This window comes from Lagenorhynchus albirostris, chromosome 4 (genome assembly GCF_949774975.1).
Source record: "Lagenorhynchus albirostris chromosome 4, mLagAlb1.1, whole genome shotgun sequence".
NCBI classification, from domain to species: Eukaryota; Metazoa; Chordata; class Mammalia; order Artiodactyla; family Delphinidae; genus Lagenorhynchus; species Lagenorhynchus albirostris.
In genome coordinates this window covers 99295750-99584107 of record NC_083098.1, presented here as the reverse complement: position 1 = coordinate 99584107, position 288358 = coordinate 99295750, and the positions used below count along the sequence as shown (strand labels likewise).

Here is a 288358-nt window from a genome sequence, read left to right as displayed (position 1 = left end):
TTTGGGTGCATAAATAGTTACAATTGTCATATTTTCTTCTTGGATTGATCCCTTGATCATTATGTAGTGTCCTTCTTTGTCTCTTGTAATAGTCTTTGTTTTAAAGTCTATTTTGTCTGATATGAGGATTGCTATTCCAGCTTTCTTTTGATTTCCATTTGCATGGAATATCTTTTTCCATCCCCTCACTTTCAGTCTGTACGTGTCTCTAGGTCTGAAGTGGGTCTCTTGTAGACAGCATGTATATGGGTCTTGTTTTTGTATCCATTCAGCCAGTCTATGTCTTTTGGTGGGAGCATTTAATCCATTTACACTTGAGGTAATTATCAATATGTATTCTCCTGTTACCATTTTCTTAATTGTTTTGGGTTTGTTATTGTAGGTCTTTTCCTTGTCTTGTGTTTCCTGAATAGAGAAGTTCCTTTAGCACTTGTTGTAAAGCTGGTTTGGTGGTGCTGAGTTCTCTTAGCTTTTGCTTGTCTATAAAGGTTTTAATTTCTCCGTGGAATCTGAATGAGATCCCTGCTGGGTAATATTGGCTGTAGGTTTTTCCCCTTCGTCACTTAAAATATGTTTTGCCACTCCCTTCTGGCTTGCAGAGTTTCTGCTGAAAGATCAACTGTTAACCTTATGGGAAATCTCTTGTGTGTTGTCATTTTTCCCTTGCCGCTTTTAATATTTTTTCTTTGTATTTAATTTTTGATAGTTTGATTCATATGTGTCTTGGCATGTTTCTCCTTGCATTTATCCTGTATGGAACTCTCTGCACTTCCTGGACTTGATTAACTATTTCCTTTCCCATATTAGGGAAGTTTTCAACTATAATCTCTTCAAACATTTTCTCAGTCCCTTTCTTTTACTCTTCTCCTTCTGGGACTCCTATAATTTGAATGTTGGTGCGTTTAATGTTGTCCCAGAGGTCTCTGAGACTGTCCTCAGTTCTTTTCATTCTTTTTTCTTTATTCTGCTCTGCAGTAGTTATTTCCACTATTTTATCTTCCAGGTCACTTATCCGTTCTTCTGCCTCAGTTATTCTGCTATTGATCCCTTCTGGAGAATTTTTAATTTCATTTATTGTGTTGTTCATCACTGTTTGTTTGCTCTTTAGTTCTTCTAGGTCCTTGTTAAACGTTTCTTGTATTTTCTCCATTCCATTTCCAAGATTTTGGATCATATTTACTATCATTAGCCTGAATTCTTTTTCAGGAAGACTGCCTATTTCCTCTTCATTTGTTTGGTCTGGTGGGTTTTTACCTTGCTCCTTCATCTGCTGTGTGTTTCTCTGTCTTCTCATTTTGCTTAACTTTCTTTGTTTGGGGTCTCCTTTTCACAGGCTGCATGTTCGTATTTCCCATTATTTTTGGTGTTTGTCCCCAGTGGCTAAGGTTGGTTCAGTGGGTTGTGTAGGTTTCCTGGTGGAGGGGACTAGTACCTGTGTTCTGGTGGATGAGGCTGGATCTTGTCTTTCTGGTGGGCTGGTCCACATTTGGTGGTGTGTTTTTGGGTGTCTGTGGCCTTATTATGATTTTAGGCAGCCTCTCTACTAATGGGTAGGGTTGTGTTCCTGTCTTGCTAGTTGTTTGGCATAGGGTGTCCAGCATTGTAGCTTGCTGGTCATTGAGTGAAGCTGCGTCTCGGCGTTGAGATGGAGATGTCTGAGAGATTTTCACAGTTTGATATTATGTGGAGCTGGGAGGTCTCTTGTGGACCAATGTCCTGAACGTGGCTCTCCCACCTCTGAGGCACATCCCTGACACCTGGCTGGAGTACCAAGAGCCTGTCATACATACAGCTCAGAATAAAAGGGAGAGAGAGAAAGAAAGAAAAGAAAGAAGGAAAAGATAGAAAAGAAAGAAAGGAAGGAAGGAAGGAAGAAAGAAAGATAAAATAAAGTAAAATCAAAAAGCTATTAAAATAAAAACTATTAAAAAAATTTAAGAAAAAAAATCGGACAGACAGAACCCTAGGACATATGGTAAAAGCAAAGCTACACAGACAAAATCACACACAGAATACACACACACATACACACTAACAAAAAGAAATAAGGGAAATATATATATATCGTTGTTCCCAAAGTCCACCTCCTCAATATGGGATGATTCCTTGTCTATTCAGGAATTCCACAGATGCAGGGTACATCAAGTTGATTGCGGAGATTTAATATGCTGCTTCTGAGGCTGCTGGGAGGGATTTCCCTTTCTCTTCTTTGTTCGCACTGCTCCTGGGGTTCAGTTTGGGATTTAGCCCCACCTCTGCGTCTAGGTCATCTGAGGGCATCTGTTCTTCGCTCAGACAGGAGGCGGTTAATGGAGGAGCTGATTCAGGGGCTGTGGCTTACTCAGGCCGGGGGTAGGGAGCGGCACGGAGTGCGGGGTGAGCCTGCGGCGGCAGAGGCCGGCGTGACGTTGCACCAGCCTGAGGTGCGCCGTGCGTTCTCCTGGGGAAGTTGTCCTCGGATCCCGGGACCCTTGCAGCGGCAGGCTGCACAGGCTCCCGGGAGGGGAGGTGTGGAGAGTGACCTGTGCTCGCACACAGGCTTCTTGGTGGCGGCAGCAGCAGCCTTAGCGTCTCATGCCTGTGTCTGGGGTCCGCGCTTTTAGCCGCAGCTCGCGCCCGTCTCTGGAGCTCCTTTAAGCAGCGCTCTGAATCCCCTCTCTTCGCGCACCAGGAAACAAAGAGGTAAGAAAAAGTCTCTTGCCTCCTCGGCAGCTCCAGACTTTTCCCCGGACTCCCTCCCGGCCAGCCGTGGTGCACTAGCCCCTTCAGGCTGTGTTCACGCTGCCAACTGCGCTCCAACCGAAGCCCGAGCCTCAGGTCCCAGCCCCGCCCGGCCCGGCGGGTGAGCAGACAAGCCTCTCGGGCTGGTGAGTGCCGGTCGGCACCGATCCTCTGTCCGGGAATCTCTCCGCTTTGCCCTCCGCACCCCTGTTGCTGTGCTCTCCTCCGTGGCTCCGAAGCTTCCCCCCTCTGCCACCGGCAGTCTCCGCCCGTGAAGGGGCTTCTAGTGTGTGGAAGGAAACCTTTCCTCCTTCACCGCTCCCTCCCACTGGTGCAGGTCCCGTCCCTATTCTTTTGTCTTTCTTTTTTCTTTTGCCCTACCCAGGTACGTGGGGAGTTTCTTGCCTTTTGGGAGGTCTGAGGTCTTCTGCCAGCGTTCAGTAGGTGTTCTGTAGGAGTTGTTCCACGTGTAGATGTATTTCTGATGTATTTGTGGGGAGGAAGGTGATCTCTGTGTCTTACTCTTCTGCCATCTTGAAGCTCCTCCCCAATGCCAGACAATTTAACCAGGCAATTAAAACCTGCATTGGCCATTTATTAGCCGTGTGAACTGGTCAGTTTTCTTAACTTCTCTGTGCTAGTTTCCCTATCTACACAATGGAAACAGTAATAGTAGTATCTACCCTTCCAGTTGTTGTGAGGATAAATGAGAGGTGGAAATCAGGGGACCACTGCTGGAACTTTTTGTTCTAGCAACACACCGAGGCTAAAATCCAGAGATAGCTGCCAGCACCCCAACACTAAGATCTTGTCACGCCCCACACCCTGCTTCTTCTCATTACCCCTCCGAACCTAGTGGCTCTGTATCAGAACACGGCTGTGGGAAGACCAGTACCGTGGCCATGCTTGATGACAGAAAGTAGTAGGCATAGAAAGATGGCCTCTGCCTCACTCTACCTTCCAAATCTCAGGTGAGTGTGTGATATTAGTGGAAATGAACTATATTCAGAACCACAGCTGCAAGGGAGCCTAGGAAATGCAGGGTTCTTCTTTTACCTTTCCAACCTCTGCAGCAGACCAAGGCACACCACTCCCCACAGGCACCATGCTCATTATATCAGGTAATGTCAAGAGAACTGGAAGGAGATGGAGCCTTATATGGTATCCCTTGGGGCAGAGATGGTGAAAGCCATGAAGGCAAGGGGAGGGTGAAATGTCCTAGAGGAGAGGATGGCTTTCTGTAGATCCCACAGAGCAATAATGACACCACCACCTTGGAAAAAAGAGTCAGATCACATTCTTTTAGGTCCCACTTCATCTCTGAGAGACATTAAGCATATTTAACCTCATTAAAATACTAATACTATCCTCAAAGACGCTGGTGAAAAATTCATGAGATGGCGGATATGAAAGCAATTAGTGCAATAATGGCAGAGTTACTGAATTCCATTGAGGAATCATCTGAATTTCCAAGGTTAGGGAATATGTCCTGTTCTTTGATATTCCCAAGCATAGTGCCTGACCCCAAATTAGATGTCAATACATATTTACAGACTGTACCAACCAGAAAGTACAATTCTGCTGTGAATGACAGTGTTAGATGGAGGGGATTGAGGAAGGGGAGGAAAGTAAAGGGAAAGAAATTCTTTTACAAAAATCATAACAAGAGAGGATATCTATTGTCTCTGTGGAGGACTAGACTTCACCTTAACTAGAGGAAGACTTCTAAGTATTCACTAGTCCTTCTAATGAAGCGCTAGTTCTAAGGAAACAGGACATTATTGGCTTTTCAGATTAAATCACTATTCAAAGCACATAGGCGTCTTATACTTTACTTATGCATTCCCTTATTTCATAAGTTTCTGAACCTCAGCTTCATAAATGACACCCTTCAGGATTAACAGGACGGGCATAATGTCAAGGGGTTCATTTGCAGCTTTGAAAGCTATTATATTATCTATACCTAAAAGATAGCAAAGAATCCTATGAGAGGCAAGGCAATTTCCCTATTTTTTTTTTTTTCTAGAATCAGACAATGTGCCAAGTACAGGGCAGTAAATGGAGTAAAGCACACATTTCCTGTACCTCTGCACACCACTCAGTCTGCTGGGCACTAGACCTAAGAATCACTAAAGAGAGCCTCCACGTCAGCTGACCTGTGATAGGTCCACACTATCACAGTGACAGCTGTCACACATCCCGCTCCGAACCACAATGTTCTCACCTCCAAAAGAGGAAAGTTCCCGAACCATTCCATAGGGCTATTGAGATAACAGTACGAAAGTAAAATGTGAAAAGTGTAAATCACTTACTACATTGGGAGATTATTAATAGTTAGTAACTGGCAGAATTTTAACTTTTGAAATAGGCAGTTGGTATCAGAAGACATAAATATGTTTCAAATACAAATTTCAATATACGAAAATGACTTTCAGCTTGATAAATCTTCAAAAATTTAACATGGTAAATATCAATCACATGTCAGAGGATACAAAAGAAAAGCAAATTAGTACAATAAACAGTAAAATCCAGAATTAGAAACATTACTAGAATTTATATTTGAAGTCCAGCAGTCATCCTACTGGACTTCAAGTGTAAATTCTAGAAATGTCTTTTAAAATTAGCAGTAGGTTCTAAGAGTCTCTTTAAAAGTAAAGGGAATCTTTACAGTAACTTTTATGGAAATTTTTACTTTGCTTAAGCCGATAAAGACTGCTATCAGATAGATGAAATATCTCTAGAGAAAGAAAATCAAATTACATGCATTATAAACTTCAGACCTAGAGACGGCAAAATCAAATCTGGCTTGTCTACGAAAATTACAAATCATGGAGCTGAATTTTGAATTACCAAAGTTTGGACTTTACTGTCTCCTTAGAGTCCTGCTCTAAAAAAAGGATTTTGCAAAATATAACTTTTCATTCTCTGAATGCCAGACTCCATATTGACTGTATCCCACAAATCTTCCTAGATTATGATGCTTGCAGAGGAAATAATATTACATCACCGAGGGTAGGTGTCATGTTAGATGCAAAAGCAATGACTTTAACGTGGAAGAAAAATAAAGAAGTTTGCTTATCACAACTCTAATAAAAAAATGGTGATGGAAAAAAAGTAGTTATTTTAGTGAGAACTTCCAACCATGGTCTAGGATATCAGAAAGGAAAGCTGAACTTGAGAATGAGTGCTATTAAAGGGTTACTGCTTCACCTCTCTTTTGTTTTTATTTTGTCTTAATAATTCCACATGATTGCCTATTCTCTGTCCTCTTAAAATCTTCCCTTGCCCATTGCATCATATGGGGTTTGCTTCCCTCAAGAGTGTCTGCAAAACAGAAAGTAGTCTTCATGGGTCTCCCTTCCTTGCTGTCTCTTTGTTTAAAGAATCTATCACTACAAGGAAAATAAAAATCAACATGGGGATATTACAAAGCTTCAAAATCTAACAAAGTTCTAAGAGCAACCTCTATTCCCTAAGACCCGACTCTGCAATGATTGTACCTGAAACCCCACATAATCCCTTTGTTTCCTTTGATTCCTGAGACAGGAAGTCACCAACTTGATTCCTCTTTCACTTTTTATGAGGGTCACCGATCACATTTGCTTGTCTGCCTTCAGATCTATGCCCCACCTTCTGCCTACTCTACTCTGAATTGCATGCGTGGCAAACCCCCTGCCAACCATGTTTCTGGGTCCCCTTGCCACCCGCCTTCAGGTGGGAAGCAAAGAAGGAGACTGAAGGGCAGGAGGAAGAGAAAGAGAAAGCCAGTGACTTTCCCCCCATCTCTGCTTCAGGCAGCGTCTCCTGAGAGGATGCATCTCTCTCTGGTACAACCTCTGTGGCCCCAGATCCCACTGAGCAGACCAGTGTGGTCCCTGGGTCCACGGGTGGCCTAGCTCCTCTCTCCATCCCTCCAACCCTCGGGCTGGTAGCAGCTTCCCACAGTGGCAATTTCTGAGGTTCCCTTGCCTCCTGGTTGCACTTCCTGATATTTTCATAAATGCATGTCATAGATTCCTTTTATTAAATTACCTAGCACAGCTTCTGCTGGCAGGCAGAATCCTCTCTTTGATAAAGGAAGATACGCTGGTGATTCTTTCTTCAAGAAAGGTCTCAAAAAGGGTCACTGAACTCCATGATAGTAGCATTTTTCATACCTCTGCTTCTGGTGCAAGAGCCATTGCAATCACTGGAAAAACTCTCAGAAAGTCAGTGAAGGTGTTACTTCCAAGCAGATCAGAGGACCCACACGGGAGCTTCAAAATTCCCTCTGGGCAGTGCTGATATCAAAGGGCTGGTACTGGTTAGGCAACCTCTCCAATAGCATCTTATTCTACAATAGGTACACTTTAATTCTCTTAATTTCACACAAAATGATATGCAAAAGTAGTTCCAAGCTTCACCCCATCCCTAGAATGGGGGAGCACTGCCTCTCAATTCTTCCTATGTAGCAATTCTGGAGAAGCCACCACATTTGGATGATGAGCCACGGATCCACATCACTGCTTAGGCAGCTTTAGATTCATCTTTTCCCCAAAATGTTTGTTCTAGAGCTTCCCTACTGAAGTCAACAGCAATCTTATTCTATGTGTTCCTCAGTTCCAAATCCCCAGTGTCATCCATAACACTCTTTTTCTGTCATACGCAAGATCTAACCCATCAGCAAGCCCAATTGATAAGACTTCTCACCACCTCTTCTATCCCAGTATAGTCCAAGCCAGCATCATCTCCTGCCTGGACAACCGCAGTAACTCCAAAGTGATCTTTTTTATTTCTACACTCCTGTAATCTCTTCTCAACACAGCAGCTAAAGAGACCCTTTGAAAATACCAACTGCATTGTATTATTTCCTCTACTTAAAACCCTCAGAGAGCACCCCAGCATACTCAGAGCAAACTCAAAGTCTTTATCAGAAGAACCAACATATCCTACCTAATGTGGCCTCCCTTCTCCTCTCTATTCTTATCCCCTACCACTCTCTCTCTTTCTACTTCCATTACAGCAGCACGGGCATCTTCACCGATCCTCAAATACTCAAGGAAGCTCCTCTCTCTTGTAATCATCACGAGAACACTTCCTAAATCAATAGAAGAACGGAGATATAAAAGAATATGATTATTCATTAGAACACAGAAGTTAGACAAGGAGAAAATTTCCAAATGTCCTTGAGAGCTCTCTCTCCCCAGCCTTGGAAAAGCTCAAACACCTATAGAAAATGGTCACCATTGGGTCACTGTGTTTCAAGGCTTCTGTCCAAGCTTTGTCTCCTGCTCTCTGGTCAGAATCCTAGTGTTCCATCTAGATCTCTCTAAGTTTTACCTTTTACTCAGTTTTTACCACTCACCCCAGTGACTTGAGTATGACTTTCTGTCTGTCTGTCTCATTCCTGACTTGGCCCCTAGATGAGGTCTTTCATACCTTCCCCCTTTGGCTCCACAATTTGTGTCCTAAGAGCAGATCACACTCCCACCTCTATGCCCAATTCCAGCCCTGCAAATAACAGATTTTAAATAACCTAGGCCCCCACTTTCTGAATAGAGATAAAGAATGAGGATCATGCCATGAACAGCCAAAATAAAAATAAGAAAGAAAAATATCGGTACAGACCTATATTGGGAGTCATTGTAGGATGGTAGTTTTAGAATATCTAACGACCTAGCTTGAGTTAAACCCCACAGAAACACAGAATTATATGCCCCTAACCCATGTTTTATGAGCCTTAAAAATCATTCCCGGGAATTCCCTGGCAGTCCAGTGGTTAGGACTCCAAGCTTCCACTGCAAGGGGCACGGGTTCGATCCATGGTTGGGGAACTAAGATCCCACAAGGCGTGGCCAAACACAAAAAAAATCATTCCCTGAAGTCACTGGGGTGGGGTAACATTTGAAGCCTCTAGGTCAAAAGAAAAGAGAAACCTGGAAAACAATAACGACACAGAAGTATCATTACCTGTAAGACACAGGAACTTAACAGAAATGTAGACAACATGAAGGAAAATGAAAAATATGTATCTTTGTGAAATCTGGATTCATAGGAAAGAGGCACGCAAAAGACTAGAAGAAGTTCTTTTCACATCCTCCTGCCTTAGACTATTAGAAAGGAGGCCAAAACATGAATGACCAGGATTCTCACTCTCGCTCTTTCTCGAACAGAAGCTGCAGTAGTCTTTGTTGAATTGGGGAAACAGTATAAAGTATGGGCACTGCCCGCCCCCCCCCTCAGCTTATTTGAGGAGGAAATATTCCTGAACAAATAAGGCATAAATGATGTGGGACATGTAACCAAATCTCAGAAGAGAAAGCTGAACTGGGTTCAGTCACAAAGATGGCACACAGATCCAACTGCATTCCCCACTCCCTCCAAACGCTTCAGATTCAGGTAAGTAAAGTACAGTGCATTGTATCTCAGAGGAGGGGACTGACAGCGTCAGATAAGGAAAACTGGAGTCAAGGAGATCTCACTCCACTATTTATCAGAACAAACAGAAGCCTGGATAGACCCTCCATGTTTACCATCACTAGGTATAGGAAGAAGGAAAGGAAAGAAGAAAGGAAGGAAAATGGAGAGAAAAGAAAAGAAGAAATGAAAGGGAGGGAAAAGAAATGATGGAGGGAGAGACTGAGGATGCAAAGATTTAGGAGACCTTTTTATGCTATGGACCCTGTGGAAGACTACAGACCCATTCTTAGAATATTTCTCAATGCATAAAATGGCATACATAAGATTGTAAAAGAACCTAATTATATTGTAAATACAGTTACTCAATATTAAAGCAACAAATTTGTGATACAAAACATATATGCCTCTGTTATTCCATTAAATAACAATATACAGTGGTAGGTATGATAGTTTCAAAGTAGTGAGGACATTTCAAGACATCAGCAATGACTCTAATGTAATATGAAAGTATCTGTGCTTTCTATTGATGACAAGGGCACAGTACTGCTAATATTACTGAAGGATGTTGCCTAAATTCATAATGAGACCTGTTAAATTGTAGTTAGAGATTAATGACATTTAAGATGCAATTTTTTCCTTTCCAAGTCCAACCTCAGCATTCTATTTAAGAATCCTTTGGGAGTCCGTGGACCCCCATGGAAAGTGTGTATAAACCAAGGAACAAAAGAAAATTTTCTAAGAATACCTCACACTGAAGCTGACTGGATAGGATGCCTGTGGAAACTTTTGATCAAAGAGTTTCCTTTATACTACTCCCCCCCATAAAACAGCGCATCTTCAAAAACTCCCCTCTTCATATAAAGAAGAGAAAAATGGCTTTGCTCCTTGAAGAACTCAGCTCAGTTACTTTGAGGATTGCTACTCCAAGGCTAAGTCATGGACGCCACTACACAACATGTTTCATTGTTGTTTTGAGTGGTCTGGGGTTTGGTCTGGATTTCCTTTGTTTGCTATGATCTATAGAAATGGGAACAGCATAACTACCCCCACAAGGGAGGCTGTTGCCCCTGATACATCTTAAATGAATTCTCAACAAAGGCCAGTTTCCTTCCCTTTGCCTTCCTTGAACACCAGTGTGGTCTTTGGACCAGCCAAGTTTCTAACAAAATATATGCCCCTAGTCACAGGGGATGAAAATTTGAGAACTGACTGAAGCAGATCCATCTCTCTGACTTAAAAAAAAAAAGTAAGGCACAAGGTTTTGGAAATCTCAGATAGCATTCCTACATGCTGACATTTTATCTTTTTGGAGAAGGAAATTTTTACAGGGTTCATCTTTTCCTGAATAGAAAAATTATGTTTGGATTTTTAATATGAGTTACTTACATCCAAAGAGATCTTTAAAAATGCTGACCAGAGATTGTAGGAACACAAATTCTAAGGTTGAACTTGTTCCAGCATTCATTAAAGTAATGGTGAAAGAAGATGGGCTGAAAGGACTACTTTCTTCTATCTGGAATTGTGTACAAACCTTTTAAAGTCAGGAAACGTGGGGGCAGAAAGCTTGGGGGCTTAAGATAATTCTCAATTTGGCAAGAAAATTTCCTTCAGACAGAAGACAGTACCCCAGAATGTATTAATGAATTTATAAAAGTAGTTACATCATTGTGGTTTGGGGAATGATTTTAAAGCTTAGCAAAATGTACAATTAATTTTTGATTTTTTTTGTTTCAGGCTCCTCTTCAAATTCCTACTCTGCTACTTTTTAAAAAAATCTGTATTTCCTCTAGTTGGAAGCTTATTGTTCCTCTTTCCAAATATTTGTTCTATGTTTGTTCAAATTGAAATGAATTCTTCTGAATATTTATCAAGCCCCTATTATGTGTCAGTAACTGCTAGGAACTTGGAATACAAGGTAGAATGGTCTTTCCCACTAATGGATTTAATAAGGCAGATGACCCACATCAAAATGAACTGCAATAGATCCATGGATGTATGGAAGAGTTACCCACCCTCTCATGTTCATGTCTCCATTATGTGTAATAACCAAGATATAGAAACAACCTAAGTGTGTCAACAGATAAATGGATAAAGAAGATGTTAGACAATATATACATACATACATATAATATATATTTTATTTATATATATATTATATACATACATTATATATATAAATATATATATTAAAAATATGTATGTATATATATATTAAAAAAATTCAGCCATGAGAAAGAAGGAAATCTTGCCATTTAGGACATGGATGGACCTTGAGGGTATTCTGATAAATGAGATAAACAGAGAAAGACAAGCACTGTATGGTATCACTTAAATGGGGCATCGAGAAAAGCCAAACCCATACAACTAGCGAGTAGAATCATAGAGTCATGCTTACCAGGGGCTGGAAGGAGGGGAAATGGGGAGAGGTTGTTTAAAGGCACAAACTTGCAACCACTAAATAAATAAGTCCTGGAGAGCTCACACACGGCATAGTGATTATAGTCAACAATACCGTGTTATAAACGTCAAAGCTGCTAAGAAACTAGATCTTAATAGTTCTCACCACTAAAAAGAGATGATAATTAAGCAAGGCGACAGAGGTATTAGCTAATGCTACAGTGAGAATCATACTGCAATATAAAAATGTATCAAATCAACATGGTGTGCACCTTCAACTTACACAATGTAATCTGTCAATTATATCACAATAATTAAAAGTTACTTACATATTAACAAAAATGTTTAGCTAAAATAAAGATAGATCCATGGCTTGATGACTGGAGAAAGTATGGTATACACACGTACAACGGAATATCATTCAGCCTCAGAATGAAGAGGACCCTGTCACTTGTCACAACATGGATGAATCTTGAGGATATTACGCTAAGTGAAATAAGGCAGTCACAAAGTGACAAACACTCAAACACTGCAGGATTCCACTTATATACGTATCCAAAGTAGTTAAACTCATAGAAACAGAAAATTAAATGGAGGTTGCCAGGGGCAGGGGGAAGGGAAAAGTGGGGAGTAGTTATTTGATGGGTGTGGCGTTGCAATCACGCAGGATGAGGCGGGTCTGTGGCATGACGATGTGCCTGTGGTTGACAATATTGTACTGTACACTTGGAAACAGTTGGGAGGGCGATTTTACGTGATGTGGGGACTTTGCTACAATAAAAGATACGAAGTAATTACAACAGAACAGGGTAGTGCTGTTAGAGAATACTGAACGTAAAGGCTGGAGCATCAGGCCAATGAAAGGAGCACGAGGCTCTACCTGGGAGGTCAGGGAGGGCTTCCTAGAGGAGGTGATACCTGGGATGAAACGTGAGTGATTGGTAGAAGGTTACCAGGCATGAAGATGGGAGGGGAAAGGGCCCAGGCACAGGCAAAGTCAAAGAGGCATGATGCAGTGAGGGCCTTGGAGACCTAATAAGGAGTTCCAGAGGGCTGGCACAGAGCTGGTGTCAGGTGCTGCTGAAGAGGGGTCTGCTGAGTTGGAGAGGAAGCAGATGTGGGATCAGGTGCACCAAGCTGAGACATTCTCATTGTAAACGTCACGCATGAGATAGCTCAAACCTTGCGATCTTAGCTTGAGCTGTCAAAACCAAATACACAGACTGGGTGGCCTAAACAACAGACATTTATTTCTTATAGTTTTGGAGACCGGGAAGTCTAAGATCAAGGTGTCAGCAGATTCGGCTCTTGGTGGGGGCCCTCCTCCTGGCTTGCAGTTGGCCAGCTTCTCACTGTGTCACCACATGGCAAAGAGAGACAGAGCTTTACCAGCACTTGCTCTTCTTATAAAGACACTAGTTCCATCACAGGGGCCCCAACATCACAACCTCATCTAAACCAAACTACCTACCAAAGACCCCACCTCCAAATACATCACCTTGAGGGTTAAGGCTTCAACGTATAAGATGGGGCGTGGAGGGGACACAAACATTCAGTCTGTAATACTTGGCTTCATGGACAGCAGGCAGCTGATGCAATAAGTCTATATGAAAGACCGTTAGCCACAAATTTCAGAATAGAATCAGAGCATTATTCCCAGATCAGTGCAGCAAAGAATGCAGTACTGAAAGGATGCCCTGAGATGCTAGTGTTCCCTGATGGTTAAGAGCTTGTGCTCTAGGTTCTGACTGAGGTGGAGTCAAACCCAGGCTCTCCTGGCTCTCAGCAGCTGTGTGACCTTAATGCTTCTGACACTCAAGTTCCTCATCTGTGAGACGAGGATGATAATAATACCTACCTACCTACCTCATAAGTAATCTCGGAAGACCTAAATAAGCAACGCTCAGCACAGTGCCTAGCAGAAAATAAACACTCAGTAAACATTATTGTGGTTGTTTTTATTATTATCTGTCCCAGAAATGACAAGTCACTCAAGGAAAAGCAGAATTAAAGATTATGTCACAAGCTGACATTGCAAGTATGATACCTGGTATCAATCATGTTTTGGAAGCTATCAATAAAGTAAACCTAGACATGGAATTTGGACACACACACACACCCCCCAAAACAAACTTCTGAGTAGCAAAATGAAGTAAATCCACCCCAGCGCGAACTGCCTTAATAAAGTACTTATTTGCACAAATGTTCACACATTTATGTTAACATTTTATTGGATATCTTCTTTGGTATTTCTGTTAAGACAAAACAAAAAAAATAAGTGCTATCATTGTTTATATCTTTTGAATATTTAATAGCTTCAGTTCATCCAGTTCACTTTTGAGTTTTAATTGGAACAAGTTTATTTTCCCCTCCTTACATAAAACATGTCCAAGAAATGCATTATCCAAAGTAATTTCATTACTGGAAGAATCTTCATAAAAATGTTTCTGAAGTCCCGTGGTTTTATAGAATCTGCACTTTGTTCAACAGTTTTCAGGACTAAAGCATCTCCAATTTCAGCATCGGAAACACTTTAAAACCCTTTCCCCACCTGTGCTTCTTCTTACAGATGAGTTATGCTTCTCCGTGGGTGAGAGGTCTGTTGAAACTCCCAACCCAATTTTAGATCCAGACAAGTTGGACCCACTGAATGTAAATACACGGAGAAGCTGCTCTCAACAGGGTTTCTTGAGGAAAGCTGCATCTCTCCCCCACTCCCTACTGTCCACTTTATTCTAGGCTATGAGACACCAGAGGTGAAAGAAGCTTTATCCACCCCTTGATCAAAGAGTGGAAAAATTAGGGTGCAGCCAGAGGAACTGACTGCCAACGGTATGCAGCCTCTGGAATGGCCAGGACAAGCCCCAGAGCCCTGCTCCCTCTACTTATAACCCTGTATCCCCAACACCTTTTCCCCATCAGTAAAGCAAAAACATCTATTTATATGTCCCTTCACATTGCTACCTTATAGACAAACACTAAAAGGTGGGGATGTTCCTTCCAAGATCAAAAGGACAGCCTCGCCCTGAGTTGAGAATAAACTTGGGTGGTAGATGGGGTACCTCCGACCTGCCATGGGTGGCTAGCACTAGGGAAGAGGACTCAGGGGTGGTTGACAGCCCAGGCTCCACAACATGTTACCCAACTTCAAGTTCTTAACTTCTGACCTAGTCGTTTCATTCTTAAAAAGAAGAGAGTGATCCCAGTTTTGTGATGGAAATGATGTAGCATTTTAATACAAGGTTGTCTGTAAAAAACTTTTCACACAGGCTGACATGAGTGTTATCAACCATACCCAATGAATGGCTCCTGGTAGCAAGAGTTCTCGTAATAGTTGTTGTAATGGTGGTAGTGGTTATAGCAGTTGTAACAGTAGTAGTAATAGTCATGGTAGTGGAGACAGCAGCAGTAGTTTTAGTGGCAGCAGAATATTAATAGCAGTAATAGTAGCAGAAGCAGTGGCAACAATCATAGCTGGTGTAACAGTATCGTTACTATCGGTGGTGATGGCATTATTAACATAATGATTAAGAACAATGGCTTTGGTACCAGAGTCCCTGGATTTGATACCTACTTCTGGCACTTACTGACGATGACATTTTTGGCAAATTATTTCATTTCCCTAGAGTTTAGTGTCTTCATCTGTAAAATAGTAATAAAAGTGTAGCATTTTTTAAGTGGCAACAAATTATTTGACACTCCGCTTATTGACAGGTGGAGTCTATGTTTCCTCCCTGCAAGTCTGGGTGGGCTGATGACTGCTTATACCAATAGAGTTTGGTGGAAGTGACACCATGTATCTTCCCAGACTAGGTCATAAAAGGCTATGCAGTTTCCACCTTCTTCCCTGGATCACTGACTTGCCATGTAAGAAATTCAACCTCCCCTGGACCTCGATGATGGAGAGGCTCTGTACAAACACCCTGAATGACAGTGCTAGCTATGCCAAGCCTTCAAGCCAACCATCTACCCCTGCCAAGAACCCAAATGTGTTGGTCACCTAGTCTATGACAAAGGAGGCAAGAATATATTGTACAATGGAGAAAAGACAGTCTCTTCCGTAAGTGGTGCTGGGGAAACTGGACAGCTACATGTAAACGAAAGAAATTAGAACACTCCCTAACACCATACGCAAAAATAAACTCAAAATGGATTCAAAACCTAAATGTAAGGCCAGATACTATAAAACTCTTAGAGGAAAACATAGGCAGAACACTCTAGGACATAAATCACAGCAAGATCTTTTTTGACCCACTTCCTAGAGTAATGAAAGTAAAAACAAATGGGATCTAATGAAACTTAAAACTTTTGCACAGCAAAGGAAACCATAAAAAAAACAAAAAGACAACCCTCAGAATGGGGGGAAATATTTGCAAATGAAGCAACCGATAAGGAATTAATCTCCAAAATATACAAACAGCTCATGCAGCTCAATATCAAAAAAAACAAATCACCCAATCACATTTCTCCAAAGAAGACATACAGATGGCCAACAAACATGAAAAGATGCTCAACATCACTAATTATTAGAGAAACACAAATCAAAACTACAATGAGGTTATCACCTCACACCAGTCAGAATGGCCATCATCAAAAAATCTACAAACAATAAATGCTGGAGAGGGTGTAGAGAAAAGGGAACCCTCCTACACCGTTGGTGGGAATATAAATTGGTACAGCCACTATGGAGAACAGTATGGAGGTTCCTTAAAAAATTAAAAATAGAGCTACCATACGATCCAGCAATCCCTCTCCTGGGCATGTATCTGGAGGAAATCATAATTCGAAAAGATACATGCATGCACTCCAATGTTCACTGCAGCACTATTTACAATAGCCAGAACATGGAAGCAACCTAAATGTCCATCAACAGAGGAATGGATAAAGAAGATGTGGTACATATATACAATGGAATATTACTCAGCCATTAAAAAGAATGAAATAGTGCCATCTGCAGCAATATGGATGGACCTAGAGATTGTCATACTGAAGTCAGACAGAGAAAGAAAAATATCATATGATATTGCTTATATGTGGGATCTAAAAAAAAATGATACAAATGAACTTATTTATAAAACAGAAATCAAGTCACAGATGCAGAAAACAAACTTATGATTACCAGGGGGCAAGGGCGGGGGTATAAATTGGGAGATTGGGATTGACATATACACACTACTATATATAAAATAGATAACTAATAAGGACATACTGGCTAGCACAGGAAACTCTACAAAGTACTCTGTAATGACCTAGATGGGAAAAGAATCTAAAAAAGAGTGGGTATATGTATATCTGATTCACTTTGCTATACAGAAGAAACTACACAACACTGTAAATCAACTATACTCCAATAATTTTTTTAAGTCATATGCAAATAGAGTAAAGAAAAAAAAAGCCAAATGTGTGAGTGAAGGAACCATCTTGGAAATGGATGATCCCCTAGCCTCAGCTCTTTCAGCCCCGATTTGAGTCTTCTTAGCTGATGTTCCAGACACTACACATAGGGAAACGTCATGCTCGCTATGCCCTGTTTGAATTCCTGACCCCCAGAATCTGTGAACATAAGAAAACGGTTATTATTTTACACTACCAAGTTTTGGGAAGGTTTGTTAGGTAGCAATAAAGTGAGGGACAAAAAGCACACACTATTATTAGGTGGATTGAATTTGTTAAAATTGGTAAAACACTTAGAATATTGCCTGGAACACTGCAATCATTCAATAATATTAAAATTATAGTGATACTTATTTTTGCCTTGCCTCTCCTTTTTTGCCTTTCTGCCTTGCCCTAGGCCTCATGATTCCTTCCCTCCGACTTAAAACTGCTGCTATCAGGCACTATTTATAATAGCCAAGACATAGAAGCGACCTAAATATCCATCAACAGATGAATGGGTAAAGAAGATGTGGTATATACATATAATGGAATATTACTCAGCCATAAAAAAGAATGAAATAATGCCATTTGTAGCAACATGAATGGACCTAGAGCTCTATTATCATACTAAGTGAAATCAGGCAGAAAGACAAATATTATATGATATCATTTATATGTGAAATCTAAAAAAATGATACAAATGAACTTATTCGCAAAACAGAAATAGGCTGGCAGACACAGAAAACAAACTTATGCTTACCAAAGGGAAAAGAGGGGCAGGATAAATTGGGAATTGGGGATTAACAGATATACACTATATATAAAATAGATAAACAACAAGGACCTACTGTATAGCACAGGGAACTATATTCAATATCTTCTAATAACCTATAATGGAAAAGAATCTGAAAAAGAATATATATATATATATATATATATAAAAAACTGAATCAATTTTCTGTATTCTTGAAACACTGTAAATCTACTATACTTCAATAAAAAAATTAAAAAATAAATAAAGTAAAATTGCTGCTATCAGCAACTGTTGGGTTTCTTTTCCCCCAAAATTGGCTGCAGAGTTGGATATAGTACCTATTTTCTTTGCTGTCACCACAATTTCTTTCTCAAAGCAAGGACATGAGTCTTTTTTTTCCTAAGATTTACTTATTTTGGGCTGCACTGGGTCTTCTTTGCTGGGCGTGGGCTTCCTCTAGTTGTGGCGAGCGGGGGCTACTCTTTTGTTACTGTGCGCGGGCTTCTCATTGTGGTGGCTTCTCTTGTTGCAGAGCACGGGCTCTAGGCTTGTGGGCTTCATTAGCTGTGGCATGCAGGCTGACTAGTTGTGGCTCACAGGCTCTAGAGCGCAGGCTCAGTAGTTGTGGTGCACGGGGCTTAGCTGCTCTGCGGCATGTGGGATCTTCCCGAACCAGGGATTGAACCCGTGTCCCCTGCGTTGTCAGGTGGATTCTTAACCACTGTGCCACCAGGGGAGCCCCAGGACATGAGTTTTTTTGATTGAAAGTTTCTACTGCTAATCACTAGGAGGAATATACAAAGGAAAACCAAAATAACAGATGTGGGAAAGGTACAATGTTTTCTAAAGTTCACAAATATTTGGAAGCTACTGTCTCATCTAGAGACTTGGCTCCTTTCTGAGATAATCGTTAGGAGTCTGGTCCACTTTGTGCCATCTTTATTCCTAAAGTAAATTCAGCATGCCCCTCACCCCGAGCTCCTGCTCTCAGGAGAAGGACATGACGGTGACCCATTCCTCCTCGAAGGTCTTCTCGCCTGCACTATACCCAAAGGATACTTGGTAGAATTGGAAGAAAAGTAAATAATGAACTCAGCCTCTCTGAGAATTTTTAGAGAAGTGTAATAGTGACTTTAAAGGGCTTCTAAGATTGGAATGGTCACCTTCCAGCACTTCCTCAAACATTGACTCTTTACTCAGCTTAATTTTACTCACTGTTTCTTTTTTAAACAGTGTCATCCCTCCTGAGACTTCCGTCTTCTCCCTTCTTTATTTCATTAACACGGGTTCAGCCCAGTCTATCCTCTCTAGGGCTGAGTCATTCCATCTCATTTCCTCCATCAAAATCGAGCTCAAGGGTTTCCCTGGTGGCACAGTGGTTGAGAGTCCGCCTGCCGATGCAGGGGACGCGGGTTCGTGCCCTAGTCTGGGAGGATTCCACATGCCACGGAGCGGCTGGGCCCGTGAGCCATGGCCGCTGAGCCTGCGCGTCCGGAGCCTGTGCTCCGCAGCAGGAGAGGCCGCAATAGTGAGAGGCCCGCGTACCGCCAAAAAAAAAAAAAAAAAAAAAAATCGAGCTCAAAACAGAAGCACAGTCAAAGGCCCAGGTGTCCCTTTTTCAGCCAGGGGGGCTTATCCAGACAGGATGGAGCAGGTGGAAGCTGCTGAAGGCCAGATGGCCTCCAGTCACATGAAAGCATTTCTGAGAAACAGAAGAGCCCAACCCAGTCAAGGAAAAGAAAACACCAACCCCTGGACGGGGAGAGCGTGAGTCACCTCCGGCCAGTTGCCGGGAGGCATTGTGGCTCAGCTTTGTCAAGTGCTATCGATACATGAAGCTAAGGAAATGAAGTGCATTACGGCTGCATTTGACAACACGGGCGATTCCATCCTCGAAACTCCATTTCTTGGCCTTCCCTGCCTTCTCTCCCTGTACTCCCCCTGCCTCACACCCTTTCTTCTCTTCCTTACAGGCGGTCCTTCTTCTGCCCACCCTCCAAAGGTTGAGGCTTCAGAGTTTTCTTCTCTTCCCGCTCTTCTTAACACACACCTCTTCTAGTTGACACTGTTTATTTCATTGTTTTAAATTCCTATTAGAGAAGACACCCCGATCTCAATCTTTAGCTGAAAACGTCATTATAACTTCAGACCAGCAGATGCAGCTGTACCAGGTCCACATCTGGGGTAGATGGTCTATTGTCAAGTAATATACCAAGCTACCTCTATCCCTGTAGTTACCCAATGGCATGAAAACCCACAGAAAATGATCTTTACATAATCAATTGCATATTAAATAAACTGTATAAGACATATTTGTCTCTATAGATAATAGACAGTGCATACTTATAAAACATACTGTTAAGAACACAAGCTCTAGAACCAGACTCCTGGTCTCTGCCCAGCTCTCTGACTAACCTGGAGATTGCAAGCAAATCTATGAAACCCACATCTCAGTTTTCTCATAAAATGGGGTTGGTAATCGTAGTTTTCTCATAGAATTTTTGTGACTACTGAATGAGTGAACATATACAAAGTTCTTAGAAAAGTCTCCAGCATCTAGTAAGCATTTACTGCACTGTTACTATTATAGTTACTTATTATTTTTAAATAAGTAAATTATTCCCATTAATATTTTACAATAATAATTGTTACTTTTTTTTTTCTCTCTTTCTCTCCTTCCCCAACTCCTATAAATATCTTTTGGAAGAAGACCGTCTTTGATCCATCTTTTCATTCTTCACTGTAAATATTCAGTAATATTTGATGAACACATGAGTGGATGAATGTGTAAAGAACAAACTAAAAATTGGGAGGTTGACGTGGATAACCGTGAAGAAGGAGAAGAGACGACAAAATTTGGATTAAGAAAAATGAGTTTTATAGGCCAAGAAATTCTGACAGGGAGATGATATAGATGAAAAATTACTAGAAGGGAATCATGCTTCAGAATTACTGTGGCCTGTGTGTCTGACCAGAAATTTCCTTTTGCATTTTCACCTCTAAAGAAAGTTCATCCCACCCTGAAGAACCTGTTTCAAACTCAGGCTGAACTTTGAGTCTGGGCTGTTGTTGAAGAGCTGAGGCCTGTCTCTTCCCACCAAGTGGAGAGAGCATGGCCTTTTTCCCCCAGCTGTCCTCTTGGCCTCATAAGAACGCCTAGCATCCTACTTGTCAGAGAAACCCTCGGGGACCCTTGCCTGAGGCTAGAATGAGCAACTCAAGAGATGAAACTTCTGATACATACTCCCCTTCACCCCCTAAAGTGGACAGCAAGGAGTGATCCTGAGGGTGCACGAGATAATGCCTGTGAACACAGTCTGGGAGTTTTGCGAAGAAGCGCTCTCTTTCTGTGAAACCGTGGTTTGGTTTCTTGTTCAATATGTTTCTCTTCCAAATTCTTTTCTGCCGGTTTAGGATTAAAATTAGTACGGACTAATGACAAAGAACATATAACAACCCTTCCACAGGGGAATACACAAGCAGCTAAAAAATAATGAAATTCAAAAGCTAACGCCTAAAAATGACTTACTTATAATGTCTCTTCAAGTACAAAGAAAGCCTCCATTTTATCTTCTGTACCTTAGAGCCACAGCATTCTGTTTCTTCCTAAATTTGAAACCTGAGCCTGTCACTGTCCTGTTTAAAACACCTCACTGGCTGTCTTCTGGACTTTATCCTGGATAAAGGATGCAATCTGGTGCCACCTACTTCCCTGTCAGTACTCCTGCCTTCAACTCTGGACTCCATGCTTATCCAACTGCTTGTAATGCCCCCAAAGGACATCCTCCAGGTTTGCTAGATATAAGAAATAAAAAATACAGGATGCCCAGTTAAACCTGAATTTCAGATAAACACGCTAAGCCTGCTCCACGTAATATTTAAGACACACTTATACTTTAAAAATATCCACTGTTTACACAGAGTTCAAATTTAACTGGTCATCCTCTATTTTATCTGGCAGCCTTATCCCCCTTCTACCCCACCAGCCCATCCTTCAGGACACAGCTGAAGTGAACACATCTTCCTTCCTCTCCAGTCCACCCAATTTTAGGTGTGGCTTCTCCAATGGGCTTAGATGTCCCTCATTTTTATAGAGCTTACTATAGTAGTTACAATTATCTGTTTATTTGTAAAGCTCAACTACTAGATCCCACAAGGTCAGGGCTTATGTCTCATTCATTACTGTATCCCCAAAGCTTAAAAATGTGCCCACAGTATAACAGTTGTTAAATATTACTTATTAAATAAATGAATAGAAAGTCACTGTTTACAAAGCACTTTCACAATTCAGCAAATTATCTATTTCTATACTATGCAAATGGAAATTTCCTTTCCGTCCCAGAGTACTCCAAGAGGATCTTTTTAAGTATCAGTCAGAGCACTTTATGCTCCTGATCAACATGTTCCAATGGCAGGCCACCACAGTTAGAACAAACACCCAAGTCCTCTCCATGGCTTACAAGTCCTTGTGGGATCTAACACCCGGCTATAACCTCAGTCTCATTTTAGAGCGTTCTCCTCGCTCATTGTTAACTGAGCACTGGCATCCTTGCTGCTCATGACAGCTCCAATCAAAGCTCTGCCTCAGGGCCTTATCACTTACCCTTCTCTCTGCCTGGAATCCTTTTCTCAGCTATATGCAAGGTTTTCTGCATCACTTCCTTCAGGCTGGAAGAGTCTCCTCCTGAGAAAAGCCTTTCCTGGTCACTTGTCACTCTCTAGGCCTTTGCTTACATTCCTTCAAAGTACTCATCACTATTTGACATTTTATTGTATATTTATGGTTCATTTACCCTCTGTTTTTCCCCATGTGATTGATGTAAGTTTTTTGAGGGCGGGGACTTTGCCTTCCCTTTTGTATTTTAAGCATCTAGAACAAAGCCTGGAATGTGTAGATGCTTTATAATAAGTACCCGGGAAAACAAGGAAGTAAAGAAGGGAGGAGGAAGCCTACTCTGGAGCCTGAAATTCTTCTTCACTGAGCAGTTTTCTTCCCCTGTAAGATGAGGGCTTAAAAGGATATATTGCTTTAAATTTACTCTAAGGTGCACATGTGTGAAATTAGAACCTTTCGAGAAAGTAAGATATTTCAGAGATGGTGGAGGAGTTGCTTGTTACCTAAGGATTGGATTAAGGGATGATACCCAAGGAACAAAGGCCACAAATGGAAGAGACTGTTGAAGGAGTAGGTGACTGAATAGTAAATAAACCATTGTTCCTATAAAGGTTAGCTCAACCTTGTTTTTCACCCCCAACCAACACCAAAGTCATTGTGACAGACACTTTTAATTGCCCACCCAACATCCATTCCCATTTTCTCCCTTGCTAATAAAACCCATTTTTATTTAGAACAACGTTTCCAGCCTTAGTCTATGAATCATTACTTGATCTAGCCTCAAAATTGGTAAACTTTTCCATCAAGGACCAGGTGATAAATATAATCAGGATATGTGAGACATATGGTTGCCATCACAACGACTCAATTCTGTTGCTGTAGTGTGAATGCAGCCATAGAAAACAGGTAAATGCATGGGTGTGGCTGTGTTCCAATAAAACTTTATTTACAAAAATAGGCAGTGGGCAGATTTGGCTCATGAAGCATAGCTGGCCAATCCCTGATCTAAGCAATCCTGTTCCCCACATTCCCAGCGCCCCATACAACTAGAAACAGTCATGTGACTCTACCAACAATGAGCTGAGCAGATCCAATGGCTGGAGGTGGGAGAGAGGCATGGGATGGTTTCAGGAAAAGCTTTTGCTTTGCTAACAAAAGGGGACGGATGACAGCTTTCTTCTTTTTCTTCTTTCCTGGATTACCAGTAATACGGCTACACCTGTGGCAGCCCTTGTGCGACCATAATGGAAAGGAATAAGAGAATATCTTATAAATATGTAAGAGGATCGCTGATTCTTAGCCCTGACACCACTGAATCCTTAATCCAACATCAGAAACTACCTACCTCCAGGGTTCTTAAAATATGAGACAAGTAAACTCTTAGTTATTAAACCACCCTCGTTTGGTTTTCTATTACTTTCAGACAGATGCATTCCTAATCGATACAAAATACACATGCACGCACACACACAATCACACACAGACACACACTGGCACACAAGACAGGTACTGAGGCATATTTACCAAAGTGTAAACAGTAATCATCTCTTTCTCAAGTGTGTGGTGGTCTCTTCTTTATACTTTGCACGTTTCTGTTCTGCCTTACTATTATTATAACCAAAAATAACTATAATTCTTTTTTCGCTTTAGGAAGAGAGAGAGCAAGTTTTAATTGTTTGGGCTCTGTCTGCCGATATGTTCACAAGAGCAACTGACTTATTCCCTAAAAATCTCATGCCTGTGTAGGAAGAAAGAAACCCAGGCATCTGGCTCTGAAGGAAGATGAGGAAACTGGCAAATGGCCAGTCATTTGGACACTGAATTGACACAGTGATAACAGTTCTGTTAGGAAGCTCCTCACTCAGACCTCTTATGAGGAAGAGTCAGAACGCCCTCCTACTTTGTTCATCTCTATCCCTATTACTTTGCCAGAAGACATTTGGAGCTTGTTTTGAGTGCTGAGTTTTGCATATTAACATCTGTTACGGGTTGAATTGTGCATTCCCCCCCAAAAAAATATATGTTAAACTACAAATCACCAGTACCTTCCTACGTGATCTTATTTGGAAATACACTGCGATTATTTAAGATGAGGTCATACTGGAGTTGGATGGCCCCCAAGCCATCAATACGATAAATCATGTCAGTACAAGAAAATATGTGGGGCTTCCCTGGTGGTGCAGAATCCACCTGCCAATGCAGGAGACACGGGTTCGAGCCCTGGTCCGGGAAGATCCCACATGCCGTGGAGCAACTGAGCCCACGTGCCACAACTACTGAGCCTGCGCTCTAGAGCCCGTGCTCCACAACAAGAGAAGCCCCTGCTCTCTGCAACTAGAGAAAGCCCGCTCGCAACAACAAAGACCCAGCGCAGCCAAAAATAAATAAAGTTTTTTTTAAAAAAAGAGAAAAGAATCAAAATAAAATTAAATTAAAAATTTAATTAAAAAAAGAAAACATGAAGATACAAAGACACCCAGGGAGAACGCCATTAACAATGAAGGCAGAGATTGGAGGGATGCAGCTGCAAGCCAGGGAATGCCAAAGGCTGCCCACAAACCACCAGAAGCTGGGAAGAGGCAAGGAAGAAGTTCCCTATAGGTTTCAGAGGGAGCATGAACCTGCTGCCACCTTGATTTGAGAGTGCTAGTCTCCAGAACCGTGAGACAATACATTTCTGTTGTTCAAAGCCACCCAGTTTGTGGAGCTTGGCTATGACAGCCCTAGGAAACTAAGGGAGCATCTTTCTTTTTGTTCTTTTCCTCAAGGATAAAAAACAAGAGTTAAGCAACTTTTCAAAACACTTAAATAACCAGAAATTATTTCATTTTCCAAGCAACCTTGTGAAATAGATTAAACAGTATGTATTTTCTTAAAAATGAAAAGACTGAGGTACACAATCACCCCTGACACCCTCAGCTCTCTCTCTCATTACCTTCTTTGTGTTTCTACATCGAAGCACTGCTGGAATGCATCTTTTTTTATCTCTTTACCAAATTCTGTATCATGTAGTTTCTATGAGGAAGAGCTTATGCGTCTGTTTATTGCTGATCTTTAGTTCCCTACAGAAGGGTCTAGCACATGGCTCTCAACACACATTTATTAAATGAACGACTGGAATGATTTGTTGAACAAAGAAGGGAGGAAAGTAAGCTTGTATCTATTAAACACTTGCTCTGTATCAAGCACTTTCTTTTTGTACTTCTTAGATTTTATCCTCCTACTCTTCAAGAAAGGAATTGTTACCCATAATTTACACATGACGAATCAGCACTCAAGAGCATGGGTTGGCAATAATTAACAAGTCAATCCCTATGGAGAGATGGTGAACTCTCAAAAACTGCTCATGCATGCAAAATGCATAACTTCCATGAAGGGGACTTCGGGAAAATCTACCAAAATTATACTTTTCTGTTCTGCCTTATGATTGTTATAATAAAAAATAACTATGAATTTTTTTCATTAAAAAAGGGTGTATTTACCCTTTGGCCCAGCAACCCCATTTCTATAAATATATCCTAAGTGTACACAGCAAACAAGCAAAAAAGAAGGCACAGGACTCATCACAGCATTATTTATAATAACAAAAGATTGGAAACAAATCAAGCATCCAACAAAAGGGGACAGGCTGAATAAATCTATTATGAATAAGTTATGAAATATCACATAGCTATAAAAAGGAATGAGAAAGACCTCTATATACTGCTGTGAAGTGATCTCCAGGATAGGTTAAGTTAAAAAAGCAAGGTAAACGGTGTTCTAAAGAAGACATTTTTATTTAGGTTAGGAAAACTATGATTATATGTGCATATACACATATATATATTTAATTGTATTTTTCTGAATTAAAAGTTGATGGACCTAAAACTAAGAACTAATAAGAAGTCTCCCTACAGAGAAAAGACAATGAAGTCAGGGAAGGAAGGAGACAAGAAGCTAGAACTCCCAAATGCCCCTGGTTTTATTTTATTTTTCACTTTAAAATTACACAAATATTTACATATTTAAAAACATTTTTAAAAAGACCAAAAAACCCCATAACCCCCCAAAAATTATTAAAAAAAAGAATAGGAAATTGGTGGCATAACCACTTAGTGAAGACCACTTCAATCCTTTAAATACAGTTATCTTCACTGTACTTCCCTAAAGGGATAAACTAACAACCATCACCACCACCAAAACAAACTGCAGAGAAATCTTAAACCAGATTCAGCAATCTTGTTAGCAGTAATAATATTTGCGTTGTTAGATAACAGAACAAAAAATAAATTATATTAATGTTGTCAGAAACCAAAATTTTTAACAAAGGGATTAAAGTATAAAAATCAAAGCATAAACCATGTATTGTAACCTTTGATTTGGAAACTTATTATTTTCTTTCTAAAAAACAACTTGTCCTATCTCTGTCTTCCCAGATGGCTTGAAGCAAGGACAAAAGTACCCCTAAGCGCCCAGACTGTAGCCTCTAAACGCCCAAAAAGAAACAAAGGATTCTTGGGGAAACGGACAAAGCAATGTCTGGGGCATAAAATGTATAAGATAAACAAGATAAAGGAGAATTCGTAGTGCCAGAAAGAATGCTATCATAAATGATGAGGCCTTGACAAAAAGACACAGGACCCAACTTGAAGGGATTTCCATTGGCCAAAAATGGGACCATTGAAGCACCAAAAGGAAATTAATGACAGCAATGTGGCTGAAACACACAAATATATAATACTCCAGAAATTCATAATAATACAGAAAACAAAACAACGTATTGTTTGCCTGAAATCATAGCAAAACCACCATCAGTATTCCGAAAACGAATAAAGAGAAAATGTAAGGCATTTATCTGCTTTTCATATGCAAAACTTTTTTCAGGGAAACTGAATTATTTACAAACAAAAGTTCTTCTTTAGAGAATTCCAGCTAATAAATGCAGAAGGTATGACAGAATTAGAGGAAAATTCACCATTTGGTAACCATTAATGACAAGAGCCCTAAACAACACTCGTCAACAGCGGCCGAAAACGAGGAGGCGAAAGATTCACCGAAAACTTGAGCGCGACCCGGCTCACAACACCTGCATCCACTTGTATAATTATCTACGCTGTTGTACCAAATACCACACATTTAGCAGCTTAAAACAACACAAACGTATTATTATCTCACCGTTCTGTCGCTGAAGAATGCGGGTCATCTCGGCTGGTCTCTGCTGCAAGTTGTAGGCCAGAACCAGGGTGTCATCCGTCCTGGGTAGTAGTTGGGAGGCTCTGGAAAGAATCCGCTTGCAAGTTCACTCACGTTGTTGGCGGAATAAAGCTCCTTGGAGTGGAAGGGCTGAGGTCGGGTTTCCTGGCTGGCTGTCAGCTGGATACCACCCTTAGCTCCTAGAGGCCCCACTCAGGGCCCCCAGTCTCACAGCCGCCAACAGCTCATCCCACTTTTGTCAGACTCGCACCTCTCTGACTCCTCTCCCACCGCACTCTCTTCCGCGTCTTCTGATTTCAGCTGGGAAAGGTTCTCGGCCTTAAAGGGGTCACGTGACTCGATTGACTACACCTGGGCAACCCTGGCTCCTCTCCTCTGCCTGAAGGTCTGCAGCCTTAATTACATGTACAAAGTCCCTTTTGCCCCATAGGTAACAAATTTCCAGGTTCCAGGATTAGGGTTTGGATATCTTTGGAGAGACGGGGCACTATTTGGGCTACCACACAGCTGATCAGTTTTAACCTCACTAACGTGGCCTGAGGGTTGAACTTCACTAAAGTAGCCATCGTTTATCCCAGGACGCTGTGAAAAGATTTCAATCTAAAATGGAAGCGGCGCAGAAGAAATGGAGAATCTCACGCGTGCGTACTCAGGAAAACGAAAGAAGGGCTGAGAGACTGATTTCCCGTAAATGCCTGATTTACAGAAAACCTAAACTTAGGCCTTAGTCAATGAACGTGTGCCAAGAATCTCTCCCCATCCTCACGCCAGTGAACTTGCTGCTTGGACTCTGGCTGGACTTTACCATTTTTGCACTCCTTGCCCATAAAAACAGCCCGCCCCAAATCCTAGATGGACTCACCTGTATTGTGACACAGTTCACGTGTCCTGAATTGCAATCCCTCTCTTATTCCTGAATAAACTCAATTTCTGGTAATTTAAACTTGCCTCAGTTCACCTCTTTATTTAAATTGATGATGCAGTGATACAGGGAGTACATGGTGCCACCCATGAATTATTCTGGCCCTCTCCCTGCCAAAAATATATATAATCAAGCCTCTAGATCTAGCTAATAGTTTTGTAGTAAATTAGGAGGATAAAGAAATATTTTTCAAATGCCACACGGTGCAATCACCAAATCTAGTATACGATGAAATTCTAAGAGGGCAAATAACTCAGGATTATCAAGCTAAAATGGCAGAGAAAAATAAAAGGATGGCCCCAATCTGGAACACTGACTACGCCAAATACCAGTGAGGATGTAGAGCAACAGGAATTCTCATTTATTGCTAGTGGGTAACCAAAGTGGTACGGCCACTTTGGAAGACAGTTTGGTGGTTTCTTACAAAACTAGACACATTCTTATATGGTCAACAATCACACTCCTTAGTATTTACCCAAAGGAGCTGAAAATATATACCCACACAAAAAGCCACACATGGATATTTCCAGCAGTTTTATTCATAACTGCCAAAACTTGGAAGCAGCCAAGATATCCTTCAGTCGTTGAATGGATAAATAAGCTGTGGTACATCCAGACAATGAAATATTAGTCAGCACTGAGAAGGTAGAAGCTATCAAGGCATGAAAAGATATGGAAGAACATGAAATGCATATCACTAAGTGATAGGAGCCAATCTGAAAAGGCTGCATACTGTAGATTCCAACTATATGACATTCTGGAAAAAGCAAGCTATGGAGATAGTAAAATCTCCACAACAGTAAAACCACAATCAGTGGTTGTGAAAGGTTGGGGAAGGGTGGGAGGGGTGATGAACAGGAAAAGCACAGAGGATGTTTAGGGCAGTGAAAATATTCTGTGGGATACCATAATAATAAATGCATGTTATTATACATTTGTCCAAACCCATAGAATGGGTACAACACCAAGAGTGAACCCTAAGGTAAACTATGGACTTTGGGTGATTATGATGTGTCAGTGTAGGTTCATTGGTTGTAACAAATGTCCCACTCTGGTGAGGATTGTTGATAATAGAGAAGGCTATGCATGTGAAGGCGCAGGGGGTCTACAAGAAATCTCTTTATCTTCCTCTCCGTTTCACTGTAAACCTAAAACTGCTTTTTAAAAAATATAGTCTTATAATAAAAAGATAAAATAAAACCAAAAAAATATAAATAAATAAATTTGTGGGAGGGTATAGGTGATTATAGATTAAAGAGATTTACAAGACAAATTGCAATGGGGTGGACCTTCTCTGGATCTTAATTTGATCAAACCGACTGTAAAAGTAATTTTTTTTTAAAGTTTGGGAAAAACTTGAACACATATTGATTTTAGATGGTAATAAATAATTATTAATTTTGTTAGGCTAATATTGTGAGGGTTTTATGTATGATATTGTGGAGGTTTTTTTAAGTTCTTGTTTGTTGGAGATGTATACTAAACTACTGAGGGGTAAAATGATGTGATGTCTAGGGTTTGTTTTAATAGTCCAGAAAGAGAAAAAAAGAGAGGTGGGATGACATAGGCAAAACAAGATTGGTAAAATCTTAATAATTGTTAAATCTGAGTGGCAGATCGACAGTTCATTGTACTATTCACTTTACCATGTGCATGTTTGAAAACTTTTAATATAATGTCCACTATATTTGATCACCTCCCAAAGTCACACATATGACTAGAGTTCCACAACACACACAAAAATAAACCCACATCAAATCCTTTGGCCCTACCCACATAAAATATCTCAAATAAAACCGTTTCTCACCACAACTGTGCACATCCTAAATTACTGTAGCAGTCATCTGCCAATCTCCCTGTTTCTACCTTTACTCTTCGCTGTCTGTGGTCCATATAACAGCTGGAGTGATCTTTCTAAAACATAAATCACATCATGTCATTCCTCTGTTCAAGCCCCCCCAATAGCTTTCCATTACACAGCAATAAAAGAGAAAATTTTACCAAGGACTGTAAGATCCCAGTTTGCTCTCCAATTTATTTCTTATCTATCATTCCTGCTTTCCTAGCTTAATCCTCTCTAAGCACTCTGACTTCTTTGTTGGTTCTTCAAGTAGGTCAAGTATACTCCTGCCTCAGGGCCTTTGCACATACTGGTCTTGCTTCTGAAAACATCCTTCTCCCAAAATCTCAAGTCTTGTTCTCTCACTTTCTTCAAGATTTATTTCAATTACTAACCCCTCAGAGACTCTTCATTGATCACCCTCTAAAAGAGTGCTCAACACCCCTCTTAATCCCCTTACCCTACTTGCTTTTTCATCATATGATCACCATTTATGTGATATTATCTTTATTATGTGTCTCCCTCACATGATAGGTATGAGCTTCTTGAAGGCAAGAACAATATTTGATTTAAAACTATCCCTGGCACTCATGATGGAGCCTGATACTCAAATATTTATTCTTTGAATGAATATTGACTGAATGAGGGTTAGAATGTAGGTCTCCTTAATCCCAGTACTTGGTCATTTTTTTTCTTCAATTGCTCACTCTTTCCATTAACTAACATTAAAAGAACCTAGAAAATTCTAGGTGTTTAAAAAACAATGGCTACAGTGTAAAGATACATACAATGTCTTAAGCGAACTTAATATATTTTCAGAAGTATAGAAACAGGGAAAATAATTCATCACCTTGGGAAATTCTCTGAAGATGACTTTCTCATAGATGGGTTTTAGAATTCTTAGAACAGGGAGCTACAGAAATTCAAGATTTCCTTCTTGATTGTGAGGCCAAGTAATCCAAGTTTCACTTAGATTAGCTGGAGTATTATAGTAGATGCAACGTTAAGTTTTAATCATGTGAGGAAGGAAGCACTGCTTTCTCCCCTTGGTTTACGAACTTAGGCAAAATCCCAACTTACCTTCAAGTGCACGAGGCACCCATAGCTCAATTTTCACCCACGTGTCCCTGAGCTTTGTATTCTTACTTTGTATTTTCCTTTTGTATAAACCCTCTGTTTATTTTTATCCACAGGCTTGCTCTCCTACTTTTACCTTTTAGCAGAGACATTTTAAGGTAAAGCTGAGATTAAGCTGTATGCTGGCGGCAAATCTGGCAGACATGAGTTATAAATAAGTGTATGCCAGGTTTTTTAGTTGCTCCCATTTTTACGTCTCTTCAGGCTAAAAAATGTGAGCATGTGTATTGCAATGGTGATACATATACTTTCATTAATTTAGTGTGCTTCATGACATGCTGTCACTGAATGGCAAGGAAGCACCTAAAACTAAGTCATCTGTCAAAGCAAAGGTTGCGAGAGAAACAGCAGGTTTTCAGAGGTTCTAGTTTGCAGTCATGTTTCCGCAGGCCTGTGAAGTTTACAAAGGACTTTCCTTCCAATCTATTATTTCATTTGTCCCTCACAACAACCTTACAAGGAAAATTACTGCTCTCCTGTTACAGATGAAGAGACTGGAATTTAGAGAGAAATGATTTATTTAAAGTTGGAGGAGATCTTTGAGAGGACATGACCACCAGTTGACCTATGAGCACGACATGGGCAATTGGAGGCTCTCACCCCTGCCCCACCCTTGGTGATTACATTCTGCCCACCCTTCCCACGGCGGGAGCTGCTTTCAAGCACGCAGCGTTGAGAGAGTATGTGTTGTTGAGACCATCTGGATGCTATATGTGACTGGACCAAGTTCAGGCCTCTATATAAACTTTAAGATTCTGGCAGGTAGGTACGGAGACGTACACATCTTGGGGCCGCCCAAGACAAACCTTGTACGTAAGTCCCCCTGCTTATTAAAACTGTCACCTGCCAATTTAGAGTGGCTGTCTCTTTCTTTGGTCTCTCCTTGCCTACCATGCATGGGGCCCAATTTCAAATTTTACCTGGGGAACTTCTGAGGTAGCAAACCAGCACTTAAGCTTAGACAGGTTTTAAGTGACTCAATATTAAGGAAAAAGGTCTTCTGCTCAGCATGTCTCCTTTCATGTCTCATTCCAGGTAGTTTCAATGGGATTTAACCTACCCTCCATTCTACCCAATCCCAAGGGTTATAGGAACATGACCTTGTCCAGGCTAATGAGAGGCCTCCATTCTCCTGTCCAGAGTGATTAGTCTGGGGACTCAAACTTGGTAGATCTTATGGAAATAGGTCCTCTTTCTCTGTGATCACAAGCTTTAGGGAAAATTAAGCCACCAAAGCTATTTCTGGCAAATTTCCTGGGTCAATTTTGGACAATATCTTCAATATGAGAAAAAGGATGACCAACAGAAGCAGAGTTAGAGAGAGAGAGAGAGAGATTGAAGTCAATAAATTTCACTTATTTGCTAAAGCTACCTTAAGCTGGATCTCTGGCCAAGGGGTCTGGCCAGAGTGTACTTAGACGAGACTGAAATCCAGTCGCTCCAAGAGCCAATTCTCTCTTTTCACTGCACCCAAGTGAGCCTAGGTCATTAGGATCATGAGTCCAAGTCAGCTTTTGTCACTCAAAGGTTTTACCTCTCATCCCTTGATATCACAAACAACTGTTTTGAAGGCCTGTTCCTTTACTTACCAGCTCTACAATCTGGGGCAAATTACTCAACCCAAGACTCAAAAGTATCGTCACTATAATGGGAATAACAACAGGATCTATGTCCAAAAGTTGCTATTGCCTATCAAACACTTAACTGGCATATAGTAAACACCCAGGAAATTGTAGCTTCTGTTATTATTATTCACTACTGAATAAGAGAACTTAATGAGATAAGGCAGAAAAACGTGAACCTTTCAGAGACTCATCTACCAATATACAGAATAGGTCAGTAGGCACAGCACTGACCTTTAGCAGCGTATGTTGCATGGATTCCCAAGAAATGGGATGGGAGAGGGGGAGAAGGACAGAAATTCTGGGTTTTATTGGAAAGACCATTCATTCATGCTTCTGATACTAAAATCATTTATTCTGCTGAAGAGAAATGATTTAATAAGGAATAAAGGAAAGAAAATTAATATTTACTGAGTGCCAGGTGTCAAGCTCATCCTAGGCACTAATAAACAACACGTCATTTAATTCCCACAAACACCCGCTAAGGATATAGGCATTGTAACACCCATTTGATGGATCAGAAAACTAGAGTTCTGAATATAATGCACAAAAACACAGTACTAGTAAGTAGAGCTAAATTTAAAAGTAGTCATGTCAGTCTTCAGGTCCATGGTCTCCCCCACACTGCGCCATCTCTCACAATGGACCAGTATAGGAACCCCCATGTGTTTGGAAAACACCTCAGTTCCCCCATAAATGTAGAGAGATAAGCATTCCTCCCATGTCATAAATTACTACAGGTAAGCCTAGTGTCTCACCTCCAAGAGAAGGGGACACAACACCTTAAATCACTAAACCAAGAGAAACTTTATGCCAATTGCGTCTGTCATTCCAGACACCCCATCACTCCCCTACAACTCTTTCCTGATTCTGAACCCTCATTGAACTGCACCATTGTCTGCTAGAGCCAGAATAGTTACCATCAAAATGCATGAAATGTGTTTTCGTTAATTAGCTGTGTAATTAAGAATTTTCTCCACCTCTTCATCTATAAAATAGCAATAATACTTGCAAACACACATTAATTGAGGTAATGTTTGTAAAAAAGTCATACAATAAAACAACCATACAACAAAATGAAAAATAGTTGCATATGTGTTTACCTGGTTTGCTCCATTGTGTTAACCACATCTTTCCCTTCATCATTCTAGTATAAATTCCTAGGGAGCAAACTGTATATCTCCTTTATCAATTCCAATGCCTGGACCCATGCTGTAAGCACAATTGAGATCTATTGATTTATGAATCTTTCACTAAACCCTAGAACACTTCTTTCTGGTTCCTTGGTCTCCAACACCAGCCTCTTAAGATTGGGGTAGCATTTATAAGTGAGGCTTCGTAACAACCTAAAAATAACTTCACAGCATCCACACAGAGAGACTCCTTAGCAATTACCACATGTTCTGCCACCCTTCCGCTGTGCAGAAATGACCATATCAAAAAGCTGTTAGTGAAAGGCTGTAGATGTGATAAAATGCATAGTATTTTTAGCACACATCCTGTGCTAACTGCAAAGTATATTTGGATGCTCGTGTAATCTGTGGCTGTCTTAGTAGGGACTGTAGCATCCAGTAGCCTTTACTCCTATTATTCTTACTGTGGTTCCACTCCAAACAGTCAGCTTCTTTCCCATGCAAGATGGTCTTGGCTTTAGCTTTTCTGCAACATTGTAAATAGAAACTGCTACTTTCTGGGAATTCCCTGAGGGTCCAGTGGTTAGGACTCCAAGCTTCCACTGCAGGGGGCCAGGGTTTGATCCCTGGTGGGAGCTAATATCCCACAAGCTGTGTGTGCAGCCAAAAAAAACCCTAATACTTTCCTTGTTTATTAAATTTTCCAGGGCATTGTTTTCTGAGACAGGTTCCAAAAACTAAAAATCAAAGCAAAACCAAAACCCTGTTAGGTGATTAAAGAAATTTTGGAAATGTTGCTCATTTAAGAACCCTCTTAGGGAGTCATGATGTTCATTTGCATATTTAAAATTCATAATAGACCTGCTCTAAAGGAATCTTTTAATTTAACATATAACTCTTCCCTTTGTGGACCTTGCTTAGATAATATTAGATAACAGTAAAGAGTTACTGTTCAACTTGTTAGGCATAACAATGTCTTGGTGGGTCCTGGGATGGGCCACCCTAACCCCACTTCAGAAATTAAAGATTATTCCCTGTGCTGCTGGGAGTTCGGCCAGCTAACAGCACCTGCTATTTGCCCTTTCCAGAAATTGCCTACAAATTGCCCTCAGCTGAAGGGAGACACTTACTCCAAGGTTATACCTACTTCCAGGGAACATCCCGGTCAACATGGGAGTATTATGGGAGTATAGAGGCCCAGTCTTCCCCCCAGACTCTGGCCAACTAAGAAGTGCTCAGCGTTGTAGCATTGCATGGGGGTCCAGCTGAGTCCTTCATAGAACCTGCCTAATCCTGCATCCTTTCCTTCCCTCCTACAAATGCTACTCCTGCAACCTCCCAACAAACTTTCTCTTGGCTTCTCATCTCAGAGTTTGCTTTCTAGAGAACCCAACCTCCATCAATTCATGGGGTAAATTTTCTATCTATTGCAGATATGCCCTGAAGATTTAAGGATGAGAGGGCACAATGTCTCAAAATTGCAAAGAAAAAAGGGGGGGAGGGGAAATAGATGAAAAAGGTTGGCAAAATGTTAATAATTATTGAGACTAAGCAATGAGCACATGGGGGTTCATTGGAACTTCACTCTTTTATGTGTATTTGAAATTCTCCAATATAAAGTGTTTTGAAAATATTATTTCCCAAGCTTACAGAGACTCCTCTTTTCAAGTAATACTATTATCATCTTGGGACAAAGTTGATGCTCCTTTTTTCTTAACTAGGGCCTCAATAAACCAGGAAAGTTTCCCCAATCGTTTCCTGTGGTGCAGAATAATTTCCGTCACTCCAGGCCTGAGTTTTTCAGATGAGCCTCATTGATGCTCATGAAAGTGTCACAGATGCTAATGAAGGGCTAGTCCTCTTTCACTCCACAGACAACCAGCTGAGGTAGCTGCAGAGGCTTGGGAATCAATGGCTGCCTGACGGTAAACCCACCCTTCAAGGTAACCTAAATGTGCAGAGCTTGCTGGACTGTGACAATTCCCCATGATGGATGCGGGGGAGTAGAAGGCTGTAGAAAGCCTTGGGCGAAGAGGCCAAGACAGCAGAGCCAATTAACCATCTGAGCTGCCACTCGGACAGTTGGAAACCAAGAGCTGTAAATACTTCTCATTTGGAACATTAGCCTTCCTTGAAATCCTGGGAGATGACCAAGGGGCAGCTCTGGGGGGCTTTGTAAATAAGGAGCGGTAAGGTTCTCTTCCTCTCAGACCTGAAAGGCCCAGGATGGATCTGTGAGCAACTCACGAACAAAAGAATAATACTATCAATAATGGAAGGCAAACAACTCTGCTAGTTGGGGCTTTTTCCCCTTAATTAAGACTCCCTTTCTTAGAGTAGCCTGAAGTATTCAGCTTATGTTCATCAAGCCATCTGCTCTACCTTGGGTGCCCCCCCGCCCTCCCCTGCCCCCCACCCCCACAGTGTCCTCCTGGAGGCATCTTTGAAGCTTCAAGACTTGGGGATACCTGCTCTGAACTGAATTTGCATCTCTAACTGAATCTATTTTAAGGTTTCTTTTGTGAACCTAATGGCTCTCCGTAGGCACTTCCCCACTGTCAGGGACTGACTGGTCTCCTCTGAGGACTGGGGAGGGCCCATCTCTCCCCCAGGGCTTCTGTTTGACATAGGCAGACAGTCTCTACGAAGGAAACCATCCGCCACAGCAGCATTTGATAACTTTCCCCTTCATCTTTCAGGGTTAGGAGGAAACAGGTGTCTCCAGGACATTCTTTTCTCCTCATTTTCAGACAGGTCTCTCACTCAAGTATACCTCTCGTCCAAGAGCTGTGTAGGCTCTACCTCGTCCAATTTGCTTTCGTGGTTTATCAGTCCCTCTGTGATCTGGCCTCTTCCTACTTCTCAAACCTTCACTCTCCTCCCGTTTCATACTCCGGCCATACTGGTTTTCTTTCGGGTCCTAAACATGCCAGGCCCACTGCCTTCCTTCCGTGCACCAGGCACTGTTCCGTTCTCCCACAATGCTCTTCTCCCGGCCACAGTGATGTGGCTGGCTCTCTCTTGTCATCCACCTCTCAGCCTGAATGTCACCTCCTCAGAGAATCCTCCCCTGACTACTCAGACTGAAGTGGTCACCTCATCACTTTCTGTCACATCACCCCATTTTACTTCTCTGCACAGCACTGGTATTTTTAGCTGTTTATTTCCTGTCTCCCTCAGCCCCAAACAGGAGCGTAGCTCCCCGGGATGAGGGACTTTATCCTGCTTGTTCACTGCTCGCACACAGTGCCTGGAACTGTGCCCAGCGGATGGTGGGTGCTTAATAAATATTTATTGGATTAATTATTAAGTAATCCTTTTTTTTATTGAATCCTCTGGATAACCGTAAAGTTACATATATTATTATTTCCCTTTCTCAAAGAAGTAAATTAGAAATTAAATAACATGTCCAAGATCACTTGAATCTAGTAAGTAACAGGCTCAGGACCCCAATCGATGGCAAACTCTACCCCCTCCAGCAGTGAGGTCTGTGAGACCTCAGGTGAGATGTGAGAATGGGTCCATGTGTGTCTGTACCAGCCGTGAATGAGATTTTGCTCTGTACCTGGAATGTGTAACCTAGGTCTTAGAGATCATTTCATTTTGTGCCATCATTGTACCGGAGAACAAGCCAATCCACAGAGACAGGGACCGGCCAAAGGCAAACCCACAGTGGCCAAAAGTGAACCTCAAACTGTGTTTTCTGGACTCCCCATTCCATGTCACCAACCAGAGTAGATGACCACACAGGTCGTGCCCTACCCAGAGGTGCTAAAAGGACAGTTGGCCGAAGGCTGGACTCTAGCCATACTCAGCTCTCCACACTGTGCACCCAGCTGCACCTGCCCGCGTCTGCCCAGAGGGGGCGCTGTTTCCCATTCCCCACCTTATTAAACTGCACGCCAGCTGTAAATTGACTTGCTTCCTTGGAGAACTCTGATGTAGAAATGAACTGTCCCCAGGCTCTTGGACACCAGAAGTATTCAGAAGAGTATCTGAAGGTTCTGAAAAGCTATTCATCTCAGAGGGACAAGTTGTGAGCCCTCAAGGGGTTGATGAGTACTACCATATGACCCAGCAATCCCACTACTGGGCATACACCCTGAGAAAACCATAATTCAAAAAGATTAATGTACCACAATGTTCATTGCAGCTCTATTTACAATAGCCAGGACATGGAAGCAACCTATGTGTCCATCAACAGATGAATGGATAAAGAAGATGTGGCACATATATACAATGGAGTATTACTCAGCCATAAAAAGAAACGAAATTGAGTTATTTGTAGTGAGGTGGATGGACCTAGAGTCTGTCATAGAGGGAAGTAAGTCAGAAAGAGAAAAACAAATACCGTATGCTAACACATATATATGGTATCTAAAAAAAAAAAAAAAAAGGTCATGAAGAACCTAGGGGAAAGATGGAAATAAAGACGCAGACCTACTAGAGAATGGACTTGAGGACACGGGGAGGGGGGAGGGTAAGCTGGGACAAAGTGAGAGAGTGGCATGGACTTAAATACACTATCAAATGTCAAATAGCTAGCTAGTGGGAAGCAGCTGCATGGCACAGAGAGATCAGCTCGGTGCTTTGTGACCACCTAGAGGGGTGGGATACGGAGAGTGGGAGGGAGGGAGACACAAGAGGGAAGAGATATGGGGATATTTGTATATGTATAGCTGATGCACTTTGTTATAAAGCAGAAACTAAAACACCATTGTAAAGCAATTATACTCCAATAAAGATGTTAAAAATAATAAATAAATAAATAAACCATAAAAATAAAAAAGAAAGAAAATAATGGGCATAGGCCAGGAATATTCCTAAGGATGGTAAAAACAAGTCTAGAGGGAAATGTACCAACATGCTTACAATGTTTGTCTTTGGAGGGCGGTGCCAGGAGTGATTGTTTTTCTCTTGGTATATTTCTATAGTGACTTCTTATAGGAAGCATGTATTACTTTAATTATGGGCTGTATCTGAAAAGAAAGTAAAACAGGAAGGAAAGCTGTAGGTAACAGCTCTGGGCCAGGCTTTGGAACCACATGCAGAGTTGGCTTCTGCAAGCTGAGCAGGAAGAGGTATTACCATTTAAAGCTTTTGCCATTCAAAGCAGGAATGAGACCGTGGGTCCTTCCCTTGTGACAGCAGGAAGACAGCAGGACCTGGAGCTAGGAGGAAAAAGAAACCTAGCCCCAAAAGCGGGAATTCTTTTTATAAGCACCTTTGACTTGGATTGCGGGCACATTGCTCTGTTTCAAAGGAAGTGTCGCTGGGCTCAGCCTCAATGCCTCCGGCAGGTGGCTAGAACCAGCAGGCCTCTCACAGGCCACTGGGTTCTATTTGTTTCCTCTGTGCTGACTTTGCCTGTCTCCTATAAAATAGTTAGCAGGGGGAGGAGCCCCAGCGATAAACCCGAAGAAAATAGCGTGTCAAAATGAAATAAGAAAACCTAGAAAAACCCAGGCAAGAGAGGAGAGAAAATATTCTCTTGTACTTAGAGAAGTGGAAAAGGCAATCGTTGAAAGAAAGGCAAAGCAACACTTTTGCTTTCCTATTTGTACTGTCAACAAAAATAATCAATAAGCAATCTATAATAAGAACAGAAAAGAGTTTTATTGAGCCCGGCTGAGGACTATAGCCCAGAAGCCAGCTTCCTAGATTACTCTGAGAAATTGCTCCAGAGAAGCATGGTTTTCAGCACAGTTTTATATCTTGTCAGAACAAAGACTATTAAACAAGGCAGGGATACATTTCTTCAAGGTTTCAGAAACAAAACCAGACCAGCACAGACACAGCGAGTCAGCATGGCCTTGGCACCTGGGAAAGGAGTCTATCATCAAAGGAGTACCAGCATGGGTGTCCCAGGAAGGGAAGCATTTAATCTTTATTTTCAACATGGACATTCTTTACTTCTGGTCAATGTGCCCGTTTCTTTAATGATTAGAGCAGATGTACAATGTATGCTTGATAGGCCACAAATAGGCTGTTTTAGTTAACATAAAATTCAAGTTAACTCATGTATAAGCCAGAAGGACTTCCCCAGACCTCAATAATATGTGAAAATGTCTTTTATCAGTAGACATTCTCTTCCCCTACCCCCTACTCCCACCACCCTCCAAGACAATCTACAAACAAAGCTGCTTTCACTGAGCTATGTCAGAGACCAGCTCCAACTTCCACTGAGCCCCCAGAGCAATCTCCCCAAAGAAGATAAGGTCTGACAGTATGTGGTGAGAAAGCCCTAAACCAAGAAAGGCAAGAAACCGAGGACCAAAGCACCCAAGATTCAGCGTTAGGTTACTACACATGTTCTGCAACAATGTTGGTATATTGCTCTGAAGAAACAGCGTACCAAGAAAAATAAGGAAGAGGGATGGGGGAAAGAGAATGTCAGCCCATGCCCCCTGCAATCCACTCTCAGGCCTCAGGACTTTCCTGGGCCCTCTAGCAACAGCGAGAGCATGTAGCTTCCTCCACTGTTGGTAGGAATGTAAGATGGTGCAGCCACTATGGAGAACAGTATGGAGGTTCCTTATAAAACTAAAAATAGAGTTACCATATGATCCTTCAATCCCTCTCTTGGGCATATATCCAGAGAAAAACATAATTCGGAAAGATACGTGCACCCCCAATGTTCATTGAAGCACTATTTACAATAGCCAAGACATGGAAGCAACCTAAATGTCCATCAACAGATGAATGGATAAAGAAGATGTGGTACATGTATGCAATGGAATACTACTCAGCCATAAAAATGAATGAAATAATACCATTTGCAGCAACATGGATGGACATAGAGATTATCGTACTAAGTGAAATAAGTCAGACTGAGAAAGACAAATATCATATGATATCACTTAAATGTGGAATCTAAAAAAATGATACAAATGAACTTATTTACAAAACAGAAACAGACTCACAGACATAGAAAACAACCTTATGGTTACCAAAGGGGAAAAGTTGTGGGGGGGAGGGATAAATTAGGAGTGTGGGATTAACATACACACACTACTATATATAAAATAGATAATCAAAAAGGACCTACTGTATAGCACAGGGAACTCTACTCAATATTCTGTAATAACCTACAGGGGAAAAAAATGTGAAAAATGTATATGTAAATTATATCTGAAAAAGGATATATGTAAATTATAACAATCACTTTGCTGTATACTTGAAACTAACACAACATTGTAAATCAACTATACTCCAATTTAAAAATGTTTTTAAAAAAGAAAACTTATACATTTGTTTATGAAGGCATGCTAAGGGTATTCAGGAGAAGCAAGTCCACAGCCAGATTTTGCAATAAAGACACAGCCCCAAAGCAGGGAATGAGAAGTCAAGGGGAAAAATAAAAATGGGAAAATTCAGTACTTTTCCTTGGAACGGGATGCAGTTATACAGGGCTACCTCTACTCAGGTGGGGAAGCTGTGATGTGTGGTTGGGTTTACTGGGGTTAAGAATCCCACCCAAATTCTCGTCTGCTCTGTGCGTCTCTTTTACAAGCTCATCTGGAGGGATTTGGACGATATGCTATATTATTTATGCAGTCATATTTGTTAAGTTGTCACGTTTGCAAGGGGATTGACAAGAATGGTAGACATATGTTAGTGCCCTGAATGGAACATCAAGGTTTCAGGTTAGAAAGAAGTTAGTCAGCACTGTAAAGCAACTTGACTCCAATAAAAATTAAAAAAAAAAAATCTTGGTCCAAGGACTGATTCAGAATTGGTTACTGTGGTGGGGTGGTCAAGGAAGCTTTACAGACCTCAGCAAGAGGATGCTGCAAGAGGGGAGGACAGCCGGGTCCAAAGAGAAGGTAAGGGGTTCCAAGACTTTCCGACTCATTTCCTTTGACAAATTGTACGTGCACCCTTGGGACATTGGGCCAGGCACTGGGAATGCAACGGGGATCAAAATACATGTGTGCTCACCACCTTGCTCCCCATGGAACTTACTTACTAATCAGGAAGACAAACATTAATTTACATAAATCATATATAGGTCAAAATTAAAACTACAGTAAGTGATATGAAACACTGGGGATTTAGAAGGCTAATACATTAGAGCCATGTCCTCACTATCTGAATCTGAATTGTTGAAAGATACAGAGGGTTCAGGCAGATGGAGACTGATAAAAAGCTGGCCTGGAGTGTGGGGTTAGGTGTGTAACAACAATGGGCTGTCTTGCTACAGCTGCCCTGAGGTTTGAGATGCAGAAAACACACCCTTACCCAGCATCACTTCACTGAACAGAGGTGGGAAGGAAACAGGGCCCCGGAAGACCTGCACCAGCGATGATCAGACACCGAGCAGACAAGTCACCCCACTCCCTGAGGCCAGGCTCGCTTCTGGGAAATTCCTCCTCTTGGATCACAGGGAGGGGAATAGTATTCCTCTCCCACATTCCCTGGGCTTTTGTTTTCTTTTTTTTAATAAATTTATTATTATTTTTTTGGCTGTGTTGGGTGTTCGTTTCTGTGCGAGGGCTTTCTCTAGTTGTGGCAAGCGGGGGCCACTCTTCATCGTGGTGCGCGGGCCTCTCACTAACGCGGCCTCTCTTGTTGCGGAGCACAGGCTCCAGACGTGCAGGCTCAGTAGTTGTGGCTCACGGGCCTAGTTGCTCCGCGGCATGTGGGATCTTCCCAGACCAGGGCTCGAACTCGAACCCGTGTCCCCTGCATTGGCAGGCAGATTCCTAACCACTGCGCCACCAGGGAAGCCCCGGGTTTTTGTTTTCTTAACCTATTGGGCCTAGCCATTAAGTCAATGGTCAGCCAGGGTCATGGGGCTCAGAAGGACTGAGAGCTCTGAGCCGTCCAGCTCTGACCTTCGTTAGCCCAGAATTCAGCACCAACCTCTGCTTCTCTGGGTATCTTCCTGGGCGTCTCTAGGGCACCTCAGACTCTGCCCCAGAAGGACCTGCAGTGGATCTTAAGAACGTACTAACAAAACTAACTCATAGACCATTCTGTACCCCTTTTGTGTTCTATTTTCCATCTGAAATTGTACCAGCAATAACCAGACATATCAGCCCTTGTGGGTGAAGCCGTGGTTAGGGTGTTAGAAGCGCAAAGCCCCAGCCACAGCTTATGCAGTCAGCGCAGATAGAGCCAAATCCAGACCTTGTGTTGTGGACGGACCCCTAAGAGCTTGTGAATAAGCCTGGGCTGACCACAAGTCCAAGAATAACGGTTCGCTCCCTCGTCCCTCAATGAGCTTCTACATAACGGCCTCTCCTAGGCCACATTCGGACGATTTAACCTGGAAGCCTTCACCCTGGACCTCCCTACAGCATACCTGGTGCTTGGTTGTATTTTGAACTTCTGACTTACAGACTTGGCAGAAAAACCATGTAAATGCTAAAAATAATTGTTCTGTCCATAAGACTCTTCAAAGTATAAACTGGAAAGGCTCTCTTTTTCTTATAATCGATGTTTTTAAGAGCTCCGTCTGCTCTTGAGGCTGCAACATATAATAGTGCTAAACCCAGCACCCCTCAACTGTGTACTGTGTGAATCAGCACACAGTGTAGTTGTGTGAACTGCACTTAGTGTAGTGGTGTGAACTGCACATAATGTGAACTATACACAGTATAGTAGTATAAATTCTAAGACAGTATGCACTAATACACAGAGTAGTAGCGTGCATGGTAAGCCATGTGCACAGCAGTGACATCACATGAGCTACACACACACCATGTAGTAGAAGGAACTGTCACACATGTAGGAATATGAAATACCACACACAGTGTAGCAGGGTAAACTATGACACAAGGTCTTACTGTGCAGGTCATATGATCTTTGAAACTTTGATAAATCTAAAATTATTCCAAAACAAAAGCTTATGCTCAGGAAAGCTTTCAAGAAGTTCCACTGTCTTCAAACCTCCTCCTATTCCGGCAGCCTGTTACAAGAACACTTATAACCTAATATTGCAAGATAATGATTGTAATTTAACTTGAAATTTGATTCTGAGCTTCCTTATTGAAAAATATGAGACAAGCAATTACAGAATTCTTGGAATTAGAAAGAAGGAAACTTACTAGTTCCTTAGCACAAGAAAAATTTTTCCCAGAAAAATTGTCTCAAGTAAGACTCTGTAAACTGTAAATGGGACACCAAGTGCTATGGAGGGAAATGTCCTCAGAAACAAGAGCAATAACTTTCAAAAGGTTCTTGAAGGGATCTTTCATAGAACCTGGAGGTAAAGCTGCACAGTGATTCAGCGAAAGCAATTCCCAAAGGCTAAACAAGCTAATGTTAGGTGTGTAGGGTCCTGGAGGTCCAGCCAGATACAATGACAGAAGCTAGAGTGCCTGGGAGGGTAGATGGAATGCATGCTCTATATACCCATCCCCCAGATAGGTCTTCCTTCAGGTGGACTTCTGTTTGGAGCTGGGAAGCAGAGAGCTCAAAGTAGACTCTGATGTGGCCTGGAATACAAACGTTCTGAGCAGCTGGTTGGAGACATCTCACTTGAGATAATATATAGTTATCCAATGAAGAGACAGGGTTACAAGATTGTGTACAAGAAGGAGAAACCTTTTGAGTAAGCCAGTTCTGGAAGAGAATGGTTTCACACTAACTAACTGATAAGACAGTGGGCAAGTTACTTAGCCCCTTTCTACGGGCATGGTAATAACTAACTTGCTGAGTTATAGTGAGCACCTAGAAATTTACCTGATCAATAATGATAACTGATGATAATAGTAATACTAATAATAAAAGTAATAATAACAATAATAATGAATAGAGTTCTTATGTGATGCTCACATGCACATACTAAGCCCTTTAGAGAGATCACTGCCTAAAATCATTTTTACAACAACCCAATATTGTCAATATTATCTCATTTCTTCAGATGAAGAAACAGAGACCCAGAAAATTAAAACCACTTACCCAAGGACACAAAAGTTAATACTTGTCAGAGTCAAGTCTGAATTTAAATCCTAGCTTCAACACCTTCTAGCTACATGACCTTGGGTAAGTTACTTAAATTATGAGTGTCTCAGTTTTTCTATCTGTGAAATGGGATAATAACAATACCTCCTTCATAGGGCTGTTGTGGAATTATACCAAATAATAGATGGAACATGTTTAGCACAGTACTTAGCATACTGTAAGTCCTCAGTGAATGGCAGGCTTTTTACTATGTAAAAGTCAGATGACAAGGAGTGAAGGCTGACACTTTGTGAAAACAGAGGCAAGCACCTAAGCAGAACTTTCACTTGGATCCAAAGCTACCTGGATTTTGACTTGGAGGCAAATTGAAGTAAAACTAGACTTTTCCTTAGGAAGCAGCAATATATCTGATGTAGCACCTGAACAGCATATAATGTAGTCTCCAAAGTTTTATGACTCATAACCACCATCACCAATGAACATGTTTTAGCCCTAAATGAATGTACAGCATCAATCAAAGAACTTTAGGCACTAGAAAAGTGTACAATAATACCCTTTAGGCTCTAGAAAGCATCCCTCATTTGCAAGGTTAGTATAACCCTTGAAGGTTCCATTTCTCTTTAAATATTACAGGAATGCTCATGACCCTTTTCATTATTTCTGCCATATAGCCTGTAACATGTTTTAATATTCTAAACTTTCTCTAAGTTGAATCACTCTTTTACTAATTCAGGCTCTATTAAGCCACTAAAAATGAATGCTAGCTATAATGAATATCTGCTTATGTGACCATGACCTTAAGAAAATCAAGACAACACTAAAATATATTACGATTTTTAAGAAAACTGTAGTAGCAGGTTTACATTTTTAAGAGACTGTTAAAGTAGGCATTGAAATGGATTTGAAATACAAATACCATTGGACTCTCTTCTATACGTCCCTTCAAGTGATTAGCTTCGACCTATAGTGGCACAGAGAAAACATGACCTCCCAGAGCAAATCACTTCATCTTTGTACCTCAGATTCACCCATGAGACTGAAATTGCACCATCTCAACGTAATAACATTTGTGCTTCATACATTAACACAATGAAATTCTTTTGCCTCGCACTTAAAGGCAAATATTTTGCATCATACTTGTTATTGTACACACGTTTTAAAAATGGGACTGTTTTATTAGTTTTCAGGAAAATGTAAATCAAAACCACAATGCAAAATTACTATGCACCCAGCAGAGTGGCTAAATTTTTGAAAAGCAGACAATATTAAGTGTTAGTAAAATATGGGGAAAAATGAATTGTCACAACGGCCACAGTAAAGTAAGTTTGCACAAATACCCTGGATAAAATGTTTGGCAGTATCCACCAAGCTGAAGTTTATAGTATGACCCAGAAATTCCATTCCTAGTTAAAAACCCAACAAAATTTGCTGTATATGTTTACAAAAATGAAAACAACCTAAGTATCCATCAATGGAAGAGAACATAATTAACCTGAGGTGTAGTCATACCAAGTAGCACAGCAGTGAGAGTAAAAGAATTACATACGGTAGTGTTGATGCATCTCACAGACATAATAATGAGGGAAAGTGACCAAACACAGATGGGTTCCTACTCTTTGACTCCACTTATCTAAATTTCACACTTTCCATATGTATGTTATAATTCAATTACACCTTCTAAGATTACAAAGAATATTCCTGCCTCTGATTCTGAGACTGCAGTCTATTACAGAGAGTTCTGACCCTAATAATTTTATATAAAGATATTATTTCATTTGCTTCTATATGATACAAATTGAATCACAAATTAAGTGAATTTAAGGCAAGGGGTACTGGATGAAATCTGTAAATAAAACAATTAAAGCCTTTCTCTAAATTTTATATATATATATATATATATATATATATATATATATATATATATATACTTTTTTGGTATTGGTATCTCCAGTCTTTCTTTGGACAGAATTCCACTCTTCTCGAATTTAAAGTATGTTCAATTATAAAAGAAATATTTATCTAAAATATTTAAGTCTCTATTACTAAAAAATAGTAAGTTAGTGCAGAGATGGCAAATACCCCCTCGCAGACCACCACCCTCCCTGGAATGCTCTTGGCAGAGAGAATGAATCAGCCACATACGCTACTCCATTCTACTGAGCTTGACAGCTCAGCCTTCTACTCAAACAGCACTTAGGGAAGACACAGGGATAGAGCAAGGCTGACAGGTAATGTGGAGATTTTCCCTTTCTCATCACCTACTTTCACCTGCTGTTTGTTTGACCCACCCTGTCTTTATGCTCCATAGTGGCCTCCTGTTCTGCTGCCTCCTCTGGACAAGTCCTATTCATTAGGGCAGTGAAAAGATTCAGAGTGCCGTCCAAGTCTCATCGCCAGAGTGGACCACGCAATAGAACACGGACGTGCTACGACGTTGCTTATTCCCTCCACCGGCTCCACTCAAGGTCAACAGGAGAAGTGAAATGTCAGCTATACAAAGGGGCTCTCTCCAGAACTCAGCACCCGAAGTCCTTTACATCAACTCGAATTCTTCCCCTTTCCCTGGTTGTGAGAAGGTCCTTTCAAACTCTCCCTCGGGGGAAATCTAACAAGAACACCTGGTCCTACTTCTAATTACTCTTTACTTCACTGACAGACATTTTTTCTCCTTATAGTGCAATTATAATCAGCTGATATCTCTTAAAACCAAGGCAATCAAGGGGGGCTTTGGCTAAGCCCTTCCACTCACTTTGGTCATTCTTTCTGTGCTCTCAGCTCCTCTCGCCTGTATGATTAATAAAAGTATGCAAACTATTCTATTGTCAGCTTGTTTTACTCTTCTCCCTCCATGAGGTCTAACCTGAACATTTTCTACAAAAAATTCCCAAATGTATATCCTTGATGCTTTCCCCCTTCCTATTTATTACCATGCCTCTGCACAAGACATCCCACCCACCACAAACAGCTGGTACTACTAAGAGGCTGCTGTCACCTGACACTGCTCACTGCCCACATCCAAAAACCTTTGGCCCTCGGATGCTTCAGTTCCTGCTTCCTTTCCGTGATTCACCTCTTCACTGCTGCCAGCTTGTCTGGCTACAAACTCACCCATCAGATCATCAAATCGGATTTTGCTCCTGTAGTGCCAGCCATGCTGCTCTTCTGAAACAATGTGCATTTGCCCAAAGGATTATGCAGAGGGCCGGTTTGTAGGGACAATATTATAGTTAAATAACATACAGAAAAAGAAATGCTGCAAGAGTGAGCAAAGATACCTAGTTTTTAAGCAAGAGATCACTTGGGAAATATTTGTTAAATAAGAACAGGAGAAATTGTCTGTAACGTAACTGCTGAGCTAAAAGATAATGGACACCATCTCGTCAAAGAAGTGGCATTAATATATACGATCGGATTTTTACTCTCCAAACAGTATAGGATAGTTTATCATGATTATTAGTTAGGACGTTCATTTTTGCGCTGGTAACAGAGACCCAAGTAAACTGCAGTTTAAGCTAGAGGACCAAACATCATAAACTAGATAGATGTTTATTTCTCTCTCACATAATCCCACCTGGTGTCACAGTTCAATTCTGCCAGGTCTTCAGAGGCCTGGACACTTTCTATTTTGCTGCCAAATATTTCTCACACCATCATTAAGGTGTGAGCTTTGTCTCTGGTCCAAGACAGCTTCCTTTCCTTGTCTACAAAACAGACAAGTATAAGGGGAAAAGGGAAGGAGGTGCCAAGTTCCTTCCATTCAAGGGCACACCTGGAAATGACACCCATCACCCTTGCTCACATCCCACTGGCTAGAAAGGAATCACATGGTCACACCTAGCTACAAGTTAGAATTGAAAACGCAGTCTGTATTTTGGACTATAAATCTGGGCATCTATTGTTACAGAAGAGGTGAACGGATTTGGGGAAGAACTAGCAGTCTATGCCATAGCATTTAGTTTAAAATGATCATTTAGCACTAAGACAGACTTTGTGTAAATAATTATTGAAGCTGGATCGCATACCCAGAGATTCATTATACTACTTTATTTATGTTTGAAAATTTCATAGTTAAGAGTCCTAAAAAATTAATTGCATCAGCATATATGATGGGATTTTGTTGGTATTTAAGAAATAGGATTTGGCAAGTTTCAATAAGCAAACGGTAAGCAAACAGAGGCTTAAAAGCACTTGCTCATAGTTTCCCCTCTCTTGCTGCACTTGGAGACTAGGGAATGAAGCTGAGCTAGGCTGCTGGAGGGTGAGAGTCCACACAGAGGAGAACGGGGGTGCCTCAGCTGATAGCTTGCCACCTACCAGACGTGTGAGTGAAGCTGTCCTAGCTGGCCCAGCTGCGATCCACAATGCTAGCCAGCCACAGCCCTGTGAGAGACAGCAGACAAAGCTGAGCTGCCCTAGATTCCATCACTGGGCAGAAAGGGATGTGGGCTTTACTGGGCTTTGCAGGGCTCCAGAGGAGCTAGACTACCTGTGTGGTACTGTCTCGCCTTCATCTGAGTCAACCGTTAACACAAAAGCAGAAACAAACAAACAAAACACTGATCTGATAATCTTTGAAATTTCTCAATGAAATTTCTCAATCTCTGTATCATGCTGGTGGCTCCAGGGTGGACACAAATACCCAGAGTGAGGATTCTGTTTCTAAGAGACAATTTTTTTTTTTTCTGGTGAAAAGGGTTTATTCAAGAAGAGGTTACATGAAGAAGGCCAAACAGGACAATGGAACAAGCAAAGTTTCAGAGAGGACATTACTGGCTCAATCCCACTGGGAAAGTCCGGAGACAGTGTAAGTAACCCTTAGATTTGTCCTGATCAGGACACAGGAGCTGGAGCATTTCTCCCCTGTCATTGTTAAAGACTATCCCCAGGGCGTGTACATTCCCAGGCATCTCCTGACTCCTTATTCACAGACTGAGGGTAGTCCACTTGCCCGTGAAGATTTAAATATGATTGTCTCAAAACTACCATAATCTTATAGTGGGAAATAAAGTACCCTTCAACTGTAAGAGACAATTTTTGATTCAGGCTATTCCAAGCACTGCCCATCTCATCCCACTTGTGCTATAGGGGCTGCCAGGGGCCAGCACACACACCCACTGTTCCCACCAGTTCTTCTTCCAAACTCCAGAGAAGAAAGGTAGGTGCTCTCTGATTATTTCTTTTAAAGAACATCGTGCACAACTTAATAAATCTAGAATTTGATTTTGTCATTATTCCTTTCTTCTTGAAAATTTTGAACTAATCCCTAACCTGACGCCCCTGGCTAACGAATGGCACCTGCCCTCTAGCAAATGAGACAGTATTGAGGACTCTAAAGGGTTTACCAGAACAGCGCTTCTCAGAGAAGACTCATTAGCCCTGAGGGCTGATGAAAACTCTCCCACTCATATGCTCTGGAGCCTTAGAAACTTGAGGCAACTGAGGTTCATCTCCTTTATTTACGCAGTGAAGATAATAAGTCCTCTAAAACCAGCCTTAGTGAAGTAGGCATCAAAACATAAGTGAAAGTGATCGCTATTCATAAGTAAAGGGTTTTTTTCCAGTTCTTTCTCCTCCTTAAGCTTAATGTTTGTAAGGATTTAGGGACAGTTTGTTTTCTTAAGTTCTATAAGTTTCCCCTGACCTCATGATGCTGGCGATAAGAGGAGGGCTGCCTTCAGAGCTTCATACTGCGTCTTCTGACCCTGCATCCACCCACAGTTATAAGACCTCCATGTCCCCTTATTGGATACGGTATCCTTATAAACTCCTGGAAGTTCTCAGAGGTGTTTCCTGAACAATCATCATTTTACTCCTTGCAGACACTAGGTGGCTTTTACCATGGTTATTCTTGCTGCTCCCCTCTCTGGTAATCTCCCAGGTCTCCGAGGCTCACAAAGCCGTCACCACGATTAAGGTCACCTCTCTAGGAGAACTGCAATGGCCCAAGACATATATGGAAGATGCTGCTAATTTACAAGTTCTTCTCTTGCCTTTGGTTCCTGCTGCCACCTTCTTATAATCAGCTCAGCTATTTTTCTGTTTGGAAATTCGTCCCCATTATTTTCTTTTAACCTAGTACATGTTATTATCACAACACATCAGTCTTAGCTGAGAGTGCTGTCAGCTGTCACCTCCATTATGAAGGGGAGACGGGCTCTCACCACCTTCGTGTTACATTCGGCTCTGTGGGTGTTGGCGCTGGGCTTCTAGTGTCCCCACTTAGTGAGGCTTTGATGAGCTTGCTCTTCTGACTCTTATTTGTAGCCCTTTATTCAGAACACTCAGACGTGAGACCATGACGCTGGGCTGGGAGAGAACTTGAGAAAAGGATATTACACCCCAAATCTCCTTCCTCTCTGATTCTAATGCATGATTCTTGAATCAAGCTACTGCTTCTCATGTCTTCCTTCCTTCATCATAACTCTACATAGGAGGTGCTTCTGCCCTTCATGCAAATAGTCTCACCCTGTCACTCCTCTGTGCCCAGGCACTTAGGAATTCAAGGAATGACACAGCTCTGGCCAAATCTGAAATAGCCATGACACTTCTTTTTGAGCTCCTGTCCCTATAAGTGACAATCTCGTCTCACAACCTTATATGAAAAATGAAATACCATGGATTAATGAGCTGGTTCAACTATTCAGTTTACTTTAGTTTGCCATTTGCCAATATTTGTGGATTGCTACTATATACAGAGAGAACATCATTGGGATTTGGTACAGGTACAATGTGAACTCTGAACTGGTGAAATGTCACCATATACTCATCTTTCATGGAAGAGAAAACAAGACCATTATAATTGTCTGTATGTCCTCCTTTCTCATTGAACTTCTTGTTCCTTTTCTTCTTGGTTCTCTGTCTTATTTCTGGATCTTAATAAATTCAAAAGAGATTGTTTACTGCTTAACATTTCTTTGTTTTATACCTTGAGCTAAATACCAAGGAAAAAAACATTTCCAGTCAATCAAACATACCAAGTCTTTGCTATAAAAAGAGAGAAGAATATTCAGAACGTTCCAGACATAAAACTATTCCAATTTTTAATCCTGTTTTACAGAAATTAGAGACTTGGCTCTAAATTAAGCTGCCTATGACCTGCTTCACCTAACTCACTTACCATTAACAATGGGAAAGAGTTTTAAAACTCCCCAATACCTGTCAGCTCCTGTTATTAATAAGAAAAGCATTTCCGTAATCCTTCACCCCAAGGGCAGTTTCATTATAGTTTCAAAGTTAGTATAGAGAATTCTGCTTGAGATGTAATAACTTTTTAAGAAAATTTGATTTTAAAAGAAATGGAAACTAAGTATATCATTATGTTTGTGAACTATTCATTTTTTAAAGGAAAATTCAAAGGGATGGAAGTATGCTCATCTCATGAATTTGTACTAAAAATTGTAACTGCTTCGTTAAAGAGAGATGGAATATCAGGTGGCCAGGAAGTAGTCTTTATTAAATGGAAAATCTCTTGACCCTGAGTCACCAGCTTTTCAGTTTTCCTCTAGAGAAGGAAAGGGTTAATCCATATTCTTTCATTTTTCCATGAAAGAGAGGCTCTAGGTTCTGAATTGCTGAGCTCAGTGCCAGGGTTGCACAAAATAAAGACGGATCATATTACAAATCCTTTCATCAGCATCTCAAAGGGCTTTATACCCATTCAAATACCACTGTACCCTTCCTGAGTAAATAAGTATGCAGTATGGTGTGAGAATAAGAAATTAAGTCTCCCTGCAAGTGCCTTTTCCCATTTGTTTCACTTTGTCTTAATTTCTTTGCAATCCATTCAGTACCACAAATTTAAGATAAAGGAGGCTGGACATTCGGGTATATAGCAGCTTTGGACATGTCACTCCAAGTAGAGAAGGCTTCCTGATACCTCAGCCAAAGGAAAGCATGGCAGAGCCTCTGGGAGCAGCTTAGAGGACTGTCCCCCCTGAGACTCTCTGACCACAGATTTGGTCCTCAGATGACATGTATTTCTGTCCCAGCACTTTGACCTAAATAAATCTTCATCCTTTGAAGGGAGGGACAGAGCACAGGAAATGGGGCAAAATCAATCTGAACCAAAGCTGATGATGCAGGGGATTTTCGGTAATGAGATTATATTGGCAAGAGCTAGTTCCCAGGGAGAGATCTGAGTTAGGGAAATATTCCTGAAAATAAGTCCAACTCCTTAAGTGACCATGAAAAAGGATAACAGATATTTGGAGATACAAGTTACAATATTTTTTTAATATTTGTGTTTTATACTCATAACCCTGTATTCAAAACCAGAAAGAATCGCAAGGCCAACTCTTATTCTAAATCTAATAGCTGTATGCAGCCATATGCACTGTGAATCTTAGCCCTATATTTATTTCCCTATCTTTAAGTCCCCTCAGACATTTATATTAACCTTCACTATTATGTTCTTATTGGCCTTGAATGATTATAGAATGAGGGAAGATGGCATAAACCTAAAGAGAGAACACAAACGAAAAAATAAGTTAAAGGAGTCGGAGCCATGAAGAGTAATAAGACACTGTCCCTGTTCTTAAAGAATTTACAGACTAATGAGAGAAAACCAGAAACAGAGAAACATATCATTGCACCATAATATGGCAAGTGCTATGCAAAGATATACCCTGGATGTAATGTGGGTTCAGAATTGGGGTATCAGTAATAACAGTGAGATTTGCTGTGCTTACCTATTCCCATCTGCTTCTCCTTAACTTTGCAGCAGCCTTAAAAAATAGCAGTCTCACTACCAAGATAGCTGTGAAACACAGCAGCCTAGTGGACACTGGAGGGGGCAGAATGTGTTTGAAACACTGCAAAAGGCCCATCCCCAGAGAATTGTCACTATTGGTCCTCTCTGGCAGCTCTCTATAAAAGTCCCATTCACAGGATTTATCTTCAGGTGACATCATTCAGAGTGAAAATTCCTAATCCCAGGGCATTTGTCAAAAGCAGCAATTGTTTAACATCACAGATGCCTGAGCTAGGGATATAGTTTAGGAAATAAGAGGCTTCCCAAAAAACTTAAGAGGAAATTCTAGGGAATGAAATGTCTATAGAAGGTTTTGAAAAGTTCTAACATATTCCTGGGGATCTAGAAGGCCATGTACACACCAATAAAGAACCGAGAAGACCATAAGCTCTCACTCATGGCTAACCTTAAGGCTCTTTGCAAGTAGTAAGTGAAAAATAAGGTGGAGCTGTAAATTGCCAAAGTGGTCAAGGCATGCCACAACAACCTAACGTGTGGGAGATGGACTGCTCAAGGCATTTAAGGAAATCTCTGTCCAATCATGATTTGCCCCCTAGGCTGAGTGAAGACTTTAGTGACCATATACAACAAAGGATACAGACATTACACAACTACTTCAGAAAACTCATTAAACAAACAACAAGTAACAAAAACAACAAACTCTAGGTAGGGGGAATACCTGATTTCCAAAAGTGCCACTAAGAAGAGAACTCAACAAAATATACAGAAAAACCACAATTAAAGTGAAGTACTAGAAAATATCTATTTGACAGAATAGAAGATAATGGAGCTAAAATGCAAATATACTGTAAAACACTGAAAAGTACTGCCATAACTTGAACAACTGAATTTTCTCTAATTGTGCAATTATCTAAGAATTTATAGTTTTAAAGGAAATTTTACACCTTATAATGCTTTAATAAAGTTCCACCTTGCAGCAATGGAGTTTTCAAAAAAAAAGAAGATAATAGAAAAATAAAACACAAATGATATAGAAAAGAAATAACAAAATGGCAGATGTAAACACTACCTTATCAGTAACTACATTAAATTGAAATAGAATAAGTAATCAAAAGGCAGGGTGTGGCAGAATGAATGCAAAACATGATCCAACTATTGACTTTCTGTAAGGGATACACTTGAGATTAAAAGACACAAATAGGTTGAAAGTGCAAGAATAGCATGTAAACAGTAGTCAAAAGAGAGTCAAATGACTATGTTAATATCAGACAAAACAGACTTTAAGATAAAAATTATTTCTAGAGACAAAGAAGGACAGTTCGTAATGATAAAATTATCAGTCCAGCAGGAAGCTATAATCATTATAAACATCATATTTTTGTTCCTTCTTCAAAATCATGTACGAAGTAAAAGATGTACACATAAACCTCAAGTGTATACTAAGAGTGGAATAATATAAAAATATTCACATAGAGAAAAATATGATTTAATATGTGCTATTGGTGGAGGGTAGGAAGATTGGGTTACTGTATGAGCTTGAATCCAAGTATTCAGGGATTCTAAGAGCATAGTCATGGCTTTAGCTAGAGATTTGGTGTATTTACCCTTGAAAAGACGAAGAAACACACAAACACACAAACATGCACACACAGACATGACTAGCTCAGAGTCCACATTCTTCCTTTATGCCTATCAAGAGTCTATAGAACTATAAAACTTTCCAACCTTCAGGCAAGCTCAGGCCCTTGTTCCCTGCAGATGTTGTTCAGCTGTGCTGTGCTGACCTTCAGAAGAAAAGTCTAGAAGGAGGTCAACGGAAAGCAACATCAGGAAACCATGTCATATCGTCTTTTTTTTTTTAATCCCAATATCACTTAATCTATTTTTCCCTGCTACTTCTTGGTTTTTCTTTCAAATCTTCACTGGACTATTATTGCTTTAAAATGGTGTGTTAATTTCTGCTTTATAACAAAGTGAATCAGCTATACATATACATATATCCTCATATCTCCTCCCTCTTGCGTCTCCCTCCCACCCTCCCTATCCCACCCCTCTAGGTGGTCACAGAGCACGGAGCTGATCTCCCTGTGCTATGTGGCTACTTCCCACTAGCTATCTATTTTACATTTGGTAGTGTATATATGTCCATGCCACTCTCTCACTTTGTCCCAGCTTACCCTTCCCCCTCCCCGTGTCCTCAAGTCCATTCTCTACATCTGCGTCTTTATTCCTGTCCTGCCCCTAAGTTCTTCAGAACCATTTTGTTTTTTTTTTTAGATTCCATATACATGTGTTAGCATACGGTATTTGTTTTTCCCTTTCTGACGTACTTCTCTCTGTATGACAGACTGTAGGTCCATCCAACTCACTACAAACAACTCAATTTCATTTCTTTTTATGGCTGAGTAATATTTCATTCTATATATGTGCCACATCTTCTTTATCCATTCATCTGTGCATAGACATTTAGGTTGCTTCCATGTCCTGGCTATTGTAAATAGAGCTGCAATGAACATTGTGGTATATTAATCTTTTTGAATTATGGTTTTCTCAGGGTGTATGTCCAGTAGGGGGATTGCTGGGTCGTATGGTGGTTGTATTTTTAGTTTTTTTTTGTTTTTGTTTTTTGGCGGTACGCTGGCCTCTCACTGCTGTGGCCTCTCCTGTTGCGGAGCACAGGCTCCAGACGCGCAGGCTCAGCGGCCATGGCTCACGGGCCCAGCCGCTCCGCAGCATGTGGGATCCCCCCGGACCGGGGCACAAACCCGTGTCCCCTGCATCGGCAGGCGGACTCTCAACCACTGCGCCACCAGGGAAGCCCTATTTTTAGTTTTTTAAGGAACATCCACACTGTTCTCCATAGTGGCTGTATCAATTTACATTCCCACCAACAGTGCAAGAGTGTTCTCTTTTCTCCACACCCTCTCCAGCATTTATTGTTTCTAGATATTTTGATGATGGCCATTCTGACTGGTGTGAGGTGATAACTCATTGTAGTTTTCATTTGCATTTCTGTAATGATTAATGATGTTGAGCATCCTTTCATGTGTTTGTTGGCAATCTGTATATCTTTGGAGAAATGTCTATTTAGGTCTTCTGCCCATTTTTGGATTGGGTTGTTTGTTTGTTTTTTTGCTATTGAGCTGCATGAGCTGCTTATACATTTTGGAGATTAATCCTTTGTCAGTTGCTTCATTTGCAAATATTTTCTCCCATTTTGAGGCTTGTCTTTTGGTCTTGTTTATGGTTTCCTTTGCTGTGCAAAAGCTTTGAAGTTTCATTAGGTCCCATTTGTTTATTTTTGTTTTTATTTCCATTTTTCTAGGAGGTGGGTCAAAAAGGATCTTGCTGTGATTTATGTCATAGAGTGTTCTGCCTATGATTTCATCTAAGAGTTTTATAGTGTCTGGCCTTACATTTAGGTCTTTAATCCATTTTGAGCTTATTTTTGTGTATGGTATTAGGGAGTGTTCTAATTTCATTCTTTCACATGTAGCTGTCCAGTTTTCCCAGCACCACTTATTGAAGAGGCTGTCTTTCCTCCATTGTATATTCTTGCCTCCTTTATCAAAGATAAGGTGAACATATGTACGTGGGTTTACCTCTGGGCTTTCTATCCTGTTCCATTGATCTATATTTCTGTTTTTGTGCCAGTACCATACTGTCTTGATTCCTGTAGCTTTGTAGTGTAGTCTGAAGTCAGAGAGCCTGATTCCCCCAGCTCCATTTTTCTTTCTCAAGATTGCTTTGGCTATTTGAGGTCTTTTGTGTTTCCATACAAGTTGTGAAATTTTTTGCTCTAGTTCTGTGAAAAATGCCAGTGGTAGTTTCATAGGGATTACACTGAACCTGTACATTGCTATGGGTAGTATAGTCATTTTCACAATGTTGATTCTTCCAATCCAAGAACATAGTATATCTCTCCATCTGTTTGTACCATCTTTAATTTCTTTCATCAGTGCCTTGTAGTTTTCTGCATACAGGTCTTTTGTCTCCTTAGGTAGGTTTATTCCTAGGTATTTTATTCTTTTTGTTGCAATGGTAAATGGGAGTGTTTCCTTAATTTCTCTTTCAGATTTTTCATCATTAGTGTATAGGAGTGCAAGAGATTTCTGTGCATTAATTTTGTATCCTGATACTTTACCAAATTCATTGATTAGCTCTAGTAGTTTTCTGGTGTCATCTTTAGGATTCTCTATATATAGTATCATGTAATCTGCAAGCAGTGACAGCTTTACTTCTTCTTTTACAATTTTGCTTCCTTTTATTTCTTGTTCTTCTCTGATTGCTGTGACTAAAACTTCCAAAATGATGTTGAATAATAGTGGTGATAGTGGACAACCTTGTGTTTTTCCTGAGCTTAGTGGAAATGGTTTCAGTTTTCCACCATGAGAATGAAGTTGGCTGTGGGTTTGTCATATGTGGCCTTTATTATGTTGAGGTACGTTCCCTCTATGCCTACTTTCTTGAGGGTTTTTATCATAAATGAGTGTTGGATTTCGTCAAAAACTTTTTCTGCATCTATTGGGATGATCATACGGTTTTTCTCCTTCAATTTGTTAATATGGTTTATCACATTGACTGATTTGCATATATTGAAGAATCCTTGCATTCCTGGGATAAACCCCTCTTCATCATACTAAAAAGAACAAAAAACAACAACAAAAGGAAAGACAGAACCCTAGGAGAAATGCTAAAAGCAAAGCTATACAGACAAAATCACACAAAGAAGCCTACACATACACACTCACAAAAAGAGAAAAAGGAACAAAAAAAATCTATATATAAAGAAAAGAGGAAAAGAGCAACCAAATCAATAAACAAATCTACCAATGATAATAAACTCTAAATACTAAACTAAGATAAACATAAAACCAGAAACAAATTAGATGCAAAAAGCAAACCCCAAGTCTACAGTTGCTCCCAAAGTCCACCGCCTCAATTTTGGGATGATTCATTGTCTATTCAGGTATTCCAGAGATGCAGGGTACATTAAGTTGACTGTGGAGATTTAATCCACTGTTCCTGAGACTGCATGGAGAGATTTCCCTTTCTCTTCTTTGTTGGCACAGCTCCTGGGGCTCAGCTTTGGATTTGGCCCTGCCTCTGCGTGTAGGTCACCTGAGGGCGTCTGTTCTTCACTCATACAGGACGGAGTTAAAGGAGCAGCTGATTTGGGGGTCTGTCTCACTCAGGCTGGGGGAAGGGAGGGGTTCGGATGCGAGGCGAGCCTGTGGCGGCAGAGGCCAGCGTGATGTTGCACTCCCGGGAGGGGAGATGTGGAGAGTGATCTGTGCTTGCACACAGGCTTCTTGGTGGCTGCAGTAGCAGCCTTAGAGTTTCATGCCTGTCTCTGATGTTGGCGCTGATAGCTGAGGCTTGCGCCCATCTCTGTAGCTCATTTAGGCGGTGCTCTGAATCCCCTCTACTCGCGTGCCCCGAAACAATGGTCTCTTGCCTCCTCGGCAGGTCCAGACTTTCTCCCAGACTTCCTCCCGGCTAGCTGTGGTGCACTAGCCCCTTTCAGGCTGTGTTCATGCAGCCAACCCCAGTCCTCTCCCTGTGATCCGACCTCCGAAGCCCGAGCCTCAGCTCCCAGCCCCCGCCCGCCCCAGCAGGTGAGCAGACAAGTCTCTCTGGCCAGTGAGTGCTGGTCGGCACCAATCCTCTGTGCGGAAATGTCTCCGTTTTGCCCTCTGCACCCCTGTTGCTGTGCTCTCTTCCGTGGCTCTGAAGCTTCCCCCCTCCACCACCCGCAGTCTCCACCAGTGAAGGGGCTTCCTAGTGTGTGGAAACCTTTCCTCCTTCACAGCTCCCTCCCAGAGGTACAGGTCCCGTCCCTATTCTTTTGTCTCTGTTTTCTCTTTTTTCTTTTGCCCTGCCCAGGTATGTGGGGAGTTTCTTGCCTTTTGGGAAGTCTGAGGTCTTCTGCCAGCGTTCAGTAGGTGTTCTGTAGCAGCTGTTCCACATGTAAATGTATTTCTGATGTATTTATGGGGAGGAAGGTGATCTCCACGTCTTTCTCCTCTGCCATCTTGAAGGTCCCCCCACCCCATGTCATTTCAATAACGCTTTTGTGTATGTCTCAAGAAATCCTTACTCATTCAGAAATTCTAGTTAATTCAATGCATTCATACAATTACACATGATTCTACAATGGACACTGTGATGATCTCATTTGTAAGTTTGTTTTTCAATAAAATTTGTGTGAGAAAAGAAAACTGATGGAATGAAGTATCAGGAAAATTATTGATAGGTCTTATTTTTTCTGTTTATTTTAATTATCCTAATTAATCTGAGCTCTCCTAGACCTCTCTTCCGGTTCTGCCATTAATCAGTGATTTGACCTTATGTGAGTCACTCTTTATCTTAACCTGTCTAATGATGGAGTTGAACTAGAAACCATCTAAGTTTCCTTTCAGCTCCAATAATATTTGTGTTTCTGAAGTAGGGATTAAAGTTTAGTCATAATCTAATTACATGTTGAATTTCCCTTACCCCACCATACTAACTATATTAACTAAATTGCTAATAAACTCTAAGCAGCAGAGAAAATGTTTCAGTTTTGTTCAGGGAATGAGTTAAATGAAGAATTGCTAACTTATTTGATTAAATGTTAATTTCACAATTGCCTTTTTATCTATTATTGTCAAAAAGTCCAAGATATAGTTCCCAGCTACAGCCAAATTGCATTAAAAACGTTTTTTGGGATTTTGGAAGGTTGAAAAATAATAGCTAACTATTTCATTTTTAAACTGCTTGCTTCAGAAGTTTTTATAGAATCACTAATAGAAATGTGTTTTCAAAGAAAAGTAGGTTGTTTGTTCCTATAGATCTAAAACTGCTTGGCATATATTTCTGAGCCCTGTATAGCCCATGGAGTTGTATGAAATGCTGTGATACACTCTCCTAGATTATGTAAACCTGTTCCCAGACTTACACCTATCACACAATAAATACTATGCAATAGATGTATGATAAACGTTATTATCTCCATTAAGTTTTTCAGTTGGCGGTTATACTTTCATTACTATCTGAGTACTTTTAAACATGACCCATTTAATGTATGTCCATAATTACAAGAGTAGATAATACCAATATTACGTTTCCTCTGATTCAGCCAAGCATAAATGTGACAAATAGGTTTATTGCTTTACTGTGTTCAGCTCAAATCAGAGATTTAAATTTGAATACTCCTAAATAGCTCTCAACACCCAGGTAGCACTCCCTTCACCATCTGCCAATGTACACGTTTCCTAATATAGAACGCTGCTCCCTCTGGCAAATTCATTTTCTCAATTTTCTAGAAGCTACAAAAAAGCAGAGGCACAGGCTAAAGCCTTCCCTTAGAAATAGTAAACACCTCAAACAATGGAAGTCATCCATTTCCTTGAAAAGATTAAAATACAATTTGGCGAACATAGTTTCTCTGGGCAGAGCCTTCCATCAGTAACATGCTCTGTGGTTGACTAGTCATTTATATGAATCATTTAGGAGCTATTTGAAGACAGATGAGTTTAAATCACAGCCTTAAGCAAAGCAAAATAGATTTAGACTTCCCCAAACATCTGTTCGTTTTCCACACGCTGACTCCATTAAGATAATTCACCTTCTGGAGTAACTCACAACAAGTAGCTCCCTCCACAACACGGAAGAAGGAAAATTCAGTTATGCAAATGATTTCCATTTAAACTCTGCCCAGCGAGCAACAGAGAGTAGGTGATGCAAATTGCATGTTAATCACCTTCACATTTACAGAGCTCCAGGAAAGCCAAGGCTGATACGGTCAGATTTTCTGCAGGATTCTAAAATGACAGTATCCTGAGGATGGGAGCCCTGTTAGATCACCCACATGATGGAGAACCAATGGGCTGCTAGGGGTTCCTCTACTGGAATCTACTTCATGGGTGACTTTTTCCTCTGCTGGGATATTAGGAATGATAACATAATACCTGATGATCTTTCTCAAATTATTCAACTTGGCCCAAATTAAAAAGTGGCTGTGATTACCTTGCAACTGTGGCTAAAACCACCATTGATCCTTATTAATTGAGGCAGAGATACTGGCTTTTGCTACTTGGAAGCAGCCCCAAGAATCTCTGAGTTAGAAAAATAATCACTCCCGACTTCTTGTGAGATTTGAGATTCCACTGATCATGACCAAGAAGATAATTCTACAGCTGAAAACTTTGATCAGGTGATACCAGTATTTGGGACTTCTTCAAGGATCTCATGTGCTTAGAGTAGCAAATTCTGGCACAGAAATGTCTTTTGCATATCTCTGGTTTTAACACATTTATATATATATATATATATATATATATATATATATAAATATATATATATGCCATCCTTTACTTTCCCAAGGGCTTTCTATTCAGAGTATTTTTAAAGTATTGAGGACCTACTTCTGGGCCAGAAACTGTACTAAACAGTGTATAGTTCCATTTAATCTTCAGAACAATATTATGAAATAGGAAACATTATATTCATTCTACAGTTAAGGTTTGGCTTAGGGAGTTTAAGTTATTTACACTAAAAGCAAGGACAAAGCTAGGATTTGAACCCTGGTCTGAATGACTTTCAAAGTCCATGCTGGTACTGATATGCTACTCTAGGTTCTGTGTAGCAAGAAAGAGTTAGGATCACCTTGGTCTCCAAGGCCATAAGGTTTGTTCTTCTACCTCTAGGTTTAGTTTGAAGTGTCTGTCCAGAGTTCAAAACTCACATGACTGGACCTTTCTTCAAAGGATTCTAAACAATGGGCCTGGGTGCCAGGCAGATCTAGTTTTCAAAAGTTCTTCAGTTGATTCCAATGCACACTTTCCACCAAGAACTACTGATATCACTTATATGTGGAACCTTAAAAAAAGATACAAATGAAGTTATTTACAAAACAGAAATAGACTCACAGACATAGAAAACAAATTTATGGTTACCAAAGGGAATAGTGGGAGTGGATAAATTAGGAGTTTGAGATTAACAGATACACACCACTATATATAAAACAGATAGGACCTACTGTGTAGCACAGGGAATCATATTCAATATCTGGTAATAACCTATAATGGAAAAGAATATATATATATATACACACATATACATATATATAACTGAATCACTTTGCTGTACACCTGAAACTAACATAGCATTGTAAATCAACTATACTTCAATTAAAAAGAAAAAAGAACAACTGATCACATAATGTAGTAATCCTGTCACATGGGAGTCCATGTACACATTCTCAGACATCCTTGGAGACACACAGGAAACTCTAAGGTTGTATTCTCATTTCAATAGCAATTTTTTAAAACTACTCTTTAAGTTAATTCTTGATCTGGATAACCAAGCCCTGCCAGCTGACTTACTCCTTTCTATTGGTTTCAGCTTTCTATTTGTAATCATTAATTTATTCACTCAACGGATATATGTGAGAGTTCAACAAAGATGGCGGAGTAGGAGGACGTGCTCTCACCCCCTCTTGCGAGAACACCAGAATCACAACTGACTGCTGAACAATCCTTGACAGGAAGACACTGGAACTCACCCAAAAAGATATCCTACATCCAAAGACAAAGGAGAAGCTACAATGAGATGGCAGGAGGGGTGCAATCACAATAAAATCAAATCCCGTAACTGCCGGGTGGGTGACTCACAAACTGGAGAACACTTATACTACAGAAGTCCACCCACTGGAGTGAAGGTTCTGAGCCCCACATCAGGCTTCCCAACATGGGGGTCAGGCAATGGGAGGAGGAATTCCCAGAGAATCAGAATTTGAAGGCTAGCGGGATTTGATTGCAGGACTCTGACGAGACTGGAGGAAACAGAGACTCCACCCTTGGAGGGCATACACAAAGTAGTGTGCACATCGGGACCCAGGGGAAGGAGCAGTGACCGCATAGGAGACTGAACCAGACCTACCTGCTACTGTTGGAAGGTCTCCTGCAAAGTTGGGGGGTGGCTGTGGCTCACTATGAAGACAAGGACACTGGCAGTAGAAGTTTTGGGAAGTACTCCTTGGCGTGAGCCCTCCCAGAGTGCACCATTAGCCCCACCAAAGAGCCCAGGTAGGCTCCAGTGTTGGGTCGCCTCAGGCCAAACAATCAACATGGGGGAGCCCAACCCCACCCATCAGCAGTCAAGCAGATTAAAGTTTTACTGAGCTCTGCCCACCAGAGCAACACCCAGCTCTACCCACCACCAGTCCCTCCCACCAGGAAACTTGCACAACCCTCTTAGATAGCCTCATCCACCAGAGAGCAGACAGCAGAAGCAAGAACAACAATCCTGCAGCCTGTGGAAGGAAAACCACATTCACAGAAAGATAGACAAAATGAAAAGGCAGAGGACTTTGTACCAGATGAAGGAACAAGATAAAACCCCAGAAAAACAACTAAATGAAGTGCAGATAGGCAACCTTCCAGAAAAAGAAGTCAGAATAATCATAGTAAAGATGATCCAGGACCTCGAAAAAAGAATGGAGGCAAAGCTAGAGAAGATGCAAGAAATGTTGAACAAAGACATTAGAAGACTTAAAGAACAAACACCTAGAAGACTTCAAGAACAAACAAATAGAGATGAACAATACAATAACTGAAATGAAAAATATACTAGAAGGAATCAGTAGCAGAATAACTGAGGCAGAAGAACGGATAAGTGACCTGGAAGACAGAATGGTGGAATTCATTGCCATGGAACAGAATGAAGAAAAAGAATGAAAAGAAATGAAGACAGCCTAAGAGACCTCTGGGACAACATTAAATGCAACAACATTCGCATTATAGAGGTCCCAGAAGGAGAAGAGAGAGAAAAACGACCCGAGAAAATATTTGAAGAGATTATAGTCGAAAACTTCCCTAACATGGGAAAGGAAATAGCCACCCAAGTCCAGGAAGCTCAGAGAGTCCCATACAGGATAAACGCAAGGAGAAGCACACCGAGACACATAGTAATCAAATTGGCAAAAGTTAAAGACAAAGAAAAATTATTGAAAGCAGCAAGGGAAAAATGACAAATAACACACAGGGGAACTGCCATAAGGTAAACAGCTGATTTCTCATCAGAAACTCTACAAGCCAGAAGGGAGTGGCATGATATACTTAAAGTAATGAAAGGGAAGAACCTACAACCAAGATTACTCTACTTGGCAAGGATCTCATTCAGATTCGATGGAGAAATCAAAAGCTTTATAGACAAGCAAAAATTAAGGGAATTCAGCACCACCAAACCAGCTCTACAACAAATGCTAAAGGAACTTCTTTAAGTGGGAAACAGAAGAGAAGAAAAAGACCTACAAAGCCACTTCAGACCTAGGGACACATACAGACTGAAAGTGAGGGGATGGAAAAAGATATTCCATGCAAATGTAAATCAAAAGAGAACTGGAGTAGCAATACTCATAACAGATAAAATAGACTTTAAAATAAAGAATGTTACAAGAGGAGGAAGGACACTACATAATGATCAAGGGATCAATCCAAGAAGAATATATAACAATTATAAATATATATGCACCCAAAATAGGAGCATCTCAATACATAAGGCAACTGCTAACAGCTGTAAAAGAGGAAATGGACAGTAACACAATAATAGTGGGGGACTTAAACACCTCACTTACACCAATGGACAGATCATCCAGACAGAAAATTAATAAGGAAACAAAGCTTTAAATGACACAATAGACCAGATAGTTTTAATTGATATTTATAAGACATTCCATCCAAAAACAGCAGATCACACTTTCTTCTCAAGTGCACACAGATCGTTCTCCAGGATAGATCACATCTTGCATCACAAATGAAGCCTTGGTAAATTTAAGAAAATTGAAATCATATCAAGCATCTTTTCTGACCATAACACTATGAGATTAGAAATGAATTACAGGGATAAAAACGTAAAAAACACAAACACATGGAGGCTAAACAATACGTTACTAAATAACCAAGAGATCACTGAAGAAATCAAAGAGGAAATCAAAAAGTACCTAGAGACAAATGACAATGAAAACACGATGATACACAACCTATGGGATGTAGCAAAAGCAGTTCGGAGAGGGACGTTTATAGCTATACAAGCCTACCTCAAGAAACAAGCAAAATCTGAAATAAACAATCTAACCTTACACCTAAAGGAACTAGAGAAAGAAGAACAAACAAAACCCAAAGTTAGCAGGAGGAAAGAAATCATAAAGATCAGAGCAGAAATAAATGAAATAGAAGCAAAGAAAACAATAGCAAAGATCAATGAGACTAAAAGCTGGCTCTTTGAGAAGATAAACAAAATTGATAAACCATTAGCTAGACTCATCAAGAAAAAGAGGGAGAGGACTCAAATCAGTAAAATTAGAAATGAAAAAGGAGAAGTTACAACAGACACCAGAGAAATACAAAGCATCAGAAGAGACTACTAAAAGCAACACTATGCCAATAAAATGGACAAGCTGGAAGAAATGGACAAACTCCTGGAAAGGTATAACCTTCCAAGGCTGAACCAGGAAGAAATCAGGAGATATGAACAGACCAATCACAAGTAATGAAACTGAAACTGAAACTGATTAAAAAATCTTCCAACAACAAAAGTCCAGGACCATATGGCTTCAGAGATGAATTCTATCAAACATTTAGAGAAGAGCTAACGCCCATCCTTCTCAAACTCTTCCAAAAAATTGCAGAGGAAGGAACTCTCCCAAACTCATTCTATGAGGCCACAATCACCCTGATACTAAAACCAGACAAAGATACCCCAAAAAAGTAACTTACAGACCAATATCACTGATGAATATAGATGCAAAAATCCTCAACAAAATACTAGCAAAAAGAATCCAACAACACATTAAAAGGATCATACACCATGATAAAGTGGGATTTATCCCAGGGATGCAAGAGTTCTTCAATATACGCAAATCAATCAATGTGATACACCATATTAACAAATTGAAGAAGAAAAACCATATGATCATCTCAATAGATGCAGAAAGAGCTTTTGACAAAATTCAACACCCATTTATGATAAAACTCTCCAGAAAGTGGGCATAGAGGGAACCTACCTCAACATAATAAAGGCCATATACAACAAACCCACAGCAAACATCATTCTCAATGTTGAAAAACTGAAAGCATTTCGTCTAAGATCAGGAACAAGACAAGGATGTCCACTCTCACCACTATTATTCAACATAATTTTGGAAGTCCTAGCCACAGCAATCAGAGGAGAAAAAGAAATAAAAGGAATAAAAATTGGAAAAGAAGAATTAAAAGTGTCACTGTTTGCAGATGCCATGATACTATACATAGAGAATCCTAAAGAGGCCACCAAAAAACTACTAGAGCTAATCAATGAACTTGGTAAAGTTGCAGGACACAAAATTAATGCACAGAAATCTCTTGCATTCCTATACACTAATGATGAAAAATCTGAAAGAGAAATTAAGGAAACACTCCCATTTACCACTGCAACAAAAAGAATAATATACCTAGGAATAAACCTACCTAGGGAGACAAAAGACCTGTATGCAAAACACTATAAGACACTGATGAAAGAAATTAAAGATGATACCAACAGATGGAGAGATACACCATGTTCTTGGATTAGAAGAATCAACATTGTGAAAATGACTATACTACCCAAAGCAATCTAAAGATTCAATGCAATCCCTCTCAAATTACCAATGGCATTTTTTACAGAACTAGGACAAAAAATCTTAAAATATGTACGGAGACACAAAAGACCCCCAATAGCCAAAGCAGTCTTGAGGGAAAAAAACAGAGCTGGAGGAATCAGACTCCCTGACTGCAGACTATACTACAAAGTTACAGTAATCAAGACAATATGGTAGTGGCACAAAAACTGAAACACACATCAGTGGAACAAGATAGAAAGCCCAGAGATAAACCCACACACCTATGGTCAACTAATCTATGACAAAGGAGGCAAGGATATACAGTGGAGAAAAGACAGTCTCTTCAATAAGTGCTGCTGGGAAAACTGGACAGTTACATGTAAAAGAATGAAATTAGAACACTCCCTAACACCATACACAAAAATAAACTCAAAATGGATTAGATACCTACATGTAAGACCGGGCTCTATAAAACTCTTAGAGGAAAACATAGGAAGAACACTCTTTGACATAAATCACAGCAAGATCTTTTTTGATCCACCTCCTAGAGTAATGGAAATAAAAACAAAAATAAACAAATGGGACCTAATGAAACTTCAAAGTTTTGCACAGCAAAGGAAACCATAAACAAGACGAAAAGACAACCCTCAGAATGGGAGAAAATATTTGCAAACGAATCAATGGACAAAGGATTAATCTCTAAAATTTATAAACAGCTCATGCAGCTCAATAGCAAAAAACCAAACAACCCAATCCAAAAATAGGCAGAAGACCTAAATAGACATTTCTCCAAGGAAGACATACAGATGGCCAGGAAGCACATGAAAAGCTGCTCAACATCACTAATTATTAGAGAAATGCAAATCAAAAGTACAATGAGGTATCACCTCACACCAGTTAGAAGAGGCATCATCAAAAACTCTACAAACAATAAATGCTGGAGAGGGTGTGGAGCAAAGGGAACCCTCTTGCACTGTTGGTGGGAATGTAACTTGATACAGCCACTATGGAGAACAGTATGGAGACTCCTTAGAAAACTAAAAATTGAATTACCACATGACCCAGCAATCCCACTACTGGGCATATACCCTGAGAAAACCACAATTCAAAAAGACACATGCACCCCAATGTTCATTGCAGCACTATTTACAATAGCCAGGTCATGGAAGTAACCTAAATGCCCATCAACAGACGAATGGATAAAGAAGATGTGGTACATATATAGAATGGAATATTACTCAGCCATAAAAAGGAATGAAATTGGTCATTTGTTGAGACGTGGATGGACCTAGAGACTGTCATACAGAGTGAAGGAAGTCAGAAAGAGAAAAACAAATATCATATATTAACGCATATATGTGGAACCTAGAAAAAAGGTACAGATGAACTGGTTTGCAGGGCAGAAATTGAGACACAGATGTAGAGAACAAACATATGGACACCAAGGGGGGAAAGCGGTGGGGTGGTGAGGTTGGTGGTGGGCGATTGGGATTGACATATATACACTGATTTGCATAAAATGGATGATTAATAAGAACCTTAGTATAAAAAAATAAAATTCAAAAATTCTAAAAAAACCCCAGATATATGTAATTCCTAATATGTGTCATGCAATGCACACTGGTAGTCACGACAATAAACACATTTTTTCATTTGCAAAACAGAGTTAAAATAGTGACAACCTGACAGGTTTGCTGAGAAATTTAATGAAAAGTGCTTAAAGACGGGTTTAACATAAAAACTCAATGAACGTTAGATATATTTGTTGTTTTTTATTCTTTCATGTAAACAAAAGTTCTAAACTTCATGTAGTACTAAGTGCTATGAACAAAATAAAACAGGGTAAAGTAATAGACACTGGCAGATGATGGGGGTAAGATAAAAGCACTACTTGGTGAGCTGGGAGGTCCTCTCTATTTAAGTGATCTTTAATCAAAGGCCTAAATAAAGTGATGGAGCAAGCCACATAGCTGTGTAGAGAAGAACATTCTAGGTGAAGGAAAAAGCCATTGCAAACATTGTTGGGCAGGAATAAACTAAGGGGTTCATATTCCTTTACTCATTTAGTTACAGGTGATCATGGGACAGAGTGTAACTTTTGATGCAGTGTTTCTCAAAGGGCTAAAAATCTTATTATGGATGGATTCTGCATCCCCACCCCCAGTTTATATGATGAAGCCCTGACCCCCAATACTTCAGAATGTACTTATATTTGGAGATAGGGTCTTTACAGAGGTAATTAAGTTAAAATGAGGGCATTAGGGTCGGTCCTAATCCAATATGAATGAAAATTTGGACTCAGACATGTACAGACGCAAGACAATATAAAGACACAGGAAGGAGATAACCAGCTATAAGCCAAAGAGAGAGGCCTGGAACAGATCCTTCCTTCATGGCCCTCAGAAGAAAACAACCCAGGCAACACTTTGATCTTGAACTTCTAGCCTACAGAACAGTGAGAAAATATATTTCTATTGTTTAAGCTGGTCTATGGTATTTTGTTATGGCAGCCCAAGCAAACTAAATACAGGCCTGATTCTCAAGAATAAAGAGAATTTTTTCCCTTCTCTTTATTATTCAAATTTAAAAGTTTATACTTAAAAGATTTTGATCTACAAAAGGATAGTAAATGCTAATTCAGATTAGATTTCCCAGGACTTTTGTCAAGTGGGTTGGTGAAATGGGAAGAAGTCTAGAAGCAAACTAGTTTTCTAGGAGTTGGGGCTCCATTGACATCTTTGAAAGCTTCCTGAACAGCACAGGATTAAGGTTTCTCATGAATGGATTTAACTCTGTGGAAAGAGTACAGAATAGTCCTCTGGTAAGCCACCAAAGACTTTCATTCCTCTTATCATCACAAGGTCCCCAGCTTTTTGGATGGAGGACAAGTTACTGAAAGTCATACCATTTCTGAGCCTAACCCCCCAGGCTGTGTACTCAGTAGGAACAGGCCAAGATTGGCATCTAAGAATTAGAAGGGCCAGGGTTGTAATAAAGAGGAGCATGGTGAGTAGTCTGGTGTTATACCCTTGGAAGTGCCTGGCCAGCAAGAGAGAGCTGTGGGGCTTCCCTGGTGGCGCAGTGGTTGAGAGTCTGCCTGCTGATGTAGGGGGCACGGGTTCGTGCCCCGGTCCAGGAAGATCCCACATGCTGCCGAGCGGCGGGGCCTGCGAGCCATGGCCTCTGAGCCTGCGCGTCCGGAGCCTGTGCTCCGCAACGGGAGAGGCCACAGCAGTGAGAGGCCCGCGTACTGCAAAAAAAAAGAGAGAGCTGCGGCTGAGAAAACTGGACCACGTGTTCATCAGGACTGGAGGGACAAAAGCAGGAACAGGAACAGGAGGAAGAGCTGCCAACGGAGAGGCCTGTAGACGGGAGTGGACACTGAAGCCAGACCTAACGGCTCCATCACAGACGGGTTGCGTGGGTCTCTTTAAAGGATGAGAAAGTGCACTCTATCAAAGGGAGGGTGGGTGCTTAAGGGGTGGGACTGTAGACACACTGTAGGGCAAAGACTTGATTGCAATTTAATGGAAGTCGTGCTCAAGCAACCAGAAAGAAAAAAACATTTTCACCAAGAATAAGATGCTCCAGCAGGCAATGCTACAGTGGCATCTCAGAGTGCTGGTTGCACCAGAATCTTGGTGGTAGATTAAAATGGAGCCATAATCATTTGGCATTCTAACTCTGGCATGCTATAATTAAGTAATGATCTGAACCAATGGTTTTATTAAGTCTCTCTGCACAAAAGCCGGCACCTGTCTTCAATTCCTGCTACATTCATTATATTTAGCTCCTGCTTGATATTTCCTAGTAGAAAGGCTAAATGTCCACAGTTTCCTTTACTTGTCTATAAATATTAATATAATGGTTTAAACTAAAATATTGGAAGTGTATCATTTATTAAAATATAGTCAAACCTCCTTAGAGTGAATCAGTCACACATAAAGAAAAAAATAACTTCATATATAGATTCATGTTATGAAGAAAATGGAACTGGTTAAAAAGACAGAAAACGACTAAGGGATTGTCTATTTGCTTCTCTAGAACAAGGACATTTGAGCAGAGATAAGAATAATGAGAAGGATGCACCCATAATAAGGTTCAAAAGAAAATCATTCCAACCAGAAGAAATAGGAAGTGCGAAGGCCCTGAGGTAGGAATGAACTTGACATGATTGGGTGACAATAAGAACAGTCTAAACATTAGTGTGTGAGGGGCAAGAGGGGAAGATGAGATTGGAAAGTCAGGCAAGGGATGGATTATGCAAGACTCTGTGGAGTGAAGTAAAGAATCTGGATTTTATTCTAGTTGCAATCAGAGACTCCTAAAGACCTTTAGCAGGAAGGTGATATTATTTGATTTATTTTTCCAAAAGACCCCACTGGCTTCTCTGAGGAAACTGCAAAGGAAGCAACAAGACCAGCTATGAGGCATTATCAAGCCAAATGATGAGGTTGGCTTGAATTACAGTTTGGTTAGTGATGATGGTGAGGATAAATTACTAATTGACCAAGGGATGTAAGGAAAAGAAGAATTATAGGAAAGTCAAAGAGGAATCCTAGGCTGGGGGCTGAGGATAGCAATACAATTTATAGAGATGGAAAATCTAAGGAAAGAACAGATACGATGGGAGGGGCTATTAATAGTTCTGTTTTGATCATGTTAACTTTGAGATGTCACTTAGGCCTCCACATAGAGATATTGAATAGACAGTTGAATATATGAATCTTGTGCTCAGGTTAGAGTTTTGGACTAAATCTATAGGTCTGGGTTCCACTAGCACAAATATGGTATCCTTTAGAGACACAGACATGAATGAGATCACCTAGGGTGTGAATTAAATAGCCAAGAGAAGAAGCTCTGGGTCACATCTACATTTTGATATCTGGTGAAGGGATGAAGCCAGCAAGGGAGATGGAGAGGAAATGGACAATATAGTAGGAAGAAAACCAAAGAAAAGAGCATGGTCAACCATTACAAATGCTTCTAGGAATTCAAATTAAATAAGGACAGGGAAATGACCATTAGGTCTGGGATTAAATGGGAGAAGAAGGAAATAGAGACTCTGAGTGAAAAAGAAGACTCACAAAGTTGTTCTTTGAACAGAAAACAGACAAATGGGCTGGAGGATGTTCTGAGGCCAAGAGAAAGGATATTTTCTAGTAGATCAGTATTAATGAACATATGGTTAATCCAATAAGAATAATCCAGTGGAGAGATGTTGATTGATTGCATTAATGAGGCTAGGCTAAATTATTCTGTAGTAAGAAATAAAAAACAAAATCTCATTGGACACAATAAAATTTTACTGCTTACTCTCAACTGTAGTCACTGGAGGAAGGGGTCTGGGAGTGGGAGTGCATTTCTCTGTTCTGGGTTTTGCCGTCATTCAAAGAAGCCCCTTCCACCTCAACACAAAGTGTCTAAATTCCTTTAAGGGAAAGAGAGAACATAGAGGTCATGCAGAGGGTTTGACTGTCACGTCTAGGAGTGGTGCCCATCACTTCTACCCACGTCCCATTGGCTAGAACTCATTCATTTGGTTCCACTAATACAATAAGAAAATGAGCAAATGGTCCTCCAATGTATTCAGGGGAAATGAATTGGTTTTGATAAATACCTATCACTGTCACTGTAAATGTCCCTGCTTCTGGTTTCCAAATATGCATTTCATTCTTTCTCCCACACATAGAACATGCTCACACCCTCCCCGAGGAGGCAACCTGGAGATCCTGTCTGCATTGAAACTAGCTCAAAGTCTAGGATTTCTGAGTGAGCTTTCCATTTACATCTGCATGTGGCTCTTTATTGTACAACAAGCTATGAACTAAAAAGACAAGATACCCTCTTCCACTCCCACATACAGTGTGCAGTTGTGGGAAAGGGAAAAAATAACCATGTAGACACTTCCAGTCAGAAATGGAAAAAGTGGAGATGCTTGGCAGGCACTGGTCTCTAGCAATTCTGAAATACAACTGGGCTAGCTTTGTGAAGGTCTTCAACCATGGAAGGCATGAAAGCTTCTTGAATTGAAGCCAATTCTGCTCTCTTGAAGGAGGAAATCGCCTGCCCTTTGTTCTTCATGATTCTAGACTTCAGAGACATTCTTTCTTGTTTACTTATCCACGTTGGCCACATCTAATGTGGGTGTTGAAGAGGTGCTCTTTTGAGAGCTACACAGCTCACACAGCCCACTTCCTGCAAGAAGGATGTTTTAAGACTCAGTTTAGCTTTTTTTAAGCAAGGCTCAAGAATTCTTTGGCCGCAAACTCTCTCAGATAATTAGTATGCTTCTGATTTATTTGCTTCTAGTTAGATCCATGTGCTATTGACTATATTCAAAGTTCTTTTGTAGATTGGGATCACAGATTTTGTATTTTTTCACTTCCTCACCCCCATGCCTGCCCCTCTCAACCTAATGGCAACGACCTTGAGGCTACAAGGCTTGAGTGGACAGGCCGTTTCCCTGACTCAAAGCTGGTCTCTGACTCAAAGCTGAGTCACTCCATACAACTAAGAAGTCTCACTGGGTCTTGGTCTCTCAAGGTCTTTTCAAACCACATCTCTTCCTTGGAGTCTAGAAGCAGTTGACTTTTCCAACTCTGCAGGATCCTGACTTTCTAGAACTTATTCCCTTTCTTTTTTGCATATAAACTGTCCAATTATTACTCTTGTTTATACCATATTTCATTGATTATAAGATGCATATTCATTTTTCATTTTAACATCTTTGTGATTGGGTTGCATTTCATAATTGATGTCCTAAAAAGACATTGTATCAAAGCTTCATTGATGTGTTTCATCCTTTCTGAGTGGTACACAAAATAAAGGCATGTCTTGCAATCTGTGACACGTCATAGTCTGTGAACTTTAGAAATAATTTGCAAAATGAAGTTAATAACCATCAATTTAAACCTGCTAACATCATGGTTCAGTCCCTTCCTCTAGAACTGTAGGCTCAGCACAAAGTCCTCTAAGTGATCACAGGTGTCAGTTTTGCCAAAGTTTTGCCACCTCACACATGGATCTTAAACCATCTAGATTTCTATTTTTGTTTGCTCACCACTTGCCACCCAATTGCTAAGCAAATATCATGGTACCACTAGTCAGGCACAGTGATTTTCTCTGTCACACCTGAGAAGCTATACACATGCTTGCATGATTTGGTTTGGCCTTTTGCCCCTGTCCTTCCGTAACCAGAGCATGCCTCAAGTAAAATCTGATCCTTCGGTCTAAGTCCCAAGATAAGACACATGGAGCCATGCTGAGCACATGAGACAAATCATAAAATCCAAAAGATACTCAGCCTAGACGGTTTTAGATGATTTCCATCACCCATTCAAGGATCAAAAATTCTTTTTTATGCAAATTGCTTCACAGAATACAAATAAATAAAGGAAAACTACAAACTCAGTCTATGAGGCTAATGTGACATTTATACCAAAACTAGATAAGGATAGCACAAGAAAAAATATTTAAGTCAATCTTACTTAAAAATATAGAGGCAAAAATTTTAACACATTCAAGTAAAATAAATTTAGCAGTCTGTTAACAAAGAATTCACCACCATTAAAATGCGTAATCCCAGGAAAGCAAAGATAATTCTACATTAAAAACAAATCTATTACTACAATCACCAGAAAAACATATTACAGGTGGAAAAAACGTAATTCTCTCAACAAATGAAAAAATCATGTCACAAAAATAATTTCATGATGAAAACCTCTAAGCAAACTAAAAAAGAAGGAAAAATATTTTTCTTAATGAAAGTTATATATCAAAGAAAACCACACTAAATTTATTTCTTAATGACCAAACCTTAGAGGAATTCCTTAAAACAAAAGTATAAGAATGCAAATAAGATAGTTTACATTCAGCAATATACAAGGCCCTAGACAAGATAAAGAAATAAGGTGAAAGAATTTAAAAGTAATAAAAAAAATGTGTCCTGATTTGCAAACAGTATAACTGTAGGAATTCGTAGATAATCCGCCAAAAAACTAGTAGAACAACTAAAATAATTCAACAAGGTTTCTAGATGCAACATCAGAAAGTGAGCAGCCTTCCTTACACCATTAATAGTTCAGTTAGAATATAGAAAACATTTAATTTATAATATCAACAAATAATTTTTAAGTTGTGTAGAAATAAATTTAACAAAAGATTTTTGAGACCTTGATGAAGAAAGTTATAAACCATTATTAAAAGGGGAAAAATTCAAAGAAGCTGCCCTAGATAAATGAAGAAATAAACCATGTTGATGAATAGGAAGAATCAATACCTTAAATTGTCAATTTACCCCCAAATTATTTATTGAATGCAATAAAGTTTCAATGACAGGGTTTTTTGGTTGCTTTGTATCATATTGTTTTTGTGGAATATGGCAAGCCAAGTGCAAACTACACATGGAATATAAGAGATTTTGAAGAAAGTAGGAAAATTGTTCTACCTGATTGCAAGAACCATAACTAAGTTACAATAATTGAGACAGTCTGATACCAGCACAGGAATAGATGGCTTACTATATACACACTACTGTATATAAAACAGATAACCAAGGACCTACTGTATAGCACAGGGAACTATACTCAGTATTTTATAGTAACCTATAAGGGAAAAGAATCTGATAATTATCTAAATCACTGGGCTGTACACCTAAAATGAACACAATATAGTACATCAACTATATTTCAATAAATAAATAAATGCCTACATCACCTCTACCAAAAACCCCCAAAATTCCAGTAGATTAAAAATATAGAATTGTTGGAGGGGAAGATGGCGGAAGAGTAAGACGCGGATATCACCTTCCTCCGCAGACACACCAGAAATACATCTACACGTGGATCAACTCCTACAGAACACCTACTGAACGCTGGCAGAAGACCTCAGACCTCCCAAAAGGCAAGAAACTCCCCACGTACCTGGGTAGGGTAAAAGAAAAAAAAACAGAGACAAAAGGATAGGGATGGGACCTGCACCAGTGGGAGGGAGCTGTGAAGGAGGAAAGGTTTCCATACACTAGGAAGCCCCTTCACGGGCAGAGACTGCGGGTGACGGAGGGGGAAAGCTTCGGGGCCGCAGAGGCGAGGGCAGCAACAGGGGTGCAGAGGGCAAAGCAGAGAGATTCCCGCACAGAGGATCGGTGCCGACCGGCACTCACCAGCCCGAGAGGCTTTTCTGCTCACCCACCGGCGCAGAAGCAGCTGGGAGCTAAGGCTCGGGCTTTGGGCGGATCCGAGGGAGAGGACTGGGGTTGGCGGCATGAACACAGCCTGCACGTGGTTAGTGCGCCACGGCTAGCCGGGAGGGAGTCCGGGGCAAAGTCTGGAGCTGCCGAAGAGGCAAGAGACTTTTTCTTACCTCTTTGTTTTCTGGTGCGTGAGGAGAGGGGATTAAGAGCGCTGCTTAAAGGAGCTCCAGAGACGGGCGCGAGCCGCGGCTAAAACCGCAGATCCTAGAGACGGGCATGAGATGCTAAGGCTGCTGCTGCCGCCATCAAGAAGCCTGTGTGCGAGCACAGGTCACTCTCCACACCCCCCTTCCGCAGAGCCTGTGCAGCCCGCCACTGCCAGAGTCCCAGGATCCAGGGACAACTTCCCCGGGAGAACGCACGGCGCGCCTCAGGCTGGTGCAACGTCACGCTGGCCTCTGCCGCCGCAGGCTCGCCCCTCACTCCATACCCCTCCCTCCACCCCTGGCCTGAGTGAGCCAGAGCCCCCGAATCAGTGGCTCCTTTAACCCCGTCCTGTATGAGTGAAGAACAGACGCCGTCTGGCGACCTACACGCAGAGGCAGGGCCAAATCCAAAGCTGAGCCCCAGAGCTGTGCGAACAAAGAAGAGAAAGGGAAAGCTCTCCCAGCAGCCTCAGAAGCACTGCATTAAATTTCCACAATCAACTTGATGTACCCTGCATCTGTGGAATACATGAATAGACAACAAATTATCCCAAACTGAGGAGGTGGACTTTGAGAGCAAGATTTATTATTTTTTCCCCTTTTCCTCTTTTTGTGAGTGTGTATGTGTATGCTTCTGTGTGAGATTTTGTCTGTATAGTTTGCTTTCACCATTTGTCCTAGGGTTCTATCCGACCATTTTTTTTTTCTTTTTCTTTTTCAAAAATTTTTTTTCCTAATATTTATTTTAATAAATTTATCTTATTTTATCTTATTTGATTTTATCTCCTTTCTTTCTTTCTTTCCCTTCCTTCCTTCCTTCCTTCCTTTCTTTCTTTTTTCTTTCTACTTCTTCTCCCTTTTATTCTGAGCCATGTGGATGAAAGGCTCTTGGTGCTGCAGCCAGGAGTCAGTGCTGTGCCTCTGAGGTGGGAGAACCAACTTCAGGACACTGGTCCACAAGAGACCTCCCAGCTCCACATAATATCAAATGGTGAAAATCTCCCAGAGATCTCCATCTCAACACCAGCACTCAGCTTCACTCAACGACCAACAAGCTACAGTTCTGGACACCCTATGCCAAACAACTAGCAAGACAGGAACACAACCCCACCCATTAGCAGAGAGGCTGCCTAAAATCATAATAAGTCCACAGATAGCCCAAAACACACCACCAAACGTGGACCTGCCCACCAGAAAGACAAGATCCAGCCTCATCCACCAGAACACAGGCACTAGTCCCCTCCACCAGGAAGCCTACACAACCCACTGAACCAACTTTAGCCCCTGGGGACAGACACCAAAAACAACGGGAACTATGAACCTGCAGCCTGCAAAAAGGAGACCCCAAACACAGTAAGATAAGCAAAATGAGAAGACAAAAAAACACACAGCAGATGAAGGAGCAAGTTAAAAACCCATCAGACCTAACAAATGAAGAGGAAATAGGCAGTCTCCCTGAAAAAGAATTCAGAATAATGATAGTAAAGATGATCCAAAATCTTGGAAATAGAATAGACAAAATGCAAGAAACATTTAACAAGGACCTAGAAGAACTAAAGATGAAACAAGCAACAATGAACAACACAATAAATGAAATTAAAAATACTCTAGATGGGATCAACAGCAGAATAACTGAGGCAGAAGAACGGATAAGTTACCTGGAAGATAAAAGAGTGGAAATAACTACTGCAGAGCAGAATAAAGAAAAAAGAATGAAAAGAATTGAGGACACTCTCAGAGATTTCTGGGACATTAAACACACCAACATTTGAACTATAGGGGTTCCAGAAGAAGAAGAGAAAAAGAAAGGGACTGAGAAAATATTTGAAGAGATTATAGTTGAAAACTTCCCTAATATGGGAAAGGAAATAGTTACTCAAGTCCAGGAAGCACAGAGAGTCCCATACAGGATAAATCCAAGGAGAAATACACCAAGACACATATTAAACAAACTGTCAAAAATTAAATACAAAGAAAACATATTAAAAGCAGCAAGGGAAAACAACAAATAACACACGAGGGAATCCCCATAAGGTTAGCAGCTGATCCTTCAGCAGAAACTCTGCAAGCCAGAAGGGACAGGCAGGTCATATTTAAAGTGATGAAGGAGAAAAACCTGCAACCAAGATTACTCTACCCAGCAAGGATCTCATTCAGATTTGATAGAGAAATTAAAACCTTTACAGACAAGCAAAAGCTGAGAGAGTTCAGCACCGCCAAACCAGCTTTACAACAAATGCTAAAGGAACTTCTCTAGGCAAGAAACACAAGAGAAGGAAAAGACCTACAATAACGAACCCAAAACAATTAAGAAAATGGGAATAGGAACATACATATCAATAATTACCTTAAATGTAAATGGACTAAATGCTCCCACCAAAAGACACAGATTGGCTGAATGGATACAAAAACAAGACCCATATATATGCTGTCTACAAGAGACCCACTTCAGACCTAGGGACACATACAGACTGAAAGTGAGGAGATGGAAAAAGATATTCCATGCAAATGGAAACCAAAAGAAAGCTGGTGTAGCAATTCTCATATCAGACAAAATAGACTTAAATACTATTAGAAGAGACAAAGAAGGACACTACATAATGATCAAGGGATCGATCCAAGAAGAAGATATAACAATTGTAAATATTTATGAACCCAACATAGGAGCACCTTAATACATAAGGCAAATACTAAGAGCCATAAAAGGGGAAATCAACAGTAACACATTCATAGTAGGGGACTTTAACACCCCACTTTCACCAATGGACAGATCATCCAAAATGAAAATAAATAAGGAAACACAAGCTTTAAATGATACATTAAAGAAGATGGACTTAATTGATATTTATACAACATTCCATTCTAAAACAACAGAATACACATTTTCTCAAGTGCTCATGGAACATATTCCAGGATAGAACATATCTTGGGTCACAAATCAAGCCTTGGTAAACTTAAGAAAATTGAAATTTTATCAAGTATCTTTTCCAAACACGCTATGAGACTAGATATCAATTACAGGAAAAGATCTGTAAAAAATACATACACATGGAGGCTAAACATTATACTACTTAATAACGAAGTAATCACTGAAGAAATCAAAGAGGAAATTAAAAAATACCTAGAAAAAAAATGACAATGGAGACACGAGGACCCAAAACCTATGGGATGCAGCAAAAGCAGTTCTAAGAGGGTAGTTTATAGCAATACAATCTTACCTTAAGAAATAGGAAACACCTCGAATAAACAACCTAACCTTGCACCTAAAGCAATTAGAGAAAGAAGAACAAAAAATACCCCTAAGTTAGCAGGAGGAAAGAAATCATAAAAATCAGATCAGAAATAAACGAAAAATGAAGGAAACAATAGCAAAGATCAATAAAACTAAAAGCTGGTTCTTTGAGAAGATAAACAAAATTGATAAACCATTAGCCAGACTCATCAAGAAAAAAGGGAAGAAGACTCAAATCAATAGATTTAGAAATTAAAAAGGGGAAGTAACAACTGACACCGCAGAAATACAAAGCATCCTAAGAGACTACTACAAGCAACTCTATGCCAATAAAATGGACAACCTGGAAGAAATGGACAAATTCTTAGAAAAGCACAACCTTCCAAGACTGAACCAGGAAGAAATAGAAAGTATTAACAGACCAATCACAAGCACTGAAATTGAGACTGTGATTAAAAATATTCCAACAAACAAAAGCCCAGGACCAGATGGCTTCACAGGTGAATTCTATCAAACATTTAGAGAAGAGCTAACATCAATCCTTCTCAAACTCTTCCAAAATATAGCAAAGGGAGGAACACTCCCAAACTCATTCTACGAGGCCACCATCACCTTGATACCAAAACCAGACAAGGATGTCACAAAGAAAGAAAACTACAGGCCAATATCACTGATGAACATAGATGCAAAAATTCTCAACAAAATACTAGCAAACAGAATCCAACAGAACATTGAAAGGATCATACACCATGATCAAGTGGGGTTTATTCCAGGAATGTAAGGATTCTTCAATATACGCAAATCAATCAAGGTGATACACCATATTAACAAATTGAAGGAGAAAAACCATATGATCATCTCAATAGATGCAGAGAAAGCTTTCGACAAAATTCAACACCCATTTATGATAAAGACCCTCCAGAAAGTAGGCATAGAGGGAACTTTCCTCAACATAGTAAAGGCCATATATGACAAACCCACAGCCAACATCGTCCTCAATGGTAAAAAACTGAAAGCATTTCCACTAAGATCAGGAAGAAGACAAGGTTGCCCACTCTCACCACTATTATTCAACGTAGTTTTGGAAGTTTTAGCCACAGCAATCAGAGAAGAAAAGGAAATAAAAGGAATCCAAATCGGAAAAGAAGAAGTAAAGCTTTCACTGTTTGCAGATGACATGATACTATACATAGAGAATCCTAAAGATGTCACCAGAAAACTACTAGAGCTAATCAATGAATTTGGTAAAGTAGCAGGATACAAAATTAATGCACAGATATCTCTGGCATTCCTATACACTAATAATGAAAAATCTGAAAGTGAAATCAAGAAAACACTCCCATTTACCATTGCAACAAAAAGAATAAAATATCTAGAAATAAACCTACCTAAGGAGACAAAAGACCTATATGCAGAAAATTATAAGACAATGATGAAAGAAATTAAAGATGATACAAATAGAAGGAGAGATATACCATGTTCTTGGATTGGAAGAATCAACATTGTGAAAATGACTCTACTACCCAAAGCAATCTACAGATTCAGTGCAATCCCTATCAAACTACCACTGGCATTTTTCACAGAACTAGAACAAAAAATTTCACAATTTGCATGGAAACACAAAAGACCCCGAATAGCCAAAGCAATCTTGAGAATGAAAAACGGAGCTGGAGGAATCAGGCTCCCTGACTTCAGACTATACTACAAAGCTACAGTAATCAAGACAGTATGGTACTGGCACAGAAACAGAAAGATAGATCAATGGAACAGGATAGAAAGCCCAGAGATAAACCCACGTACGTATGGTCACCTTATCTTTGATAAAGGAGGCAGGAATGTACAGTGGAGAAAGTACAGCCTCTTCAATAAGTGGTGCTGGGAAAACTGCACAGGTACGTGTAAAAGTATGAGATTAGATCACTCCCTAACACTATACACAAAAGTAAGCTCAAAATAGATTAAAGACCTAAATGTAAGGTCAGAAAATATCAAACTCTTAGAGGAAAACATAGGCAGAACACTGTATGACATAAATCACAGCAAGTTCCTTTTTGATCCACCTCCTAGAGAACTGGAAATAAAAACAAAAATAAACAAATGGGACCTAATGAAACTGCAAAGCTTTTGCACAGCAAAGGAAACCATAAACAAGACCAAAAGGCAACCCTCAGAATGGGAGAAAATATTTGCCAATGAAGCAACTGACAAAGGATTAATCTCCAAAATGTATAAGCAGCTCATGCAGCTCTATAACATAAAACAAACAACCCAATCCAAAAATAGACAGAAGACCTAAATAGACATTTGTCCAAAGAAGATATACAGACTGCCAACAAACACAAGAAATAATGCTCAAAATCATTAGAGAAATGCAAATCAAAACTACAATGAGATATCATCTCACACCAGTCAGAATGGCCATGATCTAAAAATCTCGAAACAATAAATGCTGGAGAGGGTGTGGAGAAAAGGGAACACTCTTGCACTGCTCGTGGGAATGTGAATTGGTACAACCACTATGGAGAACAGTATGGAGGTTCCTTAAAAAACTAAAAATAGAACTACCATACGATCCAGCAATCCCACTACTGGGCATATACCCTGAGGAAACCATAATTCAAAGAGAGTCATGTACCAAAATGTTCATTGCAGCTCTATTTACAATAGCCCGGAAATGGAAAGAACCTAAGTGTCCATCATCGGATGAATGGATAAAGATGTGGCACATGTATACAATGGAATATTACTCAGCCATAAAAAGAAACGAAATTGAGCTATTTGTAATGAGGTGGATGGACCTAGAGTCTGTCATACAGAGTGAAGTAAGTCAGAAAGAGAAAGACAAATACCGTATGCTAACATATATATATGGAATTTAAGGGAAAAAAAGTCATGAAGAACCTAGGGGTAAGACAGGAATAAAGACACAGACCTACTAGAGAATGGACTTGAGGATATTGGGAGGGGGGAGTGTAAGCTGTGACAAAGCGAGAGAGTCCCATGGACATATATACACTACCAAACGTAAATTAGAGAGCCTGTGGGAAGCAGCCGCATAGCACAGGGAGATCAGCTAGGTGCTTGTGACCACCTAGAGGGGTGCGATATGGAGGGTGGGAGGGAGATGCAAGAGGGAGGAGCTATGGGGACATATGTATATGTATAGCTGATTCACTTTGTTATAAAGCAGAAACTAACACACCATTGTAAAGCAATTATACTCCAATAAAGATGTAATATATATAGATATAGATAGATAGATAGATAAAAAAACAAAACTTCAAAACGTTTAGATTGAAATACAGGAAAATATTTTCATAACCTTGGGATGAGAAGGGATTGTTTTAAGTACATATCCTGAAGAAGATTTTGAAATGTTAACTACATTAAAATTTTAATCTTTTATTGAAACTTCAAACTCTGGTTTTGCCCTTTGACTTGTATTCAGATGTGTCTGCTTCCAGGCCACGCCCCCCTAGTCCACTGACCTCTCTGTCAATGCCACGGGAGAAAGGAGACTGTCAAATGCTGTCCTCCCAGAAGTAGTAACTTCAGGATTGGCTATATTGTAAAGAGAGACGGTCCACTGCATAGGAAGTGGACAGCATGCACTTCCCACGCAACACTGTTCAACATACTCCCTGACAGAAGGCACTCAAAGTCACACTGTATAATCATTTCATTCTCAAGACTGCTAGACAGTGCCTGCTCCATGTAGCATATTGTCCAGGAAAGAACTGCTTTGGCTTGACTCATAATAATTTTCCTATGATATTTTTCCTTCAGGAAGAAAATAAGTATTAGGAAGCAGGTGTATTTGGAATCAAAGGGAAAACCAGTGTGGGAGAAAAGATGCGCATTGTCATCTATCTTTTCCATCAGGCTGCTCTGACACTAAATTAGGAGTTTTCAACGACCTTTTTATATTCTACATTTACGCTCCTGTTCATAAACAGCAATGAATTTAAAATATAAAAGATAATACCCAAAGATTCCTACATTTAAAATCCTGCAAGAATTCCTGGTTCCAGATTTCAATATAGTCTACGCCTGTGGAGACTCCTGGGTGCTTATGTGTAACCAAATCGTATTTTATCTTTGGATTCTCTTCTGCTACAGGTAGAAGAGCTTAACTAAGGCAGTTGCAGCCACCTTTTTATCCAAGTGCGTGCTATTCTAAATTCTAAGATTATGTACAGACAAAGCAATGAGGATTGGTCCTCAATGTTCCCTTGACTGTTATTCCTTCCAAGTGCCAAAGGGAGCCGGGGAGCTAAAAGGCTGTCAGGGACACTCTCTTTAAAACCAGTAACATATCAAGTGCCTCAAATATCTCCTGCATTCAGCCAATTCCTTTGGCAGACAGCGCAAGTGCTACTGTCACTTGAATTTCTCTGACGGAAGCAAGGAAAGGGCCAGCTAGGTTTTCTTGCATCCGTGACCACGTGGAAACATTGTCATTACCTGTGCTTCCTCCACTGGATTTGACAGCTGTTCAAGCTACAACAGCCAGACCTAATTTTTGCTCAGTTCAAGTTAGGTTGTTTTTGTCATTCTTTTTATTATCACAACATGGGGAGCAAGTGGGATTTAAGAAGAAAAGGACATGCATCTTTATATTCAGCTACTTTCTCTTTTCTCTGAGAGGTTCTCTGTTCTCTTTCTCAGAGTTCTGAGAATCTTTCTGTTCTGGTTCAGGAAACCAGAGCTAAAACCAGTAGGAAATATGTTTCAATCTCTGCAACAGCACTTCCTGCCATTCTTTTTCCACACTAATCACTGTGCACTGAGAATGACAATATCAACACTCCCCATTATCCCTTCCATATAGTGTATAAATCCCAAATCACCACTTCATTCTTGCAATAATATCCTTTAAGCCCTGTCAGGATTAGCACTGTCTTCTAGGGATATAAAGGTAGATGGAATATGGTTCCCCGCCCAGTAGGAGCCCCAGATTCATGAAGAGGACCGTGGAGAACCAATAAAAGGTGCAATGCTAGGAAGGCTGTGTATGGGAGCACAGAAGGGTAGCACCTGGCCCAGCGTGGAGAAATGAGAAAGGTCTTCCTAGAGGAAGTGACACACCAGCTGGGTCATAAATGAGTAGGAGACATCCAGCTAAGAGGAGAAGGGAATATAAACCAGACAGAGGGAATGAGAAGCACTAATGCAGGATTTCTCAATCTCAGCATCACTAACATTTTGGGACAGATAATTCTTTTCTGGTTGGGGGGAGGGCTTGTCCTGTCCAGTTCAAGATGTTTAGCAGCAGCATCCCTGGATTCTATTCATTAGATGACAGTAGCATCCCCTTCCTCAACTGTGACATTCATTAATGTCTCCAGATAATGTCAGATTTTACCCCTGGAGGACAAAATTGCCCCCAGTTGAGAGTCATCGCACTAAGCATGGAAGGAAGAACTAGAAGCAGCTTGGTATAGCTGGAGCGTAAATCTTTAGACAGAGAGTGACTGGCGTTGGAGATAAGCAAAAGTCAGATCTTCAAAGGTCTTTATGCCTTTCAGCTCCAGGAAAGTTACTTAACCAAATAAGAGTGTTTCCTCTTTTGACAAATGGGAATGGCAATACTTTTCCCTGAGGAATGTGGCGAGGGCTAAATCAGATCACATATGTAAAGAACTTAGTACAGTGCTTGTCATACATAAAAAGATTTGTTCCCTCTCTCCTGCTTGGCTCCGCTGTCCGGACTGGGAGTTAGGGTGATGAATTGAAGGGCAGTCAGAGACCGGAGGGAGCGGTGGGCAGGGCCTCGGAGTCAGGAAGAATTAAGCCACAGGCAGAGCTGATGTGCTGGACGTGCTCCCACCTGGCCAGTGGAAGCGTGAAGTCCTCCATCCCCACACATTGCCCTTACCCAGGGTTTATCTTTCCAGAACACCTGGCTCACGTGTGTTAGTCAGACACAATTCCTTGTCTAATATTTATCTTAACCCAGCAAACAGCTGCAGTGTTCCCTACATAGACACGCCAGGTCATGGAAAAGAGGGGAGCAGACATGATAATAGACAGAAATTTTAGCCTCCAGGACTTTCATCTCAGGGCTGGGGAAAATAGCATCCCTGCTCCTTTTGTCAGCAAAAGCTCCCTGTCTCTTAGCCAACAAGGTGAGGTCCAGCTCAGGCAACCATTCCTCTCAGAAGCCTGTCCTGGTGGCTACCCTGCCCCCGTCAGAGCTGGCGCTTCCTTTCTCTAAGCGAATCACAGCACTCGCAAAACCCCTCTGTTGGAGCCCTCGGCACCTTGCCCTACAACTGAACTGTTGGTTGGTTTGTTCACTAGTCAATGACTTAAGTCACTTGAAGGTAGATTCTGTATTTCTCAAATGAGGACTGAATTCATGCACCAAGACACAGAGCTCTGATAAAGCATCTTTCAAGACCCTGTGAATGCAAGCAAGGAGACATTTTAAAAATAGGGCATATTTGCCCTCTCCACAGGCCAATGCTTGCATGTGAATTACATCCTAGCTAGCACACAACTTGTTTTCATTTCTCTGTCTCAGAGTTTTAACCGCCCGTATTAGTTATCTAGGGTTGCTGTTAACATATTGCAAAATTAAAACAATCTTGGTGACTTAAATTAACAGAAATTTACTCTCTCACAGTTCTGGAGGCCAGAAGTCTGAAATCAGTAAAACAGGGCTGAAATCAAGATGTTGGCAGTGTCGTGATGCCCCAGAGGCTCTAGGAACCTTCCGGTCCTTTTGCCTCTTCTAGCTTCTGGTGGTGGCCGTGGGCATTTCTGGGCTTGAGGACTGCATGACTCCAATCTCTGTCTCCGTGGTCACACTGCCTCCTTCTTTTCTTTGTGTGTAACTCCTCTGTCTCTTATAAGGACCCTTGTCATTAGATTTAGGGCTTGGATAATCTAGGATGATCTTTTCATCTCAAGATCCTTATCTTAATGACATCGGCTAAGACCCTTTTCCAAATAAGGGTGCACTCACGTGTTCTGGGGATTAGTCATGGACATACCTTTTTGGAGGCTGCAACTCAAGTCACTATCCCATCCTGCACCCATGATGCAGCATTTAGAAACCCAACTGGCTGTGGCCACATCCTGCATCCGTTTAGCCTGTTGGGATCCAGATTCATATAGTTAGAATTAAACAGATAATGTGGGTTCTTTTGAGCATACTTATATATAGTTACATTATATAACATGTGCTTTTTATAGGTATTTCTCTTTGCTTGAGCCCATTGAAAGATTACTGTGCTCTGAGTTAAGCACATGAGAATGGAGTCCTGAGTTTGTACATTATAAACAAGTCAGCTGCATTTTCTCAGTTGTAAACTGAGGGACTTGGATGAGTTCATGTTTTTGTTTTTCTTTTTTTCACCTTGTTATCCGTATCTTCTTTCATTTATTCTTCCTAAGAAGCCTACAGGGTGGGAAGTATTGCAATACTGTTTCTTAGAAATCAGGAAACTGCAGTTTAATATATTTAAGCAATTTGCCCATGATCACAAAGCATGTCAGTCTAAAGCGTGGTCTATCCTTTGAACTCAGTTTTTGCTCAACTCCAAAATCTCTCCTTTCCATTAACCATGATATCCATTTTGTCAAGCATATCTGGGACAGGAAGTTCTCTATTTTATCCTGAGTTGCTCTAATATAGGATTTCATCAGAGATCCAAACCCAAAGTATTTACTACACACACACACTCTATCTGTAAGAGTCTATGAATAATTAAAAATGAGCTTTGACAATCAGTAAAGTTGCTGCCAAACTGCACACATTAAAAAAAAATCAGTTTTCATCCACTCGATACAAAGTGTTGATGGCCCTGAACAGGGCCTGTGTCAGCATTCTACAGAGGCTTTGCCGGTACTTGACAACTGCTTGCAGCTAAACTAATCCCTGTCAAGAAGGCTAGGTTTGGCATAAAAGTTTCTGCAAAGGAAAAATCTCTTCTCCTGGATTGTCAACCCAGCCTCAACAAAGAAGTGATCCTGTGATGACTGTCTTCTCGTCAGTGCCGGCTTTTATTCTGATCCCGTGGTATGGCAGACAAAGAGCCAACACCCTTCGAGGGCGAAAGCTGCAGGGAGCAAAGAAAGAGCACAGTCATAAGAGTTGTAAACTGAAAAGGAAGCTGCCTTCATCGGATAGATAGGTATTCCCTCCAAAGAACATGTTTTGAAATATTTGGTCCTCCATATTGTACTTGCAAAGTTATAACTCATCATTTTTATTAATTGCAGATCCAAGTAAATACCAGAGATTCTAATCAGCAAGAGTTCATCAGTATTTTCATTCTGAGTTAATGTACTTTTACCCAAAAAGTTCCAACTCGTAGCTCCAATGTCTAATACAGTCCTAGGCCTCAACATCTCAGAGGATGAGAAAGTCAGAATATTAAGGGGTGGGACGGGGTTGGTGAGACAAGGAAGTGGCGGGAAAAGGAAATCTTGAGCTCCCTTTTAGAGGCTGGAGTGCCAACCCCTCACGCGTGGGGCTCACAGATGGAAAACCACCATATTATGGGGAATGGACATCATTCTGGAGAAGGGCCTGCACTGATGGCTCATGCTGACTGCAGGTAGGTGAATTGTCAGGAGGAAGCTTGTGACTACCCTAAGGCAAAGCTAGTGTGTCACTGAGAAAGGACAGGTTACACTTTTAATTTTCTCGAGTCTGATAAGGCCAAGATTATGGGACCAAACTGTACATAGAACCCTTCCCTCTGACTTTGCCCAGGACCACAGGTAACCCTGAGTCTCCTAGGCCAGGCATCTAAGATCACTCCGCCTCCGGGTCACATGACCACCACTACCCATCAACACACAGGGTGCATTCCCTTGCTTCCAAGACTTTGTTCAACTATCACCTTCTCAGTGACACTTGTACTGATCACTCTGTTTTAAATTACCACCTCCCATGCCCACCAAGGCACACCTGATGCTTCTTACACTTTTCTTTTTCTTGTATCTGCAGTAATGATCAGCTTCTAATAAATCCTATAGCTTACTTATATGCTCTATTTATTTTCCATTTTCTATCTCCCCTGGTATAATATGAGATCCATGAGGCCAGGGATCTTTGTCAGTTTTAGTCCTGATGGAATCCAAGCACCTAAAAGTGTCTGGCATATTGTAATCGCTCAGTAAAAAACATATTGAATAACTGAATGCAAGCATCAGCACAAAATGCGAAACATAGATTATCCTGACATAGAGAAATGGTGAATGGTAGAAGAATTATGCTCAGAGGCTGATCTTTTTCTGTTTTTTAGGGTGAAGTAGCTTTTATTTATTTATTTATTTATTTGGCTCCGTTGGGTCTTCGTTGCTGTGCACAGGCTTTTTTTCTAGTTGTGGTGAAGGGGGGCTACTCTTCGTTGTGGTGCACAGGCTTCTTATTGTGGTGGCTTCTCTTGTTGCAGAGCATGGGCTCTAGGCACGTGGGTTTCAGTAGCTGCAGCACACGGGCTCAGTAGTTGCGGAACACGGGCCCTAGAGCGCGCGGGCTTCATTCGTTGCAGTGAGTGGGCTCAGTAGTTGTGGTGCACGGGCTTAGTTGCTCTGAGGCATGTGGGATCTTCCCAGACCAGGAGGCGAACCCATGTCCCCTGCATTGGCAGGCAGATTCTTAACCACTGTGCCACCAGGGAAGTCCTATTTATTTACTTCTTGTCACAGAAGTGACTGTCAGTAACTCGGGAACCAGATATATGGGGTGAGAAAAAAATTAGGGGAATAGTCCATGGTAAGGCCAGGGTACACCCTACTTTTGTAGACTGCTAGTTTAGAGCCCAAACCTTAGAGTCAGTTTCCAAAGATTCAAGTCCTGAATCTACCACTTTCCTTACCTTGTGCATGATACCTAAACTCTCTACACCTCAGTGCTCCATTTATAAAATGAGGGTAATAATAATACCAGATTTAACTAAGATAGTCCATGGAAAAGCCTAGAACTCTGCCTGGTATATAGCAATCACCATTATTATTATTATTTATTTAAACTAAATTCTAAAACATTCTCAGTCCATCTTGACCTGATAAACTTTCAGCCAATAGAACATACCCACATATATATTAACAAGTAAAAACTACAACAAACACCCACCCCTGCACACAGTGATTTCCTGGAACCCTCCTAAATTATAGCCAGCTCATTCCTGAAACTGTTGCACCATGGTCCCAGGTCTTAAGTCCAATTCTTATTGATGATCATGTTCTATCACTTTGCTTTCTAGCTCTTTATGCTGCCTCAGAGAATCTGACTCAAATCAACTTCATCAGCTCTCCCAACTTAGACCAAGTAATTAAGATATGCAGCCAAAATAGCACATCAAGATCTGAGTCTTGGGCTGTTGGGCTTAACTCTGGCCTAACCAACCCACCTCATTCTCCTTGGCCAGAAGATTTGAACATTCTCAAGCTTAAAACTTGAATGTTGAATCCACCACTTACTTTCTTTGATGTTATACAAGCTATTAACTCAATCATTCATTCACTCAATGTTTATGGTGCATTGTTCTACGTGTCTATGTACTGATATTGACACTGGGATAAAAAAAACTTAATATATAAAACCAAAATACACTGTGTAAATTATTCCGAAGACTTGTAGTGTATTCAATGACATGCAATGTATTTTTCTAGCATAGTCAATAGAAACTGGGTGACTACACATCTTTCTACCTGTGAATCACAGTAATAAACTATCAAAGCAAAAGGCAGATATACTAATTCAGATCAATAGAGCTTAAGGTTGCTGCAAACTTATTAAATGCCAGGCCACCGCTGCCTTTCTCATGAAGGAAGAATTGCCTAAGGAATATTACTAAATTTCCGAAATGAAAAATCTTATAGAACGCCATACCTAACTGAGACATATATCATTCCTTTTACAATTCCGATTTTCAAATGCATAAATGGGACAATCACTTTTAGGGAAGCTGTTCAACATGCAATGGCTTCAGCTCTTGCTCCCAGCATTCTCTGTTAGCTACAGTATCATTAACGCAAGTCCAAAGAATTGAGCTCTATTTTGACCTTTGGGAAAAATCCAATTTTAGAACAGCAAAAATGAATTACTCTCTCCTTTTACCATTACCATACCATTACCATATATATATGTATGCATATATGTATATAGATATACATGTCTTTGATTTGATATGATTAAATGGCAATCCTTGTTTTGTTATTACTTTTGCTCCTCTCAAATTGGATTTTCCTAAGGGACTCATTCTTTGTGAAATGCTAGTCATGGCAGTGCCGCTTGGTGCCCAGAGAGCTTTAAGAGTGTTCCTTTCAGCACTCTGATGACATACACTCATGTGGACAAAACTGCAGAAGCAAATGACTGAGTCTGCAGGCTTGGAGATAAAGACATTTAGTTATAGTTTTAGTTCAGAGTCTGTATTTCTTGAGGCACATCCAAGGTTTCTGCCTCAGTGTGGGCACCTATAAAACAGGTAAAGCACAACTCTTCACCTATCTTCTCACAAGAAAATTATTTTTTAACTTATTTTTTTAACATCTTTATTGGAGTATAATTGCTTTATATTGTTGTGTTACTTTCTGCTGTATAACAATGTGAATCAGGTATACGTATACATATATCCCCATATCCCCTCCCTTTTATGTCTCCCTCCCACCCTCCCTATCCCACCCCTCTAGGTGGTCACAAAGCACCGAGCTGATCTCCCTGTGCTATGCAGCTGCTTCCCACTAGTTACTTTACATTTGGTAGTATATATAAGTCCATGACACTCTCTCACTTCATCCCAACTTACCCTTCCCCCTCCCCATGTCCTTAAGTCTATTCTCTACGTCTGCATCTTTATTCCTGTCCTGCCCCTAGGTTCTTCAGAACCTTTTTTTTTTTTTAGATTCCATATATATGTGTTAGCATACGGTATTTGTTTTTCTCTTTTTGACTTACTTCACTCTGTATGACAGATTCTAGGTCCATCCACCTCATTACAAAATAACTCAATTTCATTTCTTTTTATGGTCACAGGAAAATTATTACCCACATCAATTCCTATTCAGAAGTCCTGGCTCTTGCAAGGCCAGTTAGGTGGGAATAACAGTTTTTAAAATACAGTTTGATATCTGGTTGTGAAATACACCAAATTAAACTGTCATGATTATTAAATGTAGAGAAAAGACAATAGAATTAAGACAAGAGTAATAATGGGCACCATGCATCGAACACATTGCAAATTTGAGGCATTCTGCCGGTTGCTTTACGTACATCCTTGGAAATCCTCACTGTCAAATTGTGAAATAAATATTCTTATTCTCACCTTTTCAGACAGATGAGACAACCGAGATTTATAGTATTTATAGATATCAAATACTTTGGCCAAGTTCCCACATGGAACAAGTAGCAAAGCCTGTGATTGAACCCAGCTTCACCTCTGACTCTTACAAACAAGCTATAGCTAGGTAATCAATTGCCATAAGATTTAGAAGAATTTAGATGAAAGAGGCGGGCTTCCATGCACCTTGCAGGTATCTGAACATCTCAAGTGATCAGGAATGTGCGTGTGTCTGTCTGCTTGTAAAACACCAACTTGCATGCTCCTTTCTTCCTTTTTAATCGTTTCCTGAACTATGGCAAATCTTCAGCCACCTTTGGGCTCTTCCACAAAAGATGGAACTACTTAGGTCACTGGTCTTATGCATTGCTCCTTTTTTTACATTGAGGTATAATTGACATATAACATTATATTAGTTTCAGATGTACAACATAATGATTCTATATTTGCATATATTGAGAAATGATCTCCACAGTGTCAGGTTAACATCTGCTGGTGGGACAGCTCTTCTTATATGTTCAACAGTTATTATCGCTACCCTTCTACGCCACAGTTCCAAAGTCTCTGGTAGCCATAACTCTCCAAAAGCAATGGAAATAACCATTTCTGAGGCCATTGTGTCCATATTTGATTTTTTAACTTGTAGTAAAATCTCCTGTTGGAGAATGAGCAGTTAGGCCACTTGTCATTCTCCCCAACACACAGCACCCTTTGTTAGCTCTAGACTTTCAACCGGGCTGTTTTCTCTATCTGAAATGTCTTTTCCCCTTTCTCTATCTGGTGAAATTATATAGACTGTATTCATTCTTCATGGCCAAGGTCAAATAGCACAGCTTCTAGAAAGCTTTCTCTAAACTTCTCAGATAAAATTAATCAATTTCTTTTCTGTGTTTCTATTAATATATTGTGTGGTCAAAAGGTTTGTTCATTTTTTTCCGTAAGATGACTCTAAAAGCACTTAGCTGTCTTTAACTTCATTCGAAACCATTTTGTTAGATTGTATGTGACAGCTGTCATATCAGCATGCATTTAAAAAAAGATTTATCAAAATTGGTGAATTTTTGTGTAGCCATTTTAATATTGAAGATGGAAGAAAAAAGCAACATTTCAGCATATTATGCTTTATTATTTCAAGAAAGGTAAAAATGCAACTGAAACGCATAAAAAGATTTGTGCAGTGTATGGAGAAGGTGCTGTGACTAATCGAACACGTCAAAAGTGGTTTGCAACGTTTCATGCTGGAGATTTCTCACCGGACGATGCTCCATGGTTGGGTAGACCAGTTGAAGCTGATAGCGATCAAATCGAGACACTGAGAACAATCAACATTGTACCATGCGGGAGACGGCCAACATACTAAAAATATCCAAATCAAGCGATGAAAGTCATTTGCACCAGCTTGGTTATGTTAATTGCTTTAATGATTGGGTTCCACATAAGTTAAGCGAAAAAACCTTCTTGACCATAATTCCACATGTGATTCTCTACTTAAACGTAAAAAAAGTTCTGTTTTTAAAACAAATTGTGATGGGCGATGAAAAGTGGATACTGTACAATAATGTGGAATGGAAGAGATCATGAGGCAAGTGAAATGAACCACCACCAACCACACCAAAGGCCAGTCTTCATCCAAAGAAGGTGATATTGTATATATGGTGGGATTGGAAGGGAGTACTCTATTATTAGCTCCTTCTGGAAAACCAAACGATTAATTCCAACAAGTACTGCTCCCAATTAGACCAACTGAAAGCAGCACTCAATGAAAAGCATCCAGAATTAGTCAACAGAAAACGCATAATTTTCCATGAGGATAACGTAAGACTGCATGTTTCTTTGATGACCAGGCAAAAACTGTTACAGCTTGGCTGGGAAGTTCTGATTCATCTGCCATATTCACCAGACGTTGCACCTTCGGATTTCCAGTTATTTCGGTCTTTACAAAATTCTCTTAATGGAAAAAATTTCAATTCCCTGGAAGACTGTAAAAGGAACCTGGAACAGTTCTTTGCTCAAAAAGATAAAAAGTTTTGGGAAGATGGAATTACGAAGTTGCCTGAAAAATGGGAGAAGGCAGTGGAACAAAAAGGTGAATACGTTGTTCAATAAAGTTCCTGGTGAAAATAAAAAATGTGTCTTTTATTTTTCCTTAAAAAAACCAAAGGCACTTTTTGGCCAACCCAGTACTTTAATATGAACGCTTAGCATCTGAGTAGAATCAGTAGAATCATCTCCTCTATTGTACCTCATCCCTGTATTCTCTGCACCTAATACAGGGCTTCGCACATAATAGCAACTCATAAGCATTCATTGAGTTGCACTGACAAATGATTTCATATTTGCAAATGTTTAGAGATTGCAAGGATGGTGTGTCAATGATCATACTGGATACACTGAAAAGGATACCTTGGGGAGTAAACACTGAAGTTGCAACTTCCATGTAAGGATTGTCTGGAGATAAAATTCTGAAGAGATTGAAGAAAGAGAAACAGAGACAACTTGCACTGGGGTGAGCAGAAGCAAAGGTAGCGCAGTGAGGCAAAGATACAGAGATGCCATGCATGCAATGTAAAAGTCAGCTTTGCATCAACGTTCTCATCTGTAGTCTTTGACTACATATTTATAGAATGCTGGGCAGTTCACAAAATGTATATTAAAAGAATCGTCTGATGCAAAAAGTATGACTCCCCTTGGATAACCAAAAACATTGAGTCTCAGAAAACTGATTAAAGGTCACAGGTCAAAGGTGATATAATTACTCAGAGACTGAGCTCAAACTAGAACTTAGGTGTTTTCCTTTTTTTTTTTTTACGTCCAACTCTGCGCTCTTTGCCTTACAGCGTATACTGTCAGGCAGCAACTTTCACTTGGCAGTTGGCCTCAGCTCACTCTTCTTCATTATCCTTTTGTATCTGTTTTTCCAGTTCCCTTCACTTTTCTCCTTGAAACACCTGCACAGACTCTGAGATTGTCACTGTGAAGAAAGAGTGCTGTAAACAATGCCAGGTGTTGTGCCTCACCTTAAATCACTAAACCCAGAGTCTGCAGCAGGAAAGTGACTAGTGGCAGCAAATTGGTCTTTTCAGATACACCTGTTCACACAAAGAACTGTCACTCATTGGAGAACCATCCTAAAATATTGACTCTTCTACTTTCAGTGTTCTCCAAGGTACTGCTATTTAACGCACTTGGAAAAAAAGTTCAGTTTGCTAATAGTATTTCATGTCTACTGCTCCATAGCTCCACAAATTTCAAGTCAACAAAAGTATATTGAGCATTTAATATGGGTCATGCTCTGTTTGAACACTGAAGAGTCTTTAGGTTAGATGAAACATGGTCCCTGTCATCCCTGTGGCCCTAATGATAATAAGTCATAATACAATGCAGGGTCAAGTTATGCATCATGAACTGAGCAGAATGGTACCACTGCCAGTTTATGGGTTCCTTCAGTCCTTTCAAAGCCACTAACCTACCCAGCCACTGTCTGTCTCTTTCTAGGCTACTTCCCTTTCTTTTGTGCCAACAGTTCAAACCTTCACTCTCCCCGAGTTTCTTATCTAACACCTTGGTCCAAAAATCTTGTCTATTACGTCTTAGAGAAAGTTCAAAAGTCTCTCAGCCTTCTAAGCACTGCTACCCCATCCACTATGCCAGCACGGACTTACCTGCATCCTCTTTCCTCTTTATCTTCTGATCTCCCACCTCAGTGGAAGGGGTTTCTCCTTCCACTGGCATCCCAGGTCCTCTTGCTTCTCCAAGACGGACATCAAACAGCCTTCCTCTGTCCCATCTATCCAACATTTTCACCACCACTGGTTCTTTGCTCTTAGCAGACAAACAGATGCAAGTCTCTTCCATCTTACGGTACCCAAGTCAGAAACATAATAGTCATCCGTGTCTCCTCGACTTCCACATATTGAGTTGGCCAAAAATTTCATTCAGGTTTTTCCATAACAGCTTACAGAAAACCCGAATGAAATTTTTGGCCAACCCAATACAATCAGCCACCATATTTATAGACTCAAATGCCAAAGGTGGACCTCTTACATCCACCCCCTTGTCCCAACTCATTGCTACTGCCTCAGTTCAAGCCAGCATCCTCTCTTACAAGGATTATTCCAGTAGCCTCATGATTAGTCCTCTCTTGTTCCATTCTTACTTCTTTCCAATACAGTGGCCACCATACTTCCAGTGAGCTTTCTAAAATCTGAAACTAATCATGTTACTCCTCTGCTTCACATCATTTCATGGCTTCCTTTTGCCTATAGAATAAAATTAGACTTCTTTGCATAATGCAGAAGTGTTTCCAGAGCTGCCTCTGAACTACCTGGCCAGCTATTCCACGTCTCACACTTGGCGTCCCAGCCTCCGGAAACTTCTTTCCTCCCACACCTATCTTTTTGTTCATGTTCTCCCTCTGCCTAAAATGCATCACCCTTCCCATATTATAGCCTTGACAAGTCCTCTTCCTTCAAAAATCCTTCAGGAAGGTTTTGCTGATTTCTGTTAGGTCCCTCCCACATGCTCAAACACACTCTGACAGGGTGGTCAGTAGTGTCAAATGTTCAAGGAAAAGGAAAATAATTTCACCTGTTAAAATACTGTTTGTTTTAGGTACGTTATCTAAACAGTTTCAGTCCATGTACTATTTGGGCCTGCTTCTTTGAACATCTAGCACTAAATTATTACACCCTCTACTCATTTTCCTTTTTGATGTGGAACTTCTGTTTGTATGAAACCTAATTTTCATGTCAGGAGGGGCTGCTTTTTGGAAATTTCAGTTGCAAAGCACAGCAGATGCAGATGGCTTTGGGAAAAGCACAGTCAAAGGCAGTTAATCACGAGTTCCTGCTTTTCTGTAAGCAGAGCCAAATGCTATCTTTGTAGGTCAGTGACAGGTAAACTGCAAATAAAGTAAATTATCACACAGGCCACATCAGGTATCAAAGCCTTTACTGAGGTTGAAGTTCTTCATTCTTCAGTAGAAAACACATACCTCTTTTCCATCGGAAGTGAATAAAGACATAATAAAGACATATCAGTCTTCTGTCTGGATCAGAAATCACACAATCGACCTACAACACTGTGCTAGCTCCTGTTGACAACATGGTGATTCAATATGTCTGTACATTTCAAAATGATCACCTCTATAAATCTAGTTGCCATCTGTCACCATACAAAGATATTACATAATCATTGTTATATTCCCCATTGAATATTCCCTGTACATTTCATACCCATGACTCATTTATTTTGCAACTGGAAGTTTGTACCTCTTAATTTCCCTCACCTATTTCTCTCCTCCCCCCACCTCCTTCCCCTCCGGCAACTACCTGTTTGTTCTCTGTATCTATAATTCTGTTTCTTTTTTGTTATGTTTGTTTGTTTTGTTTTTTTAGATTCCACATATAAATGAATCACACAGTATTTCTTTCTCTGCCTGACTTACTTCACTAAACATAATACCCTCTTGGTGCATACATGTTGTCACAAATGGCAAGATTGCATTATTTTTTAACACTGAGTAGTATTCCATTGTGTGTGTATTTTATATATATATATATAAAACACATCTTCTTTATCCATTCATCTGTTGATAGACAACTAGGTCATTTCCATATTTTGGCTATTGTAAATAAGATTGTAAATCATGCTGCTATGAACATAGGGGTACATATATCTTTTCAATTAGTGTTTTCATTTCCTTCCGATAAATACCCAGGAGTGGAATTGCTGGGTCATATGTACACCTTATACAGTGCTGTATGTCAATTATATCTTGATAAAACTAGAAGAAAAAAATAAAAATAAAATATTAAAAATTTTTTTAAAAAACCTCCCAATCATATATAATCAGTCCACTGGTAGCCCCCGTCCTAAGGACAGATTCTGATTGCTACCAACGTGAGTTGCAATGGCACACAGCATAGCTCGTGGCCTGAGGAATCCATTTGCCTGGACTTAAACCCTGGCTCAGCTACTTACCGGCCGCACAGCACGAGCATGTTTCCTGATCTCTCAGTGCTCCAGTCTGCCCATCTGTAAGAGACGAATAAGAAAGATAAGATTTACTTCACAAAGTTGCTGCAAAGATTTAACATGCAAAATTCCTGACACATGTTAAATGTCCAATAAATGTTAATAGTTACCTTACTGTTAAATGACAAAATCTAACAGAATCTCTTAGGAGGGAAGTATTCTTATTTTGAAAGTTTTGCTCACATTTCACCCCTATCCTAAAATTTACCTCTAACCATTGCTCTTTATAGTGGAGCTTCATTAGGGCCCTTGGTTGAAAAGGGCTTTGAACTGATGCAGTCAATTTTACCACCAAGATTTTTTTTTTTAATCCCAACATTTATTCAACGATTTTAATTTTAAGAGGGAGATCTCAAGTCCCTGACTATACACTTCAGGAAAAGATCTCAGCCCCAGATTTGATTTGCTTCCTGTTGGAAGATGGCTGGTCAACAGTGCACCAGTGTTTCACACCATCACTCTGGGCACTTGAGTCATGGAGGAATGTCTTTACAAAGATTAATGTTGCTCAGCCTGTGAATAAAGGAAAATGCCCAGCACTCGTCAGATGTCGACGTCAGCAGAACTTACCTTGGCACTTACTTTAAAAACTTCATTGTGGCCCTTTGTACCTAAAACAAAATTTTAAGTTCATCAAAACTGTGTAAGATATTCCAAAGTTACAGGAAGAAACGTTTTGATATCTGGTCACTTCAAAAACAAAACAAAACAAAACAAAAAACAAGCAAGGACGAAGAGGAAGAGAAGGAGGAGATTTCAACTTTTTGTTTACAAAATGTTGATTTTTACATATTTACATATCAGTTGCTAAAAAGTCTACCACTAATTAAAATACATGAACAAATACGGACAAATGCAGTCTGAGATATGAATGGAAAGAGAGATACAGACATATAGGTACACATAGACATATATAGGTACACATAGACATAGTATTTAGGATGGGATGACATCAGAGGAAACATATTCTAGTTCCTTTCTGCAAGGCTTTGAATGATTTTTGAACATGTACAATCGGATCTGCTACACTGTGTTTTGTATTTCCCGCTTTTTTGTTTTCTCAGGTTTGTTTCATCATATTCTCTTAAAGAATAGCCTATGAGTTCGTGAATTCAGAGAAAATTGTCAAGAGGGTGAGTAGCATCTTGTGTAGAAACCAGGGACTGGGTTCAATGCCTCACATACACAACCCCAATTAACCCTAATGTAAGGGAAAATGGCTATTATCCATATTTTATAGGTACAAATGAAATAAGACAGCCAAGAATAGGCACTTCTCACGTCACAGAGCTGCCTCATTCTATAACATTCTTATCTCTAAATTTCACAACATCAACTGTGACCTTTTCTTCTCTTAGCACGTATTTTCCATTCCCTTTATGGGTTTCAGTGTTTTTCTCTGAGACTGTCCTATAGTCTTCAGGTCTATCCAGAATTTTAATATCTGTCTGTCTGTCTCTCACATGCATGGGTGTACACACACACACACACACAAACACACATGCGTGCATGCGTTTGAGTATAGACCTAGAATTCCTCATTCATTTAACAAACCTATATTGAGCACCTACTACGCTGCAGGCTCTATTCCAGGCATGTGGGACACAAGAAGGCTTCCTGAAGCTTGCACTTTGCAGGAGTAACAGATATTAAAGAAACATGGCAAACAAAAAATTATTTTATTATAGTTGTAATAAATGCTAGAGTAGAACATAGTATGAACTGACAGCTCCTAACATGGGGACCTAACCCTAAGATTGAGAAGAAGAGAACTAAAATATCATCTTTGTTAAGAACATATTGCAGTGATCTCTCTGTGGGCAGATCTGCCTGCTTCCTGACAGTGGGAACTAGTTCCCCTCCCCCTTGCTTTCCACCTGCCTGAAGCAACTGTACAATCTTGCTCTGTGATATTTTGTCCTCCATGCCAGACCAAAGGTAACAGAAATCTTGAAGCTTTTGAGTTTTTTGAGGTAACTGGATTCTGACTGTCATGAGTCATCCTCCTACACGAGTTTTTTTAAACATATATATGCTGTGGTTTCTATTTTAACTCATGGATAGGTAGCATTGGATTTGAGATTCTACCCTAGGTATTTCTTTCTCTTAATTACCCTTACTTATTAAATGAGCACTATAAAAACTGACAGAGGACGGTTTTCACTGTAACTTGCGAGTCTCTCTCAGCTCTTATTCATTCATTCTCTGAATCACAAGATATATATTGGACACCTGTCATGGGCCAGGCATTGTGTTACCTACAGGATACATAGCTGGGAACAGAATAGGCATGACCCCAGCCCTCATGGAGCTTATATACTAGGCTGATTCTTTGTTGCTGTGTTTACTAACATTTTAAAAAAATGTTTAGCACTGTGGAAGATGCAGAGGTTGCAGAACATAACATCTTTGCCCTGCAGAATTCATGTTCTTATGAGGGAGACAAGATCCAGGCACACAAAGCAACACATGAGAATATACGGTCAAAACAGAAATGAATATAGAGTTTAGTGTCCAGGGAAGACTTCCTTGAAAAGATGAGGTTTGAAAAGTGACTTGAAGGAAAAGTAAACTTGGAAAAGTGATTGGAAGAGAGTAGATCATCCAAGGTGAAAAATGACACAGGATCATCTGAAAAGGTCAGGGAGAGGACAGCAAAGAGAGGTGATTGTCTAGATTGCAAGCTTACCAAAAATAAGGGAAGGTGGGGCCTTCAGAGCTAAGATGTGTTGTTAAAAATTGTCTTGACAGGTAATGCAAAGCTCTCCTTTTCGTGGTAAGTGAAGAGTTCTTGGATCCTTTTCTTTTTTTTTTTTTTGCGGTACGCGGGCCTCTCACTGTTGTGGCCTCTCCCGTTGCGGAGCACAGGCTCCGGATGCGCAGGCTCAGCATCCATGACTCACGGGCCCAGCCGCTCCGCGGCATGTGGGATCTTCCTGGACCAGGGCACGAACCCGTGTCCCCTGCATCAGCAGGTGGACTGTCAACCACTGTGCCACCAGGGAAGCCCCTTTTCTATCATTTTTATGCTGCTAATACTATTTCTGAAAATGTATCTGGATTTGAAGGGCAAAAGAATAAGAGGCAGGGAGACAGATGGGGACATTAATGACTTGATTTACGTGTGATGATGTCTGTACAAGTGTGTACCCAATGGGACTAGAAGAAACAAATCTAAGAGATAATATATAAGACTGTGCTACAGTCTGAAACAGAAGGGATGAGGAAATGATGGAAGGGAATATAGGAGAGGGAGTGTAGGGGATGAGGGAGTGAAAGATAGACACAAGTGTGTGGCAGAGTAGCCTTGGTAGTTGGGTTTGTTGAATTTTATACAGTGGTTGAGCTTTTGCATGAAAATATCCTGGGATCATTTAAAGCCTGGTGCTTGGGTAAGAAGTCTAGCCTGGAAATCAGGATGTCACTGGGACAGAAGTGATTGTATAGCTCTGAAACCAGATGAGCTCTGTGGATGGAGGGGATGCAGAGACAAACCCAAACTCCCAGAAGCCAAAAATGTTAGCAATAGCTAGTTATCTACTAGAAAAAAGAAAATAGAATAGACTTCAGATGATAAGAATGTCTATGCCATTATCAGACATTTATTATGGTTATACAAATTTCTTGGGAAAATATAAATGCTAATTGGAAGAAAAAAAATCTCTTCATTAAGTCATCCACATTCTAATTTTGTGGTGTCTAGAGAGGTCAACACTTTGTACTTCGAAGAGGCCAGATTCCATAATTACCTGACAAATTCTCACGATTCCTGGGAAATGGGTAAACTCCCCATAAAGACAACGAGAAGACAGAAGCTGATTTATTTCCAATAGCTCCATAAATCATAATAAACTTGAAAGATTCAATTAAGAACAGGAATGGCCCCCTGAAAATGTAATAAAGGTGGTGGGGTTTTTTGCAGATTCTTGTCACCGTTAGCTCAAGTCTCCCTACGTTAAAAGCTTTCGTGACAGATTATTAATTGAGCTTTTATTTCCGAGACTCTTGCAAATGATTTGTGATTTTGTCACTGAATATGTTCGGTATATGCCAGATTTGCCAATAAACTCTCATGACCCCTCTTCTCAATCATGCACACATACAAAAATCCCATAAAAGTATTTAAATTTTAAATTGCAATTTCACCTTTAAAAATACCAGAGAGTGACAGTATAATTGGAAAGATACAAACCATGTGTTAACTTCTGAGTGTAGACCCCAGTTCTGACACCCCAAAGTTTTTAAAAATGAAAACATGTTCCAAGGGTACTCTGTCTTAGTCTGTCTGGCTGCACAGAGCGAAGCTTATTTCAATCCATACCATGCCTGCTTATCAGGAAGTTATTCCCAATTGGAATGTGAGCCATGATACTGCCAGTTCCTTACGTTTACATTTCTCTCTCACGAGGCAATCTGGGAACAAACAATAGCTTATAGTTTTAAATCCACACTCCACCCTCTTGATCTAATAAGAGTTTACCTAGTTCTAATATCATCTTGCTTATGAAATCATTCATTCCACGAATATCTAATGCTAAGTGCTTATCTAATGCTAAGAGGCCCTTGATCTTGTGAAGCTCACATTTGAGTGTGTGTGTAGAGGGCAAAGGTAAGGAGGGATTGGGAAGGAAAGATAAAGAAATGATATACCAAGATAATTTCAGATGTAGGAAAGTGTTGTGAAGAATTAAAAAGAGTGAGTTGATAGCGAGTGAGGACGTAACTTCTGGGCCAAGATCTGCAAGTAAACAAGGAGCCATCCATGCGCATATCTGGGGGAAAAGAGTTTCATTCAGAAAGTTTGAGGTGAGAGCAAGCTAGACATAGTTAAAAACAGAAAGAGGGTTGATGTACACAGCCGCATTAATATAACTTGTAGCAACCAAGACGGTGCACTGTTCATACATTTAACCACTATTATAAAGTGGAACTGAGCAGAAAAGGGAAGGAGATGAAGAAGGAAAGGAAGGCTTGGGATAAATCATGCTGGACCTTGTAGGTCAAAGTCCAATGTTGGGTTGAATTTTAAATGTAACGGGAAGCCACTGAAGGACTTTAGGCAGTAGAATGACATAATTTGATTTATATGTTTACACATCATATTTACGGCTGTGTGGAGAATGCATTGTAGGGTGGCAAAGATGGAAGCAGGGAGACAAAGGAAATTGGTAAATTGAAGAGGACCAGAGGAGATATGATGGGAGCTGGAATTTGAGGGGTAACAGTGGGGAGACAGAAGTCTTGGCAGGCTTAAAATACAGCTTAGGGAAAGGTTTGGCTGGACCAGCTGGTGGATTGAATGTGGGAGATTAAGGAAAGGGCCGATTCATGGCCGATGCCTAGATTTTTGGCTTCACCAACTGGGAACACCCAGGGAGAACAGGTTGTTTGGAAGAAGCAGGAAATCAAGAGATTCCTCCCCAACTTTCTCTTCTACATCTGTAGTAGCCTCCTCAATACCTTAAGCACACCGTTGTTGCTGTGCATACCGTGATTTATTGTAATTTGTATGTTTAATGGATTTTGAGTCCCAGGAGAGTAAGGATCTTGTTTTATTCATCTCTCAGATACTACCAAAGTGTCAGGCACATAGTAGGTGCCCAAAATATACTTATTTAATACACGTACGAATTGAAGTAAAATATTTCAAGTCCAGCTGCTTGCATTTTTGGAAAATTAGCATCTTGCATAATTGAATATATCCTTCTACTCTGATTTATGAAGTATCTTATTCACCCTGGGAAATACATGCCATATAAAATAAAAAGAGCTATGATTGCAATTTGGATGTTCCATAATTAAAAGAAACCTCTATTTATATGTAAAACAGATTGTATTTCATGTAGAGAAGAAAGGAAATAAGTTGTTTATGAACAGGAAATCTTTGGAGCCCTGTAGGGGTTTAAATTAGTTCCTCTGAGTTTAGTAGTGTTTCAATATATATTTATTTAATAAATGGAATTGAATGCAATAGGGTATTTTACCTAAACGTCTCCACTGGTCTATAAAAATTATATATGAGCAGAGTACTTTGGAATAAACCATGAAAATATCGGGAGGATTTGAATTTAATATACTGGGAGAGAGTCATTGATATTTAAAGGAATCAGTCACTTTTCATGTGAATTGGCCACTGGAGATTGTACAGCATGTTATTTCAATACGGTATTCATCTGTGTAACTTACTGTTTCTGTTGTTGTTGTTTCACTAAATCTCATACTTACAGGAAAATGAAATGTTTAAACCCCAAAATCCCAGGTGGTTCAGCTGACAGGTACAAAAGGCAACGTGCTACTGAAATAAAACATTAAGTCAGTTTTTGATTAATGGGAGGAGAAGTTTTGATGTAGCATGCAGCCTTGATTCTTTTTCTCTTTCCTGAGTCACAGTGTTCTATAAAATTCCCACCCACACAACTACTACCAAAAAGCACAGAGAGAAAGAATTCTCTGCAGTAGGGAACACATTTGAAAAAATACTGGTCCTTCCCCATTGTCAGCATCGCAGTAGCTAATGGACAAGAAACTATAGAAACACAAGAGCCAAGATGGAGGAATAGGACAGATGACAACTCTGTGGTTAACAGCTGGAAACTTGAGTAAATGCAGGCTGTGAATTCTACCTTTCCTGTCTACCAGGACCTGACCAATCTACCACACAGTAGGGTGGGCCACAGAAAAAGATGATGTTAAAAAGAACAACAAAGTAATAAACCATAGCGTTATTCATGAAATCTTTGTATAAATTTGAGCTCTGTGACACACATCACCATAAGCTTCAAATTTCTTATCACCCATTCTCACAATCATCCCATAAGGTAAAGTTATTTTCCCCACTTTTAACTGTAGAAACTGCAATTCAAAAATGGTGGATAGGGCTTCCCTGGTGGCACAGTGGTTGAGAGTCCGCCTGCCGATGCAGGGGACACGGGTTCGTGCCCCGGTCCGGGAGGATCCCACATGCCACGGAGCGGCTGGGCCCGTGAGCCATGGCCGCTGAGCCTGCGTGTCCAGAGCCTGTGCTCCGCAACGGGAGAGGCCACAACAGTGAGAAGCCCGCGTAGCGCAAAAAAAAAAAAAAAATGGTGGATAAACTTATTCAAAACTATATTTCTAGTAAGAAGTAGGCCCGAATCCAAACTTAAACACACCTGGATCCAAATGCACCACCCAAGTAGTGACTGATGCAGAAACAGGTGACATGTGAGGGCCCAGGCAAGAATCAGAATAGAAACGCCTCCCTTAGCCACCGCTGTTAAGGGTTTTTTACCAGTTCCTAGGAGTACACCATCCTGCTAGTGAGCATATGACAGAGTACTTGTTATGTTTCATTTATCTATTTAGTGAATACAGCTTCTTTCTAGGTTTAGGTTCAGTTTTCCTCAACTAATCATTGCTCTCTTTCTAAGGTACCAAGTAAACCTCCATCTGGGGTATTACTGAGAAATGTACCTGAAATGAACTAACCCACCTGATCACAGCAGTTGGGGTTCTCCTTCCCAGAGGGGCGGACCAGGTAAGCAGACCCCCTCAGTGTAACAGAGTCCATTGTTACCTCTGTGCCACGTGCTTGAATAGATAACATTATTCTCCCTCCTCCCATCCCCCAAAATGACTAAATGTCTGTAGCATTTAGCACCTATGTATACATGTTCACACCAAAATAGTTTCTATGGGAATGTATTCCCTGAGCATATTTCTGGTTCATTTTCAGGTTCTCTCGTTGTATGAGCACCATCAAGTTCAGCGTTTATGGTAGTTCAACAACTATAATTTTATGGGCCTTTCTAGCCCTGAAAATTTATGATCATAAATTACTAACTCTGTATTCATTAACTCTCTAGGTACCCTGGAGTTTATGAGAAGTTTTTCTTAGAGAGTTACAATCATGTTAGTGAGTAAAGGCTAATTTTAAAAACTATACAGCACAGGGAAACATAGCCATTATTTTATAATAACTTTAAATGGAATATAACCTATAAAAATACTGAATCGCTGTGTTGTGCATCTGAACCTTATATTAGTTTGTTTTACTTTAATGAAAAATGAAAAACTACATTCTTTGACAAGAGAGGGGAATATCGGAGTTTAAAGAAGTGGGGAAAGGAGCTGGAATTATCAGAGAAGAAAGGATTTGTGAAAGCAGTAAGGATCACCTTGGCTGTGAAAATTATGCAGGGATCATGATGTTACAAAGATGTCAACACTTACTAAGCAGTTATTATGTACCTAGCACCTTTCTAATTACTTCACATAATTTCCCTTTGTCAGATCTCACGAGGTAGTTATTACTATTCCATCTGACAGAAGTTGTGGAGAATTAGGACCATGGCCAACTGGCATATAACAATAACAGGCACTCCAATATTCAGACTCAAATCTGGATATCTGAAAATCCTGTGCCATTCTCAGTGTGCCACTAAAGGGAGCACCACATCATGGCCAGGGTTAGCTAACAATATCCTGGAGCTTCTCTCTGTTCTCAGGTGTGCCCCGCTTTGTAGTGTGTCCTTGGCTAGCAGAGTCTTCTTCCTACTTTTCCCTTGGCTAATGTCTAACTTGCCTTTCACGTTTCAGCTTAAACATCAATTCATCAAGAAGTGAAACATGGAAAAACTGTGGAGAGTCAGAATGTTCCCTGAACTCCAAAGTGGATTAACCCGCCCCCCCACCCCCATAGCCACCTGTACCTTCACCATGCATTAGTAGGCTTAGCTAAAAGCTCTGCCCTTTGATTTGCTGGTCTCTGATTAGGCGTGGCGGAGAAGGCAGCTTCCTAAATCTGATGTTTGCTTCAGGCCTGTCTCACCTTGCCTTCCAGAGATTTCAATATGACATTGTGGGAGAAGGTTAGGGACGCCAGTCCTACTGAGTAAACTCTTTAGAGCCACCCGTCAACTGTTTCCATTGGGGTGCGGAGCTCTGCTGCACCTCACATGATTTAACTCTGTCATTCAGGATTTAATCTGAAGTAAGAGAGCCTCCATCCGCGCAGAGGTCTCTTCCCTCCCTGCTGTACTCGCAGGCTGGCTAGCTCTGGTCTCAGTGCATTGCTCTCGTAGGGCTTTGCTGGAATGACCAATAAGAACACACACCAGCATTCTGAATGTTTTTCTTTTCCCTAAAGCTGCAGGCTTAGTCAGCGTGTGGTCGGCTTTCCAGGGTATCACAAGGAAATGTTATACCCACGCTTCACCACAACGCACGAGGGTCACCAGCTTTCCAGCCCGCACACCTGTACCCTCCCTTCACAGCCTGACTGCTAAGCCAATGTTGCATTTTTAGGTTAAGTCCAGGGATCCCATTCAAAGTGTGAAACTCTGGATAAGGAGTATGTTGGGGAGGAGTATTATGGAAAGCAATTAAACCAAATTTCTTACCTTAAATCTGTTATTAAGTACTGTGAATATGCTAAATTTTAAGTTCTTATGCAAAATAGTCCTTAACAATAATGAAAACCACCATTCAGCATGCTTACTCATGAACTTCCAACATTTTTTTCTATCATTATCAAAAGTCCTTCCATACATTTTGTATATTTTCCCCAAATTGCCTTAGATCACAAACCGCAAGCGTGTTTCCTGCTAACAAATGACAACACCCCCAGGAGATGAGTCTGTGAAATGTCCTCATTCCTAGGTGCAGTGTCCCTCCACCCCTCTGCTTAACCTGGCTAGTAGCCTTGAGTTTAAAACCCAAATTAGGTAAAACCTAACTTTTCACCTGGGTCTCAGGAGTGACCTCAGGTCTTTATGAATGTGTGTGTCTGTGTGTGTTCCTCTGACATCATACTGAAAAGTGATATATCCATGTGTGTGTGTGTTTATTGACATGCAGCACTTAATATCTGTTGGCAGAATAATGAATCTCTTAATTCCAGCCTGGATACCAAAGGAACAGCTTTCAGGATTTGACCCATTTCTTCTTGTTCCAGATAATGTGGGTTTGACTTTGTCTTTTCATAGATAGACAGACAGATAATAGATTGACAGATAACAGATAGAGAGAGAGAGAGGCGTGTAAGTGTGTGATCTGGTTGACTCTAAATCTGGATTGGGTCATCCAGAATGAACACCTATTTTGGTGCTGAAGCTCCGGAGAACGTTTCTTCTCTCACCTCTGGGTCCCTTTGAGCCATCTGACTCTGGTCTGCTTTCTTTCACTGCAAAGCAGCAGGCAGCGGTAGCAGCTCCTCTGGAAACTTTGGCCTGCTGTTTCCTGCACTAATTTATCCTCTCTCTGATTTCACCCCAGCTGTTTCCCCACCTCGTGCTCCCTGACTCACTGCCATAACAGCAGAGGTCCAGGGCATTCTGTGAAGTCTGCTCTCAGAAGGCACGGCAGGCCCCTAAATTCCCCCAGGCCCTGCCTTAAGCTTGGCGAGTGCAGCAGACAGCACTGCAAATGCCAACTGACAGGTGAGTTTTCTTTCTGTACAAGGCCTGTCATCTTTGCCCCTTCCCACCATGCAATGTGTGCCATCACTTCCGAAAGACATCAAGCAGGGGTCCTGACACTGATGAGCCTGTGGTTCTGGAGTAAACAATGGGAAAATACACTGAACTACCAGCTACGACCCCTGACCCAGAACAGACTCGTAGGTGCAGGCAATGTGTCAGGAATTCTCTTCCTCCCAGGGCTGGATGGTACATCAGTTAGAGACTTTTTTTTTTTTTTTTTTTTTGCTACGTGGTAGATATTTCCAAATCTGTTTAGGCAAAAAGAGACTTATTCTTATTGACAAGCGCCTTAGTGAGAACTCTATATTCAATTGAGTTCTATTCAATAACTAACACATAGTTATCTTCATTTTCATGGAAGCAAGGGATATTGTTTAAGGGGGAAAGAAGAAAACATTTCGGGGACATGGGGTATTTGAGGAAGAAAGTTTAAGTCCTGGGTAAAACTACTATCGTACCTTATCAGGGAATGTGGGAAATAGGGATGCAGACCCTCTCAGTCTTGGTGCAAAAACTCCAGGACTCAGAGAGGGTGGCGAGAGAAAGGGGATCATGTCCTTCCACTGTCACTACACGTTTTTTTTTTTAATCAAATAAACCTCATTTTTCATTTCTCATTATTTCTACTCAGATTCTTCCTTACCCCATTCAGGCCTCTCCAGCGTCCCTGATGTCCGCGCCCCCTTCCATCCCAGACATGCCACCTGCTTTTGCAACAGGTCACCATGTGGCTCACCTCTCACCCTTTCAAGTCTTTACACAAATGTCACCTTCTCGTGAGGCCTTCATTATCCCACCGTCCCCCACCTCCAAAAATTCCTGAGGCTTTTCCTAACTTATTTTTTGCTTTATCACTTAGTGCCCTCTAACATACATTTTACATATTTTACTTACTTGTAAACAGACTTTCATCTGTTTTGCTCTCCTCTGTAGCCCCAGAGCCTGGAGAAGTTTCTGGCCAGAGCACTTTTTGCTTGCCTACTGCTTGTTGACAGACTGCATGAATGAATGCACAAATGATGGCCTGGCTGTCAACAGGGAACCCATACCAGAACTTGACCCATTCCCTCTCCCTTCAGATGATGTGGTTTGATTTTTTCTTTTTTTCTGTTGATCAGAAGCAAAAGTCAACATCTTGATCACCTATTTCTAAAACAAAAGAAGGTGTCACTTTCCCCAGAATCTCAGCATTATATTAGACACATCAAGTGAAGATAAGGCTGTAGAGAAGGGTTTGTCAGCCTGGGCACATGACAGATTCCACAGCCAGCAAGGATGAAGGCTTGAAGTCACCTGCAGGCTGGATTTTAGATGCCAGAGGCCCCCTGAGCTGCCTGCTGCTCCTAAAACCCTGGTCGATATCACAGGTGTGGAGGAGAGAGAATGGAGGACTGGAATAACAGTGGTTGCTTGCTGGCAACACTGCAGGGCCCAGAGTCACCTGTGCAGTTTCTGCACCTGACACCCACCTGCCAGGATTCTGATTTCCTCCTTTGAAAGATGCTGAGCGGCAACTTTGATACCCAAACAGGACTGAGATCCAGGGGATTAGGGAAATAATACATCCCTATTCTTTACTTTGTCTGCAGTTCCTCCAGATCAGCTCTTCAGCTTAAGAATCGGCGTAGTTTCGGATTTCCTTCCCATTTAGGTCACCACAGAGCATTGAGTAGAGTTCCCTGTGCTATACAGCAGGTTCTTATTAATTATCTATTTATACATATTAGTGTATATATGTCCATCCCAATCTCCCAATTCATCTCACCTCCCCTTTCCCCCCCTTGGTGTCCATATGTCTGTTCTCTACATCTGTGTCTCTATTTCTGCCTTGCGAACAGGTTCATCTGTATCATTTTTCTATATTTCACATATAGGCGTTAATATATGATATTTGACCGAAATGGGAAGGAAATCCAAAAAGAGGGGATATATGTATACATACAGCTGATTCACTTCGCTGTAGAGCAGAAACTAACACAAACATTGGAAAGCAACTCTACCCCAAATAAAAAAAAAATTGGCGTAATTTCCCCGTGAGCAGGTGTGCGCATGGATAGATGTGCTGGGCACATGAAGCACAGCCTGTGACCACTGCAGGATTAACCACTAAGGGTAACTGCCAGACTTTTCAGAATTTTGCTTAGAGTGGGTCCAGTGCCCAGGAAAGTGGGTTACACCACTGACAACATTCCCTTTATGGGAAAAAACACTCTCATTTCTAAACAACAAGGTCACAAAATAAATTTTGAAAGAAAATTGATTTTTGATTTGGGAGTTGCCTATAATAGAGATTTACAGTTTTAAACACAAGCCCAATCAGAGGTCAAACTGGCAGAGACATGTTCTGAAAGGTATACTAATTTATGAACTGTTTACATTGGTTTTAGTGGAATATGTGCAGAAGGGATGGCTTACAGCTTGTGTATCCCAAAGCACAGTAAGAACTTAAGCAATAGGCCAAAAACTGTAGTTAACGTCTGATGTGAAAAATCTAAGACACCGTGGTGGTTTTTAGAAACTGAACTTTATAAAGATCTGCAAATTGTTGCCCCTTTTAGTTACTTAAGCGTAAGGAACTATTTTTTTTCCCTATGCTCTCAATTTCTTGTCTGCCCTAAATGCGCTCTCCTGTGAATCTGTACTTCTCATCCTCATTTCTGAAGGAACTCCCTGCTAAGGCGCTCTGAGGATCCAGGTGTGTTACCTGCACTGGAGGCAGAGGTCTTCTCAATGGTCTTCAAGCCTTCAGCCATAACTGACACATCATACACTGGTCTTGCAGCCTACTTCTGGTGTTGGAGGCACGCCCCCACTAGGAAGTGGTCAGGTGCAGAATCACTAAAAAAGAATCAGGAGAATTATTGCTATGAATGATCTCCGTTTTCACTCTTCTTTCCTCCATAGTGGATGTATATGCTTTACCATCATCATAGATCTCCAAAGGCCTTTCTCAATTTATGAATTTTCCCCTTCACCCCATTACTTCCCCCTTCTCTGGTCCCTGCATCTCCATTGTGTATATGTCCTTGGATATGTATGTATCCTTATAAGATTACAGGGGTTGATTCATATGAATATACGGTCTTACCTTATATAAATTGTATTGACCTATAAATCTGGTTCTCTTTATTATTTTCCACTCAACAATACACTTTCAAGATGTATATAGCTACCTACATGTCACACCCTTATTATTCCTTCTAAATGCTACACAAAAGGGAAGGGTAAGCTGGGACTAAGTGAGAGAGTAGCATTGACATATACACACTACCAAATGTAAAATAGATAACTAGTGGGAAGCAGCCGCATAGCACAGGGAGATCAGCTCGGTGCTTTGTGACCACCTAGAGGGGTGGGATAGGGAGGGTGGGAGGGAGACGAAAGAGGGAGGAGATATGGGGATATACATATATGTATAGCTGATTCACTTTGTTATACAGCAGAAACTAACACACCATTGAAAAGCAATTATACTCCAATAAAGATGTTAAAAAAAAAAAAACAGTCCTCGTGTGCATCGGCCTCATTTTACCTATTCTTTCCCCAGTGACAGGTTCCTCCAGTTTCTCACCACCACAAACAGGGATGCAGGAAACATCCTTAGACATGTTGAAGAGGAGTCGGTAACCAATAGCAAGGTTGCAGGAGTGTTAGAGTATACATGTATGTTATTTCATGAGGTATTGCCAGATTTCTCTCCCCAAGGTTTCTACCAATTCTACTCTCTCCAGCAGAGTATAAGGGTTCCCATTTCATTACCACCACCAGTGTTTGCTAGCATCCTAATTTCTAATTACCAAGCTGAGGAGTTTAAAGGATTGTATCAATATTATATTACCAATCTGAAAAGTATAAAGGATTACATAAATTTTTTTTTTTTTTTTTTTTCGGTACGTGGGCCTCTCGCTGTTGTGGCCTCTCCCATTGCGGAGCACAGGCTCCAGACGCGCAGGCTCAGCGGCCATGGCTCACGGGCCCAGCCGCTCCACGGCATGTGGGATCTTCCCGGACAGGGGCACGAACCCGCGTCCCCTGCATCGGCAGGCAGACTCTCAACCACTGCGCCACCAGAGAAGCCCCGGATTACATAATTTTTAATTTATATTTATGTGATTATTAGTGAGGGTAAGAATCTATTATAAGACATTCAGGTTTCCCCGTTTATGAATTGTCAACTCACATCCATTGATTATTTTCAATTTTATCTTAACTGCAGATCAATAGACATTTCTATTATATTCTAGATAATAATCCCTTGGTTTCTGGTGTTGCAAATATGGTTCTCAGTTCCCAGTTTATCAGCTGTTTGTTACCTTCAGTGTCCTTCACTTACAAAAAAACCCTTAATTTAGATGTAGTCAATTCAACCCACTTTTTTTCTGAGATCTGTAATTTTTTTTCACATTTATACATTTACTTCATGGAAATATGTTCACAACATATTGTTAAAGAAAAAGGTAAGTTATAAAACAGCATGTATACTATGTTCCTATTTATATAAAATGATTCACAATATCAGTCTTCTTCATCAGTTTGGGTATAAAAAGAGTCATATTTCTTTTATTGTTCAAATTATAAAAACCCCAATCTTATTCTGTTCAATTTAGGGAAAAATACAATTTTCTTTTTTGGGTCTCCTGCCCCAAGATTCCTCAGGGACATTCCTCAATGTCAGTTTTGTTGACCTTTTCACAGAACCAACTCTTGGTTTTGTTGATTTTTTTCCTACTGTTTTTCTATTCTCTATTTCATTTATCTCTGCTTTAATCATTATTTTCTTCCCTCTGCTAGCTTTTCCCAATCAACTTTTGACTTTTAGGGTATGTGAATTAGGGTTTTGTCTAAAAAATCATATTTATAAAATTTAGCTTTCTATTGGTGTAGATTTTAAAAATACCGATGTACATTTTTCCTATATAAAAAGCCAATTTCTTCAACAAGTTTAATTAAAAAGTCCTTCTGTTTCCCATGATTTGTGGTGAAATTTATAGCATTCAATAAGGATTAGATTCTGGGATATCCATTATATTTAATTGGCCCTTTTGAAATCATTTATTCTATTATCCATTAATGTACTTAAGAAATATTTATTGAGCACCTATTATAACCCAGACATTATTTTATGTCCTGGGGAAACAGACAAAAGTTTCTGACTACCACAGAGCTTATCTTAGGATAGGGAGATAGTGTAGACCCTTAAAGGTCATTATAAAAATTTGGGCATTTACTAAAATAACATAACTGCTGACACATATCTTGCATTACTATTTGTCAGGCACTGTTAGAAGGGTTTTATCTAATCCTCTCAACAACCCTGTGAGATACTAACTACTAGTATCCCCCACTTTACAGATGAAGACACCATGGCACATACAGCTTAAGTAATTTGCCAAAGGTCAGGCAATTGATGAGTGACAAAGCTGGGATTCCGACCCAGTCAGCCTAATTCTGGAGCCTCTGCTCTTACACACTGTCCTGCACCACCTTTGAGTGGGATGGAAAACCATAGGAGGAGAACCATGACTGACCCACATGTCAGGTTTACTTAGGCTACTGTGTTGCAATTAGGTGGTAGGTGGGGCAAGAGTAGAAAAGAGAGACCAGTTAGGGCCTATTTCAACAGTGTAAATGAGAGATGATGGTGATTTGGATGATTTAGTAGCAATGGAGGAGGTAAGGAGGAGTCAGATTCTGGATTCGTTGACAAATGGGCAGTGGAGTCTGGGAAAGAAGGAAGGATCATTGACGATTTCAAAGTTTTTATCCTGAATGACTTAAAGGACAGAGTTGCCACTTACTGAATGCAGAAGACTACTTAAAGAACAAATTAAGGAAAAAACTCCCTTAATCTTTTAGATGTCTTCTAAAAAAGGGATCTAAAGCGTCATTTTAGATGTCGTTAGACACTCAAATGAGATTGGAATAGACAGTTGTATATGTGAGTCTGGAGTTCAGAGGCAAAATCTGTCTACAAGATATAAATTTGAGCAACATTACCATATAAGCTTAAAAGACTATAATAAATCACCAAGGAAAAGAGAAAAGGGGAAAAAAGAAGTCCAAGGACTGATCCTGGTGTACTCCAACATCACTCCAGAGATGCAGAGGAAATGAACAAATATTAAGAAGGGTGGCCGGTGAAGGTGGAGTAAACCTGGAAGGTTACAAGTTTGTAGAAGCCAAGTGAATAGAAGTTTAGGGGAAGTAATCTACTTTGTCAAATACTAATGATAGGTCAAGTTAGAAAAGATCTGAGAAACCATTACTGGATTCACAACATAGAAGTCAGTAATCATCATGGAAAGAATGGTAAAAGATTGTTGGTTTAAGAGACAAAGACGGGAGAGCAATTGGAGATAGCAAGAACAGGCAACTCTTTCAAGTTTTGCTCTTAAGTGTAACAACTAAATGGGATGGGAGTTAGAGGTGGATGTGCAACCAACAAATAGAGGACTATTAAGATGTGAGAACTTGTAGAATGTTTGAGTGCTGATGGGAAATATTCCAGAATGAATAAAAAATGGAGAGTTGTAATCTGTTTGAATAAGTGAGAGAGATTAGAATCTGGTTCTGAAGTGGTCACGAAGCACAAATATTTCAACCACAGTTAGAGAAGGCAATGGACATGAGCACAGGTGTGTTTAGCACTATTATTTGCTTTGTAAACTGATCATGTATTCAGCAACATTGCTACAAGATCTTATTCGTTATGATAATTGGGCTGTTGGTTTTCTTGTATTTCTTGTTGGTTTATGTAAATACTCTTAAATCTACAAAGAAAGACAGTTTTGTGTCTTGTCTTCTTTTTCAATTAATATGTTTCTGTGGTAGTCATTAGTAACATCCACCAATATTTCCATATCTTCCCTTTCTGGGTCCACGTTAGGATTTTAATTCCTGGGTCTTCTATTCTTGAGTGGAGCCATGTGACTATTTCTCACCAACTGAGTTTTGAGACAAGTGACATGTATCACTTTGGAACCAGAGCATTTAATTGTGGATACTAGACCCTGCCAAGTTGCCATGTTCCCTTGGCTACAATAACTGGCAATGTTTAAGATGGTGGCTATTCCACCAGTCTGCCTCTCCGAGTGTTAATGAGCCCAGCCCTTCTGCCAACCCATAAAGAACATTAAGCATGAACAAGATATAAACTCTTGTGGTTTATATAATCTAGCCCATCCTGATTAATATGTCTCTTGTTTGTTTATCTTACCTGGTTGCATTGGTCAGTACTTCCAATACCATGATGAAGAGTAATGATGGAAGTGGAGATTTTTGTATTATGAAACACCACTAAGTAATGTTCGCAGTAGATTTTTATTGAGTTAAGTAATTTTCCATTTATTTCCAGTGGTCCAGATTTTTTAAAATCACAAATGGTAATTGGATACTACGAAATACATTTTCTACTTCTATTCAGGTAACGTGATTTTTCTTCTTTAATCCATTAGTGTAGTAAATCTTTGTTATTAAATCATATTTGAATTCCTGGAATAAACCCTACTTTATCATGATATGTTACATTGTTAGACCTAATTAATATCTTATTTGCATTATAGCACTTATATTTCTAAGTGCAAGAGGACTAAAATTTTCTTTTTCATATCATTTTCATGTTTGGAAGAATGGTTTTTCTAGCCAATTATACTATGAATTGAGCATATGTCTCTCTGTTTTCTGGAAAAAAATTAGTGGAGTAGGAATTATCTGTTCCTTGATAATCAGATAAAACTCAACAGAAAAATTATTTATTTTAGTATTTTTTAATGGTTATTTAAACTTTTGGTTTGATTAATTGTTCTCTACTATTTTTACCCAATTTCATTAATTTCTGCAGTTGTCTTTATTATTGTGGATCAACTGAGTTAAACATTAATTAAATGCCTGGGTCAATGTTACATATAAAAATTACTGTCATAATTTTAATTTTCTTCTTTATTTCTTACTTGGGCTTAACTCTTTTGTACATTGTTAATTCTTTTTATAGGTGAACAATCAGTTCATTTGACTTTAGTTTTTACTGTAGTAAATGTTTTAAAGCTATAAATTTTCCACTGAATACCACCTTTAACTACATTCCATAAATTTTGTCATGTAACAATTTTATATATTTGTTCTAGTTATGAATTTATTGCTAATGATTTATGAATAATACTTCACAGTTATTCTAATTATGAAATGTCTACACAAGAGTATTTAATAGTATGATTTTAGCTTCTAAACATGTGCCAATTTTTTAGCTTTCCTTTTGTTATTGACTTCTAATCTGATTGAATTATTTTGTGTAGTGTTGATTTTTTATTTATTGAAACTTCTTTGCCACACAGTATTTATACAGTTTTGTGAATGTTTTATGAGCATTCAACAATACTAAAAATTTTCCATGTATATTTTATATTTCTATTTCTGTATAAATCTATTAACCTGGGTATATTAACTATGTTATTCAAATCTTTTTCCTAATGCAATGTATATTCCACAATGATTCACATTCAGTGGGTCACGGTCAAACTCCAATAGGCATAGAAAGGAAGGTGACTAAACAGAGTATTGAATAAATTTGTCTAGTACCTACTCACCCCATAGCATCTTCAGATTTGAGTTCAGGGTAGGAAGCCAGCAGCAGCACACGGAGTTCATCCATTTGTCAATAACAACACTCAGCAAGTCCTTGTTACTTGTCACCTGTTTCAGAGTAAGGAGTGTCTTTAGTGCAATACCATGCCATTTCTCCACTCTGGGGCTTTGCTCCATTAATTATCCCCCTTTTTTTCTTTGCGTCATAATTCTCTCTACTGGCTTTATCTCTTCAGCCAAAAAACAAGTTCAATATCCCTCCATCCACCTTTTTTGTTCCTTTCCTTTCCTCTGGCACTTCATTAAATGATTTTTTAATGACTGACTCCACCACGTCACCTCTAGTACCTCGTATGTGGGCTACAGCCATGAGATGGGGCAATGACAAAACAAGGGTAAAATCAGCCTCTAATGAGATACTGCAATAGTCCAGGTGGAAGTGAAAGGGAATTTGGATTGATATGGTAGCAGTGAGGATGGAGGAAAGGCTTAAAGGTCAGAAGAAAGAATTAGAATTTAGACAGTGGAAAGAAAGGTGTGAAATACTCATCTCAGAAAGTGAGCATTGCTGAAGACAGCGAAATAGGATTTTGCAGCAGTGTTGTGTACCCACTTGAGTTTGACGAACATGAATTTATCAATATAGCAATCTGCCCAGTTGTATGATTTCCTCTAAAAATCTCAAATGCATGGATACTGTCAATCATGAAATTAGTAAGTGATTTGGGAACCCATGATTTGCTAGCCATCTCTTGCAGATTGATCTTCTTAAATTAGTGTTGGATTTACTTATTTCTTTACAAAAATATGTGCAATGGTTATCTATCCATTGCCTACAAAATAAAATCTACATATCTCTTAGCCAGGCATTCAAGTTCTCTCCATAATCTGACCAAAATAAAAATGTTCAGCTTTACCTTCTCTAAAATTGTCTGTGCACTTGACTTGTTAGTTAGTCAATATATCACATGGTAATATAGGGACAAGGGATCTTTTGTTTTGCTTTATTTTCTTCCAGAGTTCATCATCTCCCTTTCTTTTAGCAACTGCACTTAGATTTTCCTTTGGGAAATGACTTCTTCTAGACTTTTAATCCATACAGTTCCAGAAGAGCACCCTTTTGGTGAGAGGGATGCATAAATAACCGAGACCAGCACACAGTAATTGGCTCAGGAAGCAAATATGTCACTAAAGCCATGAAAATTAGAATCCATGAGCATCAACCCTGAACTGTTTCTGGAAACACGGAGGAGGACAAACAACCTCCTAACTGGTGGTGGTAAATGGGCAGAATGTAATTCTGAAACTTCTAGGGGCAATCTGGCCCACGTGAAGAGGACCTTGCTGAGAATTAAGCCGACAGAAGGAAATTCCAGAATAAAGAAGGGAATATTCTGATAACATCATTTGCATTCTGTGACAACCATGCCAAAAGGTGAACTCTTGGGTTTTTAAATTATGTCACTAACGAACCCCCTTTGTTTTGTAAGTTTGGGTTTGATATTTGAATCCTAAATGTTCTATAACCTGTACAAGTAGCCACCTGCAACACTGTCTCCCAGCTCCAGACCTCTGAGGCATCCACTGTGTATAGCACTATTTCAATATTTAGGACAAAGTGGGTTATGTGGTCATTTACACGGTTATGGACATTTCCCGCCTCTCCATCTAATAGCAGGTTATTTGAGGGCAGTTTATTGCAGACCCTAAATCCAGACTTCCTATGATTTAAATCCTGGCTCTGCCTCTTACTGGCTGAGTGACATTGAGCAAGTGTTTCACCTTTTTGTGTTTCTGATTCATCATCCATAAGATGGGAATTTGAACAGTAACACCTGAAAAACAAAACAAGCAAACAAATAAAAGAATGAAAGCACCACAGAGTTGTCGTAAGCAGTTAATATATGGAAAGCCCTCAGAAAAGTATCTGGCACGTAACAAGTAAGCTCTACGGGAGTGTGAGCTATTTTTGTTACAATTATTTTCACAATGATGATGATGATCACTATTATTATTTGCAACCCCGTTGCCTACTGCAGTGCCCTTCAATTATAAAGAGTGTATCATTCTTTATTATTGTATAAGTGGATTTTAATGTAGTATTTGTTTGCCTGATCCTGCAGTTTTAACATGGATCAAACTTCCAATGCATCAGAAGGTAGCCCGTCATCTCAGCTCAGAATACTGTGAAAGTCCAAATCTTCCTGCCTCATTCCTGCTACTTCCAGCACCTTCCCCTCCATCCCTGCCTATACTCAGTTCCTGCCCTTTTAGTTTCATCTTTCTTGCCCAGCATCCAATAGGTGCTAGAACTTGATGATAGATAGATTTCTCCTTGCTCATTTTTGGGTATCAATCCTCTGTCTTCCATCTGATTCTCCATCTTACAGTGGTTTCTCTGCATTACCACACCCTGGCCTTCTACCTGGAGGATCAGCTAACACTTAACAAAGAACAGCCACTCCACTTTAAGGCTTTAGAACATACTCTAATCAGGATTCAGTATACAATCCCCAAGACACAGGAAGTAGCTAATACTATGTATTTCAAAGGGTTAAGTATAAAAATATATCTTCTCTTCAACTAAAAATTCCCAAGTCTCTTTCCCTACAAGTTAAAGGAGAATTTCTAGGTTAGGGAGCTCCATTCCATGTCAGCAGTAGTCAGTCTCATAAGTAGGATTAGAATGAAGATGGGGTCACATTGGTCACTTCCAACCTAAGGGTAGGAAGCCAGCAGCAGCACACGGAGTTCATCCATTTGTCAATAACAACACTCAGCAAGTCCTTGTTACTCGTCACCTGTTTCAGACAGGAAGGAAGGAAGAGGGGCCAGTGAGTTTGCAGATCATGAGGACTACTGAGTCTACTTAAAGAATGCAAGACATATTTATGACCTGGCCATTTTGAGATTTCAACACCATCGCCGGCCTGGATGCAGAAGAAACTGCCATCATTCAGAATGTTACCTGAAGCAAAGTGTGGGGTAAATTAGCAAAAGGCACAAAACCCATAAAAAACACCTATGACTTAAACATGAGACGTTTCCAACGTACTAAATTTGAAATGATGTGCTTATCCGTGGTCCTGCTGGAGGAAATAAAATGTTCAGCTTGCGAAATGAAGAAAGGAAACATATCAATGTTTTGTTCATCATGCTGGAAGAAATGGAATTATCTGAACCATGTAAATTCAAAATGTACCCATTTTAAAAAAGCACATTTGCTATATTTGGAATACAATTTGAGAACTTAGAATTTCAAACTCCTAGAAATTCAATAGTGAAAATTTTAAGGCAATTTCTAGTTTTCATACAACAAATATCTATAAGTTGCACTTTTGTACGTGAACACACTCAGTAGAAAACTTTTACATGGCTCGCTACAAAAATTATCACAGGTCAAATCAAATCTCGTGAAAAGTTATATGATAACAGAGGGTGTCCTAACATGACACTGCATGTAATGTTGGTTGATTTTTCTCCCACCTAAAATGAAGTAAGAAGGCACACATACCATGTTAAATATTGAAAAGAAACTAATATTTATTTTAAAGGGAAATATTAGCATGTTCGTTAGATTTTAATGTAGCATTTTTCCTACGTTATTTTCCCTAGAAGCTGATCCTGAAATGAAAGTTCATATGTAAGTGATGTATCAAGGAAATCTCATTAGCAAAACCAATAAAAGACTGAAGGAAGCAAGACAGTGAAGGGAACGAAGCCAAATGAGGGTGTGATCTCAAACAAAGTCCCACACAGGGTAGCTTCAGCTTGATCCCAAGGAAAACTCTGGAGAGGAAATTACCCCTCAGAGTTATCTGAGTCCAGGGAGCTGGGCTTTCAAACTCCCACATCCATTGGAAAAGGGTCATTGATATAGGATCAGCCCAGAAGGCCATAATTTCCCATGTGCTCAAAGAAGGCTCCAGTAGACTGAAGAACCTTCTCCCCAAAATTGCCATAGTCGATGGAATGATGGGAATAAAAGCATATTAGAGCCTGGGGATACACAGGAACAGGAAAAGAGATATTAGGGAATATGGATATAGCTCTGACATTTACTACTTGGTTCTTTAATAATGTTCATTTATATAAGTAATACTTCATACCATTATTAACTTTATTATTTTAAAATACAGAAAGACACACTTTGCACAACTCAAACAAAGATACCTTCCCAATATGAATGGATATAGTTAATTGCTATATAGGTCAACTCAAACGAACAAGTCTTCATTCTGTGATACACCATTTTTATTTACACAGTCATTCAAAAGTATTCATTTATTGGCCACCATGGAGAGAGCCCATTTAACGTTGTTGTTAATAACTTTGCAGTCACAAAGAACTTGCTTTGAATCCTGGCTCTACTGGTTACCAACTCCATGATTTGGAGCAAATGACTAAGTTCTCTAAGTCCCTGTTTACACATGTGTAAACTGGGGAAAATCATATTTAAGGATTAAGTGAGATAATGCATGTAACTGATTTTGCATCATGTCTGGTATGTGGTAAGTGCTCAATGTTACTTAATATAACAATGAAAATTATGATGATAATGTACAGGCAGGGTGATAACATCTGTGTATGGGATAGTATACTTGAAAGAAAAATAAGATATGGTTCCTGCCTTAAAGAGCTTAAGATCTTAGAAGTCAAGTCATGAATAAATATTTAGCATAGAAAAGATAATATGAGAGAACGACATATGATTGATACTGATACTTAAAAAAAGACGCCCCACCTCTACTCTCCCCTCCTCCCTAATGTGTTCTCCACACTGACACTGGAGTTCTCTAATACACAGCTTTAATCATGACACTCTCTCCTTTAATTGTCAGACTCCCTTTTACCTACATAAAACCGGGCAGGTTCCATAGCATTAACCTATGATCTACGCATTCCCCATCCCCTGCAATCTACTATAGTTCAAATCTTTCACTTCATCCTAGTGTTCATTCTTCATCCGAGAACTATTAAGAAGATGTAGTATTTTTCTACATCTGTGTCACCACTCAAGTAGTTTCATCCATGTGGAATATCTTAACTTCTTAGTGTTGAAATTTCTCCATCCTTAGCTGTCCAACCCAAGTGTCACCTCCTGTATAAAGCTTCCCCATCTGTCCCATTTAAATTACTTCTACCCTGTCCATGTTCTTTTAGTAGATAGTTTTACTACTTAATGGTTTTTACACTTAATCACGTACTAGTAGATTGTATAAAGGAAAATGGCTGGGGAGAAGATGTTATGCACTGACACTGGGTCAGCCACTCAGCAATGACCACCAGAATGTTGGTCTTTGCACTAGACTGTAAGTTACTTGAGGCCACGGATGACCTCTAAGATACCACAGAGGAGTTACAAAGAAAGGAAGAAAATCATCGTGGAAATAAAGTAGTGGAAATACACAATGTAGTGCAAATAAAGGGAAGATAATTTCAAGAAAGTATACAAGGGAATTGGTGTCAAATATTTCTGAGAAGTCAAGGAAAACAATGAATGAAAGAGACTTGCACAGGTTAGGGCTTAGTTAATTTGGAAAATGCAATTCTCCAAACAAACCATACTTATATAATATATAAATATAATGTATATATTTAATTTATATAATTTATATATTAAATTTATGTCTATGTATAGATATAGGAGGGAATAAATAGTGAAAATATGGAACTAGCAGTGTACTTTTATCCACATACAAATAAAAGCTATGAGACATGGTAGCTGGTGGTGGGAGGTTGACATTTATGTCATGAGAAAGAAATTTGTGAGTTTTTTTAAAAACTGTTTTTGTTAAAGGATAAGGGGAAATGATTCATTTAAGAGGGAAATATTAAAAGTGCTAGAAAGAAGAATAATTTGAGAAGGAACTGTTTTTTTTTTTTAACTCCAAATTTTACTCTATAATTAATTGGTGTATCTGCCTAATTCTTATAATTCTACAATACGGAAATTTAAAACTCCAGCTTGACCTTTTTGCACTGTATCATTTTTCCATTACGTAGGTAGATTCATGTATTTGAATTGTAACAGCAATTCTTTGTCCACTGCTCCATTCTTAGGGACATTCCCAACTGGTTCAATACAGAACTAACTGGGTCTGCAAGGCTGATGTTCTCCGTTCAAGCACCTAAGCCCACACAAGGTGGCCAGATTCCCCAACCTGTTAGCAGAAGCTTCTGGGTGTTCAGGTCTGCTGGAGAGCAGCTTGTCTGTCCACGGGAGGTGAGTTGGCAGGTGTCCACACTGGGTGGTGTGCTTACTGGGAGTCATTTCCAGATCAAGGGCCTTTCCTTTCCCTCCCACTCTGGGGATCTTAGTCTCTTCCTCCAGTTCTTTCCCTCCAGAGTCACCACTCTGCCCTTCTTTTACCTCTCCCCAGCCCCAAGGCCTCAATCTTCTGATCTATAATAAAAAATTGACCCATGAATCTTTGTTTAGCATTCAAGTCAGTGGTTACTTTTAATCTTTTTTCAGCATTGGTGTGGGCTGAAGGGGGAAAAAAGAACCCTGAAAAGACACAGAGAACAGATTGCTGGTTGTCAGAGGTGGGGATGGGGGATGAGCAAAATGGATGAAGGGGGTCAAAAGGTACAAATTTGCAGTTACAGAATGAATAAGCCATGGGGATGTAAGGTACCACATGGTGACTATCCTTAATACTACTGTTTGCATATCTGAAAGTAGCTTGGAGAGCAGCTCTTGTAAGTTCTCATCACAAGGAAAAATTCTGTTAACTATGGATGGTGACAGATGTGAACTGGACTTATTGTGATCATTTTGCAATATATACAAATATCAAATCATTACATTGTACATCTGAAATCAATATAATGTTATGTCATTTATACCTCAATAATTAAAAAAAAAGAACACTCAAGATACTAGAGAGACCAAAAGAGTAGGAAAATATATTAAAAACAGATTAATGACCTGAAGCATCGTTTTGACATGTCATCACATAGATTAATAATAATAATATAATGTCTAACTTTACTGAGTGCTACTGGTCTTATATATAAGACTTATGTAATCATAAGCCTTGGGCAAATCAATGAGAGAAGTGCAATTATTTTTGCTATTTTATAGGTAAGAAAACCAAAGCACAGAGAAGTTAAGTATTCTGCCCAAGGTTACTCAGTGAAGAAGTGTTAGAACTGGAATTTTGAGTTTAGACTGTCTAGTTCCAGAGTCTATACTGTCAATCATCCCACCATCCTTCAGGGATATATTAGTTTTGCTGAAGTACGGTTTCTCCTAACACAATACTTTTGTATATTTCAAATATATATATATATATATATATATATATATAATTTGGGCTTCTCTGGTGGTGCAGTGGTTAAGAATCCACCTGCCAATGCAGGAGACGTGGGTTCAAGCCCTGGTCCGGGAAGATCCCACATGCCACGGAGCAACTAAGCGCGTGTGCCACAACTACTGAGCCTGCACTCTAGAGCCCACATGCCACAACTACTGAGCATGCGTGCCACAATTACTGAAGCCCATGCGCCTAGAGCCTGTGCTCCACAACAAGAGAAGTCACTGCAATGAGAAGTCTGTGCACCGCAAGGAACAGTAGCCCCAGCTTGCCACGACTAGAGAAAGCCTATGCCAGCAAAGAAGACCCAATGCAGCAAAAAATAAAAATAAATTAATTAAAAAAAAATTTTAAATATATATAATTTTATATTATTACTTTGTAGACAAAGATTATTTCATACAAGTCAGTGAATTAAAAATTAAGATTTTTGGTTCCTATATTGGTCCAGCTACAAAAGTACACAGTATAATTGTTGCTGTCTAGTGAATGTAATCACATAGAGAATATTTTCTGTAAGATTCTGAGTGGAGCAACACTAACTAGTATATTAATTACTCTGATTTACATTAATGATTTATAAAACTACATATAACGTGCCATGGAAGTGTGTAGGGGGTTTAGAGGTATGGAGAAATGTGGGAACTGACAAAATAGACTTGTCTCAGTTGTATGATTTCAATTTAGCTTTTAAATAAGTGCTTTCCACATTGCTTGAGTAATTAGAAAACCACCTGCAGATATATAGTGTAGTTCTGTCATATAGGTTCTCAGGTAGGTAATTATAGTTTACCTCCATACACATATTATGAATATTCTCAACATCAAAGTGAAGCCTTCCTAAGAAAATCATTTATGGATACAAATAGAAGAGTTCCTATGGAAATATTAAAAACTGGTAATTATCTCTTGGTTTCCCAAAGAATTTCTGTATAGAATTCATTCCCCTTAATGTTGGCGGAATATAAAACAGTAGTTCTCAGTCTCTTGTTTGCTCATTCAAAGCAGCTTATTGTGTCTTCAAAATGTAGATTTCTGGACACTGCCAGAGATTCTGATTCATTAGATCTTGTGGGGCAGAGGGGGGAGGTTTAGAGTCTGTACGTTAAACAAGCCCCCTCTGGGAATTCTGATGCACATGATCAGCCCACCATACTCTGAGAAACACAGATCAAAGGATGTCAGAGCAACGTATGGCTGTGTCCTGACATGGATGCTTTGCTCAGGGAGCACCTGGACAGAAGGCCGTGTACCCAGTTCTGCCTACTAGGCAGATCAGCCACTTACTGATGGGTGAGTTTGTGAGTACAGAGTTGAGGCACCTCCCTCAACCACTGCTGAAGGATTCGATGACAAGATTTTGGAAACCAACACAAAAATTAGTTAAGAAGGACTGAACCTGGAATATAGAATGAACTACTTGCTATTTATTCAACAGTTAATGTAAGAAAACATATATACAGCAGATTTTAGGAGCTGTCATTAATTCCTATCCTTCCTCATTCAAGGACTAATGAAAATTGTATCCAGGTGAGGTTGGGGTCATGTTTTTGTCCTATTACTGCATAAATCATCCCCTTTGCCTTGCTATCATGGAACCTGCCGATTCCCATCTTGTCTCATAGGTGTTAATGTTGATTCTGCCATTTGCTAATGTAAAAATACTTTTAGACTATCTTAATCGTTCATTAAGGTCTTCACCAACTATGTATCTGTAACTCTGGTTATTCATATTTTTCTTAGCTACTGCACAGATCTGTGTAGAATTAAAATGTGTTTATCTTTCAACTTGGTGAACATGTTAGCCATGTCCAGTTGTGACAGCCTGGGAACAGGTATAATCTTTGTTATGACAAAGTGAGGATGATAGAAACAGCTTCACCTTCTCACAGGAAAAGAAAGGCTGCTAAACTGAGTGATGTCTGAAACAGTTTCCATCAATGGACAGAAAGTTTCTACTTTAGTATGTGGCAATTCAATGCCCAACTGGATGCTGCCGTTTAAACATAGCATTCCCTCCTCCTGTGGGTTTTACGAGCTGCGTTAACGTTACCATGTTGGTTCTTTTGTGACACAGAGTTGCATCAAAATCTGCTTGTTGGGGTTGCCGTTTGTGATGGAAAAGATGTTTTTAGTGTTTTAGGAGAGTTGGGATTTTACATATTAGATTTTTTAGGTGGGGATACACCATCATATAGGTGAGGTTTTCAACATACCGAGACCTGCAGAGACACAGTGGATATTTTCAATCATTTTTTCCAGTAATAATTTAATTTCCTAGGAAAATAATCACAGGAAAAAAATCTTTCTCTATAGCCTTCATTGTATAGTTTTTAATGCTAAAAATTTTAATTCATAAACGGTGCTAAAAGGAAGAGTCAGATAGTTACACTTGTGCATCTACCACAGGCATCGAGTGTCCAAGGCACGTCAGGTAAATTGTGCCCAGAGGAGGACCCTTAAGTAACCTGTATGGCAGGAACTGCAGTGTGTGTGATGGGGCACGAGGTAAAAAATCTGCACCTGAAAGCCTCTCTGGGAAGTTTCTGCTGCCAATCAAAGAATTGCCGTGTTTCAGAAAGGACAGCCTCTTCAATAAGTGGTGCTGGGAAAACTGCACAGGTACATGTAAAAGTATGAGATTAGATCACCCCCTAACACCATACACAAAAATAAGCTCAAAATGGATTAAAGATCTAAATGTAAGGCCAGAAACTATCAAACTCTTAGAGGAAAACATAGGCAGAACACTCTATGACATAAATCACAGCAAGATCCTTTTTGATCCATCTCCTAATGGAAATAAAAACAAAAATAAACAAATGGGACCTAATGAAACTTCAAAGCTTTTGCACAGCAAAGGAAACCATAAACAAGACCAAAAGACAGCCCTCAGAATGGGAGAAGATATTTGCAAATGAAGCAACTGACAAAGGATTAATCTCCAAAATTTACAAGCAGCTCATGCAGCTCAATAACAAACACAAACAACCCAATCCAAAAATGGGCAGAAGACCTAAATAGACATTTCTCCAAAGATATACAGACTGCCAACAAACACATGAAAGAATGCTCAACGTCATTAATCATTAGAGAAATGCAAATCAAAACTACAATGAGATATCATCTCACACCAGTCAGAATGGCCATCATCAAAAAATCTCGAAACAATAAATGCTGGAGAGGGTGTGGAGAAAAGGGAACACTCCTGCACTGCTGGTGGGAATGTGAATTGGTACAGCCACTACGGAGAACAGTATGGAGGTTCCTTAAAAAATTACAAATAGAACTAGCATATGACCCAGCAATTCCACTACTGGGCATATACCCAGAGAAAACCATAATTCAAAAAGAGTCATGTACCAAAATGTTCATTGCAGCTCTATTTACAATAACCGGGAGATGGAAACAACCTAAGCGTCCATCATTGGATGAACGGATAAAGAAGATGTGGCACATACATACGATGGAATATTACTCAGCCATAAAAAGAAAAGAAATTGAGCTATTTGTAATGAGGTAGATGACCTAGAGTCTGTCATACAGAGTGAAGTAAGTCAGAAAGAGAAAGACAAATACCATATGCTAACACATATATATGGAATTTAAGAAAAAAAATGTCACGAAGAACCTAGGTGTAAGACTGTAATAAAGACACAGACTTACTAGAGAATGGACTTGAGGATATTGGGAGGGGAAAGGGTAAGCTGTGACAAAGTGAGAGAGTGGCATGGACATATATACACTACCAAACGTAAGGTAGATAGTTAGTGGGAAGCAGCCGCATAGCACAGGGAGATCAGCTCTGTGCTTTGTGACCAGCTAGAGGGGTGGGATAGGGAGGGTGGGAGGGAGGGAGACGCCAGAGGGAAGAGATATGGGGACATATGTATATGTATAACTGATTCACTTTGTTATAAAGCAGAAACTAACACACCATTGTAAAGCAATTATACTCCAATAAAGATGTTAAAAAAAAGAAAAAGTAGGGGGAGAAATCTGCCATCCTAAGCACAAAGAAAGCAAAATAAAATCTGGCTTCCCCATGAAGGTTAAGTTTTTTAACAAGCAAAAAATAGGAGAAGAGCAACTCTCTGCATTCTGCTTTAACATAAGTTCATTCTAGTTGCATTCTGGTGACAGAAGCAGCTGTCTTGCTTCTTTTTTTGTTGCTGTTTTTTCCCCTCTGATATATATCATCATTTCTCATGTTCTTCACAGTCTCCATTTTTGAGGTATCTACCAATTCTCAAGATTCTAAAGCTTTTGTCCTGCCCACTTGGGTGAAATCTGGGGGGTAAGTTTTTGCTTTTTCCTCAAAATTTCTTTGCCCAGTTAAAACTCTAAGAAGCAACCAGCATTTGCATTTTTTTTTTTTTTACCGGTACGTGGGCCTCTCACTGTTGTGGCCTCTCCTGTTGCGGAGCACAGGCTCCGGACGCGCAGGCTCAGCGGCCATGGCTCACGGGCCCAGCCGCTCCGCGGCATGTGGGATCCTTCCCGGACTGGGGCACGAACCCGTGTCCCCTGCATCGGCAGGTGGACTCGCAACCACTGCGCCACCAGGGAAGCCCCAGCATTTGCATTTTTAATAGTTACTTTCAATACAAAGAAACGTGTCAGCTTGATTAAACTAAAGACAAAGTTGAAAGTTTTTCCAAAAAAATAAGTTTGAAAGGTCAATGGGATATTGGTTCATTAATTGTAACCAATACCATAGTAATGTTAAGATATTAACACAAAGGAGAACTGGGTGTGGGTATAAAGGTACTCTCTGTACTATCCTTGAAATCTGTCTTAAATCTAAAATTATTCTAATAAAATATATGTTTTTAAAAAATCTCAGTGGTTACAAAGAGCAGAGAGGTAAGAATTGTGAGACTTTACAGATTATCTAGTCAAACCAACTGCTAAGCACTGAACCCTTTTTATCAACATCACCTATAAAGGTTCATCCAGCCTAAATACAACTGAATTGCATTTTAATCAGAAATACCTCTAAGTCAAGGGAACTCAAAAAGGATATTTTTGGAGACCCCTTAGAGAAAGTTCTTCCCTTTACTGAGTCTAAGGTTGTCTCTCTGCACCTTCCGTTTTGGAGCTTTCTTTGGGGTCCTCATAGGCCACTAGGTCAAGGACAGGGGCTCCTCCATCTCATACTCTCAGCTCAATGCTTGTTAAATATAAAACAAATCTAACCCCTTGTATTAGTTTTCCAGCTACCATAACAAAATACCACACACTAGGTGGCTGTAACAACAGCAATATATTTTCTCACAGTTCTGGAGGCTGGGGTTCAAGATCAAGGTGTTGGCAGGTTTGGTTTCTCCTGAGACCTCTCTCCTGGGTTTGCAGAGGCAACCTTCTTGCTGTGTCCTTTTCTCTGTGTACACACCCCCAGAGTCTCTTCTTATAAAGACACCAGTTCTACTGGCTTAGAGCCCCATCCTATGACCTCACTTCACATTCATTACCTCTTTAAAGGCCTATTTCCAAACACAGTCACTTTGGAGGTTAGGGCTTCACCATATGAATTTGGGGGGAAAACCATTCAGTCCATAATACTCCATTTAAGTGTTAAAGCCCTTCAAGTATTGGAAAATTTCAATGAGGTACCACAGGATACTAGTTAGGAGTGTGGACCAGTTAGTCCACCTGGGTTCAAATCTCAGTTCAGGCACTACTTAGTAACATGGCTAACCTTGGGCAGCCATTTAATCTCAGGGAGTCTTCATCGTCTTACATGGAAAATGAGAATAATAATGGCAATTACTCAATTAGTATTGTGAAGCTTGCATTCACAGTTCATGTATAGCACTTAACAGTATCTAGCACATGGTAGGGCTTTACTTAATACTAACAACGATAATAATCTCTCTTGATCTTCCTGTGAACCAAGAAACACTTTTCTATTTGATGTGGTTTCAGTCCCCTTAACTCTAACTGTGTATCCTCCAAGGGATCGCCTAGTTGTCCCTGTACATGGGTTAGACTAAGCCTATCATTTCCAGGGGGTTGCGAACAATATCCTAATACTAGAAGCTAAGAGCCCATTTACTCTTTTGGCACTTAGATCACAATACATTCATATAAAGGTGTCCAGTAAAACCCTCGAGTTTTGTTGACTCCTGAGTCTTTTTCTTTGGAGATTTCTGCCAAACCAGGTCTCGCTCTCACCTATTTGCAAAGGTCACTTCCCCCTGACAAAAGTCATAATTATATATTCATTCACATTAAATTTTACCTTGTTAGCATCTATATCTTTAGCTCATTACCTTTGTGTTTACAAATCATCTCACTTCTTTTTTTTTTTTTTTTTTTGGCAGTACGCAGGCCTCTCACTGTTGTGGCCTCTCCCGTTGCGGAGCACAGGCTCCAGACGCGCAGGCTCAGCGGCCATGGCTCACGGGCCCTGCCGCTCCGCGGCACGTGGGATCCTCCCGGACCGGGGCACAAACCCACGTCCCCTGCATCGGCAGGCGGACGCTCAACCACTGTGTCACCAGGGAAGCCCTCATCTCACTTCTTATAAATAATATGTTTAAGATTTTTCTCTAGATCCATCCAAGTTTATTGATTTGTGTAGAGAAACAGCTCTGCCCTGGTGACCCTGCAAGTACCTGTATAAGCAAAGCTTGAACTGCAGCTTACCTGAGTCCTGGCAGAACACCATCCTGGAATGGAGAGAGGTTTGCAGGTCTCTAAGGAGCTGCTATGATGCCATCTCCCACTTTCCTCCTTACCTCCCTGAAAGGATGCTATCAGACAGATTCTCATCATCTCCTAGGTTCTGACGAAGCACAGGCAACTTAGCAATGTGACATCCCACAGCTAATGTTGGAATCATTGCCCCCTCCTATTTTTGGTGCATGGGACAAGGACTCGGGAGCCAGCACCCTGACTTACTACTCTTCTCTCCACTGTCTGTAACAGATTAACTAAACCTCATTGTATCTCAACTGTTTGATTAGTCAGATCTTGGCTTTGCCTTGTCTTCTACGTGTGGGTGAGCTTGACAGTGTGTGGAAGCTTCTCATTTTTTAAATATCAGAAATAAACTTACCCAACTCAGATTCTTCCTGAATCTCTATTCCTCATAATTCCTCAAACAGCAGTTTGATGGTTTCACTTGCAATTTTTCAGTAGCCTGCGTTGCAAGTCACTGCGGCCAGGATGCTATAATTTATATCACCTGGTGGTTGCTAGTTGCTTCCTTATCTTTTCATCCATTTGAACTTCATTTCACTCTTATCCAAGTTCATTTCACACCATATAGCCTTTGTTGCCTATGCAAACTTCACCTGCCATTATTCCACCGAATATTTTAACTCTAGAGTTTCCCAACCTATGACTCCTGGATAAGCTTTTTTACACTGAGGTACACATTCATTCTTTTATCCAGACACTCACCAAGTGGTGACTAATAAGGGACACTAGGTCACCAAGTAAGGGGTTAACACTTACCTAAGGTCCTTAATAGGTGTCAGTTCTTTATGTATATGAACCTTTTTGAACTTCACTACAGGCTTATTTAGTATGTTCCATTATTGTTGTGTCCATTTTTATAGATCATTAAAATGACACTGCAAAAGGTTAAATATCTTCTAGTTATTACAAGATGCACAAAGCACGATTCCAGAGCTTCAGGGGCTCACAGTCCAGTTACTGTTGAGCCTGTGACATTTAGGTCACTGGTCCAGATGACCTTAACTGACATAGTAGTGAAGAGCTTCCTGAATTGGAGGCTAACAGGAGCAGAGGAAATGGTGCAACTGTGGGGAAACAGGAAAAAAAAAAAAAGATGATGAAAAATAGAGGAAGGGGACAAGAAATGCACCAATGAACAAAGGGCAACATCCGTGGTTATGGATTGAATTATGTCCCCCAACGAGACATGTTCAAGTCCTAACTCACCATACCTGTGAATATAACCTTAGGTGGAAATGCAAAAGGAGCTTTGCAGGTGTAATCAAGTTACGATGAGGTCACACTTAATTAAAGTGAGCCCCAATCCCGTATGACTGGTGTCCTTATAAGACGAGAAAACACAGAGGAAGGAGAATGCCATGCGAAGACAGACACATAGGGAGAAGAGGGCCATGTGAAGACGGAGGCAGAAATTGGAGTTGTGCTGCCACAAGCCAAGGAGTGCAGGCTACCGGGAGTTGGAAGAGCCAGGAAAGATCTCCTCTCAGAGGCTTCAGAGGGACTCTGGTCCTGACGACACCTTGATTTTCAGGCTTCTAGTCTCCAAGCTGTGAGAGAACAGACGTCTGTTCAAACCAAACAAAAACAAACACCTTAGAGACTTCCCTGGTGGTCCAGTGGTAAAGAATCCGCCTTACAATGCAGGAGACCCAGTTTTGATCCCTGGTCAGGGAACTAAGATCCCACACACTGCAGGGCAACTAAGCCCATGGGCCACAACTACTGAGCTCACACACCTCAACTAAGAAACCCTCACTCCACAACTAGAGAGAAGCCCGTGTACCACAATGAAAGATTAGACAAATTTATCCAGAAAAATAAGTTTCTAAAAGCCATGTAAACCAAGAATTAATGAGTGCCCCAAATATAACCAAGTTCAGCCTTTAAAAAATGATGAAAATCAATGACATTATTATAAGGTACGTGGACAACAGAAAAAAAATGTTTTGCCAAGCTCAGAAGAGCGAAATCACATACATTCTCAACAATCATGCTTCCTCAAACAATCTAATGATACTTTATTATACAGTTTTGTCTCATTAACTGAAAAACATTCTTAATAGCAACTGAGACTTCCATTTATGAATAGGAAATGCCTGTTGAGTAGTTTCATATACCTTAGTTACTTCTGGAGGAAATTTTTAAAACACATAATAAGTTCTCCTAAAATCTAATGTAGTGGGGTCTTCACTTCTAGCTACGCTAGAGTAACTGGGATCATACTTGTCCACCATGATAAAGACCTACAAAAATGGACAAAATATATGAAACAACTGTTTTTGGACATTAGAAAACATGCAGCAAGAACTATGATTCCCCAAGAGAGGAAAAAACAATCAAAGTGAGCACTACAGTCACCCCAGCTTTCTGCCTGGAGGCACATGACAGACCATGCTGGAAGAGAAAACCCAAGTACAACTCAGGAGTGTCACCGAGTTCATGAGGGAAGACTGGAATTCAGGGGAGCCCATGTGGTTGGAATTTGTGGTAAAGAACCAGAGTGGAGGGAGCTATACAAAGAAAAAGCACCAGGAATCTGCATAGGAATCTGCTCCAGACTACAACTGAATACTCAGTTGTGCACTCATAGGGTGAATCTCACAAAATCAGGAAAGAACAACTGAGAAACAATCAGAGCTTAAGTAGGGCTGAGAGATGTTTGAGTGTAGCCAGCCAGGGTGGACAGGCCTCTTTGCCCACTGAGAGTAGAGACCTGAGAGTGTCACTGCTAAGTGGTAGGGGTAAAACAGCCTTACAGTGAAGGCTACACTAGACAAGCCCTTACAAACAAGCCTCTAAAGAATCAGACAAACCCACAAGTAATTTAACTGCCTTAAGACAGAAGCAGCAAACACTCAATGGCAAAGAATCACAGTTCACAGCCTTCAGTTAAAATTAATAGACTGAGAAGCTGAAAAATGTGGTCCAACAACTTTGAAAAAAGCAGTCAATAGATAAGTAGAAATGAGTTATATGATGGAATTACAAACAGGGACTTAGAAGAGGTATTATAAATACATTCAATATTTTAAAGAAAAACATACACATAATGAAAAATACAAAGAAGAACCAAATTAAATCCTGGAGATAAAATATACAATATCTGAAATAAATAATCCAATGGATGAGTTTAAGAGAGATAAGACACTTTGGAAGAAAAGACCAGTGAAAAGAACAGAAACTATCTAAACTGAAGAACAGAGAGAAAACAGATAGAAAATGAACAGAACTTTGATGATTTGGGGGTAACTGTGGGCTAACTTATGTGTAAGACAAAGAAAAATATTCAAAGGAATAAGGTGGTGGGTTTTATGAATTTTATGAAAACAATAAACACAGAGATCCAAGAAATATACACACAACAAAAACCACACCAAACACATAATGAAATTTCTGAAAACCAATGATAGAGGAAAGCCTTAAAAGTAATCAGAAAAAGACAAATATTTTATAATAAATTAATTCATCAAAGGACATCTTAAGTCTGTATGTACCTAACTACAGAGTTTCAAATCCACTAGGAATAAAATAACAAAAAAGAAGCAGACAAATCCAAAATTATGGCCAGAGACTTCAATAATGCTCTCTCAGCAAGTGAGAGAACAATTAGACAGAAATCAATAATATAGACATCTCAAACACCACCATCAATCTAACTAACCTAATTTACATTTATAGAATGCTCTATCCAACAACTGTAGAATGCACATTCTTTACACATGCTCATAAAACATTCAAAAAGATAGATCATATACTGAGTATAAAATAAGTCAAATTTGAAAAGACTGAAGACATACAAAGCATGTTCTCTGATGACAAAGGAATTCAATTAGGAATCAGTAACAATAAATATACCTGGAAAATCTCCCAACACACTTCTAACGAACACATGATCAAAGAAGAAATGATGAGGAAAGTTTAAAAATATTTTTAAATGACTGAAAATGAAATAAAACATAAAAATTGTGGGGAACAAGCTAAAGCACAATTTAGAAGAAATTTTATAGCTCTAAATGCTTACGCTAAGAAAGAAGAAAAATCTAATATCGAACAAAATTTCCACCTTAAGAATAGAAGGGAACAGCCTCAACTTGATAAAGGGCATCTATAAAAACTCTATACCTAATTCATATTTAATAGTGAAAGACTAAATGCTTTTCCTTTAATATTAGAAATGAGGAAAGGGAAAGAAAACACATACAAATTAGAACTAAAACTGTCTTTGTAGGCAACATGATCACCTAAAGAATCTCAAGAAAGTTACTTTAATTTTTAAGTAAATTTAGCAAGTTGCAGATCTATATATGTGTGTGTATATATATATATATGTATATATGCACACATAGTTTTTCTATGTTATCAATGAAAGTATTCCTTCTTTCCTTGCCTGTTAACCCTGTTTTGCTTTGTTCCACTGCCAGTTCTCAGCTGTTAATTTGTTATCCAGCCTTCACACGTACTATATACAAAACAAAACCCTCAGTTAATCATCACTCAGGAAAAGCCTCACACTGCTGTAGATTACAAAAATGGCCACAAACTCTTCCCATCTTGTATGCACACTCCTTTGAAATATGACATTATCCTTCTTGCTCTTCCCATCAAGAAGGGTAGTCTATTCTTTACCCCTTGAATTTGGACTTGGCCATGTGACTTACTTTAGTGGATGGGACATTAGTAAATGTGTCAGAAGGAAAGGCTTAAAAAGTGCTTCTACAGTGGAGGTTACTTTCTCTTAATGCTCTTTGAACTCTGCAATCACTCCATGAAGAATCCAAAGTTAGTCCACTAATAGGAAAGAACATGTGGTCAAACAAATCATCTCAACTGAGGTCTTCCTACACCATCCAGCCACACACGGAGCTGCCAGCTGACCACAGAGATAAGCGAAGCTGTCTCAAACCAAAAGAAATTCCCATCCAACCCACAAAATTGTGAAAAATAATGCTTGTTAAGCTGCTATATTCTGGGGTGGTTTATTACACAGTAATAGCTACCTGATACATGCTACTTCTGTTTTCATTTCAGTAGTGAAAACAAATCACATGCCCACAACTCACTTCAATGACCAGCATATCCAGCAGGTTTGGGAAGCGAGATCCTAACAGATAGTAATGATTACGCCTCGATGGTTAGGTTGTAAGTCACCTTTATTCTTCAGAGATGTAGATGTTTAGAAGTAAAAATCATATGATGTCGAAGTTTGGTATAAAATAGTCTTCACAGAATGAGCAGACGGGAGGAGGGGGACAAAAAGGGGAGAAATAGATGAAGGAAGCATGACATGTCGATGATAATTGATCACAGGATATGGATGAAGGGTGTATTCATCTGCTTGGGCTGCCATAACGAAGCACTACAGATGTAGTGGGGGCTTAAACAACAGATGTTTTCTCACAAGTCTGGAGGCCGGAGGTCTGAGACCAGTGTGCCAGCATGGTAGACCTCTGGTGAGGGCTCTCTTCCTGGCTTGCAGGTGGCCGTCTTCTGTGTCCTCATGTGACCTTCCTCGGTGTGTACCTGTGGGGAGAGAGAGAGAGAGAGGGATGGCTCTCTCTCTTCCTGTAAGTCTAGCAATCCTAAGAGATTAGGACTTCATACTTATGGACCTCATTTAACCTTAATTACCTCCTAAAAACCCTATTTTCACATAGAGTCACACTGGGGTTAGGGCTTCAACATATGAATTTGGGGTGGGGGGCACACAAGTCAGTTCATTACAGAGGGGAATTCATACTACTATTTCCAATTTTTTACATGTTTGGAAGCTTTCCTAAAATTTAAAAGTGTTCCTGTATTTTGTCCCCTATTGTCTGTTTATACGTTATTCAGTGAGAGACAAAAATATTCCCTGAGAGAAAATTCTGGAAAGTTCTACAGTCCCTTTATACCATTAACAATTCTTGATTAAGTAGTTAGAAAGTTCAGTTCAAGATAATAAAGCTGTAAATCTGCTTTGGTATCCAATCTTCTACTCTCTTCTAGGTTGTTGTAACTACAATAGTTCCAAGGCAGCAACAGGAAAGGCATGGAGACCACCTTCTCCATTTCCACTCCTTATCTCCCCCATCTACCTGAAGGCCACTTTAGCTTCTATCAGAAATGACATGTTGGGGAAAGGGACAAGAAAAATTTTAACTGGAACTGTCATTCATTGGCCTTGACCTCTCTGGGCCCTACTCTGCTACAGTTTTGTTGACATAGATAGATGCGCATGGTCATTTGAAATTCCTTCTTTAACAGGAAGTCAATGGCTCCAGACTCTTCCTGCGGAGACCTCCCTGCTCCTACAGAGGGCACTGCTGGATAAACCTGATGAAAACTCCATACCGGGTCTCTCTCCTGTGAGGTCCACAGCTAGCCCATGGGAAATATTCACCCATCCTTCTCCCCATATTCTGTGCCTGCTAACCTACCTCACGGCAGCAGCACTCTCTGAACTCTGTCACCAAAGCAGCACTCTGTGTGTTAGTTTCCTATTGTCACAAATTCATGATTTTACTGTTCTGGAGGTCAGATGTTCAAAATCAGTTTCACTGGGTAAAATCAAGGTGCTGGTAGGATTGTGTTACTTCTGAAGGCTCAGAAACCATTTCTTGCCTCTTCCAGCTTCTGGAGGTTACCTGAATTCCTTGGCTCGTGCCACACTACTTCCATCATCACACCTCCTCTGACTCTCCTGCCTCCCTTTCAGAAGAATCCTTTTAATTACACTGAGCTCACATGGATTATCCAAGATAACTTCCCTATCTCAAGATCCTTAATCACACTTGCAAAGTGCTGTCTGCCATGTAAGGTAACATGTTCACTGGTTCCGGGGATTAGGATGTAGACATCTTTGCGGGGGGGACCATTATTTTGCCTCATCCTGTCTACTACATTTCTTAGAGGTATGGGTGTGTGTGTTGGACCCTAATTCAATATGCCTCAATTTCAAAGAACACATAAGCGGCCTTTCCGGGTTTCCTCATGGAAGTCCCTCCCACTAGGCTTGAGGTAAACAAGGTAGCACACTACACTCCTCGCCCAAGGATGGCAACTGGTCCTCCAAAGATCTCTTCTCCAGTCTCTTCACAAAAGCCTATCTGACCTCTTCTTTGATCCTTACAACTGTCAGATGGATATAGTTGTGGAATGTGTTCCTTTACAGTTCTTTAATAAAATTTACACATGATGCTTTCAGTCCATTTGGTTTCCTGATATTGCCAATACTTCAAATTGGCACCTTAGTTGAAACGGAGGCAGGGAGTGTTCCATTCGAACATCCTGTATATAACTATTTCCCTAAAGTAGAAATATGAAGTAGATCTTCAGGAATTCTTAAATTCTTCAAGCATGTCTTATTTTGTGACAGAATAATGTATTTGATGAGTCAAAAGGAACTTCATTATTCAAAGGTGATTACTAAATGAACAACATTCTGTCGAATGCAAAAATATTTTTAGGAGAGTATTTTTGCTTCTGAATAGCTTTTCAGTTAGTTATGCTGTTCCTTCTTGAATTAAGAACTATCACTCAGCCAATCTTCTGTTCATGTGAAAAAGAATAATTTTAGCTGGAGAGCAAATCTCACCTGAAAAATATTAAACGTGCTACGTGATGTTGGCATACTCTTATTTTGCTTAAAGAAATGTATTTTTTCATTCTTAAACCTCTTTCTATTAGTGTAATGGCTAAACTCATTTATAAAAATCCACAAAATAATGGTGCCAAAAATTACATTCACATTATTTTTAGGCATTTTTACTCAAATGATGAAAATGAATTAGTGTGTCTATCCAAAGATGTAATTGCAGCTTTCACTTGTCAGATCTGGAATATTTCTTCCATCAAACATTTCATTAAAATAAAGATGTCTAACCTTTGAGATCACACCAAAAAATGAGACGGAGTCTCTACTGGTATATTCGCTTGAACTCACTGGGGATATAGGTAACAGAAATCAAATATAGCTTCAATTAAAAAAAAAAAGGTGGTGGGAGGGGACCCAGTGGTAGAAAAATTCAGTGATAGAAGGTATGTCACAGAGCTCACAGGTAGGGAATGCAGCTGACTTTAGGATAACTCTAAACCCAGGAACTCAAAAGCCTTTGGGACTCTCTTTTGTTGCCACTCCCTCTGGTTTTCTGCATCATTCTCTCTCGCTGCAGGGTTACATGTCAGAATATAAGACAACCAAAGGATCCTGAGTCATCATTATCAATCAAGTGACTAGGAGAGACTTCTCAGTTCAAATTCCCAGGGAAGAGACTGCCTGCCCTGGCTTGGGCCATGTACCTGTTCCTGGAATAATTAACTATAGCCCAACGTGACACTGCATAAAGATGGTATTGATGAAATGGAGGGGTGCAAGAAAGACAACTATAGCAGGTCATTCCAAAAGTGTTTGGATAGAGTGATGCTGAATACCCAAGAGACAGCTCAGACCTGTGCACGTAAATCCCATAGGTTGTTGAGAGTGTATACTTTCCATATTGTATTATGTTTGCTTCTTCCATCTGTGGAAGTGGCATCTAGCAAGGCCACGTTTTATGCTACCATCTTTGGTTGGGGATAAGCACACAAGGATGCAAGAAATAAAAATGTGAACACCAAACCCATGTGGCTATAAACTTGCAGAGGCAACCAACCAGAGCCCAGGTCATAACTGATAAAACTCCCCTGTTCTCTGTCCCTAAATGTAGGTAGGATTTCTTCCTGCGGATGTAGCACATTGAAGGGCTCAGTTTCATGTGGTCATCTTGGCTACAAACCCCTGTCTCTCCAAGCACCAGGCTTTCAGTCCTGTCCCTATACGAATGTCAGGAGCCAAGCCCTTTACTCAACAAAACCTGCCAAACCTTCCAGGCCTGTCTTGGTACCAGGTTGCCAGTTTAACCCTGAAGGCAGTAAAATGTATGGAAATCTCATATGAAAACCACTTATCAAACACAGTTTGCATTCAATGTTAGGAATGCTTAAGTTGTAATGAAAAATCCATTTATCTGACTCAAACCAGTCTTTTAGTTTCCTTTTGTGGTTGATTATAATAATTCTAAAGTTACAGGGTTTTCTTCAGCTTTTCGTAAAGCTAAACTATTTTGGGGAATAGTCTATGTGAGAAGATGATCTAAATGTCTTAGAAGCACTGTTAGAATTGCTCTACGGCAAGATATTCTCTTTAGTGTCCTGCCTACACTGAGGAGACGCCCATGCAACGTATCTTCAAATGGGAGCACGTTCAGGCAACTGTACCTCACAATTCACACCCAGAAATTTCTAATGGCATGGAAGAAAAACTACTAAAACAAGTAGTTATGAAATTTAAGCAGGTAAGGGGATCCTAGGTGGGAAGGCTAAAAACAGAAATAATGAATAAACTTTAAACAGTACAGTAGTTTCTCACTATACTCTAGGGTAAACAGAAATAGCGTATTATTTTCTTCAAAATAAACAAAAAAGAAAACAATATGAAGATTTTTAAATATAGTTTATAACGTTTAGATGGATAATCTTATGGTCCTCATTGTTTCTAAACAACATTCAGAGGGAAATATACAGCTCTAAATGTATATTACAGGAAAAAAACAGGATTAACCCCATTTAAAAAGCTAGAGAAAGAACAGCAATGCAAACCCCAAAAAACATGGGAAAAAGGAAATAACGAAGAGCAAAAGGCAATGAAAGTAGAAAGCAAACACACAATGGAGAAAATGAACAATACCAGAGTTGATTTTCTGAAACGGTTAATACAAGTGACAAACCTCTAGGAATACTGAATTTTTTAAATGGAGAAAACACAAAATAGCATTATCAGGAATGAAAAAGGTGAAATTAGTACATACCTTAAAGGTTGAGAAGATATAGGAAGTACTTTATGACAGTAAGTGTGTCAACTTACATGAAATGAACAGATACCTTAAGAAAATTATACGACTTACCACAACTGAACAAGAAGATATAGAAAATCTTTAATGACTCAGTATCTTTCAGAAAATTTAATGTGTAATTTAAAACTACCCATGAAAGGAAAACTGATGCCCAGATAACTTCCTTGAAAATTCTTCCAAATTAAGATGTAAAACTAATACCAATCTTATAAAAACTCCTTCAGAGAATAGAGAATAACTAAAGTAGCACCATTCATCTTAAGAGGCTGGTATAGTACTAATCTAAAACCTAGTAAGGATTATTAAAAGAAAATATGGACCAATTTCTCTAATAAACATAAATGCAAAAATCTAAAAATGCATATGCAAATAAAACCCAGTAATGTATTGAAAGGATAATATTTTATGATCAAATAGTATTTATTCCAGAAATGCAGGGTTGCTTTAACATTCAAAATTCAGTCAGTGTACTTGACTATAATATCAGAATAAAGGAGAAAACCATTCAAACATTTCAACAAATATTGAAAAGGCACTTGATAAAATCCAAATCTCATTCATGGTAAAACTCAGCTAATTCAGCTGAGGTAAAACTCAGCTAACTCATGGTAAAAAACAAAACTTTCTTAATATCATAAAAGCTATTTACAAAACACCTAAATCTAATGTCATATCAAAAGATGAAATACTAGAGGACTATGAGTGTAAAAATCTTCAATAAAATAATAGCAAAAAAAAATTCAACAGCACATTAAAAGGATTATATACCATGATCAAGTAGGATTTATTCCTGGAGTGAAAGTATGATTCAATACATGAAAGTCAATCAATGTACTATACAACATTTACAAAATAAAGGGGGAAAAAACCCATGAGCACCTCAACTGATGCAGGAAAAGCACTGATAAAATTTAGTACCCTTTCATAACAAAAACATTCAACAAACTAGGAATAAAAGAAAACTACTTCAACATAACAAAAACCATATATGAAAAGCCCACAGCTAACATCACACTCAATGGTGAAAAACTGAAAGTTTTTCCTCTGAGATCAGGAACAAGATGAAAACACTAATTTGAAAAGATATATGCACCCCAATACTCACAGCAGCATTATTTACAATAGCCAAGATATGGAAGCAACCTAAGTGCCCATCAACAGATGAATGGATAAAGAAAATGTGAGAGAGAGAGAGACAGATAATGGAATATTACTCATCCATAACAATGAATGGAATTTCACCATTTGCAACAACATGGTCAAATCTGGAGGGTATTATGCTTAGTGAAGTAAGTCAGACAAAGAGAGATGAATACTGCATGTTTTCACTTATACGTGCAATCTAAAAAATAAACAAATGAATATAGCAAAACAGAAACAGACTCACAGATACAGAGAACAAAACTAGTGGTTACCAGTGGGGAGAGGGGTGGGGGGAAGGGCAAGATAGGGGAAGGGGATTAAGAGGTACCAACTACTAGGTATAAGATAAGATACAAGGCTGTAATATACAGCACAGGATGTAATGTATGAGAATATAGTCAATATTTTACAATAATTTTAAAAGTAGTATAAACTATAAAAACATCGAATCACTATACTGTACACCTAAAACTAATATAATATTGTAAATCAACCATACTACAATTTGAAAAAAATTTTTTAAAGACAAAGATACTTTCATCGCTTCTATTCAACATAGTACGGGAAGTCCTAGCCAAAGCAGTTAGACAAGAAAAAGAAACAAAATTTACCCAAATTGGAAAGGAAGAAATAAAATTATCTCTGTTCAAAAATGACATGATCTTACATAAGGAAAATTTAAACATTGAAAACAAACTGTTAGAATAGACAAATTCAGCAGTTACAAGGTACAATATCAAGTCACAAAAATCAGTTGTGTTTCCACTAACAATGAACAATCCAAGCAATGAAATTAAGAAGACAATTCCTTTTATAATATTATCAAAAATAAATAAAATACAGTTGACCCGTGAACAACACAGCACAGGCTTAAACTGTGCAGGGTTCACTTATACATGGAGTTTTTTCAATAAATGTGTACTACTGTAACTACTACTATAACTACTACATGTCCTATAATAAACATGTTGTAATGTCAATATGACCCAAAGAAACCTACAGATTTAGCTCAATCCCTTATCAAAATCCAAAACATGTTTTTTGCAGAAATAGAAAAACCCATCCTAAAATTCATTTGGAATCTCAAATAATCCCAAATAACCAAAGTAATCATTATGTGCGTTATTATGTCCCCCAGAACTCCTATGTTGAAGCTCTGACCCCCAGTAGCTCAGAATGTGACCGTATTTGGAGACAGGACCTTTAAAGAGGTGACTGGGGTGGGCCCTAATCCAATCTGACTGGTGTCCTTAAAAGAGGAAATTTTGATACATTAGAGAGACGTCCAGGATGTACATAAAGAAGGGCCATGTGAGAACGGAGAGAGAAGGTAGCCATCTGAAAGTAATGAGAGAGGCCTCATAAGGAACCAAACCTGTCAATACCTTGATCTTGGACTTGTAGCATCCAGAACTGTGAGAAAATAAAAGTCTGCTGTTTAAACCACCCAATCAGTGGTATTTTATTATGGTAGCCCTAGCAAACTAAAACTACACTCTTGAAAAAGGAAAACAAAGTTGGAGGTCTCACACTTCCTGATCTCAAAACTTATTACAAAGCTATAGTAATTAAGAGTGTGGTACTGACATAAAGAGAGACACATAGGGCTTCCCTGGTGGCGCAGTGGTTGAGAGTCCGCCTGCCGATGCAGGGGACACGGGGTTCATGCCCCGGTCTGGGAAGATCCCACATGCCACGAAGCGGCTAGGCCCGTGAGCCATGGCTGCTGGGCCTGTGTGTCCGGAGCCTGTGCTCCGCAACGGGAGAGGCCACAACAAGTGAGAGGCCCGTGAACCGCAAAAAAAAAAAAAAAAAAAAAAAAAAAAAAAAAGGAGAGACATATAGATCGATAGAATAGAGTAGAGAGCCCAGGAACAAGCCCTCAGAAACAGGATCAAATGATTTTCAACAAGGGTGGCAAGACCATTCAATGGAGAAAGGACTGTCTCTTCAACAAATGATGCTGGGAAAACTGAATATTCACAGGCAAAAGAATGAAGCTGCATCCTTACTTTAACATAAAATGTATCAAAGACCTAAATGTAAGACTTAAAACTACAAAACTCTTAGAAGAAAACATAGGGGAAAAGCTTTATGACACTGGATTGGCAAAGATTTCTTGAATATGATACCAAAGCATAGGGAACAAAAGTAAATATAAACTGGACACCAAATTACAAACTTCTGTGTGTCAAAGGACACAATGAATAGAATTAAAAATAAATCAATGAAATGGAAGAAAATATTTGCAAATCACATATCTGATAAGGAGTTAATATTCAGAATAGATAAAGCACCTACAATTCAACAACAAATAACTCAATAAAAAAATGGACAAAGGATGTGAACACACATTTCTCCAAAGAAGATACACAAATGGCCAACAAACATGTGAAAAGATGCTTGATATCACTTACCATTAGTGAAATGAAAATCAAAACCAAAATGAGATATCACCTCACACCTAATCAGGTAAGCTACTACCAAAAAAAGGAAAGAAACAAACAAAACCCCAGAAAATAAGTCTTGGCAAGGATGTGGAGAAACTGGATCCCCTGTGCACTGTTGGTGAGAAAGTAGGACGGTGCTGCCCCTAGGAAAAGCAGTACAGTGGGTCCTCAAAAATTTTAAAGTAGAATTACCATATGATCCAGTAATTCCCTTCTGGACCTAAACCCAAAAGAACTGAAAATAGGGACTAGAAGAGATCTCTGTACACTCATTTTCATAGCAGCACTATTCACAAAAGACAAAAGGTAGAAACAACCCAAACGTCCACTGGCGAATGAACGGATAAAGAAAATGTGGAATATACATGCCACCTTAAAAAGGAAATAAATTCTGACATATGCTTACAACATGAATGAACCCTGAGGACATAATGCTAAATGAAATAAACCAGTCAGAAAAAGACAAATACTGTATGATTCCACTTACATGAGGTGTATAGAGTACTCAAATTTACAGAAACAAACTAGAATGATGATAGCCAGAGGCTGGGGGCGGGGAGTGGGGAGTTGTTTAATGGGTATAGAGTTTCCATTTTGCAAGACCAAAAAGTTCTAGGGATTGACTGCAAAACAACTGTGTATATATTTAACCTTTAGGAAATGAACCTTCCAATGTAATCATTTTTAAATGAGAATATGAAGGACATAGTTTAGCAAAATGGATACTGAATTTCTAGTGAATTTTTTTCAAAATTGACCATCACATAATTTGCAAACTGACCTAAAACCTAGCATTTTTGTTTGGAACTCATAAAGGATCAGTGCTTAAAAGTAAGATTTTAAAAAAGGTAATGAAGGGCTTCCCTGGTGGCACAGTGGTTGAGAGTCCGCCTGCCGATGCAGGGGACACTGGTTCGTGCCCCAGTCCGGGAAGATCTCACATGCTGTGGAGCGGCTAGGCCCGTGAGCCATGGCCACTGAGCCTGCGCGTCCGGAGCCTGTGCTCCGCAACGGGAGAGGCCACAACAGTGAGAGGCCCGCATACTGCAAAAAAAAAAAAATGGTAATGAAGACTAGGTGGGAATAAAGCTCACTGTTGAACATACCAGGAATTTATCCCTGTGAGAATCTGATTAATTGCTCACTAAGCCATCTCCCTTTCCTCTCTGGACACACACCTAGACTACATTTCCTGGATTCTGTGTAGTTAGGTGTGGCCACAACTGTGTTTTGGCCAATGGATTGTGGGTAGAAAAAATATACGCCATCTCCAGGCCTGATCCATAAAACCCTCCCATGTGCCATCCTCCATCCTCTGAGGAAGTACCAAGAGAAGGGCAGAAACCTGGGTGAGAACTCCTGGGGAGAGGTGCCATGCTAGGAACGTACATGCCAGACTATTTCAGCAAGAAACTTTCATTGCGTTAAGCCTCTAAAATGTTGACTTTTTTAAAAAGTCTACCCAGACTCAACATGAAAGTTAAAAAAAAACTAAGCGGTAAAAATTTGTTAACCATGGTTGTGGCCACCAAATTGACGTTTTTACAGTTTCATAAAGGAATTGACACTGATAACAACAAATACCTGTTTAGAACTGGAGTTCATTACTTTCATATGGAGTATCTTCCTAGACACAATCTTCAACCTGAGTTGGTACACATGACTAGACCTGGCTTTGCAAGCATTCATAACTTGCATATAATTGCTCATCTGAACACTCAATTTTTCTGTACAAGCAAAACATCAATATTATATGCCAAGACAGAATGAACACAATTATTGCAAAATTGAAAATATGATTAGCTGAATTCTTTACATTGTTGGAACAATCCCATTAAGGAATGCATCTGAAGAGCCCTCTGAAAATATTTTGAACTTTTTGAATATACTTAGAATAGTCTGGTAAACAAAAGCCTTCATCAGATAGGCTCAAACTAGATGGCAGCAGCATACAATGGAATTTAACTCTTTTTCCTTCTACCATTTTAAATACATGACACAGAAGGACAGTACATGTTTCAAACAGAATGAAGCAAAACTTTGTTAAACAAGTTCTAAGCTAATTCTAAGCATCCAACTCTATAAGCAAAGGTAGTGGTCCATTGCTGACTATATAAATGGGGGTTCCTTAATATTATGGTCCTGTAAGTTCACACACAGTATCCACCTATGAATCAGTGACATCCATGGTGAAAAGATGCTGAAAAAAAGCTATGACCAGAGGCTGCCTGAGACTTCATCCCACACAGAGCTGGGTACACCAGGGAAGGTAGAAAGACAGGACTCATTAACCTACAATAATTAAGTTAATACTCAACTTGTGTTTCTCAATTGATGCCTCCAGTATTCCAGTATAACCACTGGCTATGAGCCTCTAATGGCCAATATAAGACATGGTTCTAGACTGGAGACCCATAGGTAGGTTGGGAAGAAAATTCAATTAATACCAAAACTTAAAAAAAATCTTATTGATTGCTATTTCATCTTTGTCTAAAACCAAGCAACATATAGTCAAAGATTTTTATTACTGACAAATTTATAAAGTTACAATTTCTCCTTGAGGAGTTTGCTTTATTTATACAAATAAATCTATTGGTTTTATTATTACTTATATTTCAGTGGGAAAAAAAGTGAGTTGATCCATGTGACAGTATTAATATAAATTTAGGGAAAGTACAGCAAAATTGGCGTAAGTGATAAAATGACTTAAGTTCAGGAAATATAAGTAGTTATAAATAATCAAATCATTTCTTAGCTAAGAGCACTGAAGTGAATATTAAAGTAATTGAATGATTCTGGGAATGTGAAAGGAAAAATAAAATTAACGTTTGTTTTAAATTTCGGATTGCTATTGTATGCAACACTTGATGATTTAGTTTAATTCCTGCATCAAATGCATTCAGTTAATTTTTTTTTTTTTTTTTTTTTGCGGTATGCGGGCCTCTCACTGTTGTGGCCTCTCCTGTTGCAGAGCACAGGCTCCGGACGCGCAGGCTCAGCGGCCATGGCTCACGGGCCCAGCTGCTCTGCGGCATGCGGGATCCTCCTGGACAGGGGCACGACCCTGTGTCCCCTGCATCGGCAGGCGGACTCTCAACCACTGCGCCACCAGGGAAGCCCTCATTCAGTTAATTTTTTTACTTCCTCTTTTTTTATGGTCTCAACCAACTTCAGTTTGGGTATTTGAACTCAATGCCTGAAATACACAGGCCTAAATGTTTTAACATTGTTACTTCTCAATAATAAACACAATCTAAACCTTAGCATCTACACATAAATTGCCATCTGTTTATATTATACCTATTTATATAAATAATGAACATGGAGTTACATTAAGTTACACGTGCAAAACAGCCTGAGATTTAGAAATTAGTTGCCACCTATTTACAACCTGAAATATTAACATACTTTTACACATGTATATAAATCACAAAAAATACTCATACACAAACCTAATTTCTAATTGTTACCTAAAAATAGATTAGTATATAACATCATTATATACGTATAAAGTGTGCATATTACACACATTACATAGTATATAACAGCTTGATTTAAAGAAAAACTTTCATGGAATAAATCATATGTGTTTCCTTAAGTAGATACAACCAATTATACCTCATTATGAAATTAAAACTCAACATAGGGACTTCCCTGGTGGCACAGTGGTTAGGAGTCCGCCTGCCAATGCAGGAAACACGGGTTGGATCCCTGGTCTGGGAAGATCCCACATGCCGTGGAGCAACTGGACCCATGCACCACAACTACTGAGCCTGCTCTCTGGAGGCCACGTACCACAACTACTGAGCCCACGTGCCACAACTGCTGAAGCCTGTGCGCCTAGAGCCCGTGCTCCGCAACAAGAGAAGCCACCGCAATGGGAGGCTGGTACACTCAACGAAGAGTGGCCCCTGATCGCCGCAACTGGAGAAAGCCCACGTGCAGCAACCAAGACCCAACGCGGCCAAAAATAAATAAATAAATGAAATTTAAAACAAAACAAAACAAAACTCAAAATAACCAGGATGAGAAAGTTTAGTAAAGTTACAGATAATAGACACTGTGAAGAGCACAGGTGCTTGCCTTCAGAGACGCAATCAAAGCACAGCGGACGTGGCATCAGAGAACATGGACCTGGTCCTGGATGTGGCATAGCCTGCTGGTACTTCAGCAGGTAAGAAACTCTTTGAGCCTCAGTTGCTGAAAATTTAAAATGAGGAAAATGAATGAGCCAATTTTTAAGACAACTGAAACATACCTTAAGAGTTTATGGTTCTATGAAAAACAGAGAAACCTCAACTAGCAACAAGCCATAGATTATAAAAGACAAATATGGGAAGGATGCAATGTTTTATTCACTTCTTATTCACAAACATGAAATTTCAATTCAAATACTAAGGATATAATGCATCAAGTCATCACTCATCAACTATGCTTTGTGTATCAAAACACTCTGAATATTTTTAGTGGAATCTTCATTTTATTCCAAATATTTGATTTCTTTCCAGTCCCCAACTCTACCAGTCCCAGGCTTCTCTTCCTTCTGTTACCTACAAGAAGCTCTGTTTAAATTAATAAATGCTTACTGAAGGGTGAACATTTCCAAGAAGGGAAAGCCCTCATTTCCTGTGGAAGTAGGAAAAAGCAGAAGAACAAAGTTCTTTTTCTATCTGACCTACGGGTCAAATAAACAGATTAAACGCTGGAGTGATATACTGAAAAATAACAGAGAAAAATTTAAATAACAATAACAATTTAAAAAAAGAATTATTTACTCCATTCCTCATTAGTTTGTCTTGGTCATTTCTAAACATCATCCTGCAGATATATATCAACTTACCTGGAGACCCTAGGCTAGGCGGTAGTTAAATGTACAGGTGCCAGATCTATCTACTTAATTGCCTTGTTTCCTCCATCAAAAAGAATGCCTTTAAAACAACACCTAACAAAAGGCTTAAATAGAACCACCAGTTTTATTATTGCGAAGCAAAATAATTTCTAATGCAGTAACCCAATGCAAAATGAACACTTAACACTATAATGCGTGATCACCTGGTATCATCTCTGAGAATTACTCTAAGTAAGCAGTAAATTGCTCAGATTTTGAGGTTTATCAAGCTTGACTTTAGCATTTCTTGGATATATATTTTGAATCTGATCTGATTCAAACCTTGAGACTAGTGCCAAAAACAGATCTAAGCTGTGCCAATCTTTTCAGGCGTTGACTTGCATATCGGAGAGAAGTAAATGCACAAAGGAGCCAGGGCAGACCCGATCTAACCTTCCCGGAAAGGACCCCAGTGAGCCTGGAGACAGGAGATAGATAAGGACTGCAGTGCATCACTGACCAACGATAACTTTTGCATCAGACCTGTGTTTGCCCTTAGAGAGGAATTTAAAAATTAGAACTTTAGCATGAACCTGAGGAACTTTATCTGTTTAAGAACAAAGTAACAGCCAACAGATAGGAGCCAATATTGAAGAATCCAAAGTAAGTGAACGTGAACCTTGTATGACACCTTTTCATTTACGTTCATATATGGGAAGGGGATGAAGAGGCAAACTTCCAGTTATAAAATAATTAAGTCGTGGGGATGCGACATACAGCATAGGGAATAGAGTCAACAATATTTTAAGAACTTTGTATAATGACGGATGGTAACTAGACTTACCGTGGTGATTGCTATCTTCATAATGTATAAAAATATCAAATCACTATGTGGTACACCTGAAACTAATATAATAAGTCAATTATATTTCAATTAAAAAGAAATAACATGTGCTGGGGGAAAAAAAGAATGAATAGGAAAACCAAATATAAACCACTGAAAAGCCACAAAAATATCAAAAATAGTATTAATAAGATGGGCAAAAGTAATGCAATTTAGGAAAAGCTTTTTAGGCATCTCCGTTTTCAGAAAAAATTCTGTGAGATTTAAAAAAAAAACTTGTAGCATATAAAAAACTGTATTTATAAAATACAACAATCCAAAAGCTCTTTGATTTATATGCCATCAGTGGAGCTAATCATGTAAAAATCTGATAACTGATACGTGTATAATTCTCATTAAACTATCCCAATGCACAAACTTCATTAAAATAGCACTAAATGCTCCTAAAATGTAAAAATATAAGATTGACACAATGACAAACACCTATTTATTGTATTACATACAAGCCTGAAATGTTAAGTAGATATTACAGATCCCAAGAAAATTACATTTCAGATTCTCAAAATGTCCTGCTGGTGCTCTGACAACTAAAACAAGCCACCAGAGGGCTTTTAGAGGGTTGTTTTTTTTTAAGAGGGTTTTTTTTTTTTTTTCAAAATTCATAAAAAAGCAACACGTGGGGGATATAAAATACATAAAATACAAAACTTAGAAGTTTATTCAAAATTCTTTTGAATCCCTAAGGTGGCTGTAAACAGTCGGTTTTTACATGTTCATAGCTTAAAGGAATTTGAGTATCACAGTTTATGTGGATTTCTGCCCAGGAAGCCCACCAATGCTACACAGTAGTTTCGTGTTTCCATAATCCAGTCCTCACATTGCCAGTGCTATCCATACCCAGCAAGGGTCCATCCTGCCCAGTGCTTTTGATTGGTCCGTTCTGAATGGCTAAGTTGAGGCCGTAAGACTTCTGCTGACTTTCAAGTTCAACTACAGTTGGCTTCCTTAATGCATCTTTTTTACTACTAGTTGAAACAGGCTTTTCAAAATTCCTGCTGCTTTTGGGAAGTGTGCTACAAGCATCACTGCTATCTTGTTGAGGCGGGTTGTACTGTCTCTCTCTGTAGGCTAAGTAAGCCCTTCGACTCCGAGAGTGTCCTTCATTACTGCCCGGCCGGCTTTTCGACAGGCCATTCTGCACGCTGCCTTCCACGCTCGTGGGGACGTCATACGCATATTCTCTTAGGACTGTGAGTCTGCTGGCCCGGTGCCCTTTACTTCTGTTTTTATGATGGCGGCTTGGGTGTACGTTTGTTCGAAACGGAACTTCTAAAGGCGCCACATGCATTTTAATATCATTGTCCATCGAATGCTCCGTCAGACTATTGTCAAGCTGAGGCGTGGCGTTCAAAGGTAGAGAGTTGGTATGGCACTGAGCTGCAGCAGCCTGCAAGTTTGTTAATTTGCAGCCCTGGGAGGAGTTTTTGAAGCTTGAGGCACTCTTGTTTGTGCATGAAGATTCTGTGCTGCTGTTGGTGCACTTGGGGGCCTCCCCGCTCGGCCCACTGGAGCTGGGGGGCTGCACGTTGACCTGGACCGAGTACGCGCTCCGGCCCGGGCAGCAAGTCATGATCCATGCGAGCCGGACGTCCTCCCTGTTGACACAATGGTGAACCACGATGAATGCACTGAGGCTCAAACACGTGGCTCCGAAAAAGAAGCTGAAAACCAAGTCTAAAGGGTAATACAAAGAAACAGCCAAGGCCCCAAACATCCACAAAGCGACATATAAGAGCAAGGTAAGGCTGGCTCCCAAAAGCTGAGAGTGGAAAGTATGCTCATTTTCCAGGGCTGATGTCGAGATGAGGGAGACAGACAGGGAATCCTGATGATTTACTTCGCCATTTTCATTGGCTGCCAGCCTCTGCTGCTCCTCACTGGGTTCCTTCAGCTCGTATTTGCGCTCAGGATGTCTTTTCAACTGAATAAATATGCTTAGAAAGTACATACAGTTTACAAAAGTGATGAAGCTGGCAGGCCCGTAGAAGGCTCCCAAGGAGGGTTCCCATGCCATCCAGCAGCTAGGAAAGAAAATGGGGAACCAGCTCAGATGCTACACATGTCAACACACCGTGTAAGAAACTGCAGTAAACTTTAGTGCTTAGGAAACAGTTAGAAGAGAAGCAATCGACTCGGGTACGCAGAGGACACTAAATACTCACTAGGGCGCATTTGGCCGACTACCGTAATTCTTGATGTTTGCCGCCGCTGTTATGCCACAAACTATCACGGGTATACCGCCACCGATCAGGTAAAACCTAGAAAGGGCAGTGATGGAAATAAGAGCACATCAATCCAATTCATTAAGGTGGATACCTCACAGTATCTCAGTACTGCAGAAGTTATTCCTTAAAGATTCATTACTAGTCCAATAATGCATTGAAGGTTAACACTTAGAGCCTGCTGTGTTAACAATAACATTTTTTAAAGTTTTTATTTACTTTGGATTTCTTTTTTTTTAAAAAAGCGTATAAGGTTTCTGAGTTAAGGAAAGCTGATCAGCTCCTGCCACCCTGTGGACAGGCAAAGCAACAGTAAGCTACTACAGGTAGAGCTTCAGTTTATACTTTTTTCTTTTGGGGGAATGGGGCTTCTTTTAGATTCAGCTGATGAAGCAGAAAGTTAGTCCACTACATAATGGACTTTAAGATCTTACTGCGCCACAGGTCAGACTAAATATGTAATGACGTTATTTATTTATTAATGTCCGGCTAAACCTGCATATTCCAGGATGTTCTACTGCTGTGTATGCTTATCTTCAGTCAGCTGAGATTGGGACAAGAAAGATACCTGGATCCCAGCAACGTCCTGCAGCACTCAGGCCCTTCCTGACCCCTTTCCCACAGACTAGTTGGTGCAGGAAGAAATGAGGAAGACAGAGTGGCTGGTCCTATGCAGAACAACTTTTTGTGGGGAGGTACAGCTTCTTTGAGTTCTCTGAAAAGAGAACAGGGAACGTCCTACCCCGGCTAGCTACCCCTGGGTACAGCCAATCTTAATTCTGTATTTGCCAGGTCCAAAGACACAGTCCAAATGCTAACTGGCTGGATAAAGGCAATATTCGTAACACATTTTCCATACATTTTTTCTTAGTCATGCTCACAGGTACTAAAATCCTTCAATATGATATCATTGCTGAAAAAGACAGCTAATTACCCTATAAAACTATAACCCTGTCTTCTAATTTCACAGATTAGAGGCAGGCCAACATCCGTGGCCCTGCCCTTCTTCCTGCTATGCTAATTCATAGCTGCTTCTTACCTGAAAAGAAGGCATCAGTTCACCCAAATTTATCTCGGGCTCCACATTCCTCTCTGCCACTCCTTCCCCACCCGACTCTGGGACTGCCTGTTACCTACCAAATAACCCTTATTTTGCAGCTGTAAATCTTCTTCTCCACTGCATATTCCTTCCAGCCTATAAGTCTATTCATGTTTTCCCTATCTTCTAAAACTTTCCTTCAACCAGCACCTTCTTTCTTGCTCCCTTTGGTGACAAACCCCTCGAAACAATAGCACCATCAAGTGCCTCACCTTTGTCACCTTATTGTGAGATGAGGCCGCTTCCACCTACCATGCTACTGAAACCGCCCTCTCTGAGGCCAGCAGACTCAAGGCAAGCCCCACATGTACCCTCCAGGTAGCCGCGATGCTGGGGTTTCTTTAAGCTCAGGGACATGGAGGAAGGAGAACATCCTAAAGGGAGAGCCTGCAGTGTCTAAAGCAAAGGGGGTACCTGCAGGTCACTAGGGACTGCACAGGCTTTGCAGCCCAAGCCGCCTTTTTGTTTTTAATCACCTAACAGAAAGGAAACCTAACAGAAAGCTGCATGAGGATAGGTAGGATTCCTATCTCTTAGCCAAACGCCATCCCTCAGTTCCTTTAATACCACTGACAGGGGTGTCAAATCACATCCTGCAATCTGACCATGGCCCAGCACTCCTGCTGCCCCTTCCCACCCATGGAACCGCTCTCCCCCGAATCTTCAATGTTCTCTTTCAATTCTTCCCTTTATCTGCTATGGCCCACTGATACGGCCCAGGGATCATTCTTAACTAACTGTTCTCTAGGAGAGGTGGCTCGTTATCAGTGCTTCAACGAATACACGTGAAAACATCTCCTGTCCTGTCCAGAGTACACGTAGCTCGATTTCTCTGCTGAGCACCAGACTCCCAAAATGTAAACTTTCCACGACAGAGTACTGGTGAGCCCACCTCCCCTGCGCTTACCCTCCCGGAGCCCCCGCATCTGCTTTTCCTCTATGATTTTCTCAGTTGATGGACGCACCATCTGCAGAGGGGCCTCAGCGAACTGGAGTAAACACTCCACAGCCACCTTCGAATCCTGGCACACACCCTCAAATCCAGCTGGCCAGCAATCCTGGAGAAACTGCCTCAGGTGTCTGAACACGTATCCTCTCTAATCTCCATGCCACTGTTCTAGCTGCAGTCCTCACGGGGACCCCTGAATGACCTCAGTGGAATTATTTATATATGCCCCCTACCCTCCAGCCTTCCAATGTAGAGCCCACATTTTAACCTGGCCCCCCACCAAGGCCTGAAACGCAGTTTTCACTCTGAATCCTACTACTGTACACGGTACACTTCTCAAATTTGCTCAGCTCGCCACGGGATCCTGTATCTGTAGTGCAACCTCCATCCTTTGTGCCGGTGGTCAAGCAACTCCTAATAGCCTACCATCCCCCCGCAGAATTAATGGCTCCTTTGTAGAAACTTTCAAATAACACATCTCCACTCCAGCTCTTACACAGCTGCAGCGGGTTCTTCTTTCAGATTGTCTCCTCAGACTGTAAACCCCTCAAGGGCAGGAGGTTTTCCTTCAGTCCCTGGCCCAGGGCAACACACTCAGAGACACTGATCGACTGACTTCTACTCATCCAGCACAAGAATCCATTGACAACGGATTCAGATTGTAATGGTAGGAACAGCATGACCGCAAAACTGTTTTGTCTTTTGTAGAGGATAACCACATGGATATGTACTTGACTAGGTTAAACTCTATCCCATGACCTCAAGGAAATAAAAACAGCTCATATTTTCACAGAGCTTACTCTGTGGCCAGTACCATCTTAGGTGCTTTACAAAGGAAGTCACTTATTCCTCACAACAACTCCGTGAAGGAGAATCATTCCCACTTTGTATGAGATAGAAAGGCATAGAGAGGATACATAACTTCACAAAGCACTCCCAGTTGCAAGGCTACTTACAAGTCCATTTTTTTTACTTTCCAAAATTCACTGAGCAATTTTTTGTTATGACCATGCTTCATTAAATTTAAGATGTAATGGACATTTAACATAAAACAGTACACAAAGATATTAGATACCTGAGCATTGGTCTTGGTGGAGGTGGCAGCTCATCAGGATCCTGGTATCTTTTAGCTTTTCTAGTGACTTGTTTGTAGATATTTCGAGCTGTCACTCCCACCCAGAGAACTGTAGCAAGGGTGGAATAATGAAGAATTATTCCAACCTAGAAAGAAGATTGAAGAATACATGAACTGAAACAAACAAAATTCCCCTTTACAATCATAAAGTACAGTAGCTGCCAGTAAACTTTATCAAAAAGATTGGTAAGTTACTTTTAAAAATCTGACTCAAAAACAGTATGAAGGTGTATTCTAATGATCAATTCCTTCGCCTGCTGATAAAACAAAGAAAGCACTCTAACAGATGTATAATAGAGGATCAAATCAACAGCTGGACCTAGGAGGCCCACAGACTACAACTTATACCCAAGATGACTCTAAATATATCATGGAATTCACTCCTGGACAATAAGCCAAAGACATGTTACTCACAGATGCTATGTTATAAATTAGAGTTGAGTTCCTAAAGCCCATTTTAAGGAGGAATATAGAAGTCAAGGGTAACTAGAGGGTGGAAGTCACAGCACACAGAGCCAGAGACCTGAGTAGTTCTAATTCAGAGCTTTTATATATCCAAATGGTAAGTGAGCAATATAACAGATTGATCATTTTAAGTGAGTGAGCTCTGAAATCAACAAGTTTGCCTGGTTTTAAAACAAGAATCAACCCCTTATGACACCTTAGCAAGCCTGCATAACATTTCAAGCATTGTTTTCCTCATCTGTAAACTGAGAATATAAAACTACCATGAGGCTTTGAAAAAGACAGTCTATATAAAACATTTAGCACATCGCCTGGTCCCTGATAAGCAATTAAAAATACGGCAATATTTTTATTATTACTTATTAGGAGTATGGTTTTAAGAAAATAATGTCAACCTTTCCGAAATTAATGTTTCTCATTTGAACAGTGGAAGGATTATCAATAACCATCTCTAGGGATTTTGTAGGGACTGAATGGGCACAAGACCTGAGACATAATAAGTGCTTGATAAATGATGGATAATTGAAATATATGTAAATGACACCAAGTTTCTTCCCAGAGGGGTGATGAGGGGCATGTTTATCATGTAACCTGTGTTTGAAGCAACACCAGTTAAAGATAAAATTCTAGATGAAGATATGTATGGGGCTAAGAGAGGTTTAAAATCTGTTTTAAAAAAAATAAGTACATGGGTCACTGGAGCAGAAAGGACATAGTTCAGCTTTCTTATCTAACTACTTACTATCTTTTTGATTCTTTCTTCTTATACAATGATTACAGGTAAAATCCTATTAATGAAAAGCTCCAAGGGGAAAAAAAATTTGTTTTTAAAGGATGGCTCTCCAATTTCAAGAAAATCAAACTGATTGACATTATCAAACCTAGGTCAGTAATAGAAGCATTTAGACTGCTGCCTAAGGCTCAATTTAATGAGAACCGATCTGCAGTTAAACGTGGTGACATAAAAGCTCAGGTATTATTTTGCAGGGCAAGATACTAGGGTGGTCACTGTCCTCTTAATGACTGGAAGGGCTAGGAGGGTGGATCCAGCCCGGCCAAACCAGAGCGGTCGGAGTATCTTCTTATTAAGAAGAAAAGTGGCTCCTTGGTTCTCGTTAGTTTTACTGACTGCACTATAAAAGCAAAATTTACAGATATAAGTGGAACAAATAGCATAAAATAACCCTTTGAGCTACTTGGAGTCACACGAAATATTGTAAATAAAAATAGTATCCTTGGATTTGGTGCATAGAAACCAAACATTCAAAACAAATCACTGATATTGACTCAAAATGGTATACTCTACTGTTGCTAGTTTTCTCTGACACAGAGGTCAAAAGAATGAGACAGGGCTGTAAATAAGTTTAAAAACAGAAGTTAAAAATACTTTCAACGGAGGTACAAGATGGAGAATTTTCTTGTTTTAGATCTAAGAGGTAAAACTCAACCTTTAGATTTTGAAGTGCTTCTTATGGCATTTCAAAACATGCAGAAGAAGTTTGCACACCTGAAAGATACTGAAGTCTTCTAGTTAAACAATTATTACCAATAGTGGAATTTCAGAAGTCTGATGTCACCTGCTAACAGTCACATAAGCAAATCACCGAATATTCCACAAGAACCAGAATAAAGTAGTAGGCACTGAGAACTAGCAGAGAGGGTGTCCCTGTCTTTTGAAAGGAGGGAGGTGCTTCCTATTTTATTCTCCATCAGACACTTGGGCTATACTTGAAATATAACCTCACTGTCACAATTTCTTCCAAATAAACAAGAAATACATGTGGGAAATCTGTAAACAGTTTGGAAATAAATAATCTAATTCATTAGGGCATGTAGACAATTCATTAAATGCAACAGATTAGAACTTAAGAAAGTCACCTTACCTCAGGGACGTCAACATCCAAAGTTGCAAAATGGATACAAAATACTTATCCTGAACAGTCGCACTTTATATACTCGTTACCTAACCATAAACTGCTCACATACCAGAGACCAGACATTGTAACAATTGGATTTTTAACCACCAATAAAACTACAATAGTACAGCATGCACAGCCAAGTGTGCAAAAAATGATCTTTAATACTCAGTCAGATATGAATATATATAAAAATTAAGAGCTTCCACTTGTAAACGCCTGCTATGTATCCCAAAATGTATCAGACAATTTTGTGCATGCTTCTATTTCATCCTCTTAGCATCCCCATTCATTTAGCGTTACAGACAAGGAGGCTGAGGCTGAAAGAAGTTAAATCATCCACCAGAGGTCACATGGTCAGTGGCAGGGCTGCAACTCACAGTAGACCCCTCTACTCTGCGGGTCCTCTCTCAACAGGCAAGCACAGTTATTGGGGTGGGGTGGGGGACAGGACACACAGAGTCAAAGAGACTGTCGTCTGAATCAGGCCTCTGCCACCCAAAGGGCCTAGTGACTTGGGGCAAGTTTTTTCAATTCTCTAAGACTCAATTTCTGTACTAATAAAATCTGTGAGTAAGAAATACTTCCTAGGGTTAATATGAAATTTAAGATGACAAACTTGCAGTAGTTGGCAAGTAGAAAGCTCTTAATATCCACGGGTTGAATCTTTCCCGATGCATTTCACATGCCACTGCAGCGGTCCTCTGGATAAAAGACATCAGAGAACACCTGAGAAGGTCAGTTGGCACGATACTTAATAGATTAAATCATGAAGTGGTAGAGCAACAAGGTAACTTAAATAAGATCCAGCCAAATCCTTTCACTGCATAGCTAAGGAAACCAAGGACCGGAAAATTAATGCTCAAGCAGTTATTCGGCAGCCCGGCACGACCCAGAACCCAGATCCTTTCCCATCTTGAGTCAACAGCCCCTTCTACTCTATCACTCAGCTTCTCCGTTCTCCTTTGGATCCTCTTGCAAAAAGAGAGTTCAAGGCTACAGAATGTGTCCACGGCACCACCCAGAACGGATGACAAAAGAAGCAGAGTGGGAAGTACCTGGCTGGTGGGGCATTTAATAACCTCAACCAATCACTTCGGGGAGGAACCTGTATTAGAACCTGTCTACGCTGTTCATAAAATACGTGAGCTCTAAAAGGGAGAAAAGCCAAATCTACACCGATCATGTGCACATACAAAAACTGCCTGTGAAAGGTGGACACTTTAGGGTTCAGTTTTAGAGGTGGAAAAAGAGCCCAAGAAACATGAAGCCCCTACTAAGGTTAGGCAACTAGTCATACGGGCTGTTCTGGCAGACACAGCTGGCTACTAACTGAATTAAGTATTAGAATAACAAAGTGAAGTAAGTCATGTCTGGGTCAGAAATAACAAGAATGATGTTATGTCTTTCACAGAGGAAGGAAAGAACACTGTTAAAAAGAAAAAAAAGAACAGAAGAAAACAACATATAAAACCTGTCCATCCCCCACCCTAGCTTTTCTGGGTAAATCCTTAACTAACAGACATTTGTTATTGAGACTCTAATAACTCAGTGCAATTCCTGCCCTTTTCATTCTAGAAATGGTATAAAATACCATTCAGGATGATGAAAGGCAGTCATCTTTACTATGGCCTCTTTCTGTTCATTTCCTTAGTGAAATCAATTTGTCTATTCCAAGAAATCAATGAATATTTTTTAGATAGAATTGAGACTATTACTACCATTGTGTGCTGAATACACTCCTAATTGTTCATGCTCAAAACAGCTCCAGGTGGAATGATTTCTACTATTAGCAAACAGAGGCCTTTTTTGTTCATTTATCCAATATCTGCTGAGCACCTACTATGCGTCAGGTCTTACACTGATTCTTGGATAAACACTGGTGAATCGAATCAATATAATTCCTGCTCCTGTAGAGCTCTGAGTCCAGAGACAACAAATAGGTAAACACCAGTCAGTCACAAAGTTTTGTAGGCACCATGGAATTTTAATAAGCACCAGAGGATAATGAGGGGAGGGGGGTGGAGGGACTGCATCTCTGAAACAGTGACAGTAAACCGAGACCTACAAAGTAAGTGGGAGTGGGCCAGGTAAAGAAGGGGAGAAAGACTGAGAAAAGAGAAGCACTGTTTTTTGTACATGTATTAAGTTGGTCCGAGATCCGTTACCTAACTTCTCATAGGCTCCCTAACAAATGTTTTCAGATGCATAGTAATGGCCTGAAACAGGGAAATATTCTGCGCTGCTAAGAGGTAATTATATCAATAACAATAGTAGTAATAGCTAGCGTCTAACTGAGCATTTACTGTATGCCAGGCACTCCTGAGTCATTTAATCCACTCAATTCTTATGTGCGCGTGCGCACGCACGCACACATACTTTCAATTGGATCTCATGAATACAATATTGGATTAATCATCAGCCTTAGGTTAATGACCATCCTAATGATTGGGCCAAGCACAAAAGCACAGCCTGCCTTTATTTAGTTATTTAATTACCTATTGCTAATAATAGGTGTCCAAGAATCTTTCAATAAGACAAAAAGTAAGATCTTGACAAAAACTTGTATCAAACCATATGGTCCCCTTCACCCAAGGTAATCATCACCCTGTATCCTGTGTTTATCATCCCTTTGCTTTCCTTTTTTATACAGTTTTGTTGCACTAACATATTTTCATTAAAAGTGTGCTGTTTCATTTTAGTTACATTTACCTTTATTTTAAAAAAAGATAGCAGGGTGAATGTCACTTACGGGACTTAATTTTTCACTTATATTCCTGAGATTGACTCACACTGCTATGCCTTGTTGTAATTCATTAATTTTGACTCTTGTGTAATATCACCGTTTATTCATTCACCCTCTCAGTGATCGACACTGGGGTTGCTTCCAGGTTTCTGCTACTGTGTAGAGTGCTGCTATGAATATTCACAGGCACACGCCTGTTCCACGTGTGTCAGCTCACTCTGAGCCCAGGAGTGGGACTGTGGGTCCAGGGTGTGTGAATGCTTACCTTTAGAAGGTAAAAGCCTCCTGGAGTCATCCGCTTACATTCCCACCATGTATAAATAAAACATGTGGATCCACATGTTCTTCAATACTTGGCATTGTCAGGCTTAATTTTTCTGACAGAAAAACGCATAGTATGGTAGCTATCTGAATTTGCATCTCCGTGACCACCAATGCCATGGAACATCTCTTCAGGCGTACCCTGGCCCTGTGTTTACTCTGCTGTCTATCATTCTCGCCACTTTTCCTATGGTGCTGTGTGTGGCATTCTCACTGATTACAGTTTTTGACATATACATATATATATTTTATTCTAATGCTCTGTCAGTGGTTATGTATTGGGAATAGTTTCTTCTAATTTGAAACTTGTCTTTTCACTTTCCTTAGGAATCTTAATTTTTCAAAAAGATCTTATTTTTAATTTAGTTCAATGTATGTCCTTTCTAGTCATATTTAAGAAATCCCTCCTTATCCCAAGGATTATGCTATTTTATAATATAAATGTTCACTCTTTGGTTTGGACTTATGTAAGTTTTTAATCTACCCAAAGTTGACTTTTTAAAAATGGCTTGAAGTATAGATCCATTTTAATCTTTTTCCAGATGGATTTCCCCAGCCCCCTTAACTGTACAGTGGTCTGTCTTTACCCAACTGATGAGGCAAGTAACCTCTGTCTTGTGCCAAAGCTCTGCGTGGGTCTGCTTCCAAGCTTGCTCTTCTGTGTCGGTCAATTTATCCATCCCTACACCAAACACTACAGTTTTAACTACAACAGCCTCAAAAGTTTGGATCATTAGAAGTCTTCCTATTCTACTATTTTCCAGAAGTGTCCTAGCTATCTTTGGTTCTTCTTTACTTTCATATAGGTTCAAAGACCATTTTATTGAGTTTCATGAAAAATTCTCTTATCTATAGGTTAATTTAGGAGGAACTGCCACCTTTCTGATTTCAATTCTTCCTATTCTTGGACCTAATGTATCTTTCCATTTATTTAGGTCTTCTTTAATATATAATAAATTTTTACCTGCAAATCTTGAACACTTTTTATTATTTCGAAGTACTTGATATTTTTTGATACTATATAAACGATACCTTCTCATTAACTGTTTTCCCATAGTTGCATTTCTGCATACTAGCAGCAAAATTTTGTACATTAAACTACATTTTAAAAAAACTACATTCACTTTTGCTAAACTTTCCTATTTTTTTCAAATAATTTACCTGGAAATTATTTTAGCTTTTTTAATATAAATAATCACATCATCTGACAACAACTCGATTATTATTTCCAATTTACAGGTGAGAAAACTGAGACACAAAAATGTTACATATTGAAATCGAGATCTAGAAAAGATAATTGTATTCCTATGTTCACTGCAGTGTTACTCACAACATCCAAGAGTTGGAAACAATCTAAATGTCTATCGATAAAGAAAATGTGATGTATACATACAACGGAATATTTACTCAGCCATAAAAATGGAAATCCTGTCGCATACTACAACATGGATAAACCTTGAGGACATTATGCTAAATGAAATAAGGCAGTCACAGAAGGAAAAGTACTGCATCATTTCACTTATATGGGGTATTTACATAGTCAAGCTCACAGAGACAGGAAGTAGAACGGTGGCTGCCAGGAGCTGAGGGGAGGGGGAAATTGAAGGTTGCTGATCCGTGGGTCTAATTTCAGTCATGCAAGATGAAAAAGTTCTAAAGATCTGCTGTACAACATTGTCCTTATAGTTAATAACTGGACTACACACTTAAAAATTTGTTAAGAGGGTAGATCTCATTATGTGCTTTTCTGCAATTAAAAAAAGTTAAATAAATTGCCCATAGAAACACTGGAAACAGTAGAGCTGAGATCCAAATCTAGGTAGTCTGAACTCAATACTCTGTGACACTGCTTGCTATCATGTACACAGAAAAGAGTATGCAAATAAATAAAATTTTACATATTTCCTATTCACATATTAGTTTTGATTTTTTGTACTTACACTGCAAAAATACTGTTTACTAAGGCTACATATGTAATAATTTATTTGAAATTAAGAGTTGACCATATTTTTAAATTCTTTATATGTACCACAGGTAAAAAGTTTCTCATTTTTACATCTTACAGTTAAAATTTTTTCTAATTCCTACTATTTTCATAAATAGATAAAATAATTTTTAAAATCCTACTGTCGGAAAATGTCACTTCTCTTTCAATCATAGTCAGGATTTTATAAATTTTTTTAATTAAATGTTTGGCATTGTAACAGGCATGACAAGTAGCACAAAATTCCCCAAGACAAAAAGACAAGCTCCATAAGTCATATATTCAGTTGTGAAACGATAATTCAGAATTTGAAGTATACTGGTAAACTGTTTAAGTGACATACAGTTTGACTTTAATTAGATAAAGAAAAAAGCTTTAAAGAAACAATTTTCCTTTTATAGTTAATGAAACATGACATTTCTAATAGCAAATTTTTTTCATTTCAGTTTTTTACTTTGACTTACTGCTTGGCAGACGCTGGCATTTCTGGTTTGAGTTACTCCTCCCACAAAGATCACACATGTCAGAAAAATATGAAAGCATAAGTTCACAAGCATGTGCCAGCCTTTGAGACTGATTCTAATCAAACTGTTAAAAGAAAAGGGAAAAAATAAGACCCAGGTTAGTATACTTGAAGCTGAACATCTTCAAGTTAACATTTCCAACTCATAACAGGCCAGATGTAAACGTTTAAACATTTTATTAAAACATACTATCAGACACACCCACACACACCCACACACACACATACAGGGTTTGAGAAATCACTCAATACAGTTTCTTAACATTTAACTTTGCAGTACAGTAAAAAAGACAAGTCAAATGGAACTACTACATCCACTAAAGGCTAAACAAAATCTCCATAATAAGAAATACGTGAGCTTTTGTTAGTTACAATGTCTTATGACAGATGGATTACTTGTTTGCTTCCCAGAGATTTCTGCAAGGTGCCAAGCTCTATTTTTCCTGACTTACTAGGATAACATGGTCTAAATGCCCAGTGCATTTCTTCCTGGCCTTTCATAATGAAATGCTGAAGTCTCTCTTTTTTACATCAAAATCTCCTTGTTTCTTAACTAAATATCAAGAAATGTCACATATGTCCAGCTTAAAGAGGAAAATACATTCTAGCAAAACCTCTTGTAAAGTGAATTTCTGCTTAGAAAATCCTTTCAGCTCATTATTTCTCACCATAAAATAAAAATTTCTGTAGCTTTGCCTCCAATTAACAAAAACCATATCCCACACTTAAATTCCACAAACATTCTTAAATGCTGTCTATAAAAAAGAATATCACAACAGGCAAGAATTTATAAAACAGAAATAATACCACAGTCTGGTTCTGGGAGACACATCTGCAGGTAACCAGGCTCCACCTCATCTCTCCCCCATGCCCCACCCCCCAGCCACCAACACAGACTTCCCAGATTCTTTCCCAGGTACAAACCCAGCAAAGTGACTGAGTGCTGCAGAAGATGAATTTACCATCACAGGCACTAATTATTTATGTCTTGAATTGCATGAAGTGAAGAAGGCCTGTAGGCATTCTGAAGTAATCGTCCTTACTTTGGAAGGATAGCATGGTATTAAACTCAGTTTTATCCTAATTAAATGTGAAATAAACTCCACAGACCTCTATTCACCAAGTGTTATTTCTTACCTGTGATGGTATATGTAACTGACGATGACCACTAAGAGGCAGAAGAGAAGAATGACAGCCGTGGTATAGACCACAGGGTGCAAGAGATTGGCTGCCTGGGTATAGAGTTCAGATCCCGTCAAATCCTAAGGGGGGGAAATGAAAGCATTATTCTAGGAGCACTTCTCTGGACATCTAGTTACTGAGATTTTCTCAGTGACTAAAACCTCCTGATAAACAGAACTCTGGCCCTTACATCTCTTCATTTTATTCAAGGACTATGGTTCACGCTATTTTCCTCACACATTACTTTGCCCTCCTAACTCCCATGTGTTAACTACTCATGCAGTGTGTGTATACACATACACTCACACATACACACACACTCTTGTCTTACCATAGACCATCTGCTTTACAAATCTGAATACTGACTCTCCTATGAGGGTAATGGAGAGAGAACAGCAGTGATTTAGAAGGGCAACCACAGACTTCATCCTTTTTGATGCCCTTTCACCCACTTATCACTCTGTGCATTCACCAGCTGATAAAGCACAAAGCAGCAGCATCTTCAAGTCAATAAAGCCTAAATAGATCTCTCTAACCTCCCACAGTCAAGTTCAACAAATATGAATGAACCAGACATGGTGCAAAGCACAGGGACAGAGTGGTAAACCGTGGTTCTTGCCCTGGAAGAGCTGAAAGTCACAGGGCACTAAGATGCACAATCAGATCACAATAATGTTTGATGAACATAAGAGCAGCCCGGTGATGGGAGCGAAGAGGTCAAAGATCAGTTAACAGTAAATAATAATAGCAAATCACTTACATAGCATTTACTATAATCCAGGCACGGTGCCAGCACAGTAACCCTATGAGCTGGGTATATTGTTAGCCCATTTCATAGCCTGAAAAACTGAGGCACAAAGAGGTTAAGTGCTGGGAAGGAGGATTAGATCCAAAAGAGCTTGGTTACCAAGGTTGTGATCCCAAAACCAAGGCAGACAGTGCCTTCCTAAAATGAAAACAGTGGATAGCTTAATGCTTCCTTCCTTATAAAGGACCAAAGCAGGCTGGGAGGACGCCTGCACCCAGGCCGGACAACCAGGGTTTCAGGGTCAAAGCTGTAGATTTACCAGATCCTAGCACTAAACTCTCTTTCTAAACTGATTCTGAAAGCTGCAAAAAGGTCAGCTGGATGTGGGAAGGCGTTCATAATGGGTGCACCTCCAATCCGGAAGTTCTCGAGACAATTCCGGAAACTAGAAAAACTAGATGAAAGACAGGAGGGAATGGGTGACAGACAAGGACACTGAAGACGGGCTCAACGGAGTAGGGAAGGAAGCAGCACATTTTCCCACAGAAGAATCAGAGACTGACAGTGTATAATTACAGATCCAAAAAGATCCTATTAGAACACCTTAACAAGCCCCTCACCGTAACAAATTACGAACAGAGGCCACGGAGCCTGACAAAAATCAGAGTTAATGGGAAACTGTGAGATACCACACAGAGAACTGCATTCCAGCCCAGGCACTCGACCCCACTGTGATGAGTCTCGAACATATAGTCCTTCTCTTTATTCGATAAATGTTAACTGGGTACACACCATGGCAAGGCGCTACGCTAAGCACTGGGCATCAGCTAAATGCAGGACCCTCCAGGGCTGACAGTCTATAAACTAAGACTCGAAAAGGAAAATACAAGACAAAAGCCTACCACCACCATTCTGAACCTGCCCTTGTGAGATGCCCGCGGGATCGGTCTATGGTACACAGCTTCAAGGTACTTGCATTCTGCTAAAAGTCCAGAATATTAGAGGAGAAATTCAAAAACTACTAGGGCAACTGGAACCAGTTAAACGCTAGCTGGAGTGCACACATTTCCCCTCACTTCTATGAAAAGCTCCTCTTCCCATGTAGACTAAATAATTGAGGATAAACTTTCAGTGTCCAGAATGTGGTCTCTAGACTCTTTCCGTGCGCTGCCTGCTTTCCATTTCCTCCAGGAAATGTTCAAGAATACGTCACCACTTACTAGCTGTATGATTTGGGGCAGTTACTGAGATGGAGATACCACAATTATCTCATCTGGCAGGATCTGAGGAAGGGGCAGAAGGTGTGTACGCGTGTCTTCCACCAGCCTTTGCAGAGAATAACAAGACACAGGCAGCTGGATATTATCTAATAAAACATCAAAGTGCCAGCTCAGTTCTCAAAATATGTCATATACAATATTTACATTTAAAAGAAATTAGGGCTTCCCTGGTGGCGCAGTGGTTGGGAGTCCGCCTGCCGATGCAGGGGACACGGGTTCATGCCCCGGTCCGGGAGGATTCCACGTGCCACGGAGCGGCTGGGCCCGTGAGCCATGGCCGCTGAGCCTGTGCGTCCGGAGCCTGTGCTCCGCAACGGGAGAAGCCACACAGTGAGAGGCCCGCGTACCGCAAAAAAATAAAAATAAATAAAAAATAAATAAAAGAAATCAGTTGTTTTTCAAAAGCCAAATGTGATATAGTATGAGAAAGAAGCTGGATGTTGACACAGAGGACCCAGACTCTTAAAATTCCAAGGTAGGACTGCAGGAAGGAGCAAGGACTATTGACTGGTCACACAGAGCACTGCTTCTCTAGGGGCATTTTTGTTGTCACAACAAACTGAGCTTCCCAAGTGAAAGAGAACCTCTACTGAGAAAATGACCTTTGGAAAGGTGTGAAGAGCCAGAGAGTAAAACGGTTTAGGCTTTGCAGGCCAAGAGCAAAATTGAGGCTATTATGCAGCTACTTGTTAACCACTTAAAATATAAGCATTAAAAAATTAAAAACCACTCCTAGCTTTCCAGCATTTAGAACATCTAGCAAACAAACAAATGGCAGCTGACTGCAACAGGCCTGTGGGTCAAATGTCCGCCAGGGTTTGCAGACCCGCTGCCCAGTATAAAGGAAACAGATCAAGTTAAGAAAAACCTCCTATCTTGATGACAAAAATACAAGAGAATACTATTTAAAATAACTGCGAAGATCGGGATAGGAAAGAAGAGAAGTTAAAGATTAAAACAAAAGAGGTAAAGTAGAAATCCGAATCAAAATGATTTTCAATTACATCGGTCAACAATATAGGCTTTGTGATACTATAACGAAAACATTGGTGAATGGGGTCAAAAGGTACAGATTTCCAGTTATAAAATAAAGTCCTGGCAATACAGCGTGCAGTATGGGGATTATACTTAATAATACTATATTGCATATTTGAAAGTTGCTAAAAGAGTAGATCTTAAAAGTTTTCATCACAAGAGAAAAAAACTGTAACTGTATGGTGATGGATGCTAACTAGGCTTACTGTGGTGATCATTTTGCAATATCACAAATATCAAATCATTATACTGTATACCCGAAACTAATACAATGCTGTATGTCAATTATACCTCTACTTAAAAAAATTCAGTGTCTACCTGTACAGGAAGAGGAGGTGACATCTCAAATCCCCTCAAATCCTATAATTTCACTGCTACCTATGATTCTTGCTTTCACTCTTTCTCTTTTTATAAATGAAATCACTTATATTAAAAGAATTACTAAATACATGGTCCATAAATGGCCACTAGGAGACACCCATGAGAAAAAAAGTAGAAGTGTCATTCAGTTTGCAATATAGTGATATATAAGATAGGAAAAGTCTGTGCCTCTGGTGCTTACTCAACAGTCCATCACTAAATGGTGATCCTAGTCACTCTCTTTTATATGGTGCAAAGTTTAAGAAAATAGGCCAGAAAACGGAAAGTTTTCCACCAAAATAAACTGCATCAATTCAGAGAATATTAGAATACCAGAAAGTATGTTAAAAACTGCAAAGATAGTTATTATTAAGGAACTGAATAAATGGAAGAAGAGTTTTTGAAATTCTTTGTTTACTTGACAGAGATTCACACATTTACAAGGGTTTACTTTTAGCCTAAGAATTACTAAATATAAAATTACTGGCAGTTTTAAATAATTCATTATCATCATATCAATAATAAGAATAATTATAAATCAGTAATTGTTTAAACTCACCAGGATCTGAATAATGGAAGGAAGTCCAAAGAAAAACATCTCAGGGTACCCTCTGTTTGTCAGAGTATAAGTATTTTTAAGAGTTTGACAATAAAATAAAATTTTAAAATAGATCTGAAATCAAAAATGTAAAAAAACCCACAAAAAAACAAAAAAAACCCCAAGACTATGACGTCTATGTTGCTTTTCATTTTTCCCCTAAGAAACAAAGCATAACTTAAAGATTTTAATCCTCCTACCATACACCATACACAAAAGTCAATTCCAATTAAATTACAGACCTAAATGTGAAAGGTAAAACACACTTAAAGCTTCTTAAGGCAAACAAAGGAAAATATCTTCATGATTGGGGGGTAAGCAAAGATTCCTTAAATAGGACATAAAAAAGTACTACTAAAAAAATTTAGAAAAATTAGAAACTCTGCTCATAAAAAGACAACATTAAAAGAAAAAGGCATGTGTATAGACTGAATGTGTCCCCCTCACAAAATTCGTATGTTGAAATCTGACCTCCAATGTGACGTTATTTGGAGATGCTGCCTTTGAGAGGCAATTAGGTCATAGGATGGAGCCCTTATGAACAGGATTAGTGTCCTTTTATAAAAGAGATACCAGAGAGTTCCCCTGCCCCTTCCACCATGAGAGGACACAGAGAGAAGATAGCATCTATGATCAGGAAGCCAGCCCTCATTAGATACTGGATCTGCTAGCTTCTTGATCTTGGACTTAATTAAGCCTCCAAAACTGTGAAAAAAAAATTTCCGCTGTTTGTAAACCATCTACTCTGTGGTATTCTGTTCTGGCAGTTGAATTGATTAAAACAGGCATGAACTGAGAGAAGACATTTGCAACACATAAATCCAACAAAGAGCTCCTATTCAGAACTCATGAAGAACTCCTATAAACCAGTAAGAAAACAACAGACAACCAAATTAAAACTGGCAAGACTTGAGCAATAACTTCACAAAAGGGCATACCCAAACTGCCAATATGAAAATGAAGAGGTACTCAACATGATTAGTCACCAAAGAGAGGCAGATTAAAACCACAATGATCAATCACAACACAACCACTAGAAGACAAAAACTAAAGATTGACAATATCAAGCATTGACAAGGATGTGGAGCAATTAAAACTCATTACTGGTGAGACTGTAAACCACTAAAACCACTTTGGTCAATTGCATGGCATTACCTACCAAAGTGTATGGGTGCCTAGAACCTAGCAATTCCACTCCTGAATGCACACGTCCATCAAAAAACATGTGCATGCATATATACAATGGAATATTACTCAGCCATAAAAAGAAACAAAATTGAACTATTTGTAATCAGGTGGTTGGACCTAGAGTCTGTCATACAGAGTGAAGTAAGTCAGAAAGAGAAAGACAAATACCATATGCTAACACATACATATGGAATTTAAGAAAAAAAAATGTCATGAAGAACCTAGGGGTAAGACAGGAATAAAGACACAGACCTACTAGAGAATGGACTTGAGGATATGGAGAGGGGGAAGGGTAAGCTGCGACAAAGCGAGAGAGTGGCATGGACATATATACCTGCCAAACGTAAGGTAGATAGCTAGTGGGAAGCAGCCGCATAGCACAGGGAGAACAGCTCGGTGCTTTGTGACTGCCTGGAGGGGTGGGATAGGGAGGGTGGGAGGGAGGGAGAGGCAAGAGGGAAGAGATATGGGAACATATGTATATGTATAACTGATTCACTTTGTTATAAAGCAGAAACTAACCCACCATTGTAAAGCAATTATACTCTAATAAAGATGTAAAGAAATTAAAAAAATAAAAATTTTAAAAAAAAACAACAAAAAACATGTGCATGAATATTTACAGCAGCTTTTTCTTGATACCAGATCCTTGCAACAACCAAAATACCCATCAACAGTAGAATGCACAAATTTTGATATCTTTGCACAATGGACTACTATGCAGCAAAAAAAAAAGAATAACCTGCTGCCACATGAAAAAACGAAGATGAATCTCACAGATGTAATGATGGGAAAGAAACCAGACACAAAGAGTGCAAGCTATACATTTCCACTTACATGGAACTGGAAAAACTTATCTACAGTGATAGACATCAGAAGGGTTCTCTCTTGAGATGACAGTGGAAATTAACTAGAAAGAAACATACCAGAGCCTGTGAGTGCTCGAGTAAAAGTCTTTATCTTGATGGCAGCTAAATATGTGTTCACAGATAAAAATATCAAGCTATATAGTTAAGATCTGTGCACATTGCTCAATTAGCTCAATTTAACGAAAAAAGGAAAGTGTTGGTCCCCCTTTGATTCCCAATTCTACTTCATATAATTTATCCTGCAGATTTTCTAATGTGTAAAATAATTTTGTACACGGAAATTATTGGACACAAATAAAATTGAGGAATATGCAAATAAATTATGGTGAGATCATAAAATAATATTCAGAGGTGGAAAAGAATGAGAAAGCTTTTTAATACTGACATGGAAACTTTCAGAAAGGAAATTTAGTAGTGGGATTAAGAAGACATTTCTGGAGCCTGAATTCCAATTCCAACACTAACTACCTTTGAAAACTTGGTCATGGTCCTTAGCCTCTCTATGCCTTGGTTCCTCCACCTGTAAACTGGGGGTAATAATAGTAGCAGTATACTTCATGATGTGGTCATGACGACCAAATAGGTTAATGCACATAAAGACTTGAGAGCACCTAGTATATAAATGCTTAATGAAAATTAGCCACTGCCATCACCACCCTCATATCATCCTAAAAATACCACCTTCATAAGATATCAGCAGCAGCATAAGATATATTGTTCCATGGACATCATTATCATTGTCGTAAGATATACTGCTTCCCAGAAAAAATCATGGTTTAGAACGTTTATAGCATGCAACCTTCGTGTAGAAAAGGAAGAAAATAGGACCATGTATTCATTTTGTTGTAATATACATGAAAATCTCTTCAATAATCTGTAAAAAAACTAATCAGGGGTTACCTATTTTGTGGAGAAGAGGTGATAAGACAGAGGGTTGGGAGTTCAACTTTTCACTGTACATCAGTGTTAGAAATAACTGAAACATTTGATCCATGTGAATGTAGTACCTACTTAAGAATTATATAAACAAAAACATTGCTAGCATTCACATTCAATTATAGAGTAAATGAAACCAAAGTTCACTTTCATTCAGCAAGTTTTATATAAACGAAGTTTAAAAACTAGACGTGTAAAAACAAACGAGTGCGCTCTGGTTTCATGTATTTCTAGGTGAATACAATAACAAAAGGGGAATCAAGGTATAGTGATTATTTTATCTTCACTACCATTACCAATTAAGTAGTAAGTACTATCATAAATAGTTTGGCCCTACTCATTCAGTTTGTTCCCTACTGACCCCAGCTCCTAGAAAGTTTCCTGCTCAATTGGCTATTTCCAATCGTATCATTCAAACAAACCCAGTTTCTGCTTAACTTTTTTCCTTGAGAACTTGGGATATAAATGGCTATCGCAGGATGTCTACTGAACCAAACTATGGTATCTCTTCGAGATTTACAAACAAATACATTCTTTTGTATCATTTTTTAAATACAAAATTATTTAAAACCAGAGCAGGAAAAGTTTTATGGGCTAGCTGCCAAAATAGGAATTTAGACGTGCTATATAAAACCCAATATTAAGGCAGTTTTCAAGAAAAATAGCATTTTACCTATTGTTCATAGTGTCAGGCAAGGAAAAACAGATGTTGACTTCTAATTTTTTAAAGCTATTTCTTCTATCTTAGGCATGACTTATTTAAGAGTATGTATGATTTCATTAACTTTGCCTTCATGTTTCATTAGCAACTCCAAAAATCCCATATACTAACTTTATTACAATTTTGTCAACAATTTCAGATACATCTCACCTTGCTGCCTCTAGGTGGCATAGCTATATTTAAGAAAAGCGAAAGGATATTCTTTGAAAATAGAAAAAAATCTTGGTGCTATTTCTTAGTTTTAAAGAATTGTGCATCACATTTTTTAAAAGATTAAAAGTATGAAAGATAAAAGACTGGCTTATTCCTTCAAGAAAAGGATTATACTAATTTAAATTGTGAACAGCTAGGAAGTTCAAAAATAGATGTTTTAAACTGGTATTAAATTAAATAAAAATAAAAGTTTCACATGGTACAGTGTCATGTCTTTAACAATGAAGTTTATAAAATGCCTTTTGTGTGTGTCTGCGTTTCATTTCTCTTGCCCAACTTTTTCTAGTTAACTACTAAAAAAACTTCAGATGCTGCTGCATCTCTCTTCTCCTTCAGTACTTCTCAGTTTCATGTTACTTTATAATCAAAACCTGAATGAGAAAACACTTTCAAAGTGAAAGAGAAAATGCTTCGTATTTTAATTACTACTTCAAGCTTTCTTTGAAAGGTGACTACAAAACAATAGAATGTGAACTTACAGAAACCAGACTCAGACTTACAGAAATCAAACATCTATTTGTGAAGAGAGTCCTAAACTATCAACACTAACTTTAAGCCCAAAAGGACAGATGACTGATACAAACACAGCTGAGTCTTTGCTAGTGTAGACTTTACCCACTGTCAGCTGGGCTGAGTAACACACACATTAATCCTTCTGCCCTGCCAGATAATCTACTTACTCCTCTGCCTGTTTGGGACACTAGGTAATGTATCCTAAGTTGAGGAGCAAAGAGAAAACTGAAACACAGAATTGAGGAAAATCTACTCTAATTCAAGCTTGCTTCAAGATCATTTCCAGTGGTAGACGCTCTTTTGTCTTTTTAAGAAAATAATACTTCACCTAAAGTAAAATATATGACGTTTCAAGATTATTTGGTGCTTTGATAAAATACTGTCTAGATGAGCTGGAGGCAGAAATCAGAATGCAGGCGTCCTCACTCCCAGGCTAGCCTCAAGCCATTGCTGGGAAATGTCCTTCACAGTCATCAGTAATTCCTTATGCTCTGAATGCATGTATACATACTCCAGGATGTTAGTATCTTATAATAACCACAATATGAAATAAAAACTAGCATGGCTAATTTCATAATTATCAACTCAGGAATCAGATTCACTTAAATGACTCATTAATAAAAAGATCTGTTCCTATACATTAATAACTGGTTATTCTACCAAAGATTAATAGACATGTAAAATGGTAAATAACACAAGACATTAACACTGAAGATATTTGGGTCAATACTGTCACTTGCAGCAACTAAACTGAAATTATCACCATTACTCTAAATTCAAAAGGAGTCTAAAAATTATGATGTGTAGTGGGATAAGGCACTAGATGGCAAAGAAGGAAAACGTCTCACTGTTCACTGTGCATCTTTGGGCAAAACGAGTCACGCTTTCTGGGTTGAGAGTTGGACTGCATACACCCAAGATGTTTCCAAATTTTAAGGTCAAGGTCTAGTTGAATGGATTTGCTTACAAATGTTACTGAAAATTCCTATGCCAAATTCAATCCCATACATTTCACTTCGTAGTAACTCAATTTCCCTTTAAACTCAGAATTACAGCAAAAGTCGCCTCTTACTTAAAGAGAGCAATTATGTCAAAAGTTTTAAAAAAACAATCTTCATTTGAGCTTAACTACGCATAGGGAAAAATGAGAATACTTAAGTGTTTATGCATAACGTTAATGACTGCCGTACCATTAAAACCGCATAGTTACTAAGGGAGTAGCACTGAATGGTGGTGATATTTTCATCTGAGCAGAGTATACGGCACCCATCTGACGTCCAGCCTCCTTGTCCGTTCAGCAAATCAAAATCCCACTGGGCGGCCACAGGATCTGCTCCGTGCGCAATTCGACGCAGTGTCACATTAACAGGGATGTGGTGGGTATCGATGTTCACACCATCTGGAGGATATGGGAAATAAAAATATTTCTGAAACAAACTTCATAAACAATTAAATGTCAACTTATCCACGAATGGGAACTCTGCAAATACCTTTTCTTCACTAGTGACTCATTAAAACGAGAAGGAACAAAAATAAGCATCTTTAGGGACAGGGCATGATAAAGTCGTATTGTCCAGTGACTACAGGATGACATATGCCACAGACAAACCTATTTTGGTGAGAATCACTGGGGTAACCACTGTACGCCGTTTTCCATCATCGGCCAAATTCGTCGAATTCCCGGTGGCTGGAAAAAGCTTTCCATTGCGGAATGCGATGAGTTGAAGCTTATAGAGAGAGTCATCACTTGGTCTGACTTCTCTTTTTTGCTTTGGTGAGAAAAGGGAAGGAGGAAGCTGAATAGAAGCCTCTACAATAGTATTCTGAAAATATATTAAAAAAAAAAAAAACAGAAACAAAGAAGAGTTGTCATATTAGTAGGTAAAAACCAGGAGTATTTTAGATAGTTATGAATGTTGTCTAGTTATATGCTGAATATAGTTTTTAAAGGTAGGTATGTGAAATTTAATAGAACAATTTATCTGTTAAGTAAACATCATATAATAGCATAGAACAAAAGAAGGAGAAAATGAAGAGAAAAGCAAACTCTATTTCAGAGCGCTAAAGTAGTGAACAAGGGATTATTTCAAGCTATAAAGTGAATTTTCCCAATAACGTACATTGCTGAAGTAGATAGCATTAAACAGAACAGGGATCCCAGTGACCACTCTTCACATGAATTTTACAGTGACAAAGTATGGTAAATGAGCACAAAGGGAGCATATCACAAATGTGAGTATAATTAATTTGGGCTTCTGAAACTTTAAGGTGATTTATGATGGATTCCAACTGTCAAACGACAGAAGAAAGAAACTATACACAAACATAATAGAAGTTTAGATTCAGCAAACTTATTTTAGCAGAAGACTAAGAAACACATCACGTTTAGGAAAACACAGTAACAAAGAGGAACAAGTGAAAATTCTGGCTGTGCACTGAGTGTTCTTCAGATTTCTTTATTAGGGATTTTAAAATTATAAATTATTCAGCATTTCATAAAAAATGAATCTGTACACCAGGGAGGCAAATAATTATCTAAAAACATCCTTATTTTAAAGACATCACAAAGCCACTTTCTTGGCACTCACTTCTCTCTCCAATCCAACATACACGATGCCAACAGAATTTCCTCTTCAACAAATCTGTTGTTATTTCAGTTCAAATAACACCTTGGTTCCCAAATGTTTAGAAACTAAGGCCAAAAAATCCTAAGTATGCCATATAATTTGGCTAATTTCCTTGTCCCAAATTCATCCCCTAACTCTCCCTACACCACAAGACTGGGCCACACTGAGTTTATCACTTTTTGAAATCTCCTTCTTTTTAAATGCCACTGTGCACGTGTCAGCATCTCCGGCTGAAATGCTCCATGGTTCTTTTATTTGGTAAGCTCACACTGGTCAGATTTGATTTTCAGTAAGTTAATTCTGCTGGCAATGCAAAGGACAGAGGATCGGGACAAGAAAGGCTGGCAGCCAAGAGAAGGACGCTGCAAAGTTCTATAAATAGGGCTTTTGGTTGGGGGGGATGACTAATTACACGACTCGTCCAGATACTGCTTTTACAGGTAGGTGCTCCCTCCTCTAGACTCATGCAGCATTCTGTACACAGCTCCATGATAACTAATACTTAAAAGTAGCACTGTGGATCTCACTGTCTGCTCCTCTTAACTAGAGTAAGAGAACTTTTGAATGCAGATAATCTCATTTATTTTTGGATAGCCTATGTTAATAATAGTTCCTGGCACTAGTATTTGATAAAATAGCCCATTGTTTATGAAATTAATGAAAGTCTGTGTGGCATTTTTTTAAAAGGTTCTACTGAAGCAAATGATTGACTTCAGATTTAGTTTTTAACTGCCGTGCTTAGGACAATGTTGTAACACAGCAAATAATCATAAATATCTGTTGGAAAAAAGTATTTCAGAAGTTTGAATATTGACAGTTGAATATTACTTTTAAGTTGAGGATGCCAAGAAAATATTCAGTAGAAATATTTCACCTAAGAAAACATATGAAAAGGTTTCTACTATTCTCACAAATATAACTTGATAGGAAAACAAAGTTTATTATAAATTCATTCACTAATATAGTATATTTCTATCAAGTATATAAATTTCTCCTAAGTATATAAGGATGCATGTAAAAAAGGAAAAACATCAGTAGACTGATTTAATTAGAAGGTCAAAATCCTGAGGAACTGTTACATACCAGACATTTATTAAGCTTAAGTACTTTAAAATTCATAAAATAATTCTGTTGTGAACACAAAATAACTTGAAAACAAAGTGTAGCTCTCTGGAAAAGTTTTATAATAAATCAAATTAATTAAAAAAAAGAGGTCATACTTTACTTTCTAAAAGAGCTGAAAAAGGAAATGACAACTATACTTTCTAGAAGTATAAGCTTTTTTCTACACAAATTCAAACTTGTAAAACCATCCCGACAACAATAAATGAAAAACCTCAGGTGTACTGAGATTCCTGAGAGATGAGAGCTAAAAATTCAAGGCTGTTAGACACTTAGATTTCTAAAACATCTTTCAAAGTCCAATAAAGGATATTACTAAATAATAATTATAGGTCCCCTGGGGTGGCCTGGGGTGCTGGAAAAGCAAACTTCACCTATATCAATAATATTTAATTTTTATAGTAAAAAAGTAACACCTGCATATTTAATCTCCTTAAAAGATGTACTGATCATTTATTCCAGAAAGGTTGTAAATGTAATGAAAAAAATCACTAAGGAACACATCTGTCACATTTACTGTGACTATACTTTTTGCCAGTTAGCCTTAAGACAAGAACACAAAGGTAATAATTTCATTTAACCATATATTCATTTTTGAACATATGGATTACAGCAATGGAAATAGATATAAAACATACAAATTATAGCTAATAAATCAGAAAAATCTCTCCTAAAAACCTCTGGGGAACCCTCGTAGACTGTTGGTGGGAATGTAAGTTGGTGCAGGCACTACGGAAAACAGTATGGAGGTTTCTTAAAAAACGAAACATAGAGCTGCCATATGATCCAGCAATCCCACTCCTGGGTATGTATCTGACAAAACTGTAATTCAAAAAGACAACCTGCACCCCTATGTTCATATTCATAGCAGCACTATTCACAATAGCCAAGATATGGAAACAACCTAAATGTTCTTCGACAGATGAATGAATAAAGATGTGGTACATATGTACGATGGAATACCACTCAGTCATAAAAAAGAATGAAATAATGCCATTTGCAGCAGTATGGATGGAACTAGAGATTATCACACAAGCAGGAAGTCAGAAAGAGAAAGACAAATACCATATGATATCACTTATATGTGGAATCTAAAATATGACACAAATGAACTTATCTATGAAACAAACATAGAGAACATACTTGTGGTTGCCAAGGAGGAGGGAGAGTGGGGAGGGATGGACTGGGAGTTTGGGGTTAGCAGAAGCAAACCGTCATATATAGAATAGATAAACAACAAGGTCCTACTGTAAAGCACAAGGAACTACATTCAATAACCTGTAATAAACCATAATGGAAAAGAATATAAAAAAGAATGTATACACAGGTATAACTGAATCATTTTGCTGTACAGCAAAAATTAACATAACATTGTAAATCAACTATATTTCAATTAAAAAAAAAAACTTTCGGAAAGACATGTTTTTGGTGTCTAACATCTATTATTGAAGACCATATGCCACCCATAGGGAGAGGAACATGGGATCTGAAAGAAGAAACCAGAATTTGGATCCCAGCTTCACCATGTGTAGCTGCTTAACACTGCACAATTTTGTCTACCCTGTGAGTTGCATCTGTCACGTGCAGCTAATGATCTTCCTAACAAATGATTATGAGGACCAAAGGAGATCATGACCATGACAAGCACAAAAGGCTATGGAACTGGGGGTAGTATTTTGATTATTATTTCAGGCATACCTCGTTTTATTGCACTTCACAGATAACTGCATTTTGGGGGGCAGGAGGTGGGTTTTTTGTTTTTTGTTTTTTTAACAAACTGAAGGTTTGTGGCAACCCTGTGTTGTCAGACAGTTAGCATTTTTTAGCAATAAAGTATTTTTTAATTTAAGGTTTGTACACTGTATTTTAGGCATAATGCAACTGCACACTTAATAGACTACAGTATAGTATAAACATAACTTTTACATGCACTGGGAAACCACAAACTTGTATGACTCGCTTTATTACAATATTTGCTTTACTACAGTTATCTGGAACCGAACCTGCAATATCTCCGAGGTCTGCCTGTACTGCCACAGCGTGGCAGGTCGTTCGTTATCTGGAGGCTGGGGAGAGAGAAAAATGCCTTAAAGTAATTGACTTACCAACAATCATCTAAAACCTCATCCTGTTTTGACTTTTACAACTCAGCTTTAGTTTTAACTTCAATACTAAAAAATTGACAAACTATACACACATGAAATAATGTTATCATAGAGCTCTAATCATGAATTTATTTGCTGAATTCATGCATATTTTCTTATTTAGAATGACACTAAGAAGAAAATGATAAGTATCATAACAGATGTTAACTCAAATATTTTCACTAGATTTTAACATCATTCATTATGAAATAATCTGCACTTCTGACACTACATAATTAATAAATCAAAATTTTCTGAAATCCTAATTTTGTTTAAGTCTCTAGAATTCTAACAATAAAATTAGAATGGGTCAAAGAGCCAGCTGATTAAAAACAGTAATTTGTTCATGTCTCCTTGACTATCGACTCACTAGATTTTAAACAGATAGATGTTATGATACATCCTAATTATTTTCTTGTGTATAATTAATTATTAACTTCATTCCACCTTTTGATTATCTCACTGCTGAAGATTAACAGGGATTATGTTTGCCTTTAGAATTTTTTTTTAACTGACTTTCTTTGCGAATTAAGTTTGGCTGTTAATTTTTGTTCAACGGCATTTATTGGATGTTTCATTCCTCCATGCATGGCACTGTGCAGAATCTAGAGATATACAATGAAATAAGCCATGGTCCTTGCCCTCAAATATTAAAAATCTAGCAAGGAAAAAACAACAACAATAATAAAACCATAAGAGCTAACATTTATTAAGTGCTAACCCTGTGCCAGGCGCTGCTATAAATGTCTACATATTTGCCTCATTAAACCCTCTCAATAAACCTTTGAGTTTAGTACCACTTCACGATCCCTATGGAACAGAAAGGAACTGACATTCAGAGAGGTTAAAATACTTGCCCAAGTTTGCATAGCTTTTAAGTGGGGGAGCCGAACAGGAACACATTTAGGTAACCATACTCTCTGGCCTCTCACTATAACTCAACTCACCAGCATACCAGCTTCTCATTATTCTAGACAGTGAACAAAGCACTATAGGGCTAACAGGCAATGATGAATTCTGTCTGAGGAAGAGAAGGAAGCTGCCAACCGAATGGAGTCTTAGAAGACAGTAGCAGGGATCTTCCCAAGCAGGGGGGACACTGAGGGCATGAAAAAGGGCACATATGAAGGCAGGAACTGTGACGATGTATACGACTGGCTTGGAAATGAAAAGGACTTCAGGTGGGCTTAAAGCCCTAGATGGGATGAGAGAAATATGGGATGCATAAAGAAAACGTGATTTCTAAATTCCAGTCAAGAAAAATTTTAAAGAACGAATTCTTTCTGGCTACATTAACAGCTGAATTCAAAACACCAACAGCTACTAAAAGCTCTTAGCAGTTAATCGAAAATAGGTAATATTTTGGATGCTAACAAATCTGAATTATGGTAGCAACAGTGGAAGGAATCATTTGGTTAGGAAAAAAAATAGATTAGGTGCTGTAAGGGTCAGATGACAGGTAATTCAATCTCCAACTGGCTGAATGACTGAGACCAGGCACTGGATTTCATCAATGAATCAAGCACTAGCTCTGACCTCGAGTAACCCTCAGTCCGACCCAGGAGTTGTAAGAAACCCATTTGGCTCCTGTGTGTAACATGCAATGCCAGAGATGAGCAGAGTGTTATGGGCAAAGCGAGGAAGAGAGATTAAGATGAGGATGGAAGAGATGAGGACAGACCAAATGGTATTAGGTAAGATTCTTGAAGTTGACATTTCTTCTGTGTGTTATCATAAAACCAAGGAGCTGGGGAGGGGAGAGGAGAAGCAGGGTTTCTAGTAGAAGACTGAGCATGAGCCTGGCCTAAGAATGGCCAGTACTTGGAAGAGACAACAAGGGAAGTTTTCTGCTACTAGACAAGGGCAGATAAATGAGGAAGTTAACTGACAGCCAGCCTCCAGAGGGACACCAAGCCTCCAAGGGACACCATTTATCGTGGGATCTGCAAGGTCCAATTCCACGTCGGGTCGATGCAGGGATAACGTTCACAATATAAACAATCTGAGCAGCTTCCTCAGAGGGGAAGTCTCGTACAGGACCTCTGCTCTGTAGGTACCAGCCCTTCAGTTGCTAAAGGGTGGACAGACGGGGTCGTGTTCCTGAAAGAAGGACCAGGATGCCAGCTGAGGAGACTCAGGGGACTGGGGCAGCAGCTATTCGCTAAAGGGTAAGGAAGTACGTCAATATTTTACTAACTGGTATTGGATTGGTACGTGTTGGCTGAAGACTGCCTTAGGCAGACCAATCTGTATGAAAAGGATGAATTTTTAAGAAGAGCCTGGAGACACAGAGACTAAATAGGAGCTCACAATGGCGTGGGCAATGCAAAACGGAAGTCCAATCTGGGCTGTGAAGGTAATACAGACAGGACAATAGAGATTCAAGAAATATGCAGAAGGCTCCTACTGCTAAGGACTGTCTTTTTATGGGTTTAACTTCTTACGCTAGCATGTTCTCCCATCCAAGGGTAATGCAATTATGAGATGTTCAAGGTGTCTAGTTAGTATATTCAAGGCATTAAAAAAAAAAAAACAGGCAAAAAGAGTAAAAATTGCCATAGTGTACAGTCTACAATGTAAAAGTTTCCTGTTAAAATGCTAAGGCATTTGGTACTCTCAACATTAAAATTTTTAACTAATTTTGTGTCATGAAGGATATGTTCTGTTTTCACTAGGTTTAAGCATGTCCATCTATAAAGCATGAATAATAATGTGATGTGTCCCTGGTTTCTGGCCACCAAGATGATCTTAAAATGATAGAACAGTAAGAAATTAACAAATTTGAGAGTATTCATTTAAAGCTTTCTACTTCAGCAGGTAGAAACTCTCCTTACCCAAAGGGATAGGTTGTAAACTTGATGAAATGTTGGGTTTCATCATTTTTAATTTCTCTCAGACGATCGTCTAAGATAGAAGGGTTCATCAATTTTAAATATTCCTAAAAGACATACACTTCTCATGGGCTTGTGTGTGATGCTGTTTTGATGCCTTTCGTGGTATGTTTTTACCAATAAAAAATACTCTAAGGAAAGGAGCAGGCATTAAGGAGTAGCATCGCTCGGTGCGTCAAATACTCTCATACAGCCAAGAGCAACAAATCTTGCCAATTTTCGTCTGAATATATGGTGTCAAGTAAATATGTTATCATTAGACATTCTGACATAGTTGAGATTGTCTTGGGCAGTGGGGGAAGTTGGACTATTATTAAATTAGGCAAACTGGCTCTCCTTATGGAGGTCACCAGGGTCAAATATGACAAAATATATTAATTCTTCATTCATTCATTCATTCAATATTTGAGCCTCCACAGTGTACCAAGATATCTAACACCTATTTCATTGATTATTCTGCAGGCATAAAATGACTGGAATACTGTTTGCGACATAATTCAGGAACAAATCAGAAACACAGAAAGCACTGTGTAATTATAAACTACCAAAAACATAGTTCCACGTGGCCACACAAAGTTCAACAAAAAATCGTGACTCCAGGGTGTTGAAATTGTACTTTCACCGTTTGCTTCAATGCAGTTTAATGAAACACGCCTGAACCGCAAATTTTAAAAATCAATAAAAATGCTTTTAACTTTGCGTACTGCAATGAAACACACAATTTGTGAACACATGTCACACGCTTGCACTTCTGTGCTAAAAATCTTGATCTACAGCTTGCCTGATTAAATGGCCTGGATTTTCCCATTAGGCCCAGGAGGCACAGAGCCAAGGGCACACAATACTTTTAGGAGGTCTACGAAAACGTTTTTCTTTAAAATCAGAAGCATAAAAATGAACTTTAAAGTCAAACAAAATGTCTTAATACGTAATATTAATATATTCATCTTTTTACCACTGCAGTTGTAAAATATAATTTTGACATATTTGTGTGGAGAAAGGAGTCCAGAGGGCAAAAATGCCTAGGCCCATGAAAATCAGGATGTGTCCCTTCTTGGTCTAAGTTTCTTTCAAAACAACAGCAAAGGCAATACCAATGTCCCCTCCCTCCAAATAACTTTTAGTATGGTTATCTTTGCAAAGCAAAACATTCTGAGTACAGTCATCCTCCATTTCCACAGAGGACTGACTCCAGGACCCCCTCGGATACCAAAACCTATGGACGCTCAAGTCTCTCACGTTAACATGCCATAACAGCTGCATATAGCTAAGCATACCTTCCAGTATACTTACTTTAAATCATCTCTAAATTACTTATAATACCTAATGCAGATGCGATGTAAATAACTGAAAATACAATGTAAATCCTACATAAATAGTTGCCAGCATGCAGCAAATTTAAGTTTTGCTGTTTGGAACTTTCTGGGATTTTTTGTTTTTGACTGAATATTTTCAATCTGCAGTTGGTCGAATCTGCAGATGCAGAACCTACGTATACGGAGGGTCGACTGTATTCTAATCTAACTGTAGAGCCTTAAATGATGACAGAATATAACGTACCTTCAGAGCCAGACTTGAAAACGTATTTGAAACGTTGCACTTAAAGCTCAGCTGTTTATCCAGGTTTCCATCCGGATCCCGCCTCCCATAGTCAGAAAAGCCTGTCCGGTCAGTAGCTGCCACTTTCTGGAACACGGTACATGTCATCCCAGTGAAGCCAGCAGCCTTGATGACATAAGCCTCCAGAGCAATATTGGGTGAATACTTCAAAAGTCAATCAAACAGGAGTTATAAAAGATTTATAAGATGGGAAAAAAGCACTTTCAAAGAGTTTCAAACACAAAACACTATACATAAGCTAGAAGAGAAAGCTCACATTCTTACTAAACAAAGACACAGTAGATAACTGGCAGAATGAAAAAAAGACACTGGAAACAAAAGGATGTCCTAAAATAGAAAGATACCCATGCAGAGGAAAAGAGCAAGTCCCAAAGTATGGAAGATCAGATACAAATGAGAGGTCAGTTTATAATAATTTGAAGAGTACACTGCAGGAAACTATGAGCTGAAGATGGAAGTGGCTTACTGAAAAAAAAAAAACAAAAACAAAAAACCCCACCATGCTAGAAAAATCAGTAGACACCCTTAACGATCATAATACACTTAAAAGTCGCTTCATTCAACACTTCATGCCATCTTCACTTTTTTCTTTCATGGGGACAACAACTCTCAGCATTAAGTTTCACCAATAAAATCTTTATACAGAGTCGCTCCAAAGCTGTTTCGTCAGAAAAGGAAGGGAGGTGCTAGGCCAGACAGAAATGAACAGATTTTAAAAGCAAATTAGGCCAGAAAATCACCTAAAAAAGATGGCACGGGCCCCAACAATTTTAAGGAATGCAAGAGTGAGACTGAACTCGAGGGTCCACCAAAATGTACGGCCTGCCGATACAAACAGCCACCAAGCCCATGTCCGGAGGACTGCTGCCACCACTCCCTCTGTGAGAACCACGACAGAGAGGGCATGAGAAGTGACAGGCTGACGGGTCTCTTTCACATCCATCAAGATGACAGCATGTGCTGTAAATTTCAGGGACAAGATGACATCTCCCTCCTTCAAGGATGATTCATTCTATGCCTACTATAGAGGGAAGGCATCATTCTAAGTACCATATGTGGACGAAGTCCTCTTTTAAAAAAATTTTTTAAACATAGGACTTCCATGCGAGGCATCTAAAATCTATTGGGAAAATTAAAATTTTAAAATATAAGAAGGCAGAATTTTCCAAGTACCATATGCACAGTAGAAAATAACTGGTGGCTTCCTAAATTTTTAAGACTAAGGAATCTTTGCATTAGCTTTTGTCCCACAGATGACACATTGCAAAAAATCTTACTAAATTCAATTATATTTAGCAAATTATATTCGAAATTTTTTTGTCAATCAAAGACATATATAATCATGATAAACATGTGAAACCTCAGTTGAAAGAAAGAAAACTGCCATTCTGAGATGGCCTTGAAGCCATATCATAAGTAGATATATAGTTTCTCAGAAATCTTTTTATACTTTGAAATGGTGTGCAAATACCCACTATACTGCCCCCTATTATATCCTTGGGTTCTCAGAAGAACGAAGTAAGTTCTCTGTGCTGAGTAATAAGCAAGGCTGAAGCACAGGATTGAAAATGGATCTAAATGACCTGGAGGACCAAGTGTGGCCCTAAAACTGGCAAGCTCATTTCAAGTAAGATCATATGCCTGAGAGGGCAACTACCCTGAACTATGTTGTCAAGATAGGAGTCATGGGCTTCCCTGGTGGCACAGTGGTTGAGAGTCCGCCTGCCGATGCCGGGGACACGGGTTTGTGCCCCGGTCCGGGAGGATCCCACATGCCGCAGAGCGGCTGGACCTGGGAGCCATGGCCGCTGAGCGCCTGCGGGTCCGGAGCCTGTGCTCCGCGACGGGAGAGGCCACGGCAGTGAGAGGCCTGCGTACCACAAAAAAAAAAAAAAAAAAAAAAGATAGGAGTCATGCTAAGCCTCCATTTTGTTTATTATTCAGGAAAGTAGTCCTAAACTTAACTGAGCAAAAGGACCAATAAAACACAGTCTCATCAAAAAGGTTCCACTGATCAATGGAAAGACAGCAATCTTGAATTGTGTAAAATCATAGGAGGAGGTATAGAACATTCGATGAATCCATTAAAATAGTTAGAAAATGAAAATCATGGGCCAGATCAGAATATGACTGCTAAAAGAATAAAGCATTATTTATTATATTTACGTTTGTCATATTTACCACATTTTAGAACAAAAAAAGGAAGCAGTACATCAAGAAATTTAGGACAAATAAAACAATACTATTTAATGGAGTGACTATTACATATAAATAACTCATTATCCCAAGAGTGAAATTGACTGAAAAATGCCCATATGTTCAGAAGGGTTGGGGATTGGAATCCTTGTTCCCTTTTGAAATTGAAACCTGGGCAAGAAATCAAGCACTGTTTCAAAACATCCTTCAGGGACGGGAACAGAATACCAGCTAGGGTGGACAGTGGGTATGTGACAGGAGGGCAATCCTATAGTGCTGTTATTTGTGTTGTAGCAAGTTTCAGAGGATGAGACAGTGCTAACCGTTCAAATTACAAATTAAGATAGCACTTTCCAGTTACCAAGAACACAGACTATTCAGGGCAAAATTCTCTCTTAAAATGTCTAAGAACAGGAAATTCTGTAATAATCAGCAATAACAAAATACCCCATAATGGGGAACAGACTTATCTCTTTTGAGCTAGAGCTGCTTTACATGAACCTTTTCCTTAGAATTCTAGGCTAACGTTGCACTTACTGTTGAATAAACATGAGCTCCGTTTGCTAGCCGGTACGTGGCGATGCGCTGTAGACACTGAACGATCCTACTGCAGGCTTTAGCTTCCCTCTGCGCCAGCCCCAGGACACGATCGTCAGCCAACATGATGTTACTTGCAATGTCAACCATCACATCACCGAGCTAGCAGGCGTGCAGGAGAGAAAAGGAAGCTCTTTAAAGCCAACGCAGGCGGCTTAACATCATCAAAATCCTAATGAGACACCAAGATGGGCCTTCAGTCTACATTTTCACGTGAAAACCCAACAGGCATTTGACTTGCTTCTCATTAAAACATCTCCAGATGGGAAGAGCACAGTCAGTTATAACCATTTCGTAATATTTAGCTCAAAACAGTACACGTAAGTAACCATCAAATCATTGGTGAAAAGACTGACATGCAGTACTCAAACTGATGAAGGATGGGGGCGAGGGGGAGAAAGGCGATTAAATTAATCAAGGGGAGGGAAAAGACGTCACGTGGTTCTCAGAATAAAAAGATCTCGACTCTGTCTGGAAAAATACTTATCTTCCTTTTGCGTGTTACTTAACATTTTTATTAAGAAATATTTGCCACACATTGTCAATCAACTATACTTCAACTTAAAAAAATTTTTTTAATTAAAAAAAAGAAAGAAACTTACACTGGCTCCCTCTTTAGTATCCTGTCATGTTCAAAACTCTAGGTATGTCCAACTACTGCAAGTTCCCCATATGCACTGGGCCATCACACGTGTCTATGCACATGTGGTTCCCTCTACCTGGCATGAGCTGCTTCTTGCTTTCCTCCCAACTCAAGGGATGGTTTAAGACCCAGTGCCACGAAATAAATGGATCCTAAGAAGTGTCCACTTTTCCACCGCTTGTTTCTTTTCATTTACTCAGTTCTTTTCATTAGCTCAGTTCATAATTTACAGACGTAAACATCTGTCGGGCAATGCCAGTGGAATGTCAATTGGCCGTTGTTGATGGTGACTTGTGTGTCCCATATCAGAGAAGTGCACTGAACAGTCCAGGCTAAGGAAGCAGCCTGTTGTCAAAGGGGTTTGCTACTGAGCAAAATATTCACAAGAGGGAGAGCCATGGCAGAAAGAACACAAGCATTCCAGAGGTAGCACCGGAGGATTTACAAACTGGCAGGTCCTCTAGCCAAGAAAGAAGCATCAAAAGCCCCAAAGCCAAGCCAGAAAGCCAAGGCCGTTTCAGCAGACCTTTAGGTCATCCCAGAAGATCCCAGCTGAGCTTGTCAACTCTGTTCTGCCTCCAATACTCTTCCCAGAGTGTATAACTATGACAGCTGAGAGGGGTTTGGAAAAAGGTCAGTCCTTTCCACCCATGGTTCACTTCAGGAACAAGACAAGCCTGCAGAAATCCACCAGATCCCACCCCCGGAGCCTTGGAGTGAAGCAACTGCAGTAAGAACAGGGGAAAGAACAGAACCGCAGATCCTGACCGCGAGCAGGGCAGGCACCTCCCATACCTTCCTTTATTTGTGAAATAAGGATAATAACCATCCTGTCTTTTCTGCATGTTGTAAAGATTAAGTTCCACTAATAACTATAAGACTCCTGGGCTTCCCCAGTGGCGCAGTGGTTGAGAGTCCGCCTGCCGATGCAGGGGACACGGGTTCGTGCCCGGGTCCGGGAAGATCCCACATGCTGCGGAGCGGCTGGGTCCATGAACCATGGCCGCTGAGCCTGCGCGTCCGGAGCCTGTGCTCCGCAACGGGAGAGGCCACAACAGTGAGAGGCCCACGTATCGCAAAAAAAAAAAAGACTCCTGAAACCATGCCTGGCACATGGCAGGTATTCAAAACATAGCTCTTCTTGTTATTTTTATTGTTTTTTATTTTCATTTCAATCCCAAAGTAAGTCTATTTGAGGATGACAGGCTCCAGAAGAAGTGTTAAGAAGGGTACATTTTTAAAGTCTATATGTTCATACATATAAAGAGGAACCATACATCCAGCAAAACTGCCACTTCCTCCTCTGGAAAGCCCCACCGCCTCATCCAATTAAAATATAGTTAACTGACTTCATACTGACCTTACCACCGTGTGTCACAATTCTGTCCTTATTTTAATTCCAATGTAAACATCTTGGGGGCAGGGACAGCACAACATCCTATTTACATCCAAACCCTTACTCATTAGTGTAATAACTCTTCGTATAAAAGCCAATAGCTGTACAATATCCATTCACTCTCTGACTAAATATTTATTGAGGACCAAGGTGAACTAGACACTGTCCCAAGCAATGGAGATTCAGCAGTTAAAGAAACATAAAAGATCTGTTTTGGAGTTTATACCTAGTAAAGAAAATATATAACAAGTAAATACATTTTTAAAAAGTGACTAGGTTGTGATACCTGCAATAAAGGAAATAAGCAGAGTAGTATATGATAGACAGTAATGGAATATAATTCAAAAACCCTATTCCAATAGACTCACATGTTCTCAAGAGGCATTTCACCCAAACCCAAGACATTAACAAGATCAAACTCTGTAGAATCCTGAGTCTGTTCACTTGACACAATTTTTGAAAACATCAACACCTCGGAACATATTCCCAAAAACAACAGGTATGCGCGTAAATTTCATTTTAACAGAAGCGCTTATTTCTGGAGTTATGAAGACGGGTAGTGACTCCTGAATATGTCACTCAGCCATTTATACAGCAACTGAAATAATAACTGCCACCTCTTGATGGGAATTCAGAGTAGCTGGACTAATTTGGTTATGTGTTTATCTCTTATTCTTAACTTTTATTTCAAATTTGTACGTGAAAATAAATAAAAACGAGATGATGTGGTAAAATATACCTACTGCAGTGGTCCCCAACCTTCTTGGCACCAGGGACTGGTTTCCTGGAAGACAATTTTTCCACGGACGGGGTGCGGGGGGGGACGGTTCAGGCGGTCATGCGAGCCATGGGGAGCGATGGGGAGGGATGCAGAGGGATGGGGAGGGATGGGGAGGGATGCAGAGGGGTGGGGAGGGATGGGGAGTGACGGGGAGCAACGCAGAGGGACGGGGAGCGACGGGGAGGGACGCGGAGGGACGGGGAGGGATGGGGAGGGACGGGGAGGGACGGGGAGGGATGGGAGTGATGGGGAAGGATGGGGAGGGAGGGGAGGGATGGGGAGGGACGGGGAGTGACGGGGAGGGACAGGGAGCGACGGGGAGGGACGGGGAGGGACAGGGAGGGATGTGGAGGGACGGGGAGGGACATGGAGGGACATGGAGGGACGGGGGAGGGACGGGGAGGGACGGGGGAGGGACGGGGAGGGACGGGGGAGGGACGGGGAGGGACGGGGTGGGATGGGGAGGGACGGGGAGTGACGGGGAGTGACGGGGAGTGACGGGGAGGGATGCGGAGGGATGGGGAGCGACGGGGAGCCGCAAATGAAGATTTGCTCACCTCCTGCTGTGCAGCCCGGTTCCTAACAGGTCTCAGACCGGTACCGGTAAGCTGCCCAGGGATTGGGGACCCCTGCTCTATAGCTATAAGAAAAGAAATGACCACTGGCTGCAAAAACTTAGAAGATAAAATACAGGAAAATACCAATTCTCCTCTGAGGCACTACTCAAATATTTCTGTAGTGTTTAAAAAAATAAGCACAAGTACAAGTAGTTTCATAATTTCTTTAAAAGTTTTACAAGTATGGACTTTATGAAAATCCAACATGAGACCTGATTGATACACCATCTCTTCTGAAAAACTATGTTTTGATCAAAGAACTACAGCTATGGGTCACTAGATAATGCCGGTAAAGGAATTTAACATGTGTTAATAATTGTAAAGAAGAGAAATATCTCTAAGAATGTACAGAGCTAATATGAGTGGTTGCCTTAGCTGAGAACAAGCTATTTTTCTCATTATTTCATTACAAATGGCTAAGAACTAAGGAAAGGGATTTGTTGCCAATATATTCCCTAGGGCAGGTAATCACGAAATGCTACACGCTTCTGTAGCTTGGTTACGGAAGTAGTTCTGAATCCTTCACAGTGGCAAAAAAGGACACAGAAAGGATAACAGTGCATGAAGAATTACACTGGATTTAAAAAGTATTCCTGAAATCTGACACACAGATATAGTTTAATAACTGCAACCAGCGTTAGGAAGCACTGTCTTCTCTCTCTGACCGCATTCCCTGAAGGCCACGCCAGCCGCAAAAGGGTCAGAAGGAATCATGCACCTGCTCTTCCACCTGTCACACTAAACAGTGAGGATCAAATGAAAACACTCTGAACACACTTTATCCAAGATAAAAGGATAAAGAAATGAAAATGCCGCATTAATAACAATGAAATTGTTAAATGTCATCTGCTGTAAGAGACAGAATATTTCATGTTCTTTTCTGTATTCATGTTCAGAACCCTGGGCAAAATTAGTTCAAAAATCGTCCGTAAATTCCATGAATTTCTGATGTTAGTTCATGAAACACACAAGATAATACAGAGACTAAACTTGATGATATTTAATTTTAATGTAATAGAAGCATAAAATAACACTGCAGCTAGAATATTTATGTGCCTTGGAGTTAAGTACTCCTGGGTTAAGATTTCAACTGTCCTGTACATGTTAAATGCCCATAGCAGATTATTTAGCGTCTCCAAGACTCAGTTTGCCCATCTGTAAAATGAGACCAAGAACCCTATAAGAAGTGCCCAGAATGTCTCATTTCATAGTAAATTAAGGACAAAAAAAAAAACCAGAAGGTAAATATCTTCATTAAATAATTCATGCAGTTTGAGAAAAGTCAAGAGATCCAGGCCCCTCCCCACATTTATGTTTTCAAGCACGAATCAGCAGGGGGTACCCTCAGCAATTCTAAAAACCAGAGAAGCAAAAATTACAGACACATGTATCAGCAGGGCAGTACGCTGGGCAGTTGTTTGGGGACAGCCATGATGGAGATGGGAAGTGCAGAATTGACATGTAGTCCAAACCTGACTAAATAATAACAAGAGCAGTTGATATCATTATTTAAGTTCAAGCAGTCTTCATGGTTTTCTCCTAATTACAATCTATTATATTGAGATCATAGCTATCTCAAGGTATGTTATGTTGCCTTGATTACTTTTAATGAAGGAATTGCTCTGTTGTGAGAGTCAAGTTTTAAGAGTGTTATTTATGTCACTGTTAACTGGCTTCAGCATCCTGGGGGGCCTGGGGACCCCACTGAACGTGTCTCAGCTTGTTTAGTTAAGTAGTCAATATTCAGTGAGAGGTCTAATTGTGATGACCATGAGGACTGTGGCAAAGGTGAAAGCTCTGACGTCACTGTGGTACAGAAGTAAAGAGGATGATGATGGGGAAATGGGTGGGAAGGGAAGAAGGGAAAAAGCCTGAAAATAATGTCACATGGAATAAATGTTGCATTTATTCTCCATTTCTTTACAGAAAGGATTTGAGGCAGCCTAACACAATTAAAAAGATTATTTATCTTTTAATTTAAAAAGAATTAAGAGTGAGAAATACAGACTTGAAGAGACACAGATAAGTCAAAAATACACGTCAATGCAAATACCATATCATAACACTTACATGTGGAAACTAAAATATGACACAAATGAACTGTGTATGAAACAGAAACAGACTCATAGACATAGAGAACAGATTTATGGTTGCCAAGGGAGAGGGGAGGAGGGGGAGGGATGGACTGGGGTTAGCAGATGCAAACTACTACATATTGAAAGGATGGACAACAGGTCCTACTGTAGAGCACAGGGAACTATATTCAATATTCTGTGATAAACCATAATGGAAAAGAATATAAAAAGGAATATCTATATATATATGTGTGTGTGTGTGTATAACTGAATCACAAATTAATGCAACATTGTAAATCAACTATACTTCAATAAAAAAATAAAAAATTACATGTCAATGGCAGAGCTGCTGGGACTGGGGAAAAATTGATGCTTACTAGGTTTCTAGTCAAGGCAATAAAGACAATTTTACAATTAACAGAAAGAACATTTCCTCCAGGTAGACAAACTTGCTTTTATAAAAAAAATTCTTAGAACACGTGAAGAACACTATTCAAGGGCGGCAGAGTGTCATGGGCAACACCCTCAGCCATACGTTCACAACAAATGGAAAAGCTGAACTTCCAAGATTCCTCCAGTTCTCCCCATGGAAGCAGATTCTGTTTTTTTCTGATTACAGAAACATTATGTGCATCTCGTCTTCTGGAAGTATGAAGGTCTAAGTACTCTGGACAATTCTTATAAAAGTGAAAAATGCTAAAGGAAAAAAGTTACCTTTTAAACACACCACTGGTCAGTGAGAAAATAAAGGCTCCACCAGAGACTAACAGCAAAACAACAGGAATCCAAGGAGCTCTGAGGGTGAACTCAGCTGATCACCGACTATGTTTTGACTTCCACGCAGGGCCTAGGCCCCGCCAACACAGGCCTAACAGGAGAAGACCACTGCGTAAAGCTGATAACACAAAGGAGACACCCCCAGGGTCAGTACAAACCAGCATTAAATTAGCCTCAAGGAAGGAAGGGAATGGCAAGGAGACTTGAAACTTCCCTGTCTTGACCCTGGCATGAGGTGGGAGGTGAAAAAATCTCTTCCCTGACAATCTGTCAACACAAATCAACCTTCACACAGGACTGAAAGCAGAGTTCACCTTTTTTCTGTGGTCTGTAAAACCTCAAGCGAACAACTAATTTCAAAGTGACCCCCTTACCCCGCTATTGCCCCTCGGCTCTTAGCAGCACATAAATATCACGCTTAATAATGATACATTAGAGCATTCTCATTAAGACTGCTCATCACCAACATGAATCAGCACTGTTCTGGAGGTCCTCACCAACGTATATACAACCAGAAAAAAAGAAGGATGTATTTTATATAGGAACAGAGAAACCAGCTGTTCTTTCCTGGTGACATAATTGTCTACAAAATCCCACATAACCAACTACAAAATTATATGAATGAATTCCCAGACACGAGGTCCACATGTTTTTAAAAAAAACCATAATCAAGGAAAATTGAACATGGACTAGATATTTTATGATATTAAGGACTTAGAATTCATTTGGGTGATATAATGACAGTATCATGGTTCTATTTTAAAATTCCTTATAATTAAAAAAAATTATGGATGAAATGTGACATCTAAAATTTGCTATTAAATGTTCCAGCAATGAAAAAGACAGAAAGATACAGAGAGTGAGACAGAGAGAGAGAAGGTGGGAGGGATAGAAGACAAAGGAGATGAGTGGATAGGAGAGATGAAACAAGATTGGTAAATACTGAAAATTGTTGAAGCTTTGTGAAAGGTATTTTTAAAAAGTATTAATAATAACATTCCTTCTCCTATGTTTTTGGCATTTTCCAATTAAAAAAAAGTTTCTGGAAAGTTTTTAAAAAGTTAAACGCAAAGAGAACTTTTTTAAAAAAGCAAGATAAGGATGGAAAATGAAGATTCTACACTGGTTCTCAGAGCCTGTGCCAAAGACTTGTTGCCCAGCATCACCTGGAATTTGTAGAAATGCCAATTCTCAGACTCCCTCACAGACCTACTGAATCAGAACCTCAGGGCATGAGGCCTACCAGTCTGTGTTTAACAAACCTTCCAGGTGATCATGACACACACACATTTGAGAAACCATGTGGTGGAAGGATCAAAAGGCCAGAAGCTGGCTCTTTGAAAATCTTTACAGAAAAGTCTGACAAGTAAGATGAAGGAATAAAACATTAAAAATACCGAAAAGGAAAAGGAAACATAACCATCAATACTGAAGTGATTATGTCTTAAAATGAATAAATGAAAGAACTTTACATTTTTAAAAATCTGTACATAAAAATGCAGTAAATTAGCATTAAGGTGCATGCCTCACTCACATATTTAAAATGAAAGCACAGGAAGGAGACTATACCATGTAACCAATTCTAATCTTCACAGACTTTCCCATCTTCTGAAATGGATGTACATTTGTTTTCACAAGAGAAATCACTATCGTAAATATGGAACAGACACTGCCTGACAGACAACCTTCAGCTCTTTTTAAAAGACCCCAGGAAACAAATCACTTAGATCTGGCAGTTTGGTAGCTTCCAGCACCCACCTAAGACCATAGAGTACCACCCTGTGTTGGCTGGATTCAATCACAGGTTATTTTAGTTATAACAAAATCCATAGCAGAATAACTTTTTGGACATAATAGAAAAATCAATTTAATTGTCCAATTATGCTATATGTATTTAAGGATACCTCAGCATAATTTTATGCAGTGGTAATTAACTTAAAATGAAGCCCTTAAAATGAAGCCTCATGATTGCCTCTTAATATAGTAATAAACAGTGAAAGCAATGGCCTGTAGTCTAAGTTTCCAAAGAATCAGATATCTGTCACTGCATCATAGGTAATATTACATTTATACCTCAATTGTTCAATCCTGAATAATTTTCCTGTTTCTTCTATTTATACTTAATAAGTTGCCATCATTTGTTTCCAAAGATGATTAAAATTTTACCTCCTATGTTAGCCAGTGAAAGTGACAGCAATCTCCTTCAAACTAAGTTTGTAGATAAGTAACTAAAGCAGTCTCGTGATATTTTTTTTTAAGGACCTCTTTCGTAGTCTCTGAGATCATAATAATGTTAAATTTCCCAACCCTATAAAAAGTATATCCTAGCTTTGCAATGATTCTGCAAAATAGTTTCACCTATATTTCTCACTTGCACACACAAACTTTGCACGTTACACAGGGCAAGTATCATCCCCCATTTTAAAAACAAAGGGCCCATGGTTAATAACTCACGAACCAGGGCCACTTCCAGTCCTCAACAAGATGCTTCCCCCTAAGAACATACTAAAGCAGCAGACCATTTTTTCCACACACCAGCAAACATGGTGGAATGTACCGCATTGCTCTTCCCAAGTTGGGAGGTGTGCAGAAGTCCCTCACACCAAAACAGGGCAGCATGGGCATAAACATCTATTACATGATGGCAAAATCTTTCTCCAGGTCCACATTCCAAATGTCATTCCAATTACTCTAGTGACCACCTTCCATGAATGACTTCTAATCATGTGGGCAGCTAACCTGTGATTATAATCAACAAGGGAGAGCAGTATTACCACAGAAGCAAAATTCACACGGCTCCTCCCAGGGCTAGAAAAATTTACCATGTGAAGCAGGCTGTGGCCCAAAGACACAATCAAGCAAGAGACCAGTTCATTAGGAAACTGTGGTCTGAAGTTCAGATAACAACACAGAAATGCTAACTCATCGTCAAGTGGTCCGTTGACCTGAATCCTATCTACATACATGTCACTATTTTCTTTCCTTTAACAGTTACATCACAACAAGTAAAGTACCTAATGTACTAGGGCTGCAGTTTCAAAACTTACCACCAAAATGCAAGATATTAATAGATACTATACAAAAAAAATTCCTTGGTTAAATGATTTAAGGAAAAAGGCATATTACTTACCTTTTTGCACATTAATGAATCTGAGATGTCCCACATAAAGAAATAAATTAGACTTTGTTTAGTCCAGTCTTTTCCCCACAGTACTTTTGGAATACAATGGGCAACACTGTACTAGAAAGTAAATGTTATACAGCAGAAACTTCTGAATTAGACAGCCAAGGTTCTTGGGTTCTGTTTTCAGCCCTGCCCTAACCTAGCTGAAAAACCTTAGGCAAATCATTGAATTTTTCTCTGGGCTTCAGTGTATGACCTAATCTAAGTTTCTTCTACCTCTAAAATTCATTTTTATGTAAGTGATTTCATCACAAGAGAAACAGTTTGTATAAAGCTCTCACCTAGCTGGAAACTTAAAGTTTAAGAATATGTTAATCTGCATCTAAAAACTTATTCAAAACATTATTTGCTGCTCATTCATTCTGAAAACCATGGTTTGTTGAAGTTTTCCCTTAAAGGATATCATGTGGACAAGCATATCACAGTTTTAACGTGGCCCCTTTTCAAAGCTATTAAATTTTCATAACTTGTGTATTTTAATCACATGGAATGTTTTTTTTAAGTTCCTAAAGTAGTCTTTCACTTCTCTAGGACATTCCAAAATCAGTTAAGCAATTTAACACAAGATCTGGGGGCCTAAAACTCTCACTAAGAAGGATGGACACCTGACAGTGTGGAGAAGAGAAATCCCAGGCAGCCTGAGAGAAGCAGCCCGGCTGACCTACAACGTGGATGCAGGACGTTGCTTTCTCACAGGCTGGCTGTGCCCCATCACGGTAATTTCCAAGAACTGACAGTTCACCTCTACTCTTCCCAACAAGTCACTATAATAGAGCATAGGTTTTTCAATGACAATTTTAGAAGTTAAAAGGTATATTTAGTTCAAATACAGCAAACATAAACAGCCTTTCAAAATACAGATTCAACCCTATCACATGACCAGTTGCTGATATGCTATATGCTACAAATCTGAACCAGAAAATACCTCTTTTGATTTTTCCTCTTTAGTAAATCTTCCAAATTTCTCTATCATTTCAGCCACAAATATAACATCCATCTTGTCAGAAAAGTTGGCTGCTTCCACAGTGTAAGCCAATAATTGTCGGGCTGTGGCCACAGTGTTGGTAAGGTTGAGGGGCATCTATATTAAAAAGGCAAAAAGAAGCACTTAGCAAAATGACGGACAAAATTTTGACATCCTACCTTTGCATTTCAAAACATGGCAATGAATTCAAATTTTTTATCATCTACTCACTATGACCTTCTTAAAGTGCTTTTCCAAAACTGAGAAGACTGAAATATTATTGGAAACTTACCTGAAGGAATTATTTTTAACTTGGAATGGAATATAACAGTACATAAATGGGCTGCACCATCTCTACCTAGCCAAATTCTATATATACTCAATTCCAATTGCCTAGTAACACCTTTCCCGAGTATTCCAGCCAGGAAGGATCAATATCTGGCCTGGAACTCCTGCCACATGGGAGCATGAATCACTTATTTGCCTCTTATCTGTACTGTCATGCACTGCCAGTCATGCTTCCCATTTGTTTATTTATTGACTTAAACACGACTCAGCACCAACCATTATAAAAAGGGTATATCAGGTGCAGAGGAACGTAAGAAAATGTGTAAGACACAGAAAGCACCTGCCAGCAGCTTATAATCTGCTACGGTTTAAAAAAAGACACACAGAAGCAGAGATAAGGAAAAGCATACGAATAGTACAAGTGCAACAAGGGATCCCTTGTGACAAAGGATTTATAAAAGGAACTAAAGGGTAGCTTCCCAGGTGCATTTGAAGGATGGTTGGGATTTTGCCTGGAGATACAGATGATGAAGGTATTCAGGCAAAGGCACAGAGTCAGGTCGTAACTGGAAAGGAAGAGTGATGCCAGAGATGCCCTTCTCTGGTTGAGAAGGACAGGTCTGATCCCAAAGACACAGTCCACTGAAGTATAAACACCAAATCCTATGCTTTACTAGTATTAAAAAAAAAAATCTTACGTATTTGGTGTGAGTACCACGTTTTATTAGCACCCTCGGCCGATCTGAAGACTTTCCAGTTACCTGATTAAACATATAAAGAACTCTAGTGACATCATTTGCATACTGGCAGCGAGAATAATCATCATCCGCCCAAAAGCCACCTCGATCACATCTGCGCCAGGCCTTTCTCTCATCCTGGGCGTTTCCGGGATAGATCCCACCGCTGTGGGTATTCCGAGTACACTGCAGATGTGCGGTAATGCCTGCCAGCGTTCTGGGCCACCTAGAGAGACGAAGACAAAATGGCCTAAGAGAACCTACGCTGACACTAGTAACAGCAGAGGAAAATCAAGGTTTAGAACATGTCACACAGAATCAGACAAAAATCAAGAAGAAACAAAACTCCTTTAATAATAAGGACCCCCCCAAAATTTTTTTAAGTTAAAACGGACTAAACCGTTTTAAGCTACCAGCCAAGTGTATTTTATTACCCTAACAGAATATTTTCCTAAAATATTCTAAATATAAACAGACAGGGAAATTGTATCTTACCCAGTAGAAAAGAAAAATGGTAGACCAAATGGTCCTGCGTTTCTTTTTAATTACTGTTACTGTATTGCTGGCTTATAGAACCATTAGTTACATTAGGTCAGAATCTTATCCAATATAAATAGAATTTGCCCTGTCACAGAAGGAGAGTTAGGATATGTGTAGAGAAGAGCTACCATAGCAGGCCCAAGACGGCTCTCCTTAGAAAGGCCTGCTTGCAATGCCGGTCCTTCGGTGGCACCTAGGAACTTGGGGCTTGGAGTGTTCCCATGAACAGTTAACTGGTAAAGGTGATTCACTGTACCTAGACTGTCTGGACAAGCAATATGGTGTATGCTAAGCACCTGCTTTCTTCCTGGGGGTCTGAAATTTTGGTATCAGGTAGGCAGAGGATGCCTACATGACCAGCCCCCAACAAGAACTTTGGGTGCTGTGTCTCCAGTGGGCTTCCCTGGAGAAGCCAGAAACACTATACAGAGGCTGCTGTCTTTTCAAGGCTGGAGGAGTAGTGAGCTCCGTGTGACCTTCCTGGGAGGCAGAGATAATCAAGAACCTTACACGTGGATCTCTCCAGAACCCACCTGTGTCTCTTTCCCTTATTATCCAGCTATGTATATTACTGGATCACTATATCTTAGATATCACTACAGCTATACGCTGAATCTCATAAGTTCTTTTAGCAAACTTCTGCACTTGGCTGGGATGGCGGGGGGTGGGTCTTGGAGATGTCTAATACCATATACAACCGAATTTATCTGGGTGAAGCCCAGATAAATTGTACAGTCACTGTGCAAGTGAAGTGACTACACTGACTTGCTGGTATGAATCAGCACTAACTGGATTGAGAGAAATCTTTGTTATTTGAGCTCTATTTCTCCAAAACTGGGAATGAAAATAACATATTTGATAATATGTTATATGTCATATATATATATTATATATATGAGTCAGTTATAGCTGACTCATAACATATGAACTGCTAAATTATAATATCAGCCACACCAAAATAGAATGCATTATGAAAAACTATATAAAAGATGAAGCAAGACTAAACTAAATCTTATTAATGCAGGGGAAGTTGTAACTGTATAATATCTTCCAGAATGTCAAAAGATAAATAATTCATTAATCAGTTAAATGATTAGACTCTACTTCTATTTTTAAAAATGGAAAACCCTCCAAAACTATGAGTAAAAACAGAAAATCCACCATAAGCAGAAAACATACTATGACTATTTAATGAAGATGTTGAATTTAACAAAATTAACAAATGTTATATATTGCACCTTAACGTATACTTTAAATATTTAAATATTATAGATTAACAGTTAATCCACATAAAAAACTTATCCATTGGCAATAATAAATTATGATTTCCACACATTCATGTCAAGGAGAATTTTAAAAGGGGGAGGGGGAGGAGGACGAAAGACTATTTTTAAAAAATCAATGGGGAAGTAGCTGAGGTAAAGATGTTATTGCTTCTTTACCTTTGACTTGAAAGATTAACACCAAAGGGTTTTTTTTCTTATCCTTAAAAATCAGACTTACAGCCACAAGGCAGCAATACCACCAATCATAAGACAGCTATGAACTGGGTATTCAACAATCTTTATGCTGCTTTACAGAGCTACATATTTCCCTTCATCTATATTAACTATATAACTCATTGCTAAAATTCTAAACATAAAGAACTTTAGGTAAATAACATATTTAAAGATAATGTTTTAAAGCAACTTTGAAAGTAAGGAGAGTCTAAGGTAAAAGTTTTTAGCTCTCACAAATTCTAAACTTTCTACTAAAAAAAAAGCAAACAAATCACAATATTTAACCCATTCTGATCATCTTAACAGAGTCCAACACTAGTGGCTCCCCAGCTTTCAGACCACCCAACAGCCTTCCTTTCTCAAAGTCCCTCTTGCTTAATTGCCAGAAGAACCAAAGGGGAGGAAAAATGGTTATGTGTTTCTGCTAATTATGATGTCCACTTAACTGCCTACGGTTAAAAGTCAATTAGCACCACAAAACCTTCCAAAGGTCATCCAAAAAGAGCCCTTAAAAAAAAAACAGGAAAAAAAAAAAAGAAAACAGGAAATGCTATTAGCACACTATTTTAGTAGAATTTCCAAACTGTTTCCTAAAGTAGTGGTTCTTAACTTTTACAATAAAACCACCTGATAAAAATGAACACTTCTGGGGCTTCCCTGGTGGTACAGTGGTTGAGAGTCCGCCTGCCGATGCAGGGGACATGGGCTCGTGCCCTGGTCCGGGAAGATCCCACACGCCTCGGAGCGGCTGGACCCATAAGCCAGGGCTGCTGAGCCTGTGTGTCCAGAGCCTGTGCTCTGCAACGGGAGAGGCCACAACAGTGAGAGGCCCGCGTACCACAAAGAAAAAAAAAAAAAAAGAACACTTCTGGCTCAACTTTCAGAGACTTATAAATCAATAGATCTCAGATAAAGTTCAGGCACCTCTTTTTACTTTTAATCTCCATAAATGATTCTGAAATCACTTATGGGTAGTCCTTAGATATATAAGGATATATATGTGAATACGCATACATTGCTCAAATTTTCTTTCTGACGACAGGAGACTGGTCACATATGTCTATGCCTTTGAGAATAAAAAGACGAGGGGCCAGTCAGCCCTTTCCAGCACTCTCCATGTCACTGACCTGAAATCCCCTTTATTGTTTACCACCCTCTCGGGAGGACAGTACTGTGCAGAGCTTTCTAAGACCACAATATCGACGGTTCTCGTATTGTTCCCACGTTTGGACTGGACATGGCAGCCCCAATTTCCAGTCGATCCAGCCTGAATATTAGAAATGGTTAGGGCACTGCATGAAGAAAGAGTTTAAAGAGAGAGAAAATATGGTTAGGCAACAAGGAAGACAACATGTGCTTCGATCATTCTTTGAGCAAACATGAATGTATGCTGTAGGACAAGCGCTTGCTTGCTAGATTAATAATAATAATAAAAAAATAACCCCTCCATTTAAGTACTTCAGCAGCAAGTCAAGACAGGCAGGTAAAGGGAGACCTAAAATACTACAGTAAAAGCTATAGCATAAGAATGAATGGAGTGGCACTGAGACTTCTCCCTCCAAGAAAAGGGAGGGCAGGCCACCACAGGGAGCAGAAACCAAGTGCCAAGGCAGAAACATCATGGCACTTCCTTCAGCAAAACTAAAGGAAAGTCAATTTCTGTTTTGTATATAAGTTCATTTGTAACCTTTTTTTTTTTTTAGGTTACACATACAAGCAATAAAAACAGAAACAGACCCACAGACATAGAAAACAAACTTATGGTTGCCAAAGGGGAAAGGGAGGAGGAGGGATAAATTAGGTGTCTGGGATCAGTATACACACACTCCTATATATAAAATAGTAACCAGCAGGGAACTTCACTCGGTATTCTGGAATAACCTATAAGGGAGAAGAATGTGAAATAGATACATGCATACACGTATAACTGAATCACTTTGCTGTACAACTGAAACTAACACATTATAAATAAACTATACTTCAATAAAGAAAAAAATCAAAAACAAAATGATAATTAAAAAAACTAATAGTTTCCAAGTTATATCTACCTTTTCAGATCCATACTCAAGCATGAAGAAGACTACTATTATGAAGTGTGTAATTAATATTTAAGATGAAATATTTTGTGGAAAAGGAGTTAAAACCTGTTAAGTCTCTAAAAAGATTTAATAAATTACCAATTAATGCTTTAACAAAAGTAGCTTTCCATTTAAAAGTACACTTCAACTTATAGTAACAGCTATATTTCTAAATAGCTGTCAGAAAATTCAACTTTCAAGATGAAATCATAATTCTCTAATATAAAACCTATTAATTAAAGAGCAAATGTCAGAACCTTCAATTAAACTTTATTCCCCCCACATGATCTACTATACTTTGCTTTCATGTAGAAACAAATAAATCATTAGACATAAAGCATGTATAATTTAATTAACTTAACAAAATAATGCCTTGAAATTAAAACACATTTTTCTAGCTTCCTAAAATCATTAATGGCTATACAACAACAAATGTTCTAATAAAGACTTTGAGGCACTGTGATTCTGAACCAAAGAAAATATTTATCATCTTTACTAAGTTAGTAAACAAACTAAAACATTGAAATAAATATATTCAAGGTAAAATGACACAGAAGAGTTTGACATTAAATTTAAATAACCAGAAAGCCTGTCAAACATTATACTTTGCATAACTCTATCGAACTAGGAAGTGTATAAAAATTTTTGGCAATAAAAAGCATTCCCTAATCCAGAGATCCCCAAATTTTCTTGGTTCATGGTTCCTTCACTAGATAACTTCCACAATGCCCCTAGCCTCAAAGAAACACCTAGGGTGAAAGCAATCTACAGATTCAATGCAATCCCTATCAAACTACCACTGGCATTTTTCACAGAACTAGAACAAAAAATTTTACAGTTTGTATGGAAACAAAAAAGACCCCAAATAGCCAAAGTAATCTTGAGAAAGAAAAATGAAGCTGGAGGAATGAGGCTCCCTGACTTCAGACTATACTACAAAGCTGCAGTAATCAAGACAGTATGGTACTGCACAAAAACAGAAATGTACATCAATGGAACAGGATAGGAAGCCCAGAGATAAACCCATGCACATATGGTCACCTTATCTTTGATAAAGGAGGCAGGAATGTACAGTGGAGAAAGGACAGCCTCTTCAATAAGTGGTGCTGGGAAAACTGGACAGGTACATGTAAAAGAATGAAATTAGAACACTCCCTAACACCATACACAAAAATAAGCTCAAAATGGATTAAAGACCTAAATGTAAGGCCAGACACTATCAAACTCTTCGAGGAAAACATAGGCAGAACACCCTATGACATAAATCACAGCAAGATCCTTTTTGACCCACCTCCTAGAGAAATGGAAATAAAAACAAAAATAAACAAATGGGACCTAATGAAACTTCAAAGCTTTTGCACAGCAAAGGAAACCATAAACAAGATGAAAAGACAACCCTCAGAATGGGAGAAAATATTTGCAAATGAAGCAACTGACAAAGGATTAATCTCCAAATTTTACAAGCAGCTCATGCAGCTCAATAGCAAAAAACAAACAACTTAATCCAAAAATGGGCAGAAGACCTAAATACACATTTCTCCAAAGAAGAGATACAGACTGCCAACAAACACATGAAAGGATGCTCAACATCACTAATCATTAGAGAAATGCAAATCAAAACTACAATGAGGTATCACTTCACACCGGTCAGAATGGCTATCATCAAAAAATCTACAAACAATAAATGCTGGAGAGGGTGTGGAGAAAAGGGAACCCTCTTGTACTGTTGGTGGGAATGTAAATTGATACAGCCACTATGGAGAACAGTACGTAGGTTCCTTAAAAAACTAAAAGTAGAACTACCATACGACCCAGCAATCCCACTTCTGGGCATATACCCCGAGAAAAACAATTCAAAAAGAGTCACGTACCACAATGTTCACTGCAGCACTATTTACAATAGCCAGGACATGGAAGCAACCTAAGTGTCCATTGACAGATGAATGGATAAAGAGGATGTGGCACATATATACAACGGAATATTTCTCAGCCATAAAAAGAAATGAAACTGAGTTATTTGTAGTGAGGTGGATGGACCTAGAGAGTCAGTAAGCCAGTCAGAGTGCAGTAAGCCAGAAAGAGAAAAATAAATACCGTATGCTAACACATATATATGGAATCTAAAAAAAAAAAAAAATGGTTCTGATGAACCTAGGGGCAGGAGAGGAATAAAGACGCAGACGTAGAAAATGGACTGGAGGACACGGTGCAGGGGAGGGTAAGCTGGGATGAGTGAGAGAGTAGCATTGACATATACACACTACCAAATGTAAAACAGATAGCTAGTGGGAAGCAGCCGCATAGCACAGGGAGATCAGCTCGGTGCTTTGTGACCACCTAGAGGGGTGGAATAGGGAGGGTAGGAGGGAGATGCAAGAAGAAGGGGGTATGGGGTTATATGTATACGTAGAGCTGATTCACCTTGTTATACAGCAGAAACTAACACAACATTGTAAAGCAATTATACTCCAATAAAGATGTTTAAAAAATACAATCGACTATAACAGAATAAAATAGAAAAACAAAAAAAAACACCTAGGGTGGTTCCAATGACTAAATGCAATCCTAAAACTATGTATATATGTCCTAATAACTTAGTAGCCATTTGAAAAAAAACACACATCAATTAAAATAAGTATTTCATTCTTAACCACAACTACTTCCTAATGGGCTGTGCATGCCTATTGGGCACTCCAAAATTAATCAAACATTAGATACAGATCAAACAGTGATATCCATATTCCTTGTTCCAAAATTATTTTCACACACTACTTGCTTTTGCACCATAGTAACTGTCAAAATCCCATTATCTAAAGTATGGCACCAGCAAAAGAGATGCAGTATCATGTAAATTCAACACCCTAACTGCCTGGAGCTGGTAGCTGTGTCGTGTCTCACTAATGCCCAGTATCACTATGCTCAAACACTTATAATACCACACAGCACCTCCGTTAACACACTGTGGCACCCCAGGACACATTAGCATACCCTCTGGGGAAAACGGTCCTAACCCAACTTTCAGCAATACCTTCAATGTCTAAAACCAATTATCGGAACAAAGTTTTCAGGAATCCTCAACACGACATATTAGGAGATTTAAGGAGAAGGAGGTAGCTTCAATTTCAGTGTCTAGGAAAAATACAAACTCTGATTCTTACTAATGAAGGATCAACGACATGAGGAGACCAATGAAGAATCAAGAGCTGTATGAGGTAAACCAGTCCAATAACCACATACTTCCTTTTCCTACAACTTCTTTATTATTCTGGGATTAACTCTGTGTAAAGGACTTCTCAGTCTTCATATGAAAGATTTTCACTTTGGTAAGTGTCCCTACCAACAAAAAAATGTTAGGTGAAGTTGCTATCCTTAGAATTAATTTTTTTGTAATGCTAAAGGAATTTAGATTAATTTAAACATGACTTACAGAAATAAATTTATAAAGTAAATCTAGTTACTTTATAGCTACAAAATTTAAGAGTTAAATTAAAGCTCTTGGAACTATATTCAATATCCTGTGATAAACAATAATGGAAAAGAATATGAAGAAGAAGAATATACATATAATTCAGTCACTTTGCTGTAGAGCAGAAATTAACACAACACTGTAAATCAACTATACTTTTCAATAAAATTTAAAAAAATAAGGCTCTTTTATTCAGAAAAGGGTTCTATTACATTTTTAAAGCTTTATTATTGTATTATATGTCAATTATTGTCTACTCAGAAAATAAACTGCTTAAAATATACAATTTGGGGACTTCCCTGGTGGCACAGTGGTTAAGAATCTGCCTGCCAATGCAGGGGACACAGGTTCTATCCCTGGTCCGGGAAGATCCCACATCCCGCGGAGCAACTAAGCCCGTGCGCCACAACTACTGAGCCCATGGGTCTGCGTGCCGCAACTACTGAAGCCAAGCGCCTAGAGCCTGTGCTCCGCAACAAGGGAAGCCACTGCAATGAGAAGCCCACGCACCGCAACGAAGAGTAGCCCCTGCTCGCCGCAGCTAGAGAAAGCCCGCACGCGGCAACCAAGACCCAACGCAGCCCAAAAAATACATATATATACAATTTGGTAAGTTTTGACATATGTATACACTTGTGAAATTATCACACAGTAAAAATAATGTAACAATTAGAATCTTCTCACTGGAACTTAATATTAAGTGCAAAGAACATATAAAAAACTTTCCTAACAATCTCATCCCCAATAAAAGAACTCTGCTTCTGGTAATAGCAGAGTGGCTCCTATCAAACCACCCTCCCTGCAATTAACAGTTAGTTATAAGCTGTGAACAAAACTACAATATGATAACTATCTGAACACATGGAGAGTGATCCAAAGCAAGCAGAAAGCAAAGAGGACCTGACAGTAGGAAGAAGGGAATGGCAGTGGGGAGTAACCAGGAAATTTTTTTAATGGCTTTTGCCCAAGGGCAGGCATTATTCAAATAGAAACTCAAAATCTTACGGGTTGAAAAATCAGAGGACAGAGGTAGAAAGGAGCCTGGCTGGAAGCCCAAACTTCTGCACATAAAATCCACCCAGCTCTTTAACTGACCCTGACCCTGACCCATGCAGACAGGGCAAACACCAAGCAGATTTCAGTGGCTGCCTAATACAGAAAAGCCAGATCCAGGAGTCTGAATTTAACCAAGGTAACTGTTCAATGAAACAAAACTAGCTGTCTTGAGAAGAATACAAAGGAATCCAGAGTCAGGGATCAGCAAACTTTTTCTTTGAAGGCCAGATAGTAAATACTTTAGGCTTTGCTGACCAAGAAGCAACACTGAGAATATTATGTAGGTACTTTTATAACCATTTGAAATGTAACCATTTAAAACTATAAAAAAACATTCATAGGCCAGATTTGTCCCATAAGCTGTACTCTGTCTATTTTTCTATAGCAAATTATTCACAATGTCCAGGATACAATCCAACATTACCAGACATATAAACAATATTTTTTAAATAGGGAAATATAAACCATATTTATAAGAAAAATAGTAAAGGTGATGATCCCAAGATGACCCAGATACTGGAATATGAAAGCAAGGATTTAAGGGTATCTACTATAAAAGTTAAAAGACACAAATGAAAATATGCTTCTAACAGACAGTTAGGAAATTTCAGAAGAGAAAGAGATATTATAAAATAGAATATTCGAACCTCAAAATGACCAAACCTGAGTCTCAACTCAGACAGCTTTTAGTTTCTTGGTAATTTTTTCATGATGCTTTTGTAATACTACCCTAAAGTGCCTCAGGAGAGAGCTGAAAAACTACAGATCTACTCTTCAATATTCAAGCTGAGGTCTATCTTTATGAAATTGGTAGGAAGGAAAGACAGAGAGAGACAGAAAAAGGCTTGGAGAGATACACAGAGACAGAAAGAGAGGCAGAGAGAAGGAAAGAGAAAATTCAATACCTACAGATTAAGATTTTACCAAAATAAAACATGATAAGTGATAACATCATATTTATTTTTATCTGTTTTTTGTACTTTAAGTTCATTCCAATTAACTATTGCTATGCTTGCACCAATCGTGGGTTGACACGTGTTATATTCTTTTATACTAGTGGGGTGAAAAAAGGAAGTATCTTAAAATGTTACATTAATCTTAAGACAGTGAAAATTAGGTGATTCCCAAAAGTGAAATTCTAAGCTTATTAGTAGCAGGAAATTGTTAGAAATTAAGTTTGGCACTAAAAGTTTACATTTTTTCCTCTTGAGACTTTAAACAAAAAGTCTCTCACTTTTAAACAGTGTTTCCCTTTCATCCTATGCTTTTTTTCCTCCAAAACTGGATGGAAAAGATAGCTATTTAATTTTAGAAGATAAGTAACAATCAGGAAAAGAAATGTCAGAAGTTTGCTTTTTTAAATGCAAGAAGGTAAAATATTCATTCAAATTCTAACTAAACAGTACAATTCTGAAATGATAAAATCCAGAGACAATTTCTCATCTAAAAAAAGTTTACCTTGCAATCAACGAGCAGTTGTGAATCATGTTCTTTTCAACAAAGATACCTTGGGATTCATCAGTTTCGACTATTCGCCCATCCTGATACCATAACACTTGCATGTCTTGATCAATATATGAAGCCATACACTGGAAAGGAAGGCTGTCTCCTTCAAACACAACTTGACGATGAGATGGAGTCATGTAGAATGATGGTAATTCAAGGGGAGGATCTAGAGACAGTAAAATAAAGACTCAGTTAACAAATACTATATTCACACTCCAAAATTTAAAATTATAGAAATTCTAATTGAAATTTTAAAAATGGAAAAACAAATTTCTCAGTAATCAGCATTCTAATGTTAGTATCAACAAAGCTATTACTGAATTAAGAGGGTCCAAGATGAAATTGAAACCATTTCATATCAACTTTTACAAAGCTGATATATTTCCTTCCAGTAAGAAAAATAAAAGAGAAATTTTAACTACATATGCAAAATGTACACAAATCTTTTGGCTCATTAAAAGCCTTTAAAATATTTAGTTCCTTTGTCTAACACAATAATTCTACTTTTAGTAGTATTCTATCCTAAATAGCTAATATGTAAAGATGTACACAAGGAAATTAATCCTTTTAATGTTTATAGAGTGAGAAATTATTAACCTAAATCTGCTGTAATAAGGAAATTGCTATGGCTACATCTCTGTAATGAAAAAATAAAAGTTATGGCCACATCTGTATAATGGATTGGTATGCATCTTTTATATGATGAGGAAACAAGTTTACACCATTTCCAGTTACAAAAGGTTACAAAATAACATTAGAGTATGATATTTTGGACAAAACATAATAAAAAGGTATAGAAGATGATACACCAAGGTATCCTTGACATTAGCTACCTATGAATGATAAGAATGTAAGTACGGGTTTTGTTTTTTTCTTCTTTTAGTTTTTCGTTTTTCCCCCAGCTTTATGGAGGTATAACTGACAAAATTATAAGTTATTTAAAGTGTACACCAAGGTAATTTGATATATGTACACATTATTTCTTTTCATAAATCTTTAACCCAATGAGCATATTTTACATGTGAAACAATAATGATAATAAAAATAAATGGAAAAAACTGATACCGTTGTCTATTTTCAAACACAAAGACTAAACTAGAACCTACCTCTATCATTTTAAGGACTGTGTTTGGTTTTCTGTTTTTTGTTTTTCATTTAGCACATGGTAAATGTGTTATTTCCCTCAAGCCTTCAGGTATTCTTAAAATTCATGATTTTCAACAGCTGCATACTATCTCACTGAATTGATGTGCCATAATTAAACCAATGCCCTATTTTTGAGAATTTAGGATATGTTCACAAAGTCTGAAGACTTACACACACAGCTGATGATTTCTTAAGAATTAACCCCTACATGAAGAATTACTATACGAAGTTGTATCAGTTCTTTAAGAACACCAATACATATTGCCAAACTATCCTTCAAAAAGGCTGTATCAATTCACACCCCACCAACAAAAAGTGTGATTGTATCCTGAGATTTTATTACTATCAACAAATTCCTGATTTGCTGTTAGAAAATCTGAAGATCTACACTATTTATTGAAACTGGATTTCATAAAGAAAGCTGTTCAGAACCTAAGAACTTTAAACACCCATCGAAAAAATGTTTTTTAATCCAGCTGACTTAACTATCAGCAAAAACTAAATATTATCAACTCCATGAAGACTGACAGTTGTAATCAGTCCCAATGTGTAAACAGAACTCCCAGTTTGTCAGGCAAAACAAGATAGCAAGTAAAATACAGTTAACCCTTTCTCAGTTTGTCTTCCTTACCGCACGTCAACAACTCCTGCTTCACACCTGTGACTGGCTGGGCCTGAAGAGACTTAGGATAAACACACCGTGTGTCCCGTACCGTGATGTTTCTCTCCTTTACCCAGCGATGCATCCACAGTATGTTACAATCACACAGCAGATACTCAGTCTGAAATTCTCTGTAGCATACAAAATGCAATTTAGAGGTTATGGTGAATGAATTAAATCGCATTTTTGCTTTATGTTGGCTTTACCCTTTGGGTGGCAAGCACATTCCTGCTCACCCTTACCATGCTACGGCACATACTGTACCATCAACTGGTTATGGTCTCCTTTCCCTTGAGATGACGCCAAATGCCTGACCCCAGCTCCCTTCCCCACTGATTCGGGGAGTGACTCCAGTTTCAATCAAAGTTGGTACGTGAACAAAATCTATTCCTCATCTATGTAACAAACTCCTGAAGCCCAGGGTACTGGAATACCACATCCCCATCCTCTGTGTCTATCAAACTGTTACCCTTTCATCAAGTCTGTGGTACAAATACTGGATCCTGAAGCCTTCCCCAATTTTTCCAGCATCACTGCCATGTTCTTGGCTTAAATACCTGCAAACTCTGTTAGTTCTGGCAACATAAAGCAATATATGACTGTTTCACATGGTTATATTCTGTTTATCTGACTAGGATGACTGGCTGACTTCTAATTCCTAAGCACCACCTTCTGGTCAGTTTCCAGCACGATCAGTTATAAACACTGGCAATTTTGCCCAATTTTTGGATGAAAGTACTTCCTACATTGCTGCTATCCAGGGTCTCATAAGCCAGATTATTTTTAAAGCCTTTATTTCCTAAACTTCACAGAAATGGCTGACATGAGCCCACTAAAAGGAGATGTTTTCACTAAAAAGCAGTTTTCTGGATAAGAACCGTAGCAGTACCAAAAAGACCAGATAGAGTTTGATGCCGTGTGATTCTAGAAGTACATACGTATGTCTGCCATGGGGAGAAGCACCGTGAGCGCCTAACCTATCAGCTACATCCCAATGAAAACTGCTAAATGAGACTGAAATGATAAATTTAGAAAACGAAAGATGAGGAGGAGGGAAGGGAAAAAAGGGAAGAAGTCAGCATACATCAAACAGAGACATCTGGCAGAGAAGACATTTTTCACTGGAAAAAGAGACTCAAGCCCATATGTTATATACCATAAAAATTTGAAAAACATTATATTTAACTGTAATTCCAACAGAAATCATTATAACTTTACTTTGAAATATATTAAGGTTTATCTGAAAATACAGTTAGCTTCAAAAGTAACTCCTATACAATCTCGCACTTAATAAAACTGTATTTTGGGGGGAAAAAATCAGCCAGTTCTAAAGCTACAGAGAAATTATGTAAATATGACCTTACGCTGACTTCATAAAGCAGGCATTCTATGTAAGCATGCCTAGAAATGTCAGTAATAAGTTGTGAATTCAGTTTGGGGGATGGAGTTACAGGATAAAATTAAATCGCTAAAGCATAACATAGTCTTAACTATAAATTCTTTTTTTTTTTTTTTTTTTTGCGGTACGCGGGCCTCTCACTGCCGTGGCCTCTCCCATTGCGGAGCACAGGCTCCGGACGCACAGGCTCAGTGGCCATGGCTCACGGGCCCAGCCGCTCTGCGGCATGTGGGATCTTCCCGGACCGGCGCATGAACCTGTGTTCCCTGCATCGGCAGGCGGACTCTCAACCACTGCGCCATCAGGGAAGCCCTATAAATTCTTCATAGGGAGGGAGGCATATTTTATACTTTGGGAATTTAATTAGCTGAACAAAATATTTTCTGATTTGGAAATACAAAGACAAAAAATTACCAATTTATTTACTTTAAATATAAATTAGAGAGACAGAGTAGTATTCTAAGGAGAAAATGGTTGTCCCAGCCTGAGACACATTATTAAGGTTTATGGTATGTTTTTCAATGTGAATGCAAGTTCTCAAGTGAGATTCTAATTATTGCAAAATCACAAGCTTTTCCTATGAAGTCTCTTAAGCCATATAATAACTTTTTAATTTTAAAACACTAAAATATATCTACTAAAACAGGAGAAAAATTCTTACTTACAAAGATCGTAATGAGCCAAGATAATCAAAAGTTCCTTGAGATAATGATGAAAACAAATTCCCTGAAAGGTTCCTGGAAAAAAGGAAATAATTACACTTTAAGCAATGCTAACAATTATATACCGTTTTATCTATTTTATATTTCCTAAAATGTCCTATCATTAACTACTGTTATAAAGAATTTATGAAAGTTGTTTTAAATCTTATGAAGAGAAACATCTAGTAAATATTTTCTCCAAAGCTGAAGAAGAAAATTGTTCTTAACCTTATATAAGGCAGTAAACAAAATTATTTAAAATTACTGCTGGATAAGGATTTTTCTATCAAATATCATGTGAACCTCAAAGTTGACTTCCTGAACTAGATCTTCAGTCATACTCTTATTGAAACAAGAATTATTCTTCATGTGTTCACTCAGTATCACATAAGAAAGCAAAAATTTAAAAAAACACGGAAAAGGAGGGTCTGAAGGGCCAGCAACAGCTGACAGTAACCCAGTAAAATACGTTGGCAGAGTGAAATGAGTCCAGGGTTTAAGACGAAAGACTTGGGATAGAATGCCCTGTTGGCCTCGGGCAAATTACTTAACCTCTCTCGTTTCCCCCTGTATCATGGCTTTAATACCTAAACACTTGCAGAGTTTTGTATGAACTGCAGAACAACTTATGCTACGATGTGAGTAGTTTGTTACACCCATCATGCTTTGACCAAATCATTTTTTGTGATTTCTTCCATGCTTGACTATAAGCTCCAGGAGAGGAAGGACTTGTGTGTCTTATTTACTGGGGTACCTCTGTCAGTTAGTAACAAACTGGGGTATATAGTAGGTGCTCAATTGTGGTGGCTGACTGTTCAGGCCCCACCTTTAGGAGGCGCTAGCAAGGACTCTGGGAAAATGGCAGCATGGTCCAACCATCACAAGATCTTTTCTGTGCCTACTGTAGTAACAAGAATGATAAATTTTGGGACTTTCCTTGTGGCACAGTGGTTAAGAATCCGCCTGCCAGTGCAGGGGACACGGGTTCGAGCCCTGGTCCAGGAATATGCCACAGAGCAACTACACCCGGGCACCACAACTACTGAGCCTGTGCTCTAGAGCCCGTGAGCCACAACTACTGAGCCCTCGTGCCACAGCACACCTAGAGCCCGGGCTCCGTAAAAGAGAAGGCACTGCAATGAGAAGCCTGTGCACCACAATGAAGAGTAGCCCCTGCTCGCCGAGTAGCCCCTGCTCGCTGCAACTAGAGGAAGCCCGCATGCAACAACGAAGACCCAATGCAGCCAAAAATAAATTTTAAAAAATAATTAAAAAAAAAAAGAATGATAATATTTGGACCTAGAGTTCTCAAGGAAGAAGTCCTGAGACCTGCAAGGAGGCCTGCCTCTCCTCCAGAGTTTGAGTTTCATCCTTCAAGTGTGGAAGAAAGTGACAATTGGGTAGATGGATTCTCCAGTGAGGAGAGGAGAGAGAATTGATGGGGGAGAGGTCAGCTGTTACCATGACACCTGCAGCAATGTATTCCTGGATGGGAAGACAATATTCTACAAACACCAATCCCTCACAAATTAATATACTGATATAATGGATTTCAGTAAGAACATCACTGGATTCATTTTTATTGCCTTAGGATTTTTTTGATAGAAAAAAGGCTGGATAAAATAATTTTGATCTTCATAAAAGAAATGCCTAGGAACTTAAAAAACAAAAAGAATACTTGCAAATCAAAAGAACCATGAAAGCGATGCCCTTTTCTTTTTTGGCCTATCAGAGTGAATACTGAATGTGGATTTCGAAAAGGGTACAGCTGATGGAGTGTAAATCACTGTAACATTTTAAGAAAGTAACCTAGATGCAATTAAAATGAACAACTATACTTTTATGAAGGTACCCTATGTGAAATTATATGACTTCTGGGATTTACTTTAAAATGTACGCAGGAAGACAAGAGATGTGAGGTGTAACTAAAACAAGACTGGCTATGAGTTACTAAGTGTTGAAACTGATTGATGGGTCCATGGAGATTCCTTATACAATTACCTGTAATATTTTTTTGATGTTTTGAAAGAGTCCATAGTAGTAAGTTGGAAATAAAAATACATTCTACAAATATAGGATTTAAGTATAAACAAAATAATTGCAGCTTACAGGGACCATTAGATTCTAATTACTATGTAACTTTATTCTAATTATTAGGTATTATAATTTTTTTTTCCTTGGAAATCACAAAGGAGACAATCACATTGGAGACAGACATGCCATTCTCTCAGTAAGTACCAACACAAACCAATTTTTCCTCCAGTGTTGGAACAGACTGCTATTTGTTTGGCTGGACACCTATGAAGTAATTGGCTTCGGCTGGTGGCCATAAAAACCTACACATACTTTAAAACATTAAAATCCCATTCCAACTCTGAGGTGCTTACACCAAAAGAAGCATAAGGAAACTGAGAATGACAACCTTCACAGCAAAGACACCGCTCTTGTGTCCTAATGTAGTTTACTGAATGGGGTGGTAGGTGAATTACCCACCTACTCCCACTCATGTTGTTTCTTACTCTGTCAATTTTTCTTTACTTACTTTTTGCTACACAGATATATTTGTATTCTTATAAGTTAAGTGTGTATGATGCAGCACCTGTGTATATACAGGAATGTTTACCAGGGCAGATTTGTTAAAGGAGGAGGAAAGGAATCAGATAGTATCTACATTAACAGAGGAATAATTGACTAAATTATGATCTGTTCTATACTTGGAATGTTCTATAGCTATTCACATGAACTAAATCAATATGTATTCTCCTGAAAAGATATTAAGGGTACGTCAGTAAAAAATGTTTTAAGTAAAATGTCAAGTAGAGCACATCTTTAAAGCCCTATGCGAAAGCCTGCACATTTCGGCGGGGGGGGGGGGGGGGGGCGGGGAACGACAGAAAAATCTGAGAATATATACACCAGTTAGTACATGCTATCTCAGAAGGGTGTGTCTGAAGTGATGAAGGGGAGATTTAACTCTTGTTTCATATCTCTCTATATGGTTTATTACTTAACAGCACCAATAATTTTTAATTGTAAAAAGGAAGTTCTTATAAATATCACTCACCTACTACTTCTGATAGAAAAATATTAAAGGTATAATTTTCTTAGGGGAAAATAGGCTTTAAACTGACCAAAATTCATAAAGAAAAAAAAAGGAAATCTTTGCTTTTTTTGATCTCCTGACAATTTCTCTGTCAATTAACTTCCTAAGTGAAGGACAGAGACTTCACTGAAGTCCATTATTGGGTCCCATCTTTGTCTGTCAGTTACTCCTAGGGTTACAATGGGAATCTCTGGGAGGATGGTTTCACTTCCCAGAATTTCTCCATCAATAAAGGCAGAGATCAATACATAGAATTAATCAATTTTACCCACCACACCCAAGTCCACTGAATCCTCTGACATATTTTTAAAAAGCCATTTTTGAATTTTTACACTGAATCGCCAAAGCCAAGATGTTTCGATATGATAAGAAGTATGGGTGAGAATGCAACAGGGTATCTGCCAAGGTTTCCAGCCCCTTTGGCTAAGAGGCCAAGTCAGTCTGAGATCCCAAGTTCCAGGGTAAGCCAGAAAGTTCAGCTGAAGAGGTAGCTGAGGAAATAGCTAGAACAGTGATCCACTCTAGACTGATTTCTTTTGTACACTTACTCTTTGGGGTGGGAAATAGTAATTAGGGAGCTTCTCTGATTCCTAACCTAAAAAACGTACTACATGCAGTGGATGGACCTAGAGTCTGTCATACAGAGTGAAGTAAGTGAGAAAGAGAAAAACAAATACTGTATGCTAATACATATATATGGAATCTAAAAAAAAAAAAAAAGGTCATGAAGAACCTAGGGACAAGACGGGAATAGAGACGCAGACATAGAGAATGGACTTGAGGACACGGGGAGGGGGAAGGGTAAGCTGGGACAAAGCGAGAGAGTGGCATGGACATATATACACTACCAACTGTAAAATAGACAGCTAGTGGGAAGCAGCCACATAGCACAGGGAGATCAGCTCGGTGCTTTGTGACCACCTAGAGGGGTGAGATAGGGAGGGTGGGAGGGAGGGAGACGCAAGAGGGAAGAGATATGGGGACATATGTATAGGTATAACTGATTCACTTTGTTATAAACCAGAAACTAACACACCATTGTAAAGCAATTATACTCCAATAAAGATGTTAAAGGGCTTCCCTGGTGGCGCAGTGGTTGACAGTCCACCTGCCAATGCAGGGGACACGGGTTCGTGCCCCCGTCCGGGAAGATTCCACATGCCGCGGAGCGGCTGGGCCCGTGAGCCATGGCCGCTGAGCCTGCGCGTCCGGAGCCTGTGCTCCGCAACGGGAGAGGCCACAACAGTGAGAGGCCCGCGTACCGCAAAAAAAAAAAAAAAAAGATGTTAAAAAAAAAATGTACTACATGTCCCTTAACTAATCAGATTCTCTTTTCCACCTGTTAGACTGAGAAAATGCTATTCTCCATGTCTGAAATATAAATTGTTATCAGCCTTCACAACCGGCATACAGCCTGGCTTAGAGAGCAGCCCACACAGAACACCCATTCAAAGTTTCCTGATCCACAGCTCTAGAACTATGTCAACCCAAATTATCACAAGCAACTCCACTGCAATGCATTCTTCAATGTTAAGAAGCTACCTCAATTACCAATTTTTCTTAGAACAGTATTTAAAGGATATGTCAGGTATAGTTCTATATATGCCATATTGTTGCATTTAAAAGAGCCATCATCACCCTTTCTATTTCAGCCTTCTTGGACCCTGTGAAAGCCTGCTGGGAACAGGACTTCTAACAGGACAAATATGTCTGGAAGGCTGTGGTCCAAGGCCATTTTTGCTGGCTATAAGCGGGATCTACGAAACCAGAGGGAGCAAATGGCTCTCCTGAAAACTGAAGGTGTATATGCTCAAGATGAAACAATTCTATCTAGGCAGGAGATGTGCTTATGTGCGCAAAACAAAGAACAACACAGTAACTCCTGGTGGAAAACCTAACAAAACCAGAGTAATCTGGGAAAAGATAACTTATGCTTATGGAAACAGTGGCATCATGGTTCATTCTAAATTCCAAAGCAACCTCCTTGCTAAGGCCATTGGACAGAGAATCCGAGTGACAGTATACCCTTCATGGATTTAAACTTAATGAAAAGTAAATATATAAAACTGTGGACTTGTTTTCTTAAAACAAAGAAAAAAAGAGCCACCATCATCTATTATTGCATGGGCTACAAAATCATCTCAATCAATCTCAAAGTAGGAAACGTGGTAGTGCTATTTCTATGTTTTAATGATTCACCTGGATATATGTCCACTGTGTTCCATGACCTGTAAATTCTCACAAGTATCAGAGAATTGGTAAAAATGTAAGATACAACCCAGCTCTAAAACTTCCAAAAATGTTTGCTTTTAAGGCAGGAGGCAAATAATAATAATAATAGTAAGCATATAGTAACTTGCCTTAATGTAAGCACTGTCCCACACAGCTCTTTTGCCTAAAGAACATTTGCTGATCGGTCAAAAATCCCTAGACCAAAGCTGCATATCCATCTGAAACTAAAGTCAAGAAAATGGTCAAAAAACTTGACTCCCTTTTTCATTATTTGACTCATAGCTACCCAAAAGTATAACAAATTTTCTCCATAAACGCCTCAATTTGCCAATTCTTATACATTCCTTAAAACGAAAAATACAAAACTCTCGAGGTAATGAAAGCACTGAAATGAAATTGTTTGTAATCCAGCTACAAAAAGGGAAACCGTAATTGATTTAATTAATTTCTCGCTATGAGTAAAGCTGTACACCAAATCAATCTTTTGTTTAAAAACATAAACTTGGCCAACTATCTTTCCTCCAGAATTAAAGGGCACACTGGAAAATACAAATTTGCTGACTAAGAAGCAGAAGTAACTTTATTCTGTTCTGGCAAGTGATTTGGAGACCCCTCCCTTACTGTATAGATGAAATGATCTCACTACTTAAGCCGCTATAGCTTTTTCAAAGTTAACTTGAACGAAACAGAAGAAACATTCTAAAAAGCTACAAAGAGAAAGAACCAGGCATAGGTGATCTCAATACTAAAACTTCTACCCCTAAATCCTGCCTTTCACCCTGCACCCTATTTCTAGATTGCTCTTCTCTAAATCATGATTTTATGCCATTTTCCCACATCAATGTCTTTCAGTGGCTTCCTAGGGTTGAATGAGTTCTAAGCTTCAGTCTGCTTTTCATATGGTCTTGTATAAAGCTCTATTATAGATAACTGAACTTACTTCTACTTACTCTCAGAGTCTATTTTAAAAATAAAATTAAAATATATTTGATGGCATATACAAAGTTCTGCACTTATATTAGATACAAATTATAAGCTATAGGTATAGATAATTCAAATGCTAATTAATCCTTATAATAACTTTGAGGTATTATTAATCTTACTTTATTTATTATTTACTTTACTTACTTTATTAATCTACTTTTTCATTTGAAAAAGAGAAAAGCTAAACAACTCACCTATAATCACAAGGTCAGAGGTGTGATTCAGATGGTCATTTTACTCGTAAGTCCAACGGCCTTCACCTTGACAAACTGGCCTCGCTCTTATTTCTACCTCCTTTTATCATTTGCTTGACTTCTTTTCCTTTCTAACGATCTGGACCATCAGCTCAAGTTTCATCTCTTCCAAGAAATTTTCCCAAAGTGGCAAAGCTTTGATCATGTCTCTCAATGTGGACATGTTCCCTGGGGTATATACTACATCGTGTGTGTGTGTGTGTGTGTGTGTGTGTGTGTGTGTGTGCGCGCGCGTGCGTGCGCGCGCGCTGTGTGCGTGTTTGGGACGGAGGATATAATGCATTGTTATGTTCTCATGACATTATATCTCCATGATTAAATTTCCAGCTCCTTATATCCTACCACTTCTGTAACCTCTACAGTTGTTATTTTAATATTAAACATATAGGTGGTCATAAAAATTTGGGTACTGGTTCAAATGCTTCCTTGTATTATAATACAAAAGAAAGAGGTACTTACAGCCTAACCAGATTGGTGAGTCCTCGGAATATGTCTGCATTCAGACACCCTATTCGATTGTTTGTCAGATCCCTAGAGAGAAAGGGAAAAAGTGTCTTCAATTAGTTCTCTTGGTTAATGAAGGTTTCATACATTCAATATTCAAGAATGGCACCCAGGTATCACACAAGTCCTATCTCTTAAGCATCTATCTATCTCTTAAGCATCTCTGTGCAGCACTATCTCAAGTGCAGCACTGAGAGAAGAAATAATCCTTGCTTTCACTTACTTCTGGCATGTACAGGCTAAACGCTGTTTAATTACAGTGCCCTTGATATTTCAAGCATTTACTCCTGTCAAATGACTCAAGATAAACCCGAAGTAGTAAAAATGAGACTCCATCTTACTGTCTGTGATGATCTACACAGCCAATCATGCTAGGTTAAGTTAGGGAACAGAGCCTGATCTCAGGCAACATCCAAAGGACAATGGGTAAAAGGGCAAATTACCAAAATGCTGAAACTTTTATTTCCTCAAGAACATCTGAAACTTAATGCTTTCTAATTTCATTCCTTAAATACTCAGAAGTTTTGACTGTAATGAAAAAAACAACTGAGTTAGCTTTTACTTTACAGATCTGTCATTTATGCTCCAAGTCAAATTACTTTATAACTATATCTAGGTAACGGCCCATTGTTTCCAGTCACTCCTAACTTCTTACAGTTCCTATCAAATGTTACTTTCTATCCATTTTTTTCTTCTCCTCAAGCCATGAAACTTTTTTCCTTTCAACTGTGTGATAATTTTAGTAAGTATTTTGTTCTATCTTTCTACACTATTTTTCTTCACACCAAGCACAGTGAATACAATTTTACATTTCAATCAGATTACATTTTAATTGGGAGGTAACTGACAATTTCTTCAAATGAGACAGCATGGCTTGCAACATTTTCCATCAGTGGATTTTGTGTGAAAGCCCTAAAACAATTAATCTTAATTTTTCTCAGTTGTTAGATTTGAAATTATTGATCATTCTGAATTTCAATAAAAGAACTAAAACAAACTTTCTAAACCAAATTTTAAAAATATTTTTATCATATTTTCTTCAATGCCCATATTATTCTCTGTAATAGAAAAGCATATATTCTTTGAATTTCACTCTGAGTTACTCTTTAAAGACTTGTACCATCCATTTCTAAATTAAAACTGATTCTAAATTGTATACCTGGTAATGGGGAAAAAAATGTATTAGTCCGAGAGAAATTACAAAGCCTTTGCATTTGAATCCGGTACCTACTCATTAACTTTTTCCTCTAGATATTTCAAAAGCTAGTTTAGGTAATCCTGGTTTCCAAAAATTTCATAGCACTGCCTTCCCTTTCTTATGGAAACTTTTGATTAAAAAAAAAAATCTTAAGCAATGAAAGTCTTTATCTGCATTCGCTGTGCTCCAGCTCCTCAGAATATTAACGCTAAGTATTTTTAATCGTGTGGGACTTTTTTAAAATTTCAGCTGATTTTCCTCTATTTCTGGGCTTTACTGTTTAAGAAAATTAGGCATCATCTTGTGAAGTGTTGCTTAAACAAGCATTTCTGTGCTCTATTCATTATCTTGTCTCAATTCTGAGCTTTAAATGGTGCAACTACCACTGATTCTTTGGGAAACAATTTCATTACAGCTATACCTATTTAAAATGGAATTTAGGTATTGGTAATGGGTTTTAATTTGAATTGAGAATCAGCTTGAATTTGTTGATAAAGCAAAGGAGAAACTGAATGGGTCTAGGTTTTACCTACTTCTGGTAGTTTACTCTTCAGAAAGCCACTTAATCTTCCTGATCCAAATTATCTATAAAATAAAGGCAAAGGCATGGGACACTTACAAAAATACTTTACATGTGGCTGCCGAGTGAGATGCACGATTGAAATGAATGAATGATTGAAGGCCTCATAAGAAAAACTGCCTATAATCTAGAAGCAACTAGCAGAATATCTTTATATCTCATTGAGTTTACGTATAGGACTCTCTCAGCTTACAAGCTGTATACCATAAGTTCAATTACAAGTTAGCTGTTTGGAATTAAGAATGAATTTTCTAGTGGGAAGGACATTATAAATGACAATTACCTTCCTAGGCAAGAACACAAGAGACTACTTAATGTGTAATGCAATGAAAAAATGCTAAGGCAACATCTGGGACAATAATAGTAATTAAGTGCTACTGAACAAGAATTATATTTATTTTGGATAGCAGTACTTGAAAAATTATTCACTGAAGGGTAAAGAACTGGATGGAGCACCTAAGATATTCTACAGTATCCTTGAAACATCCTGATGAACCTGCTTTTTATTAACAGTCAAGTTTCATTCAATCTCTACCTTGACATGGAGATATTATCAGTATTAATCTCCCTATTACCAGAAAACAGAACACAGTGGTGTGGATCACAGAAGGAGAGAATGAGTGGACTTGTCTGGCCATATGATGCCACACTCCTCCCTCCTTTTGGAAAAACAAGTTGGAAGAAAAAATATTCTAGAAGTTCTCTAACTTCAGCATCAAAATCCCTAGGAGGGACTGTGGAAACAAAGGTGGTTTAGCCTCAGCCCCAGACTTTGATAGGGTAGGTCTAGCACCTACACTCCTGTTCGCCACATGAGGACTCACATTCCATCCAAACATGATGTCCGTTTGCCCCAGTAAGAAACAAGAAAATGACTCATTGTTATACATCAAGCTCCGTTAGCTGCTGCCCCTCCACTTCCTAATGACTGTTTCTGGAGATGCACGTAGCCTACTGACGGCCGTGTTCCGTGCCCCTGCCTGTGTCAGTATGGCTGAGTCCTAACAGCTTCAAAGACTCTTAGCAGCTGAACTCCAGCTACTGCTCCATCTCTCCGGAAGTATATTCCAATTCCATATTCAGGTTCTTGGTTGGTATATAACGATTCCACTGAACTGCAAACCTTCCAAGCAGTTCCTGAGTTCCCTTTGTATCTCTAGAGCCTGGCTCACTACTGGGCACACAGGATAGAATCAATGAATTTTTTTGTAACTGAATTGATGCTGATCTCTGTCTTCCCACTTCGATTACATTGCTATACCTGGTTGATACATTACTTTTACTGAACTCTAAACCCAGCTTGATCCACTGCAACTCTGACGCCACAAATCTCACCACATCAACTCCACAATGAAAAAGTTCTGCCAGTCCCTACTGTCTAACAAATAGATTCGAAATTCTTCAACGTGGCAGGAAAGCATCAAAAGCCTAGTTCCCCCCTGACCAGCTTATCTCCCAACGTTTTTTCCCCCTTTCTACTTGAAGCTCTGGCCAAAGGACATGTTCTTTCACACCTATGTCCACTCTGCTTAGGATGCTCGTTCTGTTATTCTTCAATATGTATTCACCCCTCAGGGGCAAGGTCAAATCTAACAGCTGGCCGCTCTCAAGGCAGGTCATTCCCCTCTAAGGTGGTCCCCCTCCTTTCCCTGGCAGATTACTATCATTATTATTTAGGATGTATTTGCATCATCTATTTGCCCCCAAGAGTCTGTGTGCTCTTCCAGAGAAGTCAGAGCATAAGTAAGTAGCCCACACTCAATAAATGCATTTAGAAGGAATAAAGGGTGGTGGGACAGTCCACATGGCTTGAGCACAGGGTGACCTCTCAAATATGAGCATGTTCACACAGCAACCGTGACATGAGCACAGTAAGGGGAGCAGGGGTGTTTAGCTTCAGAAATAATAAAAACTGGTCTTTAGGTTTTGAAATGATAATACATAGAGAAAATATACGGAAAAATGGCAAGATTTTAAATCATTAATAGAAAGGGGCCTCAATTTTTAGGGCATTTACAAGAGACTGTTTAAACGTATTCATAACTTGAAAATCATCTACAGATTATGGCAGCTGGCAAAGCCAACCATCATGATTTCATTACTGTAAGAGGGATGCAACCATCTATCACCAAACAAATCATATTACTGGAAAAATAAACTGCCTTCTAAGCTACTTACATTAAACACTCTGTTTCTCTATCTGGGACCTGGCTAGATGAACTTCTAAAAATTATTAAAAAGCCACTTTTTTATCGTGTTAAAGTTTAAAGTAGGTTAACAGTTACTTATAACAGTTCAAATTCATAAGTCAGCAATTCAAACACTTACAATCGTTTTAGCGATGACAGTCCCCAAAAGGCACCTGGATCTATACTACTAATAAGATTGTTTCGGAGGTCCCTGTTAAAAATAAAATAAAAGTTATTTATATCTTGACACTGTAAGAAATATTTAGGCACACTGCACCTATCTGCTATACAGAAAACAACAATAACAATAATAATAATGGGAGGAAACTGAAGCCAAAAAGGTTAGGCCAAAGTCATCCCAGCAGTAGAGCCAGAATTCAAAATCAAGAAATCTGGTTCTGAAGCCATTTGTTTTGGTCAATATAAGAATAAAGGTATATGTCAAAAAGATATGTGTCCTAATATTATTCCAATTCAACGTTATGACTAAACTACAATCTTACACATTATTTCTACAATCTCTTCCTTAGTATGCTACATTTCAGTTATCAAAATAAATCAGACTATATTTGTCACAAGCATAATTAAATTTTTTAAACCATTTTCAAAAATATACACTTTAAAATTCATGTCATTTGCTTATTCATATTTTTTCCTCCCCAGGCTTCTATGGCTAGGTTCTCTATAAAACAACATGTTCATTCACAAAATACAGCTCAAAGCAATGATCCACCAGCTCCCTATACAATAGCATCTGATAGCAGTCACAACTGACAGCAGTCCCCTGCTTATCCATGGGGGATACATTCCAAGACCCCCAGTGGATGCCTCAAACTGAAAATAGTACCAAACCCTACATATACTATGGTTTTTTTCCCTATACATACCTATGGTAAAGTTTAATTTATAAATTAGGCACAATAAGAGATCAACAATTAAATAGAACAATTATAACAATATATTGTAATAAAAGTTATATAAAATTGGTCTCTCTCTCAAAGTATCTTATTATATAAATGTATTGTCTTTTCCATCTTAACTAAGGGTTTAACACACACTGTGGCCATAACTTTTGCCAAGTGAGGTATGACGACAAAACTAGTACAAATTTTCTTCCTTTTTCAAAATTTCACGGAGAGAAGATTCATTCTTACCATGAATCTAATCAACCTCAGCATACAATTTTTTTCCTCTCCTTATTAAAGTCAAGAACTTTCACCTTCCACCTAAGGTGCTTCACTTAAAGGAAGCACCTTACAGCTTCTCTTTAGCACATCCAAACTGTCAGCATCAGTATTCTCATGCTTTGGGGACGCTATTAAGTAAAGCAAGGGTGACTTGAACACAAGCACTGTGAAACCTCAACAGTGGATCTGATACCCGGGACAGCTACTAAGTGACTCATGGGCAGGATATGCTGGACAAAGGGTTGATTCACATCCTGGGTGGGATGGCGCAAGATTTCATCACGCTACTCGGAAGAGTGTGGAATTTAAAACGTAGGCATTGTTTATTTCTGGAATTTTCTGTTTAATATTCTCTGACTGTGGTTAACCATAGGTAAATGAAGCCACGGACAGCAGAGCCTCGGATGGGGTGGGGTGTCTTTTGTATCCCCATTCTTCTCCAGTGCTCAGCTCTTCCATGCCAGCACACTACCACTGGGGGCACCAGTGAGCGTCACAGCCAGATCCCTCCTCCAGGGTGGATGTGGACCACCTGCTAAGGCGCTGCTGTCCTCTGGGTGCCTGGGCTCTGCTGAGACTCCCCAGTTGCCCCACACAAGTGTCCAGCTAACCTCTGTAGAGAGCTGACCATCACCCACAGGAGTGCTGAGAAGCAGAACAGTAGCCCACTTCCCACATGCCTGCCAGTGGCTGGCCCACAGCTCAACTCTGCTAGACACCCAAGGTAGGCCCATTCATCAGGACTCACTCATAACCTTGCCCAGTGGAGGCTTGAGTGGCCTCTGGTCATCTCTCAGAATGCCTCAGGTCAGACTGTGAACAGAAACTCCAATTTCTCTTCTTCTGGGAGTCTTTCCGGAACAATGGCAACACTGCCTCCTCCGTGTGTGAGCTTCTGACGCCAATCCTCGTAATTATCCATCACTGTCTTCATAATTATTCAGCTTAGGGATACACATGGAGTTGGTGAAACAATACAGAAATGCAGAGCAGTGTTGTGTGAAAGGAGAGAAGGTTAGCACTCCCCTTGACAAGGATGGAAGAGGCCTTCGGGCCTGACAACATGCATATGGTTAAGGCATTGCCACCTACTTCGTGGCATCTAACCACTGTTTTTGTCATACAGAGTGAAGTAAGTCAGAAAGAGAAGAACAAATACCGTATGCTAACACATATATACAGAATCTTAAAAAAAAAAAAAGGTTCTGAAGAACCTAGCGGCAAGACAGGAATAAAGACACAGATGTAGAGAATGGACTTGAGGACACGGGGAGGGGGAAGGGTAAGCCGGGACAAAGTGAGAGAGTGGCATGGACATATATACACTACCAAATGTAAAATAGATAGCTAGTGGGAAGCAGCCACATAGCACAGGGAGATCAGCTAGGTGCTTTGTGACCACCTAGAGGTGTGCGATATGGAGGGTGGGAGGGAGACGCAAGAGGGAGGAGCTATGGGGACATATGTATATGTATAGCTGATTCACTTTGTTATAAAGCAGAAACTAACACACCATTGTAAAGCAATTATACCCCAATAAAGATGTTAAAAAAAAAGAAATGCAGAGCAAAACGCAATGCAAACCCAGAGTGGCAGGTACCTCCCCGGGTTCTTTAGTCCCTCACTTAAGTTGAGAATTAAAAGGCCTTTCTGAAAGTAGTTCCTGGACCATCGGTGCCGCCTGTTATCACAACACTGAGGTGATGTGTCTCAGGATCTTTTATAATTATTGCCCCATCATGGCCATTCTAGCCTGTGAGAAGCAGCCTAAATTCTCAATAGAAAATCCTCAGTTTGCTTTCTCAAGCATCCAACTTGTCTACTTGTACTTAAGAAAAGGACACTGAGGAAGGCTGACTGCAGTGAGCACAGATCCACATGTTTCCTCCCAGTAATGAGGGAGGCACATTCAATTTTACTGACACCAGCTAATGAAAACTAACCATTGTATGGCCTGCTTCATAACTTGCTATTTTTTTTCTAATGGCTCATTCTAACTACATCTAACTAATACAGACAAGCTACAGAGTTAGGGCTGGTTTCTGGACAGGTTTCCTGGCAATTTCACAAAAGCATCCTGAGGAAACTGGCCCTCTGGCCCTCACAGTGCTGGTAAGTCACTGCTGTAAACCCAGCATTCTCGATGAGCCATCAACCGCGGCTTCCAGCACTATCCATGCTGTTTCATACAGGGTGACAGAGGCTGACCAGAAATTCTCGAGAACTCTCCTCTGGAAGCACAACCACAAACAGTGACTCCTGTGCACGTAAATGTCATACCCACCAGCAAACCCTGTCCTGCCTTTTCCGTGTCTCACTCCCACCCTAACACATCATTCTTCCCTAGCTGGACACAGAATTGCAATTGCACTCCCGATCCTCCAAATCAGAGCCAGGTTCTTCTAAATAAAACTGAACCCTCGGGTACCTTGAAATTCTTTAAATAAAGGAAATGACTATTAAACATAGTATAAAATCTATGCTCTGGTTATCATTACTAAATTAGTATTTCATTGACCCAAACTCAGATTTTATGTTCCACAAAGATGGGGCCTTTGGGAGGTGAACAGGTCATGAGAGCAGAGACTTCATGAATGAGGTTAACGCCTTCGTAAAAGAGACCCAGAGAGCTCCCGCATCCCCTTCCGCCAGGTGAGTGAGGCTGCAGCAAAAAGACAGCCAACTAGGAAGGGGGCCCTCACCAGACACCGAATCTGCTGGTGCCCTGATCTTGGACTTCCCAGCCTCCAGGACTGTGAGAAATAAATTTTTGTTGTTGATAAGCCACCCAGCTTATGGTATCTTATTACAGCAGCCAGAATGAGCTTAGACAGATGATAAGTGGATGAAAAAGTAAACCACGGCTGAGAAACAGAATTACATTACCTGACCTTAATGATAAAAATCTTTTTAGTAAATAAGAGTTAGCCACAGAATTATTAGGATATTCATAGTCAGACAATGTAGAGACCGCTGCATCTCATTCATAACCACTTACATGTCTCAATAAAGGTAGAGGGTCATGATGCAATTGACCTTCAAATAATTCAGAAAACGTGTACATGTAGGCATATTCCAATATAAAGGGAAAAACTAATGGCATGTTGTTACTAATTACTGGGTAAGTAAATTTTTGATATGGGAGATTACTATAGGAGATTATTCTTTCAATGTTTCTGTATGTTGAAAATTTTAATTAAAAAGTTGGGAACAAAAATATTTTTAAGTCCCAGGAATTACAACTAATCATCAGGCCCAACTTATTAGTTCCCATCTCCCCTCCCCAACCAACCCCAATCCTACACCTCAAAGAGATAAGATGATTTTAGGAGAAAATTCAATCAGTATGTTTTTGACCTATATTACACAAGCAAAAAAGTGCTGCAAAAAGAAATATATAATGTCAGTTCCATTTTTTCAAAACATGTTTCCCTTTTCAGATTTTAAACAGTATCTACAACAGGAAGTGATTTAGATAAAGCAGTACATAAATCTGTGGTCAGTGATGTACTGCATGTGTTTCTACAAAATATCTCTCATGAATAACAGAGGACTATAATATGATTTAAACATAAACTTTTTCTTCAATAATAAAGAATCCTAGACACATTATATAATATTTAATAATAGCCATATTAATCAGGTATTGCCAAAAGATATTTACAGTCAGATTCTTTAACATCTCCCACTACCCTTCACCAACCCACAGCTTCCCTAGTGAACACGAGTCTAACTTTAGGATCTACGGCTAAATCTGAATATGCTGCATCATTAAAATATAAATGAAAAGGCGCACAAGAATTGCTTAAACAAAATTAAAGGAATATCTTAACTGTTGTTAAAAGAGCTAAGTCCTTTAGGAAAGAATGCACGGTGTATCAGATAAGATGCTTTTTAGCTGCAAGTATCAGAAACCTTTACTTCAAAAGGCTTTAACAATAAAACAATAATTCTCACGGGGCTTCCCTGGTGGCGCAGTGGTTGAGGGTCTGCCTGCCGATGCAGGGGACACAGGTTCGTGCCCCGGTCCAGGAAGATCCCACATGCCGCAGAGCGGCTGGGCCCATGAGCCATGGCCGCTGAGCCTGTGCGTCCGGAGCCTGTGCTCCGCAACAGGAGAGGCCACAACAGTGAGAGGCCCGCGTACCGCCAAAACAATAATAAAATAAAATAATTCTCAGGCATTACAAGAAATCAACAAGTAAAGCAGCTTAAATGGGTGGTTCCATCCATCTCTCAGATCCACCCTTCTCAGAATGTCAAGTTTGCCTCCAGGCTGACCCTTAATCAGGGTGTGACATCCAGGTCCAGAAATCACCTCCAAGCACAGAGTCATGAAAAAGAATGGACACTCTCCTTGTATCTTCTTAGGAGCCAAGAAATCTTCCTCCAAGCCTCACAGTTAACTACTCTTCATCTCTTATTGGCAATGCCTCTATCAACCCCTAGAGAAAGAGATGCTGTGGTGACCTAGAGCCATCATTTGGTGTGGAACGAAGGCTGGAAAGTCAAACACATTGGCCACTAAGCAATTCTAGAGTCAGGAATTAAGAGTATATAGGGGAGGTGTGTCACTAAATACTGGCAAATATATAACACAACCCAAGAATAACAATAAAAAATGAAGAGGGAGGTGGGAGAGAGGAAGGATAAATGGGTCGATGGATGAATTGATGGATTAGGTTAGAGACTGTAAACCACATTTGGTTCCCTTGAGCAATGCCTAAGACACAGTAGTCTCAAAGGCTCTCTGTTCAATAAAGGATCCTCACCTTATTTATCTGATCAGCAACAACTGAGGCTTGACCCACACCCACCTCTCACTCCTCACACACTATACTTTCTCTGAGGCAATCTCATCACTACCTTGTCTCTAGACTCAAATTTGTATCTCTAGCCCAAACTTACCACTCCTGTGAGTTCCCTATCACATACACAGCTATCTAACTCAACATCTACATCTGGACATCTCACAGCCACCTCAAAAATCAGCAGAGCCCAAGTTCAATGCCGTATCAGAAACCCTAATCTGTGCTTTATCGAGCCCCCCAAGTGATTCTGATGCACATCAAGTTGGATAACCACCAATCCAGGCTAGGGCACTGGTCTCTAAACAGAGATTACGGGCTTTAAATTATCTTAGATTTAACACAGCTCCCTACTTCCCCCTTATCCTCACTCCTCATTCCAGCAGTCAGAGCATCTTCTGCTCACCGTGGCTCAGAGTAAAAGCCAAGGTCCTTACAATGACCTACAGGGTCCTCTACAATCTACCCCTCACCCCTCATACCTCTCTGGCCTCACTCAGCTCTCCTTGCTGTTCCTCAAACAAAAGCAGCATGCTTCACAGCACAGCCTTTGCACCTACTATCCCTCTGCCTGTAACGTTCTTTCCCCAGGTGACTCAAGGCTCAATCATTTGTGCTAAGCCCCTGCACTATCACCATGCAAAACTCGCATACACACACAGTGCTGACACACCCAAACTCCACTCCATGTTTTCTTTACTCATAGTACGTCATCCCTCAGTTCCAGAACCCCCACAAATACCAAAACACAGATGCTCAAGTCCTTTGTATAAAACGGCATAGTACAGTGGGTCCTCCATACCCATGGAAGGTGGAACCCTGGGCAGGGTGGGGAGCCGGGCAACTGTACTTATGCTATAAAGCTGCTTGCTATGTTTACTATTCTGTTTCTCCCCACTGCAGCAGAAGCTCCATGAAGACAGGACCTTTGCTGTGTTCACTAATGAACTGCAAGCCTAGGACAGTGTGGGCTATTAATAAATATCTGTTGAGGGCTTCCCTGGTGGCGCAGTGGTTGAGAGTCCACCTGCTGATACAGGGGACACGGGTTCGTGCCCCGGTCCGGGAAGATCCCACATGCCGCGGAGCGGCTGGGCCCGTGAGCCATGGCCGCTGAGCCTGCGCGTCCGGAGCCTGTGCTCCGCAACGGGAGAGGCCACAACAGTGAGAGGCCCGCGTACCACAAAAGAAAAATAATAATAAAAATAAATAAATAAATATCTGTTGAACAATTTTAAATTAGCTACTCAGAAAAGACTTAATAATGGTTGAGGCGATATTTGTACCAAGCATTGATATTAGGCCAGTTACCCTTTTACTTAACATGATATAATAAATCTACATCAGTTATCCACTGAACGCACTTTTAAAAAAATGCAAATTAATCCTTAAAAAAGGCAGACCATAACCTAGTTTCTAAGATGTCATAAAGATTTAGGTATTATGTCCTAAAAATAAAAACCTCAAACCATAAATTAAAGAAAAACTCAATCCAAATATTCCTACTTAAAAAGAAAAAGAAAAGCACACACACTCTGCTACTTTCTTATAAGGGACAAAAACAAATATTGGGTTGGCCAAAAGGTTCGTTCCGTTTTTTCCGTAAGATGGCTCCAGTAGCGCTTAGTTGTCTTTAACTTCATTCGAAACAATTTGTTAGATTGTATTGTGACAGCTGTCATTATCAGCATGCGTTTAAAAAAAAACACTTATTGGGCTTCCCTGGTGGCACAGTGGTTGAGAGTCCCCCTGCCGATGCAGGGGACGCGGGTTCGTGCCCCGGTCCGGGAAGATCCCACATGCCGCGGCGCGGCTGGGCCCGTGACTCATGGCCGCTGAGCCTGCGCGTCCGGAGCCTGTGCTCCGTAACGGGAGAGGCCACAACAGTGAGAGGCCCGCGTACCGCAAAAAAAAAAAAAAAAAAATCAAAATTCGTCAATTTTTGTGTAGCCATTTTAATATTGAAGATGGAAGAGAAAGCAACATTTTCGGCATACTGTTTTATTATTTCAAGAAAGGTAAAAACGCAACTGAAACACAAAAAAAGATTTGTGCAGTGTATGGAGATGGTGCTGTGACTGATCAAACATGTCCAAAGTGGTTTGCAAAGTTTCGTGCTGTAGATTTCTCTCTGGACGATGCTCCATGGTCAGGTAGACCAGTTGAAGTTGACAGCGATCAAACTGAGACATTAATTGAGAACAATCAACGTTATACCGTGCAGGAGATAGCTGACATACTCAAAATATCCAAATCATGTGTGGAAAATCATTTGCACCAGCCTGGTTATGTTAATCGATTTGATGTTTGGGTTCCACATAAGTTAAGCGAAAAAGACCTTCTTGAGCATATTTCTACATGCGATTCTCTACTTAAATATAATGAAAACGTTCCATTTTTAAAACCAATGGTGACGGGCGATGAAAAGTGGATATTGTACAATAATGTGGAACGGAAGAGGTCGTGGGGCAAGCGAAATGAACCACCACCAACCACACCAAAGGCCGGTCTTCATCCAAAGAAGGTGATGTTGTGTATATGGTGGGATTGGAAGGGAGTCCTCTATGATGAGCTCCTTCCAGAAAACCAAACAATTAATTCCAACAAGTACTGCTCCCAATTAGGCCAACTGAAAGTAGCACTCGACGAAAAGCATCTGGAATTAGTCAACAGAAAACGCATAATCTTCCATGAGGATAACACAAGACCGCATGTTTCTTTGATGACCAGGCAAAAACTGTTACAGCTTGGCTGGGAAGTTCTGATTCATCCGCCATATTCACCAGACATTGCATCTTTGGATTTCCATTTATTTTGGTCTTTACAAAATTCTCTTAATGGAAAAAATTCCAATTCCCTGGAAGACTGTAAAAGGGACCTTGAACAGTTCTTTGCTCAAAAAGATAAAAAGTTTTGGGAAGATGGAATTATGAAGTTGCCTGAAAAATGGCAGAAAGTAGTGGAACAAAACAGTGAATACACTGTTCAATAAAGTTCTTGGTGAAAATGAAAAATGTGTCTTTTAGTTTTACTTTAAAACCGAAGGAACTTTTTGGCCAACCCAATACGAATGATGGAAAACAAGCACGCTCCCAAATGAAAACCAAACATTTAGAAGAACAAAGTGGTAAGCCTAAAGAAAAAGGATCCATTCTAGACGGAGTCTGTAGGAGTGTGTCCACCTGCACCTGTTTTACTTTGTGGAACACTTAATACATCCAAAAAAAAGAAAACAAACAGAAAATTAATCCTCTTAAGAAGTCCATTCTTCATCCCAAAAGAACTGCCAGGAGAGCTTGCCTTGCAGGTTTACTCGATCTCTGGGGCTTATCTGCTAGCTAGCTCAACCCAGCCAGCCCTGTTATACTACCCTATGTGCCCTACCCCACACTACTAAGCCTATCCCTTATTCTGCATGGCTTGGCTACAGTAATTTTAAGGCCAGAGCTTTAGAGTTTGGGCCCTAGTCTGAATAATTTCTTGACCTATCACTTGCTTTTTACACCACATCCTTTTCTGCCATATTTTTAAGTTGTTTGATTTGTTTGTTCTCATTTTCAGGGGTCTCTAACTAGCCAAAGCAGCTGCAAACATTTGGCTGCCTATGTCTCTCAGGCAGAATTCTCCCAGGCAGCGTGTCAGTGCAAGTGGCTTTATTCGGGAAGGGACCTCAGAACACACTAACAGGAAAGTGGGGAAGTGAGCCGAGAAAGAGAAGAGAACCAATAAAGGGGGCATTGTTGAGGCGATCTCTGCTGTGCTCAACTGATACTCAGGCCCCTGGGCACCTGTGGAAGGCAGCCTAGAACACACTCAGGGTCGTTCCTCTTGGAGTGGTTACCCACCATCTGCTTTCAGTCACTGTTTGAGGGTTGCTGAGGCAGGGGTGGGAGAGTGGGGCAGCTTTCATTCCAGCAATGGAGCAAAGAAAGCTCTCAGGTTTTGCATTTGGAAGACTTAGGGAGAGACACTGAAGGGCGAGTGTTGAAGGAATAAAGTCCGCTACAGTGTTTTCAGGTGATTTTGAAAATTTTGAAAATGATGTCATTATACAAACAGCAAGTCATTTATTTGGCTAGCTATGTCTTAAGTTGGATTCCCCCAAAGCAGCTCAGGACACTTCTAAAGCACTTCCTGGCAAAACAGCAGGCTGCTGTAGAAAGAACTCTCTCTCTCTCTCTGCTAACAAACCCCAGTGGCTATTCTGCTGCTCCCCTGGGAAACTCTAACAGAGGGTCCTAGCCCATATGCCTCAACGGCCACACGACCAGTTCTCCTGCTCTACATCATGCTGGATCCTGCAAAACTGGGATTTTGCTTCCCCAGGAAAGAAGCCTCAGATGCCCCTTGCCCTTGGATCCAGAACCTTATATTGGTTTCATGTGATCTTTTTCCCTCTCTCCCCTCATCCCAGGAAGGGACGGGGACGCGAGCAAAGACAGAGCCCTTTCCTGGGGACCCACCAACATGTAAGCTCTTTCTATACTCCCTCTAACTCTCCAGTTAGCCCAGGGGAGGTGTATTGAGGTGAAGAGGAATTTTCTTTCTTTCTTCCTCTTTTTTTTAAATCTGTTTCAAACCTCTTTTTTACATTTAGGGTAGGACTTCAGGAACTCACTGGTCAAAAACTGAGTACTTTTTTCTGTTTTGTCATCACTTCTCCTGAGGTAGAGTAATTAGGAAACAGGCAGGGAAAATACACATCTGTTAATCTATCAAAATGCTACATCATTGTCACAGGCTGAACTGTGTCCCCCCAACTGTCTTATATTTAAGTCATAACCTCCAGTATCTCAAAATGTGACTGTATCTGGAGACAGGGTCTTTAAAGAGGTAATTAAGTTAAAATGAGATCACACAGGTGGGCCTTAATCCAATATGGCTGGTATCCTTACAAGAAGAGGAGATTAGGACACAGACACACACACAGGGAAGACTTCGTGAAGACACCAGAGGAAAACAGATGGCAACCTATAAACCAAGGAGAGAAGCTGGGAACAGATCCTTCTCTCATGGCCCTTAGAAAATACCAACTCTGCCAGGGCCTTGCTCTTGAACTTCCAGCCCCCAGAACTGTGAGGAAACAAATGTTTGTTATTTAAGCCACCCAGTCTGGGGTACTTGTTACGGCAGCCCTAGCAAACCAGTACAATGATTACACTCACAGAGATTGTTTTGGGCTCTATTTCAGACACAAAGTCCTCAAGTCTCTGCAGTCCTGGAAGAGAAGCCACCTAGATACACTATTGATTGTGTAAGAGCCAGAAGCAAACTGGAGTCCACGAGAAGCATCTTACAGGGATGAAAATCACAGAAGGGTACAAGAGATATTCTTTGGGTTCAGTCGCAGGATGAGGACAGCAGTGCAAAGGCACAGAGCAGGTTAGAAAGCTAGGTAACCAGGCAGAGAGGGAAAATGAGAAGCATTATGTAAACAGCAGAAAGTATGAATGAAGAGATTGTTCAAGGAGTTGGTATGGAAAGTACTAAACTTAGAGAGGCTTTAAAATTAGCAAACCAAATCAGAAAGCAGCAACGTGGTAGAAACTATAAATACGAAAGATGGTGCTGTGCCCTAAGGGAAGGAAAGCCCCCAGTCCTCTCCCACACCTTCCTCTCCGATGCCCCTGCACCAACACCCTACTTCCAAGCCCAGGTGGAATAATGGGGCAGCGCTAGGGAAGGTCTAGAAGCCGGCAACCAGCCTTGGGTAGTGAACTCCCACAAAAGGGTCAAGCAACTGGCTAAGGGCTCTCTTTGGTCTACCTTGTGCTCTGGAAATCAAGTGAAACAAAGGCCAGGGGCATTTCCACGAGAGGCCGCAGGGCCCTTTGCAGCCTCTGGTCCCAGGAGGAACGTGAAGGAGGAAGGAGCACCGCCCGGCTCGTGCCCACAGAGGAAGGCCCTGTGGGTGGGGTGCTTCCTCTGGGACGCTTGCCCCTCTCCTTCCTTCTCGGGGCCAAGTCTTCCAAGACTGCAGTCGGAGCCTAGCTCTACCATCCCTGTCCCCTTCTGTCTCAAGTGGGCGGCTCTCCTGCAAAGACAGCCATCCCCCCAGGCATGCGCAACCCTCCTCCGTGGCAGTGGTTAAGGCCAAGGTTCAGGCCTAGGCTTGGAAGTGTACATAGAAAATGCCAAGCATAGGGCATGCTTAGGTAAAGATGATCCCGGACAGAGGAAGCCCAGTCCCAGAGTCATCACTGGGATTTCAGGCTGAAGCCCCCAACAATATAACAGTCTTTCAAAGTCCCCCTGTGTGTGTGTGTGTGTGTGTGTATATACATACACGTATATGTACATGTATATACATATATGTACATATATACATGCATACCTGTACACACGTGTGTGTGTTTCTCTCTGGCCCTATATAAGAGAGATGGTGTTCTTGGATTCTGGTATAAACAGCCCCCTGGCTGAAAACAATAGCAACATTTTAATATCATTTAATATGTTGCTGGCAACCTAATGTTTCTAACATGTACAGGGATTTATTTTCAACAAATGGCTAAAAATAAGGCCAAAGACAAAGGAAATTAAAAAATAAATGTAAAAAGGATGGTAATTCACACCATAGCACAGAACTTTAGCTATGCTGTCCACACTTCGGATGCACATGAACCACCACAGCAATCCTGGTGCCAAAAGTAACTTGTGTTTCTAAACACAACAGACACCACTTAACACCTAGGAGTGCCTGTCATCCTTCCTTGGAAAGGGCAAACCGCACTGACCCTGCCATCATTCTGAGCACCTACTCAAGGCCTGACAATGTGCTACATGCTAAGGGTATCTGTCAGGCACAATGACTCTTCTTGCAAGGAACAGAAAACCAAACAGGAACAGGCTGTCTCATTCAACTCTAACAGTCCAGAGGGAGTCATACTTCGGCAAGGTCCTGCCAGCTCCCCTACGCTCACCCTGATGGGCCTACCCCACACTCCTCAGTGTGTCGGCTCCGGCCCAAAGCCCGCAGCACGGTGGCTTCTGTACCAGAAGTACAAGCATCTTTTCTGATGAAAGTGAGGAAATTCCTCTCCCCAAAGCCCCAAGCAAATCTCAACTCAGTTAAATTGGGTCAAATGCCCATTCCTGAACCAGTGATCATGGAATGTGTGTGGACTCTCCTATCAAGATAAGGCCTAGAAATGAGATGCAGCCAGCATCCTCTGAAGCACATGGACTACGTGGAACAGAACAGGAGGGCTTGAATGAAAACAGGAAAAAAAAGAAAATCTGAGAATTAAGCACTGCTGTGCCGAGATCATTTTACATGTGTGTGTGTACACACATGTATATACATACCCATGTTTATATGTATACATATGCATACATGAGTGCATTGCTATATATGTAAACGCACACACACACACACACACACACACACACACATATATAAAGCCTAATTTAAAGATGTTTGATCTTAATGAAAAGGACAGACCTACATAAAAGGATGAAGAACTCTGGATGTTACATGCTTAAATAACACATCTATGATCAAAGCAATAAAGTCCTGTGGGATTCAACTGTGGCGGAAGACACTAAGTAAAACAGTCAAGGAAAGGCACACAGAAGGAGAAAAAGTGAAGCAAAGAGAACTAAGAAAATGAGGAAAGTCTGTTATCCAACAGAAATGGAGATGCTCACTGTGACTGGCTCCCTGATGTATCGGAAACGTTATCCTAAGTGTATGAGTAATATGCGAATTTGAAACTTGATCCTAGAATAGCATTCAGCACACAAGCAATTCAATATCCATTTTTAATCCATTAAAAACTCACCAAGGCAAAAACTAAGTGCTACTTGGCACACATCTTATCAGAAGCAAAACTAGACCTCATCATTAAACAAAACAGAATTATCACATTCAAAGATGGCTGAATAAGATAGTCAAAGTACTTCTCCTGGATGTGTTTTTGTTTTTTGATTCTACCGGACTATCTTATAAGGCATAAACATTATGACAGAATTTCAAAATAGCATTGAGGCTTTAAAACCCACTATCATGCATGGCCTGTTTTGTAAATAAAGTCACATCCACGTTGATTCGTGTATGCATTCTCAAGATACTGGCATAACTGGGTCACTGTGACAGAGACCATATGGCCCACAAAGCCTAAATTATTTAATATCTGGCCCTTTACAGCAAGTTTGCGCTTCTGTGCTTTAATGAATTGTTTTTTAAAATGCAATTCTGAGATGTTTTATGATAAAATATTGGGAAAACTCAATTTTTATTTTGAAAAGTTGAGAGTTTAGTAACAGACTTACCATGAAAGTGCAGTGAATAAAATACCAATAAGAGATGATAATAAAAGAATACTCACAATCTTTCAAGGAGACTTAACCCAGAAAATGAGCCATTCTTCAGCTCGGATATTTTATTGTTACTCAGAATCCTAAAAATGACAAAAAAAAAAAAAAAGGTAAGTTGCCTAATATATGTACACCATCAATATCAAAGTAATTTAGCTTGTTAGGTTTCAATCTAAATATGAGGAATTCTAAGAAGTCATTTATTACCCAAAGAATTTTTGAGATGCCTGACCAAAAAAAGGAGCTTCTTTCTCTGAGAAATGACCCAAAATAGCTAACTTGCACATCTTGTCACATCTTGAATTGTTCCTGTCACACTGAACCAAAAACTTTGAAATAAAAAGGGAGAGAAGTCAACACAAAATAGCTCTTAAGTTCAGAATAAAAATAAAGAATGCCACGTACATTTACATAATTAATCAACTTACATAAGTTGAATACTTAAAAACTGGAAACAGAAAAATGCAGAACAAGTGCTCTACAAAATACTGACTTTAAAAGAAATACAGTATCTTCTAGATACCATTTCAATAATGCTGAATATTACTTGTAACTTAACCATATGCAAATCTGTATTGTGTGAAAATATGCTTTTTGCACACACGCACAGACACAGGTAGCTATATTACAATACTAAATCTCATGTATTAGGACGATGCTCTTAAAAAAAATGAACTGGAAACAAAAAAAAGATTTAAAAGAAGTCCTAGTTGGCAGGACTTGCCTAAGAGCAGACAATGTGTACATGACCTTGCTTCCTCTCAAGGCTTTGCAACTACGCTCCTTTTGCAGCTTGGATGCCAACACAGTAAGTCCCCTACGTACGAACCTTCAAGTTGTGAACTTTCAAAGATGCGCCCATGTGTTGCACAAGTGGTTGCGCTTTTAATGAAGACCTGATGGAATTGGAGGCCCAGAGAAAGGACTAAGAGAGACAAGAGGAAGAAGAAGTAACTGAAGAGATTTACGACACAGGAAATGGCATGGAGATTTTCTTTACTTCAGGAGACACTGCTAGTTTTTGAGGCACAGGACCCGATCATAGAACGGTACACGAAGGTTGCAGCAGCCATTCAGAATGCAATCCAGTGCTACCATGTCATCTATGAAGAGAAAAAAAGACCTACTATCCAGACAGCACTGGATCGTTTTTTCAAGAAGGTAGATAGAATTGAATCCAGCAAGGAACCAGAACCTGTGCTGTCAACGTCAGGCGTGAGTGAAACAGCAGCTTGCCCTCCATCTCCTATCGCTGACGATCCTTCAGCTCTACCATCTCCCACCTCCTCTCCCTCCTCCAGTCAGTAACTCTTCTTGCCTGTTCACTAGATGCCAGCCCTGTATGCCAGCTGTTGTACTGTACTACTGTACTTTTCAAGGTGCTGTACTGTAAGATTAAAAATGTTTTCTTTTTTGTATAGTACTGTAGAGCCAATTGTGTTAGTTGGGTACCTAGGCTAACTCTGTTGGACTTAAGGACAAACTGGACTTACCAACGCACTCTAGGAATGGAACTCGTTCGTATGTACGGAATTCCCATACAGGAGAAAGCGCAAAAGCTACCTTATTTGGGGGAATGATACCCAGATAAGGTAAATGAAAAAACCAAGGCATAGAAAAATTAAATTAATGGCCCAAGATCACACTAGCGGAGGCAGAGGCAGATGTGAACCCCGGCATGCTCCACTCCAAACCCCACATTCTTCAATATACACCAACGTTGGTCAAGAGCCACTCTTACCGGCATTTTAGCAGAAAATTCTCCATCCCACACAGTGTTGCAACTTCAGGGGCACCCTCACACTGCGTACAGGCTGAGTGCTGCCCCCCACCTGGGACGGTGCAACACTGTATAAACAAATGTTAACAGAGAACACCCCTGGGTCACAAGATTTCAGGTATTCATTTTCATTTTGTCTACTCTCATCTTTCGTTTTAAAAAAAATCCACTATGTGTATGAAAACAAGCAAAATCAGCCATTTGACTGATTTTCTTTGGCTTTAAGTGGAATTTTTTTTTTAATCCCGCTAATGCAGGTTAACATTTCACAGCATTTTGGTGAGATGATTACAGGCTTCTAAAGTCAAGCATACTTGTGCTTGAAGGCCAGCTCTATCACTTTCAAATTACACTAGTCTTGGGCAAGTCACTACATTTCTCTGTAACAGAATTCCTCATTCATGAATGGGAAGAACAGTATCTACCTCATATAACTCTAGAAGGAAAGCAGAAAACGCCTAATATACTCAGTGAGTATTAAGTTTAAGGTTCTATTTCCTTGGTTCTAAGACACATATCTTCCCTTATTTTAATGTTTCTGAAATCAAGATGTATCTGGCAATCAAAGTACATTACTATGTAGTATTTTCTCTCTCCAAGCTGTTACTAAAGCAAGGATGGTGATCAAAAACATGCCGGGTTGGGGGGAAGGGGGGAGGGATAAATTGGGAGATTGGGATTGACATATACACACTACTATATATAAAATAGATAACTAATAAGGACCTACTATACAACACAGGTAACTCTACCCAATACTCTGTAACGGCCTATATGGGCAAAGAATCTAAAAAAGAGTGGATATATGTATATGTATAACTGATTCACTTTGTTGTACACCTGAAGCTAACACAACATTATAAATCAACTATGCTCCAATAAATTTTTTTTAAATGCAAATGAAAAATGATTCGTATCCTCAAGGAATTTACACTTAGCAAAAAAAGAAATAAACATCATAATCACATTCAGAAATGCAAGTTGGAATGTGAACTCTACATACTCAATCAGCAAAGACAGAATTTAGGTGCCAATATAAAGCTTAATATTCCATTCTTACACCTTCGGGCAATTTTCACATTAAAAAGACCAATAGCATGAACTGCAAGATTTTGTTCATTTTAACTAAGCATATGTAATCTTAAAATAAAAATTCAAATTCAAAAAAAGCCAATTAGGGCTTCCCTGGTGGCGCAGTGGTTGAGAGTCCGCCTGCCGATGCAGGGGACACGGGTTCGTGCCCCGGTCCGGGAAGATCCCACATGCCGCGGAGCGGCTGGGCCCGTAAGCCATGGCCGCTGAGCCTGCGAATCCGGGGCCTGTGCTCCGCAACAGGAGAGGCTGCAACAGTGAGAAGCCCGCGTACAGCAAAAAACAAACAAACAAACAAAAAAAAGCCAATTAAAACACCATTTTCTCTAATCAAAATTACAAAAGGTTATTTCAAGTAAGGTGGTAGGCACGGGCAAAAGCAAACTTGGACTTGGACATGGCCACAAGGTAACGGGAACAATATTTCTCCAGCTGCCTAGCAGTCCACACCCAAGAGCCACCAGCCTTGCTTTCCTAAATAGGCACTGATCCTAAGCTAACAAGTTACCAAATCTGACAAAAAATATATTCAATGACCTTATTCAGACATGATTTATAACAGACAAAAACTGGAAACTACCAAAGAGTTCAGTTTGTGTAAGAGGAGTAGTTAAATGATGGTACACCAAACAACAAAATGTTATACATCCATTAAAAAATGATGCTTTTAAAGGAAAGTTAATAAAAAGGAAATTGTTTACAATCAGTTAAAAAGCAGAAAACAAAACTGATATCATTGATTGAAAAGAATGCAGAGACAAAAAAAAGACTTGGAAGAAATACATCATAATGATCACTATCTTAGTGATGAGGTTTCTACTTCTCTTTTATTCTTTATAATCTTGCAGTATCTTTTGAAATATCTAGAATAACTCTTATTTTTAAAATATACTTTCTGATGATAAACCTAAGAATCTTAATTACCAAGTACAGCTTGAAATTGACTTAATTTTGAGTATAATTATATCTTAGAAATAAACACTGAAGTAAGGAATACTTTATTTGTGCTTTGAGATTTAAGACTCGCATTTCTTATTTACATTCCAAAAAGATTTATGGGGCTTCCCTGGTGGCCCAGTGGTTGAGAGTCCACCTGCCGATGCAGGGGACACGGGTTCATGCCCCAGTCCGGGAAGATCCCACATGCCACGGAGCGGCTAGGCCCGTGAGCCATGGCCGCTGAGCCTGCGCATCCGGAGCCTGTGCTCCGCAACGGGAGAGGCCACAACAGTGAGGGGCCCGCATACCGCAAAAAAAAAAAAAAAAAAAAAAAGATTTATGTAGTGACTATTTGCAACTTAAAAGGCAGTAGGGCAAAGAACAATAGTGTTGATATCTAGAGCCCAGGTTTTTAATTGAGACCTCACAAGTAATAAATGATTCCATCTGTGACAAGTCACTTCACTTTTCTAGGTAGACTTCATTTCATCAATTTTAAGACAGAAAAGATTAGACCAGAATGATCACCAAGCTCCTTCCAACTTCTTTTAATTTTCTATAATTATTCATGTTGTAATGAGCAAAGCTGTCGAACTTGATGGTGACTGAGAATTTACAACCAATAAACCCAAAGTAAGGAAACAAAGGAAAACAACACAATCTACCAAGCTCAGTGCCATTGCTATCCTGTTTCTGAATGAAGAATGAAACCCACATATAGAAGTAGCTTGGGAAAAACTGCCAGGGTGGTAACTGAATTATACTCACTTAGATTCGGTATTGCTTCAGCAAAAGGACTGTCATTTGCTCAGTCATAAAGGCTTTAGCAGAATTAATGACAGATTTTATTGAGAGTAAAAGGGAAGACATTTCATCATACTTAAAAAGTTATAACTGTAACCTTAAAGATAGTTTCAATATATTCAGTCTACCTATTACTTGATGTGTTAAAGGATCTTGTGCAAGAAAACAGGATCGGTGTGAATAAATCTACTCTTCAGACAGCTTTTACACTCAATTTTGAGACGGAGGGACTGTGAACTAGCAAATGCATAATATCACGTAACACATAAACCTAAAACCTATTCATACTCAATATGTTTGCTGACATCTTTGAAATTTCAAACTTTCTAGGAGGTAACTAAATGAAAAATACAAAACTTGACCAGAGTTATAAAGCTTATTATACATACCCATTTCTGTTCTATACTAATGATGTTATCACCACATTATCTATAGACAACACCTCTTGAATTTAAATACACGAAGAGTTTGTTGTCCATTGCTACCATTTAACACAGAAACAAGTTAGTTCAGTATATCATGTATGCTGAAACATGAAAAAAGGAGTAAGACTTAAATGCAGACATGTTTTTTAAAAAAATCAAAACTTTATGGAGCAGAAAGAAATAAAATTTAAGCATTACAATTTCTCAGTTGCATGCTATTCCAGCTCCCAGAATGGAATGCTGTTCACAGGATCCACACCCTGTATGGCAGAAGACACAGAATAATTTTCCTTTTGAAAGGAAATGAAAATATATTTCAAGAGCATTAAATATTCAGAGTAAACGTTAGGAATATAATTCTTAAAGGCAATATAATTTCCTGAAGGAAAAAAAAACAGATAAATAATCAAATAGGGTCATCAGAGTGGGTTGAATGCTGTTCCTCAAAAAGATACATCCCTCCAGAACCTGTAAATGTGACCTTAATTAGAAAAAGGCTGTTTGCAATGGAAGTTAAGGGTTTGAGATTGTCAAGAGATGAGATTGTCCTGGATTAGGGTGGGCCCTAAAGCCAATGACAAGTGTCCCAGAAGAGAAGGGAAGAGGACACAGAGGGTCATGTGAAAACAAGGGCAGTCTCAGAATGAGAGGAAAAAAAAAAAGAAAATAGAAGGCAGGTAGATTTACAAGCATAATAACCAAAGATTTTCCAGAACTAAGGAAAGGCGCAAATGGGACTATGTTTTTAAATGTAGTATATTTTAAAAACTTCTTTTTTGGGACTTCCCTGGTGGTCCTATGGTAAAGAATCCGCCTTCCAATGCAGGGGACGCGGGTTCGATCCCTGGTTGGGGAACTAAGCTCCTACATGCCGCAGGGCAACTAAGCCCACGCGCCACAACTAGAGAGAGAAAACCCACACACCACAACTAAAGAGAAGCCTGCGCACCACAACGAAAGACCCCACATGCCGCAACTAAGACACGACACAGCCAAAAAATAATAAAGTATTTAAAAAATGACCATTAAAAAAAACCTCCTTTTTGACATTTTTAATGCTACAATATAAACAATATTTACATCTACTATCAAAGACAAAGGATTAATTCCCCAAATATATAAAGAGCTCTTTAAAAAAAAAAATTGCCAATAGAAAATCTAGCAAAGGCCATGAAAAGATAGTTCAATAAAACTAAACACTAATGGGGCTTCCCTGGTGGTGCAGTGGTTGAGAGTCCGCCTGCCGATGCAGGGGACACAGGTTCGTGCTCCGGTCCGGGAAGATCCCACATGCCACGGAGTGGCTGGGCCCGTGGGCCATGGCCGCTGAGCCTGCACATCCGGAGCCTGTGCTCCACAATGGGAGAGGCCACAACAGTTAGAGGCCCGCGTACCGCAAAAAAAAAAAAAAAAAAAGTAAACACTAATGGATCATAATCATATGAAGGGATATACAACCTCAATCACAAGAGAAATGTAAATTACTAAAATAAGACAGCATAAATCACTTATCCGAATAGGGAAAGATGTGATAACACATTTTATATTCGGAGAGAAACAGCCACTCATATTTTGCTATAAATCAGTAAAATCACTATGGAGGGCAAAAACACAAATGCATATATAATATTTGATTCATTTATTCCTTCTGGAAATTTACCCTAAAGACATACTTACACGTGTGCAAAATAGAGTACATATGTTATATATTAATTATATATTTAGATAACAAAATTATTCATTGCACTATAAAAGCTAATTACTGGATATTTAAGTTGGTCCGAGGAATATGGGATTGGGTTAAGTTATCCATTAAATGGATACCATGCAGAATGTGAGGCTGGGAAGCTCTTTAGGTATTCAATATAGAAAGACCAGAGACATACTGAAGACTGAGGGCATACATGTACATATTAAAAGTTACCATCCCTTGACATTTCTGATTTGCTCAAATAATAATACAAATTGATTCTGTACCAGATTTATCATGTAGAATAACACCTGTTACCGCTACATCTTGATCAAGAACAAGAAAAAGAGGCAATATGGCTAGGCTACACTTCTGAGTCACTAACCTCAACGGGCACACAGCCTAAACCTTTAGGGCCAACTGTGATAAGTTAAAATCATAAATGTTACCTCCTCAAAAGTAAATGTTTAATGCTTTGCTTCATTTATCCCACTAATGAAAACTGGTTACTCCCCATGTTCTCTTGGGGGCAGCCAAATCCAACCCCCCACCTGTCTGCTTGACAACCCATGGGCTCTAAAATGGTTTTTATGTTTTTAATGGTTGAAAGAAAACCAAAAGAATAATATTTTATGATACATGAAAAAATCTATGAAACTCAAATTTCTTAAAGTTTTATTGGAACACGAACATGCCCATTTGTTCACATATTGTCTACAGTGGCTTTGATGCTATGACGTCAGACTTGAGCAATGCCAACAGAGACTGTCTGGCCAGGGAAGTCTAAAATATTTACTATCTGGCCCTTTACAGAAAAAGTTTGCCAACTCCTGTTTTAGTGTACCTGTCTCGGCTTATTCTGTTTTCAGGCAAATGAAAATCATGCTGATTTCTAAATTAATTCCTCCTAGCAAGTAAGAATAAGAGTATCTACTGGATTTCAAAACTCTCCATCGATTTGAAAAATCTTTATTTTAAAATCACATTTAATTCCGCATGCCATCAGCAATTACACACATTTTGTCCCCAGTATTATCAGTTTGTTCACCATTGTGTCCTTCTGTTAACTGGATGCATTCATTCATCCATTCATTCATTCCTGCAGAAAAAATTCTGGGTGTTATGCTTCAGTCCCTGTGTGTCAAAAAATGTTTTGCCCTCACTGTCATATCATCATACCATTTTTTTAAAATAAATTTATTTATTTGTTTATGGCTGCATCGGGTCTTCGTTGCTGCGCGCGGGCTTCTCATTGTGGTGGCTTCTCTTGTTGCAGATTCCGGGCTCTAGGCACACAGGCTTCAGTAGTTGTGGCTCGCAGGCTCTAGAGCACAGGCTCAGTAGTTGTGGCACGCGGGCTTAGTTGCTCCACGGCATGGGGAATCTTCCTGGACCAGAGATCGAACCCGTGTCCCCTGCATTGGCAGGCGGATTCTTAATCAGTGCGCCACCAGGGAAGCCCATATCACCTTGTTTTAACAGCACTTTTCATTATCGGAAATTACTCTTCAGATATTTGCCTATTTACCATGTCTCCCACGACAAGGTAAAAACTCATAAAGCATAGGGATCTTTTCCAACTTGACTGTCACCACATCCCCACACACACACACACAAAAAAATCATAATGGTGGACATTTGAGAGATTCTATCATGCAGCCATTTTTTTTTTAACATCTTTATTGGAGTATAATTGCTTTACAATGTTGTGTTAGTTACTGCTGTATAACAAAGTGAATCAGCTACATGTATACATATATCCCCATATCCCCTCCCTTTTGAGTCTCTCTCCCACCCTCCCTATCCCCCTTCTAGGTGGTCACAAAGCACTGAGCTGATCTCCCCGTGCGATGCAGCTGCTTCCCAACAGCCATCTATTTTACATATGGTAGTGTATATATGTCAGTGCTATTCTCTCATTTCGTTCCAGCTTACCCTTCCCCCTCACCGTGTCCTCAAGTCCATTCTTCACATCTGTGTCTTTACTCCTGTCCTGCCCCTAGGTTCATCAGAACTTTTTTTTTTAGATTCTGTGTGTGTGTGTGTGTGTGTGTGTGTGTGTGTGTGTGTGTGTGTGTTAGCATACGGTATTTATTTGTTTTTCTCTTTCTGACTTACTTCACTCTGTATGACAGACTCTAGGTCCATCCACCTCACTACAAATAATTCAATTTCGTTTCTTTTTATGGCTGAGTAATATTCCATTGTATATATGTGCCACATCTTCTTTATCATTCATCTGTCGATGGACACTGAGGTTGCTTCCATGTCCTAGCTATTGTAAATAGAGCTGCAATGAACACTGTGGTACATGACTCATTGAATTATGGTTTTCTCAGGGTGTATGCCCAGTAGTGGGATTGCTGGGTCATATGGTAGTTCTATTTTTAGTTTTTTAAGAAACCTCCATACTGTTCTCCATAGTGGCTGTATCAATTTACATTCCCACCAACAGTGCAAGAGTGTTCCCTTTTCTCCACACCCCCTCCAGCATTTATTGTTTTTAGATTTTTTGATGATGGCCATTCTGACTGGTGTGAGGTGATACCTCACTGTAGTTTTGATTTGCATTTCTCTAATGATTAGTGATGTTGAGCATCCTTTCTTCTTTGTGTGGATACACACTCATTCACTCCTCACAAGAACACTATGAAACCGATACTATTCTTTTTTTCTAAAACAGTAACAACAAAAATTTGCAAGTTAGGCAACTTGCCCAGGTTCATATTCAGACCAAGTAGCAGACTGAAGATTCAAACAGTGCCTGATAGGTAAGTGGCTTGTGGGGCTAGGGAGGTGCACTACTCAGATCTCCCTTCCAGAGAGACCCTGCACAGGAGAGCAGGCAGCTGACCACTTCCGGCTGCAACTGTCCAGAGAATCTGCCTCAGTTTCCAAGCAGAGGGCACCCACTTTGCAGGCAATGCCAGCCCAGGACTGAGCACAGCAGTGATAAGTAGGTTCTCTGTTCCTGGACAGTACAGACTCCCCAGCAGTCCTGCTCTGCACCAGAGTTCCCTGCTGGGCTGGCCAAGACTTTCCCATAGCTGCACGGTAGTCTGCTCCACCCAACTGTCCTTCCTTCCCCCTCTCCTTTCCCAGGGGCTAGCCCTGCATCTCAATCCAGAGGTGTTCTGCTTCATCTCCCTTTTCTCCCATTGTTATTTCCACGTGTAAACATCTTATTCTTCTAACCCCACTCTGGCATGCACTTCCCAGAGGATCCAACTGATAAGATGCCCACAATATCTGTTCAATAAATGAAAGAAATAAAAATACAGCTGGGTTTAATGTTCTGTGTTCAAATGTCCCTCTATAAGGAATTAATGATACAGTATCTACAATGTCCGGGCATGCAGCTGTAAAGATGAGACACAGAAATCTCAGTCCCAAGCTCATTCCTTCTCTGAGACTTACGGGAAAACAATGGGAGTCGGGGGAGGTCAAAAAATCTACCAGAATATGTCTAGTTTTCTTCTTTTAATATTGCAATAAAAGTTGTCCCAAGATACTTTTTTCCACATTTGAACCCTTCTAAAATTAGAACCATCTTAAAATGGATATCAAAAGAAATGTCCAGCTACTAGGAAAAGTTGTCACTACTGGCAAATACACAAACCGTGGCTGAAATGTGAAGTCTGGATCCTTAATTATAGCTTAATGTTCATACATTAAGATTTGACTATGATACAGCACTGAAATAAAAAGTTGTGTAATAGAAGACTGAATATTATATGACAGTCAGCATAATTAAAGGCAGCAGAGTAAATCTCCCAAAATTTAACATTTAGGAAAGACGGGTGGGATTCATTCATGAGCCATGGAGAAGTATCACTCAAGCAGCTGATGTCTCTCATAAGCCGCCAGCTAATTTATAAGGGAAGCAGTTTAACTCCCAGTGAAACATGATTAAAAGGGGGAGGGAGGAGCTTGTTAAATTAACCAAGTAAAAAGGACAAACAAAACCCTAATATTCTTTATAGACAGACAAACCATATTGCCAAGACTAAAAGATGCAAAAGAAAAAGTCAAGATCACTTTTATAAAAAGCTCAGTGGGTTAAGATATGCATCAGGTTATCAAATGTCTTAAAATACATTTATCATACCTACGTAGAAAGAAAAAGGAACTGATACAGGGGTAAAGTGTTATTAATAGAAAAATCTGGCAAATCTGGATATAAAATATATGAGGGTTCTACAGATTATTATTATTCTTTTAACTTTCATGTAGAGTTTGAAATTATTTTCAAATGAACAGTGTAAAAAGCTTTGTGTTAAAATGACACTATGCCTAACAAGAATGGTCAAGTGATTCCGAGGACCTCTGAATGAGAAGGCGGGGTGTCCACTTAAATATTGAAGCAGTGGCATTTCATGGTGTGGGAAAAAGAAATACACACTTACAGAGGAACCAGCTCCCTCACTGAAAAGCTGTTTGCCATCTGACTGCTGATGGCATCTACCGGCTGCTTTTTCCTTCTACGTCTGTTCCTTAAGTTGGTTGGATACTATGTCTCGTAGACCCATCCTTCACATCTCTCAATTCTTCTTCATAATTCTTAAACCTTCTGCTTTCAATTTTGAAATAAATCCTCAGCTGAGTTTTCCCGACCACTAATTTTCTCAGCCTGAAGTGGTTCCCATTTTGCTCTTGGGCCCATTTACTGCCCCCAGCCAGCAAGTTCTAACATTACAATCTCACAGTTAACTTCTCAGACAGCCTCCTTTTCTCAACAGCTCCTTTCCCACACCAACTCCTGCTTTATAGATTGCCCTTCTCCTGGATCTGAGACTAGGAATTAGAAGTTTCCTTTATTAACTTTTCCTTAATCATGCTGTTGATCACATGCCTGATGACACGCGGTTGCTTGCTCATCTTTACAAATGGGGGTCTGGGCTGATGTGTATTCCTCGCTGCACAGGGTTTCTTGAGCGCACTTGAAAAGAATGGGGAATGGGTAGGAAAGGGAGGTGAGCAAAATGCCTTTATTTCAAGGCACAGAAGCCTCATATCCTTGGAAGGAACAAAAGAAACCTGAGGTCCCCGACGTAAACTTCAACTTCCAGCTACAGTCACCCATTGGTATTCTGCCTTGTCAAATCTCCCAGCTTATTTGAAACTCAGCTAAAGGGCTTTGTTGCAGAGGCAAACCCTACCACCAAGCCCTCTGAGTCAAACTCAATGAGAGCAGAGCTGGAGCAGCTGTTTCAGGGCTATGAATTCCTGGCAGAGCACTCTGCTCACCCACTTCTGCTGCCACTCCCTAGAGTTTCAATTCTTGGGAATCTTCCAAGATCCTGTTAAGAATATTCATTTGTCTAGTTATTCCTGCTTTTGTCTCTATTGGGTTGTAAGTACCTTCACTGTGCAGTTTCGCCGTCAATCTGATCCCATCTGTTTTATTTATTCCACAGCGTCCTCAGAGCTTCTGGAGCACTGCGGCACCTTTCTCAGTTTTCAGCCCCATTAGTTATGGGTTTGCTCATATTTTCATACTACTTCTGTCATTTTCAACAGAATTTTGGGAGGAAATGAGAAAAAGTAAACAAGCGTGGTTCAATGCATATCCACTGACGGGGTTATAAAAGAGTCACTTCCTAAGAGTGGAGGGCTCCTTCCTCTCCTGCATCCTCTCTCGATGCTGAATGCCTGGGGTCAGGCTTGCTGCCTAGCCAATCCCGTGCCGTCACACAGGGAGGCTAGCCTTTCCCTTTACGAAGTTGCCAAAACCCAGAGAAAAATCTCAACCACCTTTCACTTAACAGAATGATGTTTTTTTTTGTTTTTTGGGTTTTTTTTGCTGTACGTGGGCCGCTTACCGTTGTGGCCTCTCCCGCCGCGGAGCACAGGCTCCGGACGCGCAGGCTCAGCGGCCATGGCTCACGGGCCCAGCTGCTCCGCGGCATGTGGGATCCTCCTGGACCGGGGCACGAACCCGTGTCCCCCGCATTGGCAGGCAGACTCCCAACCACTGCACCACCAGGGAAGCCCCAGAATGATGATTTTTAATCACAAGGGTACCTGTTAAAGCAATGCCTCATATGTCAACCAAACGTAAAGCTCCAGGTTCCCTGTAAAACAATCAGGTGTCACTGAGCACACCCGTTTGCCAGTGCCACAGCAATCCTGGTCCAGCATCCAACCGCCAAGGGCAAAACAAGGGAGTTGGATGGGGGCCTGCTGGCAGGAAGCTGTGGTTCTGTTCCCTGGCCTGGTGACTATTAAACAACAAAATTCACCTGATCAAATTTTAAAGCTCTTACTTGCTTTACCCAGTGATGCATGGATTTGTTGAAGTGGGGGAGAGTTCGGTAGACTAAGCCTGCCTTCGTGAAGCTGTAAGCAATAGTACTGTCACCTTCAATCTCTGCAAGGTGAACAATTTTTTAAAAGTAGACAGCAAGTCAAAGGTATCACCAGCTAACATACTATTATAGGGTCACAATATAACTTATCACCAGACACCTGATGTTTACATTCGCATTAATAACTACACCAAGACAACAGGTGTCAACCTGGGCATATGGTCACCCTTAACGACTCAAATGGTTCATTAAATAACCGTTCAAGTTATTGAAAGGCATTTCTATCAAAGACCTATCATTTTTTTAAGGCTCGTTTTTTCCTATAATTATTTCAGAGTCTTTATTCAGTAGTTTTATAACTAAAAAGGACATAATCTATTTTTCTGCTTCCTCATTAAGCCATAAGTTCGCATGTAATCAAATAGCATTTGGTTAATTAACAAAAACTAAAAGGTTTTTTATGCCATACTAGCTCTTCTTTCCAAAATGCCTAAAAATGAAAAACTGTTTATTAAATAACACTTCATTTTATCTTAGGAACACATCAGCTCAATGAGAAAAGGGAGCCCATTTTTCAAGGTGTCTGTAACATCATAAAGAACACTGGGCACTTAATATTTATGAATATAATAAAAGCAAGTTTATTTGGCATTTTAATCAAATAAAGAGCTTTCTCCTGGGACCAGAATGAGTTTTTTCTAGGATTTCAAGTCTGATTTTTAAGCTGAAATTCACGATGAACCTACTACGCACTGAGAGTACATTTGAACATCTACTGTGTGCTGGGAGCATCATTAATTAAAGGACACAAAAATAAACCTCAGACTAATATGACACATGAATCCCAGTGTGAAGTGCTACAAGAAGGATATATGATGATTCAAAGAGAATACAGAGTTTAAATGTTGCTGAAGTGCAGAATGATTAAGGGAAACATTTCTGATCTTTGTTGTTAAAAAAAAAATGAATTCAAAGGGCAGACAGGGAGGGGAAAATCCTTTTAAACAGAGATAACTTCTCTGTATTAGTTTTCTTTTGCTGCATAACAAATTACCACAGACTGCTTTAAATCAACACCTACTTAGTGGCACACAGTTCTGCAGTCAGAAGCCCAGGCACGGAGTCAGCGGGTCCTCTGCTCAGGGTGGACGCTAGCTGCAGAGAACCTGGGTACCAATAGTGGGGATGCTCCTAAATTAATGAATGAGGCCCTAAATTAATGAATGAGGTGGAGGGAAGGAGGGATGTGACTACACACATTACGTGGGAAGTATTCTTGCCAGGGTCACGCTTGAATCTGAGTGGTGAAAAGTGGTACCCCGTAATTTTAATTTCCACTTCCCATTGTAAATTTGTGTTCCCTTCCTGTGAAGGTCTGGAACTGTCCTTTGACCATTATAACACACTAATTTCAAGTATGAGCTCTCAAGTCAGACTGCCTCAGCTCAAAGCCTGGTTCCACCACATACTGCCTGGGGGACCCTGGGGAAATTAATGAGCTTCTATGCCCCACTTGCTCAGGCACAAAAGAGGGATCATAATAATAATGACCTCATTAAGGAAGTATGAGAATTAACTAATGCAACACAACCCTTCAAACACTTACGACAAGATCTGGTACACCCAGCAAACATTTCCTATTATTATTGGCCCATGTTTCTAATGGATCATTGGTCTTTTCTTCCTAATTTGTAGGAGGTTCTTAATACATGGGAACCAGCATTTTCCAATACAATCTTCCAAAAATTCTTAGGCAGCTGGTCCAAATGCCAGGTGCCAGTGTCTATTAGAATATACTCAGCACATTTTGGAAACTATTACCAAGGCGCGAAATCATCATTTCTGACAAGGACAGTGCTTACTACTAAGCATAGAGTCTAAATAATTCTATTGGTAAGAAATCTCCTGAGACCTTTGTAAATTTAGAGCCACGCTTTTAAGGTAGCTTTTGAAACTATAGCAACAGGGAAGAACCCTGATATGTACAAAAAGCCATATGACCCTAAGATTATACAACCAAACAATTAATCCCGTCATGAACAGAGTTTTAGGCTTCCAGGGCCATTGGCAAATAAGGGCACGTGTGCCACCACATCCCTGTCTCATGCCAGATCAGGAGTCAGTCCTGGCACTTTCCTGACAAGCTCAGGCAACACTCCTAATGGCTGCTCCCAATTCACAGGTGCTGTCATTCAAGAAATCTACTTGCCATACTGGTTCTATTGCAGAAACCCTATCATAGACAATTATGACCTCAGTGTACTTTTTATAACGGGTGGGGGGATCGTGACCAGGAACTGACCTGCCCACTGAGAGTGAGTTCTGTGTACAGAGTCAACAAGGAAGTGCTGTGAAAGAGAATCAGCCAGAACACTGGCGTCAAAAGATGCGTAATAAACATGTGGTAATACGGGCAAAGCAGTAAGGCGGGGGGGGGGGGGGGGGACATGCAGGCAAAAGAAATAATCATGTGATACAGAACCTGTAGGACATCCATACAGTCCGAAAATAAAGGAAAAATACATGCGTGTCTGTGTGTATAAAGTCAAAAAAGGCATCTTCACTTTGCTAAAAAAAAAAAGTATACGTTTCTGAACTTTATGGACAACTTGTACATTCCTTTGATACTCAGAAACTCAGATAAGCAGGCTGGTGGACTCACTGAACTGAGGTTTAATAATCTATATTCCTGTAACAGGAAAGAACGGGGATCTGCAAAGAGACAACCAGAGTTCAGTGCTAGCGCTCATCAAGGGTTCAGATCTAACTCAGGAACTCAGGGACCAAAAAAAATTTTAAAAGAACAGTTAACAGGATGAAAGCACAAGGTCCCAATATTGGCATCAGCCCCAGGGAACAAGGGCAGGTCTCAGTCAGTGAGTGAGGGGCAATCAGCCTAGAGCGGTGAGAAAAGGCATGCGGCCAAGAAAACATCCCTGCACTTGGTTACTATTATAATGAAATGAATTCCTTCTAAGACATAATTTGAGCTTCATTCAATGCGCACATGAACTCTGTGGATTTTTTTAAAAATATCACAGTAATCTTGAATTTCAGCAGTTAAAGAGCCTTAAAGATAATCTAGTTCAAAACCTCATTTTCCTCTTCAGGAAAGTGAGAGCCAAAAAATTATGATGTGCTAAGGGTCACCATTCTACTTGGTAGCAAAGCTAACGTAAGGCCCCGTATCCATTCAGTCTCGGTGCTATTTCCTCTGTATCCTGCTTTCTGGTCATCTTTATCAAATATGGGATAGGCGTGCCAGTTCCCTGCTTACCCAGGCATAACTGTGACAGGTAGTTGTGAGCGTTCCCTAAAAAAAGAGTGTTATGCATTCTTTTCACTTCCCACGGAGACCCACCAAAAATGCAACTACCCGCTATGATGTGAGTATTCCTTTCAACTTAATAAGGCAGCTATATTTGAGACAGGTCATTTATTACACCAGGATAAAAATTTCAATCTCAAGAATGCAGGTAAGAGGACTATTTAATAATCAATAATACTACACTGCAGTCCTAAGTAGGACGCTCTGATCATTCCCGCAACCTCCTGATGATAGCAAATGAGATGTTAAATTTCTTTCCTTCAGTTACTAGGACACAGTAAGTACTAGTTACTTTGTTTTCCCATCAGTCAGCCAGCTCTAAGGCAATGGTTCAAAGTAAACAAGTTCCCGCATATCTTTTGTTCTACTAAAGCTTATTCTCAAACCCTACTGCCAACATGAGCATTTAGGTTGTCTGTGAGTTTTATGAACAGAACAAAAGTGAGAATTACAGGCCTAAAGGCCACAGGCCTAGGCCAGAAGCCAAAAAGGTGTGTAACTTGAGAAGATCAATTTACCTGTCCACGCTCAGTTGGCACACCTGAAAAAATAGGAACAATGCCAACCTTATGAGATTGTTTTACCAGCTGGGATGTGTATGTGGGGCACGTGGCACAGTACACGGCACACGATAAACATCGCAATGTTGGCAGTCATTAGAACTTGTAAATCAGCTCAGGGCACTGACACATAGTGGACCCTTGAAAAACATGGAGGTGAGGGCAGCAACCCTCCACTCAGTGGAAAATCTGAATAATAACCTATAGTCAGCTCTCACTATACACGGTTCCTCCATAACTATGGATTCAACCCACCTCAGATAGTGCAGTACTATAGTACTGAACGCCTGAAAAACTTCCACTCATATAAGTGTAACCACACAGTTCAAATCCATGTTGTTCAAGGGTCAACTACATAAAGTTCTGGAGGCCAAGGTGCTTTAGACACCTTAGTTTGCACTACTTACAGTAGTTTAAGATAATTACCAAACCGGATTTGGGAGAAAGTCGAACTAGCATTAGAAGTTTTTAACCACCTACATTAGCTAACTCAATCATGGATGCTTTAAGGTTTCAACAGAAGTAGAAATAGAAACAGCAGGTCTACCAAATTTAATTTCAACAGAAAGCTAAGAAGTTTCCTGAAATCCCACACTTTTTTTTTTTTTTGCGGTACGCGGGCCTCTCACTGTTGCGGCCTCTCCCATTACGGAGCATAGGCTCCGGACGCGCAGGCTCAGCGGCCATGGCTCAAGGGCCCAGCTGCTCCGCGGCATGTAGGATCTTCCCGGACCGGGGCACGAACCTGTGTCCCCTGCATCGGCAGGCGGACTCTCAACCACTGCGCCACCAGGGAAGCCCAATCCCACACTCTTGAAAGAACAATGAGAAGGATCTTCACATTGGCTTTACTATCAACCTCCCAACAGAAAAATAAACTTTCCATTTACAAGCTGTCACCATCTACTCTCACTCTGGACGTACTCAGACTTAGTATAGGAGGTCTCCATAATCCCCCCTCATCTCTGCTCCATGCAGTAACAGGACATCTCCAATTTTTAAAGTTCTATAAACACTAAAATGAAAAATGATGGAAAGACTAACAAAGCTTAAAAAGGGAAAGTCTGACAAAGTTCTTACATCATGGCCCCAGTCTGTGGTTGCTAAGCTGTTCTAGCTAAACTGATGGGCAAGTTTTTCAACTTTATCCCTGAGGGAAGAACTCGAAGACATTTTTTTTTCTTCCAGCAAGGAGCCCTGAAAAATCAAGTCATAGCAGACAGTTAACTAGGGTTCTCTAAGTAGGCCATAATCTCAAGTAGACAATCTCTACTTATCATGGTTCAGAGTAGATGACACCCACTCCCTAGGGCTTTGCCTTCAAAAGCACACCATCCCCTAAGGAGGTACTGCTCTTTGTGGCCCATCTTGGCAGGAAACCATGCAACCAAGCTAGCCATTTCCCCATAGGAGCTTCTGAGCCCAAACCATGTCAAATTGCTGAAATTCAATAATTAAGTGATCATGGTAACAGATGTGGTGACCAGAAGAAGACTATACACACACAGTGGAGGAATGAAAGATCTTTGAATCTAAGCAGATTCCAGGCAAGGCACAGTGCAGAAACTAGACAACAATGGACTGAAACAAATAAAAGGTAAGGTACTGCAGGGATGGATTCATGCCTCCCTTTCAAGAAGGTTAATTGTGAAGGAAGAAGAGTAACTACTCCAACATGGTGCTGCTACAAGGGTGGTTTGGGGGAGGGGAGTTTTTTGTTTGTTTTTGGTTTTTTTTTTTTTAAACAGAGGCTATGTATGCCAAGGAGAAACATCACAAACTAGGAGAGAAGCTGAAAAGATAAGTGATAGTTTCTCAAGAAGTAGGAGGGAAACAGATCAAGAAAAGGGGAGGAAGAAAATGAAATAATCTGGGCAAAAGAGAAGCACTTTTCACTATCGAAGGCAGAGTGGGAGTTTAAGCCTTGACCTTGTAGGTAGGGTATTCTGCTTTGAAGACTCTCGAGCTTATCTACGATAGATTCATCATCTTGTGTTAAAAATAATGTAAGATTCTTCCCCTAATCCTACCTGAGGAAAAAAATAGTGGGGAAAATGATACTTCTTTATACAAAGACTTACTGCGTGTTTATGTGATAGACACTGAGAATACAGAGATAAACATCACCATCAAGAGTTCACAATCTGGCACGGCCACCATGGAAAACAACATGGAGGTTCCTCAAAAAATGAAAAACAGAACTACCATATGATCCAGAAATTCCACTGCTGAGTATACATCTGAAGAAAATGAAAACGCTAATTTGCACCCTAATGTTCATAGCAGCATTATTTACAATTGCCAAGATATGGAAGCAACCTAAGTGTCCACTGACAGTTGAATGGATGAAGAAAACGTGGTATATGTATACAATGGAACATTACTAAGCCATAAAAAAGAATGGAATTCTGCCCTTTGCAACAATGTGGATGGACCTACAGAGTACTACGCTAAGAGAAATAAGTCAGAGAAAGACAAATACTCTATGTTATCACTTACATGTGGAATCTAAAAAATAAAACAAAGGGATGGATATAACAAAACAAAAACAGACTTTCAGATACAGAGAACAAACTAGTGGTTACCAATGGGGAGAAGGAATGGGGAGAGGGGCAATACAGGGGAATGGGATTAAGAGGTACAAACTACAATGTATTAAATAAGCAACAAAGATAGACTGTACAGCACAGAGAAATATATACACTATTTCGTTACAGATTATACTCCATTTAAAGTTATAAAAATATTGAATCACTATGTTGTATATCTGAAACTAAATCAATTATACTTCAATTTTTTAAAAAAAGAGTTCACAATCTGGTAAGAGAGCGGGAACTGTAAATAAATCATTCCAAACAGTATGACACCTGCAGCAATGCAAGCAAACGTGAGGTAGGATGCAGTCACAAGGAACGGAGGAGTCAGCCTAGCACTGATTGCCAGGGTGGACTGCAAGTCACATGGTATCCGAAAGACTTAGGATTCTCATCAAATCTTCGCTAGAAAGGGAGAGATCACACTTGGTCTTGTTTAAAACAAACAAATCAAAGGTTAAAACAAATAATCTAATAGAAAGCCCATCTGTCTTAAAACACAGTACTAGAGATGAATACACCCCTAGTCAATTTCTCTTTGCCTTTCCATGAGAAAAGAGTTGGGAAGAATTGCACTTAAAACAAAGAATTGCTTTTAAGTCTTATCTTGATGGGAAATGAATCAATTTAATTAGACTTAGATTCAAGCAGTCTTAAAGAAAGAAAAGTTTAACAACTGCATTACAGAATCTGTATTACAGTTACATCTCCAAAGCCTGCTTTAAGTTTCCTTCATTTAAATCTCAGGTGGGTTTAGACTGAAGTGTCATCCTCAACACAATTTACAACCTGCTTTCTACCCGGCTCACGACATGAGGCCATCACAGAAATGCCAATTAAAAGCCTACCACTATTCTAAGTGCTGCAGTTGCAGGAAGGAGCAAAACAGTCTCGCTGACCTCGATGGAACTGACATTCTAGGGGAAGCTAGGTCACATACCTGGAACTATTTATTTTAATTCAGAAATGTCTTCATATAGGGAATGAATTTAACTCACAATCACATAGTATGCATTATGTCCTGTGCTGGGGGGATGCAGGGGAGAGGGCTAGGGGTAAGGCTGGAGGAGCTCAGATTACCCCAGGGATCCTTTATTTCCCCACAGCCTGGGTTGGGGACATGCTTATTCCTCTTCTGGGGAAACATTTTGGTCTGCAAGTACGGTAGTCCCTCCCTATCTGCAGGGGATATGTTCCAAGACCCCCAGTAGATGCCTGAAACTTTGGGTAGTACTGAACCCTTTATATACTGTACTATGATTTTTTCCTATACATACATATCTCTGATAAAGTTTAATTTATAAATTAGGCACAGTAAGAGATCAACAATAAACTAGAACAATTATAACAATATACTGTAATAAAATTCTATGGAGGTAGTCTCTCTCAGAATCTTTCATTGTACAAATGTAATGTCTTATCAATCTTAACCAAGCACTTATCAAGCACTGTGGCCATATAACTTTTGCAGTCTGAAATGCAACAGCAAAATTAACACAAATTCTTTTTCCTTCACTATTTCATGGTTAAAGGATTTGTTCTTACTGTAGATCTTAGCAACCTCAGTATATGATTTCTTTTTCTTCCCTTGTTAAGTCTAAAACTTTCACCTTTTCACTTAAAGGAAGCATTTTACAGTTTCTCTTTGGCACATCTGAATTGCCAGCATCACTACTCCTACACTCAGAGGATCATTATGAAGTAAAATAAGGGTGACTTGAACACAAGCACTGAGATACCAGGACCGTCGATCTGATAGATGACCCAGACGGCTGCTAAGTGACTAACAGGCGGGTACGCTGGACAAAGGGATGATTCACATCCCAGGCAGGACAGAGCGAGGTTTCATCATGCTAGTCAGAATGGTGCACAATTTAAAACTTATGAATTATTTCTGGAATTTTCCATTTAATATTTTTGGACCATGGTTAACCATGAGCAACTGAAACTGGGGAGGAGAGGGGACTTGTGTACAATTCTTGACTAGGTGAAAGCACCGCTTTTACATGTAGGGCTAGCAATCCTGCCAAAAGATTTTCTTCATGTTCACGCCACTGCCATCCAGAAGAATTTAATAAAAATATTCTAAGAAGTAGGTAGTGAGGGTGATGGACAATTTAGCCTTCTTTGTATAGGATTATATTCCACAGATTTGCCCTTCCCCCTCCCCCATCCTGATTTCTCAGGAACAAAAGATTTCAAATATGCACAGTTCAAACATGTAAATTTAAACTTAACAAGGCAAAATATGGGAAGAAAAAAAGGACAAAAGGTATTTTTTCTTTTACTTAAACTAAGAACCAAGAACGTCAGTCATGCGAATTGATAAAGAGCTAAAAGCAACTAGCAAATGGCTGCCTGTTATATGAGTGGATTTAGCCTAGCAACAAAGTTATGTGCCCTGCTAGAGGAAATCTCTTGTCCTCGTCTGCCCAACATGCCTGTCCGTTCTCAAGTCAAGAATACGACAGAGATGCCCACAGTCCTGTCTCCTTAGTCCCAGCCAAAGCAGTAAGAAAATAATGAGAGAAATGTATTATCAGATGAGGAGTGGCTGCTTAAACAAAATGTGTCAACTGGGGAGGGAAAAAGCTACTAGAAACTAAAACTGTACAGAGAAGGCGGCCAAATACAAATGACCCTTTTGTAGACATGTCAAACTATATTAAACTTCACTTATAACCAGAATGTAAATTAAAATAAGCATTTTTTTTAACTTATCAGACTAGTAAAGACTAAAAAACAAAATTCCCAGAGCAGGCAGATATTTGGGGAATTGGGCCTCTCATAGTTTCTCTATACTATTATTTTATATTAGTAATGAATTATTACTGGAAATAAATCTCTATTTTAAATTTAATATAAAATGAAGGATTTAAGGTAGACGGAGGCAGGGGCCATATGTGTTTCGTTGCCTACTCCATCTGAGTATCAGGCCCTCAAATACTGGTTTGGACAAATGCTTGTGCCCTTAGACTTTCTCAGTTCATTCCTTTAGTACCACAATGCATCTCCAAAATTTTATTGCCCTTAACCCCATGACTTGGTATTAAATCCAACTTCAGCACATCACTTGCCACTTTACAAAGTCATTTTTCTTCTCTCTTATGCATAAGGCCCCACTCTAAAGCTCTCAGCTCTGTCCTAAAAATGTCTCTTGATTTTCACCCATCCTTGCTCCACCTGGGAACAGTCCCCTCCCTCCCTGCCCCCCTTTTGAGACCGTGTTCCTCAATCTGTTCCTCTGCTCCTTCTTCTGCCTTCTTTTGTTGCAGCAGATGGCAGCTGGTGAAGACGGTTACTCCTTCAGGTCGCTGTGCTGCTAGAAAACAGGTTCTCAGCCCAGGTGACAACAGAAGCACCTGCAGAGCCGTGAAACATACCAACTTCCAGGTCCCATCCTGGACCAGTCAAATCAGATCACGAGATCTGTGGCCCAGGCATCTGAACTTTTAATGTTCCCAGGTGGTTCAACACAAGGTGGAAAATCTCAACAGCAAGCTCAGCAGCCAGGTTTGGGGGAGGTGGAGATAAACGCCTCTGCCCCACCCCACTGGACCACCCGGGGCTGGGATGCAGGGCCTGGGGCAGTGGGACTCTGGCCTGGAGCACCCTCCACACAAACATAATCACTGTGTGTGTCACGACATGAAAATGCTTGGAAAGAACTGCTGTATGAGAGTCCGCCTGCCGATGCAGGGGACACGGGTTCGTAACCCGGTCCGGGAAGATCCCACATGCCGCGGAGCGGCTCGGCCCGTGAGCCATGGCCACTGAGCCTGCGCGTCCGGAGCCTGTGCTCCGCAACGGGAGAGGCCACAACAGTGAGAGGCCCGTGTACCACACACCAAAAAAAAAAAAAAAAAGAAAACTGCTGTAAATAATGGAAGTGATTATGCGCTACCGGAGATCTGAGACCTACTAGGTTGGGGAAAGGCTTTGTGCCCGGCAGACAGATGTGACGGGAAAGCAAAGGTGGTCACTGACCAAAAAGGTCTATCAGTCCCTTTAGCGAGGCTGTTCCTAAAACCAGTCTTGCAGATTTCCCTTTACAAACCCTATTGCCTATAATAATTCCCGAAAGTCCACCAGTTACCCCCCTGCTATCTCCAGCTCTCTTAGCAGAGTGTGGCAATGGAAGAAGATGCAGGTTAAATCACATCAAAAAGAGCCATATCCAGGAGAAGTCTGACAGATATTGTGCATCTGGAAGGCCAGAGGTGGAGTTCCAGGATAGGATACAAGCACACAAGACTAGGATAAAACTGGTCTAATGGCCAAAAAAAAAGTCACACAGGGGCTTCCCTGGTGGCGCAGTGGTTGGGAGTCCGCCTGCCGATGCAGGGGACACGGGTTCGTGCCCCAGTCCGGGAGGATCCCACGTGCCACGGAGCGGCTGGGCCCGTGAGCCACAGCCGCTGAGCCTGTGCATCCGGAGCCTGTGCTCCGCGACGGGAGAGGCCACAACAGTGAGAGGCCCGCGTACCGCAAAAAAAAAAAAAAAGAAAAAAAGTCACACAGGCTCGCCTAAATCAAGCTGCCCACGAGCAGAGTAGGCAGTGGGTATCTGTTGAATGAACGCAAAAGCAAGCACTTTTAAAAACTAGTGGAGGAATTATAAAGACAGCCACTAGAGAAGAGTGATTATCAAAAGTCAGCTCTGGTCTTTGGAAGGTCCCTGTTGTATGTAGGAAAACAGATTTAAGTCCAGGCCTGCAGACAAAGAGGAAAAAGAAGACCAGGGTGTTGGGGGAAGTAGGGTGGGATTATGAAGCGGGGAGTGGGTAGGCCTGGATAATTCTTATACCAATCCCTTCCATTTTCTCCCTTCAGGTCCTGAACTGGAGGGATCTGAGGACAAGAAATGTTTCCCTGAGTGAAAAGCCCAATATCTGCAATGTGCCCAGCATGGCACTACCAGTGGCCAGGAGAAACGTGTCCCTTCTGTGAGGCACCAGCTACAGCTCTGGCCCACCCCATCCAACACGCAGGAGATTCCCTCACTACACAGGCAAAATTTCTTAAAAGATTAGTGGTGGGGGAAAGAAAAACAGCTTGGGTGAGACTGCTTACTTTAAAACCCCCTCTTCAGACTAAAACTGTCTGCACTCGAACATAAATGCAAGCTAAACCGTGCATAAATCATAAAATGATATTAGAATAAATTTAGTCAGGCAACAATTAAAAACTCATTGAGCAAGTCTGCATCTACAGCTTCCTAATTTTTGCAAAAACTGACTTAATAAGTTACTAAAATTTAAAGAATTCTGTATCCTAATTTTTGTCTGTTTATGAGAAAACTGTTGACACAACAATAAACTAGTTATGGTCTCTGGACTTAAAGATTCCTCCACAGGAATACAGACAATACAGAAAACAACTGCTTTCAGAGAAGCAGCGAAATGGGAAAAAAAAGTCACTGAGTACTACTGTAAGAAACTTCACCTGTCATTTTCTGACTTACTTTCAAGAGTTTTTACTCTCGGTTTTGTTTTTGTTTTTTTGCCTATTTTTAAAAGCCATCTTTACAGGCTCCTGGGAATAGAAGTTGTAACTGGATTGGGGCAAGGACCTCCGAAAGTTCCTGTTTACTTTCTTTTTTTTTTAGATGTTGGGGGTAGGAGTTTATTAGTTTATCTATTTATTTTTTTTGCTGTGTTGGGTCTTCGTTTCCGTGCGAGGGTTTTCTCTAGTTGTGGCAAGCGGGGGCCACTCTTCATCGCGGTGCGTGGGCCTCTCACTGTCGCGGCCTCTCTTGTTGCGGGGCACAGGCTCCAGATGCGCAGGCTCAGTAGTTGCGGTCACGGGCCTGGTTGCTCCGTGGCATGTGGGATCCTCCCAGACCAGGACTCGAACCCGCGTCCCCTGCATTAGCAGGCAGATTCTCAACCACTGCGCCGCCACCAGGGAAGCCCTCCTGTTTTCTTTTGTTTCTGGTATTTTATTTCTGATTTACTGCCAAACCCACCAACTTCTCTCATCTACTCCTGATGCCAGAGGACTCCAAGCGGGCAAGAAGCAACAGGATTCAGGGGCTGGGTCATGCAAAACCTTCTCATCACACTGGAAAAACTTAAGACTTGCTTTCATGGACCAAATGCCTAAATCTGCCCAAAATTCTGCAATATTTCTGAGCAACTTGCCAGCACACTGCCTAACGTGTGTGCTTATCATACACATAAGAACATGCAGTTCAAATGTAACTGTCCATAGATTTACTAGACCCGTTCTTGAATAGGGGATCCAACAGCTGTGAAATGCTGACCTAAACTAAATAAATGTTCTCATTTGCCATAGTAGGGTAAAAATTTGAATTCACATCCCTCTACTTGTCCTGACCTCCCAAGATACAGTCCTACCTTTATTGGCATTACGCTTATCAATAAAGACAATTATGTTCCCACCCACTGAGGTCTCAGAGCCCTTCCTTTGAGGGCCTGTGCATTATGAGAGCATCAAGTATCTATAAAGTGACAGAAGAGCACAGATAAGAAGCGCTAGGGAAGGATCAGAGCACTGGAAGAGAGAAAGAAGAGTTCATAGCAGATGAGCTGGATTGAGAAGGACCCACAATTTACCAGAAAAGGGATACCAGGAGAGAGTGGCAGACTTAGCCAAGGCACACAGGAAGCAAAATACAAATCTGCTCAGGGGACAATGAGATGCACACTTTGGTTAAGCAGAGAATTTGTGTATAAGACTGATCCTTGAATGAAAGAATCATGTCTTATTTTATCCCTGAATACCTAGCACTCAGCACTGAGCCTACAAAATTAACAGTGTCTCAATCAGTGTGCATGGGGGGAAAAGCTGTGCTGAGAATCGGGAAATACAGCTACAGAGGTATAGGAGACCTTGCATTCAAAGATTAAAAACCTTACCCATTGGGGGCTTCCCTGGTGGCGCAGTGGTTGAGAGTCCGCCTGCCGATGCAGGGGACATGGGTTCGTGCCCCGGTCTGGGAAGATCCCACATGCCGCGGAGCGGCTGAGCCCGTGAGCCATGGCCACTGAACCTGCGCATCCGGAGCCTGTGCTCCGCAATGGGAGAGGCCACAACAGTGAGAGGCCCGCGTACCGGGGGAAAAAAACCCAAAAAACCTTACCCATGACCCACTAGAATTCAGGCCACGACAGCTTTGGGGGCTGTTCATTAAAATCACCCTGCTCTTTGGGAATTCCCTGGCGGTCCAGTTGTTAGGACTCTGTGCTTTCACTGCCGAGGGCCCGGGTTCGGTCCCTGGTCGGGGGACTAGGATCCTGCGAGCCGCGCAGCGTGGCCGAAAACAGCAACAACAAAAATCACCCTGCTTCTTCTTCTCTCCCTCTGTTGCCCTCACCTGGCAAAGCAGCAGCCTGGCTAATCCCAGCGCTCCTCATCTCTAAACTGAATGCAGCTGGAGAGAAGTAACAGCGCTGACCATCTCCCTTTGAACTGGATCACAAGGCAAAACTGACACAACTCCACTCCGGTGACATTTCTGCCATCCCCAGCACGGTCACTCCCTCACTTTCCAAAAGAACCACTTCACTCCTCTTTCACCTTCCTCTTCACACCATCTACTCACTCCTCCTCCCTCACCCTGCCTCTAGGTCTTTAAGAAAATAAAAGCAAGGGGGCAGCAAAGCCCTCTTCATCCCACCTGCCCTGCCCACAGCCTCCTGCCTGCCTCTCTGCCTGCGCTCCCTCCTTTCACCATGTGAGGATGGGACATCCTGCTGCATCAAAAACCAAACCTCCCACCTGCACTCCAGCTCCCATCCCATCTCACCTTCCATCGTGCATTTCGCCCTCTCCCCAACTATTCCCAACCATACTCAGGCGCTAACGTTCTCTTTCCTTCACACCAAACTTCTTCCTCATCGAGGTGCTATCACCACCATCCTCACCCTGTTCTCCCTTCAATCCACCCCAACCTGCCTTCCGCAGCCTCTAATCCACGGAGGGCACCAAAGCGCCAGGCTGTCAAATCCAGCTTGGTCTTACTGTTCCTCATCTCTCAGCATCTCTCAACTGGGGCGCCCCCAATTCCTGGCTTCAAACCTGAACTTCTCTTGGCTTCTATGACCAGATACTCCCCAGGTGCTCCCCCTACCTCACCAGAGGCTCCTTCCTTCTCAGGCTCTTCCACTACTCCAGGAGGCTTCAGCCTGGGCTCCCTCCACCTCCCAACTGTACACTCTCCCCTAACTGACCTTGGTCAGAACCGTGCTTGAAATACCATGGATAGACCAATGGTTCCAAAAACCCTCTCTGCATTTCAGTGGGGCCAGTCCGTCACCACCCCTCACTGTTACTGCAGAATGCCCTCCCCCGCCCCCAAAACCCCATCTTTCACTCCCCTTGAGCCATGCTCAAGTCCTAACTTCTCCAAGAAAATGAAAAACTCTTCCAATGCCTCCACAGCCCCACTGCTCTCTCCTCTTTTCAGGCTTCCTAAAGCATTTAAACAATCAGCAGTACAGGATTTATTACTTAATTACAGTCATTCTGTGATTGTTCCTAAGATATCTGCTTTGCTTTAGTGCAAATCTTCTCTCTCCAACCAGGTTTAAGTTTCCAAACAATACAAGCACTTCTTTTTGTGTACCTGGCACTGAGCTGCATACACTGGTGACGTCCAATTATCAGTTTTCTGATAGCAAACAAACATAACATTTGATGAAGTAGAATCGCCATGTAGCATCATGAGGAAAACACCGTTGGAAAGACAGGGCTAAATCTGTACAACCTTCTACCACTGATGTCCTCAGAATTTTTAAAACTTAATATTGAGCATCTCATATAAAACATAGGAATAAAGTAAACAGATTTCCAACAAAAACATTAAATGCAGTTAAATTTTTATTCCACGTGTGTATAAGAATAATAAATGGAATTTAATCCTTTAATACAAAAGGCTACATGAGATACAAAAAACAGGTCAAGCTGAGGATTTCTGCCAGACCTCTCTAGAAACATGGCTATGAAAATGTGTTGTTCACTAAGATAGTTGAGGGCTTCCCTGGTGGCGCAGTGGTTGGGAGTCCGCCTGCCGATGCGGGGGACGCGGGTTCGTGCCCTGGTCCGGGGGATCCCGCGTGCCGCGGAGAGGCTGGGCCCGTGGGCCATGGCCGCTGGGCCAGCGCGTCCGGAGCCTGTGCTCCGCAACGGGAGAGGTCACGGCAGTGAGAGGCCCGCATACCGCAAAAAAAAAAAAAAAAAAAAAAAATAGTTGAAAGATCTGAGCTTTAAGCTATCAATATATTGAAGTCCAGTTCATCCACTAAGTAGAAAAGGCCTTATTTTTCATTATTAAAGAAAGAAAAAAGAAAACTTCAATCCTTGCCATCCTTTCAACCCCTATCAACTTTCCATGCAACACCTGCATCACAGCTCAGCTGAAAATGCTTGGCCACACCTAAGGAATGAAAACTCCCACCAGAGAGCCTGTCCGACCTTGACCTGCCCCCCACCGCGCCCCAACGCCACCACCACCACTCCAGGCACTAGATACTTGCCCTTGACTTTCAAGCAATATCAAATGCATGGCTTCACAAGCATCTCCACACCTGTGGGCATGCTGGGGGCTCCCACCTTCCATCCCCTCATTGCCTCACCATTTCCTTCACTATCATCTTTCTCATCCTTCTCAAATTGGCCCTGGATCCTCAGTTCCTCCATCCCACCCACTATGCCCTAAAGGGGCCTCGGTTGCCCTCTTCTGGGTTCCTTTTTCTACTTGTGCACCCTGATATTGGACCGTTTACCATACTGTCCTGAGACTTATTCATGAATCTCTCTCCCCAAATACCGTAAGTTCCTGGAGAAGAAAGATGTTTTTAATCTATATTTTGTAGTGAACTGAAAGGTGTCTCCCAAAGCCATAGGTCCAAGTTCTCAGCCCTATACCTCTGAAAGTAACCTTGTTTGGAAACAGGGTCTTTACAGATGTAACTAAGTCACAGATCTCTAGATGAGATCATCCTGGACTTCCGGTGGACCCTAAATTTAATGACTGGTGTCTTAGAAGAGAAAGAAGAGTATTTGAGAGACACACAAAGGGAAGGCCGTGCGAAGACAGAGGCAGAGATTGGAGTTGGGTTGCCACAAGCCAAGTAATGTCAGAAGCTGAAAGAATCAAGAATTCTCCCCCGGAGCCTTTGGAGGGAGCATGGCCCTGCTGAAACCCTTGATTTCAGACCTCTGACCTCCAGCACTGCAAGAGAAGAAATTTGTTGTTTAAGCTGTCAAATTTGTGGTAATTTACCATAGTCCTAGGAAACTAATACCTAGTCCAAACCTCAACATACTGCCCACGACCTCAGTTCAATAAAAAACCGTGTTGAACTAAGAAGGAAGATGAAGACAAGGGGTGATGATGAGAAAACATCTGAACTGCAGGGCAGGGATCTGGGACACGGACCCCTTGCCAGGCGTTCACCATGGGAACTTGGACAAGTCCCTTATCCACGGCGACCCTCTGATTTATTCCCTAATAAAATGAGGAAACTGGCCCAGAAGACCCTCCACCAGGTCTGATACACCTTGAACCAACTTCATCCAGAACATCAACTTTATATGATCCTTAAATAAATTATAATTTCTTCCCATTCACTGAATAAATTTTATGAATTTTACTTTTATCTAAAGAGCTTTCAGGTGAAAAAAAGGATTAAAATGGCATTTCAAAGGCACTTATATTTTAATCAGCTCAAAAAATTCAGTGAAATAGTTTGATAATATGCTGAAAAGTGATTTTCCGTAATATCAACTTTTTTCCCCTGCAAAATCAACAATTTAAAGTAGCTGCTTTAATCCACTGCTGACAGTTCAGAAAAACTCGACCTAAACTTGAATCAGCTTAAGTGCCACTGATCCAGAACCCAAATGTATGATGACTAATTTCTTCAGAGTAACAAGGGAGTTGGGCAACGCAAAGGTTTTCTCCACTTGACTCCAGACGGTAATTATGGTCCCATACCCAAAATATCCACTTCAAAGAATCTGGCTAAGAAATAAATACAGCTGCTGCCGCTACCAAATGGTCGAGTGTTGGTAAAGGAAATCAAACAAAACAAAAACTCTTTTACCATTTTCGGGCCTCCATAAACAGAAACACACAATTTTCCTGTGTTAAATCTTTCCTAATTCAAACAAATGGCAATGAAGAACAAAGGTGCTGGTAATGAAATTTGTACTTGTCTTACCCATAAATCCTGCTTGGGTTAATTTGGGTTAAATTAAAAACCACATTTGGGGGTTAAATTAAAAACCGCAGTTTAAGTTCTTTCACAGGTCATGCTGCTTCCCTTGCCTTCATGTTTTTATAGTGGCAGCCTTGATTCTTTTTTAGGGAACCAACCAAAACAACAACATAGAGGAAGACGGCGCCGAGGGACTCATATTTCAGTTCGACAAAATACCCATTAGAAACACTTTCAAGCCTTCCCAAACCAATTCGTCGTTCAGAAAATAAAATCAAGAGTCACTGGGGACACGGGTTCAGCTAGAATTGGCAGAACCACGCTTGCAAAACTGGACCGTGAATCGTAACACAAACTGAGTAACGAGACCAAAAATTTTTCCTTCCAGGTGGAAACTCAATCTGAAAATCAAGTCCTTGAGTTGCAAGGCTCAGCAAACCCACAGTTTGCAAATCCGAAGTTCTCGGCTTTTAAAAAGATGAGCGCTCACACCCAAGAAAACGGAGCTGGAAGTTGTACGATTTCATCTGAAATATATTTCTGACCCTTAAAAACAACTCTATTTTAAAAGGTGCTCTTTAACTATAGTAAAACTAAGATAGCAAAAGCGAAGGAAACAGTCTGGGGGTATGGGGATCACACACCGGGGCGTTCAAAGTCCTCGTGCTGCTTCAGTATCCTGCAAACTTGCGTCCAAGTAACTTAAGTTGGAAGAAGCTGAAGGACTGGCGAATCTAACCTAGCACTGTGTTTTCCGGCAGCCCACGCACTGGATGAATGAGCTTTAACTCTGCGGACTGCCTGTTTACTTCCATCCTCACGTGGCACCGCGCAGCTCAAAAGCGCCGCGCCCGGACCGCGCGGGGAACCCGAAAACTTTTACTTTGCAAACTAGCGGAGCTCGGAAGCAGCTCGGGGACACATCTGCTCGCCTGCCGCAGAAACGTGCCCAGGCCGAGCCCCCCGGGCCTTGCCCAGCACCAGCCCTACCCGCAGCTTCATTCACACAAAGGCACAGGGGTGCCGGCGGGACCCTTTTGCAAGTCGCGCGGAGAGAGAAGCGGCACGACAGAGAGCGCCGGCAGGGAAGGAAGGAGGGGACCGGGCGCTTGGGCAGAGCGGCGCCCCGCGGGCTACTCACAGGGTGACCGTGCGGTTGGGCAGCGTGTCCGGGGGCAGGACCTGCGCGAGCTCCAGGCTGCTGCACACCACCTTGCCCTCGGCGGCGCCCGCCGCCCTGCCGGCCCCTCGGGGCCGCCCGTCGTGCTTGCAGCCCAGAGGCAGCGCCGCGGCCCCGCCGCCGCCTCCCAGCAGCGCGAGCAGAGCCAGCGGCAGCAACAGAGGCGGCGGCGCGCGTCCCCGCAGGCGCTCGGGCGGCTCCATGCTGCGGGCTGGGCGGCGGGTCGGGGCCTGCCGGCCGAGCGGCAGAGCACTGGCCTAGCGGGCCGCCCCGGCGCCAGGGCGGACGGGAGCGCAGCGCGGGCCCGGGGGCGCCCGGAGCCTTGTGGCGGCCAGAGGGCGCGCCCTCCTCCGCGCCAACATGCTCCTTTGTCTGCTGCAGCCGCGCTCGGCCTCTGGGTGGCCGCCGGGTCACGGCCGCGCTGGTCCCTGCGCCGCTCTACGGCCGAGCGGGAGCGCCGCCTCCGCCGGCCACTGCCCGCGGCGGCTCCTCCCCGCCTGCCGCCGCCCCCGCCCTTTCTCCTCCCCCTCCTCCCCCCTTCCTCCTCCTTCTCCCCCCTTCCTCCCCTCCCCCCCTTCCCTTTTTTCTCTTCCTCCTTTTTCTCCTCCTCCTCCACCTCGTGGTCTCCTGTCCCCTCAGCGCCCGCCGCCCGTGGCTCCGGGAAGGAGGTTGGTGCTCCCAGGCCAGCGCCGCCCGTCGCGTGTCCACGACCCCACGCGCGCCCGGCTTCCGGGCAGGAGTTGTGGGCCCGCGGGAGTACGGTAACTCGTGGAGAGGGCGGAAGAAAGTTCTAGCCCAAACTCCAGCCACAGTGGCCACTGTCTGGCACGCTTCCCTCCTCCTCCTTCGCCGCCCTCCAGACAAAGGCGCCCTGTGCGCCCCTGGGGGCCGCCCGTACCACCCGGCGAGCCCCAGTCCCAGGCTTGGGGTGAGGGAGGAGAGCAGGGCTGAATTTCTTTGGAGAAAGGCAAGGAGAGAGGTAGTGCCCCAAACCAGCTATCTTCAAAGGACTCGCCTTCCCACCTCTCTCCCCACGCAGGGATCGCGAGCCTTCTCTTCGCACACCTTGGTCTCATTTGTCCCGAATACAGGAGAGCTGGGAACAGGTTCCTCTCCCGGAAAGAGGACCCTCCAAAGCCGTTTCTGGCCTTCAGCAATTCCACTTATAACCCTTTCAAAGGATGCATCGGGGCCTCGCTGGACCGGCAGCCTTTGGAAAAAGAAATTTCCCTCTGGCATCCAAAGATACCTCAGATGTAACCAGTTAGAGCAATTGTGAGCAAACCAGCCAAGAAACCCCAGCTGAATGGATTATTCTAGGGAAGGCAGTCAGCCCCGCCCTAACATTTGCAAGACCGGGGTTCAAGTACCCTATGTTTAAATATTTACAAGGAATATATCAAGCTTACAAATAAAATATATTCTGTGCTCCTATCTTGAAAAAATGTACCTTAATAACGACCTGGAAGGCCAGGCGTGTGCACAGAGCTCTTAGTTACGTTGGAGCTCCACCCCATACATGGCAAGGAGGAAAGAGCCAGACCCCAGCCCTCAGTCTACACATACTTCCATCACTTTTGCTTCCTGTTCCAGCTCCACTGATGAACAAGAGGGGCTTTCCGCACAGGTGTGGATGCCCCAGCCCACTCAGCCAAGCTCCCTGCACACCCTCAAACAGCCACCCCTTGGCAAACCCTCAGGCCTAGGAGTGCATACACTGGTTGTGAGGTCCTCCCTTGAGAGAATAGTTCTGGGAAGAGGCCTGCTCAGGCCCTGGAAGTAGCCTTGGGAATTTTCGATCAGTGAATTCCAGGGTCCTGGGCTCCTTGGACAAGGTCTAGAAATAGAAAGGGAACACAGGCTCTTGGGGACCACATCCCTTGGCCCTGGAGATTTTTCGCCCCTTGGGGAGGAGAGCTAGGATGATGCCCTCTAAAATGCAAAGCCAGGGCAGGGTTTTTCTTCCCTGAGTCTAAGGTCATTACTGCCTAAGGCCCCGACAGAGTCTATCTTAGGGACCGATTCCTAGGAATCTCTGTATGTCTAAAACTTCCTCAACAGTAAATAAATGGCCTTTGTTTAACACACACTATTGCATTAAGTTGAATAATGCTTCATTTTATCGACGTTTTTTGAAAATCAACGATGTGAGCCCATGTGTCCATTGCTAATAGTGCGTTCTGTGTTAGAAATGTTCTAGATCTGCGCTGTCCAATATGGTGGCAGCAGGTGGCTATTTAACACTTGAAATGTAGCTAATGTAGGGTCAAAGATAATTTTTCACCTTATTTAATTTTAATTAATTTAAATTCAAATTTAAATAGTCCAAGGTGTTTAGTGGCTACCCTGTTGAACAGTGCAGTTCTTGACACTGATGGATAGAAAAAGTGGGAGATCATCATCACCACTAAGTAGCTTTAAATCTATAAATAAACTTAAGTGGTGAAATTAAACAAATTATCTTGAATTTATTTAAAGAATTCTTATTCCCTAACAAAATCATCACCATCATCATCTGTTTTCTTTATAAATATAAAAACTTCTTACTGTAGCAATATGGAAGTTTATTAGCCACATTACTATTGTCACAGCTACAAACTGTCATGTGAACTCAGAATCTGTGAATATCTTCACATACTCTGTTTCAGCCTATAGTTGAAATAAATGTGCATGTCTGTTTTTATATTTGTTTACCATGAGTACTAACATCAGTTTGATACATATCCTCTTTTTACTTCACTGTAGTTGAGAAAGTTGTATAAAGTACAGAATTATAAAAAAGAGATATCTCAAGAAGTATCATGAATCCAAGGAGAATTATGGAGGAAATGCTTTATTATATGGATAATTTCAACCATTCTTGCACAGAAATCACTAATTCTATCTTTGAAAATAAGAAGCACTACAAGTCACAAAATAGTAGTACAGTATATTAAAGGGCTTTAGAAAGTATATCTTTCAACCCGGTAGTTCTTGGAATGCACACAACACTGAGTTATCATTCTGTACCAGCATGGGTTCGTAAGGACATAGCAAATGGTCCTTTCCCCACTTACAAAGATCTTTGAGGATGATACTGCTGAAACTTACCATCATTTACCCTCAGTCACACTAGAATCTTTGCTTTAATTAAGCTGCCCCAGCCCTGACAGCCTCTTGTCAGACAGGTCTATTACTGCTAATGCCCCCTCAGGCATCAAGAACATCATACCATTTGAAGTTACAGGACTTAATAGGTCCTTTCAAAGTTTTCACAGTGTTTTTGATTATCCCACTTGAGAACATCCTATAGGAACCCTTTGAGAAATCACTCATTAACCATATTCTTGTACATGTAGTCCTGTAAAGCTGTATTGCGTCAACTGTTGCTTTGAGGATTGTAGATGGACCACATTCCAAGGCTTCTAGACTGCGATTCCAGTCTTGCTATGTTATGTAAGGCTTGTAGGAGATACCAGAGAAACACTCAAAGATGCTTTGTTTACCTTCCTACTATAGACTCTGTATTAACTATGTATACGTGTAAAAATATACAATTTTTATATGTAATAAATATGTGGATGTATATACATATATACCACCCTATTTATTAACAATTTATTTTACGTGCCTGTCTTCCTCCTCTTCTACCAGACTATGAGCTCCTAGAGAATTTTTCCCACCCCTTCTTAAATTACTCCCTCCCACCTTCAATCACTCCCTATTACATTAATCTAGAATCTAGACCAATCATCTAGACTGAACTAGATAACAGGGCTTGTTCAAACCTGAAGATGGCTACCTGTTAAAATTTGTATATAGTTTTATGTTAGCCTCCCCCATTACAATACCAGCTCTATGATGCTTTGTCTTATTTGCTTTTTATGGCAGACTCCATTAGTTGCTGCCAAAGAGCCATCCCCAAACTTTTCCTCCCTTGGAGGCTGGAAGAGCTACATAATCATTTCCCCAGCCTCCCTGGCAACTACTGATGGCCATAATCTAGTTCTAGCCAAAAAGAATCAAAGGTTGTGCAATATGGTAGATACTAGACACATGTGTTTAAATTTAAGTTCAAATTAATTAAAATTAAATAAAACTAAAAATTCTATTCCTTAGTCACACTAGCCATAATTCAAGTGCTCACTAGCTATATGTGGCTGGTGGATACCATTTTGGGCAACACAAGCTATGGAATAGTTCCAACATCACAGAAAGTTCTACTCTTCGATACCAATCTGAGGGGAAGCCTGCTGAGAATCTTCAGGATAGAAATTCTGTGTGTGATAAAAAAGAGACTTACAAGAGAAGATCCCTCTCACCACCCTCATTATTCTTGCTTTGGAAATGGTATTGTGAGGACATGATACATGGAACTGAAGCAGGTCTTTTGAGACCACAAGGCAAAAAGCATAAAGGAAAACTCCAAAATCATAGGAAGAAATGGAAAGCCCCCCCCCCAAAAAAAATTGGGTCCCTGAGGTCATAGTTGAGCTGCCACTCAAGCCTCTGGACTTATTTTTATTGATTATGAATATTCTCTGGTTTAAGCCACTGTTGTTATGGTTTCCTAGTGCCTACAACAGTGCCTGACACATAGAGGAAGTCCAAAGTATTTGTTGATTCTTGAAGTTTAAATCTTACTCATTTTTATGTTCCAAACATCTAACACAGTTCTTCATATATATTAGCTGGTGAGTATTGAGCAGATTGACTAATGTTCAGTCTTCTAAACAAATGGAAATGTGTAATATCATGATTAAACTGACAGCAGGAAAGAACAGCAACTTTTAGCACTTGAAATGTCTCAGTGACATTTATAAACCCTGTTAATAAACAGACATTCCCTGTTTATTTTTGCATCATTTAATGTTAATCTATTAATTGTGACAGCTGTCGTTCATATTTTTAGTCATTACACGGCATTTGCCAGAATGCGTGCTTGGTAATTACCCAAGACCCAGACAGAAACAGCAATAGTAGCTCAGATAACACCCTAGCCTCTTTAGACAGCACTGGCTCCTGTTCTGGCTTACTAGTTACTAGAAATAGTGACCTTCGGCAAGTCACTAAATCTCATCCTTCAAAATGAGAGTTTGAACGGGAACCAGCTTTAAAGTGCTCTGATTTTGTCCTGCTGAACCATGAATTCTATTTTGTTTGTCTGCTGCAGCCAGACTATTATCGGAATGTATCCCTGTGACAGTTAAATGCTCTTTTTAGACGACCAAATATCTTTCTCAAATGGTATATTCTCTACCCACTGCAATGTAATTACCATCAGTTGTAAATATAAAGAAGAAATATGAGGCAAAAATTGACCAGCAGTGCCACGTGGGGAATTACCTTGATGTAATAGGAGTCTCCAAGTACACGACCAGGCAGGTTAGCACAGAGGTGGTGGAACAGGAAGGCCCACAGTGCAAATTAAGATGCTCAATTCACACAGTTTATTATATCCATTTAAAACACACAGGAAGAGTGAGAAGCAGGGAAAGAGTTGGGGTAGGTTAACCCACAAGGGTTAGAATGCAAACAGATGAAAGATCTATCACCTGAACATACACAATGTGCCTATGAAATCTGAGTTAGTCCATCTGTCTGTCTCTTTCTTCTGACTCAGACACATCAAGCTTCCCCACTGCTGGTGTGGTTACAAGGACCAGAGCAGAAGTTTAAGCAAAGTGACCCAACAGATTTAAGGTATCTGGGGCCAACATCTCACTTGCTCTGTCAGAGATGCAGGGGCAATTGTGCCTGGTCACAATTACAACCTGCCCGATAAACAGCTGCGCACTTTATTTGTGCTTCCTGGACAGAGGGTACTTGGGGCCAGACTTGATGTTACCAATGAAGAGATGTTTTCAACCCAGTAAATACTGAGCGCCTCATATGCCTTATGCATATTTAGTGAATTATAAATACTTATCCTTCCATCCTTTTCTAAATAAATGATTTTCTCTCTTGTCCATCATTTTATCTGTTCACCTCACACGACTCTCTTTCTCTACGTCTACCACGTCTCACAGGTTATTTGCTTCTCTACTTAGTGTCATCAATTCTCCTTCCTTTTTTCCTATTATTTTTATACCAGAATTAAGTATTTTAAAGTAATATAGAAAATATAGTACATAACAGAGGAAACGACAGACTTTGGGGAAATTTAGAAATAGAGTCCACACCAGAGATGTAAATAGCTTCTCCAAATAGCAGTATTTCCTGAGTGTTTATCTCCCAAATATAATGAATATAACCTGTCTTGTTATATCAAGTATCTGTGTTATTATAAATTTTATTCCTATGTGCCAATATAATGATTAAAATCTATCAACCAACTAGTAATTATTAATGATAGGCATAGTAGCAAACATGCCAATCATGAATTTTCCATCTAAAATTTTTTTTTAAATAGTAGCTTTCTTCCTCCTTTGTGTCAGTTAACATTAAGATCCATTTGTTGAACTGAACAGAATGAGAAAGTATATTTGAAATTATGCATTTCTCAACAAAGAAATTACTACTTTGAACCAACTTCTGAATCTGCATGTTGATAACGCATTGACTATCTTGTTATTTGGATTTCTGTAATATATTTTTAAACACACTCCTATATCACTTAGAAGCCTCAAACATTATTAAGTCATAAACAGTTTGGTCATATAAACTCAGTCAAACTTTAAAATTTATATATATTAATTATTTTACTCATTACATTACATGTATTTTGGGTAAGAGAACTATTTTAGTTTATATGTCAATAAATCAAAACTCATGTACATGTTTTATAACTTTATAGAATGCTAAAATACAGAGGATTGTGCTAAAGTATAGAGGAAAAAGCACTGATGTTTTTAAGTCAGGAGATTCGCATTAATATGTTAATCCAAATTATTTTTTATTATTTTGGATTAATAAAGATTAATAATTTTAATTATATTTAAATAAATTGATTTAATTATTTAAATTAATTTTTATTAATCCAAATTAATTAATTCTTTATCTTAGGCAAGTTACTTAACTTCTTGGTGCCTAGTTTTCTTCATTTGTTATAAGGTTTAATTTAAATTTAATTAAAAATTTAATTTAAATTATTATGATTACATTGAAAGTTCCTAGCACATGACTTGCACTTAATAGGTGCCTATTGAAGGTTAGTTGAACCTGAATCTAGCCCATTGCCTCATATTCCACATGAAGAAGCTGGAACCTAAGGAAGTTAAATGAATCTGTCTAAGGTAATACCCTTGGTTCATGTGAAAGCCTGAATCAGAGAGCTAGGAAAACTTTGCAGGTGTAATTGTTTTCCCTTATAAACCTATAACCAGACTTTCTTATAAACCTGGTCATGAGTCATGATTTAAGCAAATCACTTGCTAAATATCTCTGTTTCCCTACCTGCAAAATGAGAAACTAATAATTGCCCCCTACATTCTAGTATTATCGGAAAGGTAAAGAAGTGATGTGTGGAAGAAACCACTGGGAAAAACTTTCTATGTAATTATAACATATCATTATAAACATTATAAGCTATAAAAGCGTTTCATCTTTAATAACACTACATTACAATTATATATATATATATATATATCAGCTCCTTTCCTCTCTAGATCTCTAAATGCCTCCAAAATAAGTGCCATGAACATTCTTAGACAATGCTTCTACTAGGAAGACAAAATGGAGAATTGAGGTAATCATAACAGTTTAGGAGAAAGCAAGCCCATGTTCTCCATCCAAAGACTCCAAAGTCTTTCACCATCAGGAAACTTACTCATCTATATGAAGCCTGTTTGGCTATAAAAGCTCTGTATATTAAATTCTAAATTCACTTAACTTCTCTGATCTTCATTATATAAAACTCAGTCCCTTCCGATGGGAATATGTAATAAAAACAGCCTCTCTGGTAACTAATAATGCAAGATATAAAGAGTCTTAAGGGGAGAGGGAGATTCTATCCAGTGCTGTGTCTCACCTTACTTGAGCCTCTCAGGGTTACTCATTACACAGTTGGCTAAGAATATTTTCTGCTTTTATTTCGTTTTTGTGTGTGTGTATTCATCCCCTTCCTCTGCTCCTTGCAGCAGAACTCTGAAAGGAGGAAGTCGAGAGTCAGGCATTCATGAATCCTTCACCAAAACACCATGCAATTCTATCAAAATTATTCCTATATTAGTCAAAACTATTTCAGGTGAAAGTGACAGAAACACAATTCCAACTAGTTTAAACACAAAAAGAAATATATTCATTTATGTAGATAGAAAGTTGCTTCAGGCATAGCTGGATCCAGAAGCTGAAACGATGTCCCCAGGTTTCTCTCTCCATCTCTTAGCACTTTGTTGGCTTTGTTCTCCATCAAGAATTACTTTGTAATTGGAGAGCCACTGGCAGCTTCACCTTTATGTCATCCTCACATTGTAAAATCCCAGCAAAAAAATAAAAACAAAACAAAAACAATAATTGCCCCTTGCAGCATTCCCAGTGAGGGATGTGATTGGCCTATCCTGCATCACGCATCCCTGAAGAAGGGGTGGAGGCAAAGAAGTCCTCTGACCGGCCTGGATTGAAAATACATCCCCTGGAACAGGTGTTAAGATCAGCTGAGCTCTCCAAGTACATTCTTGATGGTAGGAAAAACCCTGTCCACTATGCTATCTTTACCCCTAATGGTACAATCCTCCCTCAGTATCTGAGGGCAATTGGTTCTATTGGTTCTAGGACCCTCACCCCATACCCAAATCTGCAGGTGCTCAAGTTCCTTATGTGAAACAGTGTAGTGTTTGTATATAACCTGCACATATCCTTCTGTATACTTTAAATCATCTCTAGATTACTTATAACACCTAGTACAGTGTGAATGCTATGTACATACTTATAAATACAATGTAAATCATATGAAAAAAGTTGCCAGTACTTGGCAAATTCAAGCTTTGCGTTTTGGAACTTTCTGGAATTTTTTTTTCTAATAATTTTGATCCATTCTTGGTTGAATCTGTGGATGTGGAAATCGTGGTTATGGAGTGCTGACTGTATACAACATAGACAAAATGATAGGAAGGAAAAGTCACAAAATGTTAATCATAGTTATCTCTAGGATGGTAGGCTTACACGTGCATTTTAAGGTCTTCTTTATATTTTTCTTTATGTTTTTATTTTACATTATTAAAATGTGCATGCATTATAATTTTAAAATTAAGTATTTTTTTTAAAATTTATTTCTTTTATCAAATAAATGAATGAATATTATCACTGAGCCTACTGTGTGCAAAGCACTCTTCTGAATGCTAAGGACAAATTAAATAAATAAAATAGGCTTAGTCACTACCTTTGAAACTGAGAGTAATCATCAGTTAGAGCCATTACATTATAACTTGCTTAATAAACAATAAATTGCCTTCACTGATCAAGCTCGCTTTAACTGTTTTTACAAAAACTTACATCTCTTCCAAGCATCAAGTAGCCTCAACAATGAGATGATTGCCTCAGTTGTTTTTTTCAGAGACTTGGAGTCAGCTGTGTCCAGTAAAAGCTCCCAAGCTTGTTGAGACTGCTTAGGACCCTCCAATGGGGCATGCATGAGTATCTGCTCTGGGACCTTTTGACATCAGTGGATCCAAAACTCCACCCTCAGAACATACTAAGGCCGCCATTTTCCAAACGTGCAGTCCCTGGGGAAGCAGGTGACTTAGTTGTGCCTGTGCAGAATGATGTTAAGTTCTGTCTTTTCTTAACTCTAATCACCTTTCCCCTCTTCCCCACACCTCAGCTTTATCCCATAAATACCCCCAAGACCCTTGTGTTTGGGGAGGTAGATTTGGGATGCATTCGCCGTCTCCTCCTTTGGTTGCCTCGTGAATAAAACCTTGCTCTGCTGCAAACCTTGGCCTCTCAGTGTTTGGCTTGGTGAATTGGGCAAAAGAACCTTTGGAAAAACCTTCGGAAAAACCTTCAAGGTATTTGTTGTCAGATGGGGAGGACAAATACACACTCATTTAATTACTACTGTAAAGGTCCTTAAATTCCTTCAGCAAAGGATAATTACTATTTAAAAGTTACCAGGTATTATTACTGCTTATCACCAAATTCCTCTCTTCTGTAACAGAGATCAAAGGTTTAAATATAAAAATATAATCTAAAATGTTTTAAAAATTATATTTATATACATATATATAAATCATATAGGTATATATGTGTGTGTACACATATATATCACATCAAGACACAAAGCTTGAATAGATCAATTTTATCTCATAAAATTATAAATTCTTCCTGAATAAATACCATTAAAAATATCAAAAGTCAAGTTGCTAAAAACTTTGCAACATAAATGGTAGAGGAATAATTTCTTCATTATATTAAAAAATTTACAAATCAGTAAGAAAACCTTCAACTACTTAAGAAAAACAGGTGAAATATATACATAGCTAGCTCACAGAAAGAAAAATAAAAGGTGTACAACAAGGAAGGATGTTCAGCCTCACAAAAAATTAAAGAAATGCAAGCAAACAAACCAACCCACCAACAAAAATTGAAATACTAATTTTCACCCATCAAAATTAAAAAATAAAATAGGTGTAGAGACGTCAACATTTTCCTACATGGTTGAAGGCAATACAAATTGATACAACTTTTTTTTTTTGCCTCTTTCCTCCCAGCTTATTGAGATACAACTGACACATAACATTGTATAAGTTTAAGGGGTCAACATGTTGATTTGATAAATTTATAAATTGCAAAATGATTATTACCATAGTAATTAGTGACTACCTCTGCCTAATCATCATGTAGTTACCATTTCTTCTTTGTGGCAAGAACGTTAAAGATTTATTCTCTTAGCCATATTCAAGTATATGATACACTATTATTAGCTATAATCATCATGCTCTAAATTAGTGATACAACTTTTTTGGTGCATTTTTTTTTTTTGTAATGGCAGAAAACTGGAAATAACACGTCTATTAGCAAGTTGAATAAAACAGTGGGTTCAATACATTATAGTAAACTACAAATGGGGGACCCTTCACCTCAAGTGAAGACTTGAGGGAAAATAAGAGGATCTCTGTGTGCTGATCTGTGATTATCTCCCAGTTAAGTGAAAAGAGAGATATCATTGATCCCCATTTCTATAAATAGTGTGTATATGTGCGTATGTGTATTTGTACTATATATACATGGAATATTTCTAGAAGGATATAAAGAAACAGTTAATAATGGATACCTTACCTCTGAGAGGGATTGGTGGTGAGGAGACTTACATTTCATTGTGTACTTTTTTTCATTATTTGATTTTTTTTAAATCTCTACATGTATTTACTCTTTAATAAAAAGGCAAAATGATTTTAAAGATTGAGAGCAAAAATTGTAAATATACTTTTCAATATTTTTGACATCAGTAGAGAGCAAATCATCAGAGTATGTCCTATTTGTTCCAGGAAGAGTCTCTTGAAGGAATCCTCTTAATTTTGTAAGTGTAAAAACTATAAACCTAGCAGGTACCCATTGCCCTAAGGGAGGCCTTTTCTTTTGTAATGTGTTGGTCAAAAGGGCTCTTTTTAATATCCCTTCAAATGTAGATCAGGTCACTGGGGAAGGGTGAGTAAATCTGCATAGGAACAAAGGAGATTCCTGGGTAGAAAGGGATGAAGGCTCTGAAGACCAGCACCCTTCTGAGGCTCAAAGGCTTTCTATCTCTGAAGGACAGTTAAGTAGTATTTTAGCTTAACTCAGAGGACAGAGACCTGCCTGTTGAAGGCTCCTGCAGCTGGAAAGAAAATGGAACATTTGGGAAAATACAGAAGACCAATCTGGCAGGGACTCAAATTGAAGGGAAGAGAGCCATCCAATGAGACTGGTTAGATAGGTAAGGAAAGATCTGGCAGGGGCTGTGGCTTTTTCATTGAGAATGTTGTTTTTCACCTTAATAACAGTTGGAAACCATTGAAGGGTTTAAAACAGAGGGAAGACACCATATATGTTGGAGTTTTATATGCTTCTTTTGGCTCCTACACCTTGGAGAATGGGGGACTGTCAAAGAATAGATTCTGGGAAATAATTAGGTGTCTATAGCCAGAGAATAATCATTCTGGTAGCTTAAGCCAGGATGGTGGGAATGGAGATGAAGAAAAGTGGGTATATATGATTGACATCGTATTTAAGAAACCACAAGACTCATTTTTGTGGTTGTTTGGTTGGGGACATAAGGGAGAGGGGGGATGTCAAAGATGCCTCCCAGGTTTTACTTTGAGTGCATGAGGATGCCATTCACCAAGACAGGAAACCCTGGAGGAAGAGCGGTTCTCCAGGAGCATCACGAGAGCTGTTGAGACATGTTGAGACTGAGGTTTGTTTTAATCATTCAAGTGGTGCTGTTGAATGTGCACTATTATAATCTGGAGTTTTCAGCAAGGGCTGGAGACTAATTTTTTTTTATTTTTGGCCACACCGAGCAGCTTGTGGGATCTTGGTTCCCTGACCAGGGATTGAACCTGTGCCCTCAGCAGTGAAAGTGTGGAGTCCTAACCACTGGACCACCAGGGAATTCCCACTCATTTTTTTTTTCAGTCAGAGCCTATACATTTTATTTGAGGAATGGATGAGGATGAGATTTCCTAAATAGAAAAGTCAGAGTGAGAAAAGAATAGGGATTAGCAGACATCTGTCCTAAAGAAAGTCAACTTTTAAATGTTGGGAGAGGAAGAGGCAGCAGTGGAGAAGGAATAAGAAAAGGTGTTGACAGCAGAGCAACAAGAGAAAGTAGTGGCTACTGAAAAATCAATGCACAACCTAAAAGTTGAGAACAATGTTTTGTTTAGGGCATTACTGAGAACTATAGCCTGGGAAGGCAGCCTCTCAGATAGCTCTGAGGAACTGTTCCGAAGAGGTAAGTGGGGAGCCAGGATATATAGGAGTTTTTGCTGGGAAAACAAACAAATATGCAGTCAAACGTTAAAAGAGTACTGCTAATCATAAAAGACACCTCAAGTTAACTATTTTAGTGCTTTTCTATGTATGGGAAGATGCAACAGTCTGGGCTCATTGAAATTGTTCCTTTGATATATATCTTAACTATCGAGGGCCAGTATCCTGTTTTTCCACTGTCCTGAATTCCCCTCAGGGTGCACCATATGGGGGCTGCAGTGGCTGAAGGCTTGATGGCTGCAACACCCTTCATTTACTGAAGCATCAGGCATTTCAAAAACTAATAATGTAATAATAAGTGACTGGTGATAAATCCAAATGATCACTGAATTTTTATTCTACTAAGTTAATGAGATCACTTAGTGACAAATAAGGTTTGAAGATCCTTATCTGAAGATCCTTACTTGAAGGTTGGAAGGTTATCAACAACAAGATCTACTATTTTAAATTAACCCTTCTTAAATTGCCTTCTGGAATGCCAAAGGGGCTGAACACCCATTTAAACACCAAAGGAAAAAAAAAAAACACTAAAAGCACAAAATCACCTGTCCTACCTACCACACCCAGCAACACTCTATCCTCCACCCCTGGCTCCACCACTGAGCTAACAGAATCCTTTACCATCGGTGGCACAACTTTTTATGAGATTGCTCTGAGTTTTACTAATTAGTATGGAAATTCCAGCTGACTCCTCTTCAGCTATTGCAGGAATCAAGAGAATGATTATTTTCTATTCTTTGTGTCTCTACTCAGTTTTTAGGAGACAGAGCTAAAAATTCCATGCCAGATGGTGCTTCTAAGGATTCTGTTGTCATCAAGTCATAATGGAAGACTATTTTATCAGTCAATCATTGAGTCAGGGCCATCTTTTTGCCAGTTTATGTCTTTTAAAGATAAATATGTAGTCTAGTCCTTTACAAAGTCTCCAGCAAAATTTTGCCCTTTGGGCAAAAATAGGTAAAAATATTAGGGCTGACTTCCAAAGCTAGTTTTTCTTTCTCTTCGGCACTCTAGGGCAGAGGTCAGCAAACTTTTTCTGCAAGGGCCAGATGGTAAATATTTCAGTCTGTGCCAGCTCTGTAGTCTCTGTTACAACTACTATAGTGATGATAAATAATAGTAATGATAAATACTATTAATAGTAATGATAAAAATTAATGATAAATAATACATAGATTAAAGAGCACTGTGTTCCAGTTAAACTCTATTTATGGACACTGAAATTGGAATTTCATGTAATTTTCATGTGTCATGAAATGTTATTCTTTTTTTTCCCATCCATTTAAAAATGCAAAAACCGTCTTAGCTTGTGGGCACCATAAAACTATATGGTGAGCTGACCTCTGCTTTAGATGAGGACCGTCACAACAGGTCTTGACTTGAATCGTCACCACCTCCTTCCCTCTCCACAATAATTAATTTAGAAAATTCAATTCCAGTTGTTGAAAATGAAAATCTTAAACCCTGGAGACAAAAAAATCTGGCAAATATTGTACTCCAGTTCTTCCAACATTCTTATTTAAGGCAATTTTCATAGTCTGTAACATCCGGGCATGGCCATTTGCTTGGGGTTGATAAGACAAAATGGTGACAGCTCAGATAAGGCTCCCGCCTACAAATTCTCACCACTCAAACTGAGGTTGAATCAGAACTATTGTCAGTAAGGACGGTGTCTGTCAATCCATGTGTTGCAAAAACTAGCTGATTGTTGCAGCAGATGTTTGAAATGTAATTATAAGCACTTAGAGCCATTTTGGAAGGAAGTCTAACCCAAGAAGTTCTTTTGGTATCAGCCTGCAAAATCAACATGAATTCTTGAAATGCATTTTAAATGTTTCTGGAGCCCTTAGCCTGAAGGGACCTTGGGTCACTATAATGTCAAATAGGCTAGAATGTGGTTCACCTCTTTTTACAGTCCTTTTATGATCTGTACTTGTTCCAGGCTACCTGACATAAATTTAAGCAATGAGATCATGCAAATTTCTTCTGAACATTTGTACGCAGGATGATCTGATGACCCCCGTTCAGAAAATCAATATTATTTCTCCATAAAATTCATCCTTTATGTAAAATAACTTATACTGATGAGTTGGGATCAAGTCTTTATTTCCTATTCTCACTCTTTACCTACTTTGAGATATAGACCAAAATGAGATCTTCTACAAAAGTAATTCTGTAATAGGATCAGTCAAAAGATATAAACATTCAGAGGCCCTCAGACTTTGATGACAAGGGCACAATAAAAATGTGTAATTTCCAGGCTTTCTAAGAAAAATTATCAAAATCGAACCACGGACTAATAGGCAGACTCCTGAAGCTAAGGAAAACTCCTTGGCTGACAATATGCTAAGGAACTGCTTCCCAAGAAAACTTTTCCTCAATATAATTCCCCTTGCTCAAACTCCTTTGGAGACAGAAACTCTATTTAGGGAATTTAAGGCATAACAACTGCTAGCACCTGAAGCTGAAAAGGCTACTTGGAAACTGGATGAATTTTTATCCATTCAAATGAGCTTTGGAGACACCAACTTGGTCTCTTTCCATCTCTCACCTGAACTTTAGCCCACAGCCTCTGTAAGATTACACAGCATGGCAAAGGAAATCTTAAAGGTCTCCTGCAGAAATCGTGATGAGACTGCATCAGCCCTCATATTGAGCAGGTAATCTCAACTTGCGCCATCCACCAGAAACAATCTTGGTAAACATGTAAAGGAGGGGCAAGGATGGAAGCCAGCTCCCTCTAGCAAGTTTCTCTGTTGGTAAATGGATTGTATTTAATTCTCAAAGTTTCATGGCTAGGAATATGTTCTAAACCATAGTCTGCATATTTTCAGGGTGGCTAGAAGTTTTCCCCTGCAAACAGGCTACTGCCACCACTGTAGCCAAGATCACCACTTGGACAGTCTCCTTGCTCCTCTCTAGCAATAAAGGCACTTAATTCACTGGCAAGGTTATTCAGGATATTAAACAAGTAATTCCACTTTCACAAAAATTGCACTTTCCTTATCATTCTCAATTCTCTGGAAAAATAGGATGAGCCAACTAGTCAAACTAACCAAATTCCCTGAGGAAGTCATATTGCCTTGGCTCTAAGTGTTGCCTTCAGCTCTGATCATCATTTGTTCTTTTCCATCAGGCATTTGTGAAATAATTACAGCAGACCGAGGAAGATCCCTTACCCATCCTGGACCTTGGGAGACTCTAATCTGATTCAATCCAATATACAGTTGACCCTTGAACAACAAAGGTTTGAACTGTGAGGGTCCACTCATACATGAAACAGATTTTTCAATAAATACCTACTACAGTACTACACAGTCTAAGGCTGGTTGAATCCGTATATGTGAACTGGTGATATGAAGAGCCAACTGTAAAGTTATATGGGGATTTTTGACTTTGCAAAGTTTTGGTGCCCCTAACCCCTGCATTGTTCAAGGGTCAACTGTATTCAAAACTGCCAAGGTCTTATTAAATACATTCATAGTTATTCGATACATTCAGGTCAGTTCTGTCTTTCCCCTAGACATCCCACTGCAGCCCTTACATGACTTTCAGGTTGGAGACCTAGTCATCTGGAAAAGATAGCCCTGAAAGATTGATTCTGAATCCAGGTGGAAGGGACCCACCTTGGTTCTCCTAATTGACAATACTGCTGCAAAACTACAAGGAATACAACCTTGGGTTCATGTTTCATAATTTAAAAAAATACAAGTCTTACTCTGGATAGAAATCCTTCTAACAGAAGACCTTAAACTGAGGCTCTTTCAAGAGCCCTTAGACAGACAACAGCATGGGGTAGAATGCTTTCCCAAGACCCACAGAACAGGCATGACAAAGGGGTCAGTTTCTACCCAAGACCCAAGAACAAGATCCTCTAGGATTTCTCTGCTTAATCTCTGTCCTTTTCCTTCTTTGTTTTCTCTTTGTCCTACTATTTCTTCTTTTCCATCAGACTCTGACCCAAGTACCCCCTTATCCAACACCTTACAATGACTTTGCCCACCTTTGTTCTGTCCTTTCCCTCTTTTGCATTCTCATCACAGGAAGGGCAAACTCCCTTGTTAAGTTTACTCAGTTTTTTCAAACTATCCCTACGCACTCTCCACTCATCTGCCACCTGACCACCAGGATGGACACCCAGTTGTCATTCCCTTCAACACATCCCCAGGAGGCTTTCCCCTTAATGATCCATATTGGTATTTCAACAACCCCCATGTCATCAACCTCAACCTCACAGCAAGTACTAACTGGAACTTAATTCCCAACATAATTAATGCTTCTCTTGAAATCTCCAAGCTCCAAACCTTTACTTCCTCAGGATCAGCTGTAGGAAAAAACACAGCAGCCTTTTAATCCCTGAGAACCATTTTTCCTCCATCACTTTTCAACCAGCCTTACAAATTTTAATTCTAAGCAAGACTCTGTCTTCCTGAGGGATATACCCCATGGTTAACTGTGGCTATTATTAATAATTCCTACCCCCCCAAACTGCCTGTTCCCCCCACCCCAGGATTTTACTATTTATTGTGGTCAGCAAGCCTACCCCTGCCTTATGCACACACACCAGTTTTCCCTGTGTCTTTGGAAACCTTATATGGAACTTCCACTTATTCAATATCACCAGCCCACGTGTTGACCATATGTCCCTCTGGATATTTAAATAATTATTTCCAAATGAGGCGACTACAGAGTATTCAGGAAAACTCCTAGGGGAAGTCATCAATTCTCTCTTTATGTTTGCTATGAAGGTCATTATACCCAGTATGCGAAATATACAATTTGAAAAGGTGGTTAGAAATCTCTCTTTAACCCTTACAGAAGTAAATAAATGATATTATTTCTGCCCTAAAGCACAGCAATAAGCCTAAAGTCATTGGTCAGTGTTGTTATGGACAATCACATAGCTCTTGACTTCCTCCTCGCTAGTTTGGGAGGTGTCTGCTTCATAGCTAACACTTCCTGCTGCACTTGGATTAATGTCACAGACCAAGTAGAGTAGTCCATCTCTAAACTCAATGACAAGGCTACCTGGCTCTCTAAGTTTGATCCAAATGGCCTAGAAGACCTGTTCTCCTGGGAAGGAAATGGAAAGATAGGATCCTGGCTTTGAGGTATATCACAAGGATGACCAGTCCTTCCGCTTGTAATCTTATGCCTTGTGGTTGGGCAATGCATCCTATCCAGAGTCCTAAATACTTTCATGCAGCCATCATCTTGAAGCAAGATTCAACAATGTGTTACGATCTATCAGAGTTAAGAACAACTCCACTTCCAACTGATTTCTCATGCAGAGGCTGAATTTGAGCTGATAACTTTTACACATCAAGATCAAATCTAGACTGACAATGGTGTTGATCTGGACATTCCCCATCTCCTTGTTTCCAGTTGTAACTATTTAAGGACAACCTGTGGTTGTCTTCAACAAGAGAGGAAGGAAGTGTGATAAGGACAAACACATAGCTTTCGCCTATTATCTGAACCTGCTAACAAGGCCAGACACCCTTCCCCTTTTGCCCCTTGCTAACTTCCCATTCTTTGTCTCATGAGTGATTAGCTAAGATTAAAACTATGTGTCGTCTGAAATTAACTAGACACAGAGATAAATATCTCCCTGTTCAGCTGACTTCCCTTGACTACAAAGCAATTTCTACCCTAAACCACCCCATCTGTTACTTGTCTGCTACTTCCTTTAATAGTCTAGGGCAAAATCAACCTGATGAGAAACTCTTATCCTCAGATCTGGCTGTTCTCCCTATTGCAATAGTATGAATAAAATCAATCTCCTTACTTGTCCAGTTTTTGTCTTTGACAGGTCTTAGGCAGGGGGGAAGGAATATTTCATGTTTCTTTGGCTTTGGTCCCCAAAGAATCTAGTCATGCTTTAGAGTATATTTCCAGGTAGTAAGGAGAAAATTACCTTTGTTCCAT

At 39.9% G+C, this 288358-nt stretch overlaps 1 protein-coding gene, 1 non-coding gene and 1 pseudogene across 7 annotated transcripts; 2 read left to right on the top strand and 1 right to left on the bottom strand.

Annotated features, from left to right (window-relative positions):
* Positions 1–150994: 150994 nt before the first annotated feature.
* Positions 150995–269742, bottom strand: ADGRA3 (adhesion G protein-coupled receptor A3). 6 transcript variants are annotated; one of them, XM_060148423.1, is made up of 21 exons: positions 251773–251795; positions 239395–239501; positions 237665–237736; positions 223482–223553; positions 219331–219402; positions 212263–212334; positions 210169–210329; positions 208344–208557; positions 201413–201577; positions 198271–198472; positions 197183–197338; positions 186725–186886; positions 183932–184135; positions 179340–179402; positions 175197–175410; positions 174778–174986; positions 165082–165206; positions 163886–164009; positions 155930–156075; positions 152747–152842; positions 150995–152605 (listed from the first exon to the last, which is right to left on the bottom strand). In XM_060148423.1, exons 2-21 carry the CDS (start codon positions 239418–239420, stop codon positions 151363–151365), a joined length of 3798 nt encoding a protein of 1265 aa, XP_060004406.1. In that variant the 5' UTR covers positions 239421–239501; positions 251773–251795; the 3' UTR covers positions 150995–151362. The 6 variants fall into 6 exon arrangements, with proteins under 6 accessions (XP_060004406.1, XP_060004402.1, XP_060004404.1 ...); XM_060148419.1 differs by lacking the exons at positions 239395–239501; positions 251773–251795 and adding an exon at positions 269501–269742; XM_060148421.1 differs by lacking the exons at positions 179340–179402; positions 239395–239501; positions 251773–251795 and adding an exon at positions 269501–269742.
* LOC132519410 (large ribosomal subunit protein eL33-like) lies at positions 217108–217441 on the top strand (annotated as a pseudogene).
* Positions 225522–225647, top strand: LOC132520128 (U6atac minor spliceosomal RNA). The gene has a single exon (XR_009540491.1). It is a non-coding gene; the product is annotated as a U6atac minor spliceosomal RNA (small nuclear RNA).
* Positions 269743–288358: the final 18616 nt, after the last annotated feature.

Coding starts and splice junctions, on each gene's coding strand:
- ADGRA3 (XM_060148419.1), bottom strand. CDS start 269,742: ATGGAGCCGCCCGAGCGCCTGCGGGGACGCGCGCCGCCGCCTCTGTTG. Junction 237,737..269,500: donor CCCAACCGCACGGTCACCCT/GTGAGTAGCCCG, acceptor TGTCATTTTTAG/GATTCTGAGTAACAATAAAA. Junction 223,554..237,664: donor TTAAGTCTCCTTGAAAGATT/GTGAGTATTCTT, acceptor TATTTTTAACAG/GGACCTCCGAAACAATCTTA.